Raw genomic sequence first — 281293 nt, forward strand, 5'->3', positions numbered from 1 at the left:
AGACAGGTAAAGTTACATAAAAAATACATACGGCAAAACACACCGAGAGACGCACAAACCGACTGCGGCACCCTCGGTTAGCCGCTGTAAAGAAATAAAAGCACCGTGAAATGTGACACTAAATACATAATAACAACATTAAATAAATATGTTATTGCTTATTTCTTTCTGTTTGCATGTAATTATTTCTTCCTGTATTTGTTTTAGTGACACGGCGTGAAACCAGAGCTCTGAAAAGGAAACTGTCACTTTCACTCGTCAAAGTTCAGAGGGCGGGCTCTAGAGAGTCCTGTGTTCTGATTGGCGAATCGTCGGTAAGCCCGGATTCACGAATGGAATTGGCAGGTTGCGCGGACCCTGCTGGTGGGGGGTGACACACATGCTTGATGTCGCTTGTCATCGCGAGTCCTTTGAGGAAAATTACCCGCGAGACACACCGTAGGGGGGTGATTGGGGGAGTTTGGGGGTGATCTTTGGAATTTTCATCACAGTACTTTAATTGTCATTCTCAGGGAAGAGAGGGTTTGCATTGTCACCTTAAGGATCGCCTCCCCCGACTTGTGTTTTACTTCTCAAAAGCTCAGAGGTGTTGACATGTTAATGTAATTAACACGACTTGATGGAAACTCCTTCTGTTGCACCCGATGGTTGACGGATGGGTTTCAAAAGAAAAGCAGACAGCAGTTGTTGTCTTGAAATATTTCTGAATCAACTGCGGATAGTCAATGGGACACGTAATGGAAGATAAATCACTTCTTATTTAACTGTGAACTCTTAACTAGCTTAGAAAAGACAAGATATTAAGAAACGGCTGTTTAGAAAGCTGTGGTGTTTGTTTCAGCTTAATGCAATACAGTATATATGAAAGTGGTGTCCATTTGTTTAAATACCGAGGCATATAAGGCGCTCCATTATTTTCAGCCAAGCAATACGATAAACGGTATTCGCTCAGGCAGATGGGGATAAACAACCGCAGGAGGTCAGACGAGATCTCATCAGACAAGGTTATACCCTCAAAACAACAGACCCTCGAATAAGAAGAGTGACTGCCATATAATCGGAGACCACCTTCTGAAATATAAAAACAAAGAGAACAAGAAGCGCATCCCCCTTGTTGTCACCTATAACTCACATCTTGAAGCACTTCGAAAAATCATAAAAGAACTTCAGCCAATGCTAAACAATAAATATAAGCAGACAACACGAATTAGAAGCCGATGAGCTTGAAATGAATATCAAAATCTCGGGTTCAAATCGCTGCAATATCTGCGCTGCCATTATAAAAACCGGATGGACTGTGTTTGTTCTTTTCATATCGAAATGGTAAGTGTGTCTGTTTTGTCTTATGAAATGTTAAATTGCCGATTAAAATTTTAAAGGCAACTAAACATAGATAGATAGATAGATAGATAGATAGATAGATAGATAGATGAAAAGCACTATATAATTAATTGATAGATAGATAGATAGATAGATAGATAGATAGATAGATAGATAGATAGATAGATAGATAGATAGATAGATAGATAGATAGAGATACTCGCACATATGTAATATTCGATCATTTTCCTCAATAAATAAATGACCAAGTATAATATTTTTCTCTCATTTGTTTAACTGGTTTCTCTTTATCTACTTTTAGGACTTGAGTGAAAATCTGATGATGTTTTAGGTCATATTTATGCAGAAATAAAGAAAATTCTAAAGGATTCACAAACTTTCAAGCACCACTGTAGATAGATAGATAGATAGATAGATAGATAGATAGATAGATAGATAGATAGATATGAAAGGCACTGTATAATAGATAGATATATATAGTGAAAGGCACTATATGAATGATAGATAGATAGATAGATAGATAGATAGATAGATAGATAGATAGATAGATAGATAGATAGATAGATAGATAGATAGATAGATAGATAGATAGATAGATAGATAGATAGATAGATAGATAGATAGATAGATAGGGCTGTCATGTCCTCCGATCAGGCTCTCTCTGCCTGGACTAGGACTTTATTTGTCTCGGGGGATATGCAGATCAGGGTCGCATCCCAACACCATTGAGAAGAAGTCAGGAATTGGCTATTTGTTTAAATAAATTTAAATGTCTAAAAACATCTATGTGTGGGGAAATACTTTTTATACACCGAGGATAGCTTTTTTTTTTAATACGCAATTTAAAAAGGGTGCTGTTGCCTATCATTTAACTGTGTGATTTTTACAAGGCTTATATATCAAAGTATATATTTAAAAGGGGATGAAAAAAGGTTTTAGACCAATTTTAAAGCATCTCTCTTTATGGAGCGGTATTTTGGACGTGCTTTATGATAGCAAATGTTTGCCAATCATTTGAACCGGACACAAGCAATGTTCGTTGCCCCGCGTCTTTAGAATGTCTCTGAAAAACATCCTTTGATTTACAAGCTGCATTCTGCAAGGTAAGGCAATTTTTCACATCGGACACAACCTGTTGCCTAGGAGCCGTGAATCGCTCCCCTCCTTTCCCCCTACTCTGCCATCTCTGTGCTGTGAAGCGCACCCCCGACGCCTGGGGTTGGAGGAGGCGGAGTTTACACTCAGCTGTTTACGTGCAGGGCTGTCAGTTTCCCGGCCTGTGGCTGCACTAAACTCTTTGCTGCTGATAAGGATGCTTGCGCAGAACGCAGCAGGAGGGTTTTTTTACAGTCAGAGACTGTCAGCTTTTTACAGACTCGGGTACTCGGCTGTGAGCTTCGACCCCCTGGGGCATCTCGGTGGTGCACACAGAGGCTGTCTCAGCTCTCAGCTCTCATGCGTCAACAGTGTAGTGAGAGTGAAGGGACAGCTTGTCAGCGCAGCGCAGAGAATGTCTGGGAGCTTGACTTAGATAAAATAAAAAACGGTTTACAAGTGCTAAACTAAGGTTTAGATCTTTAAAGTCATAGATTATTTTAAATAATAGATAGATACAGGAGTTCTTACCCAAACCTTAGAGGCAGGCAGCTCTGCCCCTTGAAATGCTTGTGCGTGTGTCTTCGAGAGAAGTGGGCCACCAACAGGTCTGTAACAGGCTTGGACACGTCTTCGGGAGAAGGGGGGCTGCTCTTGACAGTTTATTTAATTAAGCAGGTGCCGGAGTGAGTTCAACTAGGGGATAGGCATCCATCAAAATGCCCTTGACAGAAAGGAGAACCAATCAGATGGAGGGGGTTCAAGGAGGGGGCAGACATCCGTCAAACGGCCCTTGACAGAAAGGAGAACCAATCAGGTTCTAAGATAAAAAGAGTCTGGGCGGGGACAGAGAGCCCTTCACCCATCCACCACCAGGGGGCGGTGCCAAAGGGGCGGGAGTAGGTCACGATAGGGGCCGGGGAATTCCCAGTGTCACATCATCAGGGGCGACGGGGCGGGACTTCTGGTCTTGCGTCATAGGGGCAAGGCTTAAAGGTCATAAATCATTTTGACAGAAGGTCCATGCATATAACTACTCTGGGGCACATTTGGAGGCACCGGTTATCCTTATCTACATCTCTAGTGCAGGAGTAAAACAGGAGTACATGGAGAAGACGCCATGCAGATACAGGAAAAACAAGCAAATTCTACCTAATTGACTGAGTACGAGATTTCAAAGCAGGGTCCTGTCACACTAACCGCTGCGCCACCTCACCACCCAGACTTGCCGTTTGAAAGACACGTGGCATGTTCGGATCACATTCTTGGAGTCTCGGTTGCAGATTGAACTGGCCATCGTATCACCTGTAATTCAACTCACCGCCACTAGAGGGCACCCAAATCCTACAAGTCACACTTGTTGAGGAACCTTTAGGCCAAATAATTAACCCTTTGTACTTCTCGAACTCTTCTACATGTTTCTGTTGATTGATTTAAAGTCTCCAGCTACACAGAGGGAGAGTGAGACCATTCAAAACTGGACAGGCATACGCTAAAGTTAATCATAAGGCCAAAAGAAAAGAGAAAAAATAATGAAATGGATATAGAATTTGAATTCTTAATTCTTTATTTATTTATTTATTTATTTTGTACAATCAATATTGAAATTAAATTGAAACTCCACTTTTCATGCGACCTGTCCATTAAGATTTAGCTCGTTCTTAGCTTTGGATTCTTGGAATCTGTCTGTGATGACCCTGAGACTTCCATTATCTGCCGATATCTGATTTTTGGTTTGTCGGTTCCTTAATGTCACATGCAGGTACAAAGTAAAACTGAAATTCTTACATGCATTTGTTGATCAGCCACAACACTTCAGAACAGCTGATCCACCTGAAGGTAAGCGTGTTTGGTCCTGGCCAGTACTCGGTTTGGGAGACCATCTAGGGAAAGCTGAGGTTGCAGCTGGAAGACACAAGTGGTGTTAGATGGGCCAGCAGGGGGCGCTTGTGGTCTGTGTGTGAATCCCAATGCCACAGTGCAGTGATGATGACCCTAACAATGTCAGGAGACATAAAGCTGAAGCCATGACTCCCTGTGGCCATAAAAGATCCCTGGGTGTCAGTAGGGTGTTTCCTGATGTCCTACTTAAATTGCCCACCTCGTTCTGGCCACTCTGCTCTGTCATCATTCTCTGTCTGTCTCTTTCACTCCTTCACCACCTGATGGCTAATGTGTGGTTTCCGAGCTGTCACGATGCTACACATTGGTGCTGACTGAGGTGGCTCCTCACTATCTACGTAAAGTGCTTAAGGGGTCTAGAAAAGCACTAGGCTTTATAAATTTAATTATCTGTCTAAGACAAAAATACTCTCTGATGCCACGGTTAGTGAGTGGAACTTCTATACCTCAGAACCCCTGGTTGCTTGGACTGCCTGCCCCCTTCATCCAATACTTTTGAGACGGCCTCTGCCCTGCTGCAGTGCTGGATTGGATCAAGTGGGCTCAATAAAGTAATAATAATAATAATAATAATAATACATTATATTTATATAGCGCCTTTCCCATGCTCAAGGCACTTAATGTATATTAGTGGCAGCAAAATAAATAAAGAGGAACAATCAACAAAAAATAAACAAATGCATAAATAAATCACCTGAGTTGTATAAAGCCACCTACATAGACAATCCCTAATAAACGCCTCAGATCACACAGGCAGGAAGGGGGGCATCATTACTGGAGACTGAATTGCTAAACTTGTGGTTTGTAATTCCACTATGAAGCCACTAGAGGACACTCGAGTCCGAAAATTCAAATTGCAACCTGACACGGTGAGCATCGGCAGGACCCTCGATTAACGCAGGCGACCACACCAAGGATTCAGCGTTCGTATTAAAAAATGACATCCTATAATAAAATATAGCGCCTTTCCGTAGCAACTGTTGCCCCTACAGCTAGACTGCAACTGCTTTCACATTTCTAAAATTTGAACGTTGACAGATTTAATGACACGTTCTCACACAATATAAAATAAAGCCATTATTGTGGCTTTCTTTCTTTCTTTCTTTCTTTCTTTCTTTCTTTCTTTCTTTCTTTCTTTCTTTCTTTCTTTCTTTCTTTCTTTCTGTCTTTCTATATTTATTTATTTATTATCCATTTGTCTTTTTATGACGCACTTTTCCCATTAGAGTGCCACCCTTGCACCAAGAAGCAGTGGGTAAGTGCCCAGCCTGCTTGATATGTCAGGCCTTAGGGTCTACTCTGATGTCCTTGCTAAACTGCCCACCATGAACTTGTCCATTCTGGCCCCCTAATCAATCCCTGACTATGTCTGTCACCCTGTCACCACCTAATAGCTAATGTGTGGTGAGAGAACTGGCACAGGAATGGCTGGTGTTGCATCATCCAGATGGATGCCACTATCTGTGCAAAGCACTTTGAGTTTGCTATTTAAATTTAATGTATTATTATTATTATTATTATTATTATTATTATTATTATTCTGCAGGCAGATTAATGCACACAAGTCACTCCTACCAGGCTAATTTAGAGTCAAACCTGAAAGGTGCTATATAACATAAAATATTTGCTAATTAACACAATACCAATGCTTGCTATCAAAACTGTTTCGTATTGTACTAAGGGGGTGGTGGTGTAGAGGGTCTTTTCTGAAAGTGTCCCCCCACGTTCTGCCCCCTCCACCTGTGGCCACAAGTCGTTCGTTACATAAAAGGCAGTTGGGCAGAGAGCTATCCTGAGTTGGGAAGCGGCCCACCAGTTCAGTTGGCACAGCTTCCTTTTTGCCCTCCACCACAGACGCTGTGTGGTCCTTCAGTGTCATCAGACGGGTGACTTCCTGCCAGCTTCCAACGTGTGACAGTATGGGAGACAGAAAATTCACATTTTTAGATGGTGGACCTTCCTTACTGGCAGGATGGGGGTCTCGTTGGTCCCGGAGTTTCTCTCTGAGGGGCCAGCAGGCTCTGGGCTTACAAACACATTCTTTATAAAGATCAGGTATTCCTTAAATCCTATTAGTGACAAAATCCCCACTGGGCTCTCCGGCTCAGACGCTTAAGCGTTTCCCGGCCTTCATTCCCTCGCTGCTAAGCTCCTCATGATGGTCTTTGTGAGCTGAGAATTACAAGAGTCCCACAGGTTCACAATGCTGGGTGACCTCAGGTGGCTCCACCACCCTAGCACCCTGACCTTTTAAACTTCTTATTTTCAGACTCTTTTAAATCATTTACAAGCCCCCTGAAGTTTAAATTCCCCTACACAGGTCAGCCAATAGACACCTGATGTCAGCCTTCTTCTTCTTCCCAGATCTCTTTGTGTTAATCTTGGCAAACACCAATTTAGTGTGGCAGAAATGATCATTAACTCAGTGGTGCCCCTTACGTGCCACTCTCTACATTAAGATTGTCTAAGAAGCGCATTGATGCTCCACATCCATCCATCCGTCCATCCGTCCATCTTTTCCTAAACAAGCTCAACATTCAAAGTAAATCATTCAGCTCAGTGGAGCCCCCTACCTGCAGCTCTCCACTTATTTTAATCTGTCTGAAACTAATTGAAGCCTGACGAGCCCCAATACTCAAAGTCATTTACATGGCCTATACATACCACCCAACTCCACTTCTCTAAGTTCGCCGAGTTCCAATAGTAAAGTCAAATTTCTCAGCTCAGTGATGCCCCCTATCTGCAGCTCTCTACCTAAACTTGCCTGTGAAGTTTGTGGAAGCCCAACAGACCAAGTAAAGTCGATAGCTCAACAGTGCCCACCCTTCACCCCCAACTCTGCAATTCTCTACCAGAATCCATGAAGCTCCATGAGTTCCAACGATTACATTAAACCATTCAGCTCAGTGGTGCCCCCTATGTGCCACTCTCTGCCTAAACTTATAGGTCATTGAAGCTCAACATCCATCCATCCATCCATCCTTCTTCTGAATGTGACAAGATTCAAAGTCAATCATTCAGCTTAGTGGTGCCCCCTACTGGCAGCTTTCTGTGTACTTTCTGAGACTCATCAAAATGATTAAGCTCAGTGGCGCCCCCTATTTTAATTTTTATTTACATAAACCTCCCTGTGAAGCTAAATGAAGATCAACATTCAAAGTAAATTACTTAACTCTTTTAGGACTGAATATTTTTTCCAAAAAGTAAAAGCACACAAAGCAATGATTTCACACATAAATTATAAAACATCCGTCGCTGGATGCTGCGGCCACCAGTTCACCGTCTCTTGTGGCTAAAGCTTCTCTGACGGGCGGTAGGCTGGCTGCCAGGCTATCTTCGCATGGCAGGGGGTGCAGCGGCAGTCACACTCATAATCTACTTTGTACTTCTTGTTATTGTAAGTGGCAGCCATCCCAGGTGAACGTTACCGTAGGAGGGTCAGCTACACAAACGTGTTCGGCACCACAGTCAGCTGATGCCAGCACCCCACTTTCATTTACAATCTCGAGCTCCAGATCGCTTGTATCAAAATCGGAGTCCGACAAGTCAAAGTCCAATTCAGAGATGATGTGCAAAACTTCATCCACGGAGTACTTTGCTTTGTGCATTTGCTCTCTCTCTCCAGATGTCGATGCCATGTTTGCCGTCGTTTGCTCTTCACTACTCACTCGAGCGCAGGGAATCTCAGTCAGACCAACAAAGCTAACGGAAATGTAATGGCGATCTTTGTCACACTCAACCCCTGATGTTTACAAAAGTCGACATCCGCCCTGAAAGAGTTAATTCAGTGGTGCCCCTGTCTGCAGGTCTGTACCTGAAACTCTCTGTGAAGCTCATTGAAGTCCAACATTTAACGAAAAGTATAAAGAGCAGTGGCGCCCCCTGTCTGCAGCTATCTGCCTAAACCTCTCTGTGAAGCTCATTGAAGATCAACATTCAAAGCAAATCATTCAACTCAGTGGCACCCCCTATCTACAGTCCTCTACCTAAAACACACTGTGAAGCTCATTGAAGACCAAAATTTAAAGAAAATTATAAAGATGAGTGGCGCCCCCTATCTGCAGCTCTCAACCTTAACTTGCATGTGAAGCTTATTGAAGCCCAACATTCAAAGTAAAGTCAACAGCTCAACAGCACAATCATCCTCCCCCCACTCTGCAATTTCTACCTAAATCCATGAAGCTCCTTGAGTTCCAACATTTAAATTAAACAGATTGTAATCTGTCTGAAGCTCATCAAACATTATTTAGCTCAGTGGCGCCCCCTGTCTACAGTTTTCTACCTGATACTCTCTGTGAAGCTCATTGAAGACCAAAATTTAAAGAAAATTATAAAGATGAGTGGCGCCCCCTATCTACAGCTCCCAACCTAAACCTCTCTGTGAAGCTCATTGAAGCTCAACATTCAAAGTAATTAATTTAGATCAGTGGCAGCCCCTGCCTTCAGCTCTCCAACTAAACCTCTCTGTGAAGTTCATTGAAGTGCAACATTCAAAGTAAATTATTAAGCTCAATGGCACCCCCTATCTGCAGTTTTCTACCTAAACTTTTCTGTGAAGCTAATTAAAACTTAACATTCAAAATAAGTTATTTAGCTCAGTGGCGCCCCCTATCTACAGTTCTCTAACTAAAACACTCTACGAAGCTCATTGAAGCCCAACATTCAAAGTAACGTCCGTAGCTCAGTGGCGCCCCCATCTGCTGACACCGTCTGACCCTGAGTAAGTCACTTCGCCTGTCTGTACCCCACATTGAAAGGTACCAAATGTAAAGCTCACATGTTGTCAGTCACCTTCCATAAAGGCATCAGCCGAGTAATACTAAAGAAGCCAGTAGGCCAGGAGGACATCATCTTGTCGCTGTATTTATGAGGTAGGGCCGGAAGTCAAAATAAGTGACAGTTTGCTAATAAGCATGGACACCCGTCATCTTCCCTCCTTCATTAATTAACAATAAAACAAATGAAGATCAGCACTGGGGGCTCACCAGGGAACACTGGGGTGTCTTGTTGATTTCCTTTCCAATCGGTGACCCATTTCCCGAGTCTCACATGGAGTTGTGAAAACTCTTTGATCAACCCCATGGCCTCTTGGATGGCACTTGTTGCATAGGCGTCTCAGATCCCTGCCAGCTGCCCTCTGCCACGCGCCACTTTCTTAAATGCCATGTTTGTTTCTTTGTTTGGGTGACTCCGACAGCTTATTTTTAGAACCATCTTTACGTGTGATTTTTTTTTTTTTTAAATCAGTGCGGTGAGTGAAATGAGTCACCGATTTCCACTGAAAGAGCTGTACGGCCAATAGCGGTGAGCCAAGGAGAGAAATGGGCGTGGCCAGAGAAGACAATATCAGCTGAGAGCAAACAAAGTAACGGAGCTCAGGAAGGCGAAGGGGGGGATGCAGGAAAGTGTGAGTCAGGGATCGGGGCCAGGGGATGGTCGCCACCCGTCTGTCCATCCACCCATCTATTGTCTGCTGTTCATGTCTTCGCTGCTGCCATTATAATAATTTTAATAATATTGTAATTAATATTGTGCTTTTCTTCTTCCTACTCAAAGCACTTAAACAGAGGGGAACCATTTCAACAACCACCGATATGGATGACACAACGGCAGCCATTTTTACACCAATATACTCACCACACATTGGCATTTAGGTGGTGAAGAAGTGGTGAGAGAGAGAGCCAATTAGAGACAGCGGGTGGGCAAAACAAGGGACAACCTATTTAGATGGGGCCTCACAACATGCACTGAATGTCCCTGTGGTGAGCCCACCCAAACAATGGACCACATTCTCCATAAATGTTCCCGAGGCCCTACTTGTACCGATGAAGAGCTTAAGGAAGCTAATGATGCCGCTCTTATCCGGATACGGCAGTGGCGTCAAAAGATATGATGATGATGATAAGAGAGCCAGAATGACAAGGCCATGGTGGGCAATTTAGCCAGGACATTAGGATTAAACCCCACACTTTATGAAGAATGCCCAGTGGTCTTCTATGACCACAGAGAGTCAGGACCTCAGGTCTACGTCTCATCTGAAGGACGGCACCATTTTTACAGCACAGTGTCCCCATCACTGCACTGGGGTATTGGGATTCACACATAGACCATAGGGTGAGTGTCCCCTGCTGGCCTCACCAGAGCCTCTTCCAGCTAACTGAACCTCAACATTCAATGTAATTAATTTAGCTCAGTGGCGCCCCCTATCTACAGTTCTCTACCTGACACTCTCTATGAAGCTCATTGAAGTCCAAAATTGAATGAAAATTATAAAGATCAGTGGCGCCCCCTATCTATGTTTCTCTACCTGTAACACACTGTGAAGCTAATTAAAATTTAACATTCAAAATAAGTTATTTAGCTCAGTGGTGCCCCCTATCTACAGTTCTCTACCTGAAACACTCTACGAAGCTCAATGAAGCTCAACATTCAATGTAAATTATTTAGCTCAACGGCACCCCCTATTGTGGTATAGCGGGTCCGCGGCTTCAAAATAAAGGGCCAGGTTTTAAATTTATAAAGCCGTGTCACTCTCCGTGGGCGCGATTGCAGGGCCACGAGGAGTTAATTGAAGTAGTTGGAGTGAGTCTCACCTGCACGTGTGGGTGCGATCGTTCACAATTGCTTCATTGGCATCCTGCGGCGTGTGATTAAGGCACTGCGCCCACGGAGGGGGGTGGGTGTGTGTATATATACAGGCCGGCACAAAGGAATGGGAATGGATCGAGGAAAAGAGGAAGAAAAAGGAGGTTAAAGGACGTGAAAGAAGGAGGAGACAGCACGTGCTGGCCCCGCGAAGGAGCGTTTGGCTGTGGCGCTCTAGGGACTAGTTTGCCCCACTGAACGTTTGGGTGGAGTGGGGTGAGCAAAGCAGGTGTCCTGGATCTGAGGAGCAACTACGGGAGCGCGAAGGAAGAAGGGAGGAGAGCCGACCTCGGATGGTCTGGCCGTGATGTCCTTAAGGCAGCCAAGACGGAGGACGGCCGAAAGGAGCTCGTGGCTGTTGGGTCTCCACCGGCTACGCAAGCAATGGGTGAGCCGGGGAGAATGATGAGATGGAGGTGTGCTGAGATCGGGAGGAGAGAGGCTGCATTTTAACTTCTGATTTTAACCCTGGATTTTTAAGAATCGTTTATTTCTTTTTTTTTAATCCCAACTTTTCACTGTTTTTATGGATTTATTTACTAGAACTGTGGAGCACTGCACTAACTGTTTTTGTTTGATGGTTTTTAATAAAAGCACCTTGTCACTTTTTGCACTATCCCCTGGCTTCAACAGAGAATTGTCCTCATTTGTCAGCTCATCTCGGTGACGGTTACTGACGGTTTTGGGTTCAAGAGCTCCCAAGAGTCGGATGGGAGCATGGAGCGAACCCGCATCGTCGCACCTATCTGCAGTTTTCTACCTAAACCTTTCTTGGAAGCTCATTAAAACTTAACATTTAAAATAAGTTATTAGCTCAGTGGCGCCCCCTATAAACAGTTCTCTACCTGACGCTCTCTGTGAAGCTCATTGAAGTCCAAAACTGAAAGAAAATTATAAAGATCAGTGGCGCCCCCTATCTACAGCTCCCAACCTAAACCTCTCTGTGAAGCTCATTGAAGTGCAACATTCAAAGTAAATTATTCAACTCAATGGTGCCCCCTACTGGCAGCTCTCTGTGTATCATCAAAAATTATTAATCTCAATGGCACCCCCTATCTGCAGTTTTCTACTTAAACATTTCTGTGAAGCTAATTAAAACTTAACATTCAAAATAAGTTATTTAGCTCAGTGGCGCCCCCTATCTACAGTTCTCTAACTAAAACACTCTACGAAGCTCATTGAAGCCCAACATTCAAAGTAACGTCCGTAGCTCAGTGGCGCCCCCATCTGCTGACACCGTCTGACCCTGAGTAAGTCACTTCGCCTGTCTGTACCCCACATTGAAAGGTACCAAATGTAAAGCTCACATGTTGTCAGTCACCTTCCATAAAGGCATCAGCCGAGTAATACTAAAGAAGCCAGTAGGCCAGGAGGACATCATCTTGTCGCAGTATTTATGAGGTAGGACCACAAGTCAAAATAAGTGACAGTTTGCCAATAAGCATGAACACCCGTTATCTACCCTCCGTTAATAATAAAAAATAAAACAAATGAAACAATGGTACTGCACCCTGCCTGGAGTTTGCTTCCTGCCTTGCGCCCTGTGTTGGCTGGGATTGGCTCCAGCAGACCCCAGTGACCCTGTAGTTACGATATAGCAGGTTGGATAATAGATGGATGGGAAAAATGGTGCTGTTCTGCCAGCTGCAACCCAAGCTTTTCCTAGATGATCTCCCATCCAAGTGCAGGCTACTTCGCTTCAGGTGGATGACCTCTGCTGAAGTGCATGTGCTATGGCTGCTGGTCCAGAGATAAATAAAGATACCACAGACAATAAATGCATTACTTTGAAGGCTTTCCAGTTTCATTGTGATTGGAGAAAAGTGACTTTCATGGAAATTCACTTCACAATTCCCAAAACCTTTTTTTTTTAAATGGCTTCATCCCAGGCAGAGAGTCACTCCAGAAGTACGAAAGTCCAATGAAGCCGTAGACAGTCCACCAAGAACAGGGCTCAGACAGCTCAGTCGTCGATGGGGCGCCTCTCATCATGACCGCCTTCCAAGCAAGTTTCTGAAGCGGGATTAAGTGGCTATGAGAATATTTAATGCTTTAAACCTTACACTTTTAGGAGCTATGTGGTCTGCTTAGAGCTGGAGAAGAGGTGACACTCTAATTTAAAGGTTTGGGTTCTCTGATTTAGGTAGAAACACGCAGATGGGATGGACTCTTTTGGTCTCCATTGAAGTCCACACTCCACTTACTTGGAGCTCCAGGAATGCAGAGATAAAAAGGCTTGGAATGCTGGGCTTCAATGAGCATCACAGGCAGGTTAAATAAGAGTGGGTACTCGGGTGGACTTCAATGAAGCTTCAGATAGATTTCAGAAGAGCCCTGGAAGGTAAGGAGTGACAAGGGGCTGAATGATTTGCTTTGAATTTCAAGGCGTCAGTGAGCTTCACATACAAGTTAAGGTAGGGAGCTGGAGATCGGGGGCCATCACTGAGCTGAATAATTTAATTTAAATGTTTGGGACTCGAGGAGCTTCTCAGACTGATTTAGATGGCGAGGCGATCCTTCACCCCTGTCAATAACTACCTGAACAGGTATTGGGATTATTTATTTTTTATTTTTTTAATTTTACCCGCGCTTCGCAGCGGCAAAGTACAGCCTTAAATTTTTTATTAAGAAGAAAATTAAACCTTTTTAAACTGTGGGACAATATCCCAATAATTATTTGCTAAGGATCTCTTTGTATACCACATTGTGAGTTCGGCCCTCCGGTTGTAATCTGACCAAGCTGTGCGCTGAGCTTACTCTTGAGCGTGTAACGTACAGTCGGCCATGTGAACAGTAATCTTGTCTCAAATCTCACAGCTTGGATTGCTGCTGTCATAATCGGTTTGAGTTTCATGGTTTGTTTCAATGATGACAGTATTTGTAGGACTTGTGTTGAAGTGACATTCAGCATCTGTCAAGCGTTGTAAGCACACAACCGGTTTCATCGATAACTTCACATCCAGCTTTTGAGAGTTTAAACATTCATAAACATCAAAGTGTCCACTACTCAAATCGTCACCTGTCAATCTAAGATGTTTAAGAGACATTGGCGGTTGTCCAAAGGTGTAAAATATTTGGCCATTTCGGTACACTTGAAAGCGACAACCAAACAATTCAGCGGCAGCCATCAACTCACATGCAGATCCATAGGTGAAGGGCTTAAGCATTTCACTCTTCTAGTGCTCCTGTGTAGTCTAATTATCTCCTGTACGTCATCAGTCCACACTTAGAACCTGTCCAGTCATTCAATACATAAGACACAATGGATATCAAGAGTGAGCCTGATATGGCCGTGCAATATGTAACACAGAGAATGGAAAAGGCAGGCGCCATCTGCGGGCATGGAAACCACTCGGTAAGTGACAGTTCTTTGATCGATGGTGATCACCTCGATAGACATGTTAATGGGGGTATGGTTGGAACAATAAAGGAAATGGGTACCTGAACAATGTAAAGTAAGTCTAAAATACCTACACAATAAGTATAATCGTAATAAACGAACAATAAAACAGCGGAGAAGCCACAGATTAAATAAAAAGGCTGTAGTCATCAGCAGGGAGACGTGAATCCCGTGGCGAAGCAAGGAAGGGAATGAAGAGATTTTGGTGTAGAATGATGTTAATGTGACGCAGGCCCTAAATGAGTGGCCTGGTGAGGCTGGAGCTCGATTGCAACGTTTGCAGGTTGGCTCTCGCCCTTGAAACATTTTGGACAATTTTAAGCGAGACACATGTGCTCGATATATAATTTTAAGTTGAATAATTGTATGCTTTGTGCATATGGAGCTCGAGTGAATTCTCTGCATTGCTACTTTCCACTCCTTTTCTGAGATGTTGAGTGAGCGATCCTTTTCCCAGTGTCCCCTTGGATCTTTGAAAAGGGAGGGACTGTAAAATGGTTTTTATATATTACAGAAATGCTGTCTGAGTTCTCGAGACTGAGGGAGGTGGGAGGTGAGGAAATCGGGCAGCTTCTCTTTAACAAAGTTTCTAATTTGAAGGTAGTGAAAGAAATGTGTTGCTGGAAAGTTAAATCCATCCATCCATTTTCCAACCCGCTGAAACCGAACACAGGGGTCTGCTGGAGCCAACCCAGGGCACAAGGCAGGAACCAATCCCAGGCAGGGTGCCAACCCATCACAGGACAGACACACACAATGGCCAATTTAGAATCACCAATCCACCATGTCTTTGGACTGTAGGAGGAAACCCACACAGACATGGGGAGAACATGAAAACTCCACACAGGGAGGACCCGGGAAGTGAACCCAAGTCTCCTAACTGCAAGGCAGCAGCACTACCACTGCGCCACCGTGCCGCCCTGGAAAGTTAAATTTGGAGTGTAATTGTTCGTAGGATGCGAAGACCTTGTCTATATAAAGTTCTCTAAGAGTTTTGATCACAAATGTTTTCCAGACATTAAAAACTGCGTATGCTCGTGATGGTGGAAAACGGTGGTTCACAAATAAAAGCTTCTCCATCTTAAAATGCTTCCTACATTGGTTCCATATTCTGAGTGAGTGAAGCACAATTGGGTTGTTAGTATATTGGTAATAATTTGAATTTATTGGGGCACAAAGCAGGGAATATAAAGAGGAACTGCGGGATTTTTTTTCTATTGCAGACCAAGCCGGTGTATATTAATCTATCTGTGTCCATGTCCAGGTTTTTATAGCCAGTAATAAAATTGAAAGTTCGGTAGATCCATGCCACCTTCCGCCTTTGGTCTTTGTAGGGTCGCCCTATGGATATGTGGATGTTTTGAATTCAAAATAAATGAGGTTATGGTTAAGTCCAATTTCTTAAAAAATGATTTATTGATGTATATTGGAATGTTCTGAAATAAAAAGAGAAGCTCAGGGAGGAAATTCATCTTAACAACGTTAATTCTTCCAGCTAAAGTGAGATGAAGGGTTGACCATCTATGCAAGTCTTGCTTCATTTTTTTCCATAAAGATGGCAAAAATGTTGTTGATAAAGGGCTTTATGTTTACTTGTGATGTTTACCCCTCGGTATTTAAACTGATCTGAGGGGAATTAAGGGAAGGTGTCCAATCTAATATTGTGTGCTTGAGGGTTCACTGGAAAGAGGACACTTTGATTGATTCTGAGACCAGAAATCTTTTGAAATTCTGTTAGGACTGCAGGCACAGGATTTTGTGGATCTAATATATACAGTATGATATCATCTGCGTAGAGAGAAATTTTCTGTTTAAGTCCTGCTATTGTGATCAATAACAACAGAAGCAGTGGTGCAGTACGAATTATGTTTCTGGACTTCTCTAGCTCCTTCAGCACCATCAAACCTCAGCTCCTTAGAGACAAGCTGACAGAGATGGGAGTAGGTTCATACCTGGTGCCGACTATACTTCCTTAAAAGGCTGGCGTCCTTCAACATGTCCAATAAGATGCTGCAGATGTTCTACCAGACGGTTGAGGCGAGTGCCCTCTTCTACGTGGTGGTGTGCTGGGGAGGCAGCATAAAGAAGAGGGACGCCGCACACCTGGACAAACTGGTGAGGAAGGCAGGCTCTATTGTAGGCACGGAGCTGGGCAGTTTGACATCCGTGGCAGAGCGACGGGCGCTGAGCAGACTCCTGTCAGTCATGGAGAATCTACTGAACAGGATCATCTCCAGACAGAGGAGCAGCTTCAGCGACAGACAGACTGCTGTCACCGTCCTGCTCCACTGACACACTGAGGAGACCCCACACTATGCGACAAAGTTATTGTCTGCTATACCTGCCTGGCACTCTCCACCCTGCATTTTTTAACTTGCACTGCATTTTTATCACTCTGTAATTAATATTGTTTTTATCATTATGCTGCTGGGTTATGTGAATTTCTCCTTGGGATTAATAAAGAAGGGCGGCATGGTGGCGCAGTGGTAGAGCTGCTGCCTTGTAATTAGGAGACCCGGGTTCGCTTCCCGGATCCTCCCTGCGTGGAGTTTGCATCTTCTCCCCATGTCTACATGGGTGTCCTTCCAAAGACATGCAGTTTAGGTGGATTGGCGATTCTAAATTGTCCCTAGTGTGGATGTGTGTGTCCTGCCTGGGATTGGTTCCTGATTGCTGCGCTGGGATTGGCTCCAGCAGACCCCTGTGTTCAGATTCGACGGGTTGGGAGATGGATGGATGGATTAATAAAGTATCTATCATTTTGAATCCGGCACTTGTGTGTAGTCTCCTGTGGTCCTGTTATGCCACCTACAGGTCACATGAGACAGATCTGACTTGGCTACCCCATCGTTACAGCAGAGCAAAATGCATTTCCGCTACTCTCACCGGGTCATTGTGCATAAACACAAAAGAGCAGAAGGAGCAGAGCAGACGATAAGGCAAAATAAAGTGCAAAGTGCAAGATGACCCAAGATAGCACAACTACGGCAGGTGGTGTCATGCAATAAAAAGTGGTGTAAATATACAGTATCAGGTACGGAGTGGAAAGGCATCGCTCTGAACACAGACGATTCAAAATTATAACAGCAGGAGGTAACTAGTGTGGATGGTCAGAAGGAGAACATCGGGAGCACACGGTGGTCAAAGTTGCACTCGAGTTCAACCTCAGTTAAGCAGGTGGTGCATCACCGGATGGCCCAGTGTCTCCTTCCAGATGAAATTGGGGTGGACTCCCACCGCAAAGCAGCTCTGTGGTGAACTGCCGGTGGTCAGCAGCAAACCTGCAAGGTCTGGCGCAGAAGCAGTCCCCTTACAGCGGGTCCTATCAGGGGAACTCTCTCAGAGAGCGCCTATGAACGCTACGAGCAGAGCACTTCCTGCTGACGCCAGCCGAGTTATCTCTCTTTGTTTGGCACACACCATTTCTGTTCAATGTCGCCATTACACCTGTAAGAATGACAAAATACAAAGAGAAAGGTTTGGGGATCCACCCCGCATACCGTGAAACACTTTGTGCAAAACAAGTAGTCACAAAGAACCGAGTGCACACACTTAAACATGCAATGAACTGAGGAGGAATGGCAGGCAGGCTGGTTTTACAGCAGGAAGGATGTGTTTCAGGGCAGGAAGTGAGGTCATCATCAGAGATCAGAAGTCAGACTAGGATTGGAGGCGGAAGGGATGTTTTCACGTGGGCTTTCCTTCTGGAGGTCTGTAGAAAGAGAAGAACAGGCATTAGTGCTCATTGTCGACCCTCAGTCCGGCATGTCATTACCCTGAGTTAAGACCTTTGAGTGCCACCCAAGCGCAAGTGTGTGACACAAACACTCAACCACAGTGCAAATCCCATCCTCGTCGCCAAGTGTAATACCATGGACTCAGTTCTCAGATTTGCACGATGGTGAACTGCCTGCGATCAGCTATGATCCCACAATGCCTAGCTTTGAAGGGATTTCCTTACAGCTTGAGCTTACAGGAGAACTTTTTGTTCTGACACTGCGCTTGGAGCATTTCCTGGTTATGACAGATGAGTTCTCCCTCTCACAGCCCTTGAGTTTTCTGTGCAACATCACCATTGCTCTCCACCTCATCCACAGTGCAAATCCCATCCTCATCACCAAGTGCATTACCGTGGTCTCCGTTTACAGATTGGAACTGCCAGTGGCCAGCTGCAAACCCGCAATGTCTAGCTTAGAAGAGGAATCCTTACAGCATGAACTAGCAGAAGAGCTCTTAGCTTTGGAGACCACCTTTGAACACTGTGAGCAGGCACTTCCTGATGACGTCAGATGACTTCTCCTCCTCACAGCACTCACTTTTTCTGTGCGACACCACCACTGCATTCCACCAATCCACTGCCCAAATCCCATCATCACCACCACCAAATGTACTGCTGTCATCTCAGTTTGCAGGCTTGCACAGTGGTCAGCCGCAAGCCCGCAATGTCTAACTTAGAAGTGGTCTTTTTAAAACGTGAACCAATAAAAGAACTCTGTGGCCATGCAGAGAGCATTTATGAGCACTGCAAGTGGACCACTTCCTGGTGACATCAGCTGAGCTCTCTCTCGGCACCCACCTTTTCTAAGCAACATCACCATTACCCTCCACCTTATCCACCGTGCAAATCCCATCCTCATCACCAAATGTATTATGGTGGTCTCAGTTGGCAGATGTGCACTGTGGTCAACTGCCAATAGTCTGCTGCAAACCTGTAATATCTTGCTTAGAAGAGAAATCCTTACAGCATGAAATAATACAAGAACTCTTGGTGTTGGAGACCACCTTTGAACACTGTGAGCAAGCATTTCCTGGTGACATCAGCTGAGCTTTCTCTCGGCACCCACCTTTTCTAAGCAACATCACCATTACCCTCCACCTTATTCACAGTGCAAATCCCATCCTCATCACCAAGTGTATTATGGTGGTCTCAGTTTGCAGATTTGCACTGTGGTCAGCTGCCAGTGGTCTGCTGCAAACCCGTATTATCTAGCTTAGAAGAGGTTTCCTTACACCGTGAACCAATAGGAGATCTCTTTTTTTGGCCATGCAGAGACCACTTCTGAACACTACGAGTGTGACGTCAGATGAGTTCTCCCTCTCACAGCCGGTGCTCAGCTATGATCTTGCAGGGTCTAGCTTAGCAATGGTCTGCTTACAGCCTGAGCTGAAACTGAGGAACACTCCGCTAGATAAGACTTTTGTTACTTATTATTTGACTGATGGTGACTTACAACATTTGAGATACAATTTCTTTTTTTTTTTGTTTCCGATAAAGTGACCTGCTTGGGGTCACACAGTGTCAGGAGTGCGATTTGAACCCACAACCGCAGGGGATTCAAGTTAATCACTACGCCACACTGCCTGCCTCACTAGATTATTTACTGACCACAAGCTCATCTCACCACATTACTAATTAGCACACAAGCAAATGGAACTGTTGAAGTAGCGGCTCTGATTTAAAAGTCAGTGTAATTTGCACCCGTGTCTGCCCAGCTCATCAGTGATTCTCAGTATTCAGATACAATTTAAGGAGCAAACTCCACAAAAATAAGGTGAAAGAGAGTAACAGATGGATTTGTCAGAGGGGTGTACAGAGAAATGCAGCATGTGCTGTACAGTAACATTAAAAAGCATACATTAAAAATTAATATTAAATATTTATGGGTGCAGAGTTTAAAAAGTATTTAGAACTATAATAAACAAAATAGGCGGCACGGTGGTGCAGTGGTAGCGCTGCTGCCTCGCAGTTAGGAGACCCGAGTTCACTTCCCAGGTCCCCCCTGCGTTTAGTTTGCATGTTCTCCCCGTGTCTGCGTGGGCTTCCTCCGGGTACTCCAGTTTCCTCCCACAGTCCAAAGACATGCAGGTTAGGTGGATTGACGGTTCTGAATTGTCCCTGGGGTGTGGGTGTGTGTGTCCTGCGGTGGGTTGGCGCCCTGCCTGGGTTTGGTTCCTGCCTTGCACCCTGTGTTGGCTGGGATTGGCTCCAGCAGACCCTTGTGTTCGGATTCAATGGGTTGGAAAATGGATGGATGGATGGATAAGCAAAATACAATTCTGGCTTTCCTGTAAATGCAAATATCATACTAGAGCACTCTTCTGATTGCAGAACAAGAAAAGATAAAAGTCCAGCTAAACCACCCGACTGATGAGACTTTGAGAGTGGCCCACTGATTTGTGGTTGGAATGAAAGCCACAGCGGCACTCCAGGACTGAACTTGGGAACCCCTGGCACAAAACAGATCAGGGACATTTGAAAAAAAAAAAAAGAATAAATAAACAGATTATGATGACGATTATATTGAGTCTGCTAGTAAACAGTGAATTAATTAACTGCTTAACTATCCATTGATGTACAAACCCCGTTTACTCACTTCAGGGTACCCCCGTGTTTACTGACACCTCCTTATTTTACAGCTGGCATTATGCTTTTCTGTCAACATCTCTGCTCTGACTATTCGCCATGCCTGATATTATGCGCTGATTTACTGGAGCCTCGCTGCGAGTGACAGCCCCGCTAGCTGCCCACGTTCATTCCTCACGCGCGTCCTCCCCGCAAAGCGAGAGCTCAGCAGCCTCCACAGAGCTTCACGGCGCCTGCGCAGTAGCGAGCGCGCACCCTTCCGCCCGCCTTCGTCGTGGGCGGCGACCAGGCGGTGTCGCGCACGGCGACGAAGAGGAAGGCCGTGCGCGTCCCCACAGGCAGTACGGAGAGCGAACCAGAGAGCGGTAGCTATGGCGGACACTAGTAACAGCAATGGCAGTGGGGCCGCGGCGGTATCCGGAGCCGGCGCCGCAGGAGCAACCGGCGCTGCCGGAAACACCGAAGCTCCCAAGTTGAGTCCGGAGTCGGTCAAGGGCCAGTTCTTCGATGTGGGCCCTCGCTACACCGACCTGACGTACATCGGGGAGGGGGCCTACGGGATGGTGTGGTAAGCGAGCGAGCGAGTGAAGAGGGCCTGGTTGGGGCGGGGTAGGGGGGCAATGGAGGGGATACGAACGGAGTGGTAGAAGGGGTAGCGGACAGCACGACTGCGGCTCAGTCCAACCCATTCCACCCCACGCCAGCAGAGGCGAGGCTAGGCGGGGATTCAGGGCCCGGGGGTGGGGGGGGGCAAACACAGGCGCGGCCGATTCATCGATCGCTCGGGATCTGCGGGCGAGGGCCGCGAGGACTAAAGCAGATCCATGGAGGGTGGATTTGTGGTGGAGAGGGTGGCACGGCAGGCGATGTACCAAGGCACTGCGGAGGGAGCGATCCGAGCAGCCAGAAAACGGGTGGAGGAAGAGGCGAGGCGGCGCACAGATTTGCAGCAGGGTTGAGCCTCATCCATCCCAGCTGACGGATTGATCGGGAGGGGGCGGGAGGTGACGGCAGTGGGCAGGAGGCAGGATGCGAACGTGTCTGGGGCTGATCCGGATTGGGATGTGTAAGGGGGTGTCAGGGCATGGATGGGGTGTTCATTTATCTTCTTCCCGTCATTATTGAAGGTGTTGAGGCGACAGTATCGTTTATTTATTATTATTATTATTAATGGAAGGTGGGCACAGGACCCCATGCTGATGCTGCCTTGGTAGAAGAGCCCTGCTGCATCCTCCTCCTCCTTTTGTTGAGTGTTGAAGGCTCTCTCTGCATAGCAGTGCCTCCACTTCTGTGGGTGGATTACAGCTTGCTTTGTAAATGCATCACTCCAGAAGACAGCACCCTCTTTTCTCATATCAGAAGTGCACAACTGTGCGCCTGCAGCTTTTTCAAAGAATAAAGAGGACACCATGCAACCCCCCCCAGTTTCACTTTGGGTTGAGGTGTTAATGGTGGCAGCTATCAGATGTAAACAGAATTTAGAAAGGAATCAAAACTGCGCTACTCCTGTGATTATTAGGAGGTGCAGGAACGCCTGATCATTTAGACGTAATAGGTTGGAGATCAAGCCCTTCAGATCCTTGATGTCTGCCTCAGCAGCTGTGTATATGGTGGCACTTGTGGAGTCCTCTACTCCTCACCCACTGAGGCCTGCTGTTGAGCAGCAGCATCTGGTGATGCCACCTCTGCGTTTGCGCCAAATCTCAATCCCGACTCTTCATGTGTAGCTGCTGTGTGTTTACGAAGCTTTTTGAGACTCTGGCTTGATGAGGTTTGTCTACTGATAGTAGCTGTTAGATATTGTAATTAGGTGGCATTCACTTCTGGTGATCAATTTTGTCCCCTCGTACTGTAACACCTGTTCCCTAACAGTCCCTCAGACTGATGCTTACTCAGTTATCCTGACCTCTCTTGTAAGTCGCTTTGGATAAAAACATCTGCTAGGCAAACAAATGTGCAGTCGTCCCTCGGCATCCACAGGGGTTTGGTTCCAGGGCCGTCCGTGGACACCAAAATCCACAGATGCTCATGGCATAAAATAGCATAATATTTGCATATAACCTGCGCATATCCTCTTGTATACTTCATATCCTGTGTACTGTACATTACTTATAATGCCTGATACGATGCAAATGTTATGTAAATAGTTGTTAGACTGTATTGTTTAGGGAATAATGACAAGAAAAAAATAGTGTGTACGGTACAGACTTTTTATTTTTTAGTCCCCCGAGGGGAAGTTGTGTTTTGGGGGTCAGAGCACAGGGTCAGCCATTGTATTGCACCCCGCAGCAATTTTCAGTTTAAGGGCCCAACGGAGTAGGATCCCTTTTGGCAGTAATGGAATTTGAACTGGCAACCTTCCAGACGCCAGCGCAACTACTTAGCCTCAGAGCCACCACTCCGCCATAACATGTCGGCAACAACTTCACAGTTTCTTTCTCTCCGCATTGACAGCTTAGTTTTGTTTAATGAGAGAGAACTACATAGAATGACATTTTACAAGTACATATAGCAAGTATAAGTAAAGAAAATATGAATGCATTCTTCCTCTGTCACACTGCACACAATACTAGTATTGAACAAATGAGACACGGGAGAAGTCGGATGAGGTGGCTCGGGCATCTGATCAGGATGCTTCCCTGGTTAATGGTGTTCTGGGCACGTCTAACTGGGAGGAGGCCCCGGGGAAGACATGCTGGAGGGAGTATGTCTCTCGGCCGGCCTGGGAACGTCTCAGGATTTCCCAGGAAGTACTAGAAGAAGTGGCTGGGGAGAGGGCAGTGTGGGTGTCTCAGCTCAAGCTGCTGCCCCCGCAACCCGACCTCGGATAAGCGGAAGAGGATGGATGGATGAGACACGAGACTCTCAATGCTCAAACGACGGTTGCCATGCTGGAGAGAGAGAGAGAGAGACTGATGATGTGTGAAATGGCAGGAGACCACCGCAGGGTATGCCAACACATCACACATCGTGCTTGGCACGTGGTGAATTCAAGATTTGCTTTTGGGAACTTTTTGGAATTCTTTCTTTTGTTTGTAATCTTTTTCAACCAGATCCATGGATATGGAAGGCTGATTCTAAATGGTGTTAAAGGAATATTCCTTCCTAAAACGATATTGGTTTTATATATTATTTACTTCAGGTTCTTTATAGTGGAGGCCAAGAAAATATTCTAATCGCATGGTTTCATGTAGGATGGAGAGAAAGAAAGTTAAGACATTACAGAACTTAGTGGGGCACAGTGGCAGCAATCTGAAAAAGACAAAAAACCTCGCGCTACTCGTGTCACATAATCCACGTGTCCGTTATCCAGTCGCTGCCTCGAAACGTGCGGAACGAATGCGTGGAGTTTCGTATCGCACAAAGCGAATTATGAGAAGCCCTTACGGGGATGAATGATGAGGAAAGTGGCAGAGGTAAATGGGCCATCAGAAGAATTTTGTGTATTTTTATTTTGGGGGCGTTAGGACCCTTACTATGTGGTGTTATAAGAGGGATACACGAGGTTGGGTCTCTACCTGAGTCAGTGGCTACAGGACTTGTTTCACCGCTGTTTAAAAAAAAAAAGTACTCGTTGCTATCATGAAAATTGTAATCCAGTAACTACTTTGTGCAGGGCTACCACTTTTAAAGTAAAGTGTGTTACGTAGTCCGGTTACTTTCATAACGCAATATTTGATTTCTTGAAGTAAAAATGCCTGTTTTAAAAAAACGGCACTGCCCAGTGAACTGTCCAGTTTTTCATACGAAACAAGACAAAGGACTGCACTGTTCATAATAATAATAATAATAACCTTTATTTATATAGCACATTTTCATACAAATAATGTAGCTCAAAGTGCTTAATGCATAATGCATTACATTTTTAATAACGAACTAGGCAGCATATTTAGTAGCCTTTTTTTTTTTCTTCTTTCTCATAAACGCCAAAAGTGACTCTACTTCGTTGGGCCCTCATCCTGCAATTGCTCCGTCCTGGTAGTGACGTTAATCTGCATCCAGCCCTCATGTAGGCCAAAAACCTGGGGGTTGGTGGCAGAATTGGCACTCCCGCCACCATAAAAACCCTCCTACTGGTTCCATTCCATCTGAACTTGTGTGGTGCTGAGGTGTCACCCATTCCATGGCTGCACTTGGGTCCTAATCTGGGATCCTGAGTTGGTTTGTCATGTGGTGGGTGCGACAATGTGCTGTATCAGCGCCTGCTCCTAATCTCTCTCTCTCTCTGTCTCTCTCTTTCCTCGTTTATGAAGTATAGGGAAAGTATTGTAATCGTCCAAAAATTCAATGTCGAGCTTTTGATGAATCTCGACGTTTTAGACATTGGTGACTTTCTCGTGTACGAAGTGTAGGGAAAGTATTGCAATCGTCCAAAAATTCAATGTCGAAATTTTGATGAATCTCAAAAATTCAATGTCGAGATTTTGATGAATCTCGACGTTTTAGACATTGCTGACTTTCTCGTGTAGGAAGTGTAGGGAAAGTATTGTAATCGTCCAGAAATTCCCTTTCGAGATTTTGATGAATCTCGATGTTTTAGTCCTCCCTGAGTCCGAAAATACCATTTTTGGGATTATGTCTGTGTGTGTCTGTCTGTGTAAACATGATAGCTTGGGTACAAGTATTTGATACAAAACGTCAATTTCTATCAACTTTTGGGCTATTTCCGCTAACCGGAAGTGGTACTTTACCTTTTATTCGTGTAGCTGCAGTGTCTGATTTATTCAATTTTACTTTTATAATAATTGTTTGATTTGTTGTGATGGTTTTTTAATGTCCATAATATAAAAACTTTATCCTTGTCTTGCGGTGTACTCCTCAAATATCCATCCCCATATCTGAGCATACAAGAAAGTCGAGGGGAGAGCACTCCCGATTTTTTTTTTTTCTTTCTTTCTATTGTAAGTAATGAGTCAAGTGTGTTACTTTTCAAAGTAATGCTCCCTAAAACTGGTAGATTGCAAGCTCATAGCCAAAGTTTGGTTGACCAGGTTGAAAACGGTGTCACCTCAAATCCTACATGAAGATCAAACTTGAGGAGGTGCCAGGGAGATCAGTCGGGCAAAGTCTGGTGGTGCTAATTCTCCCAAGAAGTTTGTAATGAAGGAAAATCGATGGGAGATGTACATCATGTAGAAGTTCCTGATACTTTAGGGTTACATTTTCTTTGGCTTAGAAGTATGTTTTTTTTTTTTATATAGACTGTATTTGATGTAAATATTGTAGGCTTGTGTCTTATGCCAGTATTGTAAAGTAATGATAATAATTCTTTACATTTACGTAGCGCCTTTCTCAGTACTCAAATCGCTCTCCACATAGGGAGGACCTGAGATGTGAACCCATGATCTCCTTACTGCAAGTCAGCATGCGTGATGGAGTCAAGAAAGACCCAGATTCTACACTACAAGAATTTTGGGATTTTCGAGACCGGAAGAAAATGTTAACTTTCCCGTTAATTCCCCCAACTTCCCTTGACACTTGCTAAACGTCCATTTCGAAGACTTCACAAAACTCTGGGATGGGATCGGGAATTCATGGGAGTCGTGTCGCCTACCGCCATCGTTTCAACGCAGTCTGTATTTCATGAGGGGAGGGAACCCACCATTGCTTCGACACAGTCTGAAGTTCACGGGGACCTGCTGGGACGTGTTCAGGCCTTTACGGGGGCCCATTGCTTTCATGCGATTTGGACTTCATGACTCTCGAGGGATGTGGGGCGATGGCAGTAAGACAGGTGGTGGTTTTTGGAGTTGTGTGTTATTTGCTTTGGGGCCGTTTTGCCACCGGTGCAGAGGTCTGAAAGTAGGTGCCAACCAAAGTCCGGATTTGAGTGTGGAGCCAACACTACTACATTGTACAAATCACAAACAAACATGCATAACATCAGGCCAGAAAGTGTTCACTGTTCGTCACTTTTACTCGCACACTCTTGGTACTTGGTGGCTTGTTGTGCTTGGTAGTCTATTGTGTTGTTTTAAGTGTGAGGGTTTCTGTGCTCAAAGTGAGGCCTGCACTTGGCGAGTAAGCAGGCTGTAAAGATAAGGCAGTAGCTGTAATCTGTCAAGGGCGCGGTGGCGACAAGGCCGGGCTCCATGATCGTAAGCTTTGCTAGCAGACGGCCTGGCCAGAAAACATGGGCCTAAGTAATTCCCGCCTAATGGGTTTAAGTGCCATTCTAACTGACATGCTTGCTTCTTGCACTCTGTCTTTCTTTAGCAATGCTTAATGCAGAGGAAAGAGGAGATGGGCAAAGATAACAGTCTGAGCAAATGATCTCATTTGAGCAAATGTGGAGTGTGAGGTTAGTGAAAGAGAACATGCAGACCAGCTGCTCAGCTGTGGACCCAGCAGGATGCACAGCATTGCAACCACCTAAAGTGCCAGGCTTAAAAGGGAACTGTTACTTCGTCCTCGGTGGGGGTTGGGCTGCTTGTTTTTGCTTATCAGAACCCACGTTATGAAATGTGGTATTTTAATTATTATTATTATTATTTTTAATCTATCATTTAGCTCAGCCTATGATAACGTGAACAAACATCGGGTGGCCATCAAGAAGATCAGCCCATTTGAGCACCAGACTTACTGCCAGCGCACTCTGCGTGAGATTAAGATCCTGCTGCGCTTCAGACATGAGAACATCATTGGGATCAACGACATTCTGAGGGCGCGTTCGCTCCAGAACATGCGTGACGTGTATCCTTTACTGCAGTCGTGCCGCTAGAGTGGGCTTTGGGAGCTTTGGGCGTGTCCGGCTGGTTCCACGTTGTCATGGGTTCTCCTTGACTAGCTGTCGGCCAGCTACATTGTGCAGGACCTGATGGAGACTGATCTCTACAAGCTCCTCAAGACGCAACAGCTCAGCAATGATCATATCTGCTACTTCCTGTATCAGATTCTGCGTGGCCTCAAATACATCCACTCAGCAAATGTTCTCCACCGGGACCTGAAGCCGTCCAACCTGCTGATTAATACCACTTGTGATCTTAAGGTGAGGCACCTAGGGGTCTGTGTGCGTTATCATCCACGTGGGGTGAATTCTTTCAAACTCGCTTTATATCACATTAACAAATTTGATACTAACCAACTATGCATTTGGCATATCGTTCAAGACGTCTACTTTGTGCAGGGCAAAAGGAATTTTTACTGACAATGTTGGTTTCCTCCCACAGTCCAAAGACATGCAGGTTAGGTGCATTGGCGATCCTAAATTGTCCCTAGTGTGTTCTTGGAGTGGGTGTGTGTGCGCCCTGCGGTGGGCTGGCGTCCTGCCCGGGGTTTATTTCCTGCCTTGCGCCCTGTGTTGGCTGGGATTGGCTCCAGCAGACCCCGTGACCCTCTAGTTAGGATATAGCGGGTTGGATGATGGATGGATGGATGTTGACAGACCTCCGAGTATTTCACTTTTTATTGACCATATCACAATTCCAGTGGGTCACAAGTTTACATTAAATTTTGTTAACTGGGCTGAATATTTTTTCCAAAAAATGCAGTTTTCTGAAAAGCATACAAAGCAACAGTTTCACATGTAAATCAACATAAAGTGTCTGTTGCACCAGTTTGCCGTCTCTTGTGGCTCAAGCTGCTCTCAGGCGGCATGACGGCTGGCAGGGATGAGCGGCAGGCTGGCTGCCAGGTTGTCTTTGCATGGCTGGGGTGGAAGCGGCAGTCACAGTCGCAGTGCAATGCAGTCTGGTTTGTACCTCTTGCCATTGTAAGTGACAGTCCACCCAGGCGGACATTCCCAGAGGTGCATCAGCCAGAGGAACATGATCAGTTGATACAGGTACCTCACTTTCGTGTTTGATCGCAATCTCCAGATCACTGGCATCAAAATCGGAGTCTGACAAATCAGAGTCCAATTCAGTGATAATATGCAAAACGTCATCCACGGGGTATTTTCGCTTCGATCTCTCACCAGATGATGATACCATTTTTGCTGTTGTTTGCTCTTCACACGAGCACAAGGATGGATTCTCGGTTGGACCAACCAAGCTAGCTTTCCTTCTAGCAAAGAGAGTCCAACTAAAATGTAACGGTGGGTTATGTCACCGTTTACGGTTGATTACCACCCTCGACACCTCGTGTTGACAAAAGTCGACATTCGCCCTAAAAGAGTTAAACAGCTTGGAACATTCCAGAAAATGACCTCAAGCCTTTAGGTGATTAGACAATTAGCTTCTCATAGCCAGTTAGCCTAATCGGATTCAACATGTCGCTGTGTGTTAAGGCCGACCATCAAACTCATTGCCTCTTTGCTTGACATAATGGAAAAATCAAAACACATCAGCCAAGACCTCCCAAAAAAAAAAAACTTGTGGGCCTCCACAAATCTGGTGCATCCTTGGGAACAATTTCCAAAAAGCCTAAGGGTTCCACATTCATTTGTTCAAACAATAATGCACAAGTATAAACACCATGGGACCACCCAGGCGTCATACCAGTCAGGAAGGAGACGCATTCTGTCTCCTAGAGAAGAACGGACTTTGGCACGAAAAGTGCAAATCAGTCCCAAAACAATAGTAAAGGAACCTTGTGAAGGTGATAGGAGGACACAGGTAGACAAGTATGGATATCCACAGTAAAATGAGTCCGATATCAACATCACCTGAAAACCCACTCAACAGAGAAGAAGCCAATTCTCCAAAACCACCATTAAAAGCAGACCGCAGTTTGCAATGGGACATGGAGACAAAGATCTTACCTTCTGGAGAAATGTCCTCTGGTCTGATGAATCCAAGAGCGAACTGTTTTGGGCGTAACAGCATCTCAGCCATCAAGCTTGGGCAGGGGATTTCATCATGTGACTGGTGCACTTCACAAAACAGATGGCATCACGAGGAAGGAAAATGATTGAGATACACTGCAGCAGCATCTCAAGAGCTCAGCAAGGAAGTTGATGCTCAGTCGCAAATGAGCCTTCCAGATGGGTAATGACCCCAAGGAGACCTCCAGAGTTGGGGCAAAATGGCTTAAGGATAACAAGGGCAAGGTATTGGAGTGGAGTGGAGTGGAGCTGCTGACCGCTGGAGCTAAAACTGGGTCTGGTGGGTTTTTTTTGTGTTATTGCTGAACTGGGCTCTGATGTATTTTGATGCAAGTGATCCTGGTGATGGAAAATGAAAGTGATGTACCAGCATCAGCTGATCATAGTGCTGAATGTGTTTGTGTAGTGGCTGACAGCTGTGTGAAGACACTCCCTGTATGTTGTTATGAGTCAAAACCCATCTTGAAAGAGTTAGGATGGACCAGTGACTATGCATGTGCAACATTTTGTGAAAATCAGTCTATCCATTTTTGTATTATTGGCGAACAAGTTATGATTTATATATACTAGCCGTGGTACCTGTGACAAACGGGGGACAGAATAATTCAAAAATGTTTGCGATCTCTTGCCATACCCTCAGCGCCTGTCCTCTTTATTCACTTGTGCGTTAACGTCACTTCATTGGCACTCTCTCTGTTGAACACATTCTTGTCTTCTCACACTCTGTCTTTATTTTCGAGGTGCTTTCCTCACCGCCTTTACACTTTCATACTTGCCGTCCTGGATGCCAACTCTCAGCGTGCCTCTTCTGTCTTCATCAGTGGTCTGTCTCGTAAAGTGTGCTTCTCGGATTATTTTTGAGGTTTTATTCTTCTCGTCTTAGAAGGTGACACTCTCAGAGCCTTTACTAATAACTCTTCACCGACGCTCCATCTCTCAAGCACATTCCCGTAAAACCTGCCTGTCAGACTCTGTCATTATTTTTGAGGCTCCTTCCTCATCTCCCATCTGCTGCCTCCTTTACTCCTTCTCGTGTGGCTCATTCTTGTACTTGATCGTTCTTTGCATCACCAAAGCCAAATTGACCAATTGGATTACTCTTAGGGACTGGACACCAATCTTAGTGTTTTATTGTATAGCACATATATTATAAAAGGAAATCCTGAGACAACACTTTTTCAAAGAGATAATTTAAAGTCCCGCGAGACAAAACTTTGGCTATGAGGTTTTTTTTTCCCCAAGTCCTGCCCTCCTCTCAACCATATTCAACCACGCCCACGGCCCTCTCACCTCTCATTGGCGTGAATGCTTTTGTCAGACACACACAGTTCCTGCTCTCTTAGCTCTTATAAATTTTTACGTTTTCCTCACTTAAAGTTACCAATAAAAGAAGACGTATTATGTCCAAATCTTATTGAAGAATTTCATCACAAAGTGTTATCAACAGAAGAAATCCTGGCATAGAGAATGAAGTCAAATGAGTTAACGCCAAAAATGTCGATCGGTTACACTGCAAATGGGTTTAATGCGTATCAAAGGACTCTGCTGAAACAGTTGGTGGTGATGGTGCAGAAGATGAAAACATCAACTTGCAATATCATGAAGAATATCTACAACCGCTAACACCGTCTGGTCTTCCAGCAGCCAAATTACTGTTCAAAGGAGGATGCATCCAATAAAGGTGATGTAGTACCTCTCCCACGGATTACATTAGACACCAAAGGAGATCTTGATATGCCATTCATAATAAAACATTTACAGTTTCCCGTTAGAATAGCTTTTGCAAAGACAATTAAGAAATCTCAGAGACAAACATTCGGAAAAAGTCGGTTTATTCATTAGAGAGAATGAAACGAAATTCAGTCACGGGCAGGTATACGTTGCATTGTCACGATGGAAGTCCAAACACGGAATTAAAATTCAATGTGATATAGACGAAAAGTTAATTCAAAAAAACATTTTACAGTAAAAGTGTAAGTTTAAAAAGTATTTGCTTGTTAATTTCAAATCCAAACAGAACAAAATCGTGTAACGCAACAAATACCTCTAATGGAACGTGAAACATAATTTACTTTCAAATTATTAGATTTTACTATTTTTTAATATGGTTAATTACTCACTGTAATGTAAAATAGTTCTATTATGCATATGTAACAATTCCCATGAAAATAACAAACTGTTTAAATTTTACATCCACTTCCTCATTCGTGAGCGGCAGAGCCGCAAAGTGGCTTGCACGTAGCACCGGCCTGTGGGTTGGCAAGCGAAGCGAGCAGGGGCAAAGCCCCCTAGTGTGTATGTATGTGTGTGTATATATATATATATATATACACACACACACACACACACAGGGTGGTCCAGATCTAATTATGTAACTTTTAATGCAATGCACCTCGGAAACATTGCCGGTTATCGAGAAAAGGCGAATGCATCACACCTGCTGTTCGACTGACAAACGTCTCCCCGACATTTTGGAATGCAGGGAAGCTACTGCCATCAGCAACAAAAATTTTTTTTTTGTGAATTCTCTATGTAATAAACTTCATAAGTTATAGGGTAATGAAAATTGCATAATTAGATGTGGATCTATCTATCTATCTATCTATCTATCTATCTATCTATCTATCTATCTATCTATCTATCTATCTATCTATCTATCTATCTATCTATCTATCTATTATATAGTGCCTTTCACTTGCTATCTATCACTTTTCAGCAAGCATACAGCATGTGGGTAGAAGCTCTCCTCGCCCTTTGTTCACCGTTTCCTCTCACAGCAGTGCTTTCCTCAAATTCATTAGTAACCTCTTTGTAAATGTGATGTTTTTCTTTGTGTTTTAGATTTGTGACTTTGGCCTGGCTCGGATAGCTGACCCTGAGCATGACCACACAGGATTTCTCACAGAGTATGTCGCCACTCGCTGGTACCGGGCCCCCGAAATCATGCTGAACTCCAAGGTACGACCTGCTTTGTATAGTTGCCGAGGGTCTATTTTTGACTCCGGGAATTCAAGTATATTTAATGTTGGTCTTTTAGAGCGGTGCGGTTCAGTTATAAATCACAAACGTAATTTTGCTTGATAAGAGCTGGATGTGGGAGTTGTCATTTTGATAAATTTAGTAAGGAAGGAAGGGTTCATGTGGAGATTTAAGTGCCTGAGGAATAAGAGATAAATCGGGAAAGGTATATTGAGAGTGTGTTCAGGGTGAGTGTCTGGATTTAGGTCAGTGCAGGATTTACGTATAAGCTACACAAGCTATAGCTTAGGGCCCCCGCCTTCTTGGGGGCCCCCAAAACAAATTGTCCAAGTGAGCAATTGTCATATGTACTTATAAAGGGCCCCATGTCTCAAATAGCTTAGGGCCTTATCAAGTCTAAATCCGGCACTGATTTAGGTGGGATGGAATACGGAGTTAGAGTTCACATTGGCATGTTGGGGATGAGGGAGTGGGAAGTTCCATTCAGTCATTTTTGTATTGAGCTCTTCACGGGGTGCAGTTTGAAAGCGATGTAACGAGTTCACAGGTAAAATACAATTACTTCTTTACAGATTACTGATTATACAATGCATGCACATAAAAATTGAGATTTCTCAAAACAGAGCAGTTCACGTAACTGGGACCTAACAGTATCCATCCATTAACATTATCATTGAGCTATGACCAGTTGACAATGGAAGAGAAGAAAGCATCAGTGGGGAAAATAAACCTCTGGGGGGTCCATGGTCAGTCAGAACAGACAGAGTCCTTCATAGTCCTGGAGAAGTGTGTACCCGTCGTTTTTAATGTAGTTTTGGGAAAGGCGACTGAGTCAGGGATTAAAAATATGGACAGACAGATAGGTAGGTAGGTGGTACTTTATTTTTTCCCAATGGGTAACTTTAGTTTTTCACAAATAAATAAATGAATACATTTTATCACAAAGAAATGCTCACCAAAAATTACTAAAAACAAAAGTTCTGACTTGGCTAAAGATAACTTGAGTGGTCACAATGGGGCATTTTAAAAGGGTGTGTGTGTGTGTGTGTGTGTGTGTGTGTGTGTGTGTGTGTGTGTGTGAAGGAGCCCCCGTAGTGTTTCTTGACACACTTCAGATGAATAATTCATTGGCAGGAAGTCCTCAGTGTTAGTGTGGCAGAGAGAGGACGTGCAGCAACATTTATTTATATAGCACATTTTCATACAAACAGTAGCTCAAAGTGCTTTACATATTAAAGAATAGAAAAATGAAAGACACAATTATAAAACAAAATAAATCAACATTAATTAACATCGAATAAGAGTAAGGTTCAATGGCCAGGGGGGACAGAAAAAACAAAAAAACTCCAGATGGCTGGAGAAAAAATAAATTATTATCTTATAATTAAATCTTATTCATAATGGCACTCGGTTTTGTCTTCATCTTCTCCTTCTCTTCACCCGCCGGGGGTCCAGAGTTGGCCTCCCTCCATTGGGTCTCTCCTGAAGTGATGTTACCGGCCCACAGAGTTATAAAACGTGTAAAAGCAGCAGGGATTTGGATTTGTGGCTTTAAGATTATTAGAAGGTTGACTGGGTGTCATGTCGGTGTTGAGGGAGATTTGGAGGAGAGAGAAAGCGGAGGGCGAAGGAGATCACTGGGCTCCAGCGAGGTTTGGTGGGTTTGTGAGAACGGGATCCAGATCTGGTATTCCAGGGTTAATATCAGCACTGTTGTGAATGGAAGTTGTCTTTTTATCAGATTGACGACTGTAGCTCTCTGTCTGCTGTCATGGAAAGGAATTCCACCTTTACTTGTCTTTGAAATTCAGGAAGACGATTACTTTCGGTGTAAATTGTATCGCATGACTCCTTCAGTTTGGTGTCTTGTCCCTTTTTTTTTTTTTTTGCTTCATTATAGTTCATTGTCTGGCAGAATATTTCAACTCTTTGTTACTAACTGGTAGGCAGTTCACTGTGAGTTGCAGCTAACAAGGGTTACGACAGCTAATCGGCTAAACTGGCGCCATTTTCACCGATATGCTTGCACCTCCTTGATCAGAAAGAATACTGAGGCGTTACCGCTGGTGCTAATCCTCTCTGTTTTGTTGGTTTTTCCCCAACAGAGTAAAATATAAGCAATTCATGAGAAAGCAGAATGACAGCAGGTACAAGGGAGTAGAATAACGTGTTGAAATGATATGCTTTACAAACTGAGAACTGGTATCTGGTTAGACCATTTTAGACCTCCAGGCCGCGAAAGGAAGGTGTGAGTGAAGAAGGAGCTCCCTTGATGATGTGACGCTGTGCCACCCTGGCTCACATAGCTGTCTGTAATGCATTCAGTTCGAGGCCAGTGTCCATCGTTGAGCAGTCTAGGATAGGCCAGGTGTGGTCTGCCTCATTCTCTAAAGCCATGCTTAGGCCTCCAGAACAACACTTTAGAAATCGCCTCGTTTTCGCTTCTTAGGACGTGACCAGCAAAATGCAGGTGGCATCTTTTGAGTCGTGTAGTTATCTTGGGAATACCGCCATACAATTCTCTGTTTATCGTATGTTGACTCCAATTAATATTTTGAGCATGATGCAGCATTATGGGTATAGCATCCAACCAGCTTGGCGTCAAGCGCCTTTGTCGTGGTCCAAGACTTTGAGCAGTACATCAAAACTTTCTCCGCAGCTGTCTTGACAAGTGGTATTTTCAGCTGTTTGAAAAGTTACCCGTTTTCTGTCGGGCTGGCCAAGCTTTTGTCTTGTGCATGTTAACATCCTTATCTGACCAGTTCAAGATCTTTTCCAACTAAATTCTTCAAGATGACTTCTGTATCCTGTTTGTAACTCACATATTTAGTTTTGCTTGTGTTCATCACTAGACCAACATGATGAGCAGCACCTTCGCCTGCTTTGAGAAGTTCTTGGGCCTCGTTTATAGAGTTTGACAGGACAGCGATATCATCTGCAAAGTCAGTATACGTCGGTTAGGCAGACTGCCGAGCCACAGCTATCGCTCATGAAGGTCTCGAGCATCATGGCATAGTCCAGTATAATCACAGAGGGATGTGGCGCTCACGTATCCTCTTGTTGCACACCAGCTTCAATCCTGAAGAGGTTTGTGTTTCAATCTTCTGTGGTGAATTGAGCCAGCTGTGTCTTGGTCCAGTCCGTTTATACCGTTGATGATCTCTGAGGGCATCCCGTATGCCTGTGGAACTTCATCTATTTTCCACCTGTTGACAGAGTTGAATGCTTTTTTTCAAGTCACGGTTGGTAACCTGCACTCCAGAAGTTCTTTCATTATTAAATGTTAGGATCTGAGCCACAGTTGTTCTCCCCTTCCGCCATTTTGGTTTGGTCTCTGAAGGAACTCAACATGTGATTTGAGGCCCACAGGTTGAAGTGAGACCGATTCCTCCGTAGTTCTGAGGTGGGCTAAGGTCCCAGTCCTTTGGAAGGGGAGTGATTGCTGCCTGAGGCCATGCTGATGGACCATCACATTTAAGGTGTTGCCGCTCCATTTTGCAGCGGTCCCACTTTCCTGGTGTCAACGGGGATTTCATTTAACCTATAAGCCGTAATTGTTAGATACACTTTTAATGAACGCTCGCAGTTCTTCTGGCTGCTTAAGTCGTTGTTCATGCCCAGTTGTCCAAGTTGGTTCACCCCATAACAGCGATGGTTGCTCTAGCAGGTCCTTGAAATGGCTTTCCCAGTTTTCTAGTCTTCAGGTGGGTGTTTCTCCAATTATTCTGCCTTCACGAGAGGACTGCCTGCCTGTGACGTCGTTTACTATGGCCGAGGCGAGCTTAGACTATTGTTGTGTCGTAGCCTTTTGGCTGAATCTAACTTTGAGAATGTCTATATGAGAAGGTTCATTTTAGCAGGATGAAATAGACACACAGAATCACAACTGACCAGGTCTTCTTTCTCTCTAGGGCTACACCAAATCCATAGACATTTGGTCAGTTGGTTGCATCCTGGCTGAAATGCTGTCCAACAGGCCAATTTTCCCTGGAAAGCATTACCTAGACCAACTTAACCATATCCTGGGTAAGGATTTTCCTGGGCAAACGGAGATGCCGCATCTTTTCCCAACAGAGGACAAGAAAGCATGTTCTTAACCTTCTCTTTGGCTCTTGCCAGGTATTCTTGGCTCTCCATCGTTAGATGACCTGAATTGTATCATAAACCACAAGGCACGCAATTACTTGCAGTCCCTGCCACAGAAGCCTAAGATCGCCTGGAACAAGATGTTCCCCAAAGCGGATGGGAAAGGTAAACCCCTGGAGCCCTCCCTGTAAGGTGGCTGCTTTGTTTCCTTGTTTGTGTTTATTTATTTGTTTGATTCTCTTTGCCTTTCAGCTTTGGATCTGCTGGATCGAATGTTGACTTTCAACCCCAATAGGCGCATCACTGTGGAGGAGGCGCTGGCTCACCCTTACCTGGAGCAGTACTATGACCCAAGCGATGAGGTCAGTATGAAGTACATGGAGACTCGGTTGCAGTGAGAGGTCTTCATCCGCTTCTATACCGGACGTGTGTGTCCGGCCAGTACTGGCCTTTCGGTGATGTCTACGACTCTTCGTTTTCTGTGGCACACTGATTTTTTTTTTACAACATACATCTTTATTACAAAACAAAAGTCTGAAGTTTAGTGCATACGTTTTCATTTCTTGCAGGTTTTCTGAAGCCTAATCAAAATTATACATGCAGGGTCAAAAATATTCATACATCATACCTAATAATTTGGTCACATGTCCCTTCGCTCGATCAGACGCCTCTAGTAGCCATCAACAAGCTTGTGGCCGAATCCTGGTTGGATATTTGACCACTCTTCTTGGTAGATTTCACCCAAATTTGTTGGTTTCCAGGCACGGCCCCAACCTTTAAGCATAGTCCAGATATTTTCAATAGGGTTGAAGCCGGGACTTTGGGCAGGTCTTTCCAAACGCTTCATGTCAGCCTGATTTAGCCATGATGTTTGAGACTCCTAGTCCTGTTGGAAAATCCAGTTGTGTCCAAGTTTCCACCCTCCAGCTGATGGTCTGAGATTACGCTGAAATAAATGTGAAGTATTCTCCTATTATTCTACTGACAATGCACCAGTTCCCCTGACAGCAAGACCGCTCCAGAACTTGATGCTACCACCACCATGCTTAACTGTTCTTGCCTCACCTTTTCTCCACCGTACATACGTCTGGCCACTGTGACCAATCAACTCCATTTTTGACTTACGTGACCATTTCCTCCATATTTTTTATCCATGTGATCAGATTCATCTTCTGAAGGGTATTCGAGAACAAACACAAAACACAATTCATGTTACACGAGAACAGAGAACATAAGAGGGAGATCATTCAGTCCATCGAGGTCATTTGTTTTATCATTTTGAACCTGTGATGGTTTCAGAACACGCACAATAAATGAAGACTTGTTTTCTTGTAATAAAGGTGTATGTTGTATGGTCATTCTGTCGCAGAACAAGAACACTTGTACAGTACAAATCATTGAAAGCCCACTACTGCCCTGACACGCATGCCCGTTAGATGAACGGATGGAAACCTTTGACCACAACTGCAACGGAAACGCTCAACTTGTGCCATATTTTCACAGCCAGTGGCAGAGGAGCCTTTCACGTTCAACATGGAGCTGGACGACTTGCCCAAGGAGAAGCTAAAGGAGCTGATCTTTGAGGAAACTGCACGTTTCCAGGCCACCTACCAGGGCTCTTGAGGAGGCAGTGGATACCACTTTGGTGAGTCCGGTAACGGTAGCTGCAGTGTTTCTCGTTAGGCTGCATCGCGTGGGCATAACTGAAGCTGACCCCCTCTTCCTACTTGTGTGCCCCTTCTTTTCACAGGTGGCGTAATCTCCCTTTTTGTCTCTGAAGTGGATGACGGAGAAGGCGAGTGACACAGGACTTTTTTTCTTTTCCTGCAGAAGAACAAAAACAGATAAACAAAAAAAAAACGGAAACAAAAGTGAACTAGAAAACCCAACCAAATACTTTGTAATGCTCCAGCGTACTCGCACCAAACCTGTACCTCGCCCCACCCTCATACCTCTTTTCTGCTCAGCAAAGTCCTGCTTTTGTTCCTCGATGCTCTTGTGGCCAAGGTCTTTAGCGTTAAGAGTGCAGCTGTAACTGCAAGCACAGTTTTGTGGTCTTTCAGATTGGGGGGGGGCTAGTGTTTGAAGGTTGTCCTGTGCTGCTGGCTGTGCCCGTTTCCTTTTCCTTCTACCTTGACCCAATTCCCTTTGCTTTCTGACCCAGGACTCTTCCGTTCTGGTGTCACGTGGGAAAGTTCACTTGACCGGATGGTCTGCTGCAGGGTTCCGTTGCGTGATTTTTGTTTTTTTTTTTTTACTTTTACTCTGTTAGCTGTGCGGTCTCGTCTGTGTATCATTTCTGGAGGGCCCCCAATACCTTTGCCCTAACGTTTGTGTCCCCCACACCCGTCTTCACGCTGCTTTGCTCCCCGCTGTTGTCTGGACAGAGGAGCAAAACTGAGGCACAAGCAGACAGATGATCTTTGTGATTTTTGTTTTTCGTTGTTATTCCAATGAGGAGACAATGAGCAATTGGACTGGATAAATTTGTCCGAATTGTGGGAAACGTCGGCACGACGACGGTGTGGCATCTTCTTTTGCTTCTTTTATGCTTGTCGCTTCCTTGCCTTTCCCTTTGGTTAATCGGTGCCATGGCTATCTGGGAATTCCCATTCTCTCTCTCTCTTTCGTCTTCGCCCCCAAGTAACTGGCCCGTTGGGGCGCACCAAACGGTTGATGCGCATTGAGTCTGCTGGCTGCCCTGTCCCCAATGAACGTGGTCTGCATGATCAGGTGACCCCTCGTCTGCCACTAGTGGTTTTATCCGAACGTGACTGATGGAGCAGAGCGTATGGGCCGAACGCAACGTGAACGTTTAAAAGAAAGAAAGCTCACTTTGTAAAGATAACTTGGGTCTTAATGTAACATAACAGAACCTTAGAATGTAAAACAGACAGTCGAAAAATATCACTTTTTTTATATATATATATATATATTAAAATATACATATATATATTTTGTGCAATGGGTTATATGGTTGTTTTGGGAATGTTTAATGGTAAAATTGGTAATGTGTATGTGACTCTAAAATGCTCTATGAATTTGTTTTTATTACTATTTTCTTTGCTCTTTTTTTTTTCCAAGAAAAAAAGGATGGGTGGGGTTAAGTCTGACCCGCTCTTGGCTATATATATATATTTTTTTTTTTTGATTCTCAGCTTGTAACTAAATCTCCTAATTGAAGTATTAATAAGGGCATCATGTTGGAACTTATCAAGGCATCCTGTAGTGATTGATTTGAAAATCTTATTAAAGCCGACTTGGAAAAAAAAAAACAATGATAATAATATGTGTATATATTGGGAGTGTTGGGTATTACAGTGCATTATGGGTCGCCCCCTGGTGTCAGTCCCTGGTTACTACTACTGTTTTATTTTAAACCGATGGGGCATTAATGGATCAGATCAGTTAAACCAAACCCCCTTTTTTTAATAAACGTACGCCAGTGTCTGTCTGGACAGGTTTAAGGCAGCTGAAAAATGGCACTGGTTGCTTTAAGGTGTCGGTGGCACCACAGTTCTATAGACAGGAGGTTCGGAGCATGCGCTGATAGCACATTGCCACACTCGCCACACGACGAGCCACCTGGATTGGGGTGACGCCTCAGCAACACACTGGAACAGTGGAAGGGTTTTGTTTTTTTTTTTATGGTGGCAAGTGTGCCAATCCTGCCACTGACCCCTCCAAGATTCCCCTCTTAAGTTGGAGGACCTGCTATTTGGATGGATGCAGGTTAACGCCATGCCCAGGACGAAGCAATTGCAGGTTAAGGGCCTGAGTTACGGTGCCTAACTGGATGGGTTTAATGTGAGGGTGCTGCCAAGTTTAATTTTCCCAGATGATGCATTGCCCGCTCTGCTTCAGTTTGATTATTAAAGCCAGATGACCAAAAGTTCAAATTTTAAAGCAGTGGGTGTGGCTTATTTAAGGCACTTTTTTTTTTTTAGTTCAGCTGAGGGCGAGGGGGCCTAGTTTGGTTTATTTAGGGTGGGTTCTTAAGTTCCTGAGGGTGTCTGATTTGGCCTTTGTTTAGTAAGTGGAATTTCCAATTTGTTTTAAGGTGGTGGCCAACTTGTATCATTTAAGGTGGTTAACGCAAAACAAACTGGTTTAAGGCACTGGGAGGGGTCTGTTAAATTTAGTGTGGATTTTGGGAGGCCTAATTAATTAATTAATGCAAAGTACATAAGGTGGTATCTAAATAAGATTATTTAAAACATCGGACCAACAGTTGTATTTTTTAAGGTGTTTTACGGAGGTGATGCTGTTTGTTTAAGGTGGACAGCCAGTTTAAAGGTGGGGGGGCTTATTTAATGCACCTTTCTAAATTGACATTTCTTTTGTTTAAGGGGGTGGGCAATTAATTTGGTTTACTTAGGGTGAGTTCCCAAGTCTGAGGGTGCCTGCCTAATTGGGTTTTTTGTTCAGTGAATTAAATTTCTAATTTGCTAAAGTGGTCCCAGAATCGGCTTATTTAAGGCGGTTAACACAAAACAAACTGGTTTAAGGCAGCTGACTAGTCAGAGGGTTGAGGTAAAATGAGTTTAATCTTTGGGTTGTCTAATTACACTGTTTAATTAATGCAAAGTCTTATCTTCATAAAGTGAGATTATTTAAGGCAGCTGACCAAAAGTTGAATTTATTTTAAGGCGGTTAACAGAGAGGATGAAGTTGGTTTAAGGTGGACAGCCAGTTCTAAATTGAAATGCCACTCGGTTAAGGGTGAGGTGTCTAATTTGGTTTGTTTGGAGCGAATTCCCAAGTCTGTGGGTACCTCATTTGTTGGGTTTTTTTGGTCAATCATTTCTAATTTGTTTAAAGTGGCACCATAGTTGGCTTATTTAAGGCAGTTAATACAAAACAAGCGGGTTTAAGGCCGCAATCTGGCTGAAGCACAAGGGGTCCTGATACATTTGGTTTATTGAGTTTTTGGGGTATCTGATTAAACTGTTTATTTAGTGCAGCCTTGTTTACATATCTTATTACGTATCTAATTGAGATTATTTAAGGCAGCTGAAGAAAAGTTGAATTTTTTTTAAAGCGGTTAACAGAGATGATGAGATTTAAAGTGGGCAGCCAGTTCAAATATTTTTATTTTTTTTTTTAATGGGACATTCTAAATTAAAATTTTGTTTGGTTAAGTGGAGGGCACCTACTTTGGCGAGTTCCTAAATCTGATGGGGCTTAAATTGGTTTTCTGTTCCATGAGTGCAATTTGTAATTTGTTTAAAGTGGTACCAGAGTTGGCGTATTTTAAGACGGTTAAAACAAAGCAAACTGGTTTAAGGCAGCAGAATAGTTCAAGCATGAGGGTCTTGATAAATTTGGGGTGTTTAATTTTGGGGTACTTAATTGAACTGTTTAATTAATGCAAGATCTTCTCTGCTGGAAATTGCGTCTGAAGGTGATTATTGAAGGCAGCTGACCGATGTCTTTATTTAAGGTGGTTAACAAAACCGGCACAACTGCGTCTGTGAATTTGAATTTGATTAATTTTTTTGGAGTTCCTAATTACGTTGTAACGTTAACATGAAGTCTTATCTAGATAAGGTGGGCTTTAAACTAGATTATTCCTTTTTTTTTTTTTTTTTGTTGAGGTGGTTAACAGAGCTGGCGCAACGGGTTCAAGTCCTTTGACCACTTTAGCTATAAGATGTCCCCCTAAGTTAAGTTGCACGTGTCTAATTTGGTTCCTGTTAAGGCAGCTTTCTGAGCTGGAGAGAGCCTCATTTCATTTTGTGTCTGATCTCTTGAAGTCGAATTGAATGTTATCATTTAAAGTGGGTGTCTAACTGGCAGATATTGTGCCTAATTAAATTGTTTAATTCCCGGTGGCCCCCGTAAAGATGAAGGTGTCAGTTTTCATTTAAAAATTTTCCCTTCTTGAGTGAACTCCGCCCAAGCTGGTGGCCAATGAAATTGGACCGTTGAAAGCAGCTGACTCGGTAAATCGGTTCCTTTGAGGCAGTTCTGATGAAACTGATGTCTAAATTCAGGCAGAGTGTGACGATCTCACTGACGTGGATTTTGGACCTCTGTGCCTAAATACTTTGGCTAACTTCAAGTCTCTTCAGGGTTACAGATTGGGGAAGTTAACGTTTAGGGCTCCGCGCCTCTTCAGAGCTGTGCCTAATTCACTTGGTTTATTCATGGTGGCTTGCTGTAGCCGGGGGTGTCAGGTTGGCGTTGTAAAGGCCGTTTCCTAAAACTGGGGGGTGCCAACTGAGTTTCGTGTTGTGCTGATGCCTGCCTGCGTTGGTTTGATGTGTCGGTGCCTAATTCACGGAGTTTATTTAAGGGGGCTCACTAAAGTGCCTTACAGAAGATGATGAAGGCATCTTATCAAACGGCTGGAGATTTGGCCAGGTTTCTTTCAAGCTTTTTCAGACTTTTTGAATTTATTTATTTATTATTATTATTTTTTTCTTTTTGGGTGCCACTTGTTGACTACAGCCAGACGAGACATTCCCCTCAAGCCCAAATCTGGGAGAGGTGGCACCTTTAAAGCTGGCTCTGCATATCGCGTCTTGTGCAACGTGGACTGTGTTTTAGGTGTCTCCTCGGAGCCGATGACCTGCGATGGGGGGGCTGCATGCGCGTCAGATGATCTGCGGCTTCCCGGGAAACTGGGAGCTCAATCCATCCCCCGCCACCCCACCCCCTGCATTGTAAAGTCAAGGCCACTTCAACCCCCTTCCTTCAAACAGAGGTCCTTGGTCCTTTTCGAAAAAATGCAAATGATGTGTGGAGACCTTGTTTTTAAAGGGATATCGATATATATACATATAAATATATATATATATAATTTTTTTGTTTAAAAAAAATTGCTTCTTGTTTGACATATTTGAAATAATGGGAAAGAAAACTGAATGAATATTATAACAAAAATTAAAGGCAAATTGCTGTAATTGTGAATACAGTGTGTCCCGCTTGGTTTTGTGCTGCTGGGTGTGAGAGGAGGGCATTGGTGATGAGTGAACCCCGCCGAGTTCGGTGAAAATGTGGAAATGTTTGGTGAACTCCGCGAAATGCGTTGAAGTCGATGGAGGAGGGAGAAACGGAAATAGTCCCGAGTGGATTATGATGCCCTTGTCATTGCTAGGGAAGCGTCAGCCAACTATGCTGGACCGATTATAGAGTAATGAGCCTCATGAGATAAAATGATACTCTGAGTCCTTTATCGCTCTTTGCGTCTTCTGCGCTCCAACCGTGATGACCAATTAACACCCGCAGAGCCCGCGATGCAAGGGGTACGCGGCATATACTCAGGGGGCTGTCCCTGTCACTACCCGATCTGCACTACATAGTGAGGTGCATAACATGCTACTGTGAAAAATGGTAAGCGTTACCTAACCCAGGGGTGGGCAGAGTTAGTCCTATGGTGGGGGGGATGGCGGGGGGGTCCGCAGTAGCTGCAGGTTTTTGTTCCTACTCAGTTGCTTAATTAGAAAACAATCCTTGCCAGTAACTGAATTTCATGGCTTGTTAGTGCTTTAATTCTGCCATGTCCGGTTATTCTCATATCCTGTTGTTTTTTTTTTTATTTTTAAGGATATCATCCGAATGATTTGAAGTCTAAAATGGAGGAGTGATTCTCAGTCTTTCACTTTTTAAAATTATTTAATTAAACCAAATAATTCACAATAAATACACATGGTAATACGCAGAATGGAGAAATGCTGGTTTCCTTTTGCATCTTATTGCTCTTAAGGAGCGATAAAAAAAAAAAAAAATGTTTGAGATTACAGTAAGCAATTAGAGTTCAAAATCTTAATGAGCGAGATCTCTAAAATGAAGCAGAAGTGTTACCTGAACAATAAGTGCTTCTTAGTAAGCAATTGGCTGCAGCCCCCAGGAATAACTTTGCCCACTTCTGACCCTAACCCAAGTAGTTTGAGGTGATGGCCGAAAAAACAAGTTTAATCTCATGTCATGGTGACGTGACGACATATTGAATATTTACTCTGACTTATTTGGTTGACGCCCTTGCAAAATTTATGATGCATTCAGTCGGAGCCCAGACAGGTCACGTGACTTACCGAGGGTCCCACAGTGTCAGTAGTGGGATTTGAACCCACAACCTCAGGGTTTGAAGTCTAAAGCCTTAACGTCTACACCACACTGCCTTTTAAATATTTAAACTCAGCTGGCCTTGAGGTGAACAAATCTGGACAATGGCAAAAGCATCCATGGAGAACAAGAACGAAGGGAAATGCTGCCGTACCTCGGGTCACGTAATCCATGTATCTGATATCCATTCATATGTTCAAACTGTGCAAAAGGTGTGCATTTTTTTTTGCTAAAAATCTATTAAGTTACTTTCTGAGTACTCCACGTAAAATGTCAACCAGAAGGAAGTCATTCCCACCTTACTTTAGCCGTCAGAACTGAAGACAGGATTCTTCACCAGTGAATGAGTTGGGAGAGTCAGGTCTTCAATTCAGGTGTTGAGTTTGAATATTCAATATGTGATCTCTCCGCGAAAATGCGAGATTGCAAATTTTCTTGGCGATCACTACAGACTACATTGGGTTGGTGACATTAACAAAAAAATAATAATAATAATATAATTTTTGGGTGCAGTACTCCTTTCATCCAGCAGTGAAGACAAGATGTATCGTAATATTCTGATTATGGCCAGCTAATGTAACCCTGAAATGAAAATACTGCACGCGTGTAGGGTACAAATCCAGCTACAGCACGGATTGGGTAGTGACGTCACACACAAATTTTAAGCCAAGCCTGGATTAAGACCCTTGCAGGCCTGTTGGTGACGTAGCTCCTTAACAGAGAGAGTTGATCATGCGTTTAGCATTGCAGCGTGTGGGCACCACGTCGTCTAATGCAGCACGGGATTTCCCAGTCTTGCTTTCGACGCACGGGTACTCACTTATTTGGGGAAAATTAGCATCAGCCTCGTCACTCTTCTCTGTACTTTCTCTAGCGCTACTATGTCTTTATGTAGACATAAACTGTCCACAGGACTCACATTCTTATAGCCACCTTAATGGCTTTTGAACACTGTCTGGCCATTGATAGTGTTGAGTCCACTACGACTCCTAACTCCACCTAATGAGGTACATAATTTCGATTTTCAGATCTCCCATTGTGTATACCGATCTAACAATTCGAGTTCCTACATGCGCTTCCATATGTTAAATCATTTCTGCCCAAACCTGTACGTTGTAGTCTCGAGCCCCTCTGTAACGATTCTACACATCATTACATCAGGTTCTATCCGGTGTGGTTATCACGTCGTTTTCAACTTACCTTTACTCTTCGATTTACCCTTTTCAACAATCCCCTGTGAGATTTCGTGGCCAGCCTGATGAGGGTAACCGTACAGTTCGACACTTTTTTTATAACAGCGGATTAACCATCATTAGTATTCGCCCGATTATTCCGAATCGTTTGACTAGTGGACTTTGTTACTTATGATGGTGTACAGTAATCCCTCCTCGATCGCGGGGGTTGAGTTCCAGAACTCCCGCCGAAAGGTGAAAATCCGGTTAGTAAAAGCCATATGTTTGTATATATTGTAAGCCCTTATAAACATTTCCCGTACAGTTGTACAGCATAAACCCTTTATATTCTCTTAGATATTAGTCAAGATTTGTTGAAATTATGTATGTAAACACACCATTTATATCCTACACACAAACATACGTATCGTATATCACTGAGTTATATGTAATACAGTTTTAAACACATTGTAATTGATTAGATAATATAAAAATAAATGAGAAAATTGCAGCATAACCCTAACCCTAAGCCTAACCTAAATGTTATTTTAAAGATATTGAGCGTCTCCGATATCACATATTTTACAGCCATTACAATAGACAAGCCACCAGCAATAAATACGTACAGTGCAAGAAAAATTGTATAAAATGTGTGTACAGTTACACTAAATGTACGTACATGTACTAAGTATATGTCCAAAACTTTAACCTTTTTGGCAATCGTTAGCTTCTTCTGTTGGCGCTTGGGCACGGCCACATAATGAAGGGCTTGACTACGCACAAAGATAAACACAAAAGAGCACAAAAGTTAACTCTTTACACAGCGAAACACGATGCTGAATGAGCGAGACAAGATGCTGGCTAACGCAAAGCGCAATCGAATGCTGCTCTCCATCGCTGAGCCAATCAGCACCCAGGAAATTAACCGCATGCTCTGATTGGGTAGCTTCTCAGCCATCCGCCAATAGCGTCACTTGTATGAAATCAACTGGGCAAACCAACTGAGGAAACATGTACCGGAAGTAAAAAGACCCATTGTCCGCAGAAATCCGTGAACTGGTGAAAAATCTGCGATATATATTTAGATATGCTTACATATAAAATCCACGATAGAGTGAAGCCGCGAAAGTCGAAGCGCGATATAGCGAGGGATTACTGTATTAAAGGTACGCAGATGCAGTGCTACCAAGGGTTTGTAGCTGGTGGCCAATGTTCCTCAGTAGGAGCTTCTATAAAATTTTCATTTCCCCTTGGGGCCGATTAACGTCTAATCTAATCGATTTCTTCTTTTGAAGACCCAAGTGTTAGATTTTTCAGAAAAAATATCGTGGATGGCTTTGTTGCTGTAACTCGGCCAAGTTTTCCTTCTTTCTGTTGGAAAAGCACTAAATACGGAGTCGTCTTCTTGAAATGCATGAACGCACATCTCTGATGAACTCAAACCAGTGGTGTCCTGGAATGTAAAATCATCTAATACTGAAAATACCGACTGCCCACATTAAGTTTTAATTTCCTCAGACAAACCTCAATGAACGCAACTTTTAACGCAGTTTAACTACAGGGGTAACTCACTTTGAAAGAGTTTCTCTTATATGTTCTTCCGGTGTTGCACCAGCCATTGATGACTTTAGTGCGTCTGTTCCAGTCGGTTTAGAACTTAATGGCAGCAGGGACGGAAAACAGTGCCACAGGATCGAGGGCCAGTCCGATTCGTTTATAACTTGGCAACGGAGAACAGCGTGGAAGGTGCAAAAAGGATCAAAGGCTTCGAGCAGAGTCCTTCATTACAAGGACATTTGTGTAATGTCCGTACGCCACGGCACCCCCAAGTGGAAGTTCAACATAGATGACAGCAAGAAGAAATGAAGGACGCGAACGCCGACATCCATGAGAGAGAACGTCTCGATTGGACATCGGACAACGCAGACCTGTGAATCACACCAAATGCTGAATTGAAAGGCGGCCCAGGACAACATCCACCCTTGAACACCAACGCTGGTTTTCTGTAAGTTTTTTCTGTGAGCCCTTGCGTCCCTTCCTTCAGATGTTCCACCCAGTTGGGGACGCTGGATGACATTACACCCAGCAACAGGCACAGATGCCAGGCAGGCAGACAGACGTCATGTCGCTTTATACACAGAGAGCTAAAATACACACCTGTCTGGGGTGCTGTGAGCATCCAACTGGATGCCTGACCTGTGAATTCTACGTCGCGACTCATTTGAGATTTCTTTTTTGGTGGACTTTTTGGATTTTGTTTGCTGCTGTTCAAGTTGGGTGGCGCCCAAAGTCCATTTCTCTTCTCTATGAGAACGTACAATTTTGTGTCAACCAGTAGGCACTCGAGGATGAACGTGCGCTGGTCCAGTGATTTGCTAACTTGCTGCTCTTCTCCCTCTTCAGTCCCTATGTACCCCCTTGACAGTCCTGGCAATCGTTGCGAGATTCTCGCCCTCTTCACATGTGAAAGTCACGGCTCGTTGGGCGTTGGTCAGACTGATAAGATGGAAATTTCCAGAATGAAGTAGACAAATGCACATTGTGTAAGCCAAGGATAGTATCTGCTTGCTTAGTGACGGCCTTGTTGGTACTTCTAACCACAAAAGCTATTGGGGGTGCTGTGGGCGTCACTAATGACTTGAGTTCACCCCCTGGGGACACCGATTATTCGGCACTCTGCACGTATTGCACCCCTTCATTGGTGTGGATGCATGGGCATACCCCAGAATGCTTTGCAGGGCTAATCGCTGAGGCTCCCATTTGCATACTCTCTGTGTTAGCATATAGCTGACCCAGCATGCTTTACTCTAAACATCACAGCCTTTTATTTGCTCACATACACTTTGCAAATGTCGTGTGATGCCGGTGATCCAGCAGAGCTTCTCTCCGCTTTCTCAGCTCTCTTTTTGAAGTTTACCAAGCGGCACATGTGCCTTCTTTACAATTGTGATTTGCCCCCCCACACCCCCTGTAGCACTCACGTGCATCTCGCCCGTCATTAACCTGCCCAGACAGAGCTGGTGCCCTCTGAGGTGCCGTGACTTGTCTAATCTGGCCATGCTGAGGATGGTGACCCGAAGACGCTTCACTTGTATGCTTGGAATGCCGAGCAGGAGGTTGTGCCAGCACTGACCTGCGTCTACCAGGTTTACCCAGGGCACGGCAGGGCTGGGCGGAGCCTCTGTGCCCCTTCATCCTGGTTCAATGATTGACTGGAATTTCCTTTCTCAGCACTCTCCTGCCATTAACACAAAGAAAAGCTGCTGACAAGGAGAAAGAGTAGCAGTGGAGGTCCAGCCCCTCTGTAAACACGCGCCAGCCGAGCTGGGCACGGCAGCACTGCGCCATCGGTTGTGCCATCTGTAGACCAGCCCCCCGTGCAAGCACTCTAGTTGAGCTGGGCACCGCAGCACGAGTTAGGAGAGCACCTGCCAGGACAGAAGGACATCCGTCACTCCAAGTCACACACACACAGGGCACCGTAGGGCCTGACAGAGTCACACGCCAGGAGCCGCAAACACATTGAGTCACACACACACACATATATAGAGGCTCTCAGGGGAGGGCAAAGGAGGAAACAAGGAAAAAAAAAACTCGCCCGACCAGTTCTCGTATTCCTCAGACGGGTTACGGCATCTCCTCCAAGCTGCTCCTCGGCCGCCGCCTCGCTCAGTTTTCACCTCACACGTGCTGCTGAACTTCAGAAGAAAGGTCCACCTCCAGTCTTCATGTCCAACTACCTGTACTACATTGTGCCGGTCCTGGGGGGCTACACGCTGACATCGGTCCTGCTCCTGCGGAACCCCCACCTGCTCCACAAGAAGAAGCAGACCGCCATCCAGTGCCAGCACATCTCCCACCGTGGAGGTAAGTGGGCTGCTTACATTTACCTGTAGGAATGGTCGGGGGGTCCATGCATTGGTTTTATTGGGACCAACCACTGACTGGGACTTATCTAGCTACATGGGCTGGTTATAGGCAGCTGCGGGAATCTACCATATAGTGCCTTTCACTTGTGTCCAAGTATGTTAGGGACAGCTTTAGGGGGCCATCTGTCAGACACTGCCTCTCGTATCTGTCTGTACATGTGGGCTGGTTAGAGACTGCTCTAGGAGTCTGGAAGAATAAAAACGCTCTTCTACGCTTAATGTGGGGTGGCGAGAGGAAGACTGAGGACTCTACACATACTGTATGTCATATAGCAACTTGAACATCGGCCCACCACACGGGACTGGATGGAGACGGCTACAGGAATATTTCTCTCCTATCTATCTGTCTATCCTGTGCATTATGCCAGATACTATCTATGTAATCCTGCCAACTACACTAAAGTATCTATCTATTTATCTAATAGATAGATATGAAAGGCACTATATTAGATAGATAGATAGATATGAAAGGCACTATATTAGATAGATAGATAGATAGAAATGAAAGGCACTATATTAGATAGATAGAAATGAAAGGCACTATATATTAGATAGATAGATAGATAGAAATGAAAGGCACCATATATTAGATAGATAGATAGATATGAAAGGCAATCTATCTATCTATCTATCTATCTATCTATCTATCTATCTATCCTGCCTACTATACCAAATACAATCTATGTATTCTATAGTGCATTTTACCACCTATCTATTTTTACTACACACAGTATGTAATTTGTGTGTAATCTTGCCAACTATACCACATATATACTAAATATTATGTCTCTATTACATAGTCTTTCACATCTATCTGTCTGTCTGTCTGTCTGTCTGTCTATAAGATAGTGCCTTTCAAATCTATTATATAGAGCCTTTCTATAGCTATATATGTTATATCCCATAGATATTTCCATCTGTTATATTGTGCCATTCAGTAGCTATGGATCTACTATACAGTCCGTTTCCTCTCTGTCTATTATATAGAGCCTTTCAGTAGCTGTATTTTCATTTTATAGTGCCTTTCATTTTCATTTTGTGCCTTTCAGTAGTTATCTATCTATTATATTGTGCGTTTCTTGTCTATCTAGATATCTATTATATAGTGCCATTCACAGTCATCAGTGTATTAGATAGATGTTAAAGGCACTATATGTCTATCTGTAGTGCCCTTTGGTAACTATTTATCTTTTATATAGTGCCTTTCTTATGTATCTATTATATGGCACCTTTGAATACCTATTAGCCCATTATGTCTCAAATTTTCTACTCAACAAATAAAAGCATGTTATTTACATCAGTTATTATAAATTAGTAATCAGAGGACTGTTATGTTTTTAATAAGCGATGTTCTAAAGAGGTGTAATGGGTTAATCTATTATATAATATTATATCGTGCCTTTCTTATCTCTTATCTGTTCAGGTGCCTTTCGTGTTTTATCTCTCTCTAGCTCTCGGCTGATTTTGAGACAGCCATCGGAATCTGTCCGTTATATAGCGCCTTGTACATCTACTTGCCATAAGCTGAGTATTCTAGCGCCTTTCAGGTCCCTCTAAGGGGCTCGCATGGTCCGCTGACACTTGCCGACCACAGAATGACGCGCTGCCTGTGGCTTCTCTCCCGTGTCAGTCAGTCACTTTGTTCCCACATTCTGAGGTGACTGACCACTTCTCAGATTTGGACTGGTGGTCTCCTGCAGTGTCATCGTTTTGTTTCTTGTATTCCAGGGGGCGGGGAGAGAATCGAGAACACTCTTGAAGCTTTCACCAAGTGAGTATGAGGTGTCCTGACGTGAGCCATCCTGGCAGGCTTGACCTGCATTGCCATGGATACCGTTTAGCCTGACTTGCGTTTGCATTTTTGCGATTGCTGAACAAGCTGTGACCCCTCAGGCTCGACGGGCCTGTGCAGAGACCCTCCCTCACTAGCCGTCTGTCTGTCTGTCTGCCCCCCAGTGCTGTGGACAATGGGACAGATCTGTTGGAACTGGACTGCCACCTGACCAGAGATGGACAAGTGGTGGTATCACACGATGAGAATCTTCTCCGAGAGACGGGACACGACATCAACATCTCAGATGTGGACTATGCCGTGAGTATTGGGGACGGGGGATCAGAATGGGAGAGCTCCACTCCGGTGGTCCATCTGCCACCTGTGTGGGAGTTGGTGGGTGTCTGTGTACTTGGTGGATCATCTGGGGGTGTTGGTACTTAGTCACCTGCAGAGCCCCCTAGTGCTCAAATGAGAACAGGATGCTCGGACTGGCCACTTGCTGACTTCCTCCTCACTCTGGCCGACTGGACACAACATTAATATCTGATACGGATTGGGGGTCTTGTGGGGGGTGGGGGGGTTGCTGGCCATGCATGTGGGGGCACGGTGGCTCTCCTGGGTGTCCTGGCACCTAAAATACCTAATCTGTAGGTTAAACTGAGCGCCCCGTAGTGCTCACATGACCTCCACCATATCCAGCAGTGGTGCCACTCTTAAGCACTAAAGATGTCACTTACCTGCAGCGCCCCCTAATGCTCGGAATGACAAGAACCTCTGACTGGTCACTTGCTTGTGTCCCCTTGCTTTAGTCGACTGGACACTCGATTGATGTCTCAGATACGGACTTTAGAGGACAGAATGGGGGGGTTGCCAATAGGTCAGCTGGTCATTTTGTCTGCCCCTTCTGTCTGTGTGTGTTTGGCACCAGCTGTTAAGTTGCATTCAGTGCCCCCCCTCGCCCCCCCCTTTTCATGTGAGCCCTGACATGGGGGGGTAACGTCAGTCGGTTAATCTGTCCACTCAGATATATGTATGTGTGTGTTCATTATGGCTTTCAACAGCTGCAGTGCCCCCTGCTGGTTGGTTCAGCTCTGACTGGTTATTCATCGACTCTCTCTAAGATATGGATTGGGGGGGAGGGGTTGTTGGGTCAGCTGGTCAGTCTGCCCACCCACATGTCCTTGTGTCCAGAATGGCTCATCTGGGTGTGTTTGTATCTTACAGTCTAAAGTTTTCACCTGCCTGCAGTGCCCTCTAGTGGATGAAAGAGCTCTGATTGGTCATTCATTCACTCTCTCTCTTTCTCTCAGATATGGTGGTCTGCCACTCTGCCCCCCTTACACGTTTGCATGTCTATAACTGCTCATCTGGGTGTGTTTGCACCTTTAACACTGTAGTTTTCACTTCCCTGCAGTGCCCTCTGGTGGTTGAATGAACTTGACTGGTTATGCATGGACTCTTCTCTGATGTTGGTGGATGGGTGATCAGGTCAGTTGGTCAGTCAATCTGCATGTGTGTGTGTGTGTGTGTGTGTGTGTGTGTGTATCTACAGTATAATGGCTCATCTGGCACCTTAAACTCTCAGGTTTTCATTTGCAGCGCCCTCTGGTGGTTGAATGAGTTCTGACTGGTCATTTAGTCTCTGTCGCACAGTTACGGATGGTAGGGTGGTCTGTCACTCGGTCAGTCTGCCCCCTAAGAGCACATGCCTAGGAGCGTGTGTGTGTGTGTGTGTGTGTGTGTGTGTGTGTGTCTCCATCTCCATAATGGTTCATGTTGGCCACATTGTAGTTTTCACGTGCCTGCAGTGCCCTCTAGTGGTTTAATGAGCTCTGACTGGTCATTCATTCTCTCTCTTTCTCTCAGATATGGTGGTCTGTCACTCTGCCCACTTACATGTCTGTGTCTGTGTGTCCATACCAGCTCATCTGGCACCTTAAACACTCAGGTTTTCATTTGCAGTGCCCTCCGGTGGTTGAATGAGTCCTGACTGATCATTTAGTCTTTCTGTCTGTCTCACAGTTACGGATGGTATGGTGGTCTGTCAGTCACTCAGTCTGCCCACTTGTGTGTGTGTGTGTGTGTCTCCATCTCCATAATGGCTTATGTTGGCCACACTGTAGTTTTCACTTCCCTGCAGCGCCCTCCAGTGGTTGAATGAGCCCCTGACTTACACTCACTCTCTCACTCTCTCTCTCTGAGATTTGGATGGTATGGTGGTCTGTCACTCTGCCCCCCTTACATATCTGTGAGTCTCTAACACCTTTAACACTTGAGTGCCCCCCCAGGGCTCACTCATTCTCTCCATTTGTCGCTCTGCAGGACTTGCCGTTGTACAGAGACAGGCTGGCGGTCACGTTTTATGAAGGTGGGTCTTCTGCTTTAGCGCACCCCAGGCTTGTCATCTCATGGGAATGCTGACGTCTGTCTGTCTGTCTGTCTGTCCATCTTCACAGGACACTTTAGCACCGGGAAGGACCGGAGGATCGCCCTGCTGGAGGACGTTCTCAAGCAGTTCCCGCACACTGCAGTCAACATTGAAATCAAGGAGGACAACGAGCCCCTCATCAAGAAGGTGGGCTCGGCGAGATGCTCCGGGACACACCGGTCACCTTTACCTTGCTGACCTTCTCCCTTCTTTTCCCTTTTTGGTTGTCCGCTCCTCTTTTCAGGTATCCGATTTGGTAAAGAAGTACGACCGCGAGAGCAGGACCGTGTGGGCCAGCGTGAAGTCGGACATCATGAAAAAGTGCAGAGCTGAGGTAACGAGAGGAGCCCGGATGGTGCCAGTCACGCCGTCTGGGCATCCTGCATGTGGGTAGGTCAAGCAGGTCGGTAGCTAAGTTCTCTTTTGGGCTCGCCGTGCTGCTCTGCCTGCCAGCCTGAAGGTGTCTGAGCAGTTAATGTGTCACAAAAGGTCTAGACCGGTGTCACCAGCCTGGCACCATTTCCTTCTCTAACAATTTTTGTGTCCCTTTCCCCAGAACCCCAACATGCCCACCATGTTCACGTTCCAGCGTGGCCTGCTGCTCCTGCTCATGTACTACACTGGCCTGCTGCCTTTCGTCCCACTCTCGGAGTCCTTCTTGCAGACCTACATGCCCTCCATCATAAACCGGTGAGTCCTCCATTCCGCCTGCGGGGGGCGCTGTTGTGCAAAGACTCTCACTACTTAGGGTGGGTCAGTTTGCTCGGAGAGGTCCAGAAGAAGTTTACACCAGTCCTGGTCTCACCTCGACCCCCCATATGGGCCGACCAGTCCCAGTTTGGGGTGCTCTGTCTGTACTGACCCCATCCAACAGCAGGCTACTCCTCTCCCACTTCCCTTTATCCCCCCCCTCTAATTTTGAGTTCTCTCCATCTGTCACAGATTTTGGGTTCAGCCAACTCCCCATAACTAATGTCATCCCATTTCAGGGCTGTCTGCTCCCACTGGCCCGGCTCCATGTTAGTGTGACTGCCCCCTGCTGCCCCACTTCAGACGTGGCCTTCTAAACTTACCCCATGGGTCCTACCAGACTGGCACGGGTCCATGTCAACGTCCTCCTGGTGCTGCTACCCACATTTCCACTTCAGCTCTAATTATATCTACTGGACTTGTCCCAATTCAGTTCCAGTGGCCTAAAAAAGTTCCAGCTTCAGGTCAAGCAAACTTCCATTATGCTGGCCAGTTCCAGTTCAACTGGCCCTCCATCTCTTCATTTCAGTCCCGACCCATTTTTAGCTGGCTGGCTCAGGTCTCATTCCACTGGTTCTCTATATATTGGTCCAGTCCCATCTCAGACAGGTCTATATGTGCTCTCCCAGTACTGGCCCAGTTTACGTTCAATCAGCTCTCCCAGTACTGGCCCAGTTTATGTTCAGTCAGCTCTCCTTCTGCTGGTCAGGTTCCAGTTCAATGCTTTCTGGCCACACTTGGCCTATGGTGCTCTACCTAAAATGTTCAAAGTCCATTTGTTCCCATCCTGATTCAGTTCCAGTTAAGTCACATCTCCCAGTCCCAGCTGAACCTGGCCATTCACACGACACCAGTATAAAATGATCCAGTTCAGTTCTGCCCATACTGACCCTGTTTGCAGCTCAACAGACTCTTCTCATAGGTGACCCCCGGTCCCTCAGTGGAGGACCATCTGGCCATACTGGTCCAGTCCTATCCCAGTCCGCTCCTCCAGCACTGACCCACTTGTCCTCTTTTTACTGAACCCAATTCACTTCTGGTAAGTCAGCCCACACCAATCCAGAGGGTCCCGCCTAATCTGGTCCAGTTGGGTTTCAACCAAATGTCCCTCTATTGGCACCATCCCAGTTCGGTCTGCTCCTGCAATAGCAGCTAAAGTCCATTTAGAATTTCACACTCACCCAGTCTGTTCTCCCAAACTTGCCCCAGTTCCAGTTTAATCAACACTGCAATTCCAGTTTAAAGATGTCTGATTTCCATATCCAGTGCACTTTCACTAAACTGACCCCAGACCCCTTCTTCATCTGGTCTCTTCATACTGGTCCAGTCCTATTGCATGCATACTGGTCCTGTATATTCTAGGGACTCAGTCCAATTCTCCATACCAGCCCACCCATTTGCTAAACCTGCTTATCCTAAGCAGAGTTGTGGGAAAGCTGGAGCCTGTCCCAGTGAGCACTGGGCAGAAGGCAGAAACATCACCTGGACTGGACGCCAGCCCATCACAGGGTGGGACACACACACACACACACACACAAACATCACTGGGGCAATTTAGACTCGCTGGTCCACCTAACCTGCATATGATTAGATGGTGGCATGAAGCCCCTCATACTGACCTAATCCCACCTCATCAGTGGTCCAGTTTCAAATTAGCTGAATGGTAGGAAATTCAGACAGCTGTCTGCACCTGGCATGGTGGTGAAGGTGATGCACCAGTGACATCTCGGGTTGCACTGCTCTGCCTATACAAATCAGTCTGAGGGTGCGGGTTTACTCATTTGGGAGGGGTCTGCTCATCTTGTCATACTCTGAGGGTCCGGGTTTACTCCTTTGGGAGGCAGGTGCCCGCTTGTCTCGTCCTGCTCTCAATGCCCCACTCCTCTTTGTCTCCTTTACAGGACCTACACGCCCAGCTCTGTGCTGCTCAGGAACTCCTTTCTCATCAAGATAGCAGACAAGTGAGAGCACTGGGAAGTGTGTGTGTGTGTGTGTGTGTGTGTGTTTATGTGTAGGTGGTGTGTGTCTGTGTGGCCGATCACATGGGGTGGCTCTGGCCAATCACATGGGGTGGCTGTGCATGTCTGTGTGTGTGTGTGTGCGTGTGTGTGTGTGTGCGCTCCTCATCTGGAAATCCAATCTGCAATGACAGCAGCAGCAGTATGGCCTTCTCACGACAGCCACCCTGTGGGCATCAGTGGTCACAGCACGGCCTACAGCTGCCATCCTGTCGGCTCACCTCAAATCTTTGTTGTGAACAAGAGAATTTCAAGGAGACATCTTTCTTTCCTTTGTATCTCATTCTTTACCTGCAGGATCACAATGCGAAAGTCCCTCTTGAGGCACCTGCAGCAGCGAGGAATACAGGTAATCAATCAATCAATCAATCAATCAATCAATCAATCAGATGCAAGAGTACATCTGTCTGTCTTTAATACAGAGACTCAGTCACTGTGTGTTTAGGTGTCGGCTATACAGGGCCTGCACAACTCTATGCTAAGCCGAGAGGCCCCACCATCTTATTATCTAACAGTCAAACTTCATTTTATAAATCAACTGTCTGTCACTGATGACTACAGAAATATATAAATATACTATATATGTAAAACACCATAAATTAGGCACAAAATCACTGGGAGCTTTACAGACCACACCAGTATGACCCTGCAGGCAACTATGCAACCTTCTCACGCACCAGGGTGGGGCTGCAAACACCGACTGTGTCCCGAGGCGAACTCCTCCAACGTGTCCTTGCCTTTCAGATCCACCTGTTTGTGCTCAACGAGGAGTCCGACTTCAGGAGGGCCTTTCAGCTCGGAGCCACGGGGGTCATGACGGATTACCCCAGTAAGCTAAGAAGATACCTGGATAGCAACCCCATGCCCAGTCTGAATGACCAGTAGAGGGCAGAGAGAGCCAGCCTGAGCGGAGGACATGACAGCCCTACCTCATCTGTCTATTGATCATATAGTGCCTTTGACTATCTATCTATCTATCTATCTATCTATCTATCTATCTATCATTCATATAGTACCTTTCACTCTATCTATCTATATATCTATCTATCTATCTATTATATAGTGCCTTTCACTCTATCTATCTATCTATATCTATCTATCTATCTCTCATACAGTGTCTTTCTGTCTATAGTGCCTATATATCTATTCATGTATTCTTTATGATCTTGCCAACTATACTAAAATGTATGTCTCTCTCTCTCTCTCTGATATAGTGCCTTACATGTTTAGCTATTTGTTTATTATATAGTGCCTTTCCTATCTATTGAATGATTGATGTTTACATCCACCTATCTGTCTCTCGCTCTCTCTGATATTGTGCTTTTTATATCTAGCTGTTTATTATATAATGCATCTCATGTCTATCTGTCATATAGTACCTTTCATAGCTATCTATTATATATTGTTTTTCACATTTCTTTCAGTCTCTCTCTCACTCTCTCTATTATAGTGCTTTTCATATATATTTATTTGTCTATTATATACTGCTATTCCTATCTGTGATACAGTGACTTTAGTATTTATCTATCATCTATCTATCAATTATATAGTAAATTCAGTCTGTGACATAGTGCTGTTCATATCTATTTGTGTTACATATTGCCCTTTATATCTATCTAATACAGCACCTTTCAAATCGAATCCATCTACCTATCCATATTCCTGTATCTGATAGAATATCTTTCATATTTAACTATCTATTATATAGTACTATTCCAATCTATGATACAACTCTTTTCATATCCATCTCTCTGTCTCTCTATTATATAGTGCCTTTCACATCTATCTATCTATCTATCTATCTGATTATAGTGCTTTTCATTAATTCCTAACTACACACAGAAATGCACGACTTTAACAGAGCAACAGTAAATTCAAGACTAGTGTTACCTGTCTATCTGATTATATAGCGCCTTTGACGTGTATTTATCTATATAAAGCCTGTCATATTGTCTGGCCACATGTCTTATATATTTATTCTGTCAGTGCTGGTTAACGAGAGCTGTTGGTCACCATGACACATTTCTCCCGTCTTCTCCTTCTGCTCCCTTGTGTGCCTTTTGTATTTTCTTCTTCTATTTTCTGTTTTGTTTACCCCAGAGGGTTACTTCCGCCTGACGTTGTTTTTTTTTTTTAGTATTTTGTAAGTGAACTCCCTGAATAAAGAAGTCTATGAACGGCGGTGCTTCCTTGAATTCCCTGCCCGCGCCTCGTGCCTGTTTGTTTGTGTGTGTGTGTGTGTGTGTCACCGCGTGTGTCACTGTGTGTGCTCGGAGTCTGTTGTCAGTCGCAGAGCTCCGCCCCTCCGCCCACATCACATTCTCGGTGCTCTTCTGAGTGGCCCTTGCCGAGATGTATACTTAGACATTTTCTGACCTCGACGATGTCTGCCCATTTCTGAGAATGTCCTCTTACCACTTTATCGGTGCCATCCTGGTCCATAGTATGAATTCTAGTTCTCTCCACAGACATCTACACCCTGCTGTCTGTTGGCACTGCTAAAGTTTTTTTTTTTTTTGCGCCATTTCCATGGGCATCCACAGTACACTTCAGCATTTTTATAAATTATTCTAATCGTTGAGTGGCTTGTAATGGTGCAGATTGATTCTTTTTTTCCTGTACCGTTTCTAATATCGAAGAGACCCTACACTACTAGTCCTCTCCGGTCCGTTTAAGTTTTATGTTATCATACAAGGAAATCGCGGGCCGCTATCCTGTTCCAAGTGGATGAGGTAAGCACAAACCTATCGGTAGATTAGACATTAAAAAAAAATGAAAATAAAAAGTTAATGATTGGGAAGCCACTTCGTTTTCCTACTTCTCGCCACGACCCCAATCACCCGATGGTCTCTGATTGGCCCGCGAAACTCCAGTCTCGAGTGATGAAAAACGACACTAAGCCAATCAGCTACTCAGGAGCGAGTGATTGACGTGAGGTTTATAAACGGAGGTTGAAAGGGCGGGATTACATCTGCCTCTTAATTGGATGACCCACTTTCCGATACTACCTTTAATTGGTTGGATTCGGTTCGATCACCTCGGAGGCGGGGCAGACACTGCGGTACCTTTGCAGCAAGAAGAAGGTTTGTAAACAAGTCAGTGCCAAGAGAGCAGGCAGAGCTTTGAGGGCAGCGTGACAGCGCCGTTTAACTACGGAGTAGAGTGGACTGGACTGGAATCGACGGATCGAGCGGCGGCCCGTGCCTGACAAACGACCACTTCGCCTTGAGAAAGACAGAGAGAGAAAGCGACTCGACGGTCCGAGTGAAGAACGCTCGCACCTGAAGGAGAGAACCGACGTGAGAGTTCGGCTCGCAGGGGCAGCCGACTCAAGCGACACGAGCCAGAAGTCAGGCGGTTCGCTTCGGGTGGTTCCGCCCCGTCGGGCGCCAGTTGTTTTGACGGCGACGCCATTTCTCCCCGCCGCGCAGGTGAGACCGCTGTCTGTCGGGCGAGTGGCTCAGGACACGCGAGTACATACAGCCAGACAGAGGCGCACAAACGTCTGGGCCCCCGTGGTACCGAAGCCGAGCAGCAGCCACGTACACACTGCGGCCAATGTCACACAGACTGCGCTGACATTTGGTGCTGCGCAAAAACGCACGCCTGCCATGGACACCCAATACACACACACACAGGCACATACACGTCGACCTCGAGTTACATTCGTGACAACTGGACACAAAAACACGCACGAGTTTAGCTGGAGCTTCTCAAAACTTTACACGAAGATGCGGAAGCCCAGTAATCGTAATGGCGAGCAACAGACAGACAGTTGATCTAAAACTGCCAAGGAACAGAGACGCGCGCACACACACTGGTAACACACATAAAGATAAGCAAGTTGTACACACACACACACACACACACACGAGGTGCCCCAAACAAGTGTGATCAGTTATAATGCGCTTGTGCCAGGCAAAAAGAGATTTACAAAAATACACACGCAGCCTTACACGACCCCTGCATTATGAGCAAAACACACAGGCGGGCAGAGATTTACAGTTGCACAGTGTAACACACACAAACAAATTGGCATACACACTCGGGTAGCCCAAAACAAGTGTTGTTGGTCATAATGCAGTTGTGCCAGGCAAAAAAAAAAATGAAGTTGATTAGGAATCTGTAAATGCCATGGTACAGGGGCACACAGTGTAACACACACATACAGAAACAAATTGGCATACACACTCGGGTAGTCCAAAACCAATGTTGTTGGTCATAATGCAGTTGTGCCAGACAAAAACAAATTACAAAAAATGAAGTTGATTAGGAATCTGTAAATGCCATGTGTAACACACACAAAAACAAGTTGGCATACACACTTTGGTAGCCCAAATAAAATGTTTTTAATCATAGTGCTCTTGTGCCAGGCAAAAACAGATTTCAAAAAATGCAGTTGGTCAGAGATCTAGAAATGCCATGCTACAGAGGAACACAATATCAGAGAGAAACACGTTTGTATACACACACTTTAGGGGTCAAAACAAGTGGGTTTTTTAGGTTGAAATCACTTGTGCCAAGCAAAGACAATAACACACACACACACAGACAGAGGTAGGTCCCCAACCCCTCCACAGCCTCACCACACTCACTGCCCAGCCCCACACATCCCCTCCACTGGGCTGCCCGTTTTGGGTTTCTGTTGCTAAAACACGACGAGTTCTGGCGGGGATTTCCTGCTTCTGTGACTTTGACACACCTGCCCGCGTTTGTTTGTCTCTGTGTGTGTGTCAATATGTGTCATGATAAGGTGTGTGTTGTGTCAAATGTACTTCCTGGTTCTTCTTGTTTCAAAATAAGAAGCTGAGATTGTCCCCGGGGTCATGGGACGCTGCACACTTCCCTGGGTTGTTTTTGTGTGTCTGCACTTGTTTGCTTGTGTTTTGCAATCATTTCCTCTTTTTTTTTTTTTTTTATTGTTTTTCTGCAGCTCAGTCTAAGCTCCTCCCCCTCTCCCTTCCTTTTCTGCCGCACTGAAGAGAGAAACAACAAAACGGTGCAGAAAGAGTGGAGTGAGTGCTCTGCTCTGCCCTGCCAGTGCCATCCCAATCCAGGGGCATCTTGCACCACCATCAGCCCAGTGTGCTCCTGAAATGGCCAGTCTGTTGTTGCTGCTGCACACGCTTACTTTAGGCCCAGCTGCTGCTCCTCTTCCTCGGACACTTGGTCATCTGCTAAGCTGAGTCCAGCTCAGGGGGTGCACAGCAGCCTCCCCGTCTCACCTCGTATACTGAGCGTGCTCCACCGCTCCCAGTAGTGACCCAGTTACATCTTTAGGGTATTTTCCAGTGTAGAGAGTGGTCGACCTCCCCGGCCCGCATTATCCCCCCACTAACATACAATGCTTTGCATTGCAGTTTCCCAGCACCGATGAACTTGGCCCCAGTTTGAGTTACCCGCCACCCAGTTTCAGATAATGGTTGTTGCCAGAGTTTCTCTTCCCACTAAGCCCCATTTCTGTTCTTCCTGCCGTAGTGACCCCAATGCATTGTGGCCCAGTCTGACAACACCTAACCCAACCATTCAGTTACCTGACCCTGGTTTGTTCACATGGGTGCTGTGCCCACCTCACATCCAGTTGCTGGTCAGGCCTCATCTTCTCCTCCTCCTCCCAGTAGTGACCCAGTCCCGTTTATAACCTGCTTTGTCTTCTAGTGGCTCAGACGACACTCCGCAGCATTTGGACTTGGACCTGCTTTGTTTCTCCTAACTTGACGGCCCACCAAATCCCCTTTCTGTGCCTCCTCCAGTCATAGCTGATCTCATTTTATTCTCTCTTTCCCATATTTAGCCTGGTGTCTGCTCCCTTTGATCCTGTGCCCCCAAACCCCCCAAACGTGCAGTGCTGACCCATTTAAAATAGTTGCATAGCAGGGTAACGTCTCCAGGTTTTATTCCTTGCACTTACTTCTTTGTCTGATGCCTTTATCCAAGGCACCTTACAACATATGAGATACAATTCCCTTTTGTGGCGTGACTTGCTCGTGGTGACACGGTGACAGCAGCGGGATTTGAACCCACAACCTCAGGACTTGTAGTCCAGAGCCATATACCCGCTGTGGCACACAGTTTTTCACTTCTCCTCGTGGTTCTGCCCACTGCACGTCCACCTGCTGGCCGTTCTTCATTTCTCCTTTTCCAGTACTGACACCGGGCACATTTGTAGCCCGTTTTGCCTCATGCCAGCCCGGTACCAGTTTTGCTAGTCAATGAATTCATCCTTGTGCCATTCCCAGTTTAGCCTGCACAGCCCCCTCTAGTCTTCTCTTTTCCAAACGTTAACATTCAAATGTAGCTGAGTGACAGGAGCACATGGAAGTGCGGAGACCACTTCTGTATTGTGACCTTGTTAATGCCACCATTCGATGCCGATTGTAGCTCACTGGGTAATTGTGTCACGGCTCATTGGGTAATGAGATTATGCCAGTTACATTGTAGCCTCTGCTCTGGCGCCGCCCACCATCTGCCTGTGTGTGTCTAGCATTTCGCCTGCATTCTAAGAAGCTGCCAGCTAATGATGCCAGCCTGGAAGCAGCTAGGTGGCAAGCAGGGGGCAGGTGTGACTGTTAAATGTTGTTGTTGTTGTCCCTCATCTGTGACAAAGCCTCCCATTCCATTCAAGTTGCTATAAAGGGTCTTTTTCTCTCTCCATTGCTTTTGGTAGCGGGTCCTTTGGAGGTCTTCTGGAGCCAAGCACCATGGTTAAACTGACAAAACCAAAAACCTTCCAGGCCTACCTGGACAACTGCCACCGCCGATACAGCTGTGTGCACTGCCGGGCCCACCTGGCCAGCCATGATGACCTCATCTCGAAGGTAAGAGGCACGACTATTTGAGGTTTTCATATTTCAAATGTTTTCACTTTTAACTACATTATCCCTGGCAGGGGGTTGCTCCCGTTTTTAATTTTATGATCCCTTCACCTCTGTTGGCAGTCATTTCAAGGCAGCCAAGGCAGGGCTTACCTGTTCAACTCGGTCGTGAATGTCGGCTGTGGCCCGGCAGAGGAGCGCGTCCTGCTTACTGGTCTCCATGCTGTGTCGGACATCTTTTGTGAGAACTGCAACACCACTCTGGGATGGAAATATGTGAGTATTTGCACAAAAAAATGGCACCCCCAAAACTGAGAAGAGAGTGTGCTTTAAGTGATCCATGCCATGCCATGCATGTTTCCGTCCCACTTTCCACGCTCGATTCTCAGCCTTCTAATATTAGCGTCATGGCTCAGCTGTCAGGGCCGGATCCGATTTCTAAAGGTCTCATTAACTTTCCCGCTTACTTTTCAGGAACAAGCCTACGAAAGCAGCCAGAAGTACAAAGAGGGCAAGTATATCATCGAGGTGTCGCACATGATCAAAGACAATGGGTGGGACTAGACAAACCCCCGACAGAGCAGAATTGGGCATGGGGGCCGTCACCTGAGCGATGACTCAAAAGTAGAGTGAGCAGTGCATGGAAAAGGACAGTAAAAAGGTGGGGGGGGAGACGTAATCCTTGTAGCGTTCTAACTCTGGGATCCGCTGGAGACTGACCCAGGACTTGCTGCTACTGCTGCCCCCTATTGGCAGGACATGCCTTTGTTCAGGAAGAAAGCAAGCATCCTACAGTGAGCCACCAATTCAGAGGTTCCTGTTTCACAGCCGGATCTTCACTGAAGAGCTGCTCCTCTGACTAAACCATTTCCTCCCTGACTGTGGTTCCCTTTTTTGTAGGTGCCAGTTCTTTCAGTCCCCCTGTCTGCACCATTTGTTGAGTGTGTGTACAGAACCTCTCTGTGTCCTCTCCGTCAGTTGAGCACAGACCTCCACTCGTCACTTTTTGTCTGTCCCATCCTGTCTTTCCCCTTCTCGACTCTTCACTTTTAATGGATGCAGACCCCCCCCCCTTCTCCAGCTTATCATTGTGTAGACCTCTCTTTAATCCGACATGTTTGGATGCGAACCACCCCTGTCCTACCCAACCACAGCCCCGTCTTTTTTAATTTACATTTGGGTGCCGGTCTATCCCATCTTGCACTGTCCCTGAATGTGTTTTTTTTCCCTCTATCCCAAAATCTTCTCTGTTTTTTTTTTTTTTTGAAGCTGGAATTGCTTCATAGGTTTCCATAATGCAGTCTGGTAATGCCACCTGCTGGGCTCCCTATACTGAAGTGGGGGCATTAGCAACCCTGTCTTACCCACCACAGACCCTACTTTTGAATTTGTATTTGGGTGTCAGTCCGTCCCATCTTGGACTGTCTCTTAGTCTGTTTTTGTCTTTTGTACCCTCTCTCTTTTTGTTATCCCTCCCAAATTCAATTTTTTGTTTTTGCTACAGACCATAACCCACTCCACAGGGGGTAGAAGCTGGCATTGCTCACCAGGTTTCCATAATGCAGTCCGGTAATCCCACCCACTGGACTCACAGTACTGAAGTGGGGGCATTAGCACCTTGTCTTACCAGTCACTGCCCCCAAAACTTTAGGGAGGATGGTGGTAGTGGTCCCAGTTTCCAAAGAGCACATGGTAGCTCCTCCCCTTCCCAGCTGTGCATGAATGTCTGTGTCGCTCGGCCCCGCCCACTTATGTAAATAGTGTAATTTTGTACAAAGTGCCAGAGTATAGTTTTGATGCTTTCCTCTTTACCTCTGTGTCATAAAATAACTAGAAGATTTTTTTTTAATGTATATGGATGGATTGTCCCTTTTTTCCTTTTGAAATGTTGATTGCAGAGAGAGAGAGAGGCCAGTCTGCTATGGTTGGAAGACATTGTGACTGTTGGAGAGATGGACTGTTTCTCTTGCTCCTTTATTTTCAATTCGGCACTGCTTTGTGTTATTCATTTTGAAATAACGTCATTTTGTTTTTAAGGTATCATTAGCTTTGTGGGGACAAAAATGTTTTAGTTGCTTTGTGACACACTATTCTGTAAATAAAATTATATTATTAAAGATAAAATGTTTTTTTTGATTTCACTTATTGATTAAATTATGTGAGGCATTCAGCAGTTTGCAGTCAGCACAACCCTCGGGTCTGAAAGAAACAAAACTGCACAAGGCAAGCGTGCACATGCACAGGACCCGAGGGGAACAACCGGCTCTGACTTTACGAGTGGGGAACACTCACGGTCCTAAAACGTCACTCTTCAGGACGGTGGGGGTCTTGGACGAGACAATTTAGGTAGTGTGCGTCCTGGACAACGGTAAGCCAAGTGGACCTCACTTCTCCGCTCATGTGGCGGGTTGGCAGCAGGGCATTCACAAAGTACTTGGGCCCCTTCACCTTTATTCACATTTTGTTATATTTCAGCCTTATGCTAAAACCATTTAAATTCATCAAACACCACTCAGTACCCCCAGAATGACAAATCAAAAATGGGATGTTAGAAATGTATGCAAACCTGAAATGTCATATTGAAGTACACTGTAAGTATTGACCCTTTACTGAGTTCTGGCGGTGATTCAGGCCCGGGGGTCACCTCGAGTCCTACCTGACAAGCCGGATTTGGGGCTCTTCAGCCATTCCTCTCAAGCTCTGTCAAGTTGGATGGAGACCCGCATTGGACAGCTACGTTCAGGGACTACTTGAGGACATTCACAGAGTTGTCTTTGGTTTGTGTCCTGCTGGACGGTGACCCCTCGACCGAGTCCTAAGACCACGAGTGCTGTAGAGCAGCTTGTGAGTTGCTGCTGTTTGTATTGGTGGTGGGTCTGTGACACCCGAATGGCTGAGGAGCATTGCTGTAGAGCAGTGGTCCTCAATGGTCAGTCCTCAGGGTCCCATCCATTTCTTCTTGATTGGACTCCTACCTTAATTAAGCAAACTGTTACCTCCCGGTTTCTCTGTTTTACACGAAGATCGTGAACGGGTTATGCTGTAGATTTACTGAGTGTAAGATGGGTAAGAATTCATATTTTTCCTTTTAAATATTTAAATGTTTCAGTTATCAATAAAAATTATTTAACCAATAAGCACACAAGTGAATAACAAGAAAGTGCCTGCTCCTGCCATCTGCTCTGCCTGGAGCACCAGGAGATAATCATGAGCACAAGCTTCTCTCCAAACCGGCTACTGGGCCAATGTGAACCAAAGTCTATAAGGACATTTTTCCAGCACCTTGGAAGAATTTTAGCAGTTCTGGAGGCAAAAACAAAAAGAGTGTTGGTACCCTTAGAGGAGAGGAGGCCCCAATAAACTGGCCACTGACCGTGTACGACCAAAGAGAAGGGAGCTGCTGTTCAGAGGAACAAGCCTGGAAATGATGACCCCGCTCAGCAAAGAACTGCAACAGGCTACTTTACCTCTCCCGTTTTTTATTTAGCAAGTTGGCATCACATCACTTGCAATGGATCCCTGTCTCTCTCTGAAATCAGCACGTCAACTTTGCCCTCCAACTGGGTCTTCAGTCGATCCCCCAACTGGGACAGGTAGCCCCGCTCTGTGTTGCTGTGGTCACAGAGAACAACGCTGGTCCCAGTGGCAACCGCATCTAAGACATCGTGATGGGACATCTCGCCTGAAACAAGAGGGCAAGTTTTAAAGCGTGAGGCGCTCTTTGAGCGCATGGCAGACATGGTTGGTCCAAGGCAAACACAGAAGACAAGCTCATTGGTAGGAAACGTGCTGTCCAGAAAGTGAGTTCTGTATTTGAATGCATTCTTACTTATCATGGTGCCGGAGAGTGTCAACGCATCGCATGTTGGCTGGACATGCAAGTAAGAATATCATTGTACACAAAATGAATGCTGCTAATACGTTTGGGAACGTTAACAAAGAAGACCTGTACCGGTGCTACATGAATGGGGACGTCTAAAATGTCTTCTGTGCTGAGTCGCATCTTTTATGGCATTTATATGGTCTATTGTGTGTCTGTTTAAATGTTCTCCCCCTGGAAACAAAGGGAGAAGGACAGCGCTGTAGAGCCGTGACCTCTTGAAGTAATTGTTCCTGTCAATCACATCAATTCCATTGCTATATAATCAAGAGGACAAATCAGTTACAACCCAGACACTTCACTGGAAACCAAAGAAATACGGAATTTACACCCTCTTCACGCTTGCTGCTTTCGGTGCCACACATTCAACTGCTTCACCATCACTAGGCAAACCCCGGGGTTCTCGATCATCCCGGCACACAGAGATGAGCACGGCGAGACTGTTCTTTGTCGTTTGGGGAAGGAGCAAACAACCACCATATCTGTGTGATATTCACCGTAGGACAAGTCCAACCAGACAAGGTCACTTCCATTAATCAACTTCAGTTTGATCTTTTGGACTTTCGAGTGTTTCGTGTTTTCCGTGCGTGTCGTATGTGTTTCGTGTTCAGTGTAGGGACAAGGGAGGTTTTTGTGTTTGTATATCTCTTTTATTATTACACTATATAGACGCCACGTAACATACGGCGGTGTAAGAATAGGAACGGAAAATAGTGCATTGCCTTCGTCAACCGTTTGTGTCAAGAAATAACTCACTGATTGGAACAGGCAGTTGCCAGATCCTGGAATAGAGATGATGTTGTACAAAAACCAGTCGATAGAGAAGATACTGTCGTTCATTTTATAACAAAGGCTTAGGAAACAACTGTCGCAGTGTAACGAAAATAGCAAGGTGTATGTGGGCGTGGGGAAGGGTTTGGAAGAGGACGAATAAGAATCAAGAAATGCCGTGTCGACTGTATGTGGGCGGGACCGGTTTTGAAAAGGAAGGAACGCGGTACTCCAAAGGAGGTAATAGGAATCCAGAAAAGTGGCGTGGGGGTGTATTGGAAGCCACAGGCGGAGTGGGGAAGGGTTTGGAGGAGGACGAATAGGAATCGAGAAATGCCGTGTCGGCTGCGTGTGGGAGGGACCGGTTTTGAAACGGAAGCAGGACGAACCACAAGAGAAATATATATGAGATTTCACCGGTCATTTCTGGGGTTGTCTGTTATGTTGGGGTGCGATATATATACTTTGTTTGGGGTTTGTTTCACTTCTATTCATTAAATATTTATTCACTTTATTATTTCACATACAATTTGCTTTTTTGCTTTTTTTGATCGTCGATTGGGGAAGTGATTTGGAAGAAGTACGGCTTGTCTAGTCTAACGTTCCCTCAAGTTGCCAGTCCACGGGTAGTTGCCGGTCTGGACGATTGGGTAGGCTGTTACAGACCCAGAAGCGTCCCATTTTTTAAATCCAGTATGGTAAAGATGGAGGGCAGATGATGATGTGATTAAAGTCCCAGGTCTAGCAGCACACCACGGTGATGGTGGTGCACATCATCATCTGTGTTGCCACCTGCTAGATGTCATTGTGTGCCACTGATGTCATTAACAGTTTTTAGTGGGGTCAAGAAGTTGGTCCTTAAAAATTGCAGAATGAATTAAATGATGATGGTGACGATGGGACGAGCTGGGTAACTCACAGTTGGCGACATTGTTCTGGAGAGCCCAGACGTCAGGACCAGCGAATCAGAAGGGAGGCCATGTAGACCGAATGGCACCCCCAGTAGTATCCACTCTGACCGTATGTAATTTTCTGCTTGGATTAGTACTGTGGTCACACATTCCCCTGGCATGGCCACGACTCACATACAACTGGTGCCCTGAATGAGCCGACTCGCGAGAGGAATGGCAGTCTGATATTGAGGACAATGAAGGAAGATTCTGCCTAGGATGGAGTGAGGATCATGGATGTGCCCATCAGAGACATTCCATCATTGATATAACAACCCTAAGCCCTAACCCTAACTCCTACCCTTATCTTAACATTCAGAAAACTGAGCCCTGAGGTTAAACGAAATCCTCACCTTTGGCCCCCTGACGTTAAAATAGTACTTTGAACCCTTGTCTTTTTATGTTCTACCATATTTAGAATCCTAATCTTAATGTCTTTTAGTATACAGCTCTAATCGTAATTGTGATGTTAAAATTACCTTTAGGGCTCTTATTTTACCCAATATTTAATTGTTTTTTAAATGTCCTATATTACTTTATTTAACTTGGTTTAGACACTCACATAACCATAATTTCAATGGTCTTTTAAAGTTCACTTTTAGTAGTATTTTAATTCATTATTTATTTCACTTTTTATGCAGTCCTTATTTTGACCAGGAGGGGGTATCTTTTTTTGAACCTCCTATTTTAGTCTTAAATTTTACTGCAAAAATTACAGAATTCTATAGAATTGTTAAAATACTAAATAGTGGACAACATCTGGACAATTTTAAGGGGGTTTTAGAGTGTTTTTTTTCCTTTTACTTATTTAATGGTAGAGGGAGCATATACCCTTAAGTAAAAATTGATTTTATGGAATCAGTGTACCAGAGCATTTGCCTTCAGGCTCTCATCCCCTACCCTTATCTTAAAATTAGTGCAACAAGGCCCTGAGGTTAAAATACTGTGTTTCTTTGAGTCCTGATGTTAAAAGTTTGATGTCAACTCTTAATTTATATGTCCTATCCCTACCATATCCTAATCTTAAAATTTGTAGATTTTCAGCCCCAATCTTAAACTTTATTCTATGATGTCTCTTCATGGCTTTTATCTTAACCAATTTATTTATTTGTTTGTTTTTAATGTTTTATAGTGCCTTATTTAAACTATTTGTAAAACTCAGCAACAACTGAGAATTTTACTGCAAAAATGATGGAATATTGTAGGATTATTTAGATACTAATAAAAAAGCAATATTTCATGGTAGGAAATGGGGTTTCAAGTGTTTCTATTGATTTAATTGGTGAGGGTGCAAATCCATTTAAATAAGATGTTATTTTTGGGTGCAGTGTGCCAGAGCCTGCCTTCGGGCATCCGTTCCCCCAATTCTAAGCCTAACCCTAACCCACATCAGTCATCATGGTGTGGGGTGCTGTCAGCTACAGGCCTCGTTTACATCTGCTGTTTCTGGAAGGCCCATTGAGCAACATCACTTAAATGCTGCTGATCTCACTGCCGTGTGAAATGGTAGATGTGTTCTGCAAGCAAGATGAGGCTTCCCCACATTCCGTCCGTGCAACTCGGACTTGTTCTAGAGGCTGTGGGTCAACTCCACTGGTCTGCACACTCACCAGACCTGTATGGAACTGGACTGGATGGCGTGTCTCCCTCACCCGGCCCCTGGCAATGAATGTCAAAAGGGCAGGGTCTGACATTCCACAGTAGGCCATCGGTCATCTCCATGTCAGCTTGCATGCCAGAGTGCAGGCCAGTACTGAAGCAGAGGGAGGCTACACCCAATAAATGCATGTGGGCAGTAACCTGTGACACCATAAGTACCAAATAAACCTTGTTGTATCTGTCTGTAAGTGTGGCAACATTCTTAACACACTGATTGATGACTCTTGTACCTAAATCTGAGTTCTGTGGTGTGGCACCTACAGGGTCTTGTTTCTCTCACTCCATTAGAGCATGCAGTAAACTGAGGAAGACTAACTCAAGCTGACTCATAGGAGCCAAGGGTCACTGGAAAATCAAAGACAATTATCAATGCCGGGCTCTGCCATCGTCAAAGGGCTGCAAAGGTGCATGGAAATATACGAGGCACCGTGAATACAAGGGAATGCTATAAAAAAGACCACTAGCAAGGAGTCAAATGTGCCAGGGAGTGTCAGGCATTAGAAGAGGGAGGTGCTACACACAAAGGAGTCTGGGTAACTAACAGAATAAAAGTCGAAATGTGGTATGTGCACACAGTCATGTGGAAAAGTCAATACACCCGCTGAAATGTTTCTCTCTTTATGTGGTGTGATGGATGGCCGGCTGGCAGCTCAACCCAGCCGGGATGCTAGATGGCAACGTCCCTGCAGGGAACTTTGGGATCTGGAGTTCGGCTTCACAGCCCTGCTGGGTACCGTGGGTGCCAACAGGAGACGCTGTAGGGGGACCGGAGTGTCTTTTACCGTCTGCATAGCCCAGAAGTACTCCAAAGTCATGGGGACGGGAGCCATGAAGTACTTCCGGGCTGAAGAAAAAAACGAGCTCTCCATCTGACCCGGAAGTGCTGGCAGGTCACGTGGACAGAAGGACAGAAGCACTTCTGGGTCAAGGACTATATAAAGGACTGCTGGAGACCCAGTAAGTGAGCCAGAGTCAGAAGGAGTAGGACAGAGCTTACTGGGAGGTGTGGAGGAGACATTTGTGTTGGTTTATTGTAGTCATTATTACTGTATTGTTCATTTATGGTGGTGAAGGTGCTTCAGGGCACGACAACTAGAAGAAAAGTAATTCAGATCATTCTTGGTGATTTTACCCTGTGTTCAGTGTGTCTGTCTGTTGACTTGAAAGGGGTAACAGCGACCTCTAGCGTTTAACAGTGGATATATGTAGATTCGATCTTCATGGCAATAGGTCTCTAGAAATAAAGGTGGTATGATACAACAAACATCATGCCATAATTACATTTTGTAGTCCACTGTATAATTTAAATAAAAGAGGGGGCTATGCGCCAGCCACTTTGCATTTCTGCCGCTCGCGTATGTGGAGTTCACTTTCACCAAACAACAAATCTTTTATTTCTCGTGGATATGCCTCTTCGTTGGGAAGAAACACAACTTTTCCCTGATGGCAACACCAATTAGACAATCTACAAGTCTCCAACTTAAAGTTTAGAGCCAAACAATATCTACAGACTTCTGACATATCACCTATGTCCATATATTCAATCTCTTTTCGCTGTTCCGTTATTTCACCACGTAATAATTTCCATTGGTTAGCACTAATGCGATCTTTACTATCAGTTTTTTGATACTTTCGAATTTTAGTACTTTCATAATCTCTAACCTTCTCTGCCTGTGTATCTCGCTAACGTTTTTGAACCTCTTTACGACGTTCTACTTTGCCTTTTATTTCTGACTGTGCTTTGAGCCGAGAGCGCAGGAACTGTGTCTGACCATAGCATTCACATGAATGAGAAGTGAGTGGACCGTGGGCCTGGTTGTAAATGTTTGAGTGGAGCTCGGGACTTGTCAAAATCTCTTGGCAAAAGGCTTGTCTCATTGGACCTGAAATTGTCTCTCACAGGAGTTGAAATTATCTCTGAGAAAGTGTCGTCCCAGGGTTTCCTGGGATATAAATGCGCATTTCTCATGTGTAAAAACTAAGCACACCCCTCTATTTATCACTACCTTGAATTTAGAAAGGGTTGCACCTGATTAGAGCCTCACTAGAGGGGATCTTGTCCAAGCCTGTCTCGTTTAAACCTCGGACATTTAGTTTGCTTTGCTCTTTGTGGCAGAGTGTGTGTCATCACCACGGTGAGATTGAAAGAGCTCTCCGAGGCTATCAGAAGGAAGGTTATAGTCGCCTGTAAGTCCTTGAAGGGATTTAAAAAGGTCTCCAAATATTTGGAAATCAACCATTTCACCCTCTGGAAGACCGTCTACAAGTGGAGAAGATTTTAAACAACTGCCAACCGGTCCAGGCCAGGCCATCCCAGCAAGTTCAGCCTGAGAGCAGAAAGCAAGATGCTGAAAGAAGTGTCCAAGAAGCCCAGAATTTCATCACGGGACCTGCAGGTAGCTTTTGCCACCATTGATGTCAAAATGTGGGAGTCTACTGTTAAAAAGAGGCTGCACAGATCTGATCTACACGAGAGGTGTGTTGGGGGAAACCAGAAAGAACCCTGGGGCAAGACCACAGTTTGACCAAGAACTTCTGGAACAGATGGGGCAGAGGTTAAGTTATTTGGCCACAGTACCAGAAGACATTTTCAGGGAGAACTGAATTGAGGAGATTAGAGCCAAGGCTGAACTTAGATTTTCCACATACAGAAATGGCATATCTGTTCATTTTTGCATTGACTAAATTATTGCAAAGTCAGATTGTTCTATTTTTTCCCCCAATTACATCACATGACAAATATACAAAAAACAGAGAATATTGGCAAAACAGAATACATGCGTGTAAAGGAGAGGGAGGTCAGTGGAATGGTGAGGATGAGGGGAGTAGAGTTGGCGAAGGTGGATGAGTTTAAATACTTGGGATCAACAGTAAAGAGTAACAGAGATTGTGGAAGAGAGTGCAGGCAGGGTGGAGTGGCTGGAGAAGAGTATCAGGAGTGATTTGTGACAGGCGGGTATCAGCAAGAGTGACAGGTAAGGTCTACAGGACGGTAGTGAGACCAGCTGTGTTATATGGGTTGGTGACGGTGGCACAGGAGTCAAGAGCTGGAGGTGGCAGAGTTAAAGGTGCTAAGGTTTGCTGGACGTGATGAGGATGGACAGGATAAGAAATTAGGGCATTAGAGGGTCAGCTCAGGTTGGACGGTTGGGAGACAAAGTCAGAGAGGCGAGATTGCGTTGGCTTGGAGAGATGCGGGGTATATTGGGAGAAGGGTGCTAAGGGTAGAGCAGCCAGGCAAGAGGAGAAGAGGAAGGCCTACCAGAAGGTTTACGGATGTGGTGAGAGAGGACATGCAGGTGATGGGTGTGATTGAGCAAGATGACAAGGACAGGAAGAGATGGAAACAGATGATCCACTGTGGCGACCCCTAACGGGAGCAGCCAAAAGGAAATGAAGAAGAAGAAGAGGATATCGGGAAAGGGGCAGATACTTTTTCACATCAATGTAATTTACAGGTATGATCAGTGTTAGGCACTTCATGACTACTAAAAAAAGGAGTTAAGATAACCTCCACTAATAGGGTCTCACCTGTCAGGTAAAGGTCTGCTTTCACTCCATTTAACACTGAGCTCCCAGAGCCCGCACACACAGCCATAGTCCTGACCAGCGACTCTGCAGGAACAAGAAAGACATAAAGCTAAAGACAGAGAGCTGAAAGCACATTTAAAATGTCAAACTGTAAACTCCAGATCCATTACCCAGAGTGCACTGCGCACCCAGCGCCAGCCTGACGTGCTGCAGCCGGAGATGGGCTTTTATTCTCTGTAGTGCTGTTGCTATGGTGACAGGCTCATCCAGCGTACACAAGCGTCCAGGGCCAGCATTCGGAACTGGAGGCTGAAAAAAAGGAAATGGAGTGAGCAGGGCTGGCAGGTGCCAGGGCGCGTCAGAGCTGATTTGTCGACTTGCACAGACTCACTCACCTTACTGAGGGCTAACACCTCTACAGTCTGATAGACAGAGGTGTAAGGGGCCAGAAGACCAAGAGCACGGGCCAAGGCTGGGCCTGTGCAGTTCACCATCACGCGGAGCAGGTCCTCAGAGTTAGACCTAAAAAAATGAAGGAAGTCACATGACAATGTACCCTGAGCTGTAAGAGGAACCCACATGTGGAGCAGAGACATGAACACTCACCTGACAGTGCACACCTGCACACCAGCCCCTTCCACCGACTTCAGATGACTGATGATCTCCTCCGCATCCACATCCCTCCCAATGCTCAACTCCAGTCGGTGACTTGCGCCACTTGGGGTTGATGAAGCGATGGAGTGGCTTATTGGGACCACCGACCCAAGACCTATGGAGACAATGAAAGATCACCAAACTCTTGCCATAAATCTGTCCAAATGGAAAACATCTCCAAGATACCAACAACTTCTACAGAGTCTGAGGCTATTACTTCAGTCTCTTCAGGCGTCATATGCTAGACCCTACTGATGCTGGCACCACTATCTTCATCTTAATCACACCCCTCTATGTGAGATCTTGCCCCATGAATATCATGTTCCTCACATCACTCTTTCCATGTCAACCATGGCCCTCTTTATCTTCTCCCATGTGTCAGTCTGACTGGACATGACCGACTCCTGTCAGTCTCTCTGAATCAGGCTCCGTCATCACAAACATCCACACTATATGATCCCCAAGACATTAGTGGCCCCTGCCAGGTACACTCGCACCACTAAAAAAAACACTGCACTTTTCTGTACATTAGGACCACAACCCTTCTTCATGATCTACCATCCTTGGTGGGTTTCTACCACTTTTGCCTCATCTCTTCTGAAATTTCCTAGCGTTTCCTGCTTGAAACTTGGCTTTGACTCTCGTGGTGAGGGTCAGTGAGATGGGGATGCTTACATTCAACAGAGTGGTTTGAGCTGAAATATCCCACATTATATAATTTGCTGAGCTGTTAAGAGTGAGAAACTCAGGGGCGATTAGCTTTTCACACATGGGCTGGATAACTTTATTACTTAAGCAGAATAAATATCAACGTAGAACTGGCATTATACAGTAGGTATAGAAAAGAATCGCCCCCTTCGAAATATTCCCATTTTTTTTGCTTTACAGCCCTAAATAAAAACACAAATACAAAAATATTTCTTTCCAGTTTTACTTACTCAATGCAACCTCTAACATCCACGTGAAAAATATCACAGTTACAGTTCAGATGAATTTTAAAAAATCAAAAGTGCCCACCATTTCCATTGCAGACAACGGTTACTGGCTTCCTTCCACATGTGATCAACTGTAATCTATGTGATTAGTGAAGCTGTTCCTGGTCCATTCATTCCCTTGCTTGGTAGTGCAACTGACAACAAACAACTGACTATGGGTGGCAAGCCACTTTCAGAAGATCTCAGGGATAGAGTTGTGGACAGACATAAGGAAGGAGATGTAGACAAAAAAAATCTCAAAGGCTTCATCAGTCCCACAGTAAAGTCCATCATAAAGAAGTGTTCTGTACTACTAGGACCTTCCCTGGATCCTCCAAACTGGATGGAAGAGCAAGGAGGAAACTGGGAAGAGAGGCTACCGAGAGGCCAATGGCCACTTTGAAGGAGTTCCAGGATTTGATGGCAAAGAGTGGTTTGGGTTGTGTGCATGTGACAACAATTTCACAAGCGCTCCACCATTATGGCTTGTTCGGGAGGGTCGCACTTCTCAAGGAAGGCCACATTAAGGCTCGTTTGAGCTTTACCTGAATGTACCTTGAAGATTGTGATGCCAAGTGGAAAAAAGTCTTCTGGTCAGATGAGACCAAAATCGAACTATTTGGCTTCAATACCAAACGGTACACCAATGCAGCTCTCACCATCCAGAACACACCATACTGACAGTAAAGCATGGGAGTGGCAGCATCCTGTTGTGGGGGGCCTGGGGCTCTCATTACGGTAGAAGGAAAAATGGATGGGGCAGAATACTATCAAACTCTTGAGGAAAACCTGCTACCCTCTGGTAGAAAGTTGAAGATGGGCAAGATGTTCACCTTTCCACACGACAACGACCCAAAGCACACAGCAAAATTGACCACATGGTGGCTGAAGGAGAAACAAAAGTGAATGTCCTGGTGTGGCCAGTTAGTGCCCAGACCTAAATCCCATGAAAAATCTGTGGAAAGATTTGAAGATAGCAGACCACCAACGCTTACCACCCAATGTGACTGAACTTAAACAGTTCTGTGAAGAAGAGTGGGGGGCAAATATTACACAATCTAGATGTGCAAAGCTGATAGAGAAGAATTTCAACAGACTCAAGGCTGTCATTAAAGCTAAAGGTGACATTGACATTGAGGGGTGATCCTTTACTAACCTCAGTAGGTCTTGTTTTTTATTTTTTATCATTTTTCTCTTGGATGTTAGAGGTGACATTGAGTAAGTAAAGCTGGGAAGAAATACTTTTGTGTTTTCATTTAAGGCTGTAAAGCAAAAAAAAAAAATGGAATATTTCGAAGATTCTTTTCTATACACCAACTGTGCTTACTGCAGACTCCCTGTTACCTAATCTTACATTTTTCTGTAAAGATCTAATGTCATTTGTTCATGAGGACAAATACTTTTTCACAGCACTGTACCTATTTGGACCAACACCGAGAGTACCATCTCTCTTTCTGGCCCAAGCTACCCATCCTGACCTCCTACTCTATATGAATGGACCCTGCTCTGCCATCACACTCCCACATACCTGTCTGTCTGCACCACCTCACCCCAAACCTGCATACATTTTAGTTTGATTTGACCACCAGAAAAATAAAAAAGCATGTAGCTGACTCCTCTGGCTCCTGCATATCCCTCTACTCATGTGGATAAACCCACTAATATGTCTGATTCTATAAACCCACATGTCCCGCAGGCAGACATCACCACTTACCCAGAGCTTGGCCCAGCCAGTCATTGACACCCCCGCAGACGCAGTCGCAGGCCGTGTGTGGGGAGTAAACGGCAACCCGGCCTTCCAGCGCTCTCACGACCAGCCGCTCCTTCCAGGCTCCCCTCACAGTGCCAGAGCGCAACCTCTTTAAGGGCCGGAAAATGGGGGGGTGATAAGAAAGAATGAAGTTCACCTTCTTCTCCAGGGCTTCATCCATCACCTGCTCTGTCAAGTCATTGGTCAGCATCATCGTCTTGACGATGTGTGGTGAGCTCGGCTCAATCAGTAAGCCAACGTTGTCCCAGCTTTCAGCCAATGAGAGGGGGGCGAGCTTCTCCAAGTTGGAGATAACCATATGGAGGTCCATTCCCAACTGGAAGGACATCCTGCTGACAGAGTTCAGTGACCTCTTGGGGAAGAAGGTTGGGATGAGGGTCTTGTAGGACACCAGACAGAGTTGGGTCAGCAGGCGAAGCTTCATGAAGTCAAAAATCTGGAATAGATTGGGAAAAACAAAATTGGTAATAACTGCTTCTTTTTCTACCTGAGACTGGCCTTCAGGTCTTTGCAAAGTGACACTGCCAGATTCAAGCAGAGCCATCTGTAGGGTGTCATAAACATTTTCTGGGTGTCAACCCTGCTATCATTTCGCTTTGGTAGGTTTAATCTTAAAACAGTTTGCATGTGAAGGAAAGTCTCTTTTCACTCGGAATAATGTTTAGTCTACTGAGTGATGAACACATCAGGCAAGCAAGCTAATTTTGCTTTTTTTTATTAATTAAAATGAAGTCCTGACTTTTCATACGTCCTGGTCCATCATGGAGCTGGAGAATGACAGGTTGCATGTGGGTTTGACACGCTGAATGAAGCAAGTAAGAAATTCCCTTGATTCTGTACATGGCACAATAAAGACCCTATCATCAACATATCTAAAAACCGCTAAGGGTTGTTGTATGTGTCTATCTGTCACAAGATTACTGTTGAATCACTGGGGCTAGAATCTCGATCTTGGTCTTAATCGAAAGATCACGATGTGATACGTGCTGGTAAAGCAAAAACTGTAGCTAGCAGTAGCAAAAACGTTATTGGTGTTTCTTATGGAAAACTGCAAATAAAAATGAGAGCAGCGACATCTGCTGAGTGTGAAAGAAACTGCAGAAGCCGATTATGTAATAGGAACAAAAAGAATGAGAGCTCTAGCACTGCAGCAACCTGCTGGTACTCACAGACTATTAGGGCTTGACCCTTGTTCTTGAGACAAAGAAGGTCTCAGTTTTCTTAGGAAATGTATAAACCTATAAACTGGCAGTGTGCCCTCTAGTGGTCCAGGTTATCAGATATAATTGCAGCACCAGACTGCACATCAATGGCCTCTTTGGTGGCAGCTCTTCTACTGTGCATTTTGGTTGAGATGGGCGGAGGGGTTGCTTTATCTTCACACTTAAAATGTTTGATTCAAATTGATGTATTAAATCTCTATATAAAGGGTGAGTCAAAATTATGTTAACACTAATGTTACTGCTATGTGTATACTTGCATACAATTTTTGTGGACAGTTTAAGTGCCACATATGCTACATGTGTTGAACACAATGGCGAACATCATCTTGCACATATGAAGTATGTTTTGTGAATAAATTGTTTCCGCCATTCAAATGTTTACATAATTTTGACTCACCCTGTATATAAAATCCAATGTCTTTCTTTCTGCTTTTCACAGAGAGAACTACCTTTTTCTATACTTTGCTTGAACATTCCGGTTGATTTTGCGACTTCTACCATACCATAGTTCGCTTTGCGGAGCGATATATTCGTGCTCATCTGAGACAGAGGCTGCAGGCCGAGGAGAGGGGGAAGCATGATGTCAGGAGTGGGGAGCCGGGCACAGCCCTCCTCACTCACTCACACGCCAGTCTCTGTTCTTGTCGCTCTACCTCTGGCCACGTTTTGGAGTGAATCGTCCCTCCGCTTAGCTAGCGATACTGGTTTGTTTATTGATTTTTAAAGTTTGCCCAGTTTCACACTATTGTAATAAGTACATAAGTTCAATATGTCACTGTGCTCTGCACAAAAAATAATTAATAAATCCACTCACATGTACAGCTAACAAAAGGCTAGATTTGGCACACAGGGACTCATCATTTGGAACTGCTAGGCAAGCATTAGAAGATAAAAAAGGAACAAACTGAGAAGTGGGCCTTGTACTAGTTCTGTGTTTCAGAGTCAGCATGACATTGGATCTTGATTTACCTAAGTGGGGGTCTGCACATGGAGAAAGAGTATAAAGCTTTGGAACATTGCCTGGCACACCTCTGAAGCCGACGGACGGACGGGAGATAACGTTATCCGATCCGGAAAATCCTTCCAGCGCAGTGACGAAAATGGCAGACTGTATACATTGAGATCCCACTTCGGCAATAGTCTTGGAGTTGGCTTCCTCCTCTGTTATGACGCGTAAATCGTCATTAAATAAAGCTGAATTATTTCTCCTATGTGATTTCTTACCGCCGTATCACTTCATATTATATCTATAGGGGGGTCCAGATCTAATTATGAAATTTTCATTATGCTCTGCAGTGGTTCCCAAACTCGATCCTGGGGACGCCACTGTGGCTGCAGGTTTTTGTTCCAACCAGATTCACAATCAGTGATAGTAATCGATAACAACTGATCTCATTTAATTAGCTGGTCTTTTTTTACTGTTCTCTTATTCTACATTCAGAAAAACACAACAGTATGGTTTTGACATTTATAAGACTTTTAGATATACAGTAATCCCTCGCTATATCGCGCTTCGACTTTCGCGGCTTCACTCTATCGCGGATTTTAAATGTAAGCACATCTAAATATATATCATGGATTTTTCGCTGGTTCCCGGCTTTCTGCGGACAATGGGTCTTTTAATTTATGGTACATGCTTCCTCAGTTTGTTTGCCCAGTTGCCAAGGGACGCTATTGGCGAATGACTTAGAAGCTACCCAATCAGAGCATGTATTACATATTAACTAAAACTCCTCAATGATATACGATATGCTTCCCGCGCGGTGCTTGATTTTTTGCTTCTCTCTATCTCTCTCACTCTCTCAGCCTGACGGAAGGGGTGTGAGCAGAGGGGCTGTTTGCACAGAGGACACGGACGCTCCTCTACAAAATGCCGCCATATTGCGGTACTTCTGCATACTTAAAAGCACGTATTGATTTTTTGATTGTTTGCTTTTCTTAGTGGGCGCTCTCTCTGACATTCTCTGCTCCTGACGGCGCTCCTTTGAAGAGTAAGATATGTTTGCATTCTTTTAATTGTGAGAAAGAACTGCCATCTCAGTCTTGTCATGGAGCACAGTTTAAACTTTTGACTAAAGGGTGTTATTTCATGTCTAGAGGGCTCTAATAATGTTAACAGTGTGGGAGAGTTTCTAAGGGCTTAAAATATATAAAAATAACCATACAAACATATGGTTTCTACTTCGTGGATTTTCACCTATCGCGGGGGTCTGAAACGCAACCCCCGCGATCGAGGCGGGATTACTGTATCTCTATTTTTTTTCTCAAACTATAAATTGTTAACTCTCTTTTGTTGTTTTCCTATTATTTTTCTTTTTACCTATGTAGTTTGCTCCCTTCATTTAATCCAGCACAGCAGACACCGAGGATGATGAAAGGTGTAATGACTTCAGTGTCAGACTCACTAATTAGTAAATAATCAATTAAATAACCACAACACATGGAAAAGCAGAATGAACATTAGGTTGAAAATACTGTTAACGACAAAAAAAAAAAAAACCTGCATATTCCCCATATAACTGCTTATTACATTTTAATAAAAATCTACCAAACTTAGTTTGTAATTTTACATTGACTTCAAAACACAGAAACTAGGAATTAATGACTTACTTAATTAGGCTAAGAGTCCAATGAAAAACAGAAGTTGGCTGGAACAAAAACCTGCAGCCACAGTGGGTCCCCAGGATCGAGTTTGGGAATCCCTGCTCTAACTTATTAAGTTTATTACACAGAAAATCACCCAAAAAATCACAGACAATCGAGAAGTGTGCGAACTGACGACATGAAGAATCATCTTCGCGCTGAACTGGAATCGTCCCTACATAAATCAAAGTCATCCAGACAATCTGGGTCTGCATAATTAGATCTGGACCACCCCGTATATAGCTTTGGGTTACTTAAGACACCTAAATTAAAAAAAGAACTTATTCCAACCAGTGAGCTAGCGCCCCCTAGAGGTAAACACACACTACTATGCGGGCGGAGCCACGGGGGACGGCTAGTGTTTATTAAATGTAATAAAATAGCAGTGTGCCCACTAGTGGATACAGTTATGGTGTGCAAGGCTTACAAAGCACAAAAGTGCATCTTCTTGTCAGCGTGCCCCCTCGTGGCCATTGTTATCAGCATTACTTATAGAAAAGACTTTACCTTGATGACAGTGTAGCTATGGTTATGCACCCTGAAGGCTGATTGTCTGCCTCTGCGGTAGCTATGCGCCTATGCTACGTTGTAGGCTGTGCCGTGGAAAGCAGTTTATACTTCTGTATCGCATCACAGGTACATGTCTGAGGGCGAGTTGGTGGTGTTTGTAGTGCGCAACAAAAGTAAAGAATCCATTAAAAAGATGGCAATGTTTGCATTCCGGGATCACCACTCCACTTGCTACACGTTGTTCTTCTGTATCTGTCCCTAACATTTTAACTTTCTCGTAGGGAAAGTATTTGAATCGACCAAAAATTTGATTTCGAGATTTTGAAGAATCTTGACGTTTTAGACTTCCCCGAGTCTGAAAATACCATTTTTGGAATTACGTCTGTGTGCTTGTCTATGTAAACACGATAAGTTGAGTACGCTTACTCTTAGGTCAACCAAATTTTGCATACATGTATTATGCACAAAACATGGATTTCTATCAACTATTGACCTATTTCAGCTAACCGGAATGCTTCGTTTTTATTCATGCAGATGCAGAGTCCAAATTATTCAACTTTACTTTGATAATAATTGTTCAATATATTATTCATTTGATTTGTTGTTAATGGTTCTTTAATGTACATAATGTAAAAATATAATCATCATCTTGCAGTTTACTTCTCAAATATCCATCCCCATATCAGAGTATACAAGAAAGTCGAGAAGAGACCACACAATATTTTTTTTTTTTACTTTTTCATACATTCACTATCTTCGGAAATGGAAGGCGAACAGAAAGGCATTTCAGGTAATACGTAGTTACCAAACTGGCCAACCAGAGTCGGAGGGCTTGTGTCAATGCAACATGTAGTCACATTTTCGAGAAGGTGCGTGTCAAGCTATGCTGCAGATACCCTGTGCGTGACGTGGACTACGCTGTCCTTACGGTCCAGACTTGACGCAGAAATATAAATCAACCTTTAAGTACAGAGCTGCACATTAATACAGATGTGGCCCACTGGTAACTCGGAGTTGCAGAACAAGGATTTAGTTTGATGGCAACATGCCCCCTGGTGGCCAACGCTGTAATTTCACAGTTGATGTTTTACGATGCTTTGGCCATGTCACATACTACTACCACTATGAAAGACTGCCCATCGCATTTTCAGCTCTATTGACAGGATCGATGAGAACTTCTTTTGTTTTTTTTTTTTTAAGAGAATACAGAAAAAACAGAAAAGTTATATATTGGGATGACGCAGCCTAAACTTATTATTAACTAAGTTTGAATCACCATTAGTTTGACTGAATCTGCATGCAGGTTAGGTGTTATCTTTGACAGCAGCATGCCATTTAAAACACACCTTACAAAACTATCTAAAAAATGTTCTTTCCATTTCAAAAATGTTGGAAAATTAAGATGTTTTCTAAATATGCATTTATTTCTAGTAGGACTGACGACTGCAATATGATATTCACTGGCTGTTCAAATCGTTCAAGATGCAGCTTTCAGTTAATTTAAAATGCTGCTGTAAGAATCATTACAAGAACTAGGAAGTACCAACACATACCTCCAGTTCTCAAGTCCTTACACTGGAGTCCCAGTTAAGCTTAGAGCTGACTTCAAACTCCCCCTTGTAACCTATAAAGCCATAAATGGCCAATTGCTAGTTTACTTATTTGAACTTAATACTTGCAGACCAGAGTGCACATTAACTTATCTCAAGATGTTCTTGTATTTAAGTTTGCAATAATGTATAGAATAACAGAGGGAGGTTCAGCTTTTAGTTACAGGGCCCAGAAGCTGTGGACTGATCTGCCTGTTAATATATGAGAAGCCCCTTTGGCCATAGGCTGAAGACTTGTGACTTTAGTCTGGCATACCCCTGATTAGCTCTGCTTGTGAGTCACTTGTACAAAAACACAAGTGATACAGCATTCATAAACTGTTACTGCCCTTCCTCTGTTCTGTTTCTCTTCTCGGTGTCCTATTGTGGCACATGCTGCCACTGCTCCAGTGCCAAGCTGTTCTCATCTAAGTCATCAAAGTTACTGGGATCATTGGAATCACTGGATTCAAAGATTCTGTCATCAGATTAGACGGCCCAGCACAGACTCTGCAACGGATTCCCCAGTAGAGGGTGGACAGATAGATGGCCGAGGTCTCCATGACTGTAACTACGTCGACCTTTGTCTTTGATTTTCTCTCTTACAATTGACCACGGACCTCCCAACTTAGTATATCGCCTTACTGACAGGATATCAGATCCGAACATTGTTATCTTTTCGAATGGAGAGCATAGGGGGTAGAAAGAAAACTGCATCGAGTTTCTATATAAATCACTAGGCAGAAGGCAATGGAGACAACCCTCCTTTAGCGAAGAGTCTACTATACTGTACTTCGCAACACGTCAGCGTGCCAGTAAAGCAGCCCATCTATAGAGTATAACAGCACTTGGCAGTTTTCTTCTCAGTGCCCGCAGCAAAAACAAATCGAACCGGTAAAACTTCCACAAAACAAACCTTTCACGGAAAATATAACACCATGCAACAAACAGCACGCGTACCTGACATATCCGGCTCGTCTGTCAACTCTGCTTCCGTTTCCAGGCAGGCGAAAAAAAAAATCAGCCAATGAGACAGCGGCATTCTCAGGGAAAGCGCGGTCTAATAGATAGACACCGCCTTCACTGTCGACACGATACGTCAGCGCGTCCGCCATATTGCGAGTGGCAAAAGTGCCATTTAAAATAATACAGGTAGACGTGGAAACCGGGTTTTAAACGTACTACGGAAGCGTATTAGGGCCACGGTGAAAAAAAAATACGGACACAGTGAAGAAAAAAAAATCTAAATGTCAGATTAAAGTCGACATGTTGACCTTATTCTCGACATTTATGTTGAGATTAAAGTCGACATTTCCACTTTATTCTAGTAGCTTTATTTTTGTCAGTAGAATGTCGCAAAACTAAACTTCATCTTAAAATGAACGTTTAATTTAACAGATTTTCTCAAACCCCGTCATATATTAATGTAGCACATTAAATGCTTTATATTAAGTGTTCCCCGACCCTGTTATTAATCTCTATGCGCTTCTTAAACAGACTTCCACTTGCACTGAGAGGTGCCGGCAGCGATCGCCGCACATTGACTTCATGATATTCCTCTTCTAAGAACATTCAGAATACTAAGATAAATACTTGATATCTTTTTCACGATGAAATGCATTAAAGCATGTATTAAACATGGGTGGCGGGGGACACGGTGGCGTGGCTGTAGTGCTGCTCCCTTGCATTAAGGGGTCCCCTGGTCTACGTTCAGTGTAGAGAACTTTATGGCAGGTGTGATGAGGCTCCAGAAAACTGGATATATAAATGGGTATCGCACTGATTTAACTTAAATATTATGTAAATGTTGGGTTCGTGATGTGGTGATCGGAGACACGAACGCAGAATTCAATGGATGTTCTTCTGAGCGGGCTTTGTTTATTGCATGCGTGCTGTCTCCATCTGATGTACTAAACCAGTTCCAATCCTTCCTTTTTCTTTCTCCACATAACCAATCACCACACGATAAACGTCTTTGTGAAATTAAAACTAGTTATTAACTTAGACCTCAGGGTTTTCAGAACTTTAAATGTATTAAAGCATGTAGGGGCACGGTGGCGTGGTGGTTGCACTGCTGCCTCGCAGCAAGGGGGTCCCGGGTGTTTTCTGCCTTGAATTTGCATGTTTTTCTGGTGGGTTTACTGGGCGTGCTTCGGTTTCTTTCAAAGTCATGTAGGATGTGGGGTTTTGTTAAATATTATTGACCCTGCTACTGTATGTGTTGCTCGTATTCACCCTGCGATGTGCTGGCGCCCCGTTCAGGATTTACTCCTGCCTTGAACACCATGCTTGCTGGGATGGGCGCAACCCTGAATGGATGGCATAATTAAACATGTATAACAAAGATTGTATTTTAAGTTCTGGAAACTCTGAGGTCTAAGTTTTTTACTAGTTTTAATTTCACAAAGACGTTTATCGTGTGATGATTGGTTATGTGGAGAATGAAAAAGAAAGGATTGGAACTGGGGGTTTGGTACGTCAGATAGAGACAGCACGCATGCAATAAACAAAGCCCACTCAGAAGAACATCCATTGAATTCTGCGTCCGTGTCTCCGATCACCACATCACGAACCCAACATTTACATAATATTTCAGTTAAACCTGTGCGATACCCATTTATATATCCAGTTTTTTGGAGCCTCGTCACACCTGCCATAAAGTTCTCTATACTGAACGTACACCTGGGGACCCCTTAATGCAAGGGAGCAGCACTACAGCCACGCCACCGTCACTGCCACTGTCAATACTGAAGACACCTGGTGCCACACTCTATCAGCTAATTAACTCTTTAATGGTCTCTCAGTCAAGTTCTGTAGGCTACACAATCATGAGGAAGACTGCTGACTTGACAGATGTCCAAAAGACGACTATTGACACCTGGCACAAGGAGGGCAAGACACAAAAGGTCATTGCTAAAGAGGCTGGCTGTTCACAGAGCTCCAAGCACATTAATAGAGAGGCGAAGGGAAGGACAAGATGTGGTAGAACAAAGTGGACAAGCAATAGGGATAAGCGCTTGTACCCTGGAGAGGATTGAGAAACAAAACTGTAGGGGAGATTCACAAAGAGTGGACTGCAGCTGGAGTCAGAGCTTCAAGAACCACCAGACACAGACGTATGCAAGACATGGGTTTCAGCTGTCGCATTCCTTGTGTCAAGCCACTCTTGAACAAGAGACAGCGTCAGAAGCGTCTCGCCTGGGCTAAAGACAAAACTGCTGCTGAGTGGTCCAAAGTTATGTTCTCTGATGAAAGTAAATTTTGCATTTCCTTTGGAAATCAATGTCCCAGAGTCTGGAGGAAGAAAGGTGAGGCACAAAATCCACATTGCTTGAGGTTCAGTGTAAAGGTTCCACAGTCAGTGATGGTTTGGGGTGGCATGTCATCTGCTGGTGTTGGTCCATTGTGTTTTCTGAGGTCCAAGGTCAACGCAGCCGTCTACCAGGAAGTTTTAAAGCACTTCATGCTTCCTGCTGCTGACGAACTTTATGGAGATGCAGATTTCATTTTCCAACAGGACCTGGCACCTGCACACAGTGCCAAAGCTACCAGTACCTGGTTTAAGGACCATGGTATCCCTGTTCTTGATTGGCCAGCAAACTCGCCTGACCTTAACCCCATAGAAAATCTGTGGGGTATTGTGAAGAGGAAGATGCAATACACCAGACCCAACAATTCAGAAGAGCTGAAGGCCACTATCAGAGCAACATGGGCTCTCCTAACACCTGAGCAGTGCCACAGACTGATCGACTCCATGCCACGCCGCATTGCTGCAGTAATCCAGGCCAAAGGAGCCCCAACTAAATATTGAGTGCTGTACATGCTCATACTTTTCATGTTCATACCTTTCAGTTGGCCAACATTTCTAAAAATCCTTTTTTGCATTGGTCTTAATTGATATTCTAATTTTCCAAGATACTGAATTTGGGACTTTCATTAGTTGTCAGTTATAATCATCAAAATTAAAAGAAATAAACATTTGAAATACATCAGTCTGTGTGTAATGAATGAATCTAATATACAAGTTTCACTTTTTGAATGGAATTACTGAAATAAATCAACTTTGTCATGATATTCTAATTTTATGACCGGCACCTGTATATAAAAGATAGAGGTTTGAAATACACTACATAACAATTAAATAGAAAGACAATTAGATTGAAATAAAATTAATGGAACTGTATAATAGAGATAGATAAGAAAGACAGATGATAGGTATACAGATAATGAAAAGTGCTATATAAGAGATATGAAAGACACTACATAACAATTAAATAGAAAGACAGACCATTAGATATATATAAACTGAAAGGCACTATATAATAGAGGAAGATATGGAAGACAGTATGATATTAGGATATTTGACCTTCACCCAGTTTTTTGACTATTTTAAAAATATTTATATGTAACTTATGTGCTTTGGATTGCCTCATTTGCTTCATTTTATTTTACATTTCTATTTTATTTTTCCTTTGCCTTTTGCGCTCTACAGCACTTGCTTTTGTTTCAGAGCATTTTTGTGAAATAAACTTTTTTTTATTTTTTACATTTGTCCTTATTACTAGTCTGGATTTGACAGTAAAGCCACCCATGGACATTTTTAGAAGTGCTTTTGGAAGGTTTTTGGAACTCTTTAGTGCTTGGGACCTCTAGACCTTGACATGGTGTGTCTTCTTAAATCAGTTATAAGTTCATTAATTTTTGTGACATTAGAAAAAACTCACCACGCCAGTTCACTAAACCATCTACCACTGGACTAGGGCTGGTTTCATTTCTCATTACGTTGGCTTAGTATCACTGAGTCATCAGCAAATTTTAAGATGAACCTGTTTTCAAATTTACTTCAATATCCATTAGTGAACAAAAGATGTGAAAGGACCCTGTGGATGAGGACAGCATGTCAGACAGAGAGCCATTGACTTTCAGTCTTCATAGTCCATCCATTCATATTACAAACCTGCTGCACCCTGAGCAGGATTGTGTGGACTCTTTGAGTCCTGCTTGTAAAAACTTCAGTCAGCCACCTAACAAAACTGAAGTCCAAATTTAATATCTTCTATCAGTCTCTCTGCAAGAAGGTGGGTCTGGATGGTGTTAAAAGCTGAAGACGACTCAATACACAGGAGCCTCACACCAGTTGTGATGCCCTCCAGATGGTTACATATCAGATGAAGCAAAGTGACAATGGTGTCCTCAGTCTGCCCTCCTATCAGACTGGTTGGCATACTGAAATTGATCTTGTAAAGCCTGAGTTTTCTCTGTTAGCTTCCTCTGCATTAATGAGCTGCTTTCATTTTTATTTTCTGTATTTATTCATACATCACCATGCACAAGAATTTCACTATGATTTCATAGCCAGTGATGTCAGAGCCATTGGTCTGAAGTCATTTAAGGTTTCAGGATTTTTGTTTTTAGCCACTAGAATTACTGTCGCCTGTCTCCACAGCTTGGCTTCTGCTCTTCAAAAATATAGTCGTTCTGTTCTGCACAAGATTCCGAGAGCCTACAAATAAGCTGGTCTGGTCCAGAACTTTTTATTTTTGTTTGTCTTAAAATGTTCCCTACGTCCCTTTAAACAAAAAATGTCCATCCTTTATCAGAAGCCATCTGCTTCAAGCTTCGCGTTTGCTCAGTAAAATCCAGCTGCTCAATTTTTAGGTAGCATTCACTAAAATCAGAACTGCAGTTAAAGCCAGAAATGTTCGCATAGTTATTTTTTGAATCACGATGGAGCCATCTAAGATTTTAATTTCGAAAAACGCCACTGATCGGAGTCTGATCCCAAATATGTCCCGTTACCCGGTGGTTTCTCTCGCCTTTACTGGAACAGTTGTCGCAAGAAAAGGGGCATTGCTATATGCTAATTTTCCTCGTGTGATAGGTTAATGTTTCAAGAAAGTGGGCGTCATTTAGGCAAATGAATGAATTTACATAAAACGGGGTGTTATTATTGAAATTGAATTTGATTTTATTTTTTTTTTTCAAAACGAATTTAAAAACCGTGAACCTTCAAAGCCTTCATTTTGAATTAGTAAGGAATTAAAAACCCGTTGCACTGCTCTGGGAGGTCGTCGGTCTGGTTAGACTGATTTTGACCGCTCACTGGCAGTTCGCGGATGCGGCCGGCCTGCCCCACTTGATGTAACCCCTTGCGTCAACTCACCGGAAGTGACGATCAGCCTCACGTTTGTCAGCGTTTCCTGTTTCCGTTTGCCCAGCGTATCCACCATGGTGCTCATTAAAGAATAGTAAGTTGAACGGCGGGGAATTTTTTATTTTGTGTGTGTATGTTTCTAGCAAATGGGGAGATAAAATGGTATCTGGTTAAGGTCGGGCAGACTATCAGTATTTTGTAGGGGAAAAAAGCGAGTATGTGCGTCGTGCGGGCGTGGTGGGGGAGGTAAAAGCTTAAATCACGTCAGTGGGCACAACAAGCGAAATCTAACGAGATTGGCAGCGGTGATGGAGCAAAGAACGGATTTGAGGAGATAAGCGGTGTTTGACACTGAGATTGTAGCTGCAGTATTTGAGAGGCAGGCGGGAACGGAATGGAGGGGCAAGAGGCCGGCCTGAGAGGCTCGGCTCGGTTCGGTTCGCCCGAAGATTGGGATCAAAGCGGTTCGTCAGCAGGCCTGGCATTTTTCACTTTTACCTTGAAGTCAACGAGCAGGGTGGTCTCCGGTAAAACGTCATACAGGCTGAGGTTAAGCAATAGAGAGGGATATAGAGAGAGCTGGCGTCTTGAGAAAGTGTTAAACGGAGAGGGCGAGCTCTACCACCTACCTTATCAACAGAACAGCCCTGTTTTCATTCCGGCTAACCGAATACGTAATGTCGGTACACCGGTGAGGTGATGAGAAAAGTCGGTTGTTGTATATGACACTATTTATATTGTGCTCTATCTTAAAACACTGACGAGAAGGCGAGTCCTTTTAAAAATGGCACAATTTAAAGGGACCAGTCGTGAGCAAAAGACTGGGCCCAAATGTGGCAATTGTGTTAGAAAGTCCCTTACCCCCTCCAAAAAAGAACGCTTTGGGAGTAGTTAGTAAGAAAAGTGGGTCCTGAGTGATTTGGAAATTGCAGAGGGAGAAGTTCTGCTTGCATTAAATATGCTGAAATCTAACAAATCGCTAGGAATAGAAGATAGTTTTCAAAGACTGCAGAGAAACCCTTGGCACATAAAAGTCACTGTACACAGGGCAAAATTACTGGGGGACATTCCTAAGGACTGAAAAATGGCAAATATTGTCCTATGAGAGAGAGAGAGCGAGCTGTATTTGTCCCCAGGGGGAAATTTGGCATTTTACAAAAGCTCATTAAATTATAAATATACACTCAGCAAAAAAAGAAATGTCCTCTGACTTTCAACTGTTTTTACTTTCAGTAAACTTAATGTGTAAATATTTGTATGAACAGTAAAAGAGTCAACACCATAAGACATAAACTAAAAATGTTTCACAATGTGTCCCTGAATGAAGGGAGGCTCAAAATCAAAAGTACCAGTCAGTATGTGGTGTGGCCACCAGCTGCTTGAAGTACTGCAGTGCATCTCCTCCTCATGGACTGGACCAGATTTGTCAGTTCTTGCTGTGAGATGTCACCCCACTCTTCCACCAAGGCACCTGCAAATTCCTGGACATTTCTGGGGGGAATGGCCCTAGCCCTCACCCTGCGATCCAACAGGTCCCAGACGTGCTCAATTCCTTCGACGATAAACACGAATCCGTCCATCACCCCTGGTGAGACAAAACCGTGACTCATCAGTGAAGAGCACTTTTTGCCACTCCTGTCTGGTCCAGCGAAGGTGGGTTTGTGCCCATAGGCGGCGTTGTTGCTGGTGATGTCTGGTAAGGACCTGCCTTACAACAGGCCTACAAGCCCTCAGTCCAGCCTCTCTCAGCCTATTGCGGACAGTCTGAGCACTGATGGAGGGATTGTGTGTTCCTGGTGTGACTCGGGCAGTTGTGGCCATCCTGTACCTGTCACGCAGGTGTGGGGGGTCAGGTGGCTGAGGTCTTGGTCACACTAAAGCCTGTGACTTGGACAGCAGACAGGCTTGGGCAGACAAAAATGAATGTCGGTAAATGTGAAGGATTACATGTAAGAAGTATTAATGTTAGATGAGATGTTCACAATGGGAGGTCTGAAAATTTGAGAGTCCACCTTATGAGAAGGATTTAGGAGTCACGGTGGACTCAACACTGTCACCTGCCAGATTGTGTTCAGAAGACATTAAGAAGAATGACAGGATGTCCGGTAATTTAGCGCCCTGATGTGTGCAATAGATGTCATAGGAGGTTCTGCTCAGGCTTTATAACACACTGGTGAGGCCTCATCTGGAGTACTGGGTGCAGTTTGGGTCTCCAGACTACAAAAAGGACATAACAGCACTAGAAAAAGTCCAGAGGACTGTGACTAGGCTGATTCCAGGGTTACAGGGGATGACTTATGAGGAAAGATTAAAAGAGCTGAGCCTTTTCAGTGTAAGGAAAAGATGAAGAGGATACTTGATTGAAGCGTTTACAGTTAGGCAGGGGATTAGTGCAGTGGATCGAGACGTGACTTTAAAGTGAGTTCATCAAGAGCACGGGGACACAGTTGGAAACTTGTGACGGGAACATTTCACACAAACATTAGGAAAATTCTCTTCACACAGGGAACTAGACACATGGATTAAGTGACCAAGTAATGATTTAGACAATTGGGCACCTTCAAAACTCGACTTGAGGTTATTGTGCAGTAATTTATTGGATGGGTGAGATTTGTCGGACTGAATGAACTGTTCTCATTAATTTTTCTAATGATCTAAGCAACAGTTTTCATAAAGTTGCAATGTGCTTCTGCCAGTGTATGGAGTCTTTCAGTATTTGACAGTTGGTTCAGTTCTGAACTTTTCCTGGTAAATGAGGCAGCGTGATGTAGTAGTTAAGGTGTTGTACCTTGGACTTCAGACCCCGAGGTTGTGGGTTCAAATCCAGCTATTGACACCTTATGACCATCTCATGCGTGATTTCACCTCCCTGTGTTCCAATTGGACAAAACAAAAATAAATAAATAATTGTATCTCTTAAATGTTGTAATACTAAGTAAAACTAATAAATTTGTGCTTGAATGTTAGAGATGGGACATCCAGTTTAAACAGCTGTGGGGACTGACTGACTGTCCATTAACGTTTTTAATTTTCTCAGCCTCGTGGGATGTAGCTCTTTAGCAGTGATGGATTGGCTGCACTTGAAATGCCTGTTTTGGCGGTTTGGTGGGGGATACAACACACTGGCTGTATGCAACTTTTGTTTTTCTAATCCTCCTTCCTGTTCAGTATGGTGCCAGTTTGTGCTGGGTGGGGGGGAGTGCAAACTGTTCTTCTATGGCTTGTAATTCTGTTCTTACGTAGCATTAGCAAAGCATGAGGAGGCAAAGACATTTTCCTGTTCTGGAAGATTCCTTTGACATTTAGGAGTATGAAAATACTCTTTCCTGAGGTATAAACATGTAACTCGAGTGCAGGAAAACCTTGAGATGTGCTCCTGTTATTTCCCTGAGGGGTAGTTCAAGTAATCTATGGATGACATGCTTTGCAGAAGTTAATAGTAACTAATCAGATCTCTTAACATTGGCCATTTGAGATTTTCATTAGTCACCCTTGGAAACAAATCTTCAAAAAAAATTAAAAATGTATATATTTCGCACCTAGCCCACTCTCTTGATAATCATTTGCAGAGTGCGCCAGAGCAAGGAGGTGTGCTTGTTTGCAAGATGGGGGCAATGAAGGAGCTGTAAAATGAGGAATTTGTCAGTCTTGTTCAGAATGGAGTTTTGGAACTGCTCTGCTACTGGTATTGAAGTCCGAAAAGCTCGTATTGATATCCGGGTCAGTATTTTAGTACCAGTCCAATACCACTTGACAGCAGTTACATCAGCTTGTACAGTATATGTCATCTTTTACTTGTCAGACGATCGCTCCAATCCCCAATTCTATGCCAGGGAAATGACATGCATGCACAAGCACCCTCGTCCTACTCCTTTAGGTAAGTTAACCATAAAAGTATAATAAAGGTAGCAGTTCTGGAAAAGAATGGAAGAGGAATGCAAGTGTGTATGCATGTATAAGACTGAACTGGCCCAACTAACATTAGCTGCAGATTATTATTGTAAAGAACTGATGTTACCAGCCTGCAGCTAAATGATTACACAGAAAAGGTGCAGCTTTCCCCTAGTGATATAAGCACCACACGGATTTAGAAAGGGAACTGCAGTTATGGGGGCAGAAGATTGGGCATACATCAGTTTCCCCAGTACGTTTTTCTTGGCTAGCTGGCTTGGAGTGCTTGGTGCCCATTTTCACTCTTCTCTGGCAGCAGCATGTGGGCCTGCAATCATTAAAGTCTCTGAATGTTCCTTGCTGCCTGCTCAGAAATTGAACAAATGAAGCCTAATTATTCTCATTAAAGTTTACTGTACAGACTGCTGATTTCTATCTCTGGATAATCTAAACAGAAGAGTTTCTCTTCTCTAACACTTCTCTCTGTTTTTGTGTTTCTTCCCAGTCGAGTGCTGCTGCCTTTTTCCGTCGAAGAGGTAAGTTCTGGAGGGAACAGTTGGTGGTCATCCTTCTTTGTGAGTCATGCCAGGCCATCTGTGGCCTTAAGGTGGTGAAATGTGCCAGATGTCAGAGTCTCTGCCCACCAGTCTGGTTTTAAGTTGTTCTTTAATGCTATCAGTATTTCTCCATCATGACAAATTTATCAAACAGCAGCTTACTTACATAAAACTTGCAATAGATTTTCTGATCTCCAAATAATAAAACATTAAATCTAAGCAGCAATAGGTTTCTATGTTTTAATAACTTGAGAGTATCGGTTTCCATAATTCCAAGTTTTTTTTTTTTTTTATCAGTTTCTTTCGATCAGGCAAATCATTTACAATACATATGCAAACAGTTCATCATGCCATCTTTTTCTTCATTTTCCCCACCATACACACATTTCTTTCGGATTCAGTTACCATGCTGAGAGCACCACACACACACTTTGAAATATCATTAATAGCAAAACTGATAACAGAACTTTAACAGAACTGTGCTTGAACCCAGCATCTACTCTGTTGGCACTTTATGCTCTCTGTATGTCTCCAGGATGTTTTCCTTCCCACCAGCCTCTGTCTCTCCCTGATACTCTCTATCCAAGTCTTGTTTTCTCCCCATAATACCTTTATTGCTTTTTTCATCATGTCTACTTCCACAAGCCTCTCTCTCATTGCCCCTTTTACAATGGACCACTCTGTATAGCCTATTCCATAATCCTAGCTGCACTTTGTCCTGTAATGCCATTGATATATTTCCAGGATGTTATCTCCCTCTCAACCATTCTGTACATTACAGTCTTTCTACCTTGTTTTCCATCCTGACCAATGCCCGTGACCTTTTCTTTGGGTGAACGTCTCGTTCTGACGCCTCCTCCACAAGCCTACCCACAGGTTTTTGCTCTAACTTAAATTACATGTCTCTAGAATGTTCTCACCCCCTTGAACCACTCTATATATTTCTATTTTTTTTTTTCTTCCATCGGGTCTGTAACAAGTGTTATGCGTAGCCTCCTCCACAAACCTGCCTACAGGTTGTTCTCAAGTGTCATTCACCTGTCTCTGGAATGTTCTGTTCCTGTCTGCCTCTCACCGTCTTTTATCATTTTATCATATGAGGCCGTCTGTATTTCTTCACAGGGCCTGCTTCCCATCTGTTATCCTCCTTACGTTCTGCTTTAGTCTTTTTGGTGATTCCCCCAAACCCCCTCCCGTTTTTCACTATGTCCTCTCCCTTATGCTTGTCTCTTTGTGGTTCTGTTATACTGGATGTCTTATTCTGCCTACAGGGTGACCTCTTGTATCACTTACATTTCTCCTGTTTGTTCCATCTCTTTCAGTGTCTCTCCCTTGTCCCATGCTTATCTTCCTTACATTCTACACTAGTCTCCAGGATGTTACAATTCTTACCTGCCTTCATCACGTCCACTCCTATAAACTTGTCGTTTTGTGGTTCTTTTATAGTGGACCTCCTACATCTTGTAAAGACTTTTTCTATTTGACCTCTCCCACAATCCCACCTGTATGCTGTCCTCTAATGTCATTCACATTTCTCCTCTATCTTGTGCCCCAGTTATCACTATATCTGTTACCCCTTAATACTATTTACATTTCTCTAGGTCACTCCATAACACACCCAACTTCTTGTTTCCCCTTTTATTCTACACTGGTCTACAGGAAGTTCTCTCACTCTTACTCACTTTGTATGTTACCATCTCTCTTACTTTTTCTTCATCGTGTCCTCTCCCATGAGCTTCTGTCCTGGACATTTTACATCTGTGTGGTCTCTCCCACTATCCTACTTGTAGACTGTCCTCTAATATCATTCACATTTCTCCTATATATTACTAGGGGGTTCTGCCCCCTGCTCGCTTCACTTACCCACCCCCGGGTTTGATTTACCGGATATACAATTTTTTCATGGGAATTGTTACGTATGCATTATTTTCACTTTCACTTTAAAACTTTAGTTAAAACAATATTTGGAATTAACTTTTCTTCAAGATCGCATTGAATTTTGATTCTGTTTTGGACTTACATTGTGACAACGCAACATATAACTGCCTGTGAGTGAAAATCGTTTCTTTCTCTCTAATAAATGAGTTTTTTGAATGTTTGTCCATGCTCTTTCTTCTTCGCTTGGTCGTTGACGTGTCATCTAGAACGTATAAAATTATTGTCCTGATAAAATTTATAAGAGCTGAGAGCGCTGGAAGTGTGTCTAACAAAAGCATTCACACAACTGAGAGGTGAGAGGAAAATAGTTGTAAGTAGGGTGTGACTTGAATGAATCTCATGTTAAAAGTCTCCGTCTCACGGGACTTCATACTGCGCCAACGTTTTTGGAATCTTTTAATTCTCCCTGGCAACACAAATTTCATGATTTACAAGTCTCTGACTTAAAGTTTAAATCCAAACAAAATATTTGATCTTTTTTGCTTTTCCATAATTTTACAGAATAATAATTTCAATTGGTTTGCGCTAATGCGATCTTTCCTATCCTTTTTTTGAGACTTTCAAATTTTTGTTGTTCCATTATCTCGAACCTGCTCTGCATGTGAACCGCGCCAACATTTTTGAATTCTTTATCACAATCTACTTTGTCATCTACTCTTTGTTCTTTATTTCCAGACCCGGGCGTGGACTTGTCTTGCGGGACGTATAAGTGTCTCTCCGAGAAAATCGTGTCTCCTTCCAAAATTTTTTTTTTTTTTTAATAGTTATCTCTCTCTCATCCCATAATGACATTTACATTTCAATAAGGTGTTTCCTCTCCTGTTATCCAGGGTGGTCTGTCACCATCACTCATTCCATATATTACCAACTTTGTTACTGTTTTTTCATCCTGTCCACTATCTGTCAGCTTATTTCTGGGCATACCTCTTATGGTGGCCTCCTCCCCAGGAAATCCCCTTCTTAGTTTTCTTCTAATGCAGCCCACTTTTCGCGATATTTGTGTTTTTATTTTCTTCTTGACATCCTCTGCCTTAGTTGTACTTTTACTTCCTATAAACAGTATGTGGATGGTAAAGGCAGTTTACAGTGCATCTGGAAAGTATTCACAGTGCATCACTCTTTCCACATTTTGTTATGTTACAGCCTTATTCCAAAATGGATTAAATTCATTTTTTTCCTCGGACTTCTACACACAACACCCCATAATGACAATGTGAAAAAAGTTTACTTGAGGTTTTTACAAATGTATTAAAAATTAAAAAAAAAAAAACGAGAAAGCACATGTACATAAGTATTCACAGCCTTTGCCATGAAGCTCCAAATTGAGCTCCGGTGCATCCTGTTTCCCCCGATCATCCTTGAGATGTTTAATTGGAGTCCACCTGTGGTAAATTCAGTTGATTGGACACGATTTGGAAAGGCACACACCTGTCTATAGAAGGTCCCACAGTTGACAGTTAATGTTGGAGCACAAATCAAGCATGAAGTCAAAGGAATTGTCTGTAGACCTCCGAGACAGGATTGTCTTGAGGCACAAATCTGGGGAAGGTTACAGAAAAATGTCTGCTCCTTTGCAGGTCCCAATGAGCACAGTGGTCTCCATCATCCGTAAGTGGAAGAAGTTCGAAACCACCAGGACTCTTCCTAGAGTTGGCCGGCCATCTAAACTGAGCGATCGGGGGAGAAGGGCCTTAGTCAGGGAGGTGACTAAGAACCCAGAGGCCCTCTGTGGAGGGAGGAGAACCTTCCAGAAGGACAACCATCTCTGCAGCAATCCACCAATCAGGGCTTTATGGTAGAGTGGCCAGACGGAAGCCACTCCTTAGTAAAAAGCACATGGCAGCCCGCCTGGAGTTTGACAAAAGGCACCTGAAGGACTCTCAGACCATGAAAAACAAAATTCTCTGGTCTGATGAGACAAAGATTGAACTCTTTGGTGTGAATGCCAGGCGTCATGTTTGGAGGAAATCGGGCATCACCAGGTCAATACCATCCCAACAGTGAAGCATGGTGGTGGCAGCATCAGGAACTGGGAGACTAGTCAGGATAAAGGGAAAGATGACTGCAGCAATGTACAGAGACATCCTGGATGAAAACCTGCTCCAGAGCGCTCTTGACCTCAGACTGGGGCGACGGTTCATCTTTCAGCAGGACAACGACCCTAAGCACACAGCCAAGATATCAAAGGAGTGGCTTCAGGACAACTCTGTGAATGTCCTTGAGTGGCCAGACTTGAATCCGATTGAACATCTCTGGAGAAATCTTAAAATGGCTGTGCACCGACGCTTCCCATCCAGCCTGATGGAGCTTGAAAGGTGCTGCAAAGAGGAATGGGCCAAACTGGCCAAGGATAGGTGTGCCAAGCTTGTGGCATCATATTTAAAAAGACTTGAGGCTGGAATTGCTGCCAAAGGTGCATCGACAAAGTATTGAGCAAAGGCTGTGAATACTTATGTACGTGTGAATTCTCAGTTTTCTTATTTTTAATAAATTTGCAAAAACCTCAAGTAAACTTTTTTCGCGTTGTCATTATGGGGTGTTGTGTGTATAATTCTGAGAAAAAGATGAATTTAATCCATTTTGGAATAAGGCTGTAACATAACAAAATGTGGAAAAAGTGATGCGCAGTGAATACTTTCTGGATGCACTGTATGTGTATGTCACAGGGGGTCATCTCTCTCATTTACCTTCCTAAATCTTTTTGCACAAAATATAATTTTAGAATATCATCTTCCACATTTCTCAGGTTTTGCTTTTCATGACATTTTATTTATCTTGTATTTGGTATCCGTTACAGTATCACTAGGTGGCTGTCTTATGCAAGCTCAAGCCACTACACACCCTTGTCAAGGGTTTGGTGCGTGTGTTTCCACGGATCTTCTTTTCCCACACCAATCTCTCTCTTTATTCTCTCCCGTCAATCTTGCCACTGCTCTCGATGTTCTTCCAAAATTTCCTTTGTTTATCATGTCACCTTATCCCTTTAATCCTTCTTTTAATAAAACCATGTCCCACCATCTTCATATTGACTAAGTCTCTTGTCCTGCCTCTGGATTGTCCTCAGATTCTGACTACACATTCTCCTCATGTCCTCCTCTAATAAGATTTTTCAGTAAGTTTTTTCTGACCAGTCTTGTTCTGGTTACTCTATTTACATTTTTCTCCCCATCATATCCACTCTCTAAATGATCTTTTAATGTGCATGATGCCCTGCACTCTGCTATGTCTGCTGAATAATGGTGTCCAGCCATCCTTTGCTCTTTGTTTTCTAGTACCAGGTGGGTCAACTCTACTCAGTCGCAGAAGCCAGCAAGAATAACACAGGAGGTGGAGAAGGCATTGAGGTACTCCGAAATGAACCTTATGAAAAGGATGGAGAGAAGGGACAGTACACCCACAAAATCTACCATTTGCACAGGTAAGCCAGTGCTGCCTTCTCTGGCTATCCCACCTTTGCAGTCTTTAATTACACAGGTAGTCTAATCTGAGCCATCGAGGTTTAGTCAGCTCCTGAGCACTTCTCGATGGTGTGGCTTTAAATCTGGGACTGGTTAGGAAAAATTAGTTCTATTGGTAACTTTTTATATTCCCCACCATGTTTCCCTGTAGTAAGGTTCCAGGCTTTCTGAAGATGTTTGCCCCTGAAGGAGCGCTTGTGTTCCATGAGAAGGCCTGGAATGCCTATCCATACTGTCGCACAAGTGAGTTATCTGTATGCTCTGCTGTTTTAGTTTATGGACGTCAGTGTTTGTGAGGACTAACCACTTGCTTTATTTTTTATTTTTTTCTCTTTCATGTTTATTGTTCCTGTCCCACCCGTCTTGCTTATCCTGCAGTTGTAACGGTGTGTGGTATTTTTATTAATTACTCTGTATACACTTTTGCATGCCAGTCGGTCTCTAATGGTTCAGTTTACTTTATGCCATTTTTGTGCCAGAATGCATTCCACCTTTGATTCCCTTCATCGTTTACTTCTAGAATGAGTACATGAAAGAAGACTTCTTCATCAAAATTGAAACCTGGCACAAGCCTGACATGGGCTCTCAAGAAAATGTGAGTCTTTGACTTGAGGGTAGGATCTGACATGATGGTGCCTTACTTCTACACTTGCTAACTGTATTTCTCCTACAGGTTCATGGACTGCCACCTGATGCCTGGAACGAGGTAGAGGTCTTGCAGATCAACATTGGTGACCGGACACAAGTGTCTGATGAGGTAAGTGACCAAAGGAAGCTAACCTGGACATGGGAGCTTCTCACTGATCTTGCTTGCATTTGAATGTTCTTTATTTGGGTTTTATGTCTTAACAGGATTATAAAGCTGATGAGGACCCTTCCAAGTTTCGTTCTGAGAAAACTGGGCGTGGTCCACTAGGACCAGACTGGCGGGTAAGGGCAAGAATGCGGGTTTCATCCATTAATGCTATGCTTAACGTGGGGATCGGTCTTCTTTGTAGTTCCTACTCTGCCTTTGGACTGCAGATCACTCCTATGTTTCTTACCTTTATGTAATTCCTTACTATTTGCCTTGAACCTGATGGTACCAGGCTCATCAAGTTTTGGTTTTGTTTCTGCTGTGCTCCCCACCCTACCCAAAATTTGCCTGAAACCAACTGCGCTCCTTATGTGGCACTTGTGCCTGCATGATAAAGCTTCAACAAGGCTGTGGTGACGTCACTGTCACTGATTGTTTTCGTTCTGTGTCATCATGCAGGTAACAAACCTGAAGGTTTATTTCTCTGCGTATCATTTTTAATTGCTCTTTTTGTTTACATTGGTTTCTCATCTTAGAATAATATCTAAACAGAATTACTGAAGAGACAATGTTTTACTGTTTGATCTTCATTCACTTCTGTCTTTATAGTTTTCCAATTAATGATGGAATAACTTCTGAAAAGACCAAACAGTTTCACCATACTGGGTTTTCCATCATCACTCTTTTCTGTTGAACATTGCTGTATATTCTTTACATCCCTTTTTTAATTTAGCATTGTTGTAATATTACCACTCGATGCAGATTTGCTCATTTAATCTATTTGTCTATAACCATCTTTTATGCATTTCTGTTATTCCCGTCTTTGTAAAGTCTACTTCTATTATTCCTGTTTTAAGCATCTCAGCAATCCCTGTTATCAGTACCACCTTTTTGTATTTTAATTCCTTGTTTCTTGCCCACCATTACAGTGCTTAGTAATATCCATTGTTTTTCCCTCATTGAAGTGTATATATTTTTTCTGCTTATACCAGTATCTCTTTATACGTCATTTAGTTATCAAATACTCCATCCCTATTTATTTTTCTTCTTTGTCCTAACTCTGACTTCTTCACATTCACAAAGACGTATTGCTGTTTGTTCTACTTTCCATTTTTTCCTTCTGTATTGTAGTGCTTTTGATGACAGCACTTCTTACACTCCCTGCGAATCTCATTTCTCTTGCACATTTGTGAATGTAATGAACAGCTATAGTTGTCTGTCCAATTATTCCTTAATTCATTTTCTAACTTTTTACATTATCTGTTCTTTTAAAGTTCAGAGTGATGAAATGAGTTGCTGCAAAACATTTACTCAGTTTCTACATTGGCCATACGTTTGTGTGGCTTGTATTTCTTTAAAGAAGGCAAATCATCCTAATGTTACGGCATATAATGTGTTAGTTGGAGAGATTTAACACAGAGAGGTGCAGAACTGCTAATACAGAGTACTCGGGAAGTCCAAAACAGTGTGATGCGTCATTAGCAGTAACAACAACAATTTATTTCTTGTATAACCCAAAATTGCACAAGGCATGCCTTGTTGTTTAGCAAATGTAGTTATGTCGTCTCTACCAGTCAATAGCAGATGCTGAGGCTGTATGCAGCATGGCTGGACCACTGCTGAACTTTATTATAGGACAGTCGTTGATGTTGTGGGTCATTGTTTGCTGTTTTCCATAGGAACAGAAAGGGTTGTCACGATACCCCCATCTATGTACGTTTGCAGCATCTCTGCAAAGCCCTGTTCAAAATGTCTTCTTGGTGTAAGATGTTTTTTACGTTCTTCAAGAATCCGTACATAACCTTTATTCCAATTTTTCCAAAAATGAAAAGAAAATCGTGTGCCTCTGTCTTTTGCAATCTAACTAGTCTTCCTTATTCCTGTTAACACATTGCAACCAGGCACACGCTCTTTCTTAAAGAAAAAGTGCCCCATAAAAAATGAGTCATTATCTAGACATATTCTAAACACGTCAAATAATCTTGATTTGCATAATACAGTGAGGTTACATATTCCAAAGGAAAAAGTTTATATTAGTCTTTGAAGAGCTAAAATATCAAAATGGTATTGTTATAAAGTAAAATTAACAGAAGAGCAAATTTTCAACAAAAAACTTGTTGCTGAAAAATGAATTGTCATACAGTACAGTAAAGTCCCATCACTTGTTGGTTTGTTGAAGGAAAAGTGGTGTTCAGTAGCATAACGGCTATTATCTGACAAACCCAGTTAACGTGTATACAATAGACATCTGAGTGTTACGGGAGTGAGTGGGATGCTGTCTCTAGTTAAGACTGATTTGTGCACTTGCAGTCTGTTCAGTTTGATGACTACTGCTGGATTAGTACACTGACATGGGCAACAGTAAAGGGTAAGACTTTACATTCAGTGTCCATAATGACACTGTAACTACTAAGTAATTACCTATACCTATTACCTATATTATATTTATAATAAATATATATAATACATATATATAATAGTTACATACTCTGATGTTTTTATTACATTTTGAAAGTACAGATACAATGTAGCTATGTAAGTACACTTGCTTTTGGATCAGTGATAAATTGCAGTTATATAAACTGTGGAATAACAATGACAACTGAGTAATTAACTATAACATTACTTATTACACAGTAAGTATGGAGTAATAACTCAGTTATACAGGTAATTACATAGTAGTTACCATGTAATTATGGCCACTTAATGTAAAGTGTTACCAAAAGCATCATGAGTTTGACATTTGAGTTAATTCAACTCTCCCATTATATTTTTCTTTTCTGTCTACGTACTGACCACCCTGACCATTTGATGCTTAACCGAGGTGGCTCACGACATTTAAGGGATACAGTTGGTTCCATTTCTTTTGCTTTTCCAATTGTGTCAACTGCCAGTCAGTTTGTTGAACAATTTTTATTGTAGTTTTTAGGTGCTTTTGCATATAATGCAGTAGCCACCTTGTCACGCTGTTTGTCTGTCTGAATGAAACAGCTCCACTCCCAGTGGACTTATTTTGTTGAAGTTTGGTACACTGACGCATTGATGTACACTTCAGAAACATGTCCTTCACTGATTTCTCCTGGCTAAGTGGCCAGCCTCTTGCAGTAGTGAGGACCCCATCAAATTGTCAGATTTAGTGGGCCATTGGTTGAGCTCATCATTCACTATTTTTTTTTCCCCCCGAGCTCAGTCTAATAGTTCTTCTATGTCCTTGCTTTCTGTTTCTTAAACTCTTCTTCCTTTATTGCTCTTTGTTTTTTTCTCTTAGAAATTACAATTTAATTCATGTTACTTGCACTTCTTTTGTACATGGAGTTGCGTTTTTGATCCTGTGTACACAGGGTATAGAAAAGAATCCCCCCCTTCGAAATATTCCCATTTTTTTTCGCTTTACAGCCTTAAATGAAAACACACAAACCAATATTTTTTTACTTACTCAGTGCAACCTCTAACAACCAAGTGAAAGACATCACAGCTACAGTTCAGAAGAATAAAAAAATGAAATCCTGAGGTTAATAAAGGATCGCCTCCCTCCTAAACTCATTCAGGTGTAAGTGCCCACCATTTCCATTGCAGACCATGGTTACTGGCTGTGATCAATTGTAATGAGTGTGATTAGTGAAGCTGTTCCTGGTCCATTAATTCCCTTGCCTGGTAGTGCAACTGATTGTAGGTGGCAGGCCACTTTAAAAAGATCTCGGGGATAGAGTTGTGGACAGACACAAGGCAGGAGATGGAGACGAAGAAATCTCAGAGGCTTTATCAATCCCAAGGAGCCCAGTAAAGTCCTTAATAAAGAAGTGTCAAGTGTTTGGTACTACTAGGACCCTCCCTGGATCCGGCCGGCCGTTCTTCCAAACTGGATGGAAGAGCGAGGACGAAAATGGTAAGAGAGGCTACCGAGAGGCCAATGGCCACTTTGAAGGAGTTACAGGATTTGATGGTCATTGCGTGCATGTGACACCAATTTCACAAGCGTTCCACAATTGTGGCTTGTTCAGGAGGGTCAAAAGGAAAAAGCAACTTATCAACAAAGGCCACATTAAGGCTCGTTTGAGCTTTGCCCCCTTGAAGATTCTGATGCCAAGTGGAAAAAGGTCTTATGGTCAGATGAGACCAAAATCGAACTATTTGGCCCCAATACTAAATGGTACACCAATGCAGCTCACCATCCACAACACACTATACCTACATTAAATTATGGAGGGGGCAGCATCATGCTATGGGTGTGTTTCTCTGCCGCAGGGCTTGGGACTCTCTTTGGGGGTAGAAGAAAAATGGATGGGGCAAAATACCATCAAATTCTTGAGGAAATCTTGCTACCCTCTGCCAGAAAGTTGAAGATGGGCAGAATATTCACCTTTCAGCACAACAACCACCCGAAGCACGCAGCAGAATTGACCACACGATGGCTGAAGGAGAAAAAAAAGTGAATGTCCTGGTGTGGCCAGTCAGAGCCCAGACCTAAATCCCATTGAAAATCTGTGGAACGATTTGAAGATAGCAGTCCACCATCCAATTTGAGCGAACTTGAACAGTTAAACTGTAAAGAAGAGTGGGCAAATATTTCTCACTCTAGATGTGCAAAGCTGATAGAGAAGTATCACATCAGACTCAAGGCTGTCATTAAAGCAAAAGGTGGTTCGACAAAATGACATTGACATGGGGGTTGGTCCTTTATTAATCTCAGTAGGTTTTGTTTTTGATTTTTTGTAATTCTTCTGAACTGTAGCTGTGATATCTTTCACTTGAATGTTAGAGGTGGCATTGAGTAAGTAAAGCTGGCAAGAAATATTTTTTGTGTGTGTTTTCATTTAAGGCTGTAAAGCAAACAAAATTGGAATATTTCGAAGGGGGGATTCTTTTCTATACCCACTGTGTTTGTTTTCAGTCTACTAGATTACCTTTGTATTTGCAGAATGAGTTACCCTCTCGGAATGACTGGCCACATATGACTGCCTACAAGTTAGTTACTGTGCACTTTCGCTGGTGGGGATTGCAGGGCCGGGTTGAGAAGTTCATTCACAAGGTAAGAATCTGAGCCACTGTGACAGGTTAAGAAGTTTCCGTGATGACATGCCCCTAATGCTCTACTTTTTTATTACAACCCCAAAGCAAGAGAAACGACTTTTCACTAACTTCCACCGGCAGCTGTTTTGCTGGATGGACCAGTGGGTGGATCTCACCATGGATGACATCCGTCGGATGGAAGATGAGACTCAAAAAGAATTGGATCAGGTAACCATTGTCATGGTTCAGTGAGGAGGAGTATACTGACCAGAGGGCCGATGTCACAGTTTTCACTTCTCTACTCTTGAGGAGGAGTAGTCCTGATTGTCACAAATATTTCAAAATTTGGAGAAACCTTTTTTTGAGTATTGTAAATTATTTCTGTATGTCTGGTTGCTGTTGGTGACTGTTTACTGTGCTCGTGTCTCTTCTTTTAGATGAGAAACCAGGGGTCTGTGTGCGGCATGTCTGCCGGAGATGAATAGCTTTCTGTATCAGCTGAGGATCTGCAGTGAGTCTCATTTTTGTTCTCCATCCTCTTATTCCGGCCACAGGTTTAGTGATTGGATAGTTTAGTTGACCATGTTACTCTGCTTCTGGCCATTTCTCTGGATATTTTGTGTATGGACTATATCTCTCCTTTAATTAATTGTGCACATCTTCATTTCTTTCCAGAGTCTACGAAAGGCATTAGTAAGAGGACTTTGACTGATTGGACCTACTGCAACCTCACCCACACTCTGCTGCCAGTAACCACCTCATATTCATGTGAAACAAGGCACCCACCCGCTCATTAAATAACGGTTCAGGGACACAGTGGACCAGTGGACACGTTACCGGGTGAAGGGGCAGTAATTCTGAAGATGGTTGTGACTTCATGGAGAAAACTTTGCTTGCCATTCTGCATCTACAGCATTTGGTTTACTAATGCGGGAGCAGAGGAGGCCAGTGTCATGCTTGGAATGCTGTAATGTGGGTGGGGGGGCATTGTCTTGTTTAGCACTTGAGTACACTGGGGTGGGGGGGAGGGGGTCTTATCTTGCATTCCTGTAACACTGAACTTTGTAATGTCCTGTATGCCTTGTACAGATGTGTCAATCATAAAATCTCTCCTGGGTACCTGGCCAGCGTTTTGCAGTGGAGGATCACATCAAATACCCAGACGTGGCAGGGGGGGTGGTTGTGTTCCTCTGCTGCTTGTTGACCCTTAGTCACCACAGGCGTACTGGCTTCATATAGTGGGGTAAAAAAAAAAAAAACATTGCTTGGTCTGTGAGCTGCTCCAAGCCGTCGCTGTCCTCGTATTCTACCAACATGGGCATGATGTGTACAGGGTTTGCATTGTTTACACTTAGTGTGTTATTTTTTTGTTTTCTTTCCTTCAAAAGAGCTTGATCAAACCACCAAAGGCTCTTGCCTCATTAAAGGCAGCAAAGCATAGCAGTATTGAGCTGTCAATAGTGGACAATGTGAAGGTGTGTCCCCGTGTTGTGTCCTTTTCATTTCAGGGCCTTTTTGTGCAGGCTGATTTGACCTCTGTGTGCCCGTTGTATTCTGGAGGTTATGGCTGGACAGCTCAGGGATTGCGCCGGGCACTTGTGCAGTCTTAAGAGTGACGAGGGTGGGGTGGGAGCGTCTTTCTGCCTTGGTTTCCCCTTTTCGTTCCAATCTCTCATTTGCCAAACTGTTTTTTACTGATCACTCTGCTTTTTTAACACTGTAAACAATGTCACTGTCTTTTTTTTTTTTTTTGTGTTTTTGTTTATTTTATATGTGTTAAAACAAAAAAGCTGAATAAAACCACGGGTGCTTCTGATGAGAGACATTATTGGTAATTCAGTCGGGTCGTGTTTGTGGTATGATTGCGTGTCCTTTTCCGGTTTTCATTAGAGTTTGTTATAAGTGACATACGGTGGCTGGTCATTATTCAGATCAGAAATGGCAATGTGTTATTTAAATGAAAGATTTTGAAATGTCGTACTTGAATTCAGACCTTGGTATGTGGACAATGGTGAGGCTTTGAAGTAGTGCAGCTGTATCTGGTTCCTGTCTTGAAACGTTTTGCAGATCTTTGTATTAAATGTAATGCAAGACTGAAGGTTCAAGGTCCAGTAGTTCTACTTTATTGATTGTGTTTATCAGCACTTACAAGTCAGAATTTCACTTTATTATATATGTGTGAATTAGGACCCAAGAAACCTATAACGCAGTTCAAACACTAGAGGCAACGCAATAAGGAACATCTTTGTTTGGATGCAAGGTAGTTATTTTGGGTAATAGAAGCTCTATTCAGACAAGATTAATTTTACACCCTGAACTGGGGTAAAGTAACTGTTTCCTCTGTAATGTTAGTCCCGTAGTCTGTAACTTTTCACAGAATGCGTGTTCACGTGTCAGAAAAAGATCAAAGAGCTTTTTACCTTCTTTAAAAAGTCTGCATAAAAAAAAAAAAAAAACCTCCTTAAACGATTCCCATGCGAATCAACACGTCAGTGAAATTCCACCAATTTCCTATGAAAGTGCCATTTCCTTCAGGATTTTAGAACTTTTAGCAGGGAAAAGAAAATGGAGCAAGTTGAAGAACTTGTCGGTCTGTGCAACCCACTTCAAACCATGTCAGATCGCATCGGTCATTGTGGACGAGTTTGTAGATACATGAGCGAGTCGGGTAGGGGGTAAAGTTACAGCGGTCCAATGATGATTATTTTATTCCACTTCTCACTGTAAGATTTAATCCCATCTGAACAAGGCTTACAAATGACAGAGGTCTTCTGGTAACAATTAGTGTACTCCACCTACCTACCGGTGTAAAACTAATCCTGTCCAAATAGGGTTTAAAAGAGAAGTTTTGAGGTAAGGGGGTTCTACTTTACATATGGCTCCAGAAGGTGGGGACTAGTGATGAGCAAAATCATTTGTATGAAATTTAATTTTGCAGCAAACATCTTTCCCCTCACACACAGATTTGCTTCCTGGTAAAACTGTGGCATTGAAACAATAAGAGAAGTTTTTACTGCCCACCATTTAGAGGTTAAGGACATATAGTAGTAGTATAAAGACATTTATGGGGGTACATCAAAAACCAAAAGCCCATTTGAAAATTACACTTGTCCGCAACAGATAGAAGCTGATGTGTACAACACCTACGCTCATGGGTAGTTTGAAAACTCTCTGCGCGGTAGTTTGCCATTAGTCTAATTGATGCCAACGTGGATGTTCCGCTGAGAGATTACACCATTGTTGAGCAATGTGCCGTAGTGAGATTTTTTTTGGGCAGAGGGATTCACTAAGAAATTCACTAAAGAATGTAAGGCTTTAGCAGATCAGTAAGCTGTTTTGGTATCCACTTTGCAAAAACTTTCTGGTACCCTAAATCGTCATGCACTTCGGTTGTGCAGATCCATAGTTGATATCTATATACAGCATGCGGCAGCAGCCAATGTAATCTGTTAGTCTTCTCAGATGAAGGCATTCGCCAAGTCTGTGTGGGCCTGTATGCACAAATTTGATGGTCCACCAGGTCGAGCTTTGTCGGTTACAGTTGTTCTTCTTGCTTTAAAGCTTTCTACCCATTCATAAACCTGCTGTTTTCACCTCAAAATGGAGCCAACTTCCTTTGGTGAATTTCAGTAGGTTTCACACCCTCTTGCCCACAGAAATCTCAATACGTAACATTTTTCAACAACGGTGCGCTCCCACAGTGGGGTGTCCATGTACATTCGATCTTGGCTTTAACTAGACTAATGGCAGACTGCTGTGTGTGTTTGAACCCCCCATAATGTGTTGTGTTGCGTCAACTTTTCTCCGCTGCAGTTGCTGCAGAATTTTGATTTACCCTCGTAGTTCAAAAATAAATAACAGCCGGACTCCTTTCTTGTCTTGTGTAGACTTTCTTTGAACTGTCAGTTGTGTATTTTATTTGTACTGGTTATAGCACAATTTCATACATCTCAATCTTAAGGATGCATTCGAGCCAAAAAATGAAACTTGAAGTTCCGTGCGACTTGCAGCATTCAAACCTTTAAAACCCTCTCAAAACACTTTACAGTGAGTTTTGCATTTCGCAATGGCAAACGATACAAATGCTGATGCAAGTTTTGTGAAATGGTATACTAATCAAACCTTCCCCGTTTTGTTTATCACTAGTGGAGACGGGGTTGCCCATTGTTTTAATGCGTGTGAGTTTGCTGTACTCTTAACAGTAAGGACCCCTCACAATTTGTGTGTGTTGAGAATAGGAAAACCTGTTTTGACTGTTTAGAAGTTTTTATTTGTATTGAATAATTGTTTTCTTAGTTCATGAAAATTGTATATTTTGTTTTGATGCTGTCTTTTCCCAGAATTTTGGCTCAGGTTGTATTATGGAATATTGATAAACGACTGTTTTCAATTCTTTCCAGATAAATGAGGGCAATGTTTCGAGGTAATTTCATTTACCTCGCTGAAGAGTGGCAAGATGTTGAATGTCGATAGCAGAGGTGAGTAGGAATTTCACATTACTCTGACGTGCGACAATAAGGTCTCTATAAACTTGGAAGTGGAACACTTAGTACGTTCAGTTTTCCCTTTGTGAAACATTCAAGCTCAACCTGTGTCTAAATTGAATTACAGTGGACTCACGTTTTGAACACACGGTGTTGTAGATTTCATATTCATGGATAAATTTGCCATTTTTGCACATACATCTACACTCAGTAACACATAATGACAAAGTGGCCTGAATACTTTATGACTCCACTGTAGGTGGGTAGTCAAATGATGTCTTCCGACATTCAGGAGAAAAAATTGAGTACGTTTGCCATGTCATTAACATTGATTTTTTTCCACTCCTCATCAGTCCTGTTTGGATGCTTTTGTGCCCACTGGGTACACTTTGTTATTCACTGTGGTTTTTCGGCTCATGTAGGCCATTTGAGACAAGTCCACCAAGTGTTGTGTTCTCAGATGACGTTCTGCACATTCATGTTGATTTCGTATGTGATTTACCTGCTTGTGGCTTGTGTGTTTGCTTATACAGTTCCTGTCGTTTCTCTCTGACCCCACAATCTGTTTGCCTATTCCTGGTACTTTTCCATTCTTGGTTAAAATAATTTACAGCTTTAATAAAGTACTTGAGTTGTGAGGAAAGGAAAGTGAGTCAGGAGCCACTTCAGCCATCACTAATTTGCAGCATCCGGTGGCCATTTTGTGCCAGTTTGCTCACCGTAAATTTGCTGTTCAAGGGGTAAGAGGTAGTCAGACAGTTAGAAACTGGGGATGATTCAGGGTCCAGAATGACTAGGCCATGTTGGACAATTTCACCAGGACATCCGGATTCAACCTACTCTTTACTAAGGATGCCCAGGGATCTTTAATGTCCATAGAGAGTCAGGACTTAAGTTTAAGGTCTCATCTGAGGGATGGTGCTATTTTTACGGCACAGTGTCCCCGTCTCTGCACTAGGTCATTGGGATGTACACACAGCCAACAGGGTAAGTGTCCCCTGCTGGCCTTGCCAAAACCTCTTCATGCAGCAACCCAAGCTTTTCCTGGTTGGCCTCCCATCCAAGTACTGGCTATGTCCAAACACACTTCGCTTCAGGTGGATGACCAGTTCTGAAGTGCCTGTGCTATGGCTGTGGGAAACCCTTGAAACAGCAGTCAATGATTGTCTGTTTGTGTGGTGATACTAACTATCATACCACTTTCAAAGTCACTAAGGTCACACGTTTTGCTATTTCCAGTGCTCATCTAAACAATGTCTGATGCTGGAAATGCTGGACTATCTGATTTATGCCACACATCACCATCATTATGATAAGCTGGAGTGGAGAGTGTCCATGAAGATTGGGATGGGTGTCTCTAATAAACTGGCCACTCAGTGGGTAGTGCCCCTGTATACCAAACACCATTTAGAGATCTATAATTGCGTTGTGTCAGTGCATTTAATGTTACTGCAGCACAGGTGGGTTAGGCTGCTTGCTCAGGGCCACACAGCTGAGAACTGAACAAGCAGCCTCGTGGCTCATGTTTTAATATGTTGACATTGGGTTATAGCGACCAAGTAATTTCAACAGACAGCACCAGCCTAGTATCTCACAAGTATTGGAGAAGGATCAGCATTTTTATTGTGCAAAAATGTGCATACAATGCCTTTCTTAGCTGGTGAGCAACAAGCAGCAGCTAATTTTAAGCTGCTCTCTCTTCCTGAACTTGCCCGAAGTTTTCATTCTCAGTTGCGGCAGCCATGTTGTCGGTGCTGTTGTTGGCCTCATTCATGAGGTCTTGGTATTGTCGTTTGAAGAATCCCACCTACAACACAAACACAGTCATGCACTAATTGTGCAGGTGGTGGGTAGCAGACTGGACAATGGTGGCAAGTCATACCTTATAGAGGACAGCCACTACGATTGCCAGCAGAAGAAGCCCTCCAATGCCACCACCTAACACCAGTGGTAGGATGTTGACCTCCTCGTATAGTTCGATCTCGGTAGTCGCCTGTTTGAAAAACACCCAGAAGTGAGTACTGCGCTCAGACGGTGGTGGTTAATGGTGGGCTGGGACCTACCTGGCTATGGGTATAGCGGTGCTGTGCTGTGGTAAAGAGATGGATGTACAGGTTCTCATCAAAATTGAGTGAAGCGGCACTGTTCACCTGCAGCCTTTTTTGTTTGGTCTAAAGATGGAGAGAGAGAGAGAGGATTTCTGCAACAATTTCCACTTCATGATGTCAGCACTTTCAGAAGTTTTATTGTAATGCTACTTTTTTGCAGTTCAGTGGTTGTGCCAGCAGAGGGCAGCAATAAGTAGAGATTAAAGCTTGAGTTGCACTACACGACATCAGGTAAGAGAAAATGTCAATGTTAACAACTGCAGTTGCTTAATCTCGTTGCCTTAAAGATGTCAGATTACGTGAGTAGGAATCACAGGATATGACAGATTACACGACTTCTCGGAACAGTTTGCAGTTTGTAAAGTATCGCAAGCTTGAGACATTTTGACAGCTGAGTAAATTGCTGTCTAAAAGCACCAGCACCCATATAACGGTTTTCCTGGTGTGGGGTGTTCCACCTCCATCTCTGCCTGCCTGCCTTTTTCCTTTTAATCTTGTCTTGGTGTTACAAACACGAGATACCAGACAGACAAGCCTCTCCCAGGTTTTCACAGTCCAGCGGTACCCACTTTGCTTCTTTCTTTTCACACATTGTATTTCTATGTGTGTCAGATGACAACCAATCAGCTCTCAGCCAGGAGTCTCCCCCTTTGACTTGGTGACTAAATAGTTTTTTCGTGACTTCTTGTAGACCCCTATGACAGAGTCCCTGTGAATGTTGCACCACATAACATCTTCGTGCCTCCTCCTCCGCTCGTGCATCAGTTTCTCAGACACATCAAATTTTGTTGCAGCAGCGCAGTTACCAATTTCTTTAGCCACTTCAACAACTTTTAATTTAAAACCAGCTTCATATTTTCTTCTGATTGAACGCTCCATCCTAGATAAAAGGATTCTCTTACGATAAACACAAAACAGTGCAATCGTCACTTTGGAATAGTTTGGGTATTCACCGTATGGTCACGTAGGCACAATAAAATGTAGTGTGCTCCCTGATTACTCTCGCAGATGGGCGCTAGCATATCATAATCTCTTGGACCATTAGCGTGAGTTTTCTGCATTTAACTTATACGACCGATATTATAAATTACGGGAAATTATACTGTACAATCAAGCCCAGACTTATTTGCGGAAGAACTTGAACAAGAGTATATACGGTAGTTATTTATTTTTCCTGGTATGGAGTTTAGTGTACTGAATCTGGAAGAATGTAGGCAGCCAGTAGTTTCACTCTGTTCTATGGTGTTCAGTGCCATTATATCTTTGTCAACTCTTAAACGTCCATTAAAGCACAACAGATGTTTCACCGTAAACACTTTGACGTTGCAGTTCCTCTTCCGGTTCACTGAACTGTATGCCAGGAAAAATGGGAATTAGAAGTGGACTGCAAAGGGGAAAAAATAACCTGAATGAATTAATAATCCTTTTGTTCAAATAATTCATGTGAATTGATTGCTAATTCCTTCAAATGGATTATTATTTGTTCATATGCATTTTTTTCTTTTGTTTTTGCTATAGTACGGAAAATTTTTTTCCTACAATCCAAGTCATTATTTATGAGAGATTTGCTCAGTTCCTATTTAGTAGAATATCAAACTGAATCATTACCCATGAATCAGCTGCACATATCACGCCTATTTGATTCTCAAACTGAATCAGCACTCGCAGTCGTTTTGCATGATTCCCGTTCATTTGATTCTCAAACATTACTTGCAAGTGATTTGCACAATTCTTGTTCATTTGATTCTTGAACTGAATCATTCCATGCAAACAAGCCTCACGGTTTTTGTTCTTTTGATTCTTGGTCTTAATCTTTACGCGCAATTCTCGAATATTTTTTTCTGGAAATATGTCTCAAAATTCTCATTAATTTGATTCTTGAACTAAATCAAACCTCTGACACTCAGGTAGTTTGCAAATATCTATACATACTGTAGCAAAACACCAAAACCCGGGCATCGTTACCATTGAAGAAATTTGTCCGCCATGAACTAAGCAAAGTTTTAATTATGCATTTTTTACTGTTCGTGCTTGTTTCTCCTCTGTCTAATGCATAATTTAAAATTTGCCATGGCAGGAATTTGAATTATTTGATTATATATTTGTTATTCATCCTAGGAGATAGTCTGTAAATGATTTGATTCACTTGGGTGGGTAGTTCACAAGAATCAAATCGATAAAGTGAATTGTTTTGCCTATTACAAGTTTTGAATGTCTGTTTAAGCAAGTTTGACTGCCCTAAAGAGTGGCTCTGGAGGCTCAGGGCACCTTTGACACTTGAGATGTACCACTTGCATTGGCCACTAGATGGCAGCCCCATTCTTTGAATGGAGCTTTCTATTTATTTGCGGTGGCCTGTATCAGGCAGACCATGAAACTGACCTGACCAGTCCAGGCTGAGGTCATGTTTCCAACCATCCTCAATGTAACTGGCTTCCGAATTTCCAGGTTTTCAAAGGGGCAGGTCAAGACCTTACAGACAGCGATAGTGCAGTCCTGGTGAAGTAGAAAAGAAGGTTAGTTAAAGGGCGGGGAGGGGGAATTGGGTTGTCTGATAATTGATCTATGAGACTCGTTATTTAAACACCAATCATCCCTTGACTTGATTGAACAACTTGCCACTTTTGTGTCCTTCTTCATCATCTTCTTTAGCTCCGCAGCAGTGATTGTTCGGGGTGTCTCTAGGGTCTCGGTACAACTGGTTTTCTGTGGGAACAAGATAATGCCAGTGTCAGTCTAATGTCTCCCTTAAAACAAATGTCAGTCTAGACAGATCACCCCTGGACTATTGACCAGATGATGGAGTCTCTTCAGAGCTCCACAGAGACACCTGTGAGCTTCACACCTCACAGTGTGGTTCTACTTCAGTCTGTCAGAGCTCCGCACAGTCGAGCATCCAGCACCGACAGGTCTGTCAATACTACAAAAAGCTCAGGTGAGTTTGCCAGAAAACATCGTAGCACAAAGAACATCATTAATTCTCAATTATTTCCTAAAATCCATCATAACTAAAGTGGCACATTAAATCCTTTCAAGTCTGTGTGCCTCTTAACCGCAGACATTAGGTGCAAGTGATGAGGAAAATGGGCCAGTTCCGATTTACATATCGTTTTATGAAACTGACACTAAAATTGGTTTTGTTGATGAACCTCATGGGGGTCTGAATTTTAAAGGATTTTTTTTAAGGTGTAAGACAACCAATCCTACTCCCTAAAGCATTGCTCACACTTCAGTGCTTACCTTTGTTCTTTTCTTTGAACTGTGTAAAACATGCAGTCTGCTCCACACCAGTAAAATCAGTTTGATTTCTGCCTCTTGTTCACATTTGTGAATTTCCCCTTGGGATTAATAAAGTATCTATCTATCTATCTAATCTATCTATCTATCTATCACCATGGAGGAGTGCAATGCATTTTTTTAAAAATGTGAAATGCCCCATAATGCACCCACCAAAATGCAGTATTGTGCACATTATGCATTGTTTGGACAGGAAAACTCTATATGCGGAAACTCGTCACTATTGCCAAACAAATTTATTTTTACTGGGGACTACCAGGTTTGGTTAGTTGGTTAGTTTGGGCATCTCACTTGTTGGGTTGCCAGACTGCTCCACAGCTCCTTGTCTTGTAGTCGGATCGGAATTTTCAGAACAGCAGTGAAGGAGACCTCCCTTAATCCTGTATTCTCCACCTATGGAGAGGATAGGAAAATTGCAGCATTTAGAAAATCGCTACATAGAAAACCTGGAAAGAGCTCTGATGAGGATCACTTCCATGGAGGACAGAAATAAAGTTTTATGAGGCTGAGGGTTGACAAAATGAGCATTCTAGAGGCTGAGAGACTTCACGTCCAGTGTAAAATTACCAATGTGGTGTACAAAATGAACACCAGATAGCCTAATGTGTAGGAAGAAAGATCTGAAGAATATCTAGAGTTGGCATCAAGGCTTTGTATTTTAAATGGACACCAATCGTTTTGTTCAAACTGCACAAGAGATCTCAATGTCACCGTTAGCCCTTTTTGGGAAATGTGTACCTCGTATACGTGCTCCACTGCCTGGGTTATGTCGTCTTGTCCCATGGAAAAGTTGATGTACCTTGTTGTTTCCTGGATCCTTTGGAGGAACACAAATAATGGAGTTTGGTTTTTAGGCTAAAAATACCAAATTCCACACCATATTTAGTTTAGCGTGACCTGCCCCAGTGAGACTTAGGGATAGGTCCAGTAACTCTCCAAATCATGTGAGTGACTCCATCCTGCTTTCCCTTCAGGGAGATTACTTTTGAGGTGCTGCTAGTGCATCATGTGCGTCACTCGTTGGGTCACCCAATCTCAATCAGGCCACCCTAGGAATATGTCGCCATATACAAGTCTGTGCTAACCAACCTGACTGAGGTGGATACTCACTTGTTCTTCACAAGGATGTTGATGGCATATTTCACAGGAATTTCCATACTGTAGAATCTCTCATTGCCCTGGTGCACCTTATTCTCGCTTTAAAATAAGAGGAGACAGGAGCAGATTATTCCATTCGCAGAGAAACAAGTACAAAAGAGTTGTCACCGTGCTAAACCCGTTTTGGTTTCTTGGAGGAATTCTTAACACCTAAATGAGAAGGAAATGTAAATTCCAACCATTTTATTCATTACTGAGTAGTAATGGGAAGTGCAGAAGAGGTGATCCTAAATGTTTGGGTTTGAGAAGCTAGTGACCAAGGTAAATTTGGAGAAGACAAGTATAGAACTGAAGCATACAGTAAGTGTGAAGTGAATCGTGTGACAGCTTGAAGCAGGGTAGTACAAATAATATCATTGGCCTACACTCTTGGAAATGCTGGTTCTTTAACGGCACTGTAAGATTCTTTACTGTATTGTTTGGTTCCTAATAGAACTATTGCTTCACCAAGCACCATTTCATTCTGGGATGGGTTCTTTGTATATGAAGCTGGTTCTTTGTGCTTTTGATAAACTTCCCAATGTGTACAAAAAATGCAAAATCTTTAATCTATGGTAGGCTGCCAAGCAGGACACTAACAGATTAAGAAATCCTGAACTTGGCCTGTGTTATTGGATGCAGCAAGAAACCTTTGAATATCATGACCCACTAGTATTTCACAAATCTGTTACCATCCATTCATGGCTATTCACTGTAATTTCTTTCTGGAACCTTCATGTGGATAGGTCTTTTGGGAATCAAATGTGGTTCCCCCATGGCATCACACTGAAGAAACACTCCGGCACCTTCATTTTTAATATTGTAGGTGGGAGAAACTCATCCTCCAAAAATTTAGAGAGCACTTCCGTAGCAGCCTGCTGGAAAATGGAGATCAACTCCATCAGGGGGTATTTCACAGGCGTGAGTGGAAGAATTGAGCAACTACCAAGAAATTTGAGAAGAATATTCACAGGGTTGATCCCAGTAGCTGCAAACTTCTGTTGCGATACTGATGAGCTGATATGAATGTAATGTGACATTTCAAGGCTAAATGTCACCATTGAGAATCTTGTGCAAGGTCTGTCTCCCTCACACAGACGGACTGGCCACAAACTTAGAAACTTGGAAGTCTGCAAGCATCATCAGAGAAAATTAAGTATAGAGAGGTACGATTACAGGTTTTGATTGGATATTTTGAAGGGAACATCGATGGAAGCAATGTCATTGGTCAATGCTACACAATCTCGCTCCCACCAAACATTATGAAAATAAATGCAATGCAGAAAATAAATTCAAAGAAATTCATTTATAGGTATCCATGGAAGAGCTTTTATTGGTCAAAACTAGGAAATATGTCATCAACTGAAAATGTCAAGATTTACATTCATAGGTTTGGATTGAGTATTTTGGTATGCAGAAGGAGCATTGGAGAGGAGTGATCCATGGAAGTGATTTCACAGTTTTAGGATGGAGAGTTTAGCATGCACTTAAAATGTGGAGCACATTAATAAAGACTGAGTCATTGTTTAGAATTGGCCATTATGGCACCAGCAAGAAAATTCCAGGGGAACATCTATACAAGATCAAATTTTGGCTGGAGAGCCAAGCACTGGCTGAAAACTTGGAGAACATACATAGAGGTGGTGCATCAAATTGAATGGCTTGTGTTGATGATGGAGCAGGAGCATAAGGAGTAAGTACCTACAAAAATGATCGGGTAAGTCTGAACTGGAAAATCAAGTACCTCCAAAAAAATTGAAAAACAGTCATGGAGGTATCTATGTATTTTTGGATTGGACATTGTTATGCTTGGCCACAGAATTAGAAATTAGCTTCTATAATAGTAGTACATATTTTGGCTGAAGAGCTTGGCACATACCCACAATTGTGAGAATAACATGGCCTACAGTTGGTCCCATAAGTCTGGGTGGAAACTGAAGATGAACATCTATTGAAGTAAATTCACGGTTTGACCACAAGAACATGGCACCTACTAAGAATTAGTATTTTTTGAGTGGTTTGCATAGCACACAGTGGGGAAAATTGGAGGCAAACATTTTTTAAAGTGATGTCAGAAGTTTTGAGCTGGAGAACCTAGCCTTAGCCAAAATTTGGAGAATAAATTGTTATAGAAGTGGCTTATAAGTTTTGGATTATTTATAGAAGTGATATCTTAGACCTTCACTAGCCTCTGTGAAATATTTGGAGGAGAAAACACCATCTGGAAGTGGCCTCATAGGTTTGAGTTGGTTATCACTAAGCATAGTAGTTAAAATGGAGTGGAGAATCAAATGAAATTATAGTACAGATTCAGACTGGAAACCTCTGCACCTGCTAAAATCTACATCAACCTTGGGTGCACATCAATGTTTTTGTTGGATGTTGTGATAATATAGCAGAAGGTTTTGTGATAAGCACTCTATGAAAGTGATATCACAAGTTGGATGGAAAGCCTATGGCCCACCTGAAGTTTACAAAGGTATATCGATAGTGATGAAGGTGAAGGTTCAGATGAGCCATCTATGGGAGAGACATCACAAGTTGGTTTGGGCCACCTGAAGTTTACAAAAGTGCATTGAGAGTAGTGAAGATTCAAGTTTGTTTTTTTGTGGAATGAATATCATCAATTTGGGCTGGCATCTCTCACCAAAGCTTTAAAAGACAAACATGTATGGAGGTGATGTCCTAGGCTTCCACTGGGCAGTGTTGTGCCACATGTAGTGAAGACGCATAGCCTCCATAAACAAGTAGTTTCCCTTCAGTTGGAATTTGGGATTACCTCGGGATGGAATAAAAAAAAAAATTAACAAAATAATTACCTTGTGGCAAGTGCAGAAATGTTCACAACTCTGTTGAATTCAGCATTCTGTGCAACATCGAATGTGGCTATAAAGAGAGCCTGGAAAATAGAGGGTGACTGTGGGGTTACGTGGCATCCAGGTGTCGAGAACCTTTAATCAAGAAGACTTTCTTGAAAGGGGTCTAGCAAAGTATTGTTTGTCCCAATAAAAGACAGACCTACCTTGGCACCCGCCCTGAACACTGGCTTGTTAATTGCACACGAACTGGACATCATCACGTCGCCTTCCTTTCCTGGTGTTGAGTCACAGTGAACTGTCATCCTTCTGTCTGCCTGCAGAAACCCAAACCAGTTCAAAAACAGACCTGCGCTCTCATGCTTTGACTGCAGTTAATAGAAAATGTTGGCTAACACCTGATTGCCTCTCATGGTTATCCAAAATTATCCTCACAATTTACACTACCCAAGGAGATTTCCTCCTCTCTTTTTTTGCTCACCTGAAGCACAGTGGCCCGCCGATAAGATAAACCTGAAGGATAAGTGAATGTCACCACCGTGTTGTAGGAATCCTCGTTATCGTTCTGGATCGAGACCGTCAGGTTTAAAATGGGAGAGATGCCCACACCAAGAAAAGAATCCCTGTGGAGAACAAAAGTAGGCTTCTTTTCGGAATTCTTTAGACTTTGTGTTTAACTTTGGTCTTATTGGAATTAATTTCATGTAATTGAGAATTAGGGTGTTCTCAGTTGACACCAAAGTTTTGCACTGCTCCCTCCCTGCCTGGTCACCATCTGGGTGAATATTTTTCAATCCCTTGTCGCTGTATGGGTTTGTTTCCAGCTACACACGTTTTTCCCTAAAGCCCAAAAACCTGCTGCTTTGGCTAACACTCTTAGGTGGACATCGACTTTTGTTGACATCAAAGGTTGAAGGCAGATGTCAACTAAAGTTGATATCCAAGGACAGAGGGTGAAAAAAAAGGGTGAAAACGTTGATAAAACTCACCGTTACGTCATAAGTATCTATCTATCTAGGTACACCCTCTTTACTAGGATGACCATTAGATTCATTGGCTTGACGTCGAATCCCCGCATGTGTGCGAGGAGCATGGAGAAAATAACATCAAGAGTGGCATCGATATCGGGTGAGGGAGTGAAGTGAATGGGCAAAGCAAAATGTTGTGCATATTATTTATTTATTTATTTATTTCCTATTATTGCTCAATTGGACTTTGACTTATCAAACTCCGATTTTGATGCTTGTGATCTGGAGATCAAAAATGAGCATCCGGTACCTGCATCAGCTAATCTGTCCCCAGCTGATCGTGTAGCTAAAGTGCCTATGACAATGCTCACCTTGGGGGGATTACCTAGACAGCGATCTGTGAGAGGCAAGCTGGCATCTGGACTTCAGACAACATGACATGCTGGTGGACACTGCGGATTACCAGTCACTCGACTGCTTCACGCCATTTTTTTTTCTAGAAAGTGCCTGTTGGCTTATGAGTAACGAGACAAACGGGTATGTAATAAGTATGTGAATTTACATGCTGTAGAGTCTCATGGAGCATACAACAGAGTGACATTTGGCAACCATAAGCATTTTATCTTGACTTATTTGTGTAACTATTGCTTTGTGTACTTTTTTTTGGAAAAAATAATCAGCCTTAGGACAAAAGGAAAAAAAAAAACCAATTAGCCCTTAAAGTGTCAATTCATCACCCTCAATTAGCCTGCTCATGGGTGTGCCCTCTTGACAGACTGGCAACTCATCCATATTCAGTTCTTGTTTCTCTACCCTCGCAGTAGATTAATCAGGTTTAGGAAATGAATGTTTGGGGTGCTTTATGCAGTGACCTGCCCACAATGATACAAGAAGAGTCTTTTGGACAATGGATTGATGGATAGATCATTAGAAGAATGACCTGTGGTGTTACTGCCATTGCGTGAGAGGCCTTCTGTTGGATCTATGGAGAAGATGTGCTCTGATACCCTCTGATCTTTTTGCTGCATTTTTAAAATAAGAACGACCCCGTACCACAGCACAACGTATGGAAGCTATCTAGCTGCAGTCCTCTCTTTAGCATGACCAGATGCAAGGAGGGTGGCCAGCTACAGTACATTACTATGCGAGTTTTGGATTCCACTTATCACAGTTGCAAGAACATATTTTGTGAACCTTGTCGGACAGTGTGGCATTGCCCACTTTTCTGTAGCATAACACCAAAGACTTAGAGGAGTAACTTCAGCCTCATCGCTGGGATTCTATTTAGCCTATATGTGACTTTCTCTGATGCTACACAAGGAATGTGATTCTGTGGAATGCACTTCCTTGGTCCCCATCTTATAAGATGACATCAGTACAGGTCTGTCCATTAAACTGAATGTCACTGGCACTGGCTCAGAGATGTTGTACTGTTTAGCACCAGAGTGAGTGAGGAAAATGATCATAATTCATCTAACTTTGATGGAGTGAACTTTTCACCATTTATCAGCCAAGAGGAACCAATGGCAAAATGTCCACCCATTTCTTTGTAACCCGGTGTAAGTACTAGTTATGCCCTCACAACCCAGATTTGTCTTCTGCTGTACTGTAGCAAACCCACTCCCTAGCAAAGCCTGGAGTTGCCCCATAACTCCAAAGGGTATACATTGCTGGACCAAAAGAGTGGAAGGCCATCCATAATAGAGCTGGAGCGTCTGTGCCGCACTAAAGGATAATGAGGTACATGAGCAAGAGAGGATATATGAAAAAAATCTACATTTCCCCTTTTGGATTAATAAAGTTGATGTAATTTAATCTAAAAGCAAAGTGTCCATCTCACTGGAGACAAGATCTGACTGATCTTCATACCGTATGCTAGCAAAAGAGAAACCCAGCAAATGAAGCCTTAAAGAATTTCCATCCTCCTCACCGAATTGTATATCATTGTAGGTGCGTCACCTGGAGGGCAATGGTCTCCTGAGACGGAGGAGCAAAACCTACATAATAGACCAGCATGAAGTGTGATACTTGGAGAGTGATGGTCTTCAGGCATGACCACAACCTACCCAGTGGTATTGAAGCTCAGCTGAAGGAAGTCAATGCATTCTTGGTCTGGACCGCAGTTTTTCTCAAAGCTCAGCTGGAAGAAAAAAACAAAATGGAAGACCCTGTTGCAGTGAATTTGCCACACCAGCCTTCTGTCATGGAGCCGTGTAGCTGAAATAATCAATTGTGAATTCCGACCACTTGACCTTTGAAGACCTCATGCTTTTCAAAGTCTACATTTGATCCACTTAACCTTTTCAGCTCGGACTGAGAAAATTGTTGTAGGTGGTACACACACATCTTAAATGAAAATGCTTGAACCGGGATTATCTAGACATTTACACTCCCCAGCTACTTTAATGTCACGGCACAGGTGCCACCTCCATCATACCTCTACGATGACAATGGATGGATGATATGCCTATAAAACAAAGGTGAGGTTGCGAACTTAGAACATTTGGAACGAGTGCTGTCATCAGCGTGGGGTAGGGATAAGCACGAGTGGCAACCCACTCATAAAAACACCTTGCAACCCATCATGACCTAATACTATCACCATCAAGAACAATTTGTACCCCACTGGTGGTAGACCGTGTGCCATCCCAGTGGGTGAGAAACACTGACCTAAATGATGTCTCATCCTTGTCACGGTTCATATCACCGTGCCATTTTGGTAATTTATGTTAATTTCACAAACGTGTTAAACCCCAAAAGTTTTGACTTCAATGTATTTTTGTTCCTTTTTAAGAGGGCCAATGCTGTGTATTTGCATTGAAGAACTTTGTTGTTTTCTTTCCCCTCAGTTTATATCGATTCCCCGTTATCACTTTTCAGGATTAGAAACTAAAGTGCAATAAAAACGTTTGGATCATTCACTTGCTTTGTACACAAAGCTCTACTTCTCATGTCCTACAGCCAATTCATCGCCTAACAGTTTGACACAACATGGCTTGCTTGAAGACTCTGCAAATGGCCACATTTCGAAAGGAATGAGCTTTTAGGGGCCGGTGGGATTTTTATTTTTTTTTTTTTTGTCCATGACAATTATTGACTGATGAAGCAATTTAGACTCCCAAGGGCCATTTGGTTTTCCTAACATAATCAGCACTCACTGCAATAGGGCCACCTAGCAAGAATGACGCTGCTTTTGTTAACTGTGATTACTGCCGCTCCATTAACACACAAGCCAGCCGGGATATCAAGATGAGACTGGCAAACTTCCTGGCTCGATGGGCCGGGTCAATCTGTGATTCATTTATTTTGACAGTGTCAGCCCGTTCAGACATGGGCACTTTACACTTTTCCCCAACCCTGTACTTCAGTGCCATGAGTGGCTCACCATAGGTGCAGGTGGCACAGCCTCGATGCATTGGGTGGTAAGCTGCTCTGCTATCCAATGAAGACCTGCAGCATTGTGATTGCATATGTATGAGGCTAATTAGCATACTCCATATATTGATGTTTCAGGGTGGTAACCGGGTGGACCTTGTGGTGTATTCACGTATGCACATTTAGAAGAAATTTGTGGTTTATAAAGTTAAATTTTGCACAAATGTGCATAAATCTGATTTTTTTAATGTATCCATGTTTTATAAATGAGACTCCAGGTCTGCAGTTCCTCACACATTGTCACCTTTTGTGCCCTGATAACGATCCATCCATCTATTAACTAACCTACTATATCCTAACTACAGGGTCACGGGGGTCTGCTGGAGCCAATCCCAGCCAACACAGGGTGCAAGGCAGGAAACAAACCCAAGCCAGGGCTCCAGCCCACCGTACCTGATAAGTACAGTTTGGCCAGCTTGGTTTGTTGCCTGGCCTAGCAGGTACTTGGGCATCCAGTCACTAACTCCTAGAGAAAACAATGAGACAGAGACACTTACTGGGAAGAGGAGTTTGGTTTTGGAGTCCATGTCCAAGACAGGCTGTAGTCCTGACGCTGATGGGATTGGCTCGCCCACCATGGTGAAGATCAGCTCATTTGTGATGGCAATGAGGAAGTCATCAGGACAGTTCTGGGGAAAGAGGCAGAGTGTGAGCACTTAGACAGCCATGCCAAAGATTTTCAGAATGCATGGCACTGCTGTTTGTGTAACCTAGGAATGTCTTGATAAGAAGCCATCTCTGACTAATGCAGGGGACCTGCTGAAGTTCACAAATTCACAATTTATCTCGGGACTGCCATTTGTAGCTGCCACAGTATGCATTCCCTGTGGTAAACTGGCACCTAGCTCCAGGCTTTTGTTCCTGGGCATATACTAAATGATACTGAGAGAAGCTCTGGGCACCTGCGACTCTGAGCTGAACTTGAGGCAGCAGAAAACAAAGGGGTGAGCCATTAACGTGTTATCAGGGATGAAAACGTGAGGGGCTGTTCACCGGTGGACTCTGGTCCCAGCCGTTTAAAATTAAAGTTCAAGACTGACATGAAGCCTTGTGAATCATCATTCTGAGTCTCACCTTTCCTGCAGTCGGGTTGTATCCTTAGCGTAAACGTGTGCACCTTGTTTCTTGTCTTCTTTGCTCACCTTGTTTTTCCCTGATGTTGTCTTACTTATGGATCTAAGCAGAGACTGTTTCTGTATTCCAAGACCTGACCTTATTGAGAGACTACTCAATACCAAGTCTAACTGTCCTTCCACTGAGCGCTCATTTAACTTAATTTGACTAAGAGCATTGGAGATCCAGTAGATAGAGAGAGAGAGAGAGACTTTGTACAATATATAACTTTTAGTGTAGTTGGCAAAATTAGAGAGAAAGCTACCTAGCTAGACAGTTAGCTAGAAACTGAAAGACACTACCTACAAAAGATAGAGAGACTATGTACAGTGGAACCTCGGTTCACGACCATAATTCGTTCCAAAATTCTGGTCGTGAACCGAAGTAATTTCCCCCCATAGGATTGTATGTAAATGCAATTAATCCATTCCAGACTGTATGAACTCTATGTAAATATATCTTTTTTTAAAGATTTTTAAGCACAAATATAGTTAATCATACTATAGAATGAACAGCGTAATAGTAAAGTAAATGTAAAAACATTGAATAACACTGAGAAAACCTTGAACAACAGAGAAAACTAACACTGCAAGAGTTTGCGCTATACCGCTACGAACCGCTCGCTAAAAACACTTTTTTTTTTAATGAGTTTTAAGCACAGGGAAAAAAAAATGAGCATTTGAAAAATCTGGAATTTAATAAACCACCAAGAAAAGTAACAATGCACGCTATGAACCGATCGCTGTAAACAGAAGTGAAGTGGAGGTTAAAATCCAATAGAAAAAAGTCTTCATTAAATACAACGAGGTTAAACCAATGCTCGGCTCTGTCGCTATTAAAACAAGCCCGGCGCATTCTTCGACTGCCTTCTCGGCCTTATGCGTCCGGCGTCTCTCTCTCTCGTGTGTATGTGTGTGTCTGTCTCTCTCGCTTGCTCATGCGCACACGCGTGTGTCTCTCTCTCACTGGCATTCGTGCCTGTGTGCGTTTCTCTCACGTGTGTCTGTGTGTGTGTCTCTCTTTCTCGCTCGCTGCACAGGGAGAGACTGAACACGTGCGGAAATCATCGGCGCACACAAACCGAAAGGGAAACTGGCTGTTCATGTACCGAGTGTGTGGTCGTGAACAGATGCAAAAGTTTGGCAAACTTTTTGGTCGTAAACCGATTTGTACGCGTTCTGAGACGTTTGTGAACCGAGATTCCACTGTATATAGTTATTTTAGTGTAGTCAGCAGGATTAGAGAGAGAGAGAGCTGCCTAGCTAGCTAGAATGATATTGATAAACACTACATACGATTGATTAATGGATCGATACTGAAGAGACTACATATGAAAGATAGATAGATAGATAGACTACCCATCTATCTCTCTGTCTATGTACAATAAATTACTATTTTAGTGTATCCAGCAAGATTTGAGAGATAGCTACCTAGCTATCTAGATAGATACTGAAAGACACTACGTACAAAAGATAGATGGACAGAAAAAGAGACAACGTACAATATGTAGTTACTTTAGTGTAGTTGGCAGGATTAGAGCTAGATACTGAAGAGATTACATACGATAGATAGATAGTTAGCTAGATAGTGAAGACACTACATATAGATAGATAGACTATCCATCTATCTCTCTCTCTCTGTGTACAATATATAACTAAGTGTAGTCAGCAAGATTAGAGAGAGAGCTACCTATCTAGATAGATACTGAAAGACACTACATACAATAGAGAGATAGAAAAAGAGACTATGTACAATATATGGTTATTTTAGCGTAGTCGGCAGGATTAGAGAGATAGCTACCTAGCTAGTTAGACATATGGCTAGTGGCATTTAGATAGCTTGCTAGATACTGAAAGACACTACGTACATGCAGTAGATAGACAGATAGGTAGATACTGAAGACACTACATATGATTGACAGATAGATAAATAGATAGATACGGGGCACAAACCACTCACAGGTATGATTATGTTGTGTTCCTTGCATGTTCTCCCGACTCCGGCCTTGAAAGCACTGTTCATTTGTCGATTGCCTGGAGTGAAATGCGCCCTAAATCTTTGTCTCACTGAGTCCAGCGTCAGGTTATATGTGATGGTTGCAGACAGATTGGCTGTAAAAACAAGAGACAAGGCCATTAGGGGGCACCAGAGTACCCACCAGCCCATTGTATCTTCTATTGGCAGGTTCTTCCAAGCTGCCAGAGTCTGTAGGGTCAGAGGTCAAACCTCAGGCATATCGCTTACATTGGAGTGGAATATAAACAAAGAAAACATGAATTGGGTCTGCTGATAATTTGAGTAGCTTGACACCAGTGACACCAGTTTCATTTTTTTAATTTTTAAAAAATGAAACCCCTTGTGATAGAGAGGATAAAGCGGTCAACCCATTGTCACACAAATTTTATATGTAATGTATATAAAATGGATGCTTGTTTCCAAAATTTGAGGATGGTGCAAATAGGAATTTATACAAAGTGTGGGATGTAAGAGCCGAGTAGATTGGGTTCTCGTTTGCTTGATGTGTCTGCTTAGTTAAACCAGTGGAGTTTTCACCTGCATTGTCTTTGGTGACCTTAGTCACTATGAAGCACAACGTCATCTTGTGTTTGGACTCTCTGGCACAGTCTTCATCTTTGGTATTAATTATCTCAGGCTGGAAAGCTGCCGTCACTTCAACCCCAAGCACTGGTCTTGATCTGCAGAGTGAATAAAAAATGTGCCATGATGCCAGCCATCGTCATCAATATGGGTGGCCGCTTCTGAAAAGTGTCATTCTGTTTGTCGAGGGCTTTTTTGTGTACGAGCAGCAGTAAAGTGCTCTTGAGGTGGAGATTCTTACCGGAGAACCACGACATTGCCTTTCGAGCCAATGGTCAGATCTGGCATTTGATCTCCTGTCAGGTCCAGAATTCCATGCAGGGAGTGGCCAAATAATCTCAAGTTACCGGAGAGTTGCGCTGCTTCAATTCTCTACAACGTACAACATAGCCGGTTAATCTTCAGTCAGGATATCAAGCAAAAGTGACCGGGTGTAAATTATTAAAGAAATAAAACTGAGGAAGCCAATTATGCTCATGCAGAACGTGTGACCTTGGGTAGAAAAAAGGAAGGCCACAAGATGGAATGACCAGAAAAGGAAAAGGTTCAAAGAGTAAAACCAAAAGAACAACAGAAACAGCCAGGGGGTCAATGGCAGAAAGTCAAAAAAAAAGCCAGCAATCCAGAAAACAGAGCATGAAATAAAGTCCACACCTTTCAAAAGAGCAAAACCACGGAGCCAACCTTCACTAAGATTCCAGTCCCTAAGTGTCCTAAACTGAAAATTCATCAGGTAGAGATTTACTTTTATCTAAAAGGCTTGGCTACCAAGCAACAACTGTCGCCATCTTTTATGTGTCTGCCACAGTGGCCTCACACTCAATTGCTGAAAAGCAACGTTTTTTTTGTTGTTCCTCCTTTGTTTACGTTCTTATTATTTGTTGAAATTTTGCCACAGTTTCCTTCCCCATAATTTGGTATTTATGTCTTCCAGAGGGCGGCACGGTGGCGTAGTGGGTAGCGCTGCTGCCTCGCAGTTAGGAAACCTGGGATCGCTTCCAGGGTCTTCCCTGCGTGGAGTTTTCATGTTCTCCTCGTGTCCGTGTGGGTTTCCTCCCACAGTCCAAAGACATGCAGGTCAGGTGCATTGGAGATCCTAAATTGTCCCTAATGTGTGCTTGGTGTGTGGGTTTGTGTGTCCCCTGTGGTGGGCTGGCACCCTCCCTGGGGTTTGTTTCCTGCCTTGCGCTCTGTGTTGGCTCCAGCAGACCCTCGTGACCCTGTGTTAGGATATAGGGAGTTTGATAATGGATGGATGGATGGATGTCTTCCGGACATCAGCCCTGTTTATTATACAGTGATACCTTGACATACGAGTTTAATTCATTCCGTGACCGAGCTCGTAAGTCAAAATGCTCGTATCTGAAATCAATTTTCCCCATCGAAATGAATTGAAATGAGATTAATTCGTGCCAGCCCCCAAGAAACCACCACAATTTTTTGTTAAATGTTTTCAACAAAAGAAAAATGTATTTATAATGAACAAATATTGTATACAAACAAAATGAAACCAAATACTTAAAAGAGAATCTAAAGAAATAAACAGATTTTGGCGAAGCCGATTAGCGTATTGTAATTTTTTTTTTCTTTCACTTTTGCTTAACTTAATTTTCTTCTTCACTAGTTTTTTTTTCTTTTCTGCCACGCTTTTGTCACTTTCGTTCGCAGGGCGTTTCAATAGAAACCTGTCCAAGGAGCTTTGTTTAGTCCTCCCCTTTAGAATATTTCTGAAATGAGTTAGGCGAGTGTCATTAAATAGCGCCGCTGCACGATCAATAAAGTCAAGTGTTAGGCAGGTGTCATTAAATAGATGGCTCATATTTTGAATTTTGGCTCGTAACTCAAGACAAAAAATCGACATAGTGACGGCTCGTATCTCAAAAAAACTCGTACGTTGGGACACTCACAGGTATCTCAAGGTATCACTGTATTCCTGTCGTTTTTGCCTCCGCACTTTGCTCTTGTTATTTGGCTTCTGTGCTTTTGTGTTTTTTTCTCCACCCGGTTGTGGGACTGTTTGGCCTTTGTCCACTTCCACTTTGTTCCTTTTGGATTTTCTTTTTGAGATTTTCTTTGCTTATGTTTTGGCATTAAGCTTAGTCATTTTGTGTTATGTTCATTTTTAATGTTTTCTTTGTTAAATTTTTCTTTATTTAATTTTATAAATGAAACATGTATGTCTTGCTTACGGTATTTAGGCCTGGGGTTTTGGCAGATCCCCTTTCCCTTTTCCGGCTTTCCTTTTTTTTTTCCTCTTTTTTCAGCATTTAGGCTCAGGTCCTTTTTTGGAGATCGGTCCAGCTGCAGACCTCTGCAGCTCCGCTCTTCACTAGCTCGGCTGGGCAGCCAATTGGATTGCAGGTTTTTGTCACATGGTGAACTTGTCATGACAAGGCTTTGGGTAAGAGAGGAGGTGCCTTAGTCCTGAATGAGGGGAGAGCAGCAGTGGAGGAGGAGAAGTCCAGTGAAGCAGGTGGAATGAGACAGCAAGGTGCCTGGACTAGTTGGGAGCAAGTAGTGGAAAAGGGAGACCACGTGGGCAGACCCCTCACTGTATAGGGTGGTCCAGATCTAATTATGGATTTTTCATTACGCTATAACTTACAGACCATCGAGAAGTGTGCGAACTGACGACATGAAGAATTGTCTTCACGCCGAACTGGAATTGTCCCTGCATAAATCAAAATCATCCAGATGATCTGGATCTGCATAATTAGATCTGGACCACCCTGTATTGGATTTTTGGTCCAGACTGTCTATGATGTCCCTTTCTAGCCCATCCAATCTGTACTGCTGGAGCTTGGTTGATATACTGGGGTACTCCCAGTGTGGGACATAGGGAACCCTAGAACATATCTTGAGTTGTTGTCCAAGCTCTGGGAGAAACCAATATCGCTGGCAGCATGACCATGACCAGCTGCCAGAGAATAAAGACCCCAAAGCAGACCATCAGCTTCATTAGAGCTGGAGAGAAAACACACACATATCTCTCTCTCTCTATATATATATATATAAAGTCCAACATCTGTCTGTCTGTCTGTCTGTATGTCTGTCTGCTTTCTTTTCATGACAGAACTACTTCACGGATTTAGATCGTTTTTTTCCCCCATCATTTGCTTGACCATTCCGGTTGATTTTGCAACTTCTCTCACTGCTCTAAGTATCATAGTTTGCTTGTGGTATCAATTTATTTGTGCGAATCCGAAAGACCCACAACGGGCTGAGGGGAGGGAGGCAGGGCCCTCCTCACTCACGTGCCAGCCTCGAGGTGTTCCTTACCTCCGCTTAGCTAGTGAACAAGAGAACTACTTTACGGATTTAGATCCGGTTTTATTCTAGGATTTGCCTGAACATTCCAGTTGATTTTGCGACTTCTCTCATTGTGCTAAAAATCATAGTTAGCTTGCTTATGCTAATCCTAGACAGAGGCTGCGGGCCGAGGGGAGGGGGACGCGTGACGTCAGGAGTGGGGACCCCCTGACTGTCCAGTTTCACTACTGTGTGGGTGGAGCCGTGAGGGACAGTTAGTATATAATAAAACACTAAGGCCCATGTGTATGTCAGGTCTCTGAGAGCAAAATGATTGGTCTCTCTGCCTTTAGTGTGATTGGTCAGTTTAGATGTGGCGACACGATTGAAAGAATAAGTATGAGAAACACAAGGAGGAGTAATGGCAGAGTAGGCCCACTGTGAGAGTCACCTTCAAAGACGTAGAAGTATAAAAAGAGATCAGGAGGCAAGCAAGGCATCTGAGAAGCGTCTGGCTTTTTGGGAACGCGCTCAAGAGAGGGAGCACCGGCTCAAGAGAGATTCAGACTTACGAGGATACTGAGGAAATGTGCTGAGGGTACAGGTAGGGTAAGAGATATCAAATAGTTTAATGTATTCCATTACTTGTCTTCGATAGACAATGTTGTTGGTATTTTAGTATTCCATGTCTACTACTGGAACAAGATGAGGACTGACCCGTTGTGCCATTTACTCACTTGACTACAGGATCTCAGTCCCACAGCCCCGCCATTGAAGATGTAGACACTTCCCCGACCGTCATTTTCAAGAGGGGCTCCCACAGCCACATCGGTTATTCCATCGCCGTTGAGGTCAGAGATTTCAGCGATGCTTGCACCAAACCGCGAGTCAGGTTGTCCTTCCATTCCATTCAGAGTGTCTGACAAAGCAAACCTTTTCTGAAATGAGAAGAGGCCTACCTGTGGTAACCCATCAAAGGAAGATAAATCTGCAGAAGATCCCACAGCCCACCGAGTGGGCGGTCGTGGTCAATGCGGTGAGGTCACCTCAGACTTACAGTGATAGAACTGAACTTGTACACAAACACTTGGCCTCCCTTTCCAGGGCTCTGGTACATTGGAGCGGAGATCAGTAGCAGGTCGGTCTCTCCGTTTTTGTTCAGGTCAACCGAGCAAATGACTGCCCCAAAGTAGGAACCAATCTGAAAAAAAATGATAAAGCGTGTAGTGAAGTTTGAATGAACATCTCCTTTACACCCCTAAGGCGAAGATGGACTCTCGTAGAACTGCCTACACTCAGTGATCTTCTCGAGGTGAGACACCACAGATGAAGCCAGTGCCACCCACTGCCAGATTTGGGTGTAATGGACACGCCACGTGACCCTTTAGGAAGTGAGATATTGAAGTGTGCAGAGGAAGTGCAAGGCAAGAGGCGCAGTCAAGAGGAAGAAGAAGATGTTCTGGTAAAGGTTTGGTGTTTTTATATCTCTTTTGTTTATTTATTAATGTTATTGCCCTTGATGTATTCGGTTGTCACTTATCAAGTATGGTTTTGTTTTTCTGTCTATTGGTATTTTATTTTTCTTAACGAGTATTGCCTTGTTCATTTATTGTCTTGTATGATTTCATTAGGTTGATTGTGAATTCATCAATTCTTTTCTTACACTCCTTATCAATATTAAGTTGAGTCCAAAGGGGTCAAAAACTCCTGATGTCACAGCTGTGGGATGACCCCTAACCCTAACCCATCTAAGCTTGTCAAAGCCTCGTCTTTGGCGCTTTCACGGTGTTTGCTTTTCACGCCTTCGTTTTTTGGATTCTGGTCCTCACCTTTGTCCTTGTAAGTACTTTTGTGATTTTTGGGGTTTTTAACACTCTTGTCGACCTCGGCTTCTGTCTAGGGATTATAGACTTGGTTTACCGCTTTGGGGTAATCACCTCGATTTCCCTTTTTGTTCTTGTTTTTGGAAATATTTTGTAATCCATTTATTGCACATAATAAGGAATATTTTGCTATTTTGGACCAGGGGTTTACGGTTTCCCCTTCCACTTTTTAGCCTCGACTATGTAGGCCGTCAAGCCTGATTGTCAAATGTGGAGCCAGAATGGTTTTGTTTCTAAGCCGTATTTTTTGGGACTTTTTGATTTGATAAGCTTTGTTAATCTCAGAGGGGAAACTGTCTTTTCGCATGACCTTTGGGGGGGGTCAGAGCGCAGGGCCTAAAGGGTTGAGGCCTAGTTCTCATACTAAAGAGCTCTTTTGAGTTTTGAGAGTTAGAAAATTGTGACAGGTGACGGATGAACAAAACCATAAGTGGTGGGCTATACGCAGTGCTTGAACTGGATATTCATAAGTGAAGCACATGGCCAAGGACACCACCTAGTGGAAATTAAGGAGAAGTGTCGTTAAAATAGTGACCAGGAAGGACGTCTTTACACATTGACTGGTGGGAATCTGGAACAAAGTACAGAGAAACCTAAAATTGCATCAGGACAAGTGAGCTGTTAGCCAGCCAAATGAGTTTGATAGTCTCCTCTCATCTCAATTGTCAGTCTTCTAATACTCTTATGCATGTTCTGAAAAGGAGAAAGGCCTAAACTCAGTGAGCACTTTAATCTAGCAAAGAAGCTCAGCTCCTACCTGCTCTCCCTCCAGTGTGTATGTGGCTGTCATTTTGTGACGTTGGAACACCACCACTGCTCCTTTGTGTTTGTAGCGAGGAGCCCCTACAAAGTAATAAGTCGCTCCACTCACGGTGGCATCTTCGATGGTGTACCCTGAAATGAGAAGCAGTTCTTCATTCTCACCATTGACCTGCATCTCCAGATTGTTACTGCCAGGCTACAGACTGTGTTGTACATTGAGACCCTCATCCCTGGTCAGTCAGCTCGGGGCCCCTAGGTGGCCAACTCTCGCTCTTACCCAAGTAGGACCCTTTCATATCTCTGCTGTGGGAAGACATGTTGAAGAACTTCAGGATGTGACCATTTTCTTCAAAGAAACCCCCAGACCAGTCATAAGAACCTACAGCACCATAGAGCACTGATCCATCCTTGGAAATGAGAGGGGAAGAAAATCAAAAGAAAAGAAAAGAACGCGTCACTTCATCTCAAACATGAAGCCCTCTGGGAATTTGCAGACTTTTTATTGACATGAATGTGTCCTTTACTTTAACTTTAACCGTTATTCGAATGCTCTTCACCGCTCCGACTTATCGTATGAGAGGGTTGGCCCAAAAGCGTACAGAAAAAGAGATCAAGCTCTGGATTATGACCGGTACAGACCCCAAGAGGCCAGCTGGAAAGGGGGTACATCTGAGGTCATTTAAGGGTGGTCACCTGTGTCATCACTCCACTGGGGTCAGGCTGGTAGTTTATTGTAATCTGTGTGCTTTGGGACTTCTCCATTGGGAACCTGGAGTGCGGAAAATGTCTGGACAATAGTCATAAATATCCAGTGGCATTTCAGGGTGAAGGTTAATTCTTAAAACATCCTCAGACACTCTTAGGAAAGGTGGACCACTCACTCTGAAGTAGACGGGTGGCCTACACTCAGTGAGAGGACTGAGACCCTAGTGTTGTGATCAAAGTCTCTTTTGTCAATTTACCATTTCACTCACCCTATCTCTGTGTGCAGAAGGTTTTACAGTTAGGTCCATAAATATTTGGACAGAGACAACTTCTTTCTAATTCTGGTTCTGTACATCACTACAATGAATTTTAAATGAAACAACTCCGATGCAGTTGAAGTGCAGACTTTCAGCTTTAATTCAGTGGGGTGAACAAAACAATTGCATAAAAATGTGAGGCAACTTTTTTGAATACAATCCCTTCATTTCAGGGGCTCAAAAGTAACTGGACAATTGACTCAAAAGCTATTTCATGGGCAGGTGTGTTCAAGTCCGTCGTGATGTCTTATCAATTAACAGATAAAAGGCCTGGAGTTGATTTGAGGTGTGGTGCTTGCATGTGGAAGATTTTGCTGTGAACAGACAACATGCGGTCAAAGGAGCTCTCCATGCAGGTGACAGAAGCCATCCTTAAGCTGCAAAAACAGAAAAAACCCATCCGAGAAATTGCTACAATATTACGAGTGGCAAAATCTACAGTTTGGTACATCCTGAGAAAGAAAGCAAGCACTGGTGAACTCAGTAACGCAAAAAGACCTGGACGTCCACGGAAGACAACAGTGGTGGATGATCACAGAATCATTTCCATGGTGAAGAGAAACCCCTTCACAACAGCCCACCAAGTGAACAACACTCTCCAGGGCTTGGTAAGCGTATCGATATCCAAGTCCACCATAAACAGAAGACTGCATGAAAGGAAATCCAGAGGGTGCACAGCAAGGTGCAAGCCACTCATAAGCCTCAAGAATAGAAAGGCTAGATTGGACTTTGCTAAAGAACATCTAAAAAAGCCAGCAGAGTTCTGGTAAAACATTCTTTGGACAGATGAAACCAAGATCAACCTCTACTAGAATGATAAAGGCAAGAAGAAAGGATGGAGAAAGAAGGTGTGGAGCAGCTCATTATCCAAAGTATAGCACATCATCTGTAAAACACGGTGGAGTCAGACAGTGTGATGGCTGCCAGTGGCACTGGGACACGAGTGTTTATTGATGAGGTGACACAGGACAGAAGCAGCCGAATGAATTCTGAGGTGTTCAGAGACATACTGTCTGCTCAAATCCAGCTAAATGATGTCAAATTGATTCATGATACAGATGGACAATGACCCAAAACATGCAGCCAAAGCAACCCAGGAGTTAATTAAAGCAAAGAAGTGGACAATTCTTGAATGGCCAAGTCAGTCACCTGATCTTCACCCAACTGAGCAGGCATTTCACTTGTTGAAGACCAAACTTCAGACAGAAAGGCCCACAAACAAACAGCAACTGAAAGCAAAGCTGCTGCAGTAAAGACCTGGCAGAGCATTAAAAAGGAGGACACCCAGCATCTGGTGATGTCCAGGAGCTCAAGACTTCAGGCTGGCATTGCCAGCAAAGGGTTTTCAACCAGGTATTAGAAATGAACATTTTATTTCCAGTTATTTAATTTGTCCAATTACTTTTGAGCCCCTGAAATGAAGGGATTGTGTTCAAAAAATACTTTAGTTGCCTCACATTTTTATGCAATCGTTTTGTTCACCCATTGAACTAAAGCTGAAAGTCTGCACTTCAACTGCATCTGAGTTGTTTCATTTAAAATTCCTTGTGGTAATGTACAGAACCAAAATGAGAAAAAAGTGGTCTCTGTCCAAATATTTATGGACCTCACTGTATGGTAATATCTCTTTATTATAAAAAACAATCCTGTGGAATGAATGACTAGTAGACGATACGTGATCTTCACATTAAGATCACGAAAGACAAATAAAAGAACCGCGAGACGAAAGAGAATGGGCAAAAAAAACAAAACACAGTAGTGTAAAGGGAAGCAGCACACACAGATACAGGGGTCTCAGTGCACATCATTCAATGCACAAAGCGTAGACTTACACAATAATGGAACATACACCATGAGAATCTGTGGACCCGCAACAGTTAAAACAACGACAAGTTTAATTTCAAAGAAAACACAATTCAGTCAGGTGTATATTTATGATGATGGAGAAGCGATCACAACGTGAGCAGCAGAGACACAAAGTAGGAAAAAGGACAGCGGCTGTAAAGGCTTTAAAAAGATTGAAGGGAAGCGCGACAGCAAACCCCACCCACGAGCGGCGTTATACGTCAAGAAAATAGCAATCTCTTTAAATTGTATATTGCCTGCCTATGATAAAGTCATCCCTGATGAAGGATTGCAGGAATCGTGGGAAAGAGGGGTCCTTTCATCGGATTAACGCTATTTCAGATGTGGAATGGCAAACTGGGGGAGGCAGCTTGATGAATGAGGTCTCCAGGACTCGAAACAAATCCAAATGATATTATGTGAGATCATCCAATGTGAAATTCTACTCCGTACTTCTGGAATTTTTATTTTTATACTGTATTGAGGATTTATTCTGTTCTGTGTATTGTATTGTATTGTATTGTCCCCCTTTTCATTTTGACACCCACTGCACGCCCAACCTACCTGGAGAGGGGTCTCTCTTTGAACTGCCTTTCCCGAGGTTTCTTCCATTTTTCCCTAAAAGGTTTTTTTTTTTGGGAGTTTTTCCTTGTCTTCTTAGAGGGTCAAGGCTGGGGGGCTGTCAGGAGGCAGAGCTTGTTAAAGCCCATTGCGGCACTTCTTGTGTGATTTTGGGCTATACAACAAATGAATTGTATTGTATTGTATATCCGGTAAAACAAACACGGGGGTGGGCGAGCGAAGCGAGCAGGGCAGAGCCCCCTAGTAATATAATATAATTTTGCAGTTGGCTGGCACCCTGCCCAGGGTTTCTTTCCTGCCTTGCGCCCTATGTTGGCTGGGATTGGCTCCAGCAGACCCCCGTGACCTTGTAGTTAGGCTATAGCGGGTTGGATAATGGATGGATAGATGGATAATATAATTTTATATATAAATGTCTACGCGTGGAAGTGTGTGTGTCTGTCTGTCCGGCCCAGAAGTGAGAGGCTACAGCATGAAGCTCAAAGAAAGCGACTCTGTCGCCAAAGAGAAACTCGCTTAGCTGCTGATAGACAAGGGGGGTGAGTATGTCGGCAAAACGAAACTGACGAGAAGCCACTAATACACAACCGATGTGCTTGATTAATTGAAGTGCCAGAATCCATGTTTTCTAGGAGCCCAGGCTTTTCACAGCACAGGCTTACACAGCATAATATAATAAAATATAATATAATATAATATATTATAATATAATATAATATAATATAATATAATATAATATAATATAATATAATATAATATAATATAATAGTGCACAGACTAATAATAATGAGCAAAAGAATTATTAAAATAATGTAGGCGAGGACATTCTTTATGTATTCTCTGCGATGGCCAGTGTGATGTTTTTGACATTGTGATATGCTGAACTGGTAATTTCATGAGACCATCTATCTTATCAGTTATATAGTGCCTTTCCCATCTATCTAACTTTTATGTAGTGCCTTTCACACTATCTATCTATCTATCTATCTATCTATCTATCTATCTATCTATCTATCTATCTATCTATCTATCTATCTATCTATCTATCTATCTATCTATTAAATAGTGCATTCTATCTATCTATCTATCTATCTATCTATCTATCTATCTATCTATCTATCTATCTATCTATCTATCTTTTTTGTCTATCTACCTAACTTTTATCTTGTTTCTTTCACATCTATTATATAGTGCCTCTCATGATCTGTCTGATATAGCACCTTTCACATCTGTCTGTCTATCTATTATATAGTGAATTTCATGATCTATCTTGTATAGTGACTGTCACATCTATTAATCTATCTTTTAAATAATGTCTGTCTGTCTTTATCTGATATAGATAGACTGATACATCTATTATATAGTGTCTTTCACAATCTAACTTTTTTATAGTACCTTTCATGTCTCCCTTTATCTATCTTTTATATTGTGCCTTTCATGTCCATCTGTCTATTATGTTGTAAAATGGCTGACTCTGTGCTCTGACCTTATATATAGCTCCTTTCACATCTATTGATCTATCTGATAAGTTCCTTTCATGATCTATTATATAGATAGATAATATAATCTATCTATCTATCTATCTATCTATCTATCTATCTATCTATCTATCTATCTATCTATCCTGCCTACTATGCTAAAACTAATATTTATCTATCTATCAGATATTATGCCTTTAACATCTACCTATTATGTGGTGCCTAAATTTTTTTAATAGTGTCTTTCATGATGTATCTATTCATCTATCAAAATGACTCACACAAAACTAAATTTACAATAAAATTAGAAAAAAACAAAACAAAACAAAAACAACATTTCTTTACAGGCAAAATCCCTGCCATTAGCAGAAGAGAATGAATGCGGGCTGGAAGGAGGTTGAGGAAGGGGACGGTGGCTTGGAACAGCAGAATGACCCTCCAGTGTTTCCAGACAGTCGTATTTATAGTATTGTGAGGAGAAAAATAGATGGGCAGTTGCAAAATCCACACCATAAACATGATCACAAAACAGGCAGAGATCAGAACCAGGAGAAAAAACAGTCTGATACTTCAAAGAACAAAGACAGACATCAAAATCAGGAACAAAAGGATCTCAGAAACCCAAGAGCAGTCCTGACTGAACTGAAACTAAGTCCTGATGCGCTCTTTGTAAAGAGTATCCACCGAGAGCTGGTGAGTGACTCAAATGTCTTCATATTGAAAGCATCACATCTCGTGATGTCAATTAGTTGTGTGACGCTACTTGGAGTGTCAGATAAATAATGTAAACAAGATGTGAATTAACTTTATCAGTTCAAACTGGAATAAAAATTAAAATGAAATCTAACTGAATAGAAGTTAGACGTATAAAAAGTATCTTAAAACGCTACATTAGAGAGCAGAGTTCCTCACTTTCTACCTCAGAATGCCCCCATATACCTCATTTCTGGCGAATTTCACAATTGTGAGATGACACGGAGGTGGACTGCTGGGGCATTTTGGTGAAACTGTACTTAAAACAGAACTCTGATGTTTCACTCATCAGCACAATCTGATTAAAATTCCTTTTCAAGTTTCTTCCAATAGCAATACAACTGCGTTTTAAACTTTTAACACCTTTAGTTCTCTAAAATCCACCTGTCCCGTTGCCCAAGCGGCTCAATCCAGTGCCGGATTGTGGGGGGCACGGCGATGATCTCATCTGTAGGCCTTGAGGAAGGAGACGTCCCAAAAAATAAAATTCACTCACCGAGTTAGCAAACAGGCTGAATCCTCCCTGGGACAACTCCAGCTGAAAGGAGCTGGCCAGCGTGTCCTTCTGGGTTCCTGCCAAAGCAGCACAAATGAAGAGAGAGAGGTTAAAATGCTGCGTCTTCATGTTCTCCTGCTTTAAACAGTTATAGACCAGCAGAATATGAAGTCAGAATCATTAGGCCGGCCGGCACCCAGAGACCCCTAGACACACGAAAAGCTAAGCCTTGAAAAGGGTCGCTAATTATTTACGTAACATCTACTTCTAATAATAAAACTGGAAGAAAAAGGGGAGATTTAAAATTATGTTGGTGGACTTTTTTTTTTTAATAGGTTTTAAACAGCCAATGATGAATCTGCCTACAGGGTGGAGTTATGGCGCCATGACAACAAACTCTCCCTGAATGTCAACCAAGCGAAGAGGATCAGTGTTGACTTCAAGGAGGACGATTGTTAGCCACTCCTCATCAATGGCTCCCCTGTCCAGACAGTTCGCAGCTTTAGGTTCCTGGGTGTCCACATCACCAACGGCCTTTCATGGTCTGGCAGCACCACCTGCACCACGACACTAGTGAGCTTTGACCGCTGCACTGTTGAACGTGTCCTAAACAGAGGAATCATGGTGTCCTATTTCGTCATGTCTTCGTAGAGTGTCAAGGCCTCTTAAAGCCCCTTGAGGTGAGGCTGTACAAGAAATTGGTCTCTGTTGTTGTTGTGTGGTCATCTCACTCACCAGAATCACAAACTCATCCAGCGGACCCTCCATACAGCTTCTAAAACTCACTGGGGCTGACCCTCCGCAGCGTTATAGTATCGACTCAGCCAGAGGTCCGAGCAGAGCTCTCACTTAGAGGGTCTGTTCAAAACTTTAAAAAATATGGCAGGATCTAATCAAGAACATTTTAGAGTAAGCTTCCATTTCGGGGGTAAGGAGACCCTGCTTTTCTCGCTCTTTTTAGTAGCTTCGGTCAGCTGGCTCCTCTCTCTTTCTTTTGGGTGGGGGTCAAATTTTGCTTCGATTTGTTCAGTTTGAGTCGACTGTATGGAATGTTATCAGTTTCTAACTAAAATCTATTAAAATACAAAAATAAAAAGATGTCTGAGGAGAGCCGAATCCACAGTCTCTGATGACAGCCATTCAGCTCACCTCCTGTTTCTACTTCAGACTTCTGGGAAACCTCACCACTCACTCCATCTGTTTCAGGGACAGCTTGTTCTGCCAGGCCATAAGGTCACTGAACTCCCAGTAACCTGATCCTGCCCACCCTGCACTGTGTGCTGTACCCACCTGCTGGTTTATGTGCAATTATACTATACGTTACCTTTTATCCCCACTCTTATTTACTGTACTGTCGTGACCAAAAGTTTTGAGAATGACTCAACTGTTGGTTTTCACAAAGTTTGCTGCTTCAGAGTTTTTAGATCTTCTTGTCAGATGTTTCTATGGTACACTGAAGTTGAATTACAAGCAGTTCAGAAGTTTCAAAGGCTTTGAATGACAATGATATGAAGTTTATTCAAAGAGTCCATATCTGCAGTGTTGGCCCTTCTTCCCTTTTCAAGACCTCTGCAATTTACCCTGGCAGGCTGTCTGTCCATCAAACTTCTGGGCCAAATCCTGACTGATGGCCATCCATTCGTGCAGAATCGATGCTTGGAGTTTGTCAGTATTGGTGGGTTTTTGAGGATTGACCACAAGTTCTCAATGGGATTAAAGGTACGGGGAGTTTCCTGGCCATGGACCCCAAATTTTGATGTTTTATTCCCCAAACCACTTAGTTGTCACTTTTTCCTTATGGCCCGGTGCTCCATTATGTTGGTCAACAAACTGTTGTTGGATGGTTGGAAGACGTTTCTCTCTGAGGATGTTTTGGGTCCATTCTTTATTCATGGCTAGGGATCTGGGTTGGTGGGTGGCACCACCAGTGTAGAGTCTGCTCAGGAATGGCAGCAGGCAGGTGTGAGTGAGGAGAAGGCTTTTGGAAGATGGCCTGGTGGGTGCCAAGAAGGGCAGCAAAGAAGCTGACTGATATTCTGGGATTGGACTGCTGGGGGAAAAGTCATTGTCTCAGATGAATCCCCTCTCTGATTGTTTGGGGCACCCGGAAAAAAAGAAAAGGTGAGCGGCACTACCATCAGACCTGTGTCACGCCAACAGTAAAGCATCCAGAGACCATTCATGTCATGTGGGGTTGCTTCTCAGCCAAGGGAGTACAGGGCTAACTCACAATTTGGCCTAAGAACACAGTCCTGAATAAAGAATGGGACCAAAAAATCCCCTGAGAGCAACTTCTCCCAACCATCCAAGAACAGTTTGGTGACCAACATGATGGACCATAAGGCAAAAGTGACAACTAAGTGGGTCAGGGAACAAAACATTGAAATTTGGGGTCCAAAGCCAGGAAACTCCCCAGACCTTTAATCCCATTGAGAACTTGTAGTCAATCCTCAAGAGGCGGGTGGGACAAACAAAAACCCACCAATTCTGATTATGCAAGAATGGGCAGCCATCAGCCAAGATTTGGCCCAGAAGTTGATTGCCAGCCTGCATGCCAGGGCGGATTGCAGTGGTCTTGAAAAGGAAAGAAGGGCCAACACTGCAAATCTGGACTCTGTGCATAAACTTCATGTCATTGTCAATTAAAGCCTTTGAAACTTCTGAACTGCTTGTAATTCTACTTCAGTGTACCACAGAAACATCTGACAAAAACGGCAAACTTTGTGAAAACCAATAGTGGTATCATTCTCAAACCTTTTGGCCATGACTGTATCTATTTATCTATTAAATCCTGCCAACTATGCTAAAATATCTACCTACCTTCTGCTACTCTTATTTATTTTCATACTCAAATTTGTTAACATCCCGTATCCATGGGGGATATGTTCCAAGACCTGGAGCTGACGTAGCCCTGAAACCGTATATAGCAGCAAACCCGGTATACAAGTCCTTTATCATTTACATACGTACCTATAATAAAGTTTAATTGATAAATTACACCCAGTAACACATTACCAACATTAAGTAACAATAAAATAATTTGTACAAATGTAATACTTGTACATGAATGGGATTCTGACACTTCAGCTTAACCCTCAAGAGATCTTAGCCTGTTGTGAGTACTTATTGGCTTCTCCATTCTTAGGAAGCACATCACAGCTTCTCTAAGACTTTGAAGAACTGCTGGCTTCGCTGTGCCCACTTTGGCTCTTTCGGGCCAATATTAAGCAAAACAGAGGGCTCTTTTCACAACAAAAAAAATGAAAACACAGCAACGAATGTAGATGGCAAGAGTGTTAGAGGCCAAAGGCTGGTTTTGATTATACTGAACGTATTCAACACTGAGAACATTACATCGGATATATCAGCACACTCATTCGCACGCACTCCTGTGTTTTCACCATGGAATTCCATTTAATATTTTTGGGCCATGGCAAATTACGGATAACTGGAACCACGGAAACCGAATTTGTGTAAAACAGGGGTTCTGCTGTTTTATACATCTGTGCCATGAGAATTTCACTTTGCTCTCACGATGTATGTGACAATAAAGATCTCTAACCCTAACCTAATCTAATCTAATCCTAACATGAAATACCTAGATCTCCATAATATTGTAGCAATTGGAAACAGTATGCTATCAAAAAATGAATGCAGGTCAAATTGTTTAAAGAGAAGCAACATCTTCAATCGGGAGACGAGGCTCAAATCTAAGCCCTGCCACTCTCTGTGTGGCGTTTGCATGTTCTTCCTGGGTTCACTGGACTTTTCTACCAGTTCCTTCCAAGCATGTGGATTTCTTTGACCAAGATCCAAGAGTGACATGAAATGAGCCCTGCAGTGTCACCTTCAATAGAAAAGATTCTCTCTTCCAGCTGACTCTGGATTCCATTCAGGGCGTTGAAGTCGTCCACTCGGAATACGTTGTTGGGTGACGAGGCGATTGTGTTAAGTTCATTCCGAGGCCCTTGATGTGCAAATGCACCCCCTACCTGTGTATAGAGAAACACAAAAGAATCAAACGTTTGGTGAGAATTCTGCTGCTTGCATATACGTGAACAAGGAATCAGACCAGCAATTGATGCTTAAGAGTCAGAAACGTCAGGAAGGAAGTCAGGAGCTCAGTGGGGTCAATGCCTCTTAACATCTAAAGGAACAAGAGGGCTAAGAAGAGGAAACTAAAGACAACTGTGACTGCAAGGTGGACAGTAAGTCAGAGGCCTAAGGGAACAAGTAGCCTGCCTTTGAACCCAGGATGTAAATCAATTTGACTGGGCCAGTGACTCTGACGGTTCCAATCTAAAGCAGCATAATGGAAACGGTGATGAGAAAAGGCAAAGAGGGGGACCACCATGACTGCCGGAGTGCAGATGCACACCAAGTCAGAGTCTTAATGGAACAATCGACATGTGACATCAGATACTAGTCAGTCTGTGTGGACCTGAAACTCCTACTGGTCTAAGCCAGTCTACTGGAATAAGTAACCAGAACAGGGAAGGATATATTAATGGCTACCTTGACTCTTGTAGTCCAGAGGTGTAGTAATTAGTAGTCAGTTTGATGTTCACTCATACATTTGTCGTGCTCATTCTAGCGATTACTCAGAGCTATTTTATATATGTTATGAGGTTTTATAATACAGAGGAGAGCCAGCTCTAGGCCAGTCCAAATACGCAATGGCATAAGGGCGCAATGACTAGGAGAGCACCAAGGCCCATCCTAAGTGAGATCTTTTATTCAATGTCACTAAACACAGATATGAGTGTGCTGTGATCTCCAAGGAGGTCAAGTGCTTTGAACGTTGTCCTGAAATACGAACATGCTCCAATATTAAAGGGAAACTCTTCTGCTGCCATTGCCTAGGTGTACCCTGTACTCTTGACCTGACCCTGATACAGTTTAGAGAATCTGAATCTGAGGTCCGTTTTTTGCGGTTTTTGCCTCCTTACCATGTTGAGTAATTGTTTATGTTCTATCACGACGCCATTTTGTTTTCATCGTGGGCACCGCCACCCTAAAAACCTTTGCTGGGCCACACCCATGGAATAAATTTCATGTTGCACACTTGTTAGTGATGTCAAATGAGCAGCGGTATAAAGCTTATTTCCTTCAGTTCTGGGGTATCCAAACTTCATGGAATTGATTCACTGATACTGTGTGTAGTTTGGATATAGCAGGTTGGATAATGGATGGATGGATAACCTTCTGATACCTTTTGAAGGCCTGGTTATAATCCCTTGTTCTTGCATTTTGGGCCTTGATGAAAGATCTTTCTGATTCCATGTTTTGACTTCAGCCCAGTTCTTCACTATCCCATCTTCTGGTTTACCCCTCTGCCTCTCTTTAGACAGATCAACCCGAGACTTCTACAGTCCAAATCTAAAAGCATCTGACAGAACCACAGACCAGGGAAGGGAAAGTAAAAGGGCATCATGACTCCTGGAGTCTTAATGGGCTTCTAAAGTGCAGAGAATCAAACATTTCATTTGGGACCAAAGACTCCTTGTATCCAGTTGAGGGTGCCATGCTACAACCAATGTACCCCTCTACGGTAACCACAACAGAGATTTTAGGATAAGGGAATTTGGTACTAAACCCAGAGTATCCTTAACTTGTTTTAATTTGGGCTTTCACCTCACATTTATACACAGCTGAGAGAAGCCCATAGGAAGGTACTGTTGCCTAAGTTGTTCAGTTCTGCAGGACTCTATACAAAAGGTACACGTGTGCCTTTCTAAACGATGTCCAATCAATTCAATTTACCACAGGTGGACTCCAGTGAGGTTCTGGAAACATCTCGAGGAGAGTTAAAGCAAACACGGTGGACCTGAGCACAATGTGGAGGGCTCTGAATCCTTCTAGGAATAAATGAGAATTTTCAGTTTTTCAAACCTTGACATGTTGTCACTTTGATTCTTGAGTGTAGATTGATGGGTAAAAATCTGCAGCACAATAAAGTGAGCAGGAAGTCAAGGGGTCTCAATACTTCAAGAATCCACTGTAGGCCAAACTGGCTGCAGGACACTTTGAGTCCAGACTTTAGTGTCCTATGGAATAAGTCCAGACTTAACATAGCCTAACAGGGCCTAATGGACCGAATTACTTAGGAGACACCTGTTGCACTGTAGCGTCCAGATGAGGTCAGAGTCTCAAAACCGGTGGGACAATTGACCTTTGATATCCATATCAAGGTGACTTAATGGGACTAAAGTTAAAACTTAACTGAAGTAGCCAGTGGTGATTAGAGTCCAAACATCACATGGATTCCTAATTGAAGTGACCAATGTGTGTGAAATGTAATTCCTCTGAAACTGGAAAGCCTGACAGAAAATGAGGACTGGCGGTGTCATCTCTGATACCTGAATGGACACACACTCGGACATACCCCAATGGCATAGCGGATGATATTCTTAGCATCGGCTCTGCGGGTAACTTCTTCAAACTTCTTCTCTTGGGACTCTCCGTCTGTTATGGTAATGAGGATTTTGGTGGCATCGGTTCGTGATCCAGTACTGGGAGCAAATATATTGTCCCTGTGGAAGGAACAGGACAGTGTTTCAGAATGAATGCAGTGACACGGTGACATGGTTGGAGAACTGTCCAAGGTTCAATACGTACACAACATATCTCATTCCCGAGACTGTGTTGGTTCCTCTAGACATTTGGACAATGGCATTGATGAGGATATTGGGAGAGCTTGAAGACAAGTATTGCCTGAAGTTAAACTCAACTCTTGTGGAAGATGAGAACTGGACAACGGCGAACTGAAAAAAAAAAAACAAAAAAGGTGAAAATGAAGAGCAGCAGATGAATTCATCATCAAGGAGTGGCGTCGGGTTCTACCCGAGTGTTGCTAATAGTATCGATCGAGGAAATGATGTGGAATGCTGATGACATGGACAAGATAGGACGTCCACAGTGGATCGGGATGGTATTCTGTACAAAGGATGCTATAAAATGAAGATGTTTGGATGTACCTATGGCCTTTCTACCTCATCTCAAAGATGTGTATGTGTTAGTTGGATTGGCCACTGTGAATCGTTTTCATGTATTTATATTCTCTTTAAGTGTTTTTTTTTTGTTATTCATATTTTTATAACATTTCTGTTATATTTATTAATTCATTTTGATGTACAGCCTCTTTAAATGTTGGTCAATTCCTTGTCCTTTATGTGGTGGAGCCCCTGGAGGCGGGGCCAGCCCGGAGATCACTCTCCCTTTATTTTCAGGTGAGAAAGAAGGGCCCAGCATGTGGATCATTGAGTAGTTTTGTGAACATTGCATTTTCCTTTCTTGTGATTTCCAATAAGAATGTGGATCCCATTCCCGTGGATTAGTTTATCCGTGACTATAAAAGTGTAAGCCATTTTGTGACTCCCTCCGTTTACTCATTCCTAATCTCAGCTATTTGCAGTAAAAAGAAGAAAAAAAAAATTGAGAGGACTATCACATGTGAACGACACGTGAGACTGAGCAATAACAGGTCTGTCAAGCCCATAGACATGCAACACTGAATGGATCGATGCATGTCCACCCTTCGCCAACAGACACAATGGAGAGGCTTGCAATTGTTCCCCCAGAAAGAGGAATTCCCAGTAAGTGCGGTCATAAGCATTCACTGATTAAATCCCTGCCGCCTATCGCTACTACCAATTGGATGGTTTGGTTGGGGTCGCTCGGCGTCTAGAGGACAATTGAACGTGACAGTAGAGGAAGTAAAGGTCGCAGTAAGAACTCTGTAGTGAACCTTCAGATGGATCATTAAGAAGCCTTGAGGTGCAAGAGTGGAGTGCTGGTGTGTCTGTCTGCCCCTTGTATCCCACCGCCGGGCCCTAACCCTCTTTATCCCCATAAGGTTGATGCTTCAGTGTTCACAATTTCTGTTTCAATGAGGTTTTTCAGGAATGCCACCCTCATGGATAGCTGTTGTGAATTTTCCTGCCCGTCTCCTGAGGCTCCACCTACATAGTACATGGAATGGACAAATATTTAAAGAAACCGTAAATACACTGCTCAAAAAAATGAAAGGAGGACTTTTGAATTCGAGTATAGCATCAAGTCAATGACACTTGTGGGCTATCAAATACATCAATACGTGCCATTGCCAGAAGGTTTGCTGTGTGTCTCCCAGCACAGTCTCAAGGGCATGGTGGAGATTCCAGGAGACAGACAGGCAGTTCCTCTAGGAGAGCTGGACAGGGCCCCTCGTAGAAGGTCATTAACCCATCAGCAGGACCCACCACTATCTGCTCCATCGGGCAAGGATAACCAGGATGAGCACTGACAGAGCCAACAAAATGACCTTCAGCAGGCAGGTAGGTGGTGTGAATGTCTCTGACCAAACAATCTGAAACAGACTTCATGAGGGTGGCCTAAGGGCCCGATGTCCTCTAGTGGGGACCGTGGAGCTTGATTGGCATTTGCCATAGAATACCAGAATTGGCAGGTCCACCACTGGCGGGCGCCCTGTGCTTTTCATAGATGAGAGCAGGTTCACCCTGAGCACATGTGACAGACGTGAAAGGGTCTGGAGAAGCCATGGAGAACGTTATGCTGTCTGTAACATCGTTCAGCATGATCAGTTTGGTGGGGGGTCAGTGATGGTCTGGGTAGGGAGGCATATCTATGGATGGACACACAGACTTCTACAGGCTAGACAAAGGGTGGGCACCCTGACTGCCATTGGGTATCGGGGTGAAATCCTTGGACCCATTGTCAGATCCTGTGCTGGTTCCTCCTGGTGCATGACAATGCCCGACCTCATCTGGTGAGAGGATGAAGGAATTGATCCCATTGACTGAAACCACCAACCCACGCACACTCGCCTGACCTAAATCCAATAGAACACCTCTGGGTGGGACTTTATGTATGGGTCCATCCAACGCCTCAGAATGTCCAGGAGTTAAGTGATGCCTTGGTCCAGATCTTGGAGGAGATCCCCCAGGACACCATCTGTTGTCTCATTAGGATGTTGTCAGGCATGCATACAAGCACGTGGGGGCATACAAACTACTGAGTACGGTTTGGAGTTGCTGCAATGACATTTCGGCCAAATGGACTCGCCTGCCACATCATTTTGTTCCCTTTGATTTTCGGGGTGTCCCTCTGTTGGTTGATCATTTTCAATTCCATCCTTTTGTTCCTCACACATCACCATATCAGTCCAGATCAGTAGAGAGAGCCAGCAGGATTTTTTTTCCATTGACATCTGATGTGTTTTCAAAGTGCTCCTTTCATTTTTTTTGAGCAGTTTAAATATTAAATAATAAGCAAATATAATGAAATCTACATAAAATATGAAAAACAATAACTCAAAAATAAATAACAATATGCCAGAAAAATACAAGTGAGGAAAAACAACCTCTAGCTGTAACACAACATAGCGGAGCAAGTTTGGGTTTGATGTGTTTGTACCCGAGTGTGTCCCATGATGCACTTGGCTGTTTCCTGCATTGTGCCTAGGGAATCCAATCCATTACCGGGAGCCTGGGATTCCCGGACATTTCTGCTATAATTCCCGGGAATGGCCAAGCTTGCATATATAGCGTGTAAAAGTGTAAACATTGATCAAGAAATAACAGAGTTATAGTTGAAAACTGAAGACTTCATTGACGTCTGTCAGACAACAGCTTTGAACAGCAACTTGAAATTGCAATGCGTCAGTCTGTTGCATCCGCATTATCTGTGCCAAGAAACTTGCCATCACAAAATGATGAAAAGAAACTGGATGCATCAGTAAAAGCTGAAATGGCGGATTTTCAGAGCAATGGCAAGTGCGGGCGTTGTTTAGAAACAAGTGTATCAGTATCTGATGACTGTGTTGTCTACTTCAGTAAAGGCAAAGCGTGCTTTCTCAGCAGCTGGCGTACTCTGCACGAAGTCCTCTCTCGCCTGGACGACCGCACGCTGAACAAGTTATGCTTTCTATGCTCTTATTACCGCAACTAACTAGATCAGGGGTGCCCACAGTTTTTCGGCTTGAGAGCTACTTTTAAAATGACCAGGTCGAAATGATCTACCTACATTAAAAATGCTATATATATATATATATATATATATATATATATATATATATATATATATATATATACACATACAGTATATACATACACACTGAGTATACTTTATACATAAAATGTAGCCTATGTTGTCGTACCTTGCATAATTGAATAACCTTTATGGCACAATAACAATTCAATACATTTATGGTCACTACAGTATTTGGATTTAATAATCTTCATGTGAGAAAAGGCTGACTCACATAAATAAGTAGAGCCGAATAATGCAGTCGAGGGTCTTTTGAATTCAGCCGAGTGAAAAATGACAGCTGTATGATTAACTGCGATTTTAGTTCCCTCTCCTTTCTGTTTCTCGGATCGCTTTTCGGAAGGAAGTCAGTTTCATAGTTTTTATGAACAGTTCCAAAGTGCCTTTTCACATTTTCCTTCTTTGGAATAGCAATGATAGATTGACAGATCAGACAAACGACATTGTGAGAGAAAAAAATCTTCTTCTAATTCCACATCCAGCCCATACCCTCCATGAACAATTTTTTAAAAATCCCTTCTTTTGTCGATATAAATTGGAAGGCTAACTAGATCACAGCCGGAGTTTTGCAGTAGCTTGCGCGTTTGATCGTGTGTGCGAGATGACCAGTGTGTTAGAAGAAAAGAGATCTCAGACTGGCCGCCCGGTATGTCAATCAAGTGGCAAATACCATAGGGAGGATATATGATACACTAACGTTAAAAAAAAGATTTTTTTTTGAATGCAATGCGATCGACGCATTGGGCACCACTGAACTAGATACATGTACTTGTATGATGGCATGAACTGCTTGTAGATAAGGTTCGTCTTTTATTGGTGTCAACATATTGCAGTAGTTTTATTAAAAATAAGTGTTGGTCATTCTAAAACTGTTCACATGTGAGATGCCCGTGCACTGTGTCATCCCCGGGAGCCCGGGATTCCCAAATTCCCGGGAATGGATAAACCTGTCCGGGAATGGATTCCCTAGTTGTGCCTGATGTTTCTTCAATAAGCTCCCAGCCCCTGTGACCTGAACTAGATTAAGCCGGTTTGAAAGTGGATGATTGGTGTGTCTTAATAATCATAAAAAACAAAGTAAATAAAACCACTGGGGTCACTGCTCTGATGTTCTTTAAGATTACCCTGGAGAGACCTTCTACTCGATAAGAAGAAAGTGAAGGAGCTACTCACGTTGGTGTTCCTCCCCGAGAATTTATTGATGATCTGCATCATAAACACCTTCATGTTCTGAAAGTCGGGACCTAAAACGCTGCCTGATCCATCGATAAGAAATACAATGTCGATGCCTCTGACGGTGCATTCTGTGGAGAACAGAGAAGCGCACTTAGTGGCCTTCTATGTGTCCACGTCCGACACAAACCTGTCCTTCATGGACTCACCTTGGTACCCAGGGGTGATGTTCCTCGATGCCGTAGTCTGAAGCTCTCTGTCAAAGCGGTAGCAGACGCCATTCAGGTACATGTTTTTCCCACACAGGTGCTCATAGTGGGGCCCACAGCCCTGTAAAAACACACACAAGTAGCCGACTGATCGATTTGTTTCTGTTTAGTTCCAAGCTGTTTAATGACCACCTAGACTCGAGCGATATTCCAAAGCAGTGGAATCGAAGGCCATTCTTTTCCATATAAATGACAACCCTGAGATATTTACCAATGGATTCCCAATTTGCTTACTTTCCACTGCCTACAAACTCTTCACTTGGGCGACAGCAAACAATGGAGGCAAGCTTGGATGAGTAGCAACCACGGGAACACGTCAGGTTTGGTAGAGGATACTCAACTATGACCACCAAACTCAATCAGCTAATGGAGCGAGCAAGAGAAGTTCACATGCCTTTATGTCTCGTGTTCGTGGGTTACGAGAAAGCATTCAACAGCCTAGAATGAAATGCGATGGTCAACGCCTTGAGGAAACAAAGTCAAGTCAATGCGCGAGTCAATAAGCAAAGACTGCTCAACTGATATTACGTTGTTCTACCACCCAATCAACATCCCGATAAGCTGACGTGTTCACCAAGGCGACACAATTTCACCAAAGCTGTCTACAGAGGCTCTAGAAGAAATCTTCACCTGGGAAGACCGAGGCATCAACATCAATGGCAAGAAACTCGCCCGACTTCAGTTTTCTGATGGCATTGTGATTGCCACCCATAAAGTCGAGGATCCAAAATGGTGTCTACATGATCTTGAGGAAGCAAGTGAAGCAGTGGGCCTGGAGATCCGTTGAGATAAAATGACGTGCATGCGCAACCCCAGGGGCTGATGGGACTAAAGTCGTCAGTTCGTATATCTGCCTCGGTCAAGCGATTACTTCCACACACACGCTAGAGTGAACGATATCACGCCGATAGATGATTACTTTCAACCGCATAAAGCTAATTTTACAAGAGATCAAAATTGGCCAAAGCAAAAGCAAATACGTTCTACGCCGTAGTTTTACTATCGAGGAAATACGCCTGTGAGGTTTGTGTCATGGATTAGGCTGAGACAGAAGCCATATTGTGTACTGTTGTCAGGGTGGCGTCACCCGTTTCTAAGGGCGTGGTCTCTGGGGTCGTGACCTTGACTTGACCAGCAGATGGCCTAGCAGGTCAGCCTTTTGCTATGAGCTTTACCTGATCGGCAGATAAAAATCAATATTTTCATTTGGACTTATTGGCTGTTTACTCTTCTTCTTCTTGCCTTGCCTGGTCTTCCACTTATTGCCTGTTATTTGACTTTGATTTTTGCCTCTCGTCAGGGTTTCGGTTGCTTTGGTTTTGCCCACTTCTCTCAGTGTACTCAGGAAATTAGTAATCGGTTTTCCTGCCGGGCCAGGACAGTATGGAATTTATGCAAAATGGATGCAGAGAAGGTTCAACTCACACAGCATGCAATGAAGAGATGGATGATGAGAGGTCGTAATGAAAACAAGGAAATTCGGTGTATAACTGGCTTCAAGGACGTCATCATGATGGCATTAAAATAAAAGACCCTATGCCTGATGACAGCTAGACATGAAAAGTAGCGTTCTGGTGGTCCTGCAACTTCACATGGCCAAGCTGGTAAACCTCCAATGAGACGGCGAGACGGACTACGGAAAGACACCGGGCCCTAGCTGGAACATCAGAGCAAAGGGTTAGGGTTAGGGTTAGAATACCAGCAAGTGTTGCCCCACTTCTTCAGGCTGTGGAATGAGGACTGAAGTGTCGTTTCACAGAATCTCCACATCTTGTGTTACCCACAGAGCTAAGGATGCTGCGAAAAGTCTGAGAATCAATTTGAGGAAGAAAACAACCAGCTACACGGACTCCATGAGAGACGAGGTATTGTAGCGAGGAGGATCAGGAGAATACGACGTGGTCAACATGCAGAAACTTCAAAGCCAAAAGTCAGACAGCACTGCTAGCACATTCAAATCGAAAGCCAACAAAAATACGTAGCAAAAATGTTGAGAACCATAAACAAGATCGCACTTAAAATGTTTTAAGTGAATATCCGCAAACTCGGATCGGAATTGAATGTCAGTGGTAACCTTTAAAGTTGTTGCGCTACTGACGTCCGTCACCGTGACCCCCCAAGACCCCCAGCAACCCCCAGAGACTCACATCATTAACAACAGGCTCACAAAACAGTATCGTCCATATGCAAAGTAAAATGGATATGCAAATGGCATAAAAATCATTTCTAACATCTGAAATACGTCTTTGGGAATTTGAAATATCCATACTCAAAAAACACCAAATACAGTAGGTTGAAAGCTGAATTTTTAAACATAAGAGGCGGCATGGTGGCGCAGTGGTAGGAGACCCGTCTGGGTTCGCTTCCCTGGTCTTCCCTGTTTGGAGTCTGCATGTTCTCCCCGTGTCTGCGTGGGTTTCCTCCCACAGTCCAGACATGCAGGTTAGGTGCGTTGGCGATCTTAAATTGTCCCTAGTGTGTGCCCTGTGGTGGGCTGGCGCCCTGCCCGAGATTTGTTCCTACTTTGAGCCCTGTGATTTTCTCTAGCAGACCCCCATGACCCTGTATTAGGATATAGCGGACTGGAAAATGACTGACTGACTGAAGAGAGAGCAAATAAAAATTTTAAGTAAAATCACATCAAGACAAGGCCAGGAGCAGACAGGAGCTGGAATCGGTGGAGACCAAGCTACACCAGGAAACCGAAATATAAAGGGTAAGCCACGAGCCAAAGAAAGAAAGAAAGACGTCAAAAATCATACTTACTACGCTAATGTTAATTCATTGTTGCTGATCCACCGAGGAAAGCAAGTAAATTAAATTTGCGTCCTTGTTTATATCGCATTTACTCATGTACCAAGCGCCCTCGTGTAAGACGCGCACCCTAATTTTTACAAAGAAAATCGCGAAAAAAGTTTTGCCCCGTGTACGATGTGCGTAGTGTTTGTATAGGAGGCGTTTAGAGAGAGAGAGAGAGTGCTGTCAAGCGAGAGAGAGCGCGAGTGGGCGAGCGAGCCCAAGCAGAAGAAGTAAACATCACAGAATTACATTTCCTCGTGTATGACGCGCACCTGATTTTCTAATGCTAATTTTCGGGAAAAAAATGTGCGAGTGGTACACGAGTAAATACGGTATATTATGACGTGCGAGTTGCCGTCTTGCACCCCAAAACACGAAGCTGAGTCTCAGTACTTTAGCAAAACCAGCAGCCCGGTGGTTATTTATTGTAGCGTGATCTGCCGCTCTCCTAAACACAGACACAGCAGTCAGGCAGGGTCATGGCCAAGTTAATGGCCAAGTATAACACTCCTTGCATCACCAATCGACGACAGGCACTTATAGCGCCACTACGGTCGGCTCGGATTTGCTTCTGCAGTGAGTCATTACAGCATTGTGAGCCTGCGGTTGCCCCCTGCAGTGGATAAGGAGTCTTCCACAGATGTGGGATGCACCTCGGGGTGTCGTCCCGTTGAGGGAGTCCCAAAAGAGTTATAGAAACCTCACAAGTCAACTAGAAATAACGTTCTCGATATTTATTCTATAAACGGACTAATCCCTGATGATTCTAAACCCAAAATTAAATCCGGAACACAAGTAACAATGTATTTTATGACAATTGCAAAAAAAAAAAAAAATGTCTGTCTGTGTATTGCAAGATTCCACTGGCCGCCTGCCAGCGTAGGGTGCCCCCTACTGTTCGTTTGTCTGAGACTTACCACAAGCTGCTTTGAACTGCTGACGAGTGACATCCCCATGGCCCACCGTTCAGTCTGCTTAGTGCCTGTGGGGAAAGGTAAATGCTGTTCACTTAGCTGTCACGACACTTCGGATACAAATATTAAAGAAAAGCAAAATAACAAAGCGTTCCACCTGGTGGTCTCGGGTTTTCATTTTTACCAGTGACAGGGACACTAAACTAGAGCCTGGCTGAGAAAGGGAGTTCAGAATGAATGCCTTCATGGAGAGTCCTGTGTAGCCAGATGTGAGTGCCTCTCTCCCTACTGAGGTTGTGGATACCCACTGTGAAGTGACCCCTGATGAAAGCCCAGCCAGCAACACTGGAGTGCCCCCCAAATGAGGGCTGGGACTGCTAAACAGCTGGGCCACCTCCTTGCTGAGATGACTCTATGGATGGACCATCCCATGGTGGCGATGACTGGGGACCCTAAGTAGACAGACACTTGAAGTTCTGGGTGGGGTCACTCAGCCTTGTCCCCAGCTTGGACCTTCAGGACACTCTTTCAAGACCCTGGCCCAGCTGTGAAGACTGGACACTCGAGCTGAGCGGCAAAGACTGGACGATAGCCTGAGCTTATCGGACTTTCCATCCATCCATTATCCAACCCGCTATATCCTAACTACAGGGTCACGGGGGTCTGCTGGAGCCAATCCCAGCCTTACTGGGGTCTTTTGTTTTGTTTTTGGTAGTCGGGTTTCTGACTTTTGACTACGCCATAAATAAATTCTTCCATCTCCTGATCACATTTCCACTTGTGTCCTTCTGGACGGACCACCTTGCACTGGTCATTACAACAGCAGACTCTGGGGGCTGTGGGTGGGGAAGCCAGCACTAGCAATCCCATCATGATTTTGTGTCCTCTTATATCAAACATGGCTTACCAGCTCATGTTGTTCGACTCCCACATGTCCCTTATGCTTGTTTTCTGGGTGACTGCAAGTTTTTACTTTTGATCCTTCTAGTTTTTCATTTTTCTGCTCCGATTATTGATTGTGATTTTGTTTTTTGGATTACTTTCTTAATCCTACTTTTTAAGTGTGTCTGTTTGTGGCTTAGTTTATGTCTCTAACCAATGGGCCAGGGTTGTTTCCTCAGTTCCTCTCTCCATTAAGTGTAGGCTGGAAACCTGCATGGAGATTTAGTGCCGAGGCCTAGTCAAAGGGCTCCCATATTGTCCGGAGCTGACGTGATCTTCAGGAGACCACAACTGGAGTAGCAGGCCATATAAGTGGCTCCGTAGACATCGTGAATGGGCCACTTATATGGCCACTGTCAATAAGCACTCTATTCTGCATCTCCCCTGCTTCTGAGGCCTATCATGGAACCTGCCCATAGATTGGCTCACAAACTGGGGTATAGGTTGGTAGTTGGGTTGCCTCTTACCCTGGGTGAGCGTAGTGAGGAGGACCTGGCAGGCATAGACATGCTGGCTGAGTGGATGAGGCATCTGGGAGTGCCAAAAGACAGGAGTGGCGTAATGGAGGTGGTCACAGAAGAAGTGAGATGTTCAGGACCACACCAGCAGTCTGACATAAGGGATCCATTCCTGCATCCGTTGTGTCTTTAGTGTCAGGAGTGGGATACAACTAAGGACCCCAGGATGGATGACTGGTCTAGCTCTAATACTGGTGGACCCCTCAACCAGACTAAGGATGGCTTTTTTCACTTATTTAGTGCCCCAGGTGAGTGAAGCTCGTGTTACCCTCAAAGAGAAGAGGACAGTGTAGCCCCCCTGGGTTCAGACCAGACAGGGACACGCTCTTCAGGGGGCTGTGGACTGTCAGAGGCATCATTGAAGAAGCCAAAGCTCCTTTGTAAGGCCATACCAGTGGTCTGGCGTAAGGTCGCTGAATCCAGTCCTCCATCTTTCACACCACTTTGCGTACTTTTACTTATTTATTTATTAATTGCGTTGTATGTTTGTCAGATGTTCTGAGGAGCCATGCAAGTACAAGTGTCATTGTATTAGGTGCATGTGACATAAAACTTTGACTCGACTTGACTCAGGCCTTTGTTGTATAGAATATCTGTCACCTTCCAACATTTGGTGGACCTCCATGGACCCAAGCAGCAGATATTGAGACCTGCGAGACCCAAATGGCTCATTACCTGTAATTTCCAAGGCAGAACACTGCATGTTATTATAGCTGCACTGGTAGATTTTCCCATTCTTGTTGTCCTCCAGCGGGGAGCTGACCGCCACCCTACAGAGACATTAAGAAGTGGTGAGGACACCAACAGAGGAGGAAAGAGAGAACCACCGGACCACAAGCCGTCACTCCTCTCCTCCTGACAGATGCACTCACCACGTGCCACCCGAGTCCATCTGCAGAACTTGATGTCCAAACCACTCGGCTCCCGTCTGGAACATGTGGCTCTTCTCTGTTTCCAGGTTGAAAGTGTGTGAAGGCAGCCAGGCTGCAAAGAACAAGGGTAGGAAATGAAGACGTGGAGTACGGAGGGATGGGGAGGCGCATTTGAGCCGCACGAAGAGGCACAATTTACTGCTGTGTCATTAGAATATTAGAAGATTAGAACAATTTAGACGAGAAGAGGCCATTCAGCCCAACAGAGCTCGCCAGTCCTGTCCACTTGTTTCCTCCAAGAAAACATCAAGTCGAGTTTTGAAAGTCCTTAACGTCTTACTGTCCACCACACTAGTTGGTTGCTTATTCCAAGTGTCTCTCGTTCTTTGTGTAAAGAAAAACATCCTAATGTTTGTGCAAAATTTCCCCATCACAAGTTTCTAACTGTGTCCCCGTGTTCTTGATGAACTCATTTTAAAATACAAGTCTTGATCCACTGGACTAATTCCCTTCATAATTTTGAACACTTCAATCATGTCACCTCTTAATCTTCTTTTGCTTAAACTGTAAAGGCTCAGCTCTTTTAATCTTTCCTCATAACTCATCCCCTGTAGCCCTGAATCAGCCTAGTCGCTCTTCTCTGGACCTTCTCTAGCACTGCTATGTCCTTTTTGTAGCCTGCAGACCCAAACTGCCCACAGGACTCCAGATGAGGCCTCACCAGTGTGTTATAAATGTTGAGCAGAACCTCCTGTGACTTGTACTCCACACATCAAGGCGCTATATAACCTGACATTCTGTAAACCTTCTTAATGGCTTCTGAACACTGTTGTGAAGTTGATAGCTTGGAGTCCACTATGACTCCTAAATCCTTCTCATAAGGTATACTCTCGTTTTTCCGACCGCCCATTGTGTATTCAAACCTAATATTTTTACTTCCTATGTGTAATTCTTTGCATTTACTGACATTAAATTTCATCGTCCACAATTCTGCCCAAGATTGTATGCTATCCAAGTCCTTCTGTAATGATAACGGATTCCAAATTATCTGCTAATCCACCTATCTTGGTATCATCTGCAAACTTAACCAGCTTGTTACTTATATTCCTATCTAAATCATTTATATATATTAAAAATAGCAGCGGCCCTAACACTGACCCCTGCTGGTCACCACTCTTAACATCGGCCAGCAGTTAGAATTGCTAGCCAAGCATTGGATTAGATAGCCAAAGACAACTGGAGGCTTGTATAGTCAGCTTAAACACAGGTTAGGGTATTTCTGTCCTCTGTCAGCACAAAATCTTCTTTCCTTATTGGGAGAATGAGAACCGGCATGTAAGCACTATGATAGTTCTGTATTTTGTGGAGGAGGAATTCAGCCCTTGTTTGGAGACAGAGAAGACCAGCAAATGAAGAAGAACAGTATAATAGGCTTAGACAGCAGCCAGACCCTTCGAGGCTGTGTCAACAAAGTTCGAAAAACCTCCCAGCGTGGGGACGAAAAATGGCAGGCTGCGTTGATCCAGATTCCCACCTGGATAAAAAGTCTGTACATTTGCCTCCCGTCTGTCACCGCGTTAAACGTCAGTAAATGTAAGCTAAAAGATATTTTTTCTCATGTGATTCTTGTACCGCCGTAATCACGATGGGAGGGATATCGCCTTTTCTGGTATATTACGATATTATTTAGTTATTTAATATGCCACAATTTCAAAAGAACACATTTCCAAGAGAGCTAATGCCTCTTCAGGAAACAATATCTAAATTAAATGGTACATCCCTGCTAAACGGTAAACAAGCAATTAAACATTAAATGTCCACTTACAATAAATTACAAATATCCAACTTAGATGGTAAATGTCTCTAATAAAATAGTAAATATTCAGCTTAAATGTTATACTTCCCTGACCAACTGTAAATATCCCATTCAAATTATTAATTTCCCTACTTAAATGTTAAAATGTCCCACTTAAATTGCAGAAATCCCACTTAGATGGTAAATTCCCCCAATACATAGTAAACATCCAATTTAAATGTCACTGCTAAATGGTAACTACATGAATTAAATGGTCAACAGTAAATATCCAATATGAATATTAAATGTGAAACTGGAATTGCAAATATCTAACTTGGATGGCAAATGTCCCTAATAAACTAGTAAATATTCAATTTATATGTTAGATATCTCTGCTAAACTGTAAATATCTGATTTAAATGGCAAATGTCCCTGAGAAATACCAAAGTATCCAACTTAATTTGTAAAATATCCACTAAATGGTAAATTGCCAACACAGATGGTAAAATGGCCCCAATAATCTAGTAAATATTCAGTTTAAATGTTAAATATCCTGGCTAACTAGTAAATATATCTTGTTTAAATGGTAGATGTCCATGATAAATGGTAAATGTCCTACCCAGATTGTTCATATCTACCGTAAATGTCAAACTTAAACATCAAATCTCCACCTTAAATGTTAAACAAATTAACATTGCACATTTAATATTTAAGATGGCTATTTACCATTTAAGGTGCACATTTATCCATTCAGTTTGACATTTACCACTTAAGTCGGATGTTAGCTAAATAAGCGGAGGATTACACGTTGAGGTTGCATTGTTGTCATTTAAATAAGGGATCTGACATTTTGCACAACAAAAAAATAGACAAACAATTTTCATCCTCTAAATGTACATAAAAACAAGGACACCATTTTACAAACCACAACCCATAAGAGATGGCCAGCAGAGGGCGCTGCTCACTCACAGACAAGGCTGCGCTCCTGTTGGCATTTGGAAACAGTGGGAGAAGGGCGGGGCCTAACTGAAGCACCAATCCAGCTTTAGGGCCAGCAGGAGAGCACACACTTGGCATTGTGCCCCCAAACAGGCGGCATTCACGCAATCATATCTCTTTTCTAGATATTTCCTGCTTCTAAATGATCAACGTTATTTTAGCTTTGGGTCTCCTACTCTCCAGGGGTCAGCGTGAGATGCTCCTTCAGTGGTCACCTTCCAATTTCACTTTTAAACTCAATTTTCGGCCGTACAGGATTTGAACATTCTGGCCAATCCTCAGAAGAAAACAAATCGCTCAAGAGTCTGCCGGGGAGACGGCAGCAGACTAATTCAAATAAATGGTGTTGAGCAATCGGCCTTTTCACTTGAAATTCTCCTCTACTTTAGTTTTGTTAAAGCGCCCCCTGATGGTCTACTTTGACTATTAAACAAAGACTGATTGATTGATTTGTATTTTGATGAGTGTTCTCTGGGTCAGTAGTCATTTCTGTGTGTGTGTATGTGTGTGGGAACTAATTAGTTAGTCGAGTTTCGCCACTTTAGGAAGACATTTACGTTGTCACCTTGGCAACACCAGGGCAAAAGGCCAGAGGGAAGCTGTGGTTAACCCACCCCAGACATTGCTCAATTCCATCACAAAAAGGGAAGAAGAAAAGGGCACTGAAGAGCTCCTTTACAAGACCTTTAATTTTATAGCGCCCTGCAGCAATGAAGTACATCACAAGGCATTTTACAAGCTGTGGAGGGTACAAATTCAAACATGATGCACCCTGACCAGAAAGAAATTGACCAGCAGAGATTTTTTTTAACAGTCCCAAGGAGGGATGAGCACAGGGAGCATTCCAAAGGAAGGGTATGATCTTTGTAGGCTGCTTGAGTGGGACATTAAATGTCTGAGGATTTCAGATCCTGTGACAGCAGGGGGCTGCCACTCATGCATCAAACCCCAACCAGCCTCCTGCCGCACTGACGTCAGGCCCCACCCACTCCGATGCCACTCTGACATTAAGCCGCACCTACTCTGTTGCCATGCTGACATCAGGCCCCACCCACTCTGCTGCCACTCTGATTTCAGGCCTCACCCACTCTGACATCAGTCCACACCAACTCTGCTGCCACTCTGTTTTTAGGCCCCACCCACTCTGCTGCAACTCTGACATCAGGCCCCACCCACTCTGCTGCTACTCTGACTTCAGGCCCCACCCACTCTGACATTAAGCCGCACCTGCTCTGTTGCGATACTGACATCAGGCCCCACCCACTCTCCTGCCACTCAGACATCACAGGCTCCACCCACTCTGAGAGCAGGCCCCATCCACTCTGCTGCCACTCTGACATCAGGCCCCACCCACTCTGCTGCCACTCTGACTTCAGGCCCCCTCCCAGTCTGTGAAGCACTCAAGACAGTGAAGGGCTTTCTGTTCTCTGTTACTGGTAGGACCCCCCCCACCCACATTTCGTACAGTAATCTGTGGGGCTGCAGGGGGATAGGAGCAGATCACTTCTCCCCATTTTCCAGTAGATCACAATGCTCCACCTCTTTTGTGCCCATCCATTTACTAGCTAAGGTGGACATCATATACCTTACAAGAATAAAATAAAAACATATTAAAGTCCACAAACGTGAAGTTTGATACTCCTGGGCAGGACTCTGGGGGTCTCATGATTTGGGGGATTGACAGGAAGAGTTAATGATGAGCAGATTACAGTAACATCTTGAGAGCAGTTTGCACACACGATCAGGATGCAAATAGCAGGGGCGTATCTGCAGTAAGGAAGAGTCATAAGCGATGGGCAGTGGAGGACGCAGTGAGCTTTCATCCCCCCTTCTCAAGGCCCACCAATTCTAACATTGCTAACCTCACGCAGGACTCAAAGTCCAGACACCTACAGCCAAGAAAACAGCCTGTAAGCCAGGAGACCAAGTGGGAAGATCAATGGATAAGAGGCCACACATGGCGCCATCTCCTCATCAAGAGGACCAGTCAGTCACCCCAAAGTACCCCATCAGTTAGCAAAATCAAAATTAAAAAAATAACAAAATGACCCACCCAGCAGGGGGCGCTACCTGCAACTGCAGATCCAAATGACAAATTCTTACCTGCAGAAAACGAGGCCAGCAGGAGGAGGACGGACTTCATGTTCCCTGAGGCTATGATGGCTGAGGGCGCAGGCTGAGGGGGCTTTTAAGACAGCAGGGTGTGGTAGGGTGATGGGAGTGGAGGAAGTTAAGAAGGGCGTTCTGTCGAGATGATAAGCGCAGATGAGTCAGGTCGAGTAACTCAGCCTCTCTCGTCTGATAATCAGCCTCAATGTGTTGTCTGTCTGTCCATCCGCTTTCTCTCCAGCTTGCGTTTCGTATGCGTTGATCAAAATCTCAGAGGGCCGCCGTGGCTGCAGGTTTTCATTCTCACCCTTTTTTGAATTCGCTAATTAACTTCTTTTGAATTAGTTTTAATTGAATTTTTTTTTTTTTTGCTCCCCTGAATTTCTTCTTCTTCGTTCCTCTCAGTTGCTTCATGTCTTTCCTTGGATAGAAATGAAATGTGAAGTGAGAAGACCAACTAAGTCAGGGCCTCAAACTCCAACCACTTTCACTCCAACCAGCTGCTTAATGAGGTTCCGACTCTTGTTGTTCATTAAACTCGTTCTTTAATTCCATAGCTTGTTGTGAAATAGCAGACATGTCCGAATTTGGGGGGTTTCTCTTTTCTTAGAGCACACTGGTCAAATGTTTTGTGGACCTGAGATGATCAGCATTCCTGCGACCGTCACCTTTCTTTATTTTCAGATATTGTTTGATGGACACCAGTTGTTTTGGCTCATTTTGTATCTCAGCACTAGCTGAAATACCCAGCATTGCCCGGGAAGAGAATAAAGTGTTTTGTTTTTTTTTTAAATGTTTGAGAAAAATAGAAGAAAAAAACACAACTTTAAACAATGAAGACTCACTAATATCCGTGTTGTATGTATGTTATCATCCAATTGACGCTCGGAACCGGCCAACTCTATTTAATTTGAAAAGCAACAGGCGGGCGCGGTGGTGGCACTCAAACATGAAGAATGCTGGCAGTCACCTCCAGTTCGCCCCCTGGTGGTCGTTCCGAATGTCAACTGGATGATAATATGCCTACAAGACGGCAAGGTCAGCCCCCATCCTTCTTCAGAAGGGGGTGGGTTACGGTTGATTTCACCCTACGGTATGAGAAAACGTGTAGTAAGTTTCATGAAAATCGCTCCAGCCGTTCGGACGTGATGCCGGAACATACATAACACACTTTGACTTTTATATAGAGTTTGTTTGGCTGCTAATTAAGGAAAATCAATCAAGGGGTCTGAGTTTCCAAGAACAAGTCAGATAAAATGAATTCATCCATCTATCCATTTTCCAGCCCGCTGAATCCGAACACAGGGTCACGGGGGTCTGCTGGAGCCAATCCCAGCCAACACCCAATCCCAGACTGGGTGCCAACCCACTGCAGGACAATTTAGAATCGCCAATCCACCTAACCTGCATGACTTTGGACTGTGGGAGGAAACCCACGCAGACACGGGGAGAAGATGGAAACTCTACACAGGGAGGACCTGGGAAGTGAACCCAGACGGGTCTCCTTACTGCGAGGCAGCAGCGCTACCACTGCACCACCGTGCCACCCTAAAATGAATTCAGAAGAAGTTAATTAGAAGCAAAAACAGGTCACTCATTAAGAAAAGGGTGCGAATGAAAAGCTGCAGCCATTGCGGCCCACCAGGACCGGAGTTGGGGACCCCTGATCTAAATGAATTTGAATTGCGTTTGGAATGTGATGGTGCTGTAAAAGGCACTATATGAAATGCTGACACACGTGATCTGACACGACTCACCGACACGTGTGCATACATGCAGGGTGGCAGTCATGCCAACACACACGTGTGCCAACAGGGGTTCACGCTCAAGCACACTCAAATTTAAAAAAAATCAAGACCCCGAAGCTTCAAAGCCATTTCATGTCGAATGGTTGTTTTATTTAATTTATTTCCTTTTCTATTTACAACATACAGTATAGCAAGGGATGATTTTGTCATCTCGGAGAGTGAGATTCGTGTGCGCACACACACAGCGTTGCAATGCCCAAAGCTTCGTCCTCACATCCTCACTCCATAGGCCATCCCTTCTGTGATGAACTGCATCATTTGGTCACATCTCCTGCAGAAGAAGATTCCCGGCAGCATATCCCATGAGCAGTGATTAAGCGATGGCTTGGGTTGGGTGGAGTATTTATATGCAGACGGACCCCCGGCTGGCTTGACTATACCAGCAGCAGAATGGCTGCACAAGCTCATTCAAATCTCAGTGAGCTAGCTGGCACCAACTTAGAGTAACCCTTGAGTGACCAGCAGAACCAGGCAAAGGCATTAAGGGGATCTTAGGCAGAGTCTTCTTTGGGGCTTTCTGTGGCATCACAGGGGTCCTCGGCCTCGTTTATCATGTCTTTGTACTGCCGTTTAAAGAAGCCAGCCTGAAAAACAAAATAAGGAGGAGGAGTCAGTAAAGTGCCCGCTTGCTTTGCCACCCTCTATGCCAAGGGCTGCTGCTGCTCCAGACCTATAAATGAAGTATAGTAAAGAAGAGGGTGGGGTCTCACCTTGTAGAGTGCGCCAGTTATGAGAGCCAATAGGAGGAGCCCCCCAGCTGTGCTCCCCAACACTATTGGCAGGTAGTTGAATGGCTCATAGAGCTGAATTTCAGTGACAACCTGCAAACAAACCAAGGAACATCTCAAATTATCTTCTGCAATCACCGTAAGTGTACAGTTCGAAGGCTGACGGGGTGGATGGTGAGCCACAAGAAACCCGTCATGGAAGGACACCTGGGAGCAGTCTGAAGAAATGGCCATCCGCACCCTAATGCGGCACCCGCCAGCTCGCCTCGGGCTCTGGAACGGCCTAAACGTGCGGACTGGAAAGCAGGAGATGTAAACGTGTCCAGAAATAATAAATAGTGAGAGTCGAAACCAGGAAAACCAACTCGTTGTCGTCAAAGTCAGAAGAGTGCAGCAAATGTTAGAGAATCAAAGAGGAGAGAAAGCCACAAGTTAAGAAAGCACAAGTCTTTTTTAAAAAAATCCACGATCTTGGACAAGGAGGATAAAGCAACCTGGGCTTAGAACACGTCTTTCAGGATTCCGGATTCATTTTATTACGATTTTCAAGCCTTTGAACGTTAAGAAGTACAAAGTAGGACCATAGACACATGTGGTGTGAGGTACAGCAGCCATACCACCTCCACTTCAGTACACGTCATCCACCTAAAGCTACGTATGTGTGGGCCTGGCCAGCCCTTGGATGGGAGAACAGCTAGAAAAAGCTTGGTTTGCTGCTGGACGAGGCCAGCAGGGGGCACTTACCCTGTGGTCTGAGTGTGGATCCCACCGACAGGGACACTGCATTGTAAACATGGCGCCGTCCTTCAGAGGAGACGTAAAAAACGAAATCCCGACTCTCTGTGGTCATGAAAGATCTCTGGGCATCCTTCGTAAAGGGCAGGGTGTATCCCGATCCCACCATGACCTGGTCATCCTGACCCCCCAAATCATCCCCGGCCTCTAATTGGCTAACTATCTCACCACATCACCACCTAACAGGTCATGGTGAGTGTCACGTCATCCAGGTGGGTGCTACACATTAGTGGTAGGTGAAGCGGCTCTCCGCTCACTATGAAAAGCGCTATATCAATGAAAATAATATTCAAGGGGCCGATAAATTATGGGACGGAGGGTCTCTTCGGTGACGACATACCTGGCTTTGGATGTAGCGGTTGCGGCCGGTGGTGAACAGGTGAATATACTGGTCCTCATTGAAGCTCAGCTCCGCACTGCTGTGAAGATTCAGCTTTCGTTGCTTCGTCTAAAGACAGGAAGGCAGAAGGAGAACCTGAGGTGCAGTAAGCAACGTTTATAAGACACACAAGACGTTACCAAACAGTCTGAGACGTGCGGTTAGGTCCCTCAAATGAGGAAAAGAAAAACGAGATGGCCGGGGGCACAGACGGGGTAGGGGTGTGAATATGCGCCATGTCTAGTGGAGGTGTTGGGCGAAACTCACGCCAGTGTAAGGGCTGTCAGAAGTGGGTGAATAAAAGGTGTAGTGGTGGGCATCATTTGTTTGTAGAAAGTGTGTGAGGGGAGCGTAGGATGACGATGATGATGATGATGATGATGATGTTGTGAGCTTTGTCACACATGCGTGTCTGAAGATCTCCCTCTCCAAGCTCCTGCCCGGTTTGTAGTACCACCCAGGGCTGAGAGGGGGCGCTGCTGCTAATAGGCTGGTCCTGCTCTTCCTCCACAGCCCCAAAGAAAATGCCCAGTGAGGGCAACTGACTCCGCCTCTTAAGGTCTGGTGGCCCACTCCATTAGAACTCTTTAGACGAGAAGAGGCCATTCAGCCCAACAAAGCTCGCCAGTCCTGTCCACTTATTTCTTCCAAGAAAACATCAAGTCGAGTTTTGAAAGTTCCTAACGTCTTACTGTCTACCACACTACTTGGTCGCTTATTCCAAGTGTCTATCGTTCTTTGTGTAAAGAAAAACTTCCTAATGTTTGGGCAAAATTAACCCTTAAGTTTCCAACGGTGTCCCCGTGTTCTTGATGAACTCATTTTAAAGTCACCGTCTCGATCCACTGCACTAATTCCCTTCATAATTTTGCACACTTCAGTCAGGTCTCCTCTTCATCTCCTGTAAAGGCTCAGCTCTTTTAATCTTCCCTCATAACTCATCCCCTGTAGCCCTGGAGTCAGCCGAGTCGCTCTTCTCTGGATCTTCTCTAGTGCTACTATGTCAGTTTTGTATTCTGGAGACCCAAACTGCACACAGGACTCCAGATGAGGCCTCACCAGTGTGTTATAAAGCCTGAGCAGAACCTCCTGTGACTTGCACTCCATATGTCAAGGCGCTATATAACCTGACAGTCTGTTAGCCTTCTTAATGGCTTCTGTCTGGAAGTCAATAGCTTAGAGTCCACTATGACTCCTAAATCCTTCTCATAAGGTGGACTCTCGATTTTCAGACCCCCGTTGTGTATTCAGACCTCACATTTTGACTTCCTATGTGTGATTCTTTACATTTACTGACATTAAATTTCATTGTCCACAAATCTGCCCAACCTGTCTGCTGTCCAAGTCCTTCTGTAATGATATAACAGATTCAAAATTATCTGCTAATCCACCTATCTTGGTATCATCTGCAAACTTAACCAGCTTGTTCCTTATATTCCTATCTAAATCATTTATAGATATTAAAAATAGCCGCTGCTGGTCACCACTCTTAACATCGGCCAGTTCTGAGGAGGTTCCTCGCACCCTCACCCTCACCCTCACCCTCCATAGGTCATTCCTTCCATGATGATGATGACATTTGGTCACATCTTCTGCAGAAGAAGATTCCGGACAGCATATCCCATGTGCAGTGATGAAGCGATGGTGGGGGGGGTGGAGTATTTATATGCAGACGGACCCCCAGCTGGCTTGACGATACCGGCAGCAGAAAATGCAGCAAAGAAAACACCCGGTGAGGGCAACTGACTCCGCCCCTTAAGGTCCTGTGGCTTTAAAATGGACGGCTGTCTGAATTTGAGGCGACTCTGACCAAGGAGATGAACCCGAGCGAGAGCCCCCTTAGGCGTCACTGGCAGAAGCCCAACCATCAAGGCCACTTTGCTACATGTCAGCTGTGTCACGCCATCATACATCTGGATGGGTTTTTGTTTAAAAGAATAAGAAGTGACTAAGCGGGGAGAGGGCCGTGTTGGCACCCCAGACTGCTGTTTGTTTCTCGCCCCCTTCTTCCCTCGACCACCACAGCATACATTTAGAGATCAGCGGCTGAGAAAGTAGGGAAGCTCTGCTACGGAGGTGACATGTCAAACGTGGACAGAGGTGCAGGCGAGGGGACGTGGGGAGACCCTGTGCCGACTAGCAAAAGGGTCTCTCTGGAATGAAGGGAAGAGGAGTTGTATGTTATATGGGAGGGAGACACAGCTAAGAAGTGGTGGACGTGAAGAACAGGGACGCTAAAAGTCAGATGGACGTGCAGAGGGTCTGCCGAAGAGAAGGAGAAACAAATTGGTGGGGGGTTTCTTTACGTGTAGCAAAATACTGAGGATGATTGGGTGGAAAGAAGAAGGCCAAGAGGGAGGCAGAAGAGGATGTGCTTGAAAAAGGTGCTGGACAAATGAAACAAACAAAAAAAAAAGTGGGTACCACCACAAAGGACACCATACAGCTGCTGTGTGGGGGGAAACGATTTGGGGGGCAACAGGCTAACCTTGGTAAACCTGAAAAATGGCCACTAAACCAGCTAATTCAAGGCAATGAAAAATATCCGCCTGAAGCCAAGTGGACTGGTGCACATTCTGTCACATCCATCGTCCGGGTGGGGTGGGGGGGCTGCCTTAGCTTTACCTGGGTGATCCACTCCGCTGTGACGTTTCCCCTCAGCTTGAAGGTGACAGGCTTCCTTGTTTGCAGGTTCTTGAGGCTGCATGTGAGGACCTTGCAGAGCGCGAGGCTGCAGTTCTGTAAAAAAAACGGAGAAGAAGACAACGTGAAATTGGCCCGAATGTGTCGGTGGTCTTCAGGGTGAGAAATGTTTTGACGTCAACTTCTGTTTAAAACTCCACTTCAGTTTCTTTGGTTTCATGTTGACCGTTTGATCTTTTTTTTTTGACCAGTGGCACATTTCACAGCTTTGGCCTTCATTTCCTGGTCCTTGGGACCCTCGCTTCCTTTCTGGGTTTTTTTGTTTTTTTTGCCCTTTTAAGGTCGAACACAAAACAAAAGCTGAAATCTAAAATCTCATTTAAAGCTGTAGCTGCCTAAACACACTTGTTCTCTGACGAGCAGCACAAAAGTCGTTGTTCTGTCAAACTTTAAATACCCCAGTCCAAAAACACGAAAGCCTTGGATTAATACGATTTATTAAATTAAACTGTAAGGGCGCCGCAATTCAAATTAAGACCCAAACAAAAGCACACGCAGAAAATGTCAAACAAAAGATCTTTCAAGAAATGAAATCCAAGCCGCTTAATCTGAGCACCAAAGCAGAGGGGCAGAGGGTCAGGCACGAGGCTCTTCACGCAGTTTAACGTTTCTTTTCCTCCTCAATGAAAAATCTTTGTCGCTCTTTGTCTCATCCTTCACCTAGGACCAGCTTTGCCTTGATGAAGTGAGGTGAGATGAGATGAGGTGGCTCGGGCATCTGATCAGGATGCCTCCTGGATGCCTCCCTGGCGAGGTGTTCCGGGCACGTCCAACTGGGAGGAGGCCCCGGGGAAGACCCACGCTGGAGGGACTATGTCTCCTGGCTGGCCTGGGAACGCCTTGGGATTCTCCCGGAAGAGCTGGAAGAAGTGGCTGGGGAGAGGCAAGTCTGGGCCTCTCTGCTCAAGCTGCTGCCCCCGCGACCCGACCCTGGATAAGCGGAAGAGGATGGATGGATTGATGAAAAGTGCCTATTTAACTTGAAATTTGATGCCAACCGAAGCAAAGAATGCAAACTCTCAGCAGGAAAGCATGAACAGCACGTGAGCGAGAGGTTTGAGACGCGCTGAGCCCTTAAGTGAACGCGCAACTGCAATGTCAGGAGGCCCCGGGCCCCTCGGCTAAACATACTTAAAAAAAAAATTTAATAAAACTGAAATTAACAACAACACAATAATTAAAAAAATGTAATTAAATAAGGGTGGCACGGTGGCACAGTGGCACAGTGGTAGCGCTGCTTCCTCACAGTTAGGAGACCCGGGTTCACTTCCCGGTCCTCCCTGCATGGAGTCTGCATGTTCTCCCCGTGTCTGTATGGATTTCCTCCCACAGTCCAAAGACATGCAGGTTAGGTGTGTTGGAGATCCTCAATTGGCCCTAGTGTGTGCTTGGTGTGCGGGTGCGTGTGTGCCCTGTGGTGGGCTGGCGCCCTGCCTGGGGATTGTTTCCTGCCATGATCCCTGGGATTGGCTTCAGCAAACCCCTGTGACCCTGTGTTAGGTTATAACGGGTTGGGTAATGGATGGATGTAATTAAATGCCAAATCAAAACACAACCAAATCATGTTACCTGATGAACATCGCAGAATACTTTAAAAAGAATAACACAATAAATAGGAAACTAAGACCTGTTAAAGAGACTCAGTATTATCGTGTCATCCGTAATGACACGCCCACATACACCCCGATTGACCACACCCACAAGTGATGAGCAGCGTCATAGCAACCAGCCCTAAAGTGGTGTGAGTGGATGGCGTCACACTAAATAACAGAGTGTAGATCATGGGGGCCCGGACACAGACAGGCGTACACCGATAGTTCACCCAACACACGTTTATTATACATTCTATTATTTACAAAGATCCTAGCTGGCAACCCCCCAAGTAGACACATGGTCCAGTCCCACCCTCTGGAAATGACCCTTTATCTGCTGCAGTCAGGAGTTACGTGGGTGTCCCCTTGGCCTGGTCCAGCCATTCGGGTCCTCAACAATGAGGGTCCAGTGAGCCAGATTACCCTCGGGGAAACGTGCCATATGGCCGTAGTGCCATAACTGACGCCCCTTCACAATGCAGGTCATGTGACTCATTCGGGACTCCATGAGCAACACAAAGTCAAACCAGCAGGACCCAAGAATTCTCTGAAGAGACACACATGAAGGAGTCCAGTCTTCATCTCAGGTCACTGGATAGCATCCATGTCTTGCAAACAGGAAGCACCAGGACGCTAAAGACTTGGACCTTCATCCTTTTCCAGATATCAGGAGTGCCACACACCCCTTTCCAGTGACCACATGACACCCCCATGGTCTCCCAATCCATCTACTGACTTCATAGGAAGAGTCATCAGAGACATGAATGTCACTGCTGAGGTAAGTAAACCTCTCCACGAGGTCAACACTCTCTCCGCAGACAGACACACTGCTGATGACTGTGCCTAAGAGGTCATTAAAGGCCTGGCTCTTGGTTTTTATTCAGGACCCTCACAAGCCCAGACACTCAGACTCATCACTCAGTCTCTCTAGAGCCCCCATCAGAGCCTCCATTGACTCCGTAAAGATCACAGCATCATCAGCAAAGTCAAGACGCTGATAAAACTCACCACAATTGGCGTAGTCTTCAGGTTCTCAACGATGTCTGTACCACTGGGGGAAGGTTCCTCTGTGGTATTGCACACAAAGCCCTAAAGGATGAGAATCGAGAATTCTGTCATCATGCGGACACCGACTACAGTCACAGACAGTCCGGGTCCATCTTCTGCTGTGCACAACAACTCTGCTCAATTCGAGAAACAAGAGAGATCTACCTCCGAAAATTCAAGGTTCTTCCAGATGTCCTTTTCTCCCAGCTTAACTGGAATCTTCACCGTCAAGGTGACAGGGAGGAGCCTTTTGCCCAAATTGGCCACCTGCACAGCCAAGAAGAAATGGCCAAAGAATCATAGGTGTGCGACAGACGGCTGCAATTTACCCACCTTTGTGGTCCCCCGGGCGGCAACTCTACCTCATAGTGATGCTCCACCACCCGCTGTACACCTTCCTTTCCCACTGAGAAGTTGATGTACTTTGTGGACTCTTCAACCCTTGGAGGACACACAGAAGTGGAATAAATTGTCAAGATAAGATCAGAGTTGGCATGACACAAAACCTCTATTGAGACATCTTTGTAACGTGAGAGATGCCACCTCAGAGCAGGTCCACACACCAAAATCTTCTAATGGCAATTAAAATTCATCCCATCAGTGCCAACGTGATAAAAGGTGTCAATTCTCAGATGCCCCTACACAGTCTATAACAATGTCCAGTGCCATTTATACCTTAGGCATATTGGAAATTGTGCCATTTAAGGACAGGTCTCTCTCGCATTTTTGAAAATTATTTTACCCTCAGCATCTTCCTGGAAGTTTGGGTAATTGGCGAGGATTTCTCATGGCAGCCTACCGTCCCAACCTCAACCCTACTGTCTCAAAGAAACACTGGACACTCCAAACCTGAACACAGTGGGACCTGCTGTTAGAGATGAGTAACCAAAGACCCTTTGTTGGTAACTGGCATATAACCAAAAGGTGTGCCAGCCTCCATGGGTCTCAGGGACCCCTGTGTGTTGTTTATGCCAAAGCAAGAGAGTCCCTGTGTGGAGAACTGAAGAGTGACTGGCAGCGTGGGTATCACTTGTAATCAGCATTTACATGGTTAGGGTCTGTGAGTACATGTTAAGCTTAGGGTGTGTGAGCAGACCCACCCAAAATAAACTCGGTGATCCCCACTGACCACATGGTGATACACACACCTAAATAGCAAAACCGTACTTCTGTTCTGAAGCAGCAGATAGCCCAAGACTGGGACACGCATCGCTTGAATTCAGAGATTGACCACCGAGATTGAAAGATTCAGCAGCAGAGGACCACAGTGTTCAAATCGAAGAGTGTGTGTGTGTGTGTGTGAGGAGTTGAATGAAAATGAAAATGGCTGCTTTCTAGACAGGGTTTAGCAGGTTGAAGAAATACGTTTACCAACAGTACAGTTAGAAGAAGAGATCATTAGCTGGTAAGTGGCATCAACCAAGGTGTGTCTCGGGGACGGACACCATTACCGAACCTGGCGACTCCTGTTGTGGAGCAATGCGGGTGGCAGGCATTGTACGTGTCACTCATAAAGAGTGCAGACATGGATAGGGTCAGTGGGTGTGTTTGTTTAGGCCAGCCAATAGCAAATTTGGGAAACACTATAAGGTTAGGGTGGCAGGCCTGGAAATGTCTACCTCCATATTGAAATTGGCCATCTGGCAGTGGTGTGGCAGGTGCCTATGGGCTAAAGCTAAAGTGGGAGAGAAGACAGATGTTGAGCCCCCCATTTCAGAGAATGGGAGGGAGATGGAAGGATTACAATTAGGGCATAAATAGGGTCACCCTAGGACGCTGCTATGATAAAACGTAAATACATTCATAACCACCATCCATTATCCACCCACCTATCCATTCATCCATTTATCGAGCAATTACTCGTTATAAACTTATCCCACAAAACCAGGAATGTTTCTATCCATCATATGAATACATCAATTTTCTATCTGTCCGTCCATCCATCTATTGATTGAACAAGCAATTATAACTCATAACTCTATTGATTCCACACCACTGTCCAGTCTGCTGTTCATCATGTGAGTAAACTGGTTATCTGTCCATCCATCCATCCATTAATTGAGCAAATATGTCAATAAATCCAAACAATCAGCATTCAAACTTCCCATCACAAACAGAAATCCGTTATCCATCTGTCCATCCATCTTCTAATTCTGCTCCATCCTGAGCAGGGTCACCAGTGAGCTGAGACCTGAGCCATCAAGCCCAGGGTGCAGGGCAGGAACAGTCACTGGGATGGGGCGCCAGGCCATCACAGCCATTCATTCATCCAATGAGAACTTCCAAAATGATCATTTTACCTTTTCCATACCACCAACCATTCTGCTGTCTTACCTTATGAGCAAGTGAGACGCCCATCCAGCTGGCCATTCATCTATTTAGTGAGCAATTATAAATTATCAATCTCTCCACCTGCCGAAGCTGAGTTTCGGCTCTCCAACCTTCCAATCATTTAATGAACAATTACAAATGCAACCAAAATTTCCAACCATCTGTCACAGAGACAATGCACTTATCCATCTATTCATCTATCCTTCCAATGAAGGAGTATCACATACATCTGTCCATCCGTAGAATAAATATGTTCATCTAATATCTAACATTGGCCATCCGTTCATTCATTCATCCATCCAACCTGACGTGTAGGTAACTCTCCTCTAGTCTTCCACAGGACCTACCCACTGTCCACCTGTCCACATAGTGAGTGACGTTTACCCCCAAACCATGCAGTTCTCTCTTTAATGGGCATACCCCTTACACGGCCATCCATTGACTCATTGAATCCATCCATTCCTCCAAGCATGTAGTTGTCCACTAAACAAAGTCCACCAGTCCATCTATTTTCTAGCTAATCATCCAGCAGTTTGACACTTGGAATGCACACTCCATGACCCTCATAAGCTGACCCACAATGCAATGCAGAGTCAGGCTATTCCAATGGAGGTCTACTTTGCTCCTGGATTGTCATGAGACTCAAAGCAGAAGAAGAATCATGGTAGGCCCATCCTGGTAGGTGGTCTCTTTTCTCCCATATTCCCATACTGGCTGGATGCCCTTCATCTGCTTTATGTGAGGCACAACGGTTGTCACGTAATAGAAAGGCTTACTTGTTCCTGACCAAGATGTTGATAGCGAATTTGACAGGAATCTCCATGCTGTATGAACGCTCGTTGCCCATGTGATTCTGGTTCTCGCTGCAGGAACACAAAACGACAGCCATGTTAAGTTTGAATCGTGGCACCTGGACATCAGCTTCTCATCACTTTTGGCAGGTCCTACCTTGTGGCATTGGCCTGGATCTTCACGGTCCTGTTAAACTGGCTGTTCTCATCCACATCGAAGGTGGCCATAAACACAGCCTACGAAAAGAAAGAACAAAGAGGAAGCAAACCAAGTGAGAAGCTCTGTGAGCAAAATGAGGCTGGAAGAGAACTGCTCGGCCTCTACTAGTCAACCATAGGTAAGAGGACTCCAAAATCCTTCCTGCTCCCAGCAGCAACCATCACTTTTCTAAACTTGGTCTAAGTAATGCAGGTGCTGGAATTTTACCACAATGCTCTGCCATAGACTGGCACACCGTCTGTCTTTGACACCCCGTTAAGAGGAATAAATAGGCTCAAGAAATTGAATGGATGCATATCTGGTTATTCCGGAATTTTTCCAGCAGGCATTTCTTTGTTCCCTTTATCCAATACTAACTGTTAAATGAACAACCACAGGAAATATGCTGTGAAAAAGTATTAGCTTCCTACTAGCTTCTGTTTTTGCACATTTTACACAATGGATGGTTTCTGCAATATTAGAGAAATTTAATCTGAGTGAACATGCAATACTGTTCTTAGATCATCCATCCTTCCATCCATTATCCAACCCGCTATATCCTAACTACAGGGTCACGGGGGTCTGCTGGAGCCAATCCCAGCCAACACAGGGCGCAAGGCAGGAAACAAACCCTGGGCAGGGCGCAAACCCACCATGGCCTTCTTTATTCAAGGAGCAAAGTTAATCAGCACCCCCATCAATCATGTGAAAAAAGTTATTGCCCCCATAGTTTCAATACTTTGTTGCAGTACCTTAAGTTATGACAATTATAACTCAAGACTTCTATAATTTGAATCAGCATTTCATGTTGAGCAAGTTTTAGCGCACTCTTCTTTGCAGAACTACTTTAATTCAGACACATTGGTTGGTTATGCATTTTGGAAAAGGGTGGACTGCTTTCTTCAGGTGAGAGGGGAACAATGTCCCTACGTGGTGAAGCTCAAATATCTTGGTGTCTTGTTCAAAAATGATAGAAATAAGGGACTGCGAGATTGACAAGTGAAGTGGCACCTGCTCTGTGGGCGAATTACTGATGTGTGATGGTGGAGCAGGAACCGAGTCTAAAGACAAAACTCTTGTTTTACTGGTTAATCTACACACCTTGTCCTAACCTGTGGCCATGAACGGTGGGTAATGTCTGTAAGAATGAAATTGTGAGAACAAACAGAAGAAACGAGATTTGTTCACAGGGTAACTAGGCCGACACTGTGATACGGTGAGATGCTCAGTGCTTTGTGAGAACCTCAGAGTAGAGCGAGTGCTCTGCAGGCTGGAGAGGAGCCATTTCTGGTGGTCTGGGCATTTTGTTAAGAAGCTCCTTAGGTGGGTTCCTCTAGAGCTGCTCTGGGCATGAGACCCTGAAAAAGTTTTAGGGATTATATTCCCTGGATGGTTTGGGAATCCTTGGTAATTCCCCCAGGAAGAGCTGGAATCTGTAGATGAGGACAGGGAAGTCTGGACTCACCTGCTTGGCCTGCTGCCACCAGGACCTTCACCAAAATAAAGACAATGATATGAAACATTGTTAGGTTTGCCACCATGAACTTGTTGTTTCTGCATCTCTTTTTAGTTCAAACTACAACTTTGACCAGGCAACTCCAAACCTTCTGAGCCACCCAGTTAGCGACTTGTTTTGTGTTTTATGTTTTTGTGTTGTACAGCATCAGCACCATGATGTTTCAGATCATGGACAGATGACTGGACATTCTCCTTGAGAATATTTTGGTAAAATTGCTCAATTCCCAGTTCCTTCACTAGTGGCAAGTCTTCAAATGCTTCCCCACTCCATCAGAGTAACGCCACCATGTTAATTGTACAGTAGGTCCGATGTTCTCTCTGTCAATCCTCAGACATACTGTAGTGGACTCTGTGTCTTTGGCAGAGTTCTATTTTTGACGCATCTCTCATTAGTCCACTGATGTTATTCTTGGATGACAGAGGCCTCCACCTTGCTATTCTCCCACCAATCCCATTAAATTCCCCATCTCTTTCTTATCGAGGAGTCATGAACTCCGATCAGAGCTGAGGCTGGAAAGGCCTGCAGTTCTTTGGATGTTCTTCTGGGATCCCCCAACTTCTTAAACGAGACATCGCTGTGCCCTTTGGAGTCATGAAGGCAGGCCAGTCTTTCCTGGTAAGACTCTCCGCTGTTAACAGACATTCTTCATTTGGAGTTAATGAAATCCCAGAACCTTAGAAATGGTTTTCCCTTTCCATGGTAAATTTCAAGAACCTATTTCTTCACCTCTTCTGGAATTTCCTTTGATGGAGGTTTAAATGTTCTTCCAGGAACCATGAGGTGATGATGCCATTCTCAGTATATGGGGATGTTTGCATTAATGGGACTGGATGTGTTTAGTCAGCTAAGTCTAATTAATGAACTTTGGTACTAAGGGAGAAATCACCTTTTCACGCCAACAAAACACAATAAAGTAGCGCCAGACTCACTCACTGTGACCCTCGCGCTAAAGTTTGTTCCATCTGTTTGCTTAGAATGAAGGAGGAGAAAAGCCTGAATGACCTCAGAGGTCACGTCTGATATCCACGATTTAAACAATTCTGGTATCCATGATTTTGAGGTTCAGGCTTGGACCTTCTGAGAAGATCAGCGCTCTGCTCCTCTGATGAACTTTCATTTTTAAGCGGCGTCTATTGGTTGTTTTCCTTTGGCACGATTGTCCCCCATCTTTGTCTTTTTGACTCTACAATTAAGCGGAACATCCTAAGGGACTCTCTTATTTACAGAAGCCATTTCGAAATGGTGTTCTATGTTTACTTGGGTTCCCTTTGCCTAATATTATATGAGGGACTTTCAGAAAGTTTCTGGACTTTTTTCAAAAACAAATTACATTACTTTTCTACATAATCACCTTCCTTTGTGATGCAAATTTTCCCAGCATCCTACCAACTTTTTAATGCCCATTTACTACTTCTCCCGCCTTCACCGTTTCCAATGAAAATATAAAAGTGCGGAAACGTCCCTTGTATTTGGTCTAAATTTCCAAAGCCATTCATCGTGAGAAATGTACATAGAGAATATCAAGAAGGGGGCAAATAATTTTTCACAGCACTGTATTTGGCACTGCCCGCTTGTCTATCTTGCTCACAAACCGCTCTGAGATTTATAACCCTCTGGCTTGGGACAGCCTAGCATATTCACGAGGATCGAAATCTCAAGGACGTGGGGCGGTGGTCTTCCACTTGTACCAACCTTGCTGTCCTTCCTGAAGATGGGCCTGTTGATGGAGCAAGTGGTTTGTCTTACTCTGTTCTCAGGTCCTCCAGCTACAGGGTCACACCGGACTGTCATTCTATCAGTTAGCTGCAACGGAGACAAGACGGAAATGTATCAAGCGTGGACAGGACATGTCATTGGGGGGGACTCGGAGAGCAAGGCATGGCTCACACCACACAAGCAAATCCTGGGGCCAGAAAACCAGCATTGCTTACCTGCAGCAGAGTGACACGCCGGTAGGAAAGGCCTGAGGGGTACGTGAGCATCACCGCCGTGTTGTAAGAGTCCTCGTTGTCGTTCTGGATGGAGGCAGTCAGGTTCATTACGGGCGAGAGGCCTACACTGATGAACTTTATCCTGAAAGGCAGGAAGAAGTTACACGTGGTGATGATGATACAAAACTCTGGGGGAATGGCAGATAATGGAGAATCAGCCGAATCAAGACCAAAGAGATCTAACCCAGTCATTCCATGAACGATGATCTCCAGGCCAAGTGTTTTCCCAACGTGACTCGTAATTTGAATCCCAGACCCAGTAACTTGGGTAAAAAGTTTTGGGATTTTCTTGAAGCTGGACTGCCATATATTGGAGCTGTGATATCCCACAATCTGAACAACCCTTGAAGTTCAACTTGATGGGCACCCTTAAGTCACCCAATGCTAATGCATTCCCACTCTTTACATTCAAATAAGATGTCACTAACCAGGAGGAAAATGGTGGTCTTGTACCACCGGCTTATTCAGTCTAAGAGGTGCAGATCTTGCTCTCCACCATTTGGATGTGAACAACACAAAACTCATACCCTGAGAAGTTGAAGGACAGCCTCAGGTAGTCGGTACATTCGTTGTCCTGGCCGCAATTCCTCTCAAATGTCAGCTGCAAACGAAAGAAACATCTGATCAAGATGCCATCTTAAGGGGTGCAGGTTCACCTTCAGACAAGGGAAGGCCTCATGGAGTCTTCCCTTGATCATACCAGAACTTCTCACTGGCGTGTCTAGTTGCCCACTTGCTACCTTCCGCTTTGAACACACTGCCAACTTGTGACGGGCATGTCATGACAGGTGTCCGCAAAATGTCCAGAATATGCTTACCGGTGCTGTGAGCCTGGTGATGGTGTTTCTGTCCATGATGGGTCTGAGGTTTTCCGCAGAGGGGGAAGGTTCACCATTGAGTGTGAAACTCACTTCATTGGTGATAGCGTTCAGCGAGTCTTCCGGGCAGTTCTATATGGAAGGAGACAATGAGAGACACGGAGTTACCAATGGCTACTTCCTGCTCATGGTGAGCACCAGCCATCAATGAAAACTGAACTTCTATGAACAGCGGACATGTGGTGGTGTTAGGGTTAGAGAGTTATGAACAGGTGGGTCCCTCAGGGTCGGAATTTGGATGGCATCACTCAACGTTACTCCCTGCAAGGTCACTTAGTCAAAGGAGGCCACATGCGGCCACTGTGAGAAGAAAGCTGCACGGCCCTTCATTCTGCAGGCAGAAGTGAGAAATGAAACTCACACACAACAGCTCACCACGCAGGTCTCGGCGCCAAGCACATTAGCTAATCGCGTTCATGAGGTTTCAGAACAAGCCATGTTGCAATAACGCCACGCATCTAGCTGGCCAGTTGTGTGTCATCGCCCGCCTGCCCGCCCACCTAATAGGGAGGAACGCGAAGTCGCTGAAGCTAAAACGTTATACAAATTAGACCCTGCTTGCTGAGAAGAGGACTTCCTGCAAGAGTAAAACGCTGACATTTATACTTTCTCTTCTTGTGTTATGGTCACAGCCCAAATAATAATTAATAATAATAGAGCAAAGCAGGGGCTCGCCGGTGGGAATGTAATGAACATGAGCTTTAGAGTTTTGAACGACACCTGTGACCCCCCGAGTTATAGAAATCCATCACTTGCTGGGACACTTCAATCTGTCCGAGGGCCTTAATTCACAACCAAATGAACACAAGGGGGCGACCTTACAAGGACACATGAAGTGTCAGTATGTTCCAGTGTGGTGCTGAGGTGTCACCTACGCCACTCGGGTCCCAATCCAGGTGGTCTGGCGTGTAGTGGGTGAGGCAATGCGCTATCAGCACATGAAAGTATCAGGATCAGGACCTTCAGATGGTGCTCAGACCCCTCGACTTTTTCACATTTTGTTATGTTGAAGCCTTGAACTAAAATTGCTTAAATTAATTTCTCATCTCAAACAAAACTCGATATCCCAGAATAAGAAAGTGAACAGCAGGACAGCAGGATATTTTCAAAATTAACAAAAATGGCTCAGGTGCATCCCATTCCAGTGATCACTGATCATCATCGAGATGTTTCTACACTTCGTTTGGAGTTTCTCTGTGGTCAGTTCAGTTGATTGGGCCGATTAGGAAAGGCGCACACACACACACACACACACACACACATCTGTCTATAGAAGGTGTCACAGGTGAGCAACACGGTCAAAGGAATTGTCTGCAAAGCTCAGAGGCAGGACTGTGCATTTGGGGAAGGCCACAAAAACATTTGTGCAGCACTGTAGGTTCCCGAGATCACTGCAGCCTCCATAATTCTTAAACGGAAGAAGGTTGGACCAGCTGCAACTCTTCCTGGAGCTGGCATCACTCAGCAATTGTGGGAGAAGATCCCTAGTAAGAGAGGTGACCAAGAACTACAATGGTCAGGCTGGTTGAGTTCCAGAGAAACTGTATGGAGATGGGAGAAACTTCTGTAAGGACTACCACAATTGCAACACTCTACTAATCTGGGAGTTATGGCGGAGTGGACAGAATGGCCACTTGGAGTTTGTAAAAGGGCACCTGAAGGATTCTCAACTCCAAACATTATGCCTTGAAGAAACCAGGCACGGCTCATCACCTATGCAATGCCATTCCAAGAGTGACGCATGGTGGTGGCAGCATCAACATGTGGAGTTGTTTTTCCAGTGGAAGGGACTGAAAGAGTAGACAGTGTTGAGAGAAAACTAAACGGACCAAAGTACAGCAATATCCTTTGTGAACACCTGCTTCAGAGCTTTCTGGACCCCAGACTGGGCCAAAGGGTCACCTTTCAGCAGGACAACCAAAGACAACACCAGCGCTGTTAAAGCAATAAAAAAAGAGGCTGACAGCAACCTCTATAAAGTTATTATGGTTTGAGTCTTTCTTATGGAGATTAAAAAGGTGACAAGGCAGAGAAGAAATCAAGAGTAGCGGCATCTGCTGAGGGTGAGGCAAACTGCAGAAGTAGATCACAGGATAGGAATAAGTAGGAGGACAGCCCTGGAACCCACTATGTGCATTCTGCTGGCACTCGCCTACCACTGTGGCTGAAACTTGGATCATGAGAGGACCGGTGGTCCATGGGTTTTCAAGCATATATGGACACGACCCTTATCATTTTACATTTGTCACATGATTACTCACAAACCACTAGGGCTAAAACCTCCATCTTGTTATTAATCAAAAGCTTAAGATGTGATATGCACCGGTAAAGCAAATAATTCGGCTCAAGGCTTTTCTAGCATTAATGGATAAAAATGTTAAAATTCTTCCTTACAGAATACCCATTTCTGCCAAGTTCCTCACATGACCACTAGAGGTCACCATTGCATATTAAAGAAGTTACTCAATCCAGTGGAATTTCTAGGTTTTGGAAACTGACCACCGATAAGAGAATCATGTAAAGGGTTAAAGACAAGGTGGCATTTATGGCCCAGGTACGAGACCCTTTAGTGACCATAAACATTAAGGAAGCAGGTGAAGATGCATGAAGCAGTGGAGAGAAGCCAATGATAGAGCTATCACTCTAAGAAACCGTTCATGAATCAGATTGCTTTATATGTTCACCTTCCTCATTCATTCCACCTGGTGAAATTGCACTGACCATTGGGGCCAAAATCCCCCCCTGCAGTTGGTTATGGAAAGAGCAGCATTAAGATGGCCCCCCCGACCGGCCAGATTTTTTTAGCAGAGAGCACTTGTATTGCACACATGCTAAGCTCTCCCTGCCCATGCATTCTGAATTCCTAAAGGCGGCCATTTGCTCTTTTCAGCTCCTTCCATTTGTGTTGGTTCAAGGTTGCCCTGGGCCCCTCAAAGCCTTCCCAGTACTCACCGGTATAATTAATTTGTGGTTCTTGCAGACTCTCCCAGGTGAGGTCGTGAAGATGCCATTGTTCAGTCGAATGCCTGGAGTGAAGAAGGCCCTGAACCTGGGTCTCCCAGCGTCAAGCACCAGGGTATAGTTGATGGACGCAGTAACGTCAGCTGCAAATAAAAAGGAGATTTGGGCCAAGTGTCGGTTAGATGGACCCCCTGGCCACCTATCAGATTTTTCTGGCATATCAGAAGCATCCACTTTTTAGGCCTGGGCTTCACCCCAACATCCTCATAAAGAGTCTTAGATATCAGCAAAATATGGAAAGGGAGGCTGTAATTGGTGATAGATAGTGTGAAAGGCACTATATAATAGATAGATAGATAGATAGATAGATAGATAGATAGATAGATAGATAGATAGATAGATAGATAGATAGATAGATAGATAGATAGATAGATAGATAGATAGAGTGAAAGGCACTATATGATTAAGATAGATAGATACATTTCTATCTATCTATCTTAATCATATAGTGCCTTTCACTCTATTATATAGTGCCTTTCGCCCTATTATATAGGGCCTTTTGCTCTATCTATCCATCTATCTATATCTATTATATAGTGCCTTTCGCTCTATCAGTTCCTCGCCTTACCCCAGTTTTTTCTGTGCACGTAAACATATTCACTGAATGGACCCTCAGCCCTCCTCCTCCTGCCCTCCCCTTCATTTTCTAAGCACGCCTGACTTCAAACACGGAGCTCATTTCGTTTTCTTCGTGAGCCAGTCGGCCCATTCACGATTTCTTCTCTGCCTGCTCCGCCAACATCTTTCCACCATCCAACCCAGTGTCTTGGGTTCAAATCCCAGTGTTATGGCTTTTTTTGGTGCGTTTTTTATTTGTTAATTATAATTATTTCTGTTAATGCTGTTATTTATTTTTTACATATTTGTCTAATTAACTATTTTATGTCCTGACATTTTTTCCATTGATGTGCCAAGTATTTTGTGGGTGGGTCCCTAAGAGGCGGGGCCAGCTGTCCATCCCTGTTGACTGACTGCTCCCAGCCCTGTAAAGGCTGATGGGAGTTGTAGTCCCTTGCCATTCATTGAATGTGCTTGCTGGTTCGGCGAGTTCTCCTCTCTTTGATCCGAGTCAAAGGAGAACTTTTAATACTTGGTTTTCATCATTTATTGCAGCAAAGGTGTTATAAAACTAACATTTTTTTTTACATATTCTCTCAATCGTTTTGCATTTCCTTGATCTCCATTGCGATGACATTGCCTTATTTTAAATGCAGCTACTGTTGCACCACGTGACTGAATTAGCGGGGCATATTGCGGCGGTTTGGTTGTACCATATATCGCATCATGTGTCAGTTTCAAGTTCATCGTAGCACTTGACTCAAGCGACGGTTCAGTTTCAGTTTACTCCACAACTGCCTTTACAGCTCTGTTCTGTTTTTAGTTGGAGGCTCCGCCCTACTCATGAATATTGATGCGTGATCGTAGAGTAGCAAAATGTGTAGAACTTTTCCTGATTTTTTGCAGCACGATGTTATCTCATCCACTAGATGGCAGCAGAATTCAATCCCCAGAGTTATTCAGACTTAAAGATGGAAAGCGGATCGTTAGACTTCAGACCGAGTCTGACTTGTGGCTAACTGTACTTGCATAGAATTCTGATCCCGTGTCACGCTCGGGATTTAACGCCAAGGTGGATAAAAACATGTGGGATGTTGAATGATTGCATTTACAGAAGCTTCTTCCAACAAAGATCCAAAAAATGTTCAAGAAAAGGGTGGACAGAAGAGCAAATGGCAGGATGTGAATTGTGGGCATTGCAAAGGAAGCACGGAGAACGTGAGCAGGACAGGACTGTGATATGGATAACATCCGGAATAAGAGAAAAAGGGAAAGATGATGAATTCAAGAAATGTAGCCATCAGGAGGATTGTTAGGAGCAACGATTAGAAACACAAGATAAGGAATAAAAGAGAATGGAGGAGTCGATTGGGTTACCGTAGGTAGCGGGCGTCAGTTCAGCTAAGACAATCCCAGCTAGTGGGCCGAGGATAAACGGTGGTCCAGGAGAGGAGCTGCACCAGGGAACCATAGGACTTGGGGGTCCGCAGTGACTGCCGGGTGTTGTTTTAAAATACTTTATTATTAACATACCGTATTGACGTCAGACCGACAAGGTTAACAGTGTTATCCGTCCCACAATGCTATAAACCTTAACGGTCCTTTCAGGGAGTTTACTTGCTTGATGTGGTCAGTGTTTAGGTGGATTTAATTTATTTAAACTTAAGGGGGTCCTAATTTATATTTATTTGCACTAGTGGCTCTCTGCGAGAGATGTGAAAATGGGGGCAACAAGGCATTAGGGGGCAGCCTGTTTGTGCATAAAGAGCAGCGGTTATGGTTTTTGTTTGCCGACTTCCAGAAAAAAAAATGATAAGAGGGAAGTGAAAGTGAACGAAAAGGGAAGCAGACAGGAGGTGTCAGGTTTAGACGAGTGGACTACGGAGGAGCTCAAACAAATGAATAAAGACAGACAGAAGTGCACGTCAGCCTCTGGGTGACCCCGGAGCTCAGCTCACCCTTACCTACGTTGTCTTTGGTGACTTTTGTGACAGTGAAGCACACCTCCATCGTGTGGCTGGCCTCTTTTTGGCAGTCGCTGCTGCTCGTCTTTATCAAGTCAGGCTTGTAGGTGATTGTGGTTTTCACGCTGAGCACTGGCCTCGACCTGCGGACATTAACACATCGATGAGTCATTACTCCGAGGCAAAGTTTAAACCTAAAGAGCTTTTTTTAGCTAAATTAGAAATGTGGAGCAAAGAAGCAAGACACAGTCAAAGGGTGGAAAGAAAGCACTGTCCAGGGTGCAAGAAGAAATAGGAATAGTACAAGATAATCTGAAGCCCTATGTAAGATGGAGGCTCAACGTTATGTAGTCAGGCCTGCATTTGGCATCTGCTGTTTATTGGGGAGGCCGTCTTGTTGAAAACCACCGGGGAGTGGGGTGGGGGTTAGTGTCCAGGTCCATTAAGCAGAACTATGGGAGGTGCCAACCCCAGTTATAAGGTAAGGCTCCATATAAATGTCTAATATTTACCGAAGACTTGGGAATGCGGACGGATCAACACTAAAATTTGGACTTTGATATCAATACCAGCTTTCTTATCTCAGTACTGCTAACGAAATGATAAAAAAGCAAATGATGGGTAACCCCCCTCCACCCAACCAGCTCCTAGCTGCATTGACCCCCAATTCACACAAATACACTGAATCTGATGCACTCCATATATCAAAACAAGGAGGGACCCCCATACTATATGGGACCCCCTTGTATTTACAATAGTGCTCATATATGCATATTATAATGCAGGGTGCATTCATAAGTAAAGGTGGGGTGGGGTTGAGGTCCCCTGTGGACTTCCCATCACTCTGATATAAGAGGGTCCAGTATGCACTCACTCACTTCCAGTACCGAAATTTGCATAAAGTCAATATAAGCACCATTTTAAAAAAGTTGGCATTTCAGTACTTCTTCAGTAGCGGCATATGCCATGCCAGGCAACATTACAAGGCAAGCAGGCCTCAAGGGTGTTTTGATTTTAAGGGGCACTAGGAGACGGTGGTCCATGTTATGTAGCCAGATGCCAGTTGGTTCATTCCATTTATGGACGACTGAATATCCATATGGGAACAAGTGCCCAGGTATTTTTGGGGTGTTGGCACTAATTCACAAAGGCAGGTCCCCCACATGGCGCCTGCTGTTTATTCTTTTTTGAGAAATGTACTGCTGAACACCACCAGAAAGAGATAATCATTTGGATTAGGCAGTTCTGTGTTGTCTATTCAGACCCCATATTGGTTGGTACACCCTGTTGCTGTTCAGTCTCTCTTTGGGGACCGACGTCACAGGTCTTTTGAAATGCATCACTAAGTGATGGCCGCCCTCACGTTATGCAGCCGGATCCCCAGTCGGCTCCTTCTGTTTAGTGACGACTGTGGTACTTGGCCTGAATACCATGAGGATGGGCCTGGTCTCAAAGACCCTTTGTCTAAGGATCACTAGGGGATTGTGGCCACACGGCACATAGTGAGGTCCCCGGTTAAAAGTTGTGGGATTTATAGCTGAAGATTCAAAAGGTTCCAAAAAAGTGTTGCTGGTTTCTAAAATAGGAAGATCTACTAACCTTAGAGTCTCCTCAGTGGAGCACAAGGAATGAAACACAAAAGAAATAACACGGAATTCCGTTTCCGAGGACAGAGACTCACCCCATTTCCGCTTACCTCAGGATTAAGACTTTGCCTTGGGATCCAACTGCCAGGTCTGGAATTTGATCTCCAGACAAGTCCATGATCCCATTGAGAGAGTGGCCGAATAAAGTCATTCCATCCATACTTTTGGGGGCTTCGATTCTCTAAGCAACACGGAATGCAGACATAGTCAGTTATTATTTTTTTTTTTTTTGTAAGCCAGGATGCAAACTCTGAGATAAAACTTTGGTTCTTGGACTTCATCTCTGCAAGTGTTACAATTCTGGACCAAAATGTACAGAAAGGGTTCAAATACAGATGTGAACCCAAAAATAAAATCATTAAAAATATACAAAATTATCATGAAGCTTCCAAAAGCAGAAAAGAAATAAGAACTAAATAATAAATAGCAAAAAGCATTTCCAATAAAGACGAGTAAATGCCCAAAGACCTGGCTTCTGTAATTCATCTCAGAACATATTTTGGGGTGCAAATGACTTAAATCAAGCCACGGCAGGCCTTGCTGGTAGCTTGCTCACCTGGCTGTAGGACCTCAACCCCTCTGAGCCTCCATTAAAGATATAAATGCTGCCTCGCCCATCGTTCTCCAGAGGAGCTCCCACAGCCACCTCGTTCATGCCATCTCCATTGAGGTCTGTGGTTTGAGAAATGGATGCCCCAAACCTGGAGTACGGTTGGCCTTCCACACCCTTCAGAGAGTTCGTGAGAACAAACTGCCTCTGGATGGTGAGAAACCAAGGATGGAAACATTATTAGAATATGGAGACCTGCAAGAGGAGGGAATCAAGTGAGAGCAACCATGGAAGTAGCGTCCTTTGACTAGTTTGACTTACGGTACGGGAATCGAATTGGTAGACAAACACCTGGCCTTCTCTTCCAGGACTGTAATACAGAGGGGCGCCAACCAGCAGGAGGTCCGTTTGTCCTTTGCTTGTCAGGTCAACAGAGCAAATCACTGACCCAAAAGAGGAACCGATCTGTAAAAGTCAGAGAGGAACAGACTTGATACCACAGAACAGACAAAGGAAGAAGAGGAGGAGGAGAGGTGTCACCATGACAGATAAGAGTTAAGGGCCTAAGAGGACGTTGCTGTCCTACGCAGAGGACCACATTTAATTCTGATGTACTGCAAGTCACACTTCCTGTGAATATGTCAGGCTCTAGTGTGGGCGGCATGACTAACAGCTATGAAGATCTGTGATGTATCTTCAAGTGACCAGAACAGTCAGATTCTCACACCTCATTGAGGACAAAACCACAAAACATTAACTCTCTCACAGAGTTTGAGGAGTTCAAAATAATTAGAGGCAGAAGAACTCGTGAATGGCCACTGCCTATCATAAACATTTGGGGCTGAGTGCCTTATGGGTGGTGATTCAGAGGTGCAAAGGGCAAAGGCGCCAATGTGGTGGTCACTTCCATTCTTACAGTGAAGACACCCAAACAGCTCTGAAGCCTCTTGTTTACCGTCGTCCTTCTCCACCTCTTCAGTTCCCTAGAGATAAAGAACGATGGCAACGGGAAGTTGATGTTGTCATTCAATGGACCAAAGTAAATCAGGAAGCACCGCTTCTAATAGGCAGCTAATCGCAGACGTCCCTCCTACTCCCACCCGCTCCCCCATTCCCATCCTATGACAATTAAATGACAATTCCCAGCTCAGACCCCAACACTCTCAGTCGATCTTCTTTACATTTTCGCTCTGACATACCGTGATAACCTGGAAACAAACTTTCAGGATCACATTGCAGTGCTGCAAAATCCTTTGACCAGCAACCCCGTGAGACATTTGCTTCAATTCAAGGAATTTTGTCGACTTAACCGCCTAGAACTCCAATTTTCAATGGGAGTCACAGAAGCTGGAGCTCCAACAGATGGCACCCTTGACAAGGTGAAATGATCTTTTCACATATTTTTATGATCAGAGCTTTTAGGTACAGCTGTCCAATGGCCAGAATGGCTAAGAAATTATCCGTGTGTGATATCATGGGGTTCAGGACATCACGTGTGCCTCTTGGTAAGAATGACGTCCAGGTCCGTCAACCTGGACGTTGAAGACACCATCTGTGCAACAACCCAACTGCTGGACCTAAAAGCCTCCCAAGATGAGGATTTCTCCTTTGACACAGATGTTACTGTAAACCAGCGTTTCTCAACCTTTAAGTATTTGCGACCCGAGTTTTTATAACAGATTTAATTGCACCCCTCCTAACGCTTTTTTGAAACCCTAATAAAATGTATTCCTATATTTTTTGCTGCCGATACACCGCTACAAGTTTAAAATCTCCCTATGAATAGCGAAATTACGCCACATATGGCAACACTGCCCACCTCCTTTTTTATTTCTCGCGCTTTCACGGAAAGTTTCAATCTTTGCCGAATTTACTAGAGATGCACCTGCTAGTATAAATGTGAACTTCGTCTCGCCGAGGCCATATTTCAGTCTGGTTGTTTGACTTAAGTACTCGATAGTGTTTGTAGCAACTCGAATATACGTTGTCAAAACCAAACAGTTTTAAGCTCACCACCATGGATACATTTTTAATTGGGCGCAAACGAGCATCGGACAATTGTGAAGCGCGGAGAAGAGCGTCGTTCCGAAGGTTAAATCGAGAAAACATTCTGTATAAAGAGTATTTAAATCTAACTCTCAATTTATTTTTCTAGTATCAGAATGTAGTTTAAGTTCATTTGTTTTGGTTTCAATAGATGAATTTTTCATATTTCCGATTCTTATTTTCTTTTCTTCCACATCTTTGCGCCCCCCTAGAGAGGCACGCCTCACCGTTTGAGAACCACCGCTGTAAACTTTCTGGAAATGATTATTTAAGCTGACGCTGAAGCAAGGATACAGCTAGGCTTTACATGAAGACTTTAGTGATTAACAGTACTTTCTGTTATTTATTTCATTTAGTTTAAGTTATTCAGCTTTTAATAAATGCTACTTTGCTTTCATTTTTCTATATTTTGTACATCTTGGGTGACTGAAGTTAAAGTGCGCAGGGCACCTTGTGTGGCAAGTCCGCCGCTTTCGTTCTCACAGTGTTAGCAGGCTGAGGGGGGACGCCCCCCTAGAGCACAAAGCATCATTGGCTGATAAGTGGTATTGCCAGAGGCGTGTCAGCCTCAGTTTGTCTGAATTATCCTTGGAGATCGAGGCCTGTCAGCCTGTAGGTCTCAGTTATATCCAAGGACAGCGGTGTGTTGTTCACGTCGAGTCCCAGTGTGGAGTGCTGAGGTGTGAGAGGCTGACAAGGCAGAATTAATTTTACGGTGCGAGTGCAGGCCAACTAATAACGGACGTTGATAAGGTCCACTAAGCCCATCATGATACTCCAACCTAAATTAGAAGAATTCTGTTTTGCCACATTCAGTACACATGAACTGCTTAAATTGAGGGATTCATCATTGGGATGAAAAAGTTCAGCAGCAGCGGACAACAGAAACGTTTTTGAATTAAATGAAGGATTCAAATCTCGGACACGTTTGAGGAGCCCACGTAGAGAAGGTCTTGGACTGATGTGTGAAGCGAATGGGAACAGTTGGAATGCCACTCTGCGACTTCCACAAATTGAGTTTACGTTTCTCTCTCTTGCCATTTCATCCCTTTACGTTCTCAACCCCCATATGTCACGATCTTCAACCTTTTAACATTTCATGTGTAAACTCCTGTGTACCGTAGATCCTGTCAATCGATACGTGGATTATAAGGTTTTGAGACTCACAGAAGTAGAATTCGAGTGGATGGAAACAGGGCTGCTCCTCCAGCCAATGGTAAACTCAACTACCAAAAGCCATGATAAATGAGTATAGAAGCAATTTAAACTGTTACATTTATTACTTCTCAAAATATGATACTTCTGACAACTCTAGCATGACGTATGGAAGGCTCTGGCACTTTTCAGGCCGACAGTGGAATAACTTTAGAAAGGAAATGCCATCTCTTGAGGCCTACAATGGGAATTAGTCAGGGTCGGTCACAAATGGTCCTTCCAAGACCCATTAATGGCTCCTGGTGTCTGTCCATATCTACATAAATATTCACAGAAAAATAAAAATCATGCAAATAAGACAAACAATTTTGGTGGATTTTCAACATAACTTACATGGTTGCTCAAGTTTTTCTAAGAAGGCTTCAACTTCACAAAACAGGAGAGGCCAGGCCAGGGCAGAGCAAGGGGACGGGGATGTTGGTGTATTTAGATGGCAGGGTTGCTGGACTTCTTTAATTCCCACTCCAATCCCAGTTTTGAATGGTAACCAGGAGACATTGTGGGATCCCACCATCCATCCTTTTGGCAACAGAAACTGAAAGCCTCCATTGATCTTGCCAGTGAAGCAGCACGTTCATCTTCTCCTGGACCGCATTGCCAGGCCTCATTTTCTCCACTTCTCCTCCGGTGACAGATTTTACGTCCCTACCACCATTGTCTATGACCTATGACCCAACGGTAGCCTTTACCAGACCTGAACCATCACTCCCATGCCCTAGTCAGAGATCTCACCTGTTGGCCATCGATGGTGTACTTGTGGCCCTTCATGTGTTGCTGAAACACGACGACTCTCCCTCTGTGTCTGTAACGAGGTGCTCCTATAATGAAGTAGCTGAGGCTCCCCACCGTCGCACTTTCCATGGTGTATCCTGAAATAGAGGAAAAAATTCTGAAGGACAAACCTCAGCTGTCAGGTTTGGTAACCTGCTAAGGTGATGTTGCTAAGCACCTTCATCAAGTCGCAGCTCAATGTCTTACTCACCCATGTAGGACTCCTTCATGTCACTGTGCTGAAAAGTCATGTTGTAGAAATCCAGACCTTTATATCCTTCTTCAAAAAATCCCCCAGACCAGTCGTAGGCCCCCACTGCTCCAAAAAGAACATGTCCATCCTTAGATGAGAAACGGAAAGAAAAGGAGTCAACTGTCAGGTTTGCTTTTTAGACATTCCTTGTAGAAATCTGCAGAGTTTCCAAAAAATACGTTGTAAACAAACATAACACCAACCTTTTTATTTTATCGTATACGAAGTCTAAGGAAAGTACTGGAATCATCCAAAAATTGAATTTTGAGATTTTACTGAATGAACGTTTTACACCTCCCTGAGTCTGAAAATACCATTTTTGAAATTATGTCTGTGTGTGTGTGTGTGTGTGTTGTGAACTATGGCCGACAGCTTTTCCCGGCTAATACCCCCAAGCCACCAGACGGAGCCCTCCCTGCAACGTGGAGATGCCCCAAATTCCAGCAGGGCATCATGGACCTTGGAGTTTCCCTTCACGGCCCTGCTGGATACCATGGGGGCCACCAGAGGACGCTGCAGGGAGGCTCAAGGACTCGTATGTTCAGTATGGCCCGGAAGTACTTCACAGTCACGAGGACAGAAGAAATAAAGTACTTAAGAAACTGAAGAAAAAGAGGAGTTTTCACCTGACCCGGAAGTGCTGGGTAATCACATGGACTGAGGGATCAGAAGCACTTCTGGGTCAAGGAATATAAAGGACTGTGGGAAATCCCAGACGGCTGAGTCGAATTGGAAGGAAGGGTGACAACGCGTCTGGGAGTGGAGGATCTGATTATTGATTAGTTATAATTGTATTATTTATGAGTATAGTGGAGTGGACGGTGCTTTGTGCACTTTATTATTGTAATAAAATCAATTATTGGACTTTTATCTGGTGTCTAGCGTTTGGTCTGAGGGTTCACAGGGATGACAGCGCCCCCTATCTGTCACAGTGTGTATGTGTGTGTATAAACACGATAACCTGAGTACACTTTCACTTCGCTCAACCAAATTTTGCATACAAGTATTGGCTACAAAATGTAGATTTCTTCAACTTTCGAGTTATTTCCGCTAACCAGAAGTGGTACTTTACCTGAAAAGTTTCCCCAAAAATATAAAAAATATGACAATTTCACATCACATTATGGTAAAGCACCTCATTCTAAGCATTTTTTGTTGCTTTGCATTTTCTCGAAAAACAACCGGTTTTCGAGATAATCATAATTTTTCGTTTGACGTTCAAATGAATGAATATGAATTTCCCCTTGGGATTAATAAAGTATCTATCTATCTGTCTATCTATCAAAATGGTCATACATACGTATTTGAGAATGATTGTGCCTTACGTAAGTGAAAATTTGCATACAAGTATTATATTACACACGTTACTAAAGTCTCTTGCAACTTGTGACCCACTTTCGCTTACTGAAAGTGGTAATTTACCTGAATTGTTCGCCAAAATAAAATGACCATGGCAAATTTTCAATATAGGTAATTATGGTAAAGCAAATGATTTTGGACATTTGTTATCTTGTTGCATTTTCTCAGAAAGCATACAGTCTTCTAGATAATTAGAATTTTCAATAGTAAAACGTGTGCATACCAGCAGTGAAACATGTTGCGTTGTGCCGTTATGCTTGCATAAACACCAGGGGCCTTGTGCATAACGTCGTGCGTTTGCACAAATACGTCGCGTATTCCCCTTTACACGCTCAAATCAAATTCTATTTAATCTTCTCGTTCACTTCACTGCAGAGGAGCACAGCAACTTCATTAAAAATGTGACATGCTGCGTATTCTCCACACGAAGACAAATCCCAATGCGCCATCATGCACATGATGGTCACCTCCACTGGAAATCAACATGGAAAGCCGCATAGATAGATAGATAGATAGATCTGAAAGGTGCTATATAATAGATAGATAGATAGAAATATGCGTATATCTATCTATCTATTATATAGCACCTTTCATATCTATCTATCTATCTATCTTAATCATATAGTGCCTTTCGCTCTATTATATAGCATCTTTCAGATCTATCTATCTTAATCATATAGTGCCTTTCACTCTATTATATAGGGTCTTTTGCTCTATCTATCCATCTATCTATCTATTATATAGTGCCTTTCACTCAATCTATCTATCTATCTATCTATCTATCAGTTCCTCGCCTTACCCCAGTTTTTCTGTGCATGTAAACGTATTCACTGGATGGACCCTCAGCCCTCCTCCTCCTGCCCTCCCCTTCATTTTCTAAGCACGCCTGACTTCAAACACGGAGCTCATTTCGTTTTCTTCGTGAGCCAGTCTGCCCATTCACGATTTCTTCTCTGCCTGCTCCGCCAACATCTCTCCACCATCCCACCCAGTGTCATGGGTTCAAATCCCAGTGTTATGGCTTTTTTGGTGTATTTTTGATTTGTTAATTATAATCATTTCTGTTAATGCTGTTATTTATTTTTTACATATTTGTCTAATTAACTATTTTATGTCCTGACATTTTTTCCATTGATGTGTATTTTGTCGGTGGGTCCCTAAGAGGCGGGGCCAGCTGTCCATCCCTGTTGACTGACTGCTCTCAGCCCTGTAAAGGCTGATGGGAGTTGTAGTCCCTTGCCATTCATTGAATGTGCTTGCTGGTTCAGCGAGTTCTTCTCTCTTTGATCCGAGTCAAATGAGAACTTTTAATACTTGGTTTTCATCATTTATTGCAGCAAAGGTGTTATAAAACTAACATTTTTCTACATATTCTCTCAATCGTTTTGCGTTTCCTTGATCTCCATTGCGATGACATTACCTTATTTTAAATGCAGCTACTGTTGCACCACATGACTGAATTAGCGGGGCATATTGCGGCGGTTTGGTTGTACCGTATATCGCATCATGTGTCAGTTTCAAGTTCATCGTAGCACTTGACTCAAGCGACGGTTCAGTTTCAGTTTACTCCACAACTGCCTTTACAGCTCTGTTCTGTTTTTAGTTGGAGGCTCCGCCCTACTCATGAATATTGATGCGTGATCGTAGAGTAGCAAAATTTGATAACAATGCAGGTATAACAGACAATAACTTTGAATAATGTTAACGTTTATCCCCCGTGTGTGGAATTGAAGAGTCGCATAGGGTGGGGTCTCCTCAGTCTGTCAGTGGAGCTGCTCCTCTGTCTGGAGATGATCCTGTTCAGTGGATCCAGTGGATTCTCCATGATTGACAGGAGCCTGCTCAGCGCCCGTCGCTCTGCCACGATAGCTTGCCCTCCGCCTCCCCGGCCGCAGTCATCCTTTCTGGTTTCTTAATTCCTGCAGATGATTTCAATGGCCTGCACGCTCCATGAGTGGTGCATTTATCAGATGCACCTTTAGCTCTTTGATCATCACGATTGTACCAGTAGGAGAACCTCAACACATGGCTCACGACTTAATAAAATGTCACAGCAAATGAGCCCGGTGATTTTTAGTTTCACTGGAGATCTTTATATGAATGTTAGGTAAAAGCTTCCAGGAATGGAACTAAAAACCTTTCTTCTTGTGCTTTTGGCACAAAGTTTACTGGACGCAAAACATAATTTGTTTGGGAAATGGATTGGCAAATCGACACAAAAGGGTTTAGCTGTGAATTAAGTTTGGCCTAAATGGTTTTGGTCATCACCATTCATAGGGTCAGTATGGAGTATAGTGACACATTTACTGGCAGGCATTAATCAGTTGATGTGCTGCTCTGGTCTGAAAGCCATTAAGTCACCCAATCATTCACAGATTTGACTGAAAGTACAAAAAGGTACTCACAGAGCTGACCAGAGTGCTGAAGCCTCCTTGCGACAACTCCAACTGGAAAGAACTGACTTGGGCGTCCTTTTGAGTTCCTGCAAAATAAGAAAATGCACAGCGGATGTTCAACCTTGTCTTCCTGCTAGGCTGATCTCATTGGATCAAAAGCGGAGTGACGCGTCACGTGGTCTCAGCCACCAAGCTATTGACGTCACTCTGTGACGATTGCTAAAGTTCTAGTTGTAGAGTTTGTTTATTGTTATGATTCATTGTTAAACTCTTTCTTTTTTTATTTTTTTAAATCGTTTAGGTCTATCGTTGTATCATCACAGCGTGACTTGAACAGCGTAAAGGCTTAGGCAGATGAAATTTAATGTGAGGAAATGTAAAGAGTTACACATAAGAAGCAAAAATGTTAGATTTTTAAATACACAATGGGAGGTCTGAAAATCAAAAGTACGTCGTAGGAAGAGGATTTAGGAGTCGTAGTGGACTTGACACTAATCAACTTTCACACAGGGTTCAGAAGCCATGAAGAAGGCTAAGAGGTTATATAGCGCCTTGATGTGTGGAGCACAAGTCGCCGAAGGTCCTGCTCAAGCTGGTGAGGCCTCATTTGGAGTCCTGTGTGCAAGTTTGGTCTCCTTAAAGACACAACAGCACTAGAGAAGGTCCAGAGAAGAGCGACCAGGGCTACAGGAGATGTGTGATGAGGAAAGATTAAAGGAGCTGAGCCTTTACAGGAGACGAAGAGGAGACCTGAGTGAAGTGTTTGCAATGATGAAGGGAATTAGTCCAGTTGGATCGAGACGGTGACTTTAAAATGAGTTCATCAAGAACACGGGGACACCGTTGGAAACTTGTGGAGGGGAAATTCGCACAAACATTAGGAAGTTTTTCTTTACACAAAGAAGCACCAAGTAGTGTCATAGACAGGAGGACTTTAGAGACCTGCAAAATTCAACTTGATGTCATTTTGAAGGAATTAAGTAGATAGGACTGGTGAGCTTTGGTGGGCTGAATAGCCCGTCCTGATCTAAATCTTTCTGATGTTCTAATGTCTTAGGGTTCAAGGGATGGAGGTAGAAGTGTAAGTGAATGGATCAAGAATTGAAGGAAAGGGGTCTCACTGGGGAGGAGGTGCAGGACCAGTCTGTATGGAAGATGATGATGATGATGATGAAGACAAAGATTACCTCGAGATCTAAAATGTCCATTCCCTGGTAATTTCCATTACCGATCCTGGAGGGCAATATTACATGCCCCACTAGGTCCTCTGTTAGCCTTTGAAAAACTTTCTAAGCCTGACACAACATTATTGGTGAGCCTGTTGTTCCAAAAACCATCTGTAGGTCCAGAAGGCTCATCCTCTGCTGGAAGACAACAACTTGTAATTCAAAGAGAAAAAGAAACCCTATAGAGATACCTTCAATGGCGAAGATTTTCTCCTGCAGTTCAGCCTTAATTCCATTGAGAGCGCTGAAATCACCCACGCGGAAGACATTGTTATCATTGGAAGCGATGGTTTTCAGCTGCTGCTGTGCTTCTCGCTTACTGAATGCTTCACCAACCTGGGCACAAAGAGAGGAGCTCCTTAAACATCAGGGTGGTTCTGGCTGTACAGGTCTTATCATGAGACTCAAAGTGTGTGTGTGGAGTGGAGTGGTCATCAGACAACCTATCTGATCGGTTTGCTTACTCTGGCTATGTGACATCACTGAGGGGGATCAAAAAACTTAAGAATGTCAGGACGTCACTCTGAAAACTGAAGTGGAGCAAAAAGTGGATGTTAGAACGAGCTGACGATTAACCAATACGACCATATGAGATGGATTTAGGAGTCGTGGTGGACTCGTCACAGCTTACATCTACACGCGCCATTAAAAACGGATACCTGAATGTGTCACGAAGTGTAGGGCACTAGACAAGCATAGGGCCGCCCCAAAGATCAGCGCTTGGCCCTCTTGTCGTCTCGCTCAGCCCCTCCTCGCTAGGTCTGATCATTCAGTTCCCCAATTTCTCATATCGATACCATGCCAATCACATGTAGCTGTACCACTCACTTCCTCCAGAAGACCACCCAGTACCAGTTAGAATCTTTGCAGGCCTCACTGATATTGCAAACTGGATGAAGGGACACTTGTGGTGTGAATTTTTGTAAACAACTTGATAAATATTTTGTATGTCTTTATTTGTAACTTAGACAAAGCAATGAAAATTTTAGTGTTATATCATTGATAAGAATAGCAATGGTTAAGGACTTTAACGACTTTTAGGACTAAGTCTTTGTAATTTTAGGACAGAGTCGGGGCAGGACGCTCGCACTCAACCCTCACAGGACAGCCAGACTACCCAGCTGGCGAGCCTCATCTCAACAAATGGGTTTGGGGTGGGGGCAGGTGTGAACGGCAACGTGTGCCCCCATTGGTCTGAAGGATGGCTGTCTGGGATTGGTTCGAATCAGAGGCCATTCGCACTACTGGTGTAAGGATTTGGACAAAGAATGTAGAAAATTCAGTTGCTTTATCCCCCCTTCCCTCTCACATCATCATGATGAAGGAGCATCTCACACACCATGGACTGCAATGAAGACCCCACTGAGAAGCACAGCTCGGCAGCCATATTGAGACGGGCATGCGGCCTGTTCTGAAGAGAGCTGTCTGAAAAGGAGGACTTGAGTGGAGACATTTTAACTATTAAACCACCACATTCTGGCTCTAGTTGGTTCCCAGTGCAACTTGCCAGCACGCCGGAGCTGATCAGTCCGTGCCGTCCATTCATTCAGCAGCCAGCTCGTGACCACTGGCGCCCCCTGCAGCCTCACTGTCCCTGGAATTGAGCCGCTGCACTAGACGAGCCTGGCAAGCCTTGGCCTCTTTGTGCGGCCAGTTCAAGCGCAGTTGGCTCTGTGATTTACTGAATTTCATCAATGGCGTCCATTGCACCTTGTACATATAATATTAGATTGTTACAGTAGTTTTCTTAAATAGTTTTTACAGTTCATTGGCAGAGTGTTAAATGATCAGTGTGGCAGTAACTGTGATGTCCTTTGCCTGAAACAAATACGTGTTCCATTCAGATTTCACTTTTTCTTGGTGAATTGTGACATTTCCTTAAAAAGTGCAGCAAAAAAGTATTTGGCATCCAGGAATGCATTAATCCCCCAAGTATGTGGCAGTTTAAAGGTTAAATAACTACAAGTCTGTGTGCCACCTGAAACTTAACATTGGCATTTATCAGGGTGTATGGTTGCCAATATTCACTTGCACTTTGCTTATTGTTATCCTTTATGACCATTATCAATAATATAAGATTTAAAGTGTAACTTAACTCCTGCTTGTCTTTTACTCTATGGAATTGCCTGAGTTTATGAATGTAGGAGCAAAGGTGGCGAGAAGTTATGAAGTGCAACAGCTTAGAAACTCTGACAAAGGCTACACAATCAAGAATACAAAAGGGGGAAAGTCGAGGAATCGAGAAGTCTACCAAGACAAAGCAAATACCAGCTCATCCCATCTCTTTTCAGCCGAGATCACTACCACCTGCCAAGTCCGTACGCAACCTTGGGGTGGTGATTGGCGACCAGCTGTGCTTCAGCGGCCATATTGCTACAGTCTCTTGGATCTTTCAGATTCGCTCCACACAGTATATGTGAGATTAGACCGTCAGATCTACCAGAGTGTGCAGCACAACTCCTGGTGCAGGTGCTGGTCTTGTCATGTCTGGACTACTGTAGGAGGAGAACCAGCAGGTGCCACCAAGTCACAGCAGATGACACGTCAGGCACATGCCACTCCTCTCTTCAGATGGCCTCCAGTAGCCGCACATTCAAGTTCATCTCCTTGATGCTCACCTAGTGAGTGGTCAGCACCAAAATGCATAAAGACCCTTGTGAGGTCTGCTGAAAGAATGGCAGGTGGTGATGCCACCTCTGCATAGCAATACATCTCAATCCAGAGGAATAGCTGGTGGAATGATCTGCCCACCTCCATTCAAAGTTCAGATTCCCTCAATAAGTTTCAGAAGACCCTCGTGTTCTATGAATTTCTGCCTAACTCATATTAGTTGTTAGGTTTTCATAGCCAATGGCTGACATTTTGATCTGAGCTCTTCTCTTGTGGTGATCACTCTTGTCCCCTTGTACTGGACACACAGACACACATTGGCCTTTATATATGATTTGGTATTTTATATTAGGCCAGCGCAGGCCCATAATCCTGCTTCTTACATTTCAAAGAGGCTCACTTTGAGAACAGGCCTTAGTTAAGCTTAGAGGCCTACATCTGAAGACTAATCCTCCACTATTTGGGGGTTTGAAAGCCAGAAAATCAGAACATGAAGTAGGGTGGTCATCAGGTCAGTCACACACTTTCACATCACATTCAGTGGCATAGGAATGGACTACTCCGTCAACACACACAGTCCTCTCCGCCGAACGTCTCATCAAATACAAACCCCAATGGCGTAGCGGATGATGTTCTTTGCATTGGCTGCATTGATAGCATCAGTGAAGTACGTTTCTTGAGACTCCCCGTCAGTGATGGTGATGAGTATTTTGGATGCACTGCTTCGAGATCCCATGTTGGGAACAAACACGTTCTCCCTGCAATACAAGAGAGCAAAAGGCAAACATCTCAGCTAAGTGCTTGTTAGACTCCTAAAGGGGGGACTGAATTCCTGGGCCCATGCTGATGAAGACACTCAACTTTTCTTTGATTGAATGTTTGCGTGGAAGGAGTTTCACTGGGATGGCTGCGTGTAGGTTAGCGTCTAGAAGAAGGGGACACTACAAGGCCCTCGAGCTCCTGCTCTGCTATTGCTTTCTTCGTGTTCACAGCAGTGGTCTCTGGACCCGAGATAATGAAGTGGAGAGGAGGAGTGGAGGCAAAGTGAAAGAGAAAGTGAAAGCTGCCAGACTTACGCCACATATTTGATTGCAGTTGGTGTTTTTGTGCCACCATACATTTGTGTGATTCTATCAACAAGGGATTCTGGGTTTCCTAACTTGGCATAATCATTAAAACTGAACTGAAGTTTTGGGCGTCCGGAAAACTGAACAACTGCAAACTGGAAAAAAAAAAAAAAGAGTTAAAAGTGGGCAAGTCAGTAGGGCACAGCAGACAATGAGTAGTGTCACAGTGTCACCAAAAGAATAGTAAAGCAGTTAGAACAGGTAGACCTGGCACAACACTCAGATTTTGTTAATTGTTTTGAACACAACTGTATTTATTAATAGCGCCTGAGGACCCCGGCTCTCTTGTTTCATTGAACCCCCCAATGTCTGTCTTGTGTTTCTGAATGGATGAGTAGTCATTTTCTTAAACTAAATAAGAAAACAGAAGTTTTAGCAAAACTGGCAAAAATGCATATAATGAGGGTATTAGAAATAGCTCAGCTGCCTCACAGTTAGGAGACCTGTGGGTTCACTTCCCGGGTCCTCCCTGCGTGGAGTTTGCATGTTCTCCCCGTGTCTGCGTGGGTTTCCTCCCACAGTCCAAACACATGCAGGTTAGGTGCATTGGCGATCCTAAATTGTCCCAAGTGTGTGCTGCGTGTGTGTGTGTGTGTGTGTGTGTGTGTGTGTGTGTGTGTGTGTGTGTCCTGTGGTGGGTTGGCACCCTGCCTGGGATTGGTTCCTGCCTTGTGCCCTGTGTTGGCTGGGATTGGCTCCAGCAGACCCCCGTGGCCCTGTATTAGGATAATGGATGGATGGATAGAAATAAACTTGATCTGTCAGGCTTGAAAGTCAAGACAGAGGTAAAGAATTTAGGGGTAATTATTGACTCGGACCTAAAGTTTATTAATCAGATTATTAGGACAGCTTTTTTTCACTTGAGAAATACAGCTAAAGTTTGATCCCTTATAACTTTTCAAGATGCTGAAAAATGAGTTCAGTAGATTACTGCAACACACTCCTCTCAGGACCACCCAAAAAAGACATCAATCGATTACAACGAGTTTACCGATAGAAATTCGCTACCAACTTGTTATTCTAACATGGCTTCATCCAGTGAATGTTTATGGCTTCTCCCTGCTCAGAACGAATCTTTATTTCCAGCCCAATTTGTCTTTTGATAATTCTTTACTAATAGGAAATACTATTTATTTGGAGTGAGGACGGCCCTGCTCTGTACTTAAACCCCACTTTAAACCCTCCTACTCTTATCATGGGGGCGGAACTTTGGGTTTATTTTGTACTTAGATGCTCTGCTTACTCGGATGAAAATCTAACAATGAAGCTTCACTGGCCACTCTTATACAAAACGGCACACTATACTTTGTTCATTATCTTTTGTGGTACTGGTGCACCTGCATGGGCAACAATGCAAAGCCCAATCCACAAAAAGAATGAGATAAAAGCAACACCAGAAACAACAATGGTGGTGAAATGACCACAAAATTATCAAAACAACATGTAACACTTCTAGACCCTTACGGATAGGGACACGTTTGACACGGGAAAGCTTTTCTCCAAAATGGTACACTTTCATGTATTTCAGGTAAGATTTACATTGGGTGTGACGAAGATGGACAGGATTAGAAATGAGGACATTAGAGGGTCTGTTCAGGTGGGAGACAAAGTCATAGAGGTGAGATTGTGTTGGTTTGGACATGTGCAGAGGAGTGATAATGAGAGAAGGGTGCTAAGGATAGAGCTGCCAGGGAAGAGGAGAAGAGGAAGGACTAAGAGGAGGTTTATGGATGTGGTGAGAGAGGACATGCAGGTGACGGGGGTGACAGAGCAAGATGATGAGGACAGAAAGATATGGAAGAAGATAATCCACTGCGGCGAACCCTAATGGGAACAGCCGAAAGAAGAAGAATATTACATTGGCATTTTTTCCTTGAAATAGATTGATCATCACTGTCATGAAGGTTTTCATGCTCTGGAAATCAGCAGGATTTACACTGCCAGATCCATCAATCAGAAAGACAATGTCGATCGGCTTCACGGTGCATTCTGTAAAAAGCAGAGACAGATCAGTTAAGGTACACTGCAAAAAATGAAATCTAAGCAAGTGAAAAGTATTTATATCATGACATTATATCTTGTATTCCTTATTGTAAGAATTATTAACTTATCAAAATGTTTGCATTTACAATTTTTCTGCTTACTTTAAGAAATCTTGTTTTGTACATTTTGCTCATCCCACTTGCAGATATTTTTGTTAAATAAAAGCAAAACAACTTCCATTTTAAAGTTTTCTTGGTCTAGTTTCTTTGTATAATCATTTTTTTTTTTTTTTGCCATGTAAAGGTGGGTGACCCTCATTCTCCTCGAACAAAAATCAGTTTTGTTGCAGGACTCGTTCTCATTACAATATGTGGCTTCAGCGGCTCTGCCAGGTCTCATAATAAACCAACAGCAAGTTTAGTGGTGGGTGCAGATGGTACAGTAAGGGGAATTCTTTTAAAGTAGCATAGTAGGTGGGATTTTACTGCACTTCAGCATGTTGGCCAGGATACTGCATTTCTACTTTGTATAGATTTGGCTAAATTAAAACTTTAGATCAAGAGCAGGCCATTCGGGCCAACCAGCTTGCCAATTCCATTTACTTAATCTCTCCAAAAATCGCATTGAAAGTCCGATTTAAATCTCCTTTAAAGTCCCACTCTCTACCATACTACTTGGCAACTTAAATCCATGTATTAGTCTAGAGTTCTTTGTTTGAAGAAAAACTATAACATGATCTATCCATAGCAAGTTTCCATCGTGAAAGTACCTTATTTATAGCATCGCTGTATTGTCATTCGATGTGCACCTTTGCAGTATTTTGCTGTTCAGTCGTCACGATGCTCGCCACAGTCATCATTGCAGCGCTCTCGCATGACAGGACGAGTGACATCATCATGCATCTGATTATCTGTCCCTGTTTTCACAGACGTGTTCACCGTTCTGATGCCTACCCGTGCTAAAGACACCAGCCATCAGGAGTATTTTTCTTTATTTTTTTTTTGCCCTAATGATCTGGTTGAATTATTTCTCATTTTTAAATTAATAATTGACATTTTTATTGCTGTTTTATCATTTCATTGGTGCCTTTTGAGTATTTTTCATCTCTCCCTAGAGTAATTACGTAATGCTTGAGCAAGGTGACAGGAATTTTGAATTAGACGATGGCACTGAGAAATCAGCATTCACACAGAAGTCATCACCAGGAAAAGAAGAATTAAACAAATTTCAGGATCTCAAATCAGAGTCGTAGTCAAAGGTCAGAGCATTAAGACAATTAAGACAAAAAGGGTCCATGTAACCAGAACCAAGAAACAAAAAGATGTAAATCATAATCAGAGACAAATATTGTTGTAAATTCAAAATGAACAACATGAAATGACGTAAAAGGTTGTTTTTCTTTCAGAAATGCAAGCTTTTAAAATGACATGCTAATGACGTCACGATGTGTGACCTCTGGGAGTGGCACCCCACTTCATATCTTAGTATATCTTAGGTCTCCAGCATGGCAGTGTTGAGAAGAAAAAGAAGGTGGCACGACAGGAGAACGTGAGTCCTTTAACAAGGAACACAAGGAAGCAAAAAATAAAAAAATGAATGTAACCATTAGTTTCGTTGGCCTGAGAAACCCTACATATTCTGGGGACCAGAAGGTGAGACGTAGACACACACAAGTCTGAGATCAAAAACCAGAAATTCAAACCAACCCAAACAACGAAGCCAAAAACACCAAACCAGAAATGCGGTCATCAGAACAGAGTAGAGGAAGCAGAAACCATGAAACACTCGCCAAGTTTTTGAGAGAATCCGTAATCTCGGAGAATCAGAATGTGTGAAGCGCTGACCTCGACACCAACGTCACTGTGACATCAAACGTTTTTTTTTTCATGACGACCACATCTTGACAAAATGCCGCCTACAGAAGAACAAAACAACATCAGAAAAGACCCCAAATGTTTTCAGACTGCGCGAGACGAGGCGTTCCAACAGATAAGTAACGGTCAGAAATGGATTCGGCAACTTCAAGAAACCTTGGTTTGCATGTGCACATCTCAAAATAAAGGCTTACAGAACTTGGAAATAAATTCCAAACAAAACCATTTCAGAACCGTATCCCAGACCATATTGTTGTTAGGAGTGATGAGCCAAATGGGGGGAAGTTTCGATTCTCATAGAGTGTCATGAAACTGGCACTAAAATTCGTTTGCGGGCGATTTCGTAATTACTAACCATAAAAGGGTTTTAAAGATTTTTTTTGGATGGAAAACAAGAAATACTGCTTGCTAAAGCCTCAGTCTTCTGTGTTGACCTGGGCTCCTTTCAGCGGCTGCATTTCGAAAAATCGTTTCGATATACGCCTCTCGTTCACATCACTTCTCAATAAGAATGCCTACGTTTCACATGAAGACCCACCACGGCGCACATTACTCCACAGGAAAACTCGACGCACGGAGAGTCGCCATTGGTGGACTACCCAAAACCCGCCCCCTCTCACTGGGTCATTGTTACCTAGCAACCACCCGCGAGTCTCCATGCCCACCGCCCAGCCGCTTTTGGGAGGATCTTGTTGCTCATCAGCCAAGGATGGAGCGGGGCAAGTGAGGAGACCACAGCAAGTTAAGAAAGTGCAAGCAGTGCAAAACGACAGCGTCACGCAGTGCAGTTTAAAAATATAATTTCAGAAATAATCACTTTCAATAAATGAATCCATAAAATAGTGAAGTGAGGAAAAAAAAAACAGTTCAACATCCAATAAACAATTAAACTCATGAATTAAAAATCAGAGGAACTGCCTTCTTAGTTTTGTCCTCCAGTTCCCCTGCCAGGAGGTGACACTGGAGTCACTCAGTCAGTGTGTCCATTATAAACTAGGAGAGTTTGACCTGAAAATCTTCACTTGAATTAGAAGAATCCATAAAGAAGGCAGCCTAGCAGGACATGAAGGTCAGTCAGTCAGTCATCGTCCAACCTGCTATATCCTAACAGAGGGTCACGGGGGTCTGCTGGTGCCAATCCCATGAAGGTAGTTTACAGTATTTGAAAAACTGCCCAGGTAACCTATGAAAAAAAGTCAGACTCGGTGACCTCTGCTGGCTGCTTTGAGTATCACAATCATGGTGGCTCACCTTGGTATCCGGGCGTGATGTTCTGGTAAGCTCTGGATTCATAATCTGCATTCATGCGGTAGCAGACTCCGCTCAGGTACATGTTGTGCCCACAGGCGTACTCGTAGTGAGGGCCACAAGCCTAGCAAGCACAGGAGATACCAATCAGTGCCCACTAACCTCCTCCAAAAACCCTCAAATTGGAGCTGGCATGAAAACGCTTACCATGAGCTCTCCTGCGCCAATGCCGCTCAGCGATAGGCCCATAGCCTGGCTGTTATTCGCTGTTGTGCCTGCAGGGGAACAGGATGGAGGACACTTGGATTTTATTTTGATTGTCACCTTCAGAGCAGGTTGACTGGCAGTTACAAATGGGCCTCTTCATGAGCACAGGCGGGGGTCCTGTGAAGGTCTGCCAGGCTCCTGCTTTGTGCCCAGTGATGTCAGGATAGGCTCAGGCTGCCCTTACTTGGATTAATCACATTGGGAAAGGACTATGACCTTCAAGTAAATGATACAAGTAGAAGACGACTAGAAGAGAAGCTGCACTGAGCAGTTCACTGGTGGAACCCCCTGGCATTACATGTTGTGCCAGCTTAGGAAGGCGAGGTGATGGAAAGGGAGATTCAAGGAGAGACATGTCACCTTACCTTCAATTTGGAGTTCAGTGCAGGCTTTCCTTCCATACTGGCAACGGAAGAGCTTCCCAGTTCTGTTGTTTTCCAGCGGGGCGCTGACCACCACCCTGTTGAACAACAGCATAGTAAAAAGTGAATGGTGCCTTTTATCACTGCTGAGAACTTCACAGATGAATGAACATTTCAAAGACTCCGGGTGTTGCTACACAGCCATAGGAAGCTGGGATCAACTCTCAGCACATTCACGTCATTGTGTGGGATCTCCATGTTGTCCCCTCCTTACATTCCAAAAAAAAATGATATGTTGGGTTGCTCAGTTTGCCCGGTAAAAGTGAAAGATGAGGGCCCACTGGAGAATTCCTGCACTGGCTCCAGCAGACCCCCCGTGACCCTTTAATTAGGATGGACCAAGGCCTCATGACATCTGACAGAGCCGAGCAGCTTGGCAATAAAGAAGAAGAAAAAAAAGAAGAAAAATGACAGAGGTGACAAAGAGTGACCCAAGCACAGAGACTGAAGGCTGCTAATTTCTGTCATCTGCTAAATGCTGACTTGAAGGGAGAGCAATCATGTTGGGTTTGCTATTTGTAGTTAATTTAGGCCACTGATCTGTTGTCACTTTGACAATAGACAGTCCTTACCTGTTGGTCGGTGTTTAAAAGTCACATTAAATCTACTGGGATTCAGTGTCGTATAGCAATAAAATGTGAGAACGTCTGAGGGGGTGAAGACGTTCTGTAGGCATTGCTTGTTGATTATTTTCCTGGTCTCTTCCTAAAGGGTTAACTTAAGGGGGCGTGGCCTTCCTGTAATGATGAGCCACCCGGCGTGCTGTCAATCAAGACTGTCACCCGGCAACCAGTAGACCGGTAGGCTCGCTTAGTGGTCAGGTCCCTGCTGTGGCCGCCGTCCTCCAGAGCCAACACTTGATGCCACGTCCTTGTCCCCACGTCCTGCCCTGCTGGCTTTTCAACTGTGGATTGGTTTCTTGGTTTGATCTCACGGTTAGACTGTCAGTCAGCTTGGCAGGGATTTGCACTTTCTAATTTTAATGATTCACGCTTTTCGATTCCATCTTTAATTCTTCATCTTCTTCTTCTTCATTTTGTATTAATACTTAGAGAAAGATTTATTTTTTGTTTCTTTAGATGGCAGTGAACTTTATATTTCTGATGAATGTATCGTATGTATCTACTCCAACCATTCACAATCTCCCTTTATACCATTTATATACACTCTCCTGTAACTGACCACCATTCTGACCTTTACTGAAAGCCACTTTAAATCACTTGCATGCACTCCTCCAGCCCACCAGTCCCTTCCCAGTCTGACAACTCGGAATCGTCATTTCACCCATGGCTGACCGAGTTGTGACCATTAAGAATCCCAGTGACATTGTCTCACCACCCTGACTCGGACCATCAGGCCAGTCAAAAACCCCACTCTGTACCATTTGCATGCCACCTCCCATAGCTCCACTACTCGTGTCTTTTTGCTGTCCCTACGTCACATTTCTTCTTCTACAATTGTGCCTGCCCAGCAACCCCTTGTGACCGCTTTTAGCTACAATTATCACCAAGGGAAGCGGAGCATCAAAAGGGACACAGACACAATGTCACCGAGTCAGGACATGAAGCCACAGAGGACACAACGTTGCTACATCTCACCACTTTTGTGTAGATTGCACCTGCAAGACCTGATGGCCAAACCACTCGGCTTTTTCCTCAAATACTCTGCTCGGGACGGTCTCCAGGTTGAAGCCATCGGTGGGAATCAGGGCTGGAAAAAAAAAAAAGACAGAATGAGAACATCTGGAAAGGGACACCGGAGTTTAAAGAAGTCAGAGCGAAAGTGACATGGATGTGGCACCAATGACGTCCAACAAGAAGCAAATTAAACAACAAAACAAGTACAAGAGAAAATTTTAATATAAACTGGGTGCCCCAACTATTCACTCTCCCTCTGGTTGTTTGATTTATATATTATTATAAAACATATTGTGGTCTATGGCCGGCTTGTCATCCCGTTCAATACCCCCGGCCACCAGGTGGAGCTCTCCTTGCAGCATGGAGGTGCCCCGAATACCAGCAGGGAATCATGGACGATGGAGTTTTCCTTTACAGCCCTGCTGGATACCACAGGGGCCAGCAGAGGACGCTGCAGGGAGGCCCAGAGAGTCGTATGTGCCCTGTAACCCGGAAGTACGTCTTAGTCATAGTGACAGGGGAGATGACGTACTTCTGGGATGAAGAGGAGGACTTTATTTGACCCGGAAGAGATAGGACGTCACATGGACTGAAGGATCGAAACACAAGGACTATAAAAGGATGATGGGAAATCCCAGACATCGAGCTGTGCTGGGTGGAAGGGTGGCAACGCGTCTGGGAGTGGAGGATTGGTTTATTGTATTGGAGAATCGTATGAGTATTGTGGAGAGGAGGGTGCCTTGTGCACTGTTGATTAATAAAAAGTCAACTTAATGGACTTTTACCCGGTGTCTGACGTATTGTCTGAGGGTTCAAGAAGACGATAGCTCCCTCTATCTGTCACAATAGACATATATATATTATAGTCATCTGAGGTATAGAAGGGCCTCACACACACACATATATTATACATACATACGTACAGGGTGGTCCAGATCTAATTATGCAATTTTCATTACACTATAACTTATTATAGAAGTGTGTGAACTGACAACATGAAGAATCATCTTTGTGCCGAACTGGAATCGTCCCCACATAAATCAAAGTCATCCAGACGATCTGAATATGCATAATTAGATCTGGACCGCCCTGTGTGTGTGTATATATACAGTAATCCCTCCTCGATCGCGGGGGTTGCGTTCCAGACCCCCCCCCTCCCGCGATAGGTGAAAATCCGCGAAGTAGAAACCATATGATTGTATAGTTATTTTTATATATTTTAAGCCCTTATAAACTCTCCCACACTGTTAACATTATTAGAGCCCTTTAGACATGAAATAACAGCCTTTAGTCAAAAGTTTAAACTGTGCTCCATGACAAGACAGAGATGAGAGTTCTTTCTCACAATTAAAAGAATGCAACCATATCTTCTCTTCAAAGGAGTGTGCGCGTCAGGAGCAGAGAATGTCAGAGAGAGAGAGAGAAATGCAAACAATCAAAAATCAGTAGGGCTGTTGGGCTTTAAAGTGTGCGAAGCACCTCGCGGGAAGCATATCGTATATCATTGAGGAGTTTTATTTAATATGTAATACGTGCTCTGATTGGGTAGCGTCCCTTGTATGAAATCAACTGGGCAAACAAAATGAGGAAGTGGGTACCATAAATTAAAAGACCCATTGTCCGCAGAAATCCGCGAAGAAGCGAAAAATCCGTGATATATATTTAGATATGCTTACATTTAAAATCCGCGATGGAGTGAAGCCGCGAAAGTCGAAGCACGATATAGCGAGGGATCACTGTATATATATCTATACTAATAAAAGGCAAAGCCCTCACTCACTCACTCACTCACTCATCACTAATTCTCCAACTTCCCGTGTAGGCAGAAGGCTGAAATTTGGCAGACTCATTCCTTACAGCTTACTTACAAAAGTTGGGCAGGTTTCATTTCGAAATTCTACGCATAATGGTCATAACTGGAACCTATTCTCTTGTCCATATACTATAATAGATTTCTGCTCGATGCCCGTGGTAGGTGTAATTTAGTGCCTGCCCATATAAGGCCGTCCGTCAGCGGCAATCCAATAGAAACACTGCCGCTAAATATTCACGGGTGAAGGACTGTGCTTATGCAGAGGAAGATGAGATGGTCAGGGTGGTGTTTGGCACAAACTCAGCGAAACTGCGAGAGAAAGTTTTAAGTGCCAGGACTAAGGTAACATTACATACAGCCGTGGACATCACACAAGATGGCACCTGCACTGCTGGGAACCTTCGATGCATAAACACCGAGCGGCTCACGTGAACTGACGCAGTGCACAGACAAAAAGCAACAGTTCTAAAGAGTGCTAAACGAAAACCAAATTACACAATTGAGAAGGCAGCAAAAAAATATCAAGCGTCTGACACATAATCATATTCATAAGTGCAGCTACTGCGGAAACAAAGCACACGGTGGAAAAAGTCAACGTCCTGCTAAAGGAAGACAGTGTAAAAAAAAAAACCTGTACATGCAGTGTGTCAGGTCTCAGATAAAGAAGAAGACGAGCTGTTTATTGATGCAGTAAGAAACGAATCGATGAATGAAACCTGTCATCTTTACAACGATTGACAAACACGGAATGTAACTTGAACACAACACATCCTACAAATACGAACCTGATTGAAAGAAATAATGAGAATCAAATCCTTGATGACAGCAACACTCAGTAACACTCACAAAACAAATACTGTATATTGAAAGTCATGTTACGTTATTTTTAAAATGTTCCCTTTTCTGTTTCATAACTTCTTTAACACACTACTTCTCTGTTGCAAAGCGCGGGTATTCTGCTAGTATATATATATATATATATATATATATATATATATATATATAATATAATGTAATGTATGTGTGTGTGTGTGTGTGTGTGTCTGTGTGTATGTATATGTGTTATATATGTAGATGTGTATATGTAGATATGTTTATATTTATAAATGTTTATATGTGTGTGTGTCTTTGTATATATATATATATATATATATATATATATATATATATATATATATATATATATATATATATATATATGACAGCAACACTCATATCAATGACAAAACGATTACATTAACAATCATATTACGTTATTTTTAACATTTTTCCTTTTCTTTTTCATAACTACTTTAACACACTACTTCTCCACTGCGAAGCGCGGGTATTCTGCTAGTGTATATATTGTATATATATTCACAGTGAAACTTGTGGGCTGTTGATTTGCTCAGTGAAGTAGCAGAGGGGCTTGTTCATCAGTTTCATCTGCTTTGGTGCACTGGGGGGGGGCAACAATGAGACGACCCCTAAAACAGGGATGAATGGTTTAACAGGTGAAGGGAGGCCACTGACATTTTGCCCTCCTCATCGGTTTTGTCACTAATTTTCCATTTGGGTATGGTCATTGTCACTACTGATAGCATAAGGCCATACCTGGACCCTACAGAGGTGGCACAGGTAGTCTATCTTCTCCAGGATGGCAGGCTCATCAATATGTGTCCGTCATTGCCAGGTCTGCTGTGTCTCCCAGCACAGTCTCAAGGGCACGGAGGAGATTCCAGGAGACTGGCAGGCAGTTTCTCTAGGAGAGCTGGACAGGGCCCCTCGTAGAAGGTCCTTAACCCATCAACAGGACCCACCGGTATCTGCTCCTTTGGGCAAGAGAATGCAACAGGATGAGCGCTGGCAGAGCCTACAAAACGACCTCCAGCAGGCAGGCAGGCCACTGGTGTGAATGTCTCTGACCAAACAGTCAGAAACAGACTTCATAAGGTTGTTCTGAGGGCCCGACGTCCTCTAGTGGGCACCATGGAGCTCAATTAGCATTTGCCATAGAATACCAGAATTGGCAGGTCCACCACTGGCGGGCGCCCTGTGCTTTTCACAGATGAGAGCAGGATCATCCTAAACACATGTGACGGACGTGAAAGGGTCTGGAGAAGCTGTGGAGAACGTTATGCTGCCTGTAGCATCATCCAGCGTTACCGGTTTGGTGGTGGGTCAGTGATGGTCTGGGGAGGCACATCAATGGAGGGACACACAAACCTCTACAGGACTGCCATTAGGTATTGGGATGAAATCCTTGGACCCATTGTCAGACCCTTTGCTGGTGCAGTGGCTCCTGGGTTCCTCCTGGTGCACAACATTGCCCGGCCTCATGTGGTGAGAGGATGAAGGAATTGATACCATTGACTGCCCCCCACAAACCCAAACACCCCCAAGCACTCACTCGCCTGACCTCAATCCCATAGAACACCTCTGGGTGGGACATTATGTTTGGGTCCATCCGACACCTCAGCCTTTCTAGTATTTCAGTGATGCTCTGGGAGGAGATCCCCCAGGACACCATCTGTTGTCTTATTAGGACGTTGTCAGGCATGAGTAGAAGAACGTGGTGCAGGGCATACAAACTACCGAGTACAATTTGGAGTTGCTGTAATGAAATTTCGTCACAATGGACCCGCCTGCCTCATCATTATTTTGTTCCCTTTGATATTTGGGGTGTCTTTATACTCAGCCCCCCGTCAGTTGATCATTTTCATTTCCATCCTTTCGATCCTCACTCATCACCATGTCAGTCCATAGCAGTAGAGACAGCCAGCAGGACTTTTTTTTTCCCCCATTGAGATCTGATGGATTTACAAAGTGGTCCTTTGATTTATTTGAGCAGTTTATTATACATACATACATATAAACACATATACATATATTAAGTCATCTGAGATATAGAAGAGTCACACACAATCAAACATCCCCACCCACAGGGTATGCTAATGAAAGACCACCTTGGGTGAAGCAGAGGATGACGGAGACCCACGCGTCACTCGCTCACAGTCCTTACTCAAAGTCACACAGTCAGTCGGCCACTTCAAGCTTCACAGATTTTCCTTTTTTCATTTCTGCTCATCTCCATCCTGATTTATCTTGCGGTTAGAAGCAGAGAGGAAATGCAACACAAAAATAACTCAAAAGGAGAAGAGGAGGTGGCAGAATTGTAAGAAGACGCATAGAGAAGGCCGAGCGCTCCCTCCATTTCGTGGTGTGTCCCCATGTGTTTGTCAGCGCACTGCATATTGGCGACTGCTCCCAATTTTAGAAACTTAGTGTTTGTAGTCATTTTCTTGTGCCGTTTTTGGTTTTATGGAGCAGAAGGTAAACTAATCTAACCGTATATAGTGCCTTTCAGTAATTAACACCATCCTAAAGGGTAGTGTACTCTGTTGTCAATAGCTATGAGAAATGCCAAGTGCAGTTACTTCTTCAGGGTCACAAGGGAAGCCATCTTTTGGACGAGATGATGAAGTAAGTATCTTTCATTCTATATAGTGCCTTTCCACCCTGGATACCAACCCAAAGCTCATTGTTTCTGTGTCTCTACAGTGAGAGCACTGGGAGGTTAAATGATTTACTCAAAGCCACACAGTAAGCCAGTGACTGAAACAGACCCAGTGACAAATGCATTATTATGAATCGTTGTGATGTGCCATCTGTTGGAATGGCGAATGCATTGCATTTTATTACTATGCGTGTTTGTGATGCACCATCTGTTAGAATGACAGAGACCGATTGACACACAGACACTCATTGCACACACTCACTTCTGTGGGACTGCATGGAACAAAGTATTCTGTTTAACGGGCACTCAAAATGGTTCAATCACATTGGGTGATTTTAATTTTCATGAGTTCTTAATAAAATCAAGCATGCCAGGCTCCAGGGGATCACTCAGGCGGGCTAAGCAATGCCCCCCAATGTCACAACAAGCAAAACTGACATTGTTGGGCAGAACGTGAATTGTTGGATATTTCTGGGACTTTTAATCACATTATGCCCACCGGGGTATTACAGAGACATTATGGTCCATAGATACGGGTGGTCTCAGGGGAAACTGAATGGATTGGAGAAAATTTAGATAATGAGAATTTAACAGCAGAACTGGCAGCAGTGAAAGCTAAGAAAATAAGTCATCAGTCAGTCATTGTCCAACCCGCTATATCCTAACTACAGGGTCACGGTGGTCCGCTGGAGCCAATCCCAGACAGCACAGGGCACAAGGCAGGAAACAAATCCCCAGGAAGTGTGCCAGCCCATCACAGGGCACACACCCACACACACACACAATAGGGATTGAGGATGGCCAATGCACCTCACCTGCATATCTTTGGACTGTGGGAGGAAACCCACGCAGACACGGGGAGGACATGCAAACTCCATGTAGGGAGGACCCAGGAAGTGAACCCAAGTCTCCTTATTGCGAGGCAGCAGCGCTACCCACTGCACCACTGTGTAAGAAAATAACATTTTTAAAAAATAATCTCATGAGTCTCAGGAGACTAAGCCTTAAATTTGGCATAAACTGTAACTGATATTTAATGACTCATAATGTGCTGACTGCTTTGCATCTTACTGTGTATTGCATGACCGAAAGAAAATAAAAAAGCTTTCCATCATGATACATTTTTATTAAGCACTCGTCATGTATGTTAAAAGCGCTTTGCAGAAATTCAGAATGAACAAGAAATATACAAGTAATAATTAATAATAATAATAATAAATACATTTTTATTAAGCACCCTTCCCATGTATGCTGAAAGCTCTTTGCAGAAATTCAGAATGATTAACAGAATATACAACATTGGATAGAAATAATACGCATAAAACACTAAATAAAGATAAATACAGGAAACACAACGCAAAAATAGAGAGTGACAGTTTCTCATTAGTTCCGGTGCAGAAATGAAAGTGTGTGTGTGTGTTTCGAAGTTAAAAAGAGACTTACAAGGCGTCGATTTTACGACCGTGTGGCCATAGCTGAGGTGGGCAGGGTGACTCCTTGGCTCTGTGCGCATGTGCGCGTGTTTCAGCTTGACACATTAAATACCTTTTGCGCTTTTTATTTATTTCACTAACCGCGGTGTTGTGTTCAGATGTACTTTCTGCCAGCACGCTAGGGGGAGCATTACCTGATATGAAAGGGGTGTTGGGGAGAAGAATATTATTGATTTTTTTACTTTTACGTAAACGAAGTAAATGATACGTATTGTAATCGTGCAAAGATTCGATGTGGAGATTTAGATGAATCTCGACGTTTTCGACCTCCCTGAATCTGAAAATACCGTTTTTGGAAATCTGTCTGTGTATGTAAACACGATAACTCGAGTACGCTTTCACTTCGGTCAACCAAATTTTGCATTCAAGTATTAAGTACAAAACGTAGATTTCTATCAACTTTTGGGCTATTTCTGTTAACCGGAAGTGGTACTTTACTTTTAATTCATGCAGTTGCAGAGTCTAATTTATTCACCTTTACTTATACAATACATTGTTCAATATATTATTACTTTGATTTGTTATTGATGGGTCTTTAACGTGCATAATATAAAAATATAATCATTGTCTTACGGTTTACTCCTCGAAAATCCATTCCCTTATTTAAGTATACGAGAAAGTCGAAGGGAGACCACTTCCTATTTTTTTTAAATATCACTGTGTGCTGGTCGTAAAATAAAGAAGTGAAGGTTGCGAGTTACCCCAGGCTGGCTAATTAATATACTCAGCTCCGGACACAACACACGATTATAAATGTCACTGAAGTAAACAATCGTCATAAAAAATTGACCAAAGTTTGCTTTAATTTTTTGTTTTCCTGTTGTTGTGTGTGCAGGTAGCGAAGCCGCCTTCCAAAAGGTGTTGTGATGAGAAGTTGGAGGGTCGTCATTGGGAGTCCTTTATGTACCCCCGTGACTATCTCCGTTGAGCATGCGTGTTGTTCTTCTGATTAACTGGTTTCATTATTGTCGCTCCCCTAAATCCAAAGACGCATATTGTCGCTTTACTGGGACCTGAGAACTGCTCAGTCCAGGTCAGTCCCAGTGCTACCAATGCTGTACTGGATTATAAGGAGGTTTCGTTATGTATATTATATTAAAAACAGCATCCCTCTCCATATAATTATTGTACAATTTGAAACAAACTTCGCCCCTCGGTGCCCCGCGTCTGTACGGCCGGAGTGTGCGCTCCTGATTTTGCCAAAGGGTCACTCATGGATGGCAGTTCGCGATTTTGATTAATGAACTTTTATCGCATCCAGAAGAATCGCCGCAGTTACAACATGCATTTGGTTCTTCCTGGTACTTGGAATGGGGGGCTTTGATGATCGGTGGGCGCTTCGCTCCTTTACTGCCGATCACCGATCCGCGACACTCCTGTCGGTAAGAAATTCGCGCTAATTATAAAAGTGACGGGGCGGACTTTTGTCTGACTGGCCGGATGAGGCTTGTGGGCGGCTGCTGCTTTAAAGGAACGCGCGTATTGTCCGGTGACACTTCAGCCAGCGCCTCGCCTCTTCTGAGGATGCTGCACGTCTCACATAGCGGACTCGGACTCGGACCCCAAGTGGAAACACACGCGCTGGAAGACTTCTGTTCTCCTCCTGCTATACACTTCTTATATTACAAAGTTAAAAGTCGAATTACACACACGTGATAGAAGTAAAGGTCCAAAGTGTTCAGAAGCAAAGAACATCAGGAGTGAATAGATAGGACAGTGTTGGTCAGCTGAGGAAGTTTACAGCAGTGACTGGTGTGCCCATTCCGGTTGACCGCTTTAACATTTCACACATGAAGGAGGTGCACGGATACAAAGAGCAGGAGTTAAGGTAATAAACGAAGACGAGACCCACACATCTACTCAGCATCTCCCAAGAATCCTAAACACGGACACGCTGATGCGTAGTGCGCTAGAACCTCAATGAGTCCACCTAAGTGGTAAAAATAAGACGGGGAGGCTAAGGGTAGAGCAGGGTTAAGTCTGCCACTGCTTCACAGGACCAACAGCCTGCATGGGTAGGAAGTCCTGACCTGGTCGTTATCTGTGTGTCGAGTGCAGGTTCTCCCCGTGTCTGTGAGGGTTTCCTCCCACATCACCAATGACTTGCAGGAGAGTTCAATTGGCGATGGCCAGTTATATGTGAAGGGCACTATATGTATGACTGATATTTTAGCGTAGTCGGCAGGATTAGATAGATAAGAAAGGCGCCATTTGGACTCGATACGAGTTTGGGGAAATCATGTGGTTAGGACTGGCGAGCTTTGTCGAGCTGATTGGTTTGTTCTTGCCGATTTTTTATGTTCCAATGTAAGCTATACAGCGGAAGCGTTTCTCTATTTTTTTGCCAGACACAAGGACATCAGGAGCATTTGACTGGTTTGTGCTGGGAAAAAAAAAAAATATACATGAAAAGAACGAAATGGGACACGGAGGATAAGCTGTTTTTTTTTTCCCCCGCCATCTGTTTCCTTAGAGCGGAGGAAGAGAAAAACACGAAGGACTGCTGAGGTCACGTCAGGTACATTTGAAACTTCACCTGCTCTGATGTCAACACCATTTCACCTGGAGGTCCACCATTACTTGATGTTCACACACAGACCATCTTCTGAGGAGACTGGAGCTCCCCACCTTTGAAGGTTCTTTAATTTAACGACAGCAATTTCCGCTTTCTTGTGTCCTAATTTCACTTTCTTGCCCGTGCCATTCAGTGGGGTATCCAGTTATTACATTTGTTTTTTTGAAGAGATTAGAAACCCGGGGCGTTCAAAGAGACCCATCTTGGCTGACCAGTATGGTTACTCCTGTCTCACTCTATGCTGACATCCACTTCAGTAGGCTTCCATTCCTTTTCCCAGTTCATTGCCTGGCCACTACAAGTAGGAAATGACCTATGGCAGCATTTCCCCACCTAATAGTGAGCCATGGCGGCACTGCAGGTGGGCCGCAGCCAACCCCAGATGAAACCACACCTAACCCACCCCACCACCTCTTTGATGACCACACATTTGAGTCACAGCGGCAACATAGCAGGTGGATTGTGGCCAGTCATGGATGACCTCCCCAACCACACAGACGATTATGCTCAAGTCATCGATGATCGAGTCTTCTAATGCTTGGACACTCTGGAGATCGTGAATGATTGCAATCAATTCATGGGGGGCACCCCACTCAGATAATCACGCTAAACTCAAGAATTGGGGAACCTTGCTTTATGAAGAAGGTAGTGAGGAGTGAAATATCTGTGTTTATGCAATGCAGATGAGCCAAGAGTACAGACCAGCAATGGAGAAATCAGAAAGACCTAAACGTGTGACACTTCCTCACATGACATTGTCACATTTTAACAGAATAGGAAATCACAGATAAAACGCCCAACTGGTGGAAGTTCGTTTTGACGAAACATTTGAGGAAGCCATCAATGACAGCTGAGCTGAGCTGACTTGTGCGGCGTATCACCAGAAGCAGCCATGTCGGCAGCCACACCTCATTGCATGTCGGTGAGATGCGGCAGATGAGGACTCAAATGAATTGCCTGGGCGGTCAGTGAAAATGCAGAGAGAGAGAAGGACCTCAAACACCGGGCACCAACATACGGGACAGACTCTGCTATTCAGTGGAATCCCAAATGCCAGTAAGAGGGACTGGGCACAATGACACCGTGCAATTCCTTCTGTCTGGTATATGTGGTGGTGCTGGTGGGCTGATGTTGTGTAAATGTGTTTACGTGACACACCCTGAGTTCCTCAATACCAGTAAACCCACTGTCACACATGTGTGTGTGTGAGAGGCAGTCAAAGGACTTAACCAGGCATGAAATGACGAGGCAGGGGGGTTGATGCTGTACACTGACTCGTCTTCTCCTTCCTCTGCAGAACACCAGCTGACAAGACCACCTCAGCCGTAATCAGGTTCCTCATTCCTCTCTAGACCACGCCCTCCTCCCGACCTTACTTCCTCCTCTTCCCTCCTGGACCCGTCTCTTCTTCTCCACCGCCTATAAAAACCCAACCGCTATCCTCCTGTCTCAGTCTCTTGTCACTACTCGGTTTCATTACATTATACGGGGTCGATTTCCCAAACCTTTTTCCGTCTTTGTGTTCTTGTATTTACACCTCATCTGAGTGCGATGGGACACGGGAATGGTGAATGCATCATTTCCTTCCAGTACCATCTGTAAAAGCAAATGGGCTTTTATTTATTTATTTTTTTTAGAAGGTTATCCTTCCATGGTATGGTCCCAAATTGGAACCGAGAACCAGACGGAAAATTCTATTTAGCACAGCAGCCTCCACCAATGTCCAACTCTCGAAAGACGCATTACAAGGTAGCAACCACAGTGGCTGTGGGACACATCCGAGTCGACGTCTCCGTGCTGGACGTTCAATGGCTTCTTCAACCCATAATCTGACAAATTTTCCGCAGGAACTCCGGTGCAAATGGTTATCTAGGGCAGGTGGTCCCATTACAGACCCTCAGCGTATTTCATCCAAAACATTAGTGAGCGACAGAATGTTCACTGCGAAGCTAACATAGGTTGAGGGGCAAAGGGATCGGAGGTGCCAGCTCACAACCCCAGAATTAACAATTGCATTTTCAGCATCCTGGTGGGGTTTGCATGCTCTCCCGTCAGCTTTAGCCCTCCACCCGATTTCCTCCCATATCCCAAAGAAGTGCAGCTTTTGGGCTAACAGACCAGGAAAAAGAAACTCATCATCCGTTTCAGGAGCATTCCAGCATCCAGTTCAGGGTTAAGGTTGTCCTGCCAGTGCTTCTTCTGGGACAGACGGTGACCTTTCTCGATCATGTAAGGGGTAATCTGGGCTCAGACACCGAGGTGCTTCCTACTTTACACGTTTTCTAGTCCTGCTCTCACGTGTGCACTTTCATAAATTTTCCTCCACTATACAGCAATAATAATAATGCTAGCAATCACAACAATAAAATGAATAATCATCCATTCATTCGCCAATCCAACTTCTACTGCAGGCGAACCCAAAAATAACGATTATTATTTTTTTGTTTATTTTAATCATATTTCTCTGAATGTTTCCAAAATTTAATCATCCTCCCTGAGACACAATACACTTGTCCCACCACTTTTTCCATTGTTCAAAACTGCCCTGTTCCTCTTGCAAAGCCTTCAGTGCCTCCGTCATTTGCTTCTTGACCTCCTCAACATCCTGAAAACGCTATCCTTTAAAAGGTCCCTCTTCATTCTTGGAAGAAAAAAAAGAAAACTCGCAAGGCAAGGTGGAGGGGAACCGTCGTCATCCCGTTTTTTTGTGCCACACACTTAATGCTGTGTGGGTGGGAACGTCGTCGTGATGCAGAAGCCACTCGCCTGATCGCCACGATTTGGGTCATTTTCTCCGCACAGCATCGTGCAATCACTTGAGCACTTTAAAAGGTAAAGACCCCCCTTGCCTGGCTCAAAGCTTCTTCTTTGAAAACCTCTCGAAGCATTGTGACCGCTTCTGCTGTTGTTTTCCCCAAAAGGAAACAGAATTTGATGCAAACACGTCATTCTTTCAAGTCGGCCATCACAAAAATCAACAAAGATGGAACTAGAGGCTCAAGAACAAAAATGACACTAACCTTAAAGACCAACCCCAAGGATGCTGCTTGGCCAAAATGATGCAGAGGGCAGTCTAGTACACTCACCTAGTGGCGAACATCGGAACTAACTGCCCTCCAGCTCCCAGAAAAAAAAAAATTCTCATTATTTTTGGGTCCCCTCCTATGTAGTAATTATTATTTGATTTCAATTTCAGCTTAAAGAACAAGACTTCAGGGATCAACAGGTCCCCACATACAGCTTTGGGATGATCCACAATGGATGGACACCAAGACCAGGAAGCTGCTGACCGTTCATAGACTTTACAATCTAAAAGCAGATGTCAAGCATTACTGCAGTATACATCGAAATGGTGGTCCCAAATGCACCAGACTTATGTCTGCATACTACAATACCATCATTGACTTGACTGGCCATATTGAGCAGACAAGATAAGGTCACCAAGCTTGTGAAGGCCCATTAGGCCAGCAGAGCAAAAATATAAACAGCAATGAAAACCAAAAGCAAGTACTTGCCAGCAGAGCCCTTCAACCAATTAGCAAAGAAGTTTAGAATGAAGAAGAAGAAGAAGAAGAAGAAGAAGACACTGCAAGGCCAATGCTACCATAGCCTTGACAGGCCGTTTGTGGACAGAAGTGCAAGTGTGGCAGGCCTGGGCTCAAGAGGGACACCTTCATTTTTATTGTAACGTGCTGCAAACAAACAACAGTTATTTACTGTATAATGTACAGCTTTGAAAAGTTATATTCTAGACCTAAAAATATTGTCACTATATATTTTTAGAGTAAAATTCTGGCATTCACAGCTGCTATTTATATTTTGTAAACAGTTTAGGACAAGGCGCACTGCTGTCTGCTTTACATTTGAGCAGAAGGTTGGAATATAAATAATAAATAAAAATCCTCTTTACTTACTTTGTAAATATATTTGAAACAATTCTTTACCTTTCCTTCATTTCTGTGATGCGTCTCTGCCTCTGTTGAGGACTGTTCTGATGACGTAAGCAGACGGCGAGAATTCAACTTGCAGGGCGTGATGAGAACCGTACAGAGTCAATCGCCGCCTGGGCCGGTGACGTCACTAACCGATTCTCGCGCCCAGTGTCACTCATTTCGAGAGCGCGCCAGGGAGAGGCTCGCGCGCTCCGCTCACTGGTGAAAGGCGATGACCGCTTCTGGTTTTCCAGCAGGTGTTCAGGTCACGAAATTCACCGTTTCAGTTCTCCATGAAGGGGGCTTTAGCCGCAAGTTAGAAGAGTTTTGAGACTAGAGTGGAGGAAGTGCGCGCGTCTTATTTATTGCAAAAAACTCAATTCCGTTAGTTTCATATTTAGGATTTCTAAGCGCACTTATTTGCGCGCTGCGGTGGACTGGCGCCCTGCCCGGGGTTTGTTTCCTGCCTTGCGCCCTGTGTTGGCTGGGATTGGCTCCAGCAGACCCCGTAACCCTGTAATTAGGATATAGCGGGCTGGATAATGGATGGATGGATGGATGGATGGATGGATGGATGGACTTACTTCCGCGTATTCGTCTTCACCGTCAGCACCTCCACAAGTAAACTGGCGAGTGTTTGTAAAAGTGATGGCGTGCGAGCTCTGCGATTTCCTGGCTCCCTGCCCCGAGTGCGTTTTTTTTTTTTTTTTCCTTACACATCAAGCTGCCGGCTCACGATTCTCGAGTCTAACGAACGGTTAGGAGAATTTAGAAAATAAATGGACGAAGGAGGAAAAGAGATAAGCGAGAGACTTCGCTCTTAAAAAAAAAAAAAAAAGAATCAAGTGTTTCACCAGAGCGATGCTTCCAATAAACTCCAGCTGCAGACGAGAAGAACCATCCACATGAAGGATCAATTTAATTTATTGAGATCTGTCACAGGCTCCGTTAATGGCCATGCATAAAAAAAGGTTTGTGAAATCCCAATGACTTCCGGAGATCTTTAAGGACTCCTTGTATGTAATGGGGCGGAGTGGTGGGATCCGAGGCTTGAGATCTGCACTGACAATCGGAAGGCTGCCGATTCGAATCCCATAAACGCCAGAAGTTTCTCTACACTGTTGGGCCTTTGAGCAAAGTGCTTAGCGTTAATCTGCATCACAGGGAAAACTTGGGGCTTGGTGGCACGATTGGTACTCCAGCCCCCTTTAAAAGCAAACAAAAAAAAAGTCGCACTGCTCCAGTGTGGTGCTGAGGTGTCACCTGCTGCCCTCGGGTCTCAGTCCAGGCGAGTCGTTGTGTGGTGGGTGCTATAAGCGCATGCCCCCAACCTCCTGCATGCACTCACATAAACATTTCTGTATAATCCAAATATAAGGAACCTTTTCAAAGCCCCCACCCCCCAAAAAATAACTTGACACCCAAAGAACCCTTCATGGTACTAAATGGCTTTTTGTCAAAGCAAAGTTCAATGAGGAACTAGACCATCCAGTAAAGTGTGGGGTTCCAGCATCCAGTTTTCCCCATGGAGTTTGAATGTTTTCCTCATGTGTGGGTGGGATTCCTCCCAGTCTCAACACATGTAAGTTAGATAGATCAGCGCTTCTAAATTGCCCCTCATCCGTGTTGGTGTGTCGAGATTTGTCACAGCTGCTCATGCCCGTTTAGTTGCTACTGGTGCACAGGGCTGGCACAGTCAGTCAGAGACCACCACTGAACTGGCATGCCGATGATTAACAGTTCATCACTTTCACCCTCTAGGCCAGGAACAGACAGACAGCTGCATTTACTAACAGCCAGCTAATCTGAAACTAGACAATGGAGGGGCAGTAAGGTGGGACGGGTTTCCTCCACAGTCCAAAGACATGCAAGTCAGGTGGATTGGCAACTGCCCCCTGCTATGTCGTGTGTGTGTGTGTTCATACTGTGATGGACTGGCACTTTACCCACAGTTCACTCCTGCCTTGCACCCAATGCTTCCTGGGTTTGGCTCCAGCTGCCCCACAACCCTGATGTGGAAAATGGATGAAGATAAGAAATCTGACACATGAGAGGAGACCTTCAGTCCATCAAGCCCACCTGCTAAGCTCATAGCTAAGCTGTCCAGATTCTTTGTAAAGGCTGTCAAAGTTTCTCCAAGAACATAAGTAGTTGGAGAAACGAGAATGGAAGGGTGGTGAGGAACTCACAAGTATTAACAGCAGTGTTAATTAACCACAGGGTCACCAACATGCCTTAAGCCTCAAACTGCCAGAATGGAACTTCAGAGCGATGCCATATTTGGTCCCCCAAACCACCAATCACAATGAAGCTCCCAGAAATACCAATAATCAGGCTCCATAAATATAGCAGATTAATAAAATCCCAAAAGAATTCCCAATTTTTTTCATTCTGCAGCTGACACAGACTCACTTCAGGTCTCCTTGATCTCCTTCTCCAGTAGCCAACTTTAGACAAGATTTCCATTTTTTTTTCCCCCTGCCACATATTAGGAACCTTTTTAAAAGCTTAAAAGAACCGATTTCAACTGCAAAGACCCCCTTCTCAGAATGAAATGATTCTTTGTCAAGCAAGGGTTCAATAAAGGAACTGCACAACCCAGAAAAGACCCCTTAAGGAGCCAGGATTATTAAGAGTGGACCTTCAGCCTGTAAACATAATCGAGACGTCTATTAAGTTAATCGCTTTGTAAAATGAAGACGTGACTACCACCCTGGTGGTCCCAAATGCCCCAGACGTAAGTCTGCATATTACAATACAATCAATGACACTCGTATTCCTCCCCTGCAGACCCACGCACACAGATCACTGGTCTCTGCAGGCGTAAAGGTCCTATTGCTGCTGCCTTTTATATTTATTATGTTTATTTCATTATTTATAGTGTATTTTAAGTATTCTGCCTTGAAGCCGAGTCCTCCATCCATTATCCAACCCAATATATCCTAACTACAGGGTCACAGGGGTCTGCTGGAGCCACTCCCAGCCAACACAGGGCACAAGGCAGGAAACAAACCCCGGGCAGGGGACACACACCCACACACCAAGCACAATTTAGGATCAGCAGTCCACCTAACGTGCATGTCTTTGGACTGTGGGAGGAAACCCACCCAGATATGGGGAGAACATGCAAACTCCACGCAGGGAGGACCTGGGAAGTGAACCCAGGACTCCTTACTGCGAGGCATTAGCGCTACCCACTGCGCCACCGTGCCACCCAAGCCGAGTCTTACCAACAAAAATTTCGTTATGTGTATGCATAATGACAATAAAGAATACTATCTATCTATCTATCGACTTGACTGGCCATATTGAACCTGAACAAGATAAGGTCACATTTGAGGTCCCTTTGGTAGCACTGGGTGTGCACGGACCGAGCGCACTTCCTCAATCATTATGGAAAGAAATAGAATCTTGGATAATAATAATAATAATAATGATGAATGTATATAACTGATGTTATAGACTATCTAAAACTGGAAAAAAAATCAAATTCTCACTTTGAGGATCTGTACAAAACTTTTTCAAAGCCTGGCAGGATCTGATAAATAACATTTTAGAATAAGCGTTTAAATTGAGGAAGTGGATTCTCTCCCCTCTTTTTCTATTCTCTCTCTCTTTATTATTTCTTTTTTTATTTTTACTACTATTAAAGTGCTACTCTGCTGATCTGGCTCTCTTTCCAATGGGTGGAGGTCGATTTGTTTCAAACCAGTTTTGCTAAACTCGACTTGCATGTATGGAATGCATATATGGAAAAATTAAATAATGAACGACGAGAAGACTTTTAGCGGCTGTGAATTTTATGAAGCGCCCACATTTAAAGTTTGTACCTCCCAATCCGCACAAGTGTCAGATGAACTCTAGTCGTGTTAAAGCAATAACCTTTAAAGGAGTATTCGTGGACATTGCGGGTTCCCAACGCGGTCAGGTGGAAACGCGCGACTGGCCAGCTGTACCCCCAAAACGCCCGCCTTCTGGTAAAGCATCGGCGCGTCGTCGAGATGATGGAAAGTTCGTTCAAAAGTCCGCAGCCACCCAGGCAAACAAAGCAAACCATCAAAAAGCGACCCTTTCAAGGGCAGCGTGGAAAAAGTGGCCACCCCTTCGGGGGTCTTACCTGTAGCGAAGCACAGAAGCAGCGTTAGATAGCGAGCCATCCTTGTCGTTAGGTGTCTCTGAAGATGATTGGAGTGAACTTCTCAGAGATGCGAGGGCTTGCGGAATGCAGGCAGGAAATGGAATGTGCAACCCGCGGTCACGAGGAGCAAAAGGGACATTCCGGTAGCAGACATCCCAAACTGGAACGCAATGACAAGGCTGCCGGCATGAGTCTCCTTAAAAGTGACGCATCTAGGAGATGATCTGTAGTCACAGCTTCATTGGACGCCACTATATATTCTCCCCCCGTTACTAAGACGAGCCCTGTTTAATAAATACGCTCACCTGAATGATTAGGGACGAGCGCGCGCCTGCATGCTTAGCCATGCGGTTACGTAATCAGCCAATCACGTGACAGCAGCGCAACGCATACATTCTTGCAGATAATAATTCTTTGCAGTTATATAGCGCTTTTCTCACTAGGTTCAGCAATTGCAGATTAAGGGCCAAGGGCCGTGCTGAAGGGCCCAACAGAGCAGAGTCACTATTGGCATTTACGGCAGTGGTTCTCAGCCTGTGGGGCGGGGGGCGCGAAATAACAAAAAGCGGGGCGCGAAGATGTGAAAAAAAGAAAACAAGAATCAAAAATCTGAAAAAAACCAAAACAAATGAACTTAAACTACATTCTGATACTAGAACAATAAATATATAGTTAGATAAATGTCGATAAAAGTTAAGTAGGTATAATAAAATATGCATCTACATTTCAAAAAAAATGTTACGGAGGGGAGCGATTTAAACTGTTATGAAAACTCGGGGTTGAGAAACGCTGATTTACGGGATTCGAACCGGCAAACATTCCGATTACCAGTGCAGATCCGTAGCCTCAGAGCCACCACTCCGCCTAATGCAGGCAAGGCGCTTCAGTTCCTGTTCATATCAAACACCACAAGGGGAGGCGGGGATTTTCTCAGGTTTTTATTTGTTATAAGATGGGCTGGTGGCGTTATTTCTGTAACCGTTGATCTCCTACGATTTTCAGGCACAACAGTCGAGTTTTTTCAGAAAGGTGAGAAAACCAAACAAACAAAAAAATAATGATCTGTAGATGGAAATTCAGAAAGGCTACGGTAACTCAGATGAGCACTCTGTACAACTGTGGGGAGACCCATCAGCTCTCGTCAGTGTGGTCCACTTCAGTGGGAGTCCGAAAGGGAAGCCCCTAATATGTTGTGTCAAGCCCCTGATCTTTTTGTCTGATTTCCATATTTTTAAAATGTATTTATGAACACCCCCTCGTGTATCACGGTCAAAACACTATAAGGGGGCAACAAACTAGAAACATCAAGGGGGACCCCTAAACCAGGCTCTTTTAGATATCAACATGGTGGAAAGCTCAGAGGGGAAAAAAACTGTAGGCTAATAAGTTGTGTAAAACTGACAACACACCGTGATGATGAATGACTCAGCCACAAAACATGGGTTCCTGATGTTTGGATTCACTTCATGCACTCCTTAACGTTGGTCTTGAGGTTAAACGAGAGCGCTAGAGCTTAGACATTCAATGGGGGTGAGACCCTGATACCATGAAATCCTAGAATCACCCCTGGCCCATTCACACACACACACAAGGCAGGGTCAACATAGAATGACCAACAAACCTCACATGGGATACGGGAGGAAAAATGGAATGGAATGGGAGAAGTCCACTCCAAAACCAACCAAGTGGGAGAATCAAACACAAGAGGCCACATACACCTGACATGCCACACTTTATGGATGTCCAAGTCAGATCCTGGAGGGCTACAGTGGCTGCAGGTTTTCATTCCCACCCTTTCTTAATTAGTGACCAGTTTATCTTGCCTTCATCTTAATTGGCTCGCTGTTTACGTCTCAGACCCCTTAAAGGTTAATTTTGTTCCTTAATTAGCTGCCAAACCACAATGAGATGAAAAGTGAGCCAACAGACGAGCAGCTCACCTGCGTCCAGCATACAAGATCTCAAAATAAAGAAAGCTGAAGATCTCAGTCATGGTGACCTGCTCAGGTCCACAAAACATTTTGAAGATACGCTAAAACAACTTCAACCATTTTGGAAATGTCACCTATGGCAGAATGTGAGCACCAACAAGTCGTGGAATTAAATAAGGGGGCCACCAAGAATTGACTTCTAATTAAGGAGTTTAAGCCCACCTCACTTAGCTGGTGAGCTCATTTTTGTTTGGCGGCCATTTAGGGAAAAATGAAGCAAGTCGGGAGGACCGAGTCATGAAAAACACGGCAATTAAAATTGAAGGGTAAAAGAAGTCAGCTAGTAGCAGAAGTTGGTCACTGGTTGAGAACATGAGAAGAAGGAAAACCTGCAGCCACAGAAGTCCCCCTAAGATCAGAGTTTGACATCCCTGCACTACAGGAAATGAAGTGTATTGAAAATTAACACAGCGTTACTACAAGATGAGGAACTTTACGACAATACCTCAGGCTTTGTGTGATGCCCGGGTGGAACCTCGTCGCCCCTTTACTGCCCACATTGGTGTTCAGAGATCCACCGTCTGTCTACTGTCATTCATGTTAGGTATGGATTTGGTCGTGGGGGGGGTATCCAGATGGAGGTACCACGGATGCTACAACGTCCTGTTAATGAAGGAAGAACACCAGAGACTCCAGGCTCCTTACCTAACAATGGAGAACGCGATCAAAAGAGAATGGCCTTCACCTCAACATCAAACAGACAAACCATATGGAGTGCGGCACACAGACGGATAGGCGGGAACTGAACAAAGTGGTGGAGTTCAAGTATCTCGGCTATCTGGTCAGCTCTGGTACCAATGCCAGGACTCAAGCCAGCACAAATGGGCACCAAGTCACCAGAGTCCTCTGAGACCAACAAATGCCAAGCTTCCTGAAGTGCAAGATCTACAGCCCCAGGAGCCTTGTACAGCGCAGAATGCTGGCCATTGACTGTGAAGCAGACACTGCACGCTGTGGAAATGCAGGAGCTTCACTGGACGTTTGGTCTGACGTGACCTGATCACGTCATGAATGAAGACATGTGAAAGGATCATGGCAGTGCCATGGATCATGGACCAAATGCAGCAGTATGGCCACGTCAGAGACCGTCATGATCTGGTGGTGGCCAAAACATCTCTCGAGTTCAAACCCCAAAGGCAAAAAGCCACGTAGGAGACTGAAGAAACGTTGGATGAGAGAGAAGACATGAAGCTGGTCACGGTCACTCCAGAGGAAGCCCTTGAACAGATAAAATTGAGAACAACGTGACATACGATGAACCCTGCAACAAAGCAGGACAAACGAAGAAGACCACTGCAGGATGAGGAACGTCGTTTCATTAAAATTAATAAAAGTGGGCAAGGTGGACAGCTACCAAGCTTGAAATACTTTAAACAAATAACAAATGGGGTACGTAGTCAGTTCCTTATTGCAGTGCCACCTTGGTAGTCCTTGGTGGCATTTTACTAATTACCGCTGTCTCTTTTGCACTCTTCTAAAGTTCAAGACCTGCATGGTAGCATCAAGGTGCTGATTCTCATGGGGTCATCGCCAGCTTGGTCTTCAGCAGTAAAAACAATTAGCCAAGGGAGGGGATCCTGAAAAGCTTGTAGAAATCCAGCGATAACATCCAAAGTTCACTCTCTAGAAAGCGGCGTTGCCTGATTAAGAACACACATTTAGATGTGGGTCTTTAAATATCCTGAGGGTCCCGCACAAAGATGGAAGCAACCATCAGGCCAGTCTAGAGGCCACCAAAGATGGTGTTCTTGGATCTCACAGGTATATCTCGGTTACTGGGGGCATCCTTCACAACTGGCCGTCTGTGCGTTTCTCTCCAGGGGTCCGTGCAAGATCCTATTCATCACTCGGGGCGGCTGCTCCATCCGGTGGTGCATCACAGGGGTCCTCGTGCTCATCCATCATTGCTTTGTACTGTCTCTTGAAGAAACCAGCCTGGGTTTGGAGATGAAAAACCACAAATGGGGGGGAATTAAAAATCATGTACACCACAAAAGCTAAAATCATGAGCTTCCAGCAGAGAGGTGAACAAGTCCTACCTTATACAGACCAGCTGTTATCAGGGCCAGAAGAACAAGACCACCAACGCAGCTCCCCAGTATGATCGGGATGAAGTTAACCTCTTCATAAAGTTCAATCACTGTGGACGCCTTAGGGAAAAATCACAAAGACGGGAGCAGCGGTCAGCATCCATGACGGACATTTAACTGTGCTTGTGGGTAAGTAATGGTGCCACCTACTGGAAATGGGCACTGCCATACCTGGATTTGGAGATAACGGTTGCTGCCCGTGGTGAACAGATGGATGTACAGGTCCTCGTTGAAGCTTAAAGCGGCACTGCTCTGCAGACTCAGTTTTTTTTGCTTGGTCTGAAGATAAAGAAAAGGAGGACTCCGGTTAGCTGTAATGGCTGAAATGATGACTCGTGCCCGACACGTCTCTGCTTTCATTTCAGCCAATTTGATGTCATTGGGATTTCAGTTGTTTCTTTAATGCCGAGATGGACCGCGCTAAATTTGAAAAGAAGCCCAACGTGTACTCCGTCCACCTCACTGAAGAGAAACCAGCAGTCTGATGGTCTCGTTTCAAAACGACCTGCTGTGCAAAATGAGATCCATATCTAGAAAAATCACTTTATCAAATGGTGGCTGGCCTCACGAGGACCAGCAAACACCTGGCCGTAGGGTGGTCTGTGCTGTAACCGGATGTGCAGTTTGATTAATGCGGTCGGCGTTTCCACTTGTTCTGTTTCTGTTATTGTTTTCACCTCAAAAGGCATTTAATACTCAAGGTGAGGTGTAGACGTTTCGATTTAGACGCAGCGGGGGTTGTGAGGCTCTCACTTTTCTTAGCTTTTTAAAATCTCTGTGTCAGGTGATGTCAGAAGGTATCACAATAATCTGATGACAGACAACACCGGGCACCAGCATCCCATTGATTTTGAAACTCAAACTGTATGTGAACTTGAATGTTCTACTTTTTTTATGAATGAGACAGCAGAAGTTCAAAATGTAAATCTCAAAAGAAAAAGAAAAAAACAACAAATTACTAAAATGAGATCTGATGGGTTTATGGTTATTGGGATGGAAAGAAAGTCATACTGCTCCCTAAAGGTTATTCTACAGTCAAACCTGCTCTCTCTTTCCTCAGTCACCCTCCACATCTCCTTTCATCGCACTGTCTGCCTGCACATCCAGTTTTCACACCACTTTCTAAGGAGAAGAGGAAGAGGGCAATGCAAAAACATATTGAATTAATAGAAGACAAAAATCAGAATGCTTACCAGCAATTAATAGCTTCTTTGTGATCAGCATGAGTAATATTTAGACTGTGAGAGAGAGAGAGAGAGAGAGAGAGAAGGGGGGGGGAAAGAATTTGGTGTAGAAGGCAGGATTAGATAGACAGATAGAATGTGGTGTAGTAGGCAGGATTAGATAGGCAGAGAGAGAGAGAGAGACACACACAGAGAGAATCTTAATGTGAGGTAGTAGGCAGGATTAGATAGGCAGAGAGAGAGGGAAAGAGAGAGAATTTGGTGTAGAAGGCAGGATTAGATAGACAGATAGAATGTGGTGTTGTAGGCAGGATTAGATAGGCAGAGAGATGGAGAGAGAGAGAGAATTTGGTGTAGAAGGCAGGATTAGATAGACAGATAGAATGTGGTGTAGTAGGCAGGATTAAACAGACAGCCAATTGTGAAAATAAGTAATAATTTGAGGTCTTTCAAAACTCATCAACTATTTTGCTGAAATTAGGTGACCAGGATGGACCATCTTGTTGGGCTGATTGGCTTATTCTTGTCAAAGTTCTTTTAATGAGACTTTTCAGGTAAAGAAGTTTCGAGGGAAAGTTGGTCTACTCACTAATCATGGTGTCAGAGTGGTAACGAGTAAGCATTTCACTGTGAACATGATAATGAGAATCTAATAAACTTGTAAGGTAATCCTCCAAATTTTCCTGGCTCATCACCTGCACCGAATGGCGTTACTGCATTTCTTACCAAGAAGGAAGAGACAACCTCGGCCATACCTGTGCAATCCATCCCGACGTCATGTTTCCTTTCAGCTTGAAAGGGATTGGGGTTTTGGTTTCCAGACTTCCCAGCATGCAGTAAAACACCCTGCAGTGTGCAATGGTGCAGTTCTGGGATAAGGAGAAGATATGAAAATGAGCAGAAGTGGGGGTGGGGCATGAGACAATGTCATATTATTCAACAACACGGCCTTGGCAGCCTTGCCCATAGTGTCAATGTTTGTGGTTTATGCTTGCATTCCTAGGGCAGGATGCCATCTTGGAAGCTTTCCAGAGAGAAGTTACAGACTTTACAAGGAAGCTGAATTTAGTCATTTATTCACCAATATGCTTTTCTCCAAACTGTTTTTGACAACAGAAGCTGAATAATAAAAGGGCACTGGAGGCACATTCACTTCTTAAAACATTACTTCAAAGAATTAAGGCCTCTGTAATGTATATAGTAAACGCTATTCCAATAAAAATTGTTTCTCTCATATTTCTGCAAGATAAGCATTGGTGGGTCGTTACACACTGACTTCACGTCCTCCTAGTTAACAGTTCAAAGCTGTGAATGCCAAGGCCACACTTTCTGTTAAATACGTATAACGTCTGCATATGCAATTCTGTGACTGAACACCAGAATTCAACTCACCACAACCTCTGAGGACTTCATGATTTCTTCAAAATTCACATTTTGGAAAGGTGGTACTTCTTCAGTGGAGCTGCAAACGGAATTCTAAAGGAGGAGGAGGAACACACTTTACTCATTTAGCAAAGTCGATTTGCAGCCCATTAGCACATTTCACAAGGATTTGGTTCTTAACTAAATATTTTCTACTTTATTATTTCACCACAATTTAAAGTACTAAACCCCAGCATAGATGTTACTGAAAGTCAACCCAGGAAAAGCTACAAAAATTTAACAAAGAATACAAATCATTATCACTGACACCGATCCTTTACTTCACAGGCTGTTAGTGGTGGTAGGAGCTCAGGAGACACAGAGAGAGATAAAGGACTCGGAGTATTGTGCTGTGCTGTTACAATGCAGGTTTTCATAGCTGTTCGGAATTGCTGTCTGAAAGAGATAGATACACACACACACATCTCTCTATTGTAATAAAAAAATCCTGGGATGAGACGTGACTTTTTAAGAGAGACACTTTCACGTCCCGCAAGACGAGACTTTGTGCCAAGAGATTTACCACACCAGGGGCCGGAAATAAAAGACAAAGAGTAGATGACAAGTAAAGAAGAGTAAAGAATTCAAAAACATTGGCGCAATACACATACAGAGCAGGTTAGAGATAATGAAAGTACTAAAATTCAAAAGTCTCAAAATAATAATAATAGTAAAGATTGCATTGATGCAAACAAATGGAAATTATTACTTGCTGAAATAACGGAACTGTGAAAAGAGATTGAATATATCGTTTGGATTTAAACTTTACGTCAGAGATTTGTTGATCATCAAGGAAAAGTAGTGTTTCTTCAATGAAGAGGCGTATCTGCGAGAATTAACAGATTTGATGTTTAGTGAAAGTGAAATCCACATACGTGAGCAGCAGACACGTAGCACAGACCCGTGTTGGCAAGCGAACCGAGCAGGAGGCAAAGCCCCTAGTCTCTCTATATGTATAAAATCCAGTGTCTGTCTGTCTGTCTGTCTGTCTGTCTGTCCGCTTTTCAGGAGAGAACTACTTAACGGGTTTAGATCGGGTATTTTTCTATAAATTTGCTTGAACATTCCGGTTGATTTTGCGACTTCTAACAATTTCGTTACGTATCAGAGTTGGCTTGCGGTACCGATTTATTTGCATGAATCCGAGAGACATGCAGTGGGCCAAGGGAAGGGGGGGGTGGGACCCTCCTCACTCACAGACCAGCCTCGGGGCGTTCCTTACCTCTGCTTAGCTAGCGAACGAGAGAAATACTTAACGGATTGTGGTCGTTTTTTTTTCCTATAATTTGCTTGAACATTCCGGTTGATTTTGCGACTTCTCTCATTGCGTTAAGAATCGTTTGCAGGAGCGACATATTCGTGCTAATCCGAGACAGAGGCTGCGGGCCAAGGGACGGGGGAAGTGTGACGTTTAGGACTGGGGAGCTGGGCAGGGGTCTCCTCACTGTTCTGTTGTACTACTACACGGGTGGAGCCGATGGGTACGGCTAGTATATAAATAAATAAATCACACACACACACACACCTCCTATACATACATACATACATACATACATACATACATACATACATACATACATACATACATATAGTCAGTGACCAATCGGGCAGGTAACTGTGGGCACTTCCTACACAGGAGAGGATTTGCTCTCTCCCTCGCCCTCCATTTGTCTCCCTGCTACTGTTGCTCCTGCCTCATTTGAACCCCGGTCAAGAATCCACTCACATAGGAATTTGTTCAGAGTGACGGCCATCGCTCACACTCAACCTCCCTGAGATACAAAGGGCAGGACTTGACATCTGTGGGTCTTAGGATAACAAAAGAGCCCTTGTTTAGTTCCACTGTCTGAAAGAACTCCTCCAAGTGAAGCGACATTTCATTACTGTTGTGTAGAACTCGCTCTCTCTTTCCATTGTGAAATTGTCTGAAAGGCAATGCCAAAAACGGAAGGAACCACCACACTCATGGCCAAAAAAATTTTAAAAACAAGATTCCAAAAATTACAAAGAATTCAAAACAACAAATCCGATTGTAAAAACTCTTAAACACGAAAAAAAAAAAATCAACAGATTGAAACAAAAAGATGGTAAGGGCACCAGATGGGTGGGACAGCAAATAAAATGATCCAAGTGCCTCGGCAGAAGGCGCATCTGAAGTTACTTACATGGAGTTTTATGGGGCTTCAGAAGCATCACTAGAACTACATTGTCCAACCAACTCAGCCTACACATCTTTGGGATGTGGAGGGAAACCACAGACCCCCTGAGAACACGGGGTGTGGAGGAGCCCAAGATTCTGCTGTCAGCAGCACGGACTTCAGCACCATAAACAAACATACGTCATGATCTAAAATTGAACGGTCTCCAAGGTTCTCGCTGCATTTAATAAAATGTTTTTCTGTCACTGAGCTGCCAGTAAGTGACAACCGGACACGAAATTGCACAACGGCTGCCCATATATGGCTCTTCTTGTGCCATGTCACACAATTGCTGTCTCTTAAATTCACAGCTCGCTTCCTGTCACCACTCGAGTTGCCTCCGTTTGCTGAAACTTTGACTCTTGTCACTGGTCACATCTCTGCTTACCACACTATGCAGAATTGTAACCTGGGCTGACGTGCTACTGTGGAAATGTGAAAACGTTCTGCCTTCGTTGAGTGGGCCTGTGATGGAGGTGTGCTGGGATCTCCATTGTGAATGAGTGTGTGAAACGTTGGGTTATATTAAAGCACAGGTCCATTGTGAGAAAGAAAAGTGATAAAGAGTGGACCCCCTCACCCTTGTGCCTCATCAGAGTGGGTCACCTGGGCTGATGGAGCCTGCAGGTACACATCCACGGTCACCCCACATTGCCACATACTCCTGAGTGAGGTGGCAGTCATTGTTGCTTCCTCTTGGTGGGTGTGTGCTGTGTGGAAGTTAAAAGTTTAAATAAGTGGAACTTCTCATGAGAAGAATTCAAAAATGAAGAGAGGACAATCCACCAACACAGCCAGTAACCCAATGGAGCAGCCAATTAGAGTGAAGAAAGCAACTTCTATTGAACGTGGTTGGCTGGCAAGTTCTGCATAATGCAGACTGAGAGATGCTTGACAAGAATAAGACAGACTATGATGGTGACTCTCGGGACGAGACCCTTCATTTCTGTGACTGGGCATGGGTGACAGTTAGGAAAGGCATGAAGGCAAAGGACTGCTGATTTATCTGCTATGGGATTCCAGATTTAGAATTTCTGTAACACCTCACCCTTGTTTTAGTTTATTTTTTTTGCCCCCTGACTCTCTTTGTTCCCTTTAGGTTTCATTCTGTACTTTTTCTTTCTTCCCAGTCCCTTTTTCCTCAGTTGTGTTCCTGATCTTACAAGATCTGGGCCTTTCATTTACAGCTCTCAGGTGCTGCGGACATCACAGCTGCAGTCACCAGAGGGTAATTAAAAGTAACCTGCTACTTCCCAGTCCCTTGCCATCAGTTTTGTTTTTTGATTATGCGGTCAGAGTCTTTAAATTATTTAAAAGCTCTCAGGTGCTGCTGTCATAATGGCTGCAGTTACCTGAGTGTGATTTAAGACACCTACTGCCTACTGGTCCCTCGCTCTTTGCCATGTTCCTCGATTACAAGGTCAGGGCTTTTTATTTATAGCGTTTGGGACAAGGACACAGAGTTTAAAATGACAAATTAAAAAATTCAGATGTCATCCAAGTGCACATTGCAGACTTCCGTTTAAGGGGACTTGTATAATTTTGGGTACACAACACTTTTTCTACATGGTACCCCCATTTCAGGACATCATGATGTTTGGGACAGAGCAATGGCAGGTCTGTTAAAGCTGTTGTCATATTTAGGACTTTGTCACGTATCCCTTGCATGCAATGACTGCTTGAGGTCTGCGATTCATAGACATCACCGGGTTCTGAGGGGTCTTCTCTGAGGATGCTCCTCCAAGCCACTCATGCAGCTATCTTCAGCTCCTGTTGGTTTCAGGGGGCTTGTCCCCGTAAGTTTTCTCTTCGGCATATGGAAGTCCTGCTCAATTAGATTTAATTTGGGTGGCTAGCTTGGCCATTCAAGAATTTTCCATTTTGTATCTTTGCTGTGTTGCCTCAGCTGTACATTTAGGTCTTTACCAATTAGGATGAAGCACCGTCCAATGAGTTTGGAGGACTTTACTAGAACTTGAACAGATCAGATGTTTCTCTACACCTCAGAATTCATTGTGTCACTGCTATTGGCAGTTCCCTCATCAATGAAGAGAAGTGTGCCAGGACGTGTGGCAGCCATAATATCCCCAGCACCGCCATGTTTAACAAATGAGATGGTCTGCTTTGGATTTCAGGCAGTTCCTTCTCATCTCCACACTTTGCACTTGCCATCACTCTCATGCAGCTTCTCATCTGTCCACAAGAACGTTTTCCAGAATTACGCAGGCTTTTTTAATTCATTTTTTTCTCAAACTGTTTTTGTGGCCAACTAGTGGTTTGCATCTTGCAGGGGGTTTCACAGCCTTTTTGGTGTCATTGCCCACATAAAGGTCTTCACGACATACAAATCCCCATCAAATCACTCAGATCTTGAGGTCCACCTTAGTGAATCAGTGCTACCGTTTGAAGAACTCCATTTCCCAGCAGCCCCAAAAGGGATTTCCCTGATTGGATGAGTGAAGCGCGATCAGGGGCTGCTGGGGACGAGAAAGGCCAGCGGGAAACCTGAAAAGGGGGCCCGGTGGAGTAACGAGAGATCAGTGTTTTTGTGTAACCAGTCCGACGTGTCTACTGAAAAGTCCATTTTTGCCCCTGGATCGCTTCCCGTTAGGGTGAATGGACTGTCTGGTGCCTGCCCAGGGGTGGATTAGTCATTGTGGGTCTTCAGAGGGTGCGCTCCTGCAAATCTCACCCCTCGCCGCTCAGGACTACCGGTAAGACTCTTTCATTCATTTATTATCGAAGCTGTTCCCAGGATTGTCCTCTTTGCCCCAAACCATTTCATCCACTTTCAGCGCATTGGACTGTATAAGGACGTTGTCGTGAGTGTTTCTTGTCGTGGTTCATTGTTGAGGTCAAATTGTGTCGCCGTATGGGAAAGGGGAAGTTTGTCCGATTTTGGTTGTTTGTATTGGATTTTCCATTTAATATATTTGTTATTCATTTGTTTACTTCATGTCTCTGCCTGCGAGTGTGTGTGGGTCAGGCCAAGGCTGGCACCCAGGTGACATGGCTGGCACCGCTCCTGGAATCCCCACCAAAAGAATAAATAAATCACCGTCCTATCAACAGTTTGAATCTACAAAGTGGTTTGAGTGTGACACGCTTCTCAGCCCACCGTGACTGACTAGCAATATTAACGATAGTCACCTACTGGTGGCAGCCCAGGATTCAGTGTTTGATTACCACTGCCTTACACTGGCTAATGGAGGTGGAAACCAAATCACGGTGATCAGGACACTTTAGGACAACCTCTGCACCGGTAAGTGACATGTGGCTTTGCTTGTCACGGCACTGCTTGTTCAGTCCTTCACATGAAGGCTTCACTGGATGACATGCCAAACATGTGCCACTCGTCACTACACTATGACATTCTTATAGGTAGCGTGACACACAAACTAGCAGATCATTGGTGGACTGGCAGCCTCATCACTTGGCGCCCAATAGTGGGGTCTTCCCAATGGAAAGCACTTGTAGATAAACGGCAAAACTCACGTGTACGAAATCCAGATCCTTCCAGATGTTGGTTTGTCCCAGTTTGACCGGTACCTTCACTGTTAGATTGACAGGCACCTGCCTTTGTCCAAGATTGCCCACCTGTAGAGCACCAAGGAAAGCAAAGATAATTAAAGTGTTAATGGAAGACGGCTGACTTAATGTACCGGACGTTGACTTCAAGATGGCTGCTTCAACCTGCAGTACCTCATAGTGGTGCTCCACGGCACGCTGCATGTCCTCCCGTGCTAACGAGAAGTTGACGTATTTTGTCGAATCTTCAGGCCTTTGGAGGAACGAAAAAAAAAAAAATAAAAAGAAGAATAAGAATTTAAAGAGGGCATGAAATAGTGTGGTGCCCCTAACCAAACTTTGACTGACTGACAGCGCAGGTTAGGAGCATCACAGCATCACGCTGTAACATTTAATGAAAAGTGCACCCTTGAAGCATTAAATGTATTTACTGTGCCCACCAGGGGGCATTGCAGCACCCCATACTCCAGACACAACCACCATAATAAGTCCCGGTTCAACAATAAAGGTTTATTTCCACAGAAGGCTTTGACGGGGGTATAAACACAACTTGATTCTTCTCCTTCCCCCTTTCTCTCCCCTTCCTCTCCTCCAGGTGGGCTTTGTCCTTTTATCACGCAACTCCAACTTGTCTCTGGTAAAAGAAGCTGCTCTGCCTCATCAAGGCCTGTGGGTACCTCCAGGGCCAGGACATGGGTTGCAGGAAGCACTTCTGGGGCATATGGAAGCCTAAATCCCTGCAGCACCCCCTGGAGGCCCCCACGGACCCCAACAAGGCTGCCCCATGGAAGTCAATTTCTCGGTAAGCCAAATAAAATTCTATCTAATCTAATGCCTTGTGGGTGTCTGTATGGGTAGTGTTGCCCAGGGATGCTGCCACCTAGCATGTGAAACCGACAGGTTGTCTCCCCTTGTCCTTCCATTTCACTGGAATCTCAGCCGGGTGATGATTCTCGGTCAAATCCTTGCCAAGGTGACAGCGTACTCCCTTCTGCATTGGCATCTTAGGCCAAACTGGGTAAAACGGGGAATGTCCTGCCATTCTTCCTGCCCACTAGCCATCTGGTTTAGGTAAGGAAAGGGACTCCATCATGGCAGGGATGCCACTCCCTGCATGCCATTTACTACAATATAATAGATATTTAATGAAGGACAGACTGGCATCTCAGACGGGATGGACCGTGTTCTCTTGCCTGGCAAGGAGGCCATTATAAAGTGGCAGTATGCCAGGATGTGGACACAGAAGGGTGCCACAGCAGCAACTGCACCAGGGCTGGCATCCCAGCAGCCTCACAGGGACACAGTGCTTGAACTTGGGAGGCTGGAAGGACAGGACACTGAGTGACTGCCTGCTAAGAGCAGAGCTTCCCCTCATACACCGGGTGGCAGCGTCCCATCTGACAAGCCCCAGTAAGAAACTTGTGGCCCGATGGGGCTGCCCTGTCAGGTTCTGTGGGGTTCACCAGAGTGAGTTGTCAGATATTAATGGAAAAAGGACCATTGTGGTCCTGCCTGACCCCAAAGTGCTCTCCGGAGGCAACAGATGGCGTGCCAAAAGTACTCCTGGATGAGAAGTTAAAAGAGAGCTGGGGGACAAACAACTGGGAGGAGTGGAGGAGAATGCAAAGAAAAGGAAAAGGAAAAGGAAAATGTTCTGTTTGTGCTGGGCATTTGGAAAAAGAAGCCTGCAAAAGGTACATTGTGTGTGTAAATGAAAAACCTTTTAGTGACTGAGGGCTAAGTCAGAGGTACAGATGTTGTGTCTACAGTTTGGGGCTCAGTGGCGCCCCCTTGCTGGCCACAATAAATATACAACTTTGTAACCCTGATAGGTGTATGCACATAAAGAGGATTATCCATCCATCCATTATCCAACCCGCTATATCCTAACCACAAGGTCACGGGGGTCCGCTGGAGCCAATCCCAGCCAACACAGGATGTAAGGCAGCAAACAAACCCAGGGCAGGGTGCCAGCCCACCACAGGGCACACACACACTACACACTAGGGACAATTTAGAACCTCCAATCCACCTAACCTGCATGTCTTTGCACTGTGGGAGGAAACCCACGCAGACACGGGGAGAACATGCAAACTCCACACAGGGAGGCAGCAGCACTACCCACTGCGCCACCGTGCCGGCCTAAAGAGGACTATGGAAAGGGGATAAGAAATTTTGCCAGTTGCCAGCTTCCCCTTCTTCTCCACCACAAGTCCTCGATTGAGAAATGACCCGAGGAAAGCTTGAGCTGCAGTAGCTTACCGAACTCTCTAGATGGCAGCGCAGTCGCAAAATCAAAGTTGGGCTTTCGTTGTCTGGGCGTACGAAGGGACTTTACGATGTGCCTGAAGCCGAGCTCTGTTAGCCAGGCGTCACAGAGACACTGCAGAAGCAGAAGCCCGTGTTTGGGGACTTACTTGTTTCTTACGAGGATGTTGACAGCGAATTTCACGGGAATCTCTTTCTTGGAGTGGCTCTCGCTTGTGATTCTCTCCTTGTTGCTGCTGCAGGTTGGAAAAAATAAAGCACAGAATCAGAGAGAGCATACAGCACTTATTAGATGTGTGTGTCTGTGTGTATAAATGTATATATAAATATACACACGCACCACATATACTATATATATCATGCATGTGACACAGCTAAAAGGAAGAGGGGACTTCAAATTTAGACACATATTTTGAGCAGCACAGCTCACGTCATAAGCAGGGCTCTGCAAACTGTAGATACTAAAAAAAGAATTAGAAACAAATCAGCTCGATGTACAGTCAGTGAGGAAATGATTAGGACCACTTATACTAATGGGGGCAAGGCCTCCTTTTGCTATCAAAACAGCCTCAGTTCATGCTGGCATGGAACCCACAAGGTTGAGATTCTGGTCCATGTCGACAGGATTTCATCACATGGTTTCAGCTGCCAGTCTCTTGTCCCGCCACGTCACACATTGGATTCAGATCCAGTGATTGGGAAGACCACCCAACTCTTCGTCATGTCCACGCAACCCATTTTTTCTTTGTGTCCTGGTGCATTGTCATGCTCAACGTGGCCTTTAGAAGTCGGGTCAATTCGTGGCCATGAAGAGGATGCCCACAATGCTCAAAAAAGTCTGAGACATTAAGGGGATGGTTGATGGGGTATTAATGGCCCATATTGTGCCAAGTAAAAATTCCTCACACCATTACACGCCACACGCTTTACTGTTGACCCAAGACAGGTTGGGTGCATGAATTCCTGCTGCTGGTGCTAACTTCTGACCCTACCATCTGTGCGCCTCAGCAGAGTATTGAGATTTGTCAGACCAGACTGCTTTTTCCTAGTCTTTAGGGTGAGTCTGTGCCCCACTGCAGCCTCTGCTAGCAGGAGTTGGAACCCAACGTGGTCTTCTGCTGCTGTAGCCCATCCACCTCAAGATCTGACGCATTGTCCATTCTGAAATGCTTTTCTGCTCACCCAAAACTGAAGCTTCCATGTTCAGCTCACCACTAATCTCATGTCACTAGAAGTCTGATTTATTGAAGATGCACCTCAATTTACATGTGTCTCTTAATTTTGGGTTCTTTTTGTTTCAGGGATCTGAGCGACTATTCAATTCCAGTGTTCATATCCAGCCTACATACTGTAATGGACGAGTCCCGCTTCTTGGTGCCCAGGACGGATTTAACTTCAGCCTCCTATCCATCCACTGAGTGCACTACTACAACTAAACTGGTGTCTAGATGTCAATCTCCATCATGAATCCCCAAAAAGTCCTTGGCTCCCGTGTACCCACCAGATGCCCAGCATTGCTATGCCCTCCCTTAAATTAGCACCCTTCTCGTGCACCCTCAATTACAGCCCCTCAGACACGGAGTGAGAGGTTACCTGCTCGCAGTGGCGGAAATGCTCACCCCACGGCCAAACTCGCTGTTTCCATCGACATCAAAAGTGGCCACAAACACAACCTGAGGAGGGGACAAAGACATGAGAGCAGAAAAACACAACAGCCCACCATAGTGTGGGTGAGAAAAGACAAGACTACTGCAGAATATTCACCCACGGGCAGGGTCTTGTCTGTTTCAGATGAACTTGCAGATTAGCGTCTGTGTAAATCATCTAATAAACACTGAATATCATAAAGATGGAAGCTGCATGGTGGTGCCGGCTCACAGAGACAGTGTCCGGTTGTTGCCCATGTAGAGCTTTCATATTCTCTCTACATCTGCATGGGATGGGTGGTCTTTCTGGGACTTTGGTTTTTCTCCAACATCTGAATAGACCCGACACTGTATGTGTCTGTGTGTGTGTGTGTGTGTGGCCTCTGTAACAGATGGGTGACCCATTCTGGACAGATTCCTATCCATTGGGTAGGATTGAGTCATGCCCCCTGTGACAGTGAACTGGATTTTAGAATGTTGCATGGTGTTACATAATAGGAGTAACCCAAGGTTTACAGATTGTCAGACACGTGCGCATGGGAGGCAACCAGAAGGACCAAAAGAAGGTAATTCCATGCCATGCCAGGGGTTGGCGGGGTGCAGTAAACCTCTCTCTTTTATCTCTGCAGACCAGACACGGAAAACTCTGCCTGATTCAGATGACCTCAAGAGGACGACACTTCCAGTTCCGTGTTCCCCAATGACGTCACGTCCGCCAACCTGCCTTAAAAGCAACACATCCTTCACTTTGTATTCAGTTCTGTTTTGGACTCAGCCTGAACACTTCTGGGTTACCAAAATCTCAGTTCTTGCAGCCTTAAGTCGAGTAAACCTCTCTTGGTGTCAAAGTCTATTCATTTTACAAGATACAAATCCGTGAAATGTATTTAAAAAAAAAAAATCAGTGAGCAACCAAGTATACCGGAGGACTTAAGGACACGTCTTACTGCGACAGGCCCAGGGAGTTTCGAGCGGAGGAGTCCATGTGGGAACCTCATCTGGGTCAAAAGTTATAAGTGAAGAGGATCCAGCAGAATTCTTTCATCTTAAGTGCGAATCGCATACTCGGTGACACGTCACAAAAAAACTGAATGCCAAGTAGGGAGCAGCCAGGGCCAGAGGTGCCAGTTCCTGGCAGTGCCACACATGAGCCAATCAGCATAACTGGTGTCTCTTTGCAAATGCTGGAGAAAAACCCAGAAACAAAAGAGAACGTGCAGACTCCACGCGGACGACATTCAGGCACAGCATTTAAAGTCAGGACGCTTGGTGCGCCATAATGCAGAAACGAACATTACAATAATTCTGTTATGAGAGGAAAATATGTAAATGATATGAACAAAAAATACAATCAGTGAATACAGTAGCCCTCCAGGTGTATCCAGCTGCCACAGCTAACAATTTTCTGTCCGTGCAGCAGTTTGCCGTCCCACCCCAGACACTCTGAGGTTCAGTGAAGTGCGGTGAGGTTCATGGCTGGCAAGTCAGAGTTTCAAATATATGAACCCCAAAGAGTCGCTTATTGACTATTCAGCTGGCAGCCTGCATACACGTGGACTACTGGTTATGTTTCATATCTCATCTCATTCTTTACGCACACATAGACAGGTAAGGCAAATATTTGAATAAGAAAGAATGGTGAGAGAGAGAGAGACAGAGAGAGAGAGAGAGAGAGAGAGAAAGAAAGAGAGAGAGAGAAAGAAAAAGAGAGAGCGGAGAGACAGAGAGAGAGAGACAGGAGAGAGAGAGGAGAGAGAAAGAGAGAGAGAGAGAGAGGGAGAGAGAGAGAGAAGAGTGAGAGAGTGGAGAGACAGAGAGAGTGAGAGTGAGCGAGAAGAGAGAGAGAGATAGACAGAGAGAGAGAGAGAGAGCCACACCTTCTGTGTGTTCTCAATTTGCTGTTGCAATTCCACAATTCATACTCATTAATACAAATGAAAGCATAGAGTTGGTGTGCAAAAAAGAATCTGATTTCAATTTTGACCTTCATTGAAATATTTAGTTTTTTTTAACACTCTTAATTATGATGCTTTAATCTGTTGGGCTCACATGCGCCCCCTTCAGGGCGCCACAGTACTGTCTGCCTCACCTTGTGCCTTCTCTCTGCGGTTTTATGTCCGATCAGCAAGACTACATATGTCAGACACATACATTAAACATATTATCCAGACTGTGGACAGTCAGGTGTATAATAAACGTGTCTGCACACATTATATTGGCGACATACAGAGAGACAGCGACAGGCACGCTTATCAACCCCGTGTGTGAGGGAGAGCGCAGTCCGAGGTTCGGTTGTCTCATCGCTGCCGCACCTCACGTCTCTCCCGTGTATTTGAACAGGAAATGTGCAAATTCAGCGATTTTGACTATGAAAATGATCACAATTACTGAAATCATAAGAAAACAACTTGATAGCACAGACCAGTGGACACATTTATTTTATGTTATCATTATTAGTATTTTGCCCTTTCCTGATGGCCACCGCACGTCCCTGCTGATGTTTCATCAAACGGTCTTGTCACAGTTGCTCGCCCCTTTCTAATCGAACGTTTTAAATTTGTCTGATAAGTCACATTCTTTAAATTCACCACCTTTGCTGTTTTGGGCCTTCTGAGGGGCTGCCGATTTGCTGTTGAGGGCTGAAAAGTTAAGCATTCTAGGTGGTCTAGTGGCTATGGTGGTGGGCTGTGCAGCGGGAGGTTGTCACTTCAGTCCTCCCTGTCACTCAATATGTGATCCTGTCAGCCACGTGGTTATGTCAATGTGTCGGTAAAGTGTATTTTTATGATGTCCTCATCCTGCTCCTTTTGTGTATCACCCTCAGGACAAGCCAGTTACCTTGGCAAGAGAGCGGAAGATGGGCTTGTTGATAGCACAAGTGCTCATCCGAAACAGATCCTCATCTTTGCTTGGGGCCGAGTCACAGCGGATGGTCATTCTGCCGTTCGTCTGGTGAATAAGCAAGAAAAATAAAACACAGAAGGCCCAATTAAAGGTTTAATACCCGCATAGCCACAAAGGTACGGAGGAGTCGTAGAGGGACGTCTCACCTGCAGCACCGTGATACGCCGGTAGGACAGGCCGCGGGGGTACAGGAAGGTGACCTCAGTGTTGTAGGAGTCTTCATGGTCATTCTGAATGGAGATGGTCAGGTTGAGGACTGGGGAAATGCCAACCCCGATGTAGGAGGCCCTGTTTGGGAAGAAGCGTTAGTTAATGGGGACTTCCTTCCACCTCCTCAAGAGAAGCATCACGATGCGAACTTCCTTTTCAGGATGGTTAGATTTGCACAAAAGATAAGAGCAGCATGACGCACAAGGTGGTGTAACCTGATGCCAGCAGAGGTCTGTGGCACCGTAAGCCAAGCCATCACCTCGGCCTGAACACACAAGTAAGCAGTGGTGGGACCCCCAAGCAGATACGAGGCGGTGGAATTCCTATGTGTGATTTCCTACATTCTCCAGTAAAGCTCTTGGATTTAGTAGATGAGGGAAGCTGCTGGCAGTTAAAAGAGTTTTAGGAGCTCAAAAGAAGGAACAAAAAGAATTGTACCCTGAGAAGTTGAAGGAGAGACGTAGAAAGTCTTTACACTCTTTGTCCTCGCCGCAGTTTTGCTCAAAGTTCAGCTGAAAGAGAAAGATGTTCCTTACACTTAGTAGCTGCTTCAGCGGTCATCGGGGTTGGGGTCATCACGCCACTGGCTCAGGTGCCCAAATGACCTTCACATCTTGCTTTGTGACGTCTTAGCAGCTTTTAACATTGGATAACTAAACACAAACCCCACTGTGAAGATGGACAGAGCACCATTTATAATGGAAACGGCTGTAGTTTAGTGCAGGCTGATGAGGACGAGTGCAGTGAATCTCTCACTTGAGTGTCAAATCCACCTGTCATCATAGTTTATTATTTCGGTCCAGTGATAACATTTATACAATTAGATATCCAGGTATCTGTTGTTACTGCAGAGCCTTACTCTACTTGTCTTGTATAACACCTGCCACGTGTCTCTATTGTATAGTGCCTTTCAGGTCTATGTATTGACTGTATATAGTGCCTTTCACTATCTATCTATGATAGAGTCATTTTCATATCCCCTCCCTCTCAAAGAGCATATTTGACTATCGATGGTTTTATTATATGCTTTTAATTGGCTGGACTGGGTTCTGTATTTTCAGCATATCAATAAAAATATAATCATAAAAATGAAGAAATCAATCTATTATATAGTGCCCTTCATCTGTCTATCTAAACCAAATGCAATCTATCAACTATATAGTGACGTTTACTACCTACCTACAGTATTTATAGTACATATGTAGCCTATGAGTGATCCTGCCGACTATACCAAATGCCGTCAAATACTCTTCACATAGCCCTCTCTATTTGTGTAATCCTGCTTACTATACTAAATATTTTTCATGTATTAAATTGCCTTTCATATCTGTCTGTCTATTACAGTATATGGTTTCTTTCATACATGCAATATGTATTATATAGTGCCTTTCCTATCTAATATTGTGCTTTCAGATCTGTTAATTATATAGTGACTTTCACTGTCTATTCATCTATTCTATAGTGCCCTTCATCTGTCTATCTAAACCAAAAACAATACTAAATACTATATAATACCGTTTACTACCTACCTATTTATAGTACATATGTAGCCTATGAGTGATCCTGCTGACTATACCAAATGCTGTCAAATACTCTTTATAGAACCCTCTCTAGTTGTGTAATCCTGCCTACTATACTAAATATTTTGCATCTGTTAAATAGCCTTTCATATCTATTGGTCTATTATATATTTTCTTTCATACATGCAGTATGTATTGTATAGTGCCTATTACTATCCTATCTATCTCTAATATTGTGATTTCCAGATCTGTTAATTATATAGCACCTTTCACTTTCTATTCATCTATTCTATAGTGCCTTTCATCTGTTTATCTAAACCAAATACAATGCTATCTACTATACAATGCCGTTCACTACCTATCTATTTATAGTACATATGTAGCCTATGAGCGATCCTGCCGACTATACCAAATGCTGTCAAATACTCTTCACATAACCCTCTTTATTTGTGTAATCCTGCCTACTATACTAAATATTTTGCATCTGTTAAATAGCCTTTCATATCTGTCTGTCTATCATATGGTTTCATTCATAGATGCAATGTATATTATATAGTGCCTTTCCTATCTATCTAATATTGTGCTTTTCAGATCTGTTAATTATTTAGTGCCTTTCACTGTCTGTTCATCTATTTTATAGTGCTGTTCATCTGTTCATCTAAACCAAATACAATGCTATCTACTATATAGTGCCATTTACAACCTATTTATAGTACACACGTAGCCTGAGTGATCCTGCTGACTATACCAAATATTCTTCACTTAATCCTCTTGATTTGTGTTATCCTGCCTACTATACTAAATGTTTTGCATCTATTAAATAGCCTTTCGTATCTATTGGTCTATTATATGGTTTCTTTCACACATGCAGTATGTATTGTATAGTGTGTTTACTATCCTATCTATCTCTAATATTGTGATTTTCAGATCTGTTAATTACTGTATATAGCGCTTTTCACTGTCTACTCATCTATTATATTGTGCCTTTCATCTGTCTTTGTACTCACATGTCTTATCACTATGCAACACTCTGCCCTGTGATCAGCGAGTACAACGTGTTAAACATGGACTGATCTATTTTCAATTTAATTTTAGTGTAATTCTTGCTTGCATGTCTACTTAACCGATTGCCACTGTCCCGTGCCACGATCGACTCGCTGAACCAGGCAGACCTTGAAGCTTCTGAAATCTTTCCTACCCAGGATTTTCTTAATCCAGAGCTACTGTACCGCCACTGTTTCAGATTCAATTGGAGCTCCGGCGGGTCATGTGACCTGCTCTTGGTCACATTGTGTCAGCAGTGGGATTTGAACCCACAACCTCCGGGTCAGGTGTGTGGTGAGCTTAAGCAGGTATCATGTGATCGGCTCCCCTCTCATCGTGGTGCGAGTCGTACATGGAGGTCAGACTGAAGAATGGTGGAGGCTGTCAAAGATCAGGGCATCAGCCAGTAAAAACGCCGCTCAAGGTTTGAAGTCCAAGGTCTAAATATTTGTATTTGTATAAAGTATTTGTTTAAAAAAGTAATTTGAAAAAGCCCTGGGATCCTTCCAGCCGCCTTTAGATGTTGCGACGTAACCTCTGTAAGCACAGCGACCATTTGAGAAAATCTGACCTGTGCCTTCTCATTCGTTCATGAGCAGCTAATACATGACTCCGCCTGCACGAGGGGATTGGATGAACGTATCCATAGCCATTTGCCTTGGCCATTCCTGTCTCTCACATATTTCAGATTGAGAGGAGGAGGTTCCTGTGCCCTTTTCACTTGGGACATTCCTGTCACTTCATTTTTCTCCGTCTTTTTGTGTTTTCTGACTTAACAAGAGGACTGTGTGAAGGTACCTGAACCCCCTTGCCTTGTGCTCCCCCATTGACGTCTGTCTGTTGTTGAGTTCCTTTCCGTTCTGTCCATCTATCTACTCTGTGAGGCCTTTAGTACATTTCAAGTCATATTCCTTGAACATTCCTGTCACTTCAATTCTCCTTAAATTTTGTTTCGTATTCCCTTACTTGTTCTATAATGAAGATGCGGAGCCCACAACGATGGAGGACTGGTACTCCTACCTGTGCCTCCTCTGAAGTCATTTATGCCAGTCTTACCTCAGCAGTAGCACTGGTTGGATTCTCTTGATCCAGAATAGGACTGGAAAATTGGTTATCTGGACTGCGGTCACCGAAAAACATGAACTTCAATTCAACATCCACAGGAGTCAGCGAATCTTCAGGACACATCTGGAACAGAACAAGGAGAAGACCAGCTGAGGAAGGGGCAGTGAGGTGGAGCTGGTGCCACTTCCCCAATGTCAGGCTGACAAAGTTACAAAATCCCAGCATTTACAGAGGAAAATGAGAAGATATTTTAGAACGTTAGGCCATGATGGACGCTCACCATTATGGATATTGAATGATTCTGGCACGGGTTTTGGTTAGCTGCGCTCACTACTGCATTTGTGTGTTGCCTTTTGTTAGGAAACTGCGCTCTCGGCCGGGTTCTCTTTGCATCAACGGAGAGCGTGTAGTTAATGCTGGCGGAAAGTTGGCCTGCTAATCAAATAAGGAAACAACAACTTTTAGTTTATACAAAAGCGTACTGAGCATTCTTTATGGTATTTGGCAGAGAAAGACATCTTGAAAAAGTGAAACACAGAGGGTATTGTTTAAGGCGGTGGTCCTGGGAGTAAGATGACAGACAGACAGACAGACAGAGACAAAGAGAAAAGGTGATGTATGACAGGCAGAAATACATTCTGACAGACAGACAGACACACAGATGCACCATATGACCGGTAGGGTCTGTCTGTCCATCATATAGTGCCTTTGTCTGTCTGTCTATATGGTGTGACAGACAGAGTGTCTATCTGACAGACAAAGGCACTATATGACGGACAGATAGATAAGACACACAGACAAACGGTGCTATATTAACAGACAGAAACACAAAGGCATTATGTGACAGACAGACATATGCACTCAGCAGACAAATCTGTCTGTCTGTCTGCCATAGAGTGCATGGTATGACAGAGTGTCTGTCTGACAGGTAAAGGCACTATATGCCAAACAGATAGACACAGAAACACATTATGACAGACAGACAGACAGATTCACCAAATGACCGGCAGGGTCTGTCTGTCCATCTGTCTGTCATATAGTGCTTCTGTCTGTCTGTCTGCCATAGAGTACATGGTATGACAGAGTGTCTATATGACAGGGAAAGGCACTATATGATGGAGAGACAGACAGACAGACACAGAAACACATTGTGACAGAAAGACAAATGCACCATATGGCAGGCAGATAGACAGATTGTCAAAGGCACTATATGACGAACAGACAGACATGTAGATAAGACAGAAATACAGACAGAAGGTGCTATGTTAATGGGCAGAAACACAAAGGCATTATGTGATGGACAGAGAGCCAGACAGATACACTCTATGGCAGGCAAGCAGACAGACAGACAGACAGACAGACAGACAGATTGTCAGTCTATTTTCACCTTCTTGCCTGAAACACTGACATTTATAATCTTATAGATGAAGAGAGGGAAACAAAAGGAGAAAATCCCAAGTTCAGCCCTCACAGACGGACTTCAAGCATCGCCGCTCTCACCAGAGTGACAAAAATGAAAGTCACTTTTTCCAGCGAGGGGCACACAAAAGAAAGAAGTAGTGTCTGCTTGAGCAACACAAAACTGAGGCAAAGCAGAAGCCACGTCAGCTTTCCACAAATATGAAGACCCCAAACAGAAGGAGCGTCACCACCACCCTGATCAGTGAGCCTACTGAGCCGAGTCCTGCGTTTTCTTACTCGAGTTGTGAAGTCTCAGGCCAGCAGCCTCTTGTGATTTATTTGAATTTGTTATCAGGGAGGACCAAAAGCAAACCATCCCAACACCCCCCAAACTGTAGATGACTTGAATTAATTTCATTAAGAATAATCTTTAAGTTCATTATTAGTAACAATTTATTGTCAGTTGAGCAAACAAACGGGCAACTGAAACTTCATTTCACAAACAGGGCTGAGAAACCCTTACTGGTGAAATCCTGAACTTAAACTACAACATCAAAAGAGTGTCACTGTTAACAAGAAGCAGAGAAGTTAAAACAAATAAATAAATAAATAACACGAAATACAGAGCAGTGCAAACTAAGAATGAATGAAATTAGCAAAGCCAAATCCTAATTCATTAACTTGAGAGAAGAACAAAACGCAGAGGCGAGCTGAGCTGCAGCAGCGTGGAAATCTTCAGAGCACTCGCTACGCCAGACGAGAAGGGGGCTTCACAGCGAGGAAACGTTCAGAGTTACACGAGACCTCAGTCGAGGTGCAATGAAAAGGTGCCAGAAATGCACCGAGGCAAACGACGCCACACCAACATCCCCGCATTTTAAGCCATCCTCAGATGACTGCACTTGTAGGTCTGTGCAGAAGCTGCAAATGAGAAAAGCCGCAACCCTCTGAGTATTAAACTCAAAATATTAATAGAGAAAAGGAGAGCAGTTTAATAAAAATGAGAAAGGGAGTGCAATAAGGAAAAAAGTGAGAAATGCAAGTGGAGGTCAAGTGAGGCCCAAAACCAAAATGGTAATGGGTGGCATTTGAAATATTAGGTGGGCCAGACTCAAAAATCCAACAAGTAACCCACAACATTAGAACATTAGGACACTCTGGACGAGAAGAGGCCGTTTAGCCCAACAAAGCTCGCCAATCCTGTCAACTTATTTCTTCCAAAAAGTATGAATCGAGTTTTGAAAGTCCCTAACGTCTTACTGTCCACCACACAACTTGGTCGCTTATTCCAAGTGTCTATCGTTCTTTGTGTAAAGAAAAACTTCCTAATGTTTGTGCGGAATTTCCCCTTCACAAGTTTCCAACGGTGTCCCCGTGTTCTCGATGAACTCATTTTAAAATCACCGTCTCGATCCACTGCACTAATTCACTTCATAATTTTGCACACTTCAGTCAGATCTCCTCTTCATCTCTGTGAAGGCTCAGCTCTTTTATTCTTTCCTCATAACTCATCCCTGTAGCTCTGAATCAGCCGAGTTGCTCTTCTCTGGACCTTCTCTAGTGCTCTTATGTCTTTATGGAGACCAAAACTGCACACAGGACTCCAGATGAGGCCTCACCAGTGTGTTATAAAGCCTGAGCAGAACCTCCTATGACTTGTACTCCGCACATCAAGGCGCTATATAACCTGACATTCTCTTAGCCTTCTTAATGGCTTCTGAACACTGTCTGGAAGTCGATTGCTTAGAGTCCACTATGACTTCTAAATCCTTCTCATAAGGTGGACTCTCGATTTTCTGACCGCCCGTTGTGTATTCAAACCTCACATTTTTACTTCCTATGTGTAATTCTTTACATTTACTGACATTAAATTTCATTACCCATAAATCTGCCCAAGCCAGTATGCTATCCAAGTCCTTCTGTGATGATATAATGGATTCCAAATTATCTGCTAATCCACCTATCTAAATCATTTATAGATATTAAAAATAGCAGCGGCCCCAGCACAGACCCCTGTGATAGGATAAGGGGGGTAGGGTGGGGCTTGACATATTGTATTTGGGGGCAACAAAGTCTGCGTAAATGACCTGCTGGAGTTGGGCCGGGTTCTAGAGCTCATTCATCTTCCATGTTAATGGACTATCCAGCCAAAACTCTTTTAATTTATTTATTTTCAGAACACGTCTGCACAGTAGATATTTTAAGGAAATCCTTCCTTAAGCAGCTGGCCTGAAACATGACCCCCTACCGCCAAAGACAGCAAGAACTGCACGATTTTCAGTCCTGTTAATAATGAAAAAATCACACAAGCCCACAATGCACCATTCCTTTGTTAGCCATGGATCATAAATCCTGTTCACCTTCCTCTTGCTGTGCTCTGATGAACACGGATTACAGTCAATTCACCGGCAAGCCAGCAGTTTACCTTTTATTAATGACTAGCAGAATACCCGCGCTTCGCAGCGGAGAAGTAGTGTGTTAAAGAAGCAATGAAAAAGAAAAGGAAACATTTTAAAAATAACATAACCTGATTGTCAATGTAATTATGTCCCAGTAATTAACTGTCTGCGGGATATCTCTTTAAGAAGAATTGGGGGCCGAACTATGCCTGTGGATCCTTGCTAAACGTACCATGGTGTGACGTAAGGGGAACTGAATGTAAAAAGGCAAGGAGGCGCGTATTTTGAAGGAAAAGGGAGAACAGAGAGAAGGAGCGGAAAAGTGAGAAGGAAAACTGTTTAAATAAAGAGCTGGGAAGGTGAATGAAAAGAAGCAGCCAGCGGTAAAGACTCCGTAATATGGACGGTTGGGTGCACGGAGAAGGGGTGCCTGCTAATCTAAAAGGGATATTCGGACCTCACGGCTTTACTTGTCTGTTGTGGAGCGGACGTCGGCCATGGATGGACGCTAACGCCGAGTCACCCGGGTGAGACGGACTTCATTGTTCAATAAAGGAACTGTCGCCGAGCCGGTGAGATCGCTTCTTTACATGTAAATCAAGTAAACATGTCCGCGGTGCACATCAGGATTGGTCGCTGGATTCACTGCAGACTTCCCAGGCCAGGTGATTATAAACTTTTAAAAGAAAGTTCAGATAAGGGACTGGGGAACGTGTGGGGATTGTGTGTGTCTGGGTGTCTAATTTATATGTGTATATAGTTGTAATATACTGTAGATTAAGTACATATTTGCGCCGTTTATAAATAAGATATTCTTTCCGTTTCTTTACCTTGCTTTGTTTCTTTCCTGCTTTCTTGCATTCTTTCGTTTTCTTTCTTTTTTCGCCGTTTTCTGGGTAATATATTGTGATGTCCCGTCGAATAAACACACTCAGGATCCGCTTGTCCGGGGAAGTCTTCTAAATGCTGACTGGCTTTTTATTCAATATACCACGATATAAATGGTGCCCTACCGCCACCCGTTGCTTGGGTCACGGGGACACCTCCAAAATAATAAAGACAAATCACCTTCATCCTATCTACCTCTCTTAAAACATTTACTTCCTTTTTTTCACCTGATGCTGTTCTCTTCTTTTTCTCCAGCCCCTCCAACTACCACTTCCGGTCAACCCACGTCACCTTTTTATCACGCACCGTTAATTAACCCGGATCCCTGTCACTCATCTCTCTCTAGGGAGTATTTAGCGACAGCGTCTCTATGAAGTTGTGGATTTGCCTGCGAGTATTTGGTGGCAGCGTCACAAAGTTGTTTCCGTCTCGCTGCATCAGAAAATGGACCACGACGTCTGACACGCCTCCTTTTTACTGTTTTCTCACAGCTTGGATTGCTGCTGACTGAACAGCCTTATATGGGCAGGCACTCAATTTACGTGGAAGGCGTGGGGATGGGGGATGCAACTCCGCCTCACACGGCGACCGAGCTGCAGGCTATGGCCGTATATATGCACGCAAGTAGGATTCAGTTATGACCGTTACGCGTAGAATTTCAAAATGAAACCTGCTTAACATGTGTAAGTAATCTGTAAGGAATGAGCCTGCCAAATTTCAGCCTTCTATCTACACAGGAAGTTGGAGAATTAGTGATGAGTGAGTGAGTCAGTCAGTCAGTGAAGGCTTTGCCTTTTATTAGTACAGACTAGCTGTGTAAGCCCGTGCTGTAAAAAGCCCGGGGTCCTAGAAACTATTGAAATCATCACAAAAAAATAATTGAACTCTACAGGGTGGTCCAGATCTAATTATACAGGTCCAGATCGTCTGGATGACTTTGATTTATGCAGGGACGATTCCAGTTCGGCGCAAAGACGATTCTTCACGTCGTCAGTTTGCACACTTCTCGATGGTCTGGGATTTTTCAGGTGATTTTCTATGTGATAAGCTTAATAAGTTATAGCGTAATGAAAACTGAATAATTAGATCTGGACCACCCTATAGAGATGTCAGGTAATTGAAAGGAGCAACTCTGGGCGTCTCTCTCCTTGGAGGATTAGTTTTGCTGACGTGCTCGCCTCGCTTGTGTATTAGCAGCGGGAGGAAGAGTAAAAGGGATATCAGTTTACCGATGTTAGCGGCTAAGCGACTTTGTCTTTCTTCTGAGGTTTCATTTTGCCGACTTGCTGACCTCACTTGTGTTATTAGCGGCTAAGAGAGTTTTCTGATTCCTTGGGGGCGGAGCCCTCACCCCAACTCCACCCCTTACATCTGGACAGACAGACAGACAGACAGACAGACAGACAGACACACTTCCATATGTAGACGTTTATATATAAGATAAAGAATCTATGGAGGACACATTTCAAATCGCATGATGTTCATTTCCCCTCTCCAGGACCCTCATTCACTTAGAATTTCATCTATGGAAGTCACCCAGCATCAGCAAAGTACATTATTTGCAACCTTTGAACTGTTCTGCTACAAATGTAACCTTCTAGTCAGACTAGTTACTTGTCCCGTGCAGATTCTTGTGATTACCTTTTGTTCTCATTTCAACTAAGTATGATAAATGCCTACAGGAAAAAGAAAAGGCACTTTGAATCCAGAAAGGAGTTGAAAACAAATAAAAAGTTTTAAGAACAAACAACAATCATTATTACGAGACAGGCCAGAATTAATTATAAAAAAAATTATTGCAAAGGTCGAAACGCAATCTTAAAATTTTCCTCACTCTCTCTCCTTTTCAAGAAGTTTTTATTTCTTTGATCCAATACTTGGATACATGCTGCTTGGTGCCACCATCTTATATAGGTGGAATGAGATGAATGGTGGTGACCATACAACAAACATGACGCAAAATAGCATTGCTAATAATAATATAAAAATGCACAAAAATAAACATATAAAATTAAAAAAAGAGATGTCCCCCACACAGTATCACATATTCCATCCATCCATTTTCCAACCCGCTGAATCCGAACACAGGGTCATGGGGGTCTGCTGGAGCCAATCCCAACCAACACAGGGCACAAGGCAGGAACCAATCCTGAGCAGGGTGCCAACCCACTGCAGGACACACACAAACACACCAAGCACACACTAGGGCCAATTTAGAATCACCAATCCACCCAACCTGCATGTCTTTGGATTGTGGGAGGAAACCGGAGCGCCCGGAGGAAACCCACGCAGACACGGGAGAACATGCAAACTCCACGCAGGGGGGACCCAGGAAGCGAACCCAGGTCTCCTAACTGCGAGGCAGCAGCGCTACCCACTGCGCCACCGTGCCGCCCCAGTATCACATATTCTGATGACAAATTGCTGACATAGTGACATTACCTAAAATGGGGAGTCCAAAACTGTTAAAACTGGAACCCAAAGTTAATTACATTAAATGAATTAAAGGCTGAATCAGGTCAGGTCAGGGAGCAGGCACTGTTACAGCTTGCTGCTGTGCCCACCACACAATGAAGCAGCTGGGGATCTTGGTTGGCAACCCCTCCAGTCCCACCCTTCGGAAATGACCATCTATCTGCCACACCCAGGTGTTATGTGGGTGTACCCTTGGTCTGTGCCAGCCACTCGGGTCCTCAAAAATGAGAGTCCAGTGAGCTGATTGCCCTCAGGTAATCATGCCACATGGCTGTAGTGCCGTAAGTGACGCTCCCTCACCATGCAGGTCATGTGACTCATTCAAGACCCAATGAGCAACACAAAGTCACACCAGTGGTACCCAAGGATTCTCTGAAGAGACACACATGGAGTCCAGTCTTCGTCTCAGGTCACTCAAACAGGAAGCAGCAGGATTCTTAAAGACTCGGACCTTCGTCCTTTTGCACCTCACACTCCTTTCCAGCAACCTCATGACCCCCCATGCACTTGTTTTTATGGGTTTTTTTTATGGATTTTTGAAGCACTGCACTATGGACACTGTTTTTGGTTTTCTTTTTAAGAAAAGCACTTTTGCACTTTGCACCTTCCCTTTGCTCCAAGAGTGTTTTGCCCCCATTTGCACAGCTCATCCAGTTACATTACCGACAGAGTTGGGTTCTTTACTCTAAGATTAGAAACTGGCACACTGTACCTTGGTTATCTTTGGTTTTTTTGGTTAGAATGAAGCAGAGGGTGAGCGTGTGCTCCGTGTATTTGCTTTCGCAGTCCCCACTTTCCACTTTGATCATATCCGGAGAGAACTTCATGTTGGTCCTCACTTCAAAGATTGGCCGGGACCTGCAGAGAGCAGACGATAGTTACTAACGTGTCCACGGGTTCAGGAGGAGGAGGAGACACCAGCTCCAGAGGTCTTTCAACATTTGTTTGCAAACCGTCGATCATCCAAGGTGGGCCTGCTTGGGGCTTGCAACTCAGAGAACACTGGGGGGACAAGCACTGGCCGCTTGGCCGAGTTTCAGCCTGCTTTTGTTAAGACCGTCCAGAAAAGCAGTGTGGAAGAAGCCCCCGAGGAAGACAGGAATAGTTCTCTGTGACTGAATAAAAATCAAATTCATTGGAGTACATGGATTCTACGGTGCAAGGCAGAAGAGCAAAGTTTCATTTTTCGATTGGCTTTTTATAATTTCGTCTTCCTTCCCCTTATTTATCAAAAAAAAAAAAAAACATAATATCATTTACTTAAGCATTTTATTTTATTATTTGAAATTGTAAAATAAACAGTAAAGGTTAATCCCACCCATAATAATAATAATAATAATAATAATAAAAATCCATCCATCAAATATATATATATATATATATATATATATATATATATATATATCCATCCGCTATATCCTAACTACAGGGTCACGGGGGGTCTGCTGGAGCCAATTCCAGCCAACACAGGGTGCAAGGCAACAAACAAACCCCGGGCAGAGCGCCAGCCCACCACAGGGCACACACACCCACACACCAAGCACACTCTAGGGACAATTTAGAATCGCCAATGCACCTAACCTGCATGTCTTTGGACTGTAGGAGGAAACCCACGCAGACACAAGGAGAACATGCAAACTCCACACAGGGAGGACCCGGGAAGTGAACCCGAGTCTCCTAACTGCGAGGCAGCTGCACTACCCACTGTGCCACCGTGCCGCCAAAAGTGCCATCTGTTCTTGCTTTTTTACTTGTCAGATAGACCCCCTAAAGTAGGAAAGGTCATCTTTCCTGTGTCAAATAAACTAGAAGTTGTCCTGGGTCATCTTACTGCACCCTCTTATGACAGACGCCTGTATGAACGACCAGCCGTTAGAGCAAAACGGCTTTCTCAGCTGCTAACCCTAAGTAGCTTGCAAGCAGTTAATTTTACTTTCACAGCAGCTTAACAAAAAGCATGTCCACATATATATATATATATATATATATATATATATATATGTGGGCATGGCCTGGTCCATCATACAGGTTGCCCATTCATGAATTCCTTCTGACTGAATGAACAAGCGACATGTTAATGTGAACTTCAACACTTCTCCTCTCTTGCTGTCCCTTGCTAGTTTATTTAAAGTGATAACACGGCCAAAAGGAAAAGGCCTCATAAAAAAAGAAGTTCAAAAGGTCATGGGAGACAGAACTGGGCATTCAGCGAGAAGGTCAAGAATGGAGGTGGTGACACTGCAGCTGGCACTAAAGGGGCACAGAGCGGACCCTGAACTCTGCAAAGCGTGGCAGATCCAGACAAACTCTTGATTCAGCTTACCTTAGGACGAACACTTTGCCAAGTGCACCAATGACAAGGTCCGGGATGTTGTCACCGCTGATGTCCATGATGCCGTGTACAGACTGGCCGAAGTACTGCAAACCTCCGGAGACTTGAGAGGCTTCAATTCGCTGCACGTAACAAAGAGCATTAGTGAGACTTCTTTCTAGCTACTAAAGACCATAAAAAATCCGACTCAGGGTCGTCCTATGCTCCTTAACATGGGGTCCTCAATGTCTACTGAGCGCTGGGCCTCTGGTCTGTCTGACGGTGTTGCCTTTGATTGCCTTTGATTTTTGTACATCTAATCATTACCCTCTGATGACGGCTCCTGGCAGGAGCTGAAAGCTCAGGAATAAAAAGTACTTTATGATACATTGATGATTCATTCGCTCCCTTTGAGGATCTTCAACTACAAAAATATACAATTGTGCTTGAAAGTTTGTGAACCCTTTAGAATTTTCTATATTTCTGCATAAATATGACCTAAACATCATCAGATTTTCACTCAAGTCCTAAAAGTAGATAAAGAGAAACCAGTTAAACAAATGAGACAAAAATATTCTACTTGGTCATTTATTTATTGAGGAAAATGATGGAATATTACATATCTGTGAGTGGCAAAAGTATGTGACCCTCACGGATGAGCAGTCAGTTTGAAGGTGAAATTCGAGTCAATGGGATGCCAATCAGGTGTGAGTGGGCACCCTGTGATATAAAGAACAGGATCTATCAAAGTCTGCTCTTCACAACACATGTTTGTGGAAGTGTATCATGGCACCAACAAAGGAGATTTCTGAGGACCTCACAAAAAGAGTTGTTGATGCTCATCAGGCTGGAAAAGGTTACAAAACCATCTGTAAAGAGTTTGGACTCCACCAATCCACAGTCAGACAGATTGGGTACAAATGGAGGAGATTCAAGACCATTGTTACCCTCCCCAGGACTGGTCGACCAACAAAGATCACTCCAAGAGCAAGACACACGTGTAATAGTCGGCAAGGTCACCAAGGACCCCAACTGAAGGCCTCTCTCACATTGGCTGATGTTCATGTTCATGAGTCCACCATCAGGAGAACACTGAACAACAATGGTGTGCATGGCAGGGTTGCAAGGAGAAAGCCACTGCTCTCCAAAAAAACATTGCTGCTCGTCTGCAGTTTGCTAAAGATCACGTGGACAAACCAGAAGGCTATTGGAAGAATGTTTTGTGGACGGATGAGACCAAAATAGAACTTTCTGGTTTCAATGAAAACCGTTATGTTTGGAGAAAGGAAAACACTGCATTCCAGCATAAGAACCTTATCTCATCTGTGAAACATGGTGGTGGTAGTATCAGGGTTTGGACCTGTTTTGCTGCATCTGGGCCAGGACGGCTTGCCTTCATTGATGGAAAAATGAATTGTGAATTATATCAGAGAATTCTAAATGAAAATGTCAGGACATCTGTCCATGAACTGAATCTCAAGAGAAGGTGGGTCATGCAGCAAGACAACGACCCTAAGCACACAAGTCGTTCTACCAAAGAATGGTTAAAGAAGAATAAAGTGAATGTTCTGGAATGGCCAAGTCAAAGTCCTGACCTTAATCCAATGGAAATGTTGTGGAAGGACCTGAAGAGAGCAGTTCATGTGAGGAAACCCACCAACATCCCTGAGTTGAAGCTGTTCTGTACGGAGGAATGGGTGAAAATTCCACCAAGCTGGTGTGCAGGAATGAGCAGAAGTTACCGGAAACGTTTAGTAAGGGGGTCACAGCAGATACTGAAAGCAAAGGGTCACATACTTCAGCCACTCACAGATACGTAATATTCGATCATTTTCCTCAATAAATAAATGACCAAGTAGAATATTTTTGTCTCATTTGTTTAACTGGTTTCTCTTTATCTACTTTTAGGACTTGAGTGAAAATCTGATGATGTTTTAGGTCATATTTATGCAGAAATAGAGAAAATTCTAAAGGGTTCACAAACTTTCAAGCACAACTGTACACACACACACACAGAGATGGGAAATCAAACTAAATTACTGTTAACAACAGCAGCTATTTCTCTCGGTCCCCCTATAGTGTACAAACATTTAAAACTATCAATAATAATTTACTAAATTCGAATTTGGGAATGAGTGGAATTTAATTTAAAAGAGGCATTGAGCGTAACCTTTGGATGTTATAAGCACTGTGGCTGATGCCCTATTTGGACTTAGCAACATCCCAGAATCCCTGACATTATTTGTGTTTCTTAATCCAAAGATAAGCAAAAAGCAAGTTCTAAATGTCTGCACACATGTGCGTGAACATGCAAGTGGGAAACAGCTTAAAGGCTTGGGTGACGTCAATTCTCCACCGAGACAGGAGATGGCGCCGTATAATAAACACTCTCACTTCTCCTCCCGCCGCAGAAGAGAAGGGCGACACCTTTCCACCTCCAAAGTCACAGTCTCTTCCTCCCAGAATGCTGGAAATCTGGAATCTTGGGCAGTCGACCCGAGGCACTAGACTTGTTTTGTGTTTCCTTTTTCTTTCAATCTTTTCAATCATACAGGATGACCTAAAAATTTAATGTTGTTTGTTTCATCTTTCAAACATACTCACTGTCCTTTGTACTAAAAACTGGTACATACTGGACACAGTGCTCTTAGGACATCCAGTGATACGGGCCGCTGATCTTTTATTCCACTCAGTCTTATTGTATTGGGCATATCTACACAATGTAAAACTCTTTGGGGGTATCAGCTGGCTTAGTTTATTGTGCCCCCAGACAGGTTAACTTACAGGTGGGTGGGTGATTAGCAATGCTGCTTCACAGACCCCAAACCTCGTTGTTAGCGTCCTGCAAAACTGTTTACTTAGACACTAACGGGTCTTAGTGTGTTGCTTAGCATTCAGGTAGATCTAATTCTATCAGGCATGACTTCTCTGTTGTGTTCTGCTGTATGAGATATTAGATCCATACATCAGATTTTATTGGACATCGGGCTCCAAGTGTGTCCTACTCAAATGCATATCAATTCCCACACTGATGTGTTGCACCAGATGTCAAGTTCCTGTTGAACTTTTACTGGAGATTGGGTTCCAGGAGTGTTTCATGTAATGGCCTCACTTAATAAACATCATTTGTTCCACTTTGTAGGACATTCAGTTCATTGTGAATTGAATGACACTGAACAGAGTAGGACTAATGTGTCCTATCATCCTGGACATTGCTGTTCCCTCCATGTCCCCTAATACAGACTAACCTGGCTGAACTGGAGCATTAGTCCCATCGGTTTCCCGTGGTACAAGTAGATGCTTCCCTGGCCGTTGTTCTCCATTGGAGCCCCAATCACAACGTCTTTGATGGAATCTCCATTGAAGTCTTGAACCTCTGCCAGAGTGGCCCCAAACCTGGAGTGGACTTCTGTGCTTTGTCCATATAGGGCCTTTCCACAATCAAATGAAAGTTTGATGTTAACCTACAAGAAGTTCACAAAAAGGTAAACTCGATTAACTCTCCTCATTCATCTGGCAGCAAACCCCCAGGACTTGTAGGTTTCAGAGATTAAACAGGTTACTCCTCTTACCTTCTTGAGAGTGCAGACTGTGACCTGACCTTCTCTGCCATTTTCATAGTGCATGGGTGCTCCAATCAGCAGAAGGTCACTGGTGCCACTGTTCCTGAAGTCCACCGCGCAAAGCTCTGCACCAAAGTAGGAGCCAACCTAGTAGGAGACAAGGCCATGGAGTGTCAGAGTAAAGCCATTTTTGTCAAGAGAGGTCCCTGTAGACATTCCTTGATCTGCCACTCTGGACTTCATTACATTCATGGGAGGGCCCTTTGGGACCCTAATGTACAATGTAGAGCCCCTCAGAACCCCATCAGTAGATCTTTAGCTCTTCTCAAAGATAACAGCCTGATAATATTTAGGGCACTGAATGTCCCACTGATATTCAGGTAGGCCCAGTAGCCCTTTAGATGGCAGAGACTGAAATGATCAAATCCTGACCCCAAAACATCAGACCTCGTCTCACCTGATTGCCCAGTATCCGCAGCCGTTCAGTTCCATCCAAGGCGGTCACTGACACTGCTCCTTTGTGCGAGTAGCGCGGGGCTCCCAATGCCAAGTATGTGGTACTCTGAAACCGGAATGCTTTTACTGAATATCCTGCGAAAAGAAAAGGCATGATGACATCTTTAAAATCATGAAAATGAAATGTCCTACCACTGCACAACCACAACTGTAGGCGGTCTTTGGGGTCTTCAAACTGGGAATCTTGCATCAACCATTTTTTTCCATTTTGGTTTTGTCTCTGGCTATTTTGAGGTTGATTTTCACATCTCAGCTGCCTGTCGCCCCTTCTACATCATCCATTCACCGCCACCTTCTTCATCCTCTCTTCCATGATTTTGCACAGTTCTTCACCAACCAAGCCCCTAGAAATTTACTGTAAGGGTTGTAAAAAGTATTTGCATAACTCGATGCAAAATACGGACTTAATGTTTAATTATGTTCAATGCATAATTGAAATGCTGAATGCAAATCATGCGTAGATATGAACCAATTTTTAGTTCATATACTGTCTTTCATGGTGTGCATTAAGTATGATGAAAGAAAATGACAGAGCGTGTAATGGTGGGAGGGCATGGGAGCAAAGGACACCAGAAAAATCCTCAAGAGACCTCTGCACAGCATTATAGTAAGCCCTACTCTAGCAAAAGGTGGTCCTGAAGAGAAGAAGGAGGCTTCAGTAGAAGGCTTTATGAGTGAGTGAATAAGATTTGACCCCTCAGGAAGTGATAGATCAGGCAAGACCACTAACAACAAGGCTGGCTGAGCGTCCACTACGAGGCAGGACTGGCAAGAAACTGCAGTGCCTCTTTGCCAGAAGTGGGCAGAATGTGGTGGGACGCTAGAAGAACTGGGATCATGGTGCCCATTTAAGGGAGAGGCCCAGGAGGAGTGGCAGAAGGTCACGTTTCTAGCTCTATCTTTCTGTCTGTCTCTCTGCCTTCTATGGGGCAACACAAAGACCCTGACTGAGAAGAGTTGGGCTTTGTCACCTCTTAAGGAAATGAGCAGCATGAGGTCTAATTTGGAGGCCACTGACAATCACAAGAGGGGAGCCAGAGACTGGTGTCACTATTCTTGGGGACCAGAAGTGAAACCATAAATGGCCTCAGAGCTCAATCAAAGTATTCAAGTATAGAAAATGGAGGAAGGTTTGGTGCAAAGGTTCACTGTTGAGAGAGGAAGAGACACCAGGGTCATGAGAAGGAAAGAAAGAGAAATGAGATTTGAGAGGTAAGAACTTTGGGCTGCTCTTTGAGAGACCGGCGTGAGGAGGAGACAACTCACTAGACAATCTGTGGGCTCTCTCGGTGGAAGTGAATGACCAGGAGATGCACATATTCAAAGAGGAAGCCAAGGTTAGGGCCAAAGGTGAGGTTTTAGGGCATAAATCACGAAAATCAATTAACAGCCAGCAATGAGAGAGAAAAACTTGAAAAACTAGGAAGCCACAAGGCAAAGGATCCTTGAGATTTCACAAATTAAACTTCGATACTCATGAGATGTCTGGAATGCACTTTAAACTGTCACTCTGATGGCGTTCACAAGTGACACATGGTCCAGGGAATTCTGGGAAAAATGATGACAGCAATAAACTACTTAAAAAAAAAAAGCTGAAAACAGCAGCACACGCATCCAACTTCCTCAAAACTCTCTAAATTCAAAGTCATATTCCTTGAGTCCTGAAACTCCAAGATAGCCTCATAGACGGTGAAAATCCATTCAAGGTTTTCCACAAAATATTTATAAAAATTACTGATCACAACAACCTGCATTTCAGGCCTGGGTGGAAAGGCTCTTTCGTTGTCTTTTTTTTGGACCCACTCTTGATCCTGCAGGTATTTGAGGACTACTTACCTTTATGTCATTTTGGGGAATTAAGCTTTGCTTTTATTATTTTGAACCAATGATTTGATTTTGTGATTTTTTGATTTTTCCCTTTAGTCTTAATGTGGTATTTTTTTTATTACCATCTTGTTTACATGAGACCACCAGGATGCCCAACACCAATGACATCACTGAGGTGGCATTATAAAAAATGCAATGTGTTGTAGAGTATCCACTGAGGGACATCCTGAATCTTATGATGTAGTTACTTTACCAGGGTGGTTTATGGTTTGTGACTTTTGATTTGTCAGGATTTTGGTTTTGGTGCATATGATATTATTTTTCTGGACTTTTAGAAAAAAAAAAATATATATATACAGTATATAAAAATAAACTAGTGACCTCCGCCCCCTGCTCGCTTCACTCGCCCACCCCCAGGTTTGGTTAACCGCTTATACAATTTAAAGAGATTGTTATTTTCATGGGAATTGTTACACACTCTTTCGATTCTATGTTGCATTGCTTCTCTGTAATCATAAATGTAAACCTGACCGAATTGTGGTTTCTTCGAAATTAAACTTGTCGTAGCTTTAATTGTTGCAGGACCACAGATTCTCATAGAATAGGGTCCATTATTGTGTCAATCTACATTTTGAGCTTTGATTGATACGACTGTGGAAAGATTATTGTAATCTCGGATATTTTGCCTGTAGTGTTTGTGGATTTCACTTTCACCAAACAACAAAACTTTTAATTCTCACGATACGCTTCTTCATTGGGAAAGAAACACTAGTTTTCGCTGATGGCAACACGAATTAGATATCTGCAAGTTTAAATCCGAACAATATATTCGATCTCTTTTCGCTGTTCTGTTATTTCACCGAGTAATAATTTCTGTTTGTTTGCGCTAATGCAATCTTTACTATCAGTTTTTTGAGTCTTTCAAATTTTACTACTTTCCTAATCTCTAACCTGCTTTCACGTGTATCGTTCCAACGTTTTTTGAATTCTTTACGATGTTCTACTTTTTCATCTACTCTTTATTTCCGGCCCTGGGCGTGGGTTAAATCTCTTGGCACAAAGTCTCATCTTGCGGGACGTGAAAATGTCTCTCTGGAAAAAAAAAAAAATCACGTCTCGTCTCCTTCCAAGATTTTTATTTTTTACATAATAGAGATAAATGAAAAAAACAACAACAACCGGGAATGTGTGATGGGGTGCCCAGCTGGCAAAGGTGTTACGTCAAGGACACCAAAAAGGAGACAAACAACAATTAAATGTTCAGAGTACAGCTTCATTCAGGACAGTGAGCTCTATGACATGGTATTTAATAACAAAAATACTAAGATATTTGTTTGTTGCCCTTAAAAATGCAGATTGTGAAAGACACTACATAAAATAAGAAAAGGAGTGTTGAAATAGGAGCCTGAAAGAAAAATCACACTGTCATAATTCACATGCAATTCATTTCACAACGCAAGACAAAGAGAAAGCCTCCTTTGCCACGTGCACATACTGAAAACTCTGAGCGCTCACCTAAATAAGATCCTTTTGGTATATTGAACTTCTGCTCCGACAAAGACTGAGACCAAGAAATCTTCTTCATGAAGGCTCCTGTCCACTCGTAGGCCCCAACGGCCCCGACCACAGTCCAATCCTGACGAGAGAATCAGAAGAGAGAAGAGACAGCCATCTGAGGTCTGGTAGGTATTTGGAAGGGGAAAGAAAGACTCAGGCCTATAGTAATAATAATAATAATAATAATAATAATTCTTTACATTTATATAGCTCTTTGCATAGTGAGTGGGGAGAAACTCCAACCATCACTAAAGTGCAGCACCCGCCAGAAGGATGTGACGGCAGCCATTTTTGCAGCAGTACACTCACCACACATTAGCTGTTCAGTGGTGAAAGAGAGTCAATTCAAGATAAGGCATAATTAGGGGGGCCAGCATGAGTTGGCCGTGGTGGGCAATTTAGCCTGGACATGAGGACACATCCGACTCTTTACGAAGGATCTTCTATGATCACGGGGAGTCAGATCCTCGGTTTTACTTCTCATCTAAAGGATGGCACCATTTCTACAGCTCTGTATCCCCACCACTGAGATCCACACACAGACCACAGGTTAAGTGCCACTTATTCACCGCACCAACTCCTCTTCCACTAGCAACCCAAGCTTTTCCTACTGGCTGGGCCTGAACGTGCCTGGTCTCAGGTGGATGTGGTTTGACTGCCGGTGCGGAGGAGTTTGTGATCAGAATGGTTGGACTTACAGGAAGAAGTAAAGCACTGAATCCTTCCTGTGCCATCTCCAGCTGAAGAGATTCGCCCGATGCCTGCGTTCCTGTAAATAACGAGTAACGGGTTTGAGCCACAGAGCCAGCTAAGAAATTCACTTCCCTACCCAGACATTGTAATGTTTACCTTCAATGGCGAAAATCCTGTCTTGCAGCTTGTCCTTGATGCTGTCCAAAGCGTTAAAGTCGGTAACTTTGAAGACGTACTGATCAGGTGGATTAGAGGCGATGGTTTTTAACTCTTCATTTGCATTAAAATTATTAAATGCATTCCCTACCTGTTAAGAAATATCAGACGATCAAACTGGGTGAAAAACTGGGCATGTGAAGTGCTGACATATAGCTCGGGGACAAAGTGATCAGGAAGAAGAGAAAATCTTAGTTGCATATTTTACAAACTGGTCTCATAAACCACTTCAGGTATCCAGTGTTCCCCATCTCTCAAATAAATCACCCATTGGACCGGCTCGGTGCCTCTGAAGCTTTTGGGTTCATAATAAGAACTCTTTAGATTTTGAATGCTATATTAACTTCCTTTACTCAGCATGCCACTTAACCGGAAGCTTCCACTGTGGACTGACAGACAAACCTTTGCCACCAATCAGCGTTTTCCTTTTGTTTTGCCAGGGTACCCACCTTTAATGTAAACGTTGACCCCTCTGATTGTGAGCGCGTCATCTCTAATTTTGGGTGTCAACTCGTTTGAATGTGTGCGTCACACCTTTACATTTTTTATCACTTTCTACTATGAAAATGATGAACAAGCCCCTCTGCTACTTCACTGAGCAGATCAATAACCCAAGAGTTTCATGGACTTGATGCTAAACTCTGATTAAAAAGAGGTCCTTTCATTTTTTAGATGCAGTATATTTTTGCTAATAATAATATTTTAAAGAGAAACCAGTTAAACAAATGAGACAAAAAAATTATACTTGGTCATTTATTTATTAAGGAAAAAGATTGATTATTATATATTTGTGAGTGGCAAAAGTATGGGAACCTTTGCTTTCAGTATCTGGTGTGACCCCCCAATAACTGCAACTAAACATTTCCGGTAACTTTGACTTTGACTTGGCCATTCCAGAACATTCACTTTATTCTTCTTTATCATTCTTTGGTAGAACAACTTGTGTGCTAAGGGTCGTTGTCTTGCTGCATGACCCACCACCTCTGGAGATTCACTTCATGGACAGATGGCCTGATATTTTCCTTTATAATTCTCTGATATCATTCACAATTCATTGTTCCATCACTGAAGACAAGCCGTCCTGGCCCAGATGCAGCACAACAGGCCCAAACCTTGATACTACCACCACCATGTTTCACAGATGAGATGAGGTTCTGACGCTGGAATGCAGTGTTTGCCTTTCTCCAAACATAACGCTTTTCATTTAAACCAAAAAGTTCTATTTTGGTCTCATCCGTCCACAAAACATTCTTCCAATAGCCTTCTGGTTTGACCACGTGATCTTTAGCAAACTGCAGATGAGCAGCAATGTTTGTTTTGGAGAGCAGTGGCTTTCTCCTTGCAACCCTGCCATGCACACCATTGTTGTTCAGTGTTCTCCTGATGGTGGACTCATGAACATGAACATTAGCCAATGTGAGAGAGGCCTTCAGTTGCTTAGAAGTTACCCTGGGGTCCTTTGTGACCTCGCTGACTATTACACGTGTGCCTTGCTCTTGGAGTGATCTTTGTTGGTCGACCACTCCTGGTGAGGGTAACAATGGTCTTGAATTTCCTCCATTTGTACACAATCTGTCTGACTGTGGATTGGTGGAGTCCAAACTCTTTAGAGATGGTTTGGTAACCTTTTCCAGCCTGATGAGCATCAACAACTCTTTTTGTGAGGTCCTCAGAAATCTCCTTTGTTGGTGCCATGATACACGTCCACCAACATGTGTTGTGAAGAGCAGACTTTGATAGATCCTGTTCTTTAATACCACAGGGTGCCCACTCACACCTGATTGGCATCCCATTGACTCGAATTTCACCTTCAAACTAACTGATCATCCGTGAGGGTCACATACTTCAGCAACTCACTAATATGTAATATTCGATTATTTTCCTTAATAAATAAATGACCAAGTATAATATTTTTGTCTCATTTATTTAACTAGTTTCTCTTTATCTACTTTTAGTGAAAATCTGATGATGATTTTAGGTCATATTTATGCAGAAATATAGAAAATTCTAAAGGGTTCACAAATTTTCAAGCACCACTGTATATATAATGGCGGACGGCCGGGACCCATGCCCAGCCAGGATGCCCCTGCAGCTTATGTTCCAGGGGAGCAAGGATGGGAGACCCAATACCTCCCCCTGGATGCTAGATGGCAGCCTCCCTGGGTTGAAGCGGTGCCTTAGACTCCCGCAGGGCTTCCTGGGGGTTGGAGTTTGGTGCAGCCATGTTGGGTTCCGTAAGTGCTGCCAGGAGGCCGAGATTGCCTGGGACTAGTGGTGGAGGAAGAAGAGGGTGCTTTGCATTGTGTTTGTGCTTGGGGCTGTGTACTGCCTGTGGGACACGGGGAAGAAAAATAAATAGTGTGCCTCCGTGTCCAGTCTGTGTCGGGTCAGGTGTCTATATAGTGCCTTTTTCACTATATCTATACTAATAAAAGGCAAAGCCCTCACTCACTCACTCACTCACTCACTCACTCATCACTAATTCTCCAACTTCCCGTGTAGGTAGAAGGCTGAAATTTGGCAGCTCATTCCTTACAGCTTACTTACAAAAGTTGGGCAGGTTTCATTTTGAAATTCTACGCCTAATGGTCATAACTGGAAGGTATTTTTCTCCATTAACTGTAATGGAGTTGAGCTGGAATGACGTGGGGGGCGGAGTTTCATGTGACATCATCACGCCTCCCACGTAATCCGTGAACTGACTGTCAACGCAGTCGCGTAGAAAACCAGGAAGACCTCCAAAAAGCGCTTAAGAAAACATGCATTATATAATTGAGAAGGCAGCGAAACAATAAGAAGCGAGCGAGTGACATATACTACCATATTCATGAGTGCTGCTACCTCGGAAAGAAAGCAAGGTGTAAACCTAAACTTTAAATTAAGTTCATAGACAGGCTACGCTGGCGTTTCACATGCCCACAGGTAATGCGGGATACAAGTTTAACGAGAGGAAGCAGGATATAAACGAGAGTTTTGATCACTTTGTAACTAAGTTAAAATTGTAGGTGAAGGGGTGTGCTTATGCAAATTCCGAGACTGTGTTTGTGGGGATTGACAGTTAAAGGCGGGTGGGGAGTCACGTCATCATCTCCCTCCCATTCATCTCATTTCGCTCTGAGCTGAGCTCAGCAGCTACGCCGTCTTCGAAGCAACCGTCAGACTGCCACCAAATACTCACAGAAAAATCCACAAGTTAATACACACGCTGTCTCTAGAGTTTCTCCACACTGAATCCTCCAGGCACTACTTACAAAAGGTCACATTGACAATCGTGTTACGTTATTTTTAAAATCTTTCCTTTTCTTAGCACAAGCACAGCTGAGAAGCTTGATGCATGTGCTCCATAAGCGTTAAAAATAATGCATTTAATCACACTTTGCATTACAAGCAAAGGGGAGCTTTTGTCAATGCATGATTTCCTGGTACACGGATTACATTGATCAGCGCATCCCGATTCATTTTACCCTCGCACCACCTTAGTTTGAGAAGAAGTATGAAAAATATGAGGTTAACACAGAAAAACAGATCACCAATTCAAGCTTTATGAATAATCGATTCGCCATCAATAATTGTTTTGGTAAAGCCATCCTCCTTCCATTTTATAATTTTTCCGCCACTAGCCATGATTAAATGAGCGGTAAAAAGTAAGAGCAAAGCGAGGGTGACTTATTTAGGCAGGCATATATATGACAGCAACACTCATGACAATGTCAATCATGTTACGCTATTATTAAAATGTTTCCTTTTCTTTTTCATTACTTCTTTAACACACTACTTCTCCGCTGCGAGGGGCGGGTATTTTGATATATATATATATGAATGACCTCCAAAGAGTGCTGAGACTTTTGATATCATGAGCGTGTCTGCAAAACTGGGGTCTCCTGCCCAGCAAAAGTCGAGCAGCCAGCGTGCATAGCTGTGCCGGCCTTTGAGACGCTGACTGCGCTTCTGCCTTAAGTCAAAGTGAGCACTTTTAATTTTTTTCATCCTCCCCCTGCGCTATAGCCCAGACAAGTGCAAACACGGGACCCCTTTTCTACACCACGGCAAAATAATATTAAGGCGATTCACACTTTCTTTTGCACGTATACGATTATGAGGTCCTCAGCTCGGATTATGAAGACACGCACAGGAGTGGAGGACTGACAGTGCCATCACAGCCGATTAATGGCGGGACGCCTCACCAGTCTACACAAGACCCACCGCGACTGTCCCCAAAAGGATCATAACGCCAGCGAACACATCTCTCTATACTATATAAAAGAAAAGGCAACTTTCCTTTCTTTACACCTTTTTCCTTTTATCCCAAACCAAAGCCTTTCTCTCTTAACACTGCAGAGGACACAAAACTAATTTTCTTTAAATGCCGGTAAGGCACATTACCAGAGGCACAAATTTGAACGTTCACATAGAAAATGTAATTTCAATGTACCTGTACTTCTTAAAACGTTAATGTTTTACTGTTTAATAACTTATAGACTATAATTTATTATTTTTCCCTTGCACTCAGTGACCAAACCTATACACACACATATAGACACATACAAACATACACACAAGTATATGTATGTGTATATATATATATACACACACACACACACACACACACACACACATACATATATATATATAATTTGTGTGTGTGTATGTATGTATGTGTGTGTATATATGATGTAGATAGGTATGTATGTATGTATATATATATATATATATGTGTATATGTAGATATGTATATAGATATGTAGATATGAAGATATGTATGTGTATATATATGTATATATATATGTATGTATGTATGTGTGTATGTATGTATGTATGTGTGTATGTATGTATGTGTGTGTGTGTGTGTGTGTGTGTGTGTGTGTGTATATATGACAGCAGCAATCCAAGCTGTGAGAAAACAGTAAAAAGGAGGCATGTCAGACATCGTGGTACATTTTCTGATGCAGCTAGATCGAAAACAACTTCGTGACGCTGCCCAAATACACAAAACAATTACTTTGACAATCATGTTACATTATTTTTAAAATGTTTCCTTTTCTTTTCATAACTTCTTTAGCACATGACATTGCTAAGTGCGGTATTTTGCTATATATATATATATATCACAGCGACACTCATAACAGTGACAAAACAATTACATTGACAATCATGTTATGTTATTTTCAAAATGTTTCCTTTTCTTTCTCTTTCCTTCTTTAACACACTACTTCTCCGCTGCCAAGCTGGTATATATATATATATATATATATATATATATATATATATATATATATATATATATATATATATAGATAGATATGAGAACATATATATATATATATATATATATATATATATGAGACATATATATATATATAGATAGATATGAGAACAACACTCATATCAATGACAAAACAATTACATTAACAATCATGTTACGTTATTTTTAAAATTTTTCCTTTTCTTTTTCGTACCTTCTTTAACACACTACTTCTCACTTGCTGGGTATTCTGCTGGTATATATATATATATATATATATATATATATATATATATATATATATACATATATATATAAAAATGTAAATGTATACATATATATATATATGTATGTGTAAAATAAAGTTTAAAAAGCTGAATTGATGGCAAGAGTTCAAAAGGAATTTTAATGAACAAATCTGTTTGATAAGTCACTAAACTGTGCAATAAAGAAAACAAGTTTTAATTGCTTGATATTAGTACTAGGGTGTTGTACCGTGTTTCTCTTGCTTGATATTAACAATTTTTCACTTGCTTAGATTTCATTTTTTTTGCAATGTACTCATCTTGGGAATCAGATTGTCTTGTTGGAAGTGTTCAGTGTGCCAGCGTGTCTCAACTTACCCCAACAGCATATCGAATGACACCCTTGTTCTGAGCTTCTCGTGCCACATCACTTAGTGGTGTGTCGTCTCCATACGTTACTCCATCTGTGATGACAATGAGGACTTTGTTGGCATTTAAACGGGAACCGGCACTGCTGATGAACACTTCCCTTCTGCAGAAAAGAAAGAATCACAAAAGCTAAAGTAGAATTCAATCTGGATAAAAATAAACTGCCAATAAATACTAACGATGTGCAACTTAGATGAATTGGTAATACTGTTACCAGAATTGAAATTATAACATCAGATCATTGGGATTTCTGAGCCTAATGCAGCTGATGCGAGGTCAATTCTTTCAAGGAGGGATTTTGGATGACAAAGCAGGCCTGACCCATCACTTTCAGGCAGGGACCGTGAGCAATTAGAGCACAAGGAGGCAAATCACATCTGATTTGTGTCTTAGAAGACCACCACCAACCATGCCAGGTATGAGTAACCACTATCTGAACCATTTCATAAAAAGCTCACTGAATATGCAAGAAATGTGAGTATTTGTAACAGTTTGGGACCATCTAGAAGCCGTCTGCAAAAAGAATACCACCTGCGCTCGGCTGAACTATACGTACAATCATCAGGATTCCCCCACAGAAGACCTGGACGGCAGTGACGTGCAGTGAGGTTCATGGCTGGTGACTCCTTCAGAGTCAGATTTACAAATCTATGAATCCCAAAGAGTATCTTATTGACTATTCAATTGGCACACTGACAACTGGTTATGTTTCATAGCTCATTCTTTACACACACAGGTGTAGCAGGACTACATAGTAATAGTATATTCTGTGTGTGTCCTGAGTGCGTGTTGTTTTTTACTGTCCGTTACGTGTACATCAGTGAATGTTGTCTCGTAAGTGCAGTGGGGACGGATGATGGAGAGAGACCGCAGCCCCAGGACAGAAATCACCTGTTTATACACCAGTTTCATCCCAGACATTTTACATTTAAAAAAGAGGAGCGAGAGGCGACAAGGTGAAGTGGATAGAGAGGGGAAAAGAAAAGAAGACAATAATTTATCCAACCATTCATAGGTAAGGCTGAACAATTGTTTTGGTTATATTTGGCCATTTGAAAATCCCGTTTTATAATCTTAACTTTAGCTATGCCAGGCTAAGCTAGCAAAACTAGGCATTTATGTGCTACAGCGAGCCTCCATACAACGTTTTGGCTAAACGTATTTAGTCACTAACTATGTAGATTGTTGTTAGATGTTAGCTGTTAGCATTTCTCAAACTTGATGATGTTTTTACTCAAGGAGCACATTGATGAAACACAGTTTGAAATAGACAACCATCATTTTATGCTCATGTCTTTAGTTGTGTCCGTCTTCAAAACTAAGGCTGCACCATATTGCCAGACTGAATACTCTCAAATTACAGGATCTGAGTGAACGAGAGGAGTGTCAGTCTGGAGGAGATCAATGAGGTAAGTTGGAGCTTTAAATGTTCAGAGCGGTATTGTGTATTGTATTCAGTAGTGAACAGGGAGCCAGTGAAGTTGAGAGAGAATCGGTGTGATATGTTCAGTGGATTTAGAACAGCAGACTATTATCCTGGCAGCAGAATTTTGAAGAAGTTGTAAGCGATGGATACGTTTTTGTGGAATGGCAGATAGAATAGCATTACAGTGATCTATACGTTAGGAGTCTCGGCCATTAACCGATACTTCAGTACTGTGAATGTTTCGGAGATGGAGAAAGGCAGTCAAAGAAATGTTACTTATATGGGAGGAATTATTTAATAATAATAATTAAATTGCCATTATTAGTGTATAAATGGATATAAATAATTGCATTTAAACAAATCGCCAAAATCTGTTGTATGTAAACGTTCCTGTTTTAAACGTGATTGTTTTTTCATCAGAAAACCCGGTTTCCATGTCTACCTGTATTAGTTTAAAAGGCACTTTTGCCACTCGCAATATGGCGGACGCTCTGATGTATCGTGTCGACTGGGCAACACAGTGAATGCAGCGTCTATCTAGATACAGTGCATCCAGAAAGTATTCACAGCGCATCACTTTTTCCACATTTTCTTATGTTACAGCCTTATTCCAAAATGGATTCAATTCATTTTTTTCCTCAGAATTCTACACACAACACCCCATAATGACAACGTGAAAAAAGTTTACTTGAGGTTTTTGCAAATTTATTAAAAATAAAAAAACTGAGAAATCACATGTCCATAAGTATTCACAGCCTTTGCTCAATACTTTGTCGATGCACCTTTGGCAGCAATTCCAGCCTCAAGTCTTTTTGAATGTGATGCCACAAGCTTGGCACACCTATCCTTGGCCAGTTTGCCCATTCCTCTTTGCAGCACCTCTCAAGCTCCATCAGGTTGGATGGGAAGTGTCGGTGCACAGCCATTTTAAGATCTCTCCAGAGATGTTCAATCAGATTCAAGTCTGGGCCACTCAAGGACATTCACAGAGTTGTCCTGAAGCCACTCCTTTGATATCTTGGCTGTGTGCTTAGGGTCGTTGTCCTGCTGAAAGATGAACCGTCGCCCCAGTCTGAGGTCAAGAGCGCTCTGGAGCAGGTTTTCATCCAGGATGTCTCTGTACTTTGCTGCAGTCATCTTTCCCTTTATCCTGACTAGTCTCCCAGTTCCTGATGCTGCCACCACCATGCTTCACTGTAGGGATGGTATTGGCCTGGTGATGAGCGGTGCCTGGTTTCCTCCAAACGAGACGCCTGGCGTTCACACCAAAGAGTCTCAATCTTTGTCTCATCAGACCAGAGAATTTTGTTTCTCATGGTCTGAGAGTCCTTCAGGTGCCTTTTGACAAACTCCAGGCGGGCTGCCATGTGCCTTTTACTAAGGAGTGGCTTCCGTCTGGCCACTCTAACATACAGGCCTGATTGGTGGATTGCTGCAGAGATGGTTCTGGAATGGTTCTTCCTTCTGGTTCTTCCTTCTCCACAGAGGACCTCTGGAGCTCTGATAGAGTGACCATCAGGTTCTTGGTCACCTCCCTGACTAAGGCCCTTCTCCCCCGATCACTCAATTTAGATGGCCGGCCAGCTCTAGGAAGAGTCCTGGTGGTTTCGAACTTCTTCCACTTACAGATGATGGAGGCCACTGTGCTCATTGGGACCTTCAAAGCAGCAGAAATTTTTCTGTAACCTTCCCCAGATTTGTGCCTTGAGACAAACCTGTCTCGGAGGTCTACAGAGAATTCCTTTGACTTCATGCTTGGTTTGTGCTCTGACATGAACTGTCAACTGTGGGACCTTCTACAGACAGGTGTGTGCCTTTCCAGATCAGGTCACATCAACTGAATTGACCACAGGTGGACTCCAATGAAACATCTCAAGGATGATCAGGAGACACAGGATGCACCTGAGCTCAATTTGGAGCTTCATGGCAAAGGCTGTAAATACTTATGGACATGTGCTTTCTCAGTTTTTGTATTTTTAATAAATTTGCAAAAACCTCAAGTAAACTTTTTTCACGTTGTCATTATGGGATGTTGTGTGTAGAATTCTGAGGAAAAAAATGAATGTAATCCATTTTGGAATAAGGCTGTAACATAACAAAATGAGGAAAAAGTGATGCACTGTGAATACTTTCTGGATGCACTGCATGTCTATGCTTAAAAAGACAGCCAGAGATGAGAAACCACTGGGGTTGAAATCATTCCAACTGTCGCCAGGATGTTTACGGTGAGGTCGTTTTGTTGTCGGGTGGAGTACCATAACACCACCACCAGCTTCTATACCGCCGGACTTTATTTTGGGACTGTTTCACCACATTTCCAGCTTCCGTGTTTTTCAGATCTATGTCTGTATTTGTGTTGTGTGCTTTTGTTAATTGTTTGGGGGCAAGGGAGGGTTTATTGTAAATATTTGTGTTAATATATATATATATTAATTAGTCACTGGTGTTTGGGTATACAGTAAGTGGTAATCTGAGCACACATATACATATTTATTTATTATTGAATGTTTTTCTGTCTTTCATTTTACAATATATCTGTGTTTAATTTGACATCCGTTTACTGTCTCTGGTTATTTTGCCGTGTCGGGAAAAGAAGACATCTTGTAAAGAGTACGGCTTGATATTAGAGCAAGAAACCTCAGGTATTCCAAGTTATAGTCATGGTGGTGTAGTGGCCGGTCTGGGTAAGGGGTTGGCCGTTACGAGGTAAGGCGCATATTTGGCTAAGAAAGAACAGCGAGACAGAGAGAGCGGAGAGAGCACATTTGCTTCTCACCCTCCATGTGTTCTCAATATGCCGTTGCGATTCCACAATTCACACTCATTCAATACAAATGAAAGTGTAGGGTGGTGTGCAAAAAACGGATTTCAGTTCTGACCTTAATTGAAATATTTAGTAGTTTTTAAAAGCTTTTAATTCTGATGTTTTGATTAATTTTAATACAGACTGATTGACAGAAGGATAACAAGAAAAACAAAAGAATATTGTAAGGTCAAAATTAAATTTTTAAATACTGGATTGTTTTGTTCTTAGTCTGATCCCATTTTTTGTATTTAATTGAAAACCGTTTATGGTCTTATCCTTATTTGTAAGTAAAGTCCATGTGCCTATCCTTCTCCGTGAAAATCTCTGTCACTTTCTTGTAAAAGTCCTCCTTTCTTTAGTTTTAAAAGTCTTATTCTTCCAATTTGGCAGGCAGTCGGAACAAAAAAATAAAAATAAAAATAAACGGCCCGCTGCAGTGTACTGGACTGTCTGATGTCGCTGACTTATTGGCGCCTCTGCGTAGCACATCAGCGAGACGAGCACGTGTTGGGCTCACATGCGTCCCCTTCAGGGCGCCACAGTACTGTCTGCCTCACTCACTTTGTGCCTTTTCTCTGCAGTTTTATGTCCGATCAGCAAGACTAAATATGTCACACACACTCATTAAAGATATTAGACAGATTGTGGAATGTCAGGGTGTATAATGAACGTGTCTGCACATCTTATATTGGTGACATACAGAGAGATAGCGACAGGCACGCGCCAACTGCACGCATCAACCCAGTCAGTGTGTGAGGGAGAGTGCAGTCCGAGGTGAGGTGAGGCTCGTCGCTGCCGCACCTCGCATCTCTCCCGTGTATTTGAATAGGAAATGCGTCAGTTCAGCGATTTTGACTATAATAATGATCAAAATTATTGGAATCATACAGAAAACAAATGTATAGCACAGACCAGTGGACACATTTATTTTATGTTATTATTACTAGTTTTACTTTTCATGCTGACCGCATGTCCCTGCTGGACGGTGATTGTACTGCACCAATGGCTTCTCTTGAGCCTTGAGATATTGTACATTGGAACTGAAAGATGCATTTTAAAGCAAGTGATTCTGTACCATATGTCTCTCATCTGAAGGGACACAGTTTCAAGTATGTCCTTCATTTCTGTGAGAAACCCAAACCCTGGAGACCGATACCAACATGTACTGGGGTGTGATTGGGACTGTAGGGGACAGGCCTGCTGTGCCACTCCATCTCCTGTCTGGTACCTCATGCTGGCAGTAGAGCCGCCATCCCCCTGTGAATTGGGGGGCTTTGATTGTGTTACATGAAATTGCTGCAATTCACCACGGAGCACCATGTTAGATTATTTTAAAAAAACTGGATTCAGAAAGTCCAGTTAACTTACACGACTTTCCGGATGGCTGTTGGAGTGTAAGTGAGCGACCCGATTTGTTTAATCCCATCGATGGTCCATTCCCACTGATTGTTTGATTTCATCTTATCGAATTGTGTAAAACTCATTTCTGTCCTGAAGTCGCTTGAATACTGTGCCACAGCAAACTGCAGGGGAACAAAAAGAAATGAGCAGTGGTCAGCTCAAGGTGGTCAGCCACATTGAAAGATGTTTGCTCATTGGCCACGGTGCTCAAAGCCCCCCTTGCTTGAACACTCCAAACACGCACCCTGGCCTTTCATATAGAGAGGTGGGCACTAAACCCACCTGTGTGTTCCTTCCTATGAACTTCTTGATCAAAGCCTTGATGAAAGTCTTCATTTCAGTAAACTGAAAAGATTTTACACTTCCAGATCCATCCATAAGGAAGACAATGTCAGTCAGGGAGACCTGCGGACATTCTGTGACAAAAAACCCAAGATTCACAAAGGATTTATATGCTGCCGTCTTTAGGTAGTTGGAGTGTTGCTGAGGATTCTGGGGCAGTATCCATCAACTCTAGGATTCTTCATAATGACCGTCAGCCCACCCAATCTGAGAGGGTTGTGTGAGAAGTGGCCTGTGAAGATGGTGACTGCAGGCCACTAGAAGGAAGCCCCTCCAGGGATGTAACCCCTCAGTCCAAGGTTACGTTTCCATGCATTGCAAGTGAAATGCCTACTTGTAGTGGGCAGGGAAAAGCCAAACAGTAGGTTAATAGATGGTAGTGGGCACATTATTGTTATTAAATATTGGCAGACATCTTTGCCCAAGGCCATTTAAATGATCGGGACACTTCACACTTGTTTACGTGGCTATTTCATAAATTCGGAGGGCAGGCGGGTTCAGTGACTTGTTCAGAATCTCATAGCAAGTCAAGGAGGGACTTGAGCCTTATTTTAAAGCTCACCACTTTAACCCTACACTAGAGGGCTCACCAACAGAAACGTAGGGTTAAGCTGACTGGTGATGTTAAACTGGTCTCATTTCTGTGAGATGGACTGATGCTTAAACCTGAATGTCACTGAAGTTGGCTCAAGTGCCCAAATTCCTGTAACGGAATAAACAAGCCTGGGAAACAGATGGGCAGATGGATAGATGGTATCACTGTGGAACAGCAGCATGTTAAATCAAACCTTAGAGGACACACATTGGGGCTGCAGATGGACAATAAAGTGGTAAAGAAGGGGAAGATCAAAGGGAGATGGTGAGACAAGGCGAGTGTAGGTAATGCACACTTACTCCTGCTCACTGGAAGCTCTCTACCTGAGTGAGTGGTGCCCATCTCTCCTTACCAATGACATGCTCTTGTCCAGCACCACTTGTCCACTTTTTACCTTTGAGCCGGTCTGGAAATTGGACCCGCTGACTTAGGTCCTGGTTCAGCTGGTAGCAGATGCCATTGTAAGTCACAAACTGTTCACATTTTCTTGCTAAGGTGGGTCCACATGCCTGCAATCACAGAGGGACAGAGTCAGGCCTGAGGTGGACACCGGAGTTTTAAAAACTGCCTCCCCCAAAGTAAATAAGAGGCTTACCAGTAACTGAGGTTCAGGATTGAACTGTACATCCATCGAAAGGCCAAGAGAGATATTTGTGGCATAACTGGGTGCTGCAATTTAAATGTAAAAGTCACCGTTTATGTATTTCATTTTCCTTCACCCCGTAAGAGCCGATCTTTCAACTCAATGTTGATTGTAAATTTACCACAGTTTTTGCTTAATTTGAATAGAATGTAGCTTTCACATACATAATGGGACACTCCGTTTTCCCCCATTAGGTTAAAAAGTTATTGGAATGTCCTTAATGTTCAGCTAGAGCTCTGTAGGCCATCAGAATGACAGCTAGAAAGAAAGACAAACTGACAGACAGAAGGACACCTGGCTTTATAACTGCACTATTAAAATTAAATTACTCGTATGTGAGATGACACATAGAATTTTTAAGAAATGGAACCAAGACACCTAAGCCTTAAACGGAACATCAAAGACAAGAAGTTACTTTTAATGTGTGTAATGTCAGAATTCTTCTTTATTTGTTATGTGAACTGTTTATTTTGAAATTGACTTAAACATTTAAAATGAGAACATTTGGACTGTGAAGTTCCCCCCCATACGAGTCACGCTTACTGCTGGATGCCTTTCTGGTAGCTGCGTTTTGAACTATTTGGTAGCCCTCAACAAATGCAGCTACACTCATTTAGTTTACACCATGAAATTCCCCTCCAGATGTCTTCTTTTTTGGCAATTGTTTCTTACTTTTATTACAAAGCTTCATCGACTTGTCTTGTCTCGCTGTTCAATTTTTTCACCCGACGTTGTCGCTGCAACTCGTGTAGTAATTGTTGTGCAAATACTTACTGGGCTCTTCACGGGATATACCTGACCGGTCGACAGCTTGAGAGGGCGTGTAGGAGGGCATACTGTTCTATGATTCACACCCGGCCGACCTCCAGAAGGTTTTATCTATACTAATAAAAGGCAAAGCCCTCACTCACTCACTGACTCACTGACTCACTCACTCACTCACTCATCACAAATTTTTCTCCATTAACTGTAATGGAGTTGAGCTGGAATGACGTGGGGGGGCGGAGTTTCGTGTGACATCATCACGCCTCCCACGTAATCACGTGAACTGACTGTCAACGCAGTGCGTGGAAAACCAGGAAGACCTCCAAAAAGCGCTTAAGAAAACATGCATTATATAATTGAGAAGGCAGCGAAAAACAATAAGAAGCGAGCGAGTGACATATATTACCATATTCATGAGTGTTGCTGCCTCGGAAACAAAGCACGGTGTAAACCTAAACTTTAAATTAAGTTCATAGACAGGCTACCGCTGGCGTTTCACATGCCCACAGGTAATGCAGGATACAAGTTTAATGAGAGGGCGAGGATATAAGCGAGAGTTTTGATCACTTTGTAACTAAGTTAAAATTGTAGGTGAAGGGTGTGCTTATGCAAATTCCGAGACTGTGTTTGTGGGGATTGACAGTTAAGGTGGGTGGGGAGTCACGTCATCATCTCCCTCCCATTCATCTCATTTGCTCTGAGCTGAGCTCATGCTAACGCCGTCTTCTGAAGCAACTTCGTCAGACTGCCACCAAATACTCACAGAAAAATCCACAAGTTAATACACACGCTGTCTCTAGAGTTTCTTTACACTGAATCCTCCAGGCACTACTTACAAAAGGTCACATTGACAATCGTGTTGCGTTATTTTTAAAATCTTTCCTTTTCTTAGCACAAGCACAGCTGAGAAGCTTCGATGCATGTGCTCCATAAAGCGTTAAAAATAATGCATTTAATCACACTTTGCATTACAAGCAAAGGGAGCTTTTGTCAATGCATGATTTCCTGGTACACGATTACATTGATCAAGCGCATCCCGATTCATTTTACCCTCGCACCACCTTAGTTTGAGAAGAAGTATGAAAAATATGAGGTTAACACAGAAAAACAGATCACCAATTCAAGCTTTATGAATAATCGATTCGCCATCAATAATTGTTTTGGTAAAGCCATCCTCCTTCCATTTTATAATTTTTCCCCACTAGCCATGATTAAATGAGCGGTAAAAAGTAAGAGCAAAGCGAGGGTGACTTATTTAGGCAGGCATATATATGACAGCAACACTCATGACAATGTCAATCATGTTACGTTATTATTAAAATGTTTCCTTTTCTTTTCATTACTTCTTTAACACACTACTTCTCCGCTGCGAGGCGGGTATTTTGCTATATATATAATATATGAATTACCTCCAAAAGCGCTGAGACTTTTGATATCATGAACGTGTCTGCAAAACTGGGGTCTCCTGCCCAGCAAAAGTCGAGCAGCCAGCGCGTGCATAGCTGTGCCGGCCTTTGAGGCGCTGACTGCGCTTCTGCCTTAAGTCAAAGTGAGCACTTTTAATTTTTTTCATCCTCCCCCTGCGCTATAGCCCAGACAAGTGCAAACACGGGACCCCTTTTACACCACGGCAAAATAATATTAAGGCGATTCACACTTTCTTTTGCACGTATACGATTATGAGGTTCTCACCGGATTATGAAGACACGCACACGAGTAGAGGACTGACAGTGCCATCACAGCCGATTAATGGCGGGGCGTCTCACCAGTCTACACAAGACCCACCGCGACTGTCCCCAAAAGGCGATCATAGCGTCAGCGAACACATCTCTCTATACTATATAAAAGAAAAAGGCAACTTTCCTTTCTTTACACCTTTTTTCCTTTTATCCCAAACCAAAGCCTTTCTCTCTTAACACTGCAGAGGACACAAAACTAATTTTCTTTAAATGCCGGTAAGGCACATTACCAGAGGCACAAATTTGAACGTTCACATAGAAAATGTAATTTCTATACCACAGCCGTCGTGTAGCGCCTTTCAAAAGGGATCTACTACCGAGAGATGATCCATATACATTTTAGCTGCTGTTAGTTACTTACCTGTTGTGTTACACAGTCTTTAAAATGTAGTTTACCCAAACCACTCCA

General features: G+C 43.7%; 8 protein-coding genes across 12 annotated transcripts in view; 4 read left to right on the plus strand and 4 right to left on the minus strand.

Annotated features, from left to right (window-relative positions):
• Nucleotides 1–21045: 21045 nt before the first annotated feature.
• On the plus strand, nt 21046–38436 carry mapk3 (mitogen-activated protein kinase 3). Its single transcript, XM_039764959.1, has 9 exons — nt 21046–21315; nt 27258–27440; nt 27546–27735; nt 32353–32469; nt 36402–36516; nt 36610–36741; nt 36829–36938; nt 38080–38221; nt 38327–38436. Exons 1-8 carry the CDS (start codon nt 21119–21121, stop codon nt 38197–38199), a joined length of 1164 nt encoding a protein of 387 aa, XP_039620893.1. The 5' UTR covers nt 21046–21118; the 3' UTR covers nt 38200–38221; nt 38327–38436.
• A 10578-nt stretch (nt 38437–49014) lies between these two features.
• On the plus strand, nt 49015–57734 carry LOC120536572 (lysophospholipase D GDPD3-like). Its single transcript, XM_039764960.1, has 10 exons — nt 49015–49685; nt 51476–51518; nt 51704–51839; nt 53844–53889; nt 53978–54096; nt 54194–54283; nt 54506–54639; nt 56601–56660; nt 57015–57066; nt 57462–57734. The coding sequence occupies exons 1-10, from the start codon at nt 49547–49549 to the stop codon at nt 57600–57602; spliced, it is 960 nt and encodes a 319-aa protein (XP_039620894.1). The 5' UTR covers nt 49015–49546; the 3' UTR covers nt 57603–57734.
• Nucleotides 57735–59764: 2030 nt separating this feature from the next.
• Nucleotides 59765–65230, plus strand: LOC120536573 (protein yippee-like 3). The gene is made up of 4 exons (XM_039764961.1): nt 59765–60148; nt 63385–63535; nt 63656–63808; nt 64007–65230. Exons 2-4 carry the CDS (start codon nt 63419–63421, stop codon nt 64094–64096), a joined length of 360 nt encoding a protein of 119 aa, XP_039620895.1. The 5' UTR covers nt 59765–60148; nt 63385–63418; the 3' UTR covers nt 64097–65230.
• A 1764-nt stretch (nt 65231–66994) lies between these two features.
• Nucleotides 66995–88692, minus strand: nif3l1 (NIF3 NGG1 interacting factor 3-like 1 (S. cerevisiae)). Of its 2 annotated transcripts, none has more exons than XM_039764963.1 (7): nt 88412–88692; nt 77666–78158; nt 74930–75092; nt 74719–74845; nt 74494–74632; nt 74324–74407; nt 66995–67214 (listed from the first exon to the last, which is right to left on the minus strand). In XM_039764963.1, the coding sequence occupies exons 2-7, from the start codon at nt 78144–78146 to the stop codon at nt 67030–67032; spliced, it is 1179 nt and encodes a 392-aa protein (XP_039620897.1). In that variant the 5' UTR covers nt 78147–78158; nt 88412–88692; the 3' UTR covers nt 66995–67029. The 2 variants fall into 2 exon arrangements, with proteins under 2 accessions (XP_039620897.1, XP_039620896.1); XM_039764962.1 differs by lacking the exon at nt 88412–88692 and adding an exon at nt 84648–84742.
• A 1142-nt stretch (nt 88693–89834) lies between these two features.
• Nucleotides 89835–107937, plus strand: LOC120536579 (phosphatidylinositol transfer protein beta isoform-like). 3 transcript variants are annotated; one of them, XM_039764969.1, is made up of 13 exons: nt 93438–93561; nt 93644–93718; nt 94238–94268; nt 99500–99645; nt 99837–99928; nt 100064–100071; nt 100206–100280; nt 100359–100442; nt 100538–100615; nt 105400–105510; nt 105597–105719; nt 105929–106002; nt 106167–107937. In XM_039764969.1, the coding sequence occupies exons 2-12, from the start codon at nt 93684–93686 to the stop codon at nt 105974–105976; spliced, it is 831 nt and encodes a 276-aa protein (XP_039620903.1). In that variant the 5' UTR covers nt 93438–93561; nt 93644–93683; the 3' UTR covers nt 105977–106002; nt 106167–107937. The 3 variants fall into 3 exon arrangements, with proteins under 3 accessions (XP_039620904.1, XP_039620903.1, XP_039620902.1); XM_039764970.1 differs by lacking the exons at nt 93438–93561; nt 93644–93718 and adding an exon at nt 89835–89935; XM_039764968.1 differs by having other exon boundaries at nt 93438–93718.
• Nucleotides 107938–111575: 3638 nt separating this feature from the next.
• On the minus strand, nt 111576–162008 carry LOC120536575 (integrin alpha-X-like). The gene is made up of 30 exons (XM_039764964.1): nt 161949–162008; nt 157052–157163; nt 156855–156949; nt 154723–154787; nt 150947–151067; nt 150738–150868; nt 146136–146281; nt 145903–146050; nt 143365–143509; nt 139518–139594; nt 133619–133748; nt 133337–133473; nt 131754–131897; nt 131434–131634; nt 127689–127819; nt 127403–127545; nt 126809–126960; nt 124234–124365; nt 122368–122441; nt 119815–119956; nt 119540–119650; nt 119337–119416; nt 116491–116577; nt 116119–116197; nt 115672–115773; nt 114703–114789; nt 114466–114579; nt 112039–112146; nt 111858–111968; nt 111576–111782 (listed from the first exon to the last, which is right to left on the minus strand). The coding sequence occupies exons 1-30, from the start codon at nt 161986–161988 to the stop codon at nt 111660–111662; spliced, it is 3468 nt and encodes a 1155-aa protein (XP_039620898.1). The 5' UTR covers nt 161989–162008; the 3' UTR covers nt 111576–111659.
• Nucleotides 162009–164251: 2243 nt separating this feature from the next.
• Nucleotides 164252–224609, minus strand: LOC120536578 (integrin alpha-M-like). The gene is made up of 30 exons (XM_039764967.1): nt 224315–224609; nt 206850–206961; nt 205195–205289; nt 204770–204837; nt 204566–204686; nt 201316–201446; nt 199407–199552; nt 198941–199088; nt 195912–196056; nt 194504–194580; nt 190698–190827; nt 190448–190584; nt 186776–186919; nt 186461–186661; nt 185955–186085; nt 184259–184401; nt 181668–181819; nt 178656–178787; nt 178365–178438; nt 177778–177919; nt 177539–177649; nt 174286–174365; nt 174114–174200; nt 171369–171447; nt 171172–171273; nt 170968–171048; nt 168290–168403; nt 165626–165733; nt 164473–164583; nt 164252–164346 (listed from the first exon to the last, which is right to left on the minus strand). Exons 1-30 carry the CDS (start codon nt 224352–224354, stop codon nt 164254–164256), a joined length of 3435 nt encoding a protein of 1144 aa, XP_039620901.1. The 5' UTR covers nt 224355–224609; the 3' UTR covers nt 164252–164253.
• Nucleotides 224610–227620: 3011 nt separating this feature from the next.
• Nucleotides 227621–281293, minus strand: part of LOC120536576 (integrin alpha-X-like) — a 63830-nt gene continuing 10157 nt past the window's right edge. Inside the window, exons 4-30 of one of the 2 annotated variants that reach the window (XM_039764966.1) lie at nt 278333–278406; nt 278132–278246; nt 277083–277216; nt 276768–276922; nt 271117–271270; nt 265192–265342; nt 265041–265111; nt 264301–264421; nt 260900–261033; nt 260452–260589; nt 260128–260343; nt 256892–257022; nt 255281–255426; nt 247686–247837; nt 247397–247528; nt 244215–244288; nt 243713–243854; nt 243501–243611; nt 240610–240689; nt 239166–239252; nt 236923–237001; nt 236716–236817; nt 230993–231076; nt 230356–230469; nt 228588–228695; nt 228366–228476; nt 227621–228261 (exon numbers count right to left, since the gene is read on the minus strand). In XM_039764966.1, coding sequence (XP_039620900.1) covers nt 228163–228261; nt 228366–228476; nt 228588–228695; nt 230356–230469; nt 230993–231076; nt 236716–236817; nt 236923–237001; nt 239166–239252; nt 240610–240689; nt 243501–243611; nt 243713–243854; nt 244215–244288; nt 247397–247528; nt 247686–247837; nt 255281–255426; nt 256892–257022; nt 260128–260343; nt 260452–260589; nt 260900–261033; nt 264301–264421; nt 265041–265111; nt 265192–265342; nt 271117–271270; nt 276768–276922; nt 277083–277216; nt 278132–278246; nt 278333–278406 — 3215 coding nt within the window. In that variant the 3' untranslated portion in view covers nt 227621–228162. Of the gene's footprint in view, nt 228262–228365; nt 228477–228587; nt 228696–230355; nt 230470–230992; nt 231077–236715; nt 236818–236922; nt 237002–239165; nt 239253–240609; nt 240690–243500; nt 243612–243712; nt 243855–244214; nt 244289–247396; nt 247529–247685; nt 247841–255280; nt 255427–256891; nt 257023–260127; nt 260344–260451; nt 260590–260899; nt 261034–264300; nt 264422–265040; nt 265112–265191; nt 265343–271116; nt 271271–276767; nt 276923–277082; nt 277217–278131; nt 278247–278332; nt 278407–281293 lie in introns of both variants that reach the window. The other variant, XM_039764965.1, reaches the window with a different exon arrangement.

This window comes from Polypterus senegalus, chromosome 10, assembly GCF_016835505.1.
Source record: "Polypterus senegalus isolate Bchr_013 chromosome 10, ASM1683550v1, whole genome shotgun sequence".
NCBI lineage: Eukaryota > Metazoa > Chordata > Cladistia > Polypteriformes > Polypteridae > Polypterus > Polypterus senegalus.

What these genes read in the sequence shown, in the direction of transcription:
- LOC120536572 (XM_039764960.1), top strand. Translation starts at nt 49,547, where the DNA reads ATGTCCAACTACCTGTACTACATTGTGCCGGTCCTGGGGGGCTACACG. An exon ending in TCTCAGATGTGGACTATGCC is followed by an intron (nt 51,840 to 53,843) that starts GTGAGTATTGGG and finishes GTCGCTCTGCAG; the next exon opens with GACTTGCCGTTGTACAGAGA. An exon ending in TGCAGCAGCGAGGAATACAG is followed by an intron (nt 57,067 to 57,461) that starts GTAATCAATCAA and finishes CTTGCCTTTCAG; the next exon opens with ATCCACCTGTTTGTGCTCAA.
- LOC120536578 (XM_039764967.1), bottom strand. Translation starts at nt 224,354, where the DNA reads ATGGCTCGCTATCTAACGCTGCTTCTGTGCTTCGCTACAG. An exon ending in TTGGCGCAGGAGAGCTCATG is followed by an intron (nt 204,687 to 204,769) that starts GTAAGCGTTTTC and finishes TGTGCTTGCTAG; the next exon opens with GCTTGTGGCCCTCACTACGA. An exon ending in GGTTGAGGTCCTACAGCCAG is followed by an intron (nt 186,086 to 186,460) that starts GTGAGCAAGCTA and finishes CGTGTTGCTTAG; the next exon opens with AGAATCGAAGCCCCCAAAAG.
- LOC120536573 (XM_039764961.1), top strand. Translation starts at nt 63,419, where the DNA reads ATGGTTAAACTGACAAAACCAAAAACCTTCCAGGCCTACCTGGACAAC. An exon ending in ATGATGACCTCATCTCGAAG is followed by an intron (nt 63,536 to 63,655) that starts GTAAGAGGCACG and finishes CTCTGTTGGCAG; the next exon opens with TCATTTCAAGGCAGCCAAGG. An exon ending in CCACTCTGGGATGGAAATAT is followed by an intron (nt 63,809 to 64,006) that starts GTGAGTATTTGC and finishes CTTACTTTTCAG; the next exon opens with GAACAAGCCTACGAAAGCAG.
- LOC120536579 (XM_039764968.1), top strand. Translation starts at nt 93,684, where the DNA reads ATGCATGCACAAGCACCCTCGTCCTACTCCTTTAG. An exon ending in AAAATCTACCATTTGCACAG is followed by an intron (nt 99,646 to 99,836) that starts GTAAGCCAGTGC and finishes GTTTCCCTGTAG; the next exon opens with TAAGGTTCCAGGCTTTCTGA. An exon ending in TTGAGAAGTTCATTCACAAG is followed by an intron (nt 105,511 to 105,596) that starts GTAAGAATCTGA and finishes ACAACCCCAAAG; the next exon opens with CAAGAGAAACGACTTTTCAC.
- nif3l1 (XM_039764963.1), bottom strand. Translation starts at nt 78,146, where the DNA reads ATGAAGCTTCGCCTGCTGACCCAACTCTGTCTGGTGTCCTACAAGACC. An exon ending in GGGTGCGCAGTGCACTCTGG is followed by an intron (nt 74,408 to 74,493) that starts GTAATGGATCTG and finishes TTGTTCCTGCAG; the next exon opens with AGTCGCTGGTCAGGACTATG. An exon ending in AGCAGACCTTTACCTGACAG is followed by an intron (nt 67,215 to 74,323) that starts GTGAGACCCTAT and finishes CTCTTGTTTCAG; the next exon opens with GCGAGATGTCCCATCACGAT.
- mapk3 (XM_039764959.1), top strand. Translation starts at nt 21,119, where the DNA reads ATGGCGGACACTAGTAACAGCAATGGCAGTGGGGCCGCGGCGGTATCC. An exon ending in GGGGCCTACGGGATGGTGTG is followed by an intron (nt 21,316 to 27,257) that starts GTAAGCGAGCGA and finishes TCTATCATTTAG; the next exon opens with CTCAGCCTATGATAACGTGA. An exon ending in ACTATGACCCAAGCGATGAG is followed by an intron (nt 36,939 to 38,079) that starts GTCAGTATGAAG and finishes ATATTTTCACAG; the next exon opens with CCAGTGGCAGAGGAGCCTTT.
- LOC120536575 (XM_039764964.1), bottom strand. Translation starts at nt 161,988, where the DNA reads ATGAAGTCCGTCCTCCTCCTGCTGGCCTCGTTTTCTGCAG. An exon ending in GGCAATGTCGTGGTTCTCCG is followed by an intron (nt 127,546 to 127,688) that starts GTAAGAATCTCC and finishes TTCACTCTGCAG; the next exon opens with ATCAAGACCAGTGCTTGGGG. An exon ending in GGTCACCAAAGACAATGCAG is followed by an intron (nt 126,961 to 127,402) that starts GTGAAAACTCCA and finishes TTGTTTTTACAG; the next exon opens with CCAATCTGTCTGCAACCATC.